This window comes from Seriola dumerili, unplaced genomic scaffold (genome assembly GCF_002260705.1).
Source record: "Seriola dumerili isolate Sdu_G_001 unplaced genomic scaffold, Sdu_1.0 BDQW01000081.1, whole genome shotgun sequence".
Classification (NCBI taxonomy): domain Eukaryota; kingdom Metazoa; phylum Chordata; class Actinopteri; order Carangiformes; family Carangidae; genus Seriola; species Seriola dumerili.
The window spans coordinates 4,834,922-5,092,807 of record NW_019174336.1 but is presented as its reverse complement, the minus strand read 5'-3'; the positions used below and the strand labels follow the sequence as shown (position 1 = coordinate 5,092,807).

Genomic DNA, 257,886 nt, shown 5'->3' with positions numbered 1-257,886 from the left:
GATGAAGTTGTGTGTGTTTGTGTGTGTGTGTGTGTGTGTGTGTGTGTGTGTGTGTGTGTGTGTGTGTGTGTGTGTGTGTGTGTGTGTGTGTCTACCTATGAATTCCAACAAAGCTTGCACTGTCTGAAGTGATGTGGACAAGGCAGACTATAAAGCAAGGAACTATAAGCATGCATGTCTTTATGTGTGTGTGTGTTCATCAGCACTGTCATGTGCACACGAGTGAGCATGTGATTCTCTATTGTGACTCAGTGTTGTTGGGTAGCTAAGGAGGCTGAGCGTGGTATTAACACCGCCATGGTTGGGGATTGTATTCCCAGCAGGACCACCCATGTTAGAAAAGCCACTATTGGTTGGGATCAAAGCGCCCACCAAATCACCAGTGGTGGTCCTGGGATATATAGTATGATCATGAAGTGTGAGAGGGGGGGGGGGGCGCTTGACATTGTTCTGCAGCTTCTAGCTAGCTACTGCAGTAACAGCTTGTTCTGCCTCTGCAGGCTTCTCATTTTCACACCAGTTTCCACTGAAGCCAAAAAATCAATTGGCAAGCCTTGATCCAGAGGGTTGCATCTGTCTACTGTAAGGTGTCCACCAATCAGGGGATGTCAGCAGCACTGCAGTATGAGGTCAATGATTCAAAGAATTTTATATGATAAAGGTCTGAGGGCAGAAATATTGTTCATAAAGTCAGTGAAAGTGGTTGACAGTGCGCAAGATTCTTTGGTTCCTTCACAGTTTTTGATCCTACCCACCTGACGATGATGTTATATCCTGGAATTACTGATAAAGTTAGCTATATCTCCTTAAATCAACCTGGTACCCAACTGGTAATAAATGACAAACCGGGCTACACCACAGCTAAATGTGCAGATATTATTCTAACAGTGTCTAAAAATTTGCAGTCACACAAATAACAACTGTTGCTAACTGCTGGTGAGTAGAGCTGCACAATTAATCGAAATATAATCAAAATCACAATATGGCCAAGTGCAATATCCAAATTGCAGGAGCTGCAATTTTTTTGATCATGGTAAAATGCGTCACAGCATTGTTGTGCATTGTTAGCACCATTAGCACCATAAGCATGTTGGTGCTACAGAGATGCCCCAGCCTACAAATCATATTCTCCAGATGTAAGGGAACATGTTTGTTTGGTACAAGACCCAACAAAAATCCCATCATCATTATCATCATAATATCTGCGAAAATAATCGCAATATGATTTTTTCGTGCAGCCCTACTGGTGCACTAGCTAATTGTGCATCACAAATGGGCTAACACATTCAACATGCATGTAGACATTATTTCCAACAACCTACAATAATGTAATCAAAGTCCTGTCAAACCCGTGTATCTCAACAATGTCTCCAAAACAGTTTTATCTCAAGCTTTGTGAAATGAAATGGTTTGATCAGCGTAAGAAGAAGATTTTTTGCAAAGACTTTAAACTCACCTGATCTGCAGAGGCATGCCTCTAGAGAAACATAACACACATTTGAATTCCAGCAAAATAACACTTCAAAGTGATCTAATGGATTAATACCAATAATTTTGACACCCCTGGCCATGACATCACCTACAGGACATTGTGCAGGTTGATTCTACACTGAAAACAACAGCAGGTGCAACCTGCTTTAAGCCAAATCAAAGTCAAATCTTCAAGAGACAAAATGTGTGTTAAGACAATCACACAGATATTGTCCATGCTGAAAAAACATTTACATCCACGCCCAGTAAAATTAACAAAAGTACCACCACACTATGTGCACTGACATGGTCTGCAGAGTATTACACACAAGGTGCAGAGCAGTGCAGAACAATCCAAAGAGAAGGGAAAATCAGAGTGCGTATGGAGTTACAACAGCCAATACCTTTACATTCTGTCGCCTTTGACCTTTCACATGCAATCCATCTAAATCCAACAGAAGACATCCCAGGAGCAAGTACCATCCACCATGGTAGAGCATGACTGCAGGAGACACTCCGTCTGTCCACAATTCAGCTCTGCTCACATTGTACCCACAAGCAGACCTCTGCACAGGAGGCTGATCCAGCTCCTAGCAGACACACCCACACACCTACCGGGTACACACACACACACCCTTCCACTTTTACAAGGCATACATCTTGTGCAAACAATACACCTAATCTGGTAGGAGATATAGCCCTGCCCATTAGCCCTGAGGGTAGCCTCTGTGAACAGTGAGAAAGAGGGAACTAACAGAGAAATTAAAACTGACAGAGACAACTGTAAAGTAAAATCTGGGACAATTTAAACTTCAAAACAACCCATAGTCTTTTAGATAATAAATATTATTTCATCCACAAAAAAGTCTGAATCCAATGTTCTAAACACATTAAATCCTCAGCATCCAATTTGTCAGCAGTTAGCTAACCAAACTAGATTGAGGGTGAGAGTGAACATCTGATCACACCAAGCTATTGGCACAACGCTAACTGCAACATCATGGGCAACTAAAATCTGCCCTGGTGAGTAACTGCTCCTCCCAACTGAGGGGGAGCAGAACAAATGAAAACAGGGACAGGGATGATGTGAGGGAATCCCCACTGCTTTCACACATGGACAGATTTTGGTTGAGGGGAGCCTGCACACCAGAAGAAAAACAAAAATCTCTGGTGGGGAATTAGAGGAGAGGAAAGCCACAGTGAAATAAACCAAACTCAGCGAAATAACCGCAGTTGAGAGAACATTTGAGGGGAAAATATTCACCGCTGGCTTGATTTACACCATTGGGCCAACATAGAGGAGACCTCCTCTGCATGAAAAGTCAAGATCAATGGGGCAGCTCTGTGTCACAGGAAGTGTTTCTTCATGTCTATTAGGAACAAAAGGAGAGGTGGTCTAGCATAAACAGCAATATAAATGAATGAGAGCAGAGGGAGGTTGAGTCAGGGTGAACAGAACTGCTTTAAAACTGCAGGGCAGATGTGCAGAGGGAAATCAGTGTTCCCTTTTTTTAATTGTAAACAACTTCCCAGCACATTGACGTCCTCCCCGCCACATAATCTCTTCCAGAGTGCTCTGCCGTGTGCACTGGAAATGTACTAACTTTAAGAGTCAGGGCCTGGAGCGTAAGGATTTCAGTCCTTGTGGAGCGGTATAGCACTGGGAAGACAGAGAGGAGAGCGGCTGCATGTTGCTGATGCAGCAGTCTTGTGACAACTTTCCATCACCTAGCATTTAACCACGTCTGATTTATCTGCACAGCATAGATACCTCATACTAAATGATAGTTTGGGAGAGGAAAATTATTAGTTTGAGCATGCTGGAACTTCTCACATTGAGAATTGGTCCTGCGGTGATTAGTGACAAAAGAAAGAAACAACCAGACAAGAATTCCTCCTTTCCATAGTTTCCATCCATTCTTTCCAAATCTTTGATCTCATCCTCCTTCTCTTTCATCCAAGCATCACCTCTTTCAACAACCCACTTCCTCTTGTACTCCATGATTTGAGGGCCTCCTGGCTTGTCTGTAATTACTTTATTTTATATTGGAAGCAGTGATAAACCTTGCCAGGCAGATGAGAAGTTACTGCTCATCTATGGTAATGCTAATAAAAGGAAAGCTCAACAGTGTGCAGAACCATCCTGTTTTTTAAAAAACAAAGGCTCTTTCACTTTTTTACAGCAAACACAAAGCATGCTTCCTCGTCCTTCATTCATACTCTTGTAAACCCATTATTTGCTCTTTGATGCGTAATGCAACTCAGAAAACCCCAGAAAAGACCATCCCAAGAATCCATCCCAAAACATGGATTTTAGGGGATTGTTTTAATATTAGACTTTTCTCATTACACTGTCTTGGGAAATGAGAGCTCTGTATTCTGCTGACTGCTTTCTTTTGCTGCTCTGACATGTTCGCGTTGCAGTGTGTCATCTTCTTGCGATGCCAACAGTTTGGTTGAGCAACTCCCAGCGTGAACAGACCTCAGAGTGTTTCTTGAGACAATTATTTGATTGGTTTTGACCTTTTAAAAATAGCTTACTTAACTCTTTTACAGAGCTGTAACACACAGGGCTACAATGTGTGGATTTACAATAGTTTACAATCCATGTAAACTATATATTATTCATGCACTTTATATACTTTTACAAAGAGAGGGAGATCCATAGAAAAAGATGTTCTTTATTGACTTTTCTCTGCCTTTCATGGTCATAAAGGATGACATCCACTAATCACAGAGCTCTGCAGACACAGGAGGAGAAAACTCCACCTATTCCTTCACCAGATGCATCATCTTATAGCCAACCCCAGCAGGACGTCCATTTTGCACAGTTAAAATATTCTACTCAAGCTTTTCTGGCCAGCCTCAGCAGATATTAAGTCTTCAGTCTGTAATTTGAGGAGGTCCGTCAGGACATCTACCTGCTTCCATCAGTCTTTGTTGCTAGGAAACCTGGCAAATTTGACTGTTAAGCAACCTCGTCTTTCTACAGGGCACCATTTAGAGGAGAACAAGAGAAGAATTAAAAGAGCAGTATTGAGTTCCATAAAGGACTGTGATGTTGTTTTTGGCAAACAATGTAATCGCTCTGACAGTTAAGGAATGATATCAACTTCTCATCCACACACCAGTGTACAGTTTGCACTGACTCAGCTCTACTGACAAGCGGATGATCAGTCATGACATTCGTAATGATAGCTTTGTAGGAGCAGCACATCTTTCCCTCACAATCTGGGCGAGAGGTGAATGCAGGGTAACCTGCCCGTCTAACTCTCTATACAACCCAGCTGGATGACTCTGACCTGGACCTGACCTTTGACCTCAGCTTTGGCCAGCTGCTGCCTCTGGCCAAGAACGCAGCATGGCCAGAAAGTGAGAGTAAAGCAGTGAGAGAAGAGCGTGACTTCAAATGAACCTAATGTGTTTGCGTGATGTGTAAGTAAGCCAACGATTAATGCATGTTCAAGGTAATGATCTGGAGCATCGTCTGTTTGGTAAAGACTTTAGATCCAATGGGTCGTTTATTAATCAGCAATACTCAACCATTTTAACGATTAAACTTTGCTCAGACATAACAATTCCACCTATGTCATTTCATAAGAAACTGTTGCCAGACTTAAAATACTTTCTGAACCATGGTGGATTGACAGAGTCATGGAAAAGTATAGAAATAATGGATCATTTTCTTCCGCCTCTTTGTTTTTGTCTCAGCTTGCCAGTTAAAAGCTATTGTTTGACAAGTTTTATGAAAGAGGGCTCTCTAGTGACGCAAGTGGAAACTCTTGGTTGTGATAGGACATGGAACAGACAGTATTAAGACCACAGGCGTGTGTGCATCTGCTTCTCTCTCTGACAGATGGAGCTTTAGGGAACAAGTGAATAAAACCATTTATAAAACTGAGAGCCCTCTGATGGACTGGATTCAGTCTTGTGGTGACGTTCGATGTAGAAAAACAAACAGCTCTGTCATGCTCAGTCTCTCCCTCTCTTTCTGACACACATATATTCTACATACACAAAGAAACTCCACATTTCTGATCAAGAACGAACAATTCTGATCACTGTCGAGCATTTAAGTGGAACTGCAATTTATCTGTAAAATGATTTTTCCAATTATTTTATAAATCGTTTATTCTATAAAATAATAACTGGCCATCAAGAGTTGCCAGTGAGCAAACTGATTACTTACATGTTTTGTTTCATCAAATGTCAGAGATCTTAAGTGATTCAATTTACAATGATATGAATCAACAAAAAGCAGCAAAGTAAAAAGATACACATAAATACTACAATTTACAAAAGAAAGTAATTCTGACTAATATAGAACGTGTTGAACATGAGGGTTCAAAACCGTCAACATCCTCAGCTCTGGCTTTGTAATCACATATTTAGCTAAGGTCCCTGACCTCCAGGAGTGTTTAACATCTCCGTACACATTGAAGGAACTGTAGATTAACTGGTCAAGTGCCACGTCTCCAAAGAGAGCACCTGTCAAGGGAGCTGTTGGCCCCAGACAGGACATGCATCAAAGTCAGGAAACCCCAACAACGAGGCCCCACAGTTAAAAATGTTACGCCTCAAAGACAACAGCAGCAGACCTTAGCAGAAGAGAAATAGATCTTGTTAATGAAGTGCTGTGTGTGGATTTAATGAGAAACAGGCCGTGTCCAAAATCACTCCCTAATTCATCCATTCATTCACTATTTCCTATATGATAAACCAGAGCTGCACTTTGCAACTTGCCTGTTTGATCAGTCCATTAGTCGTTTAGTTCATAGAATGTCACAAGGTGACGTCTTCATTTAGATGAGAAGACTGACACCACTGTGTTTTTAAGGTGAATGTATGCATGTAGCTGGAGACAGGAGAAAGTTAGCTTAGCTTAGCATAAAGCCTGAAAACGAGGGTAAGCAGCTGGCTTTGTCCAAATGTAACAAAATCCTCCGACCAACACCTCCAAAGCTCATTGAAGACACGTTATATCTCGTTCTACAGAACAAAAACAGCGGGTTATGTACCAGACTACTTCTTGGCCAGGACCAGTTGCAAGGTAACAAGCATGGACTCTTAGAAGTTACTGGAAATACTCAGTTATGTAACTCCCCATGTACAGGTGAAATGTCGATTTTACATTTTGGTTTTGTATGAATATTGTGATTCTTCATTCAAAAATAATTTGTTTTAATTCAGGTGGGCCACATTCAAAAGGGGATGGTGTTAAATGCAGTACCAGCACACAGATTGATTGATAAATGATTGATTCTTGGACACAGCAGAGGAGCACAGAGCCAGAGATACAGGGACACAGAGACGTGTTAACATAAAGAGACAGACAGACACAGAGACAGACAGACTGCCAGAGGAGACAGATTCAGACACAACAAAAAAATCTGAAAAACAGAAACAGATGAATGGAGAATGACAGATAATGAGAAAGAGATGCAGCCAGCTGAGGAAGATTTCACCAACTAAAAAATCAAATCTGCTGCAGCTTGTTCCTGCAAACAACACTCAACACAAAACAGCAGGAGAGGTCTCTGTCGTCTACATCATCACGAAAGCATCCCAATGCCATCCTGATGGAGAACCTCTGTGCCTGGCGGGGCTGGCATGGCACAGCACGGTCTGCTATGTTTTATAGTCAGGATTGTAGTCACTACTCTGGCTGCACACTACTGTATGCTGTAAAGAGAACCAGACCCTCGCTGATTATTTCAGACATTTTTCTATGGACACGAAAATGTAAATTCAAACCAGCTTCACTTTTCCTTCATGTCCGAGCATATGGGTTTGCCGGTGTTTACATTTTAAACGTGCGGATTCCAGAAACACGGTTTAGTGCCAGTGTAAACAATTGTATGTATATGAGGGACTATGTTTTGTTTGGTCTGAGGTATTAAACTACAGTGTGTGTGTGTAGTCATAACAAAATGGATGTCTAAATGTACAAGCTAGCTCATTGCGAATTTATATGCACTAATCAGTTTAAAATATTCATCATCAGCAACAAGCAGTACGTTTTAAATGTCAAATGAAATGTTGTCACGACTTCCTTAATTTTTGAGATATTTACTTTTGACACAGGATATTCAGGTAAGATAATAAATATTGAGAGTGGAAACCAATGGACTCAGTTATGGAGAGAAAGACAATTTGATTTGACAGAACAAGCAGGAAGGTGACAATAATACAACTTGACTGAGCTGAGCAGACACTGTTAAACACATACATGACTTGTGTACTCACACTGTACTGATCAACTGATCATTAACAACATGGGTACTCATACAGGATGTAAACACTGAACACTTGATTGGTTTTATCCATGGATAATTCCAATAAACTTTTAAATTCTTCTATTCTTCTGTTAAAACAAGACGGCTGTGTCTTCAAAACAGAATTCAAAGAAGACAAAAGCAGCATCATGTTGTGTGATTTTACTTTGAACACAAAGTAAAAAGAACAATGTTAACAATATGTCTGTCTTTGGAGCTTAGACCAGTTGTTTTTCTATTACAGCACAAGGTTAATCAACACTACAGTCAGCTACAACATGAAAATTATGACTCCAATAATACTAAAACCAGTTTGTTACAGTTTATAATGGATCTTTTGACAGCAACCATGTGACAAATTGTAATGTGGAGCTGCTCAAATTAAGACAGGAAAATAAAATTTTCCATCACCCACTCGCTGATTGGTGATCACTTTGGTGAATAATCAGGCATCACAGTCTCCCTGGGGCCTGATTGTAAAATTAGACAGGGTGTCCACTTGAGGGTTGAAATTTGGCTAAATCCATCCAGTGTCAGCCCAGCTTTAGTTGGACTAAGTGGCACCCACTGATGAATCAAGAGGTCTCCACTGAAGATCCAATGTTTGCCATGAAGTAGTTTTCAGAAGAACCCATTTTATTTTATCTTTAATGGCAGAAACAAACAGAATTAAGTGACTGTTGATGTGTAGGTTCACCATATATTGTGACTGGCTTTCCTATCATGCTCCTCATGAGGGATTCGGAGCCAGCAGCTCTACCCAGCTCCTCACTTGTGGTATCCTTTTGCTCTAAGGCTGATTGTTTTAATTTTACACTGATTTAAGGTTGCAACTAATGATTATTTTCATTATTGATTAACTTGATGTTTATCTTCTTGATTAGTTGATGAGTCATTTTGTCAATAAGATAACAATGCCCTTCATAATTTCCCACACCCCAAGGTGACGCCTTCAGATGTCTTTTGTCCAACCAACAACAGTCCATACCCAAAGACAATTAATTTACTATCATGTATGACAAAGAAAAGCATAACATCTTTCCATTTAAGAAGCAGCAAATGTTTGGTATTTTTGCTTTGTTCCTAATGATTACTTTCCAGTCAGTCAACTTTGATTAATCCTGTAATTGTTGCAGCTCTATACTGATTATCACAGAAAAACACTTAGACTTTTTTGACCTTTTTAACCAATTTTTACCCTGATTTTTTGTCTCACATGCCTCCAAACATTAAAGGAAGCAACTATGGAATTAAAAAAGACACTGATGATCACCATAGATTACAGGTTTTCTGACACAGAGATTACTCAGTGGTTCTGATTCTATTTAAGGAACATGAAAATAAAAGATAAGCAGAATACACAGTGAACCAAAAAGTAAGTTGTTAGTTTTTTTTATTGTTTCCATATTTTTCCTCTATTTCTTAATTTATTTAAAATATATATATTTCCAGATGTTTTTGGTAAAAATCAAAAGACCCCTACCTATAATTAATCAAAGCAGGTTTTCAGCTTCAACACCCACATGAACCCTTGTGCAAGCCACAACAAAGACCAGTGAGCAGACACAGACTGATGGGCCACAAAGCAGACAGGTCAGGTACACAGGCGTCTCACAGGACTCACACTCGCACTCACACACACACGCACACACATATATATATATATATGTATACACTCAAAAGCACAAGCAAAATGGGCCAGTCAGCCAAGGATAAGAGGCGGGGCTGCCGGTTGGGGCCTCTGACGCCTGAGGCTCAGCACCACAGCGCTAATTAATGACAGACACTGGACTGGTGGTTTTACAGACAGAGACCGATGAAAAAACACAAAGCTGGTGAAACCAGACCAGTGGTTAGTATACATGACTGTAGCTGCCTGCCTGTCCACAGCTGGATATAATCACCATGACGACTGGTTAGATACCCACACTCTTGAACTAGAGCTTTGGGACACAGCTGTGAAACCATGCAACTGCCTGTTTTTTTTTGTTTTTTGTTTTGTTTTTAACACCTTAATGAGCTGGGGATTTTCAACACAGCTTTTAAGAGCACTGCAATGTTTCTCAGCATTGGGGACCAAAATATTCGACTCACAGTTTTGCCAAGGCTCAAAAATGACTCATCCTCGGGATCCCCCAGCAGGTCCTCCAGGTCATTTGAGGACAGCAGAATATTCTGCGAGGAAACAGAAGCGAAAATTTCTAAATTTAAAAAACCACAAACAAAGACAGCTCAGAGCTAAACTGTTGAGCAACCAAACACCCAGAGTTGTTAAAGTCATCAGACTGGATCAAAACCACACGAGACAGTGCAGTTTTGAATCCTCTAATGATCTTTTATCATGGTTCATAGTATATAACACATTCTGCTGTCAAGGTATTAACTGCAGGAGTCTGAGTGTCTGGGTCGTGCGCTTCAAAAGACTTTGCTTTGCCGTGCTGTTTACATAAGTCAAAGGAACCATACTACAAGTTAATTTCACTTGTGGAGATGATGTGAAATTTCCTGATCCCGTGTTTTTCTTTTCCATTCATCTGTGCTCACCTCTAGTCTGTCGGTGCGTGGGGAGCGAGGAGGTTTGGGGGCCGTCTCACTGCAGCGGGGTGGGTGGTGGCTGCAGTGTTGCTGGGCGGCGTCTGGGTCGTCCATCAGGAAGGTCAGCTGTCTGAGATGACCCTGCAAAGACAGAGACATGAGATGCAGGGTGAGCAGTCAACACACTGTCAAGACACGACACCATCTTCATGGGAAAAAGAATTGTAAATATCTCTTTATATACAGTTGGAGACTACAGGTAACTACACCTGTGAGTCTGGACAGATACTGAGGTGAATTTGGATTTGTATACATCAACAGATCTTTTACAAGATGCAGTAAGCATGATTTTGGTGATTTCAAGGCTGAAAGAAATCTAGATATTTACCTCCCATTGCAATAAAAGACTGTTCTCTACCTGGATGAGGTGATTCCATTTTTTTCATATCTATGCCAATGCAGTACGTGTTGAAATGTTTGTCATTTGCACCTGCACCTGATTAAACTGCTGAAGTGAATTGGGTGCTGTATTTCTTTGGATTCAGTCGTTCAAACGTTGCCCATTAAACTGTCTATATCCTGTCTTACTCTGGGAGCACCAACCTCCATTAGTGGATGGGCTGAGGCGCAAGAGACCAGGTGTTACCAGGTGTTTTAGACGTCTTGGTTACGTATAGATAACTCTGCCATTACTTCTGTGGTACCTCACTTGTAAACCTGTGCATATTGCTATAATAAATGTAAAGGATTTCACTTTTTAAGCGCTTTTGTCAATAAATCTCTCCAGATGATCCTGTGGAACCAACTTCATGATGCGTAATCATGAAATGACATTGAAATTGAATGTTAAGAATCTACAAATAATAATCCTTTTGAAAAGTTATCAAACTGCTGGACGTATTTTCTGGGCTGTGCTGTTATCAGCTGCTCCAATAAACTTCAACTTTACAATAAAGGGAAAGTAAAAGCCACAAATCTCTGCTCTATTAAATCAATTTTACTGTCATGGATCTCCATTAAATCCTCACATTTCAATAATCCTCTGAGAGATGTGATGTCAAAAGACTAACCAGGAATTGCTACAGATCAGGCAAACTGCCGACACAGGGCCTTTGGTGAGCCATCACCCCACATATCTTTATCCAACTTGGTGCCGTGGTTCCTTACCGTAACTCACTTTTACAGAATTGTTTCTTTTTTTTATGAAATGATGCAGGTATTTTGATTACAAAAGACAGGAAATGCAAATGCAAGAAATCATGCAATTTGATGATTGAAACCATAAACTAGCAAATAATCCAAAAAGGACCATTGAATCCTCTCTCGAGATGTCAAAGTGGAATCAGACAGTGGTTCAGATTTGTCTGAACAGGTTCATTCTATCTGATAAACTATATCCTGCAGTCGATATGTTCATCATCTGTTTATATACTATACAGCTTTTCACTCATGCGTACATACTGTACATACAGAGAATGACAGGACAAGTTTCAACACTCACACTCGTCTGTGTGAGTGTATGTCTGCTTGCATGTGTGCATGTGCAGTTTAACAATAATTGCTTTGTTTAAAGACAGATAAGCATCCCTTTAAGAGTGAAACCACACAGATTTAAAATGAATTATATCTATAATATTAAGATGTAAATTTCCCCTTCTTTTGCCAAATTCAAACCTGCTGGTACATATCACACAACTAATATGCACTAATTAGACCCATTAGGAAAAACTGAACTGACTCATTTTAACAAGCTGTTTGATCTCACATCCTTAAATCAAATCCAAAGACAGGTGGAGAGCGGGGGATGTATGTAACAAGTTTCAAGGAACTACATCTGAAAAGTGTTTTTATTTGATGCAGATCCTTGGGCACCTCTGTCAGAAAATGTTGTTGCCTAAAAATACACTGTGAACAAATAACATGTGTGTCTGCTGAACAGACATCTGCTGAACACTTTCATGTGGGAAAAGTTTTCTACTAATTTTACTGGTGACTGATCTTGAGTTATTAAAATCAGTTCAATTACGTGTATATACTGCATTTCATTGCATGTTAACGAGATTCAGCATTTAACCAAGCACTGAACAACTTGTTTGTTTACTGCAGAGAGACTGCATCAAGTAAACAATCCGTAATTACATCCCTGGCAACTATTAAGAAATTAGATAAAGAGAAAGACATTTTTATGACGTTTAACACCTAATAAGGAACTTCGTGTGGATCACTTAATGAGCATCAAAGGCTTTAAACAAGGTGAAATTGATGGGAAAGGTGAGAAAGAGTTAGAGCATGTTGATAAGACTGATAAGACTCAAACCCACATTACTGAAAACGCACAGTATGATTCTGAGGCCTTCAAAACAGATGAATCCAATATAAAACCTGCTTAATGTCTATAATATATTTTCATCTTAAATTGTAAGAATTAAGCAAAAAGTGTCTCTCCGTCAGTCACTCAGCAGTGGAGTGGATGACAGTAAGAGTTATAGATAAAAGCAGAGCACAGTAATGAATGGTTTAAACCTGCCTGAGACAAAAGAAAGTCCAGAGAAAGGACTGTCACCACCTTTGAGTGTGGAAGTGCTCCGTCCTTGGAGCTCAGTAAAAAGCTGTCATCAGGGGAAACAAGTCAATGGAGAATCCAGTCTATCTGGTGCTAAGAACAAATCCAGATGCTGTCTCCTCACCCCCATTGTGTTACAGTCACACTGTCTGCTCTGATCCTCAGGCTAAACGACTGCTTGTTGTAACTGAGGCACAATGCCCATCATGCAAAGCCAGGCGCATTGTGGGTTGCAAAATCAGCCTTTGATGGAAGAATACAATACAGACAATACAGACTTTTCAATTTAATCTGCATTTAACTTTAAAAATTAATGAAGATTTGCTGTCCTCTGTGTCAGAATACACAACTCAGTTAAGTTTCAAGCGTCTACCAATAGATTTTCATAGCACACTGACATGAATGAAAACCCACACGGTTGGTGAAATGGAAGCCTGGAATGGACTTAAAAAAAATACATGGAACTCTATGCATTTGAAAATTGTCAGCAAACATATACATGATCTGTACTTCATAGGGAGTTTACGTGTTCTCCTTTTGGGTTTCCTCTCACAGCCCAAACACATGCAGGTTTGGTTAACAGTAAAGTGAAATGAGTTGTCGTCATACTGAGAGGAGAACAGGGAGGGGGGTTGAGGATACTGAACTCATCCTCTGTCCAAACACTCATCAGTGTTTCCTCTGTAATTTTACGTAACACTGATGCTTGGGTGGTAATTAAAGTTGTGGTTAGAGCAGGTTATAGGGATTTCTAGGCATACTTAATAAAAACAAACACATGGTTTCTAAGCATTATGGCCCACGTGTCTTTGTGTCTGTGATGAAAAGGGAGTGGGGTAGGACAAGGCCACGGGGCTAGAATATCTACTTGTGTGTTCTTTTCTGTGTGTGTGTGTGTGTGTATAAGGATGAGCAGACATGCTGTCTTTTTGGACAAAATTGAAATGAACTGGACTTTACACATGTGGCTTATTACCCTGACACTGTTGTTTTAAATAGCACCAGGCTGTTGCATAACCATCCGGTCATAAAATATGTATTTTACACACACATGCTATACAGAATAACATATGAAAATGAGATCATTTAAAATCCCACTAGGGCTATTCAGACACCCTGAAGTTCATTGTTCAGTCAGCTGAGGGTTTGACCTTGGTAGAATAAAACTTAATGAATTCAGCTTCTTGTAAATATTTAGAAAGAAATGTGCTGACTAGCAGAAAAGGTGATAGGGTGTGTGCTTGATGACTGTAGGCAGAGTTGCTTTGTGTAACTTTGTGTTTCATTTAATGATCCCTGGAAAAAAGAAAAGGAAAGTTGCAGAGTTGGACATGAAGATAAAACTGGGTGGAAACCACTTACTTCAAATGGAGTCTCAAAGCCCTCAATGATGCCTCCAGCCATTAGCAGCCCATCTGTGCTGATCCCCATGCCGTGGTACACCCAGTCCACACTCTCCAGCAGAGAGCAGTCCACATATATCGCCAGCCGCTTGGCAGACACACTGACGGCCACATAGTGCCACTTTCCATCAGACAGACCGCTGACTGGGAACCTGACAGAAAAACACATGGGACATTATGTAATCATGTCTTTGGTTTCGTTCGTCTTGAGATCAATGTCTGCAAGATGTAATCTATGAGATAAATTCAAATCATGTTTGGGCCCTCTTGACTATTGGAAGACAATTGGAGACAGAGCAAAAATACTAAATACTGTCAAACACACCTGACATATTATCAGCTTATAAAGTCGCTATGGCTAACATGTTAGCCTTCTTACACATAGACCAGACACAGAGCAACATTATAATCATTCATTGGAGTTGTATTTGTGTCCAATATTCACCCTCTATTTAGTTTTATTTTGTCTTCACCATCTCTTGAAAAAAATATCTGGCTCTTTAGCTGCTAAATGTTCCACTTTCTTTACCAGCTAGTCTCTAACTTGGTGCTGAGTGGAAAGTGGGTTTACCTCAGCTTAAGCTGCTGCTGAAAATTTGTTTCATTAGAAAGCTGTACACAGAAGTATAGAATAAAAAAAAAAACAATGAGCTAAATGAAGCTAAAAAGTGGGTGATAAGTGATAAAGGCCCCAGTCAATTTTTGAGGAAATGCAAAAACTGAAAACTGTTGTGGATCCTAGACAGAAGCTGTGTGCTATGAGGGAGTGGAATTAAAAAAAGATGAGATGGGAAATATCACTTCTAACTTCTTCTCTGAGTAATCATTATATAAGTAAATATAGCTGAAATCCCAGCACAGTCTGTCTTTAACTTATGTGTTTGGTGACTTTGTCAGATGGTTATAAAATCACAATTTTAGCAGCAACTTGGAAATAGCTTGAACATTAACATGTAGTTTTAATGGGCCACGTTTCAGTCTCTGTTCCATACTTGTTCTGTTGTTTGACAACAGAAACAGAAAAAGAAGTAAATGACAACTGCTTTATTTGAAATTCAGTCGTATTAAAATACTGTATATGTGAGCACAGAGAGTAAGACAGACTAGGACACAATGATGTCAGTTGTTTAGTACAGGTTCTGCAACAGTTTTCAACTACATCCTCAATTTCTCACACTGACCAGATGCAGTCCAGTCATATACTGTTGACCTAATTTTGTTTAAATGTAACTTAACCCTGAACCCTTTAAACCTCAATCCCACTGTCAAAACCTTTAGAAACTAAAATCTCTGTCAGAGGCCTAAACCCTAAGAATGATGAAACAAAGCTTTGATATTTGACTCTGAGATGTTGGGCGAGTGTTGTTGTGCTTTTTGTACTTTTTTTGTTTCCAGTAGATATCATACAGTGTGTGGTATAATAAGGTTTAAGTCCAGGTCATGTGACCAAGTCAACACTCTGGGTTGCCATGACGTCCTGTGATGATGTCATACGGAATGTTGTGATGTATGAAGGCCAAGAGAACTCCAGTTAATTATAAAATCTCTCAGTGAACACCCTAGAACAACACATCATCCACACGAGAAAGTGCAGTACTACAACTCCAGCACCAATTCAATATTTGTGTGCAAACGACATGGAGAAGAGCAACACTTCAAGAGATGAGAAAAGATTTTCAAAGCAGCCTGAGGATGCTGCTCAACAAGAGGCACATCCTCCCAGGAAAACGCTGCAGGCCCTGCGACGAGCCCTTCTCAACGCCCAGAGGCAAAATAAAGAGCTGGCTGCCGAAAATGCAGCTCTGAAAGAGCAGGTAGCCAGCAAAGACATCAGCTGGGAGGCAGAGAAAAAGATGCTCCTGGAGAAGACTGCAGAGTCTGAAAGAGCTGCAAGGACAAAGTTGGACGCAGAGCGTAAGAATATGGACAGACGGATGAGAGAGAAGGAGAAGGAAGTCCACTCCTTGAGGGCACACCTGTGTTTCCAACAAACCCAGACAGAGATGGCCAAGAAACAGTGGATGGCAGAGGTCGCCAGAGTCAAGGAGATGGAGCTCTCCTTTGACCAAAGCATCGTCCAGTTCACTGCAGCGTGGGAGAGCCGGCTGACTGCCAGGGAAGAGAAGGCAGTCACCGAGCTCAAAGCGCTGCAGGAGAGCTGCGACAAGAGGGTGAAAGACATTACCCTGCAACAAGAAGAGGACATCAGCAGTGCCACGGCTGACAACCTGGTACTGATACACAGAAATCTAGAGCACCTGGACAAGATCAAAACCCTTGAGGCCAAGATCAAGCAGAAGGAGATCGAGTGGCAGGAAGACGTCAGGGCCCTAGAGGAGAAGCTCAGGCGAGAGCAGGAAGTAAAGGAGGATGAGCTGCAGCAGCAGAACAAAGCAGAGGACAGGTGGCTCGCCAAGCAAGAGGACTGGATCAAGAAGGTCAGCTGTATAGAGGAGGAGATCCAGCGCCTCATCCTGCAGAACGTTGAGCTTCAGGTACGTCACATCAGCCATCACTTTGATTTGAATTCTAACTTGTTGGATTGTAAATTTCTTCCAGATTGAACCTTTGAAAGAGAAAATACTGCAACATGTGCTGTGTCTGTCTTTTCAGGAGCTCGCCTTAAAGTCCGATAGAGACAAGGCAAAGATTAGAAAGGAGGAAGAAAAGAGGCTGAAGAAGGAGATGAAGGAGAAGAAAGAACAGGAGAAGAAGGAGAAAATGGAAAGAGAGGAGAACGAGAGGAAGGAGATGAAGGAGAGGGAAGAGCAGGAGAAGAAGGAGAAGAAGAAGTTGAAGGAGAAGAAAGAGCAGGAAAAGAAGGAGAAGAAGGAAAGAGACAAGAAGGAGAAGAAGGAGAAGAAGGAGAAGAAAAAGCAGAAGGAAAGAGAGAAGAAGGAGAAAAAGAAGAAGAGAGAGGTAACATCCCTTTCCCTTTAACCCCCCAACATCAACCCTTTCCCTCTCCCTCTCCCTCACCCACCTCCCAACCCCCCTTCACCCCTCCTTATCCCCTCTCCCATCCCTAACCTCCCTCAACCCTCATCCACCCCCTCCACCACCACCACCACCACCACCTACACCTTTTCCCATTCCTCCCACCTTCTTACCCTAAACCCCCAAAACATGTAACCACCCACCCCTCTACAACATAAAAATAATCCAATACAAAAACTAACTCTATGACATCCACCTGTTTCTGTCCGACAGCAGAGCTTTGAGATATTTACCTTATTTAAATTTCTATAAACTGAATTTGATCCTTCATTTTCACCTTGGCACGATATGAAGTGATTGTAGAGTCTGTAGGGCTGCAGCGATAGTCGCCATGATCGACGACGTCGACTATGAAAATGCGTTGACGTCAATATTTAACATTGATGAATCGTTTCCCATATATTGATTTATTTGTGGCGGCGAGTCACTATTAACCGCCATATATTTATTTTCTAAATCATCTATGGTCACACTTCTTCTCCGCTGCGGTGGGGCTGCAGATACTGTACATGAGCACATCACAGTTCAAATCCCTTCACTATAACTCTTGTTTAACCAGTGTTATTTTGTGATTATTATTTTTTATGGTGCACAGTGAGCTCAGTCACAAACATGTGAAGGATTACTTCATGTCAGTGTTGTCTGTTCGTTAGTAGACAGAGCTTTTTAATATCTTTGGTCCTTGCAGCTGGTAAATACTCTCATAAAGTCAGAAAGTCGTCTGCTGCTACCCGAGAATTTACACTGAATAAGTGTTTGAGAAAATGTCTAACCCAGAATCTGGGCTTATTGATCATGCCAGAGTGTCACATAGATTTTCTGGAGGAAAATTAATCGTATAGATTAATCGACAAATAATAAAATAGTCGATAAATTACTCTTTAAAAAATAGTCAATAGCGGCAGCCCTAAGAGTCTGTAGGTTTTACTGCAGCTGACACCTTTCATACACCCTCCAGTCATTAACATTCAGCCTGATAAGACTTCCCTCTTTTATTCCACTTGGTGGTTTGTTGCACAATCCTCAAGTTTTGACTTGACTTTGAACAGAAAGACACATTTACACAGAGTAATACACAGATATTTTTTCACGGTACAGATTATCAGGGTTTGTGTGATGAACTGTACAGAATTTCAAGTCAGTCAGACTCATGAAACCATTTAAATTCATCCTGCTGTTGGTCGTAGGCGTGCACTTGGTAACTGTTTCTCTGCAATCTCACAGTGTGTTAGTGCACGGTGGTTATGGCTTTTCATGTAGAATCAGCCAAACCCACAAGAATATTTTACCGGTATAATATGTGTCATTATAGCTCTACAAATGAAAGGTTCCATATTTTACACTTTGCTTTGTGACATGGTGCATTATGCTGGAAGTGTTCGTTAGAATATGGTCAAATGTGGCCATTAAGGGATGAAAAAGAAACAATACTCAGATATGCTGTGACAATCAAACAATGATTGAATGGCGTTATATGGGGAACATGTGCCAAAGTGTGCCAAGAAAACATCCCCCACACCATTACACCACCAGCCTGGACTGTTGACAAATGGCAGGTTGGGACCTTGGATTCACTACCCTCTGAGGGTAGGGCCAGAAATCCACATTCATCGGCTCATGCAACATTTTTCAAATCTTCAGCTGTCCAGTGTCCACTGCAGCCTCAGATTTCTGTTCTTGGTGACAGGAGTGATCTCTGATGTGGTCTGGATGATATAGCGCTTGTTTTTTTTCAATGCCTGTTTTTTTTGTTTCTGTTGTCAGACAACAAGTATGAAACAGAGACTGGAACATGGGCCATTAAAACTACATGTTAACGTTCAAGCCATTTGCAAGCTGCTGCAAAGATCATGATGTTATAACCAGGACGACATCTGACAAAATCACCAAACACATAAGTTAAAGACTGAGACTGTGCCGTGATTTCTGCTATATTTACTAAGAAAATGATTAGTCAGAGAAAAAGTTAGAAGCAACAGAACATCTTTCTTATTTTGACTGTCACACAGAGCACAGCCTCTGCCTGGGATCCACAACAGGTTTCAATTAGTGTATTTCCTTAAAAAGTGACCGGGGACTATATTTACCTTAACTTTAACCATTTGAAATGTTGTTTTGAGTCGCTATAGTTACTGCATTATGTGTTAATACAAACTCAACACTTACTGCAACTGTTAATATAGGAGGAGGAGGAGGTTTTTAATTAATTAAAAGTCTTTTAATTAATTAAAAGCCTCGTCGCATTTCAATGGACAGAAGTCATTTATTTCTTAACAGGGCTTTTATTGCAGTGCTGCATTAGCGTATTGTCTCATTTCTGGTTGCTGGTGTTTCTGTTTACATGCTATTTAGATCTGCTAGTTCCTTTAGCTTAGCAGTTATCTTGACTTTTCTCTCTCCCTCCCTCTCTCCTACTCTTATTATTATTCCTCTGCCTCCTTCAGTAATAATGATACATGTAATGAAAGTAGTTTATTTGCAGTAATTGAGGTGAGGCTCAGTGAATCTGAAATGCTACTCAGCTTCCCTGCAGCTCCAGAGCAGAAACCAGGGCGGCTCAGTAGACTGCTGGTGACAAGAGGTGTAGCTCTAATCCCCTGGTTGGCACTCGGTCCACGGTCTAGCCATGTACCAGGCATTTACCCAGTCTTGTTATTTATTTATTAGATTTGGCACAGCTCCCTAAGCTGCCACGTAATTAATATAACTTTTATCAAATATGAAGGAGGTCTCTCCAGACCTGTAGGTGGACATGTAAATTCACTGAAGTTGAATATGTAAATATTAATAAGAGAAAAGAGAAAAAGATTTAACGTCTAAGAAAACGACAACAATCCTCTACAAGTCAAGCTGAACTCTTGACCCAACCAAACCTTGTACGTTGAAGCCGCCAATCAACATGCTTGATGGACAAACAGATTTAAAAAAAATAAAAATAAATAAAAATCAACCAAGGGCCAACAATACATGATAGGTTCAGTATCAATGTGTGTATATCTGTTGGCCCAGTTCTGTCTGCTGTCTTATAGTGATGTATTGCTTCGAGCTCTGTGGTTCTTGAATAAGAGAAAGCTGCCAAGAGATGCCTAATAAATCATTCCACCAAAGAGACAGCCAAACGCAATGCTCAGTCAAACAAATACACACATAGTGCAAACAAATACACTTCCACAGAACCTTCCTAGATCTTACAGACACATCTGAATACTCCTGTGCCAAGAAGCAGGAATGGGCCCGAGTCATCCTAAATTACCTGATATGGATGTATCAATCACAATCTGACATCTGGATTTTTTTGGATGAAGGGTAATGCATAAAAGGTAACATAAATAAAAGGTTCTTAAATCTGCCGAAGAGGTTTCGCAACATGCAATACATACAGAAGTGTCACTCATTTTGTATTCATTTAGGGCTAGAAAGTCAAAGGAAAAACAAAATAAAGAAGTGGGCTCACTCATAGTGTCGTTGCTGTGTTCCTATGAAGATGACAGCGTGAGCACTGATCCGTATTTGCAGCATAATGTGGCTGTCGGGGCTGAGCATGGTGAAGACACTGTGTTCTTCTCTCTGAGGACTCCGCAGCTGCACCAGTAAACTGAACTCATCTGCAAACCTAAACACAAACACAGACACACACCTTTCAGCTATTTAATTGCTACTCAAAGCATAAAGGATGCCAAATTGGCCTTGTTAAATAAGTTGTACCTGTGGGCAGAACTGTACAGTAAGCACCAACATGTTGCTAATTAAGATGTCACGCACTGAAAATGTACAGCAGACTGACTGGAGGATACTTTTTAAAAAACAACTAGTGAGCAAAAACAAGGGGAACCATCATCTTTAACCTTTAAATACAATAGTACTAGTACTAAGCACTAGTAATGAAGAGTTGAGAAGAAACTGTACCCATCAGTGAAGAGCTGTCGTAGGGGTAGAGCCAAGGTGGAGTACTGTCCCACCTGCAGAACTGGACACTTGCTGTCATCCACAGTTATGGAGGCGTTGCTGCTGTTTGACACCTGAAGAGAAAGCTCCTGCAGAACGTTCACCTCATCTGTAGAGAGACAGTTAAAGAGAAATATGCATCAATAAACACACTAAGCCCCATACTCCAATCTACTTCATGTTGCAATAAAGTAAGTGAGTTAGTTGTGGGCTACAACTTGAGAACTGTTGTTTTAACCACTAATTGTTCAAATGTTGACAAACTGGCACAAATACAAGTATGCTGAATTAACCATTAGCTATTCTTGTATGACTTTGATACTGAAGAAGACTTGAGAATGTAATGATTCTAAGTCAGGTTTTGTGGATAGTTAAAGATATCCATGAAGAATAAGTCACAGTGAATCCAAAAATTTGTGTACCATTGTCTGTTTTTTCAGTTATGACCACAAGAGGGTCCAAAATTTCCTGTAAATTGTGGCTATCACAATTTTTCAGTCTCTAAATTGCCCCCTAGAGCTGTAGCTCACAGCCACTTCTGCAGCTTCAGCTGCTGACTGTGTTGATGAGCAGGCCAAATCATTGGGCCAAACTACAATAACTGAGTCCCTTTCACCTCACACAGTATCTTCTCCTCAATTCTTTCTCTCTGTACTCCCCGTTTAACTTCCCCAGAAACCTACACTACGCCCCAGTGAAAGGAAATCTTGCTAAAGCATACATTGATATTTTAGACAATAGTCTTCCAACTTTTTCCAACAGTTTGTGTTTCAACATGACATGTTGGCTCCCGTACATGGACTGTGAGTCAGGCTCATATCACCCAACATCAATGGTCAACCTCACTAATGCTCTTGTGTCTGAGTGGGAGAAAATCTCTGCAGTCACTTCAAAACCTTGTGGGAAACCTTAACAGAAGACTGGAGGCTCTTACAGCATTATAGCATATAGCTATTAGGAATGACGTGTTCAACAATTAAGGGTCTAATGTTCAGGTGTCCACATACTTTTGGCCATGTAGTATATGTTCTGCTCTGTTTCAAGATTAGGGGACCCAGGCGGTTGCCATCTGCAGCGACCAAACCAAATCATTCATCTGTTGGCACTTAGGAAAAACCTTAACGTTCTGCGAACAGACCACTCATGGATGGCATTACAAAAAAGCGGAAAACCACTTACAGGGCCTCTGCCTTTCAAACCTGCCGACGGCTGCTACAAATTCCATCCTATTTTAAGCTTTATTTTGTTTTTTTCCCCCTTGTTTTGGTGCCCTACAGTGAAGATCATTGTTTTACCCCTCACCCACTGACTTGTTTCCCATCATTAGATGTAAGTTTTCAGAGTCCTTTATTTTTACCCCATGTGAGCAGGTAAAGAGCCATTTGTCATGTCCTGCCCACAGGTGGGTGTTGTTGATTGCCCTTCCTGTGCTTGAACAACTCCTCCTGAGGATTATGAATACATCACTTCATCATATTTGGAGAAGGTGAGTCAGAACTCACACACTTGTATTGTTGTATCCTGATCACACTCTAACCTGGAAAAGCACTGAGATCATTCACAACTTAAACCTGATTATGTAAGAGGTGGTGCTGAGACTAATTGTGCTAACAGAGAGGGTGCATTTGCATGACATTCAAGAAAAAAAAATCCATTTAACTGAAGAACATTCATGTTACAGTGTTCTACATGGTCATATAATAACAGCATCCACACAAAAATCTCTGGAACATGTTTGAGACTGCCTCAGCGTTTTTTCCAAAGATATAGGAGTACTCAAGCAGATTAAACCCTACTCCTCTCCAGCACTTTTATAAATGAATCTGTGTATGTCAGCCCTTCAGAGACTCGTATTCTCTTTACACTCGCCCTGACAGCAGTGCCATACAAATCACAGGCCTACAGAGCACTGTGTGGTCACACTATGCTGCCCAAAGGAATGGCACTTGAGGGACATATCTGGTGTTGCACTAAAAATTCCAGCATACCAGCCTTCCAGGAATCTTCCAAGATATATGGACAAGAACCACTTAGAGAGAAAAAAAAAAGATTTGAATAATGGTTTAAACTGCACTTTTAACCTTTAGCTAACAGCTGTGAGGGACAGGAGGTCAAAGAGTTTGCTAATCAGGTAAACAAGACATCAGTTTTTAGATTTTAAAAAGGAACAGAAAGGATAAAAGACAGTAAATGACATTTTTTTCATTCATCTCAAGGCACGTGGAACCCATCTGATGACCAGAGCATCTGCTCAGCCCAGTTTCAGACTTTAATCTCACAATTTGCTCCTAGTGTTTTCTTAGCAGATACATACAGCATGAGGTTAACGAATTCTACATTGAAGGGGTGGATTTGATTTTAAAGGCAAAATATGCAAACAGATGCTAGTGTTAAAGGGGCACGCTATGAATGATACATGAATGATAACACTGTATATCTGATTTTGCTATGCAGTAGTTCAAAGAACAAATGATTTAAGCCCATCATGAAGGGATTTTGGGATTTCTATTTTTTTCCATAAGTGTAAAAGATAAATTAAATAACCTTTCAGAGTAAGAATTTACAATTTTACAATTTCTCAGTTGAAGTTAGATGGGATGAGAACATGCTCTACTAGATTTTAGATGGGGCACAGATAATAAGGAGAACAGTGACTTCCCCACAGCTGCATCAAACAGTAATGTGAGTCATCTATTATTTAAAAAGAGACGCTGATCAAAAACTATCATTTGTGCTTTTTCCTCTAATGGATAAGTAACATTGGTTTTCCATTTAAGGATCTGTTGCATGAAAGAAACATCTCTAAGATGACTGCGGACACGTCATGTCTGCTTTGTCCCGGAGGCTCTCATACGTCAATTCATGGTGGACTGAAAGTAAATGATGGGGTGTAAGAGAGAGTCAACAGATGTGACTAACATTAATGTTAAAAAACAGGGGAAAATGTCCATCACAGGTTCCTAGAGTCCAGGGTGCTGTCTTTTAATTGCTCGTTTTGTTCGACCAAGAGTGAAATAAAACAATAAGTCCTCTTAATGGATTGTCAAAAAAATTAGTTGAAAAAATTTTGATTGATTGTTTCAGCACTAAATGACGTGATAACACAAGACACTTCAGAGAAATAATCAGTTTCAGTGGGGAAACAATGACCTCAAAGGTGGAAACATCCATTTTTAACTCAGAACAGTCAAACAGGCTCAAAATATTTTGGAAATGATTGTAAGTTAGCCCACAAATTGAGACCAAGACTATAATATTAAATATTACATTGATATTCTGCCACAGTTACTTGATCAATCTCCAGGAATGTATGTTTATATAGGCATCAGATGTCCATTCTGTATAGTTTATTAGAAAAAACTCTCATTTATCAGTTGTTGTTTTGACCCACAATTAGACAAGCTTTGAACAATTTACAAATTGTACTGAACCATAATAACAACATTAACATCATTCACACGATCGACAAACTCCTGTCATTCTGTGTGGGATTTTTCTGATGCTGTAACATCTAAATGAGCAGTAATTTGGAGCTGGAAAATCTTCTCACACACTTACTGATCCAATTCTCTCATGGTCTTTATTAGGCCCCACTTGTGCAGGAGTTTTCATGAAAGAACATTTCATGTGCCAACGATGTGCCCTCAAGGAAAACCTCGGAACATACTCATGTGCTTTTCTCCCAACACTATAATCAAAAGATCAAGCCATTAAGAGGGTGGGGGGGGGCTGCCAGTCATGCCTGTTCTGTTTCCTGCAAAAGTAAAACAGATGTTTGAGGCCTGCATCAGGAGAAATGTGTGAACAGTAAGGACTTTCAGGGTTAGCTCAGTCACTGGGTAATTTTGCAGTTTGTCTTATTTACCCACAGTCAGACTAACTCACAGTTTTGTGTTTATGTGGAGTCTATAAAAAGGTTTTCTTTATATCTTTCTTTATAAATATAAGTGACCAGGCTGCCTTATATTAGTAAGTGAACTAAACTAGTGCTAAATTGTGTGTTCAGATTGCTCATCAGTTGTTTTTAAGAAAAATCCCCCGAATTAATTGAACTGAACATGAAAAAACATGCACATGTGATTTCTGATTGTGTCTAAAAGAGTTTGAGCCAAAACCAAGTTCAGACCAGGTGGGCCCAGTAAAATATGCCTCCTCCAACTATGACAGTATATACTACTATATAATAATACTTCACACTTGTTAGTCAAAACTTAATCACTTAATTTTTTTGATGAAGGTAAAATGTTTTACAGAGATGCCCCGGCCTACAAATCATATTCTCCACACAAGAAAAAAAAATCATAATTTTTAGAGTTTTTTCGGTAAAAATTAAATGCAGAAATGATCATTCCAAATGAAATCATAACTCATATCACAATAACTGCCAAAATAATCACAATATGATTTTTTTTTGCATATCATTCAGCCCTAGTTCCCAGTCATGGTACCTCCAGCAGAAGCAGTTGGTAACACCACGTGTCACAGAGCTACAAAGAATGCTTGTTGGGTTGTCTAAAAGCACTCTTAATAACATGAGACTTCTAACCCTGTCTTCACGTGTGGCCCTTCAGAATGACTATAGACACTGTTGCCTTCGTTTTGAGCCTATGTCTGCCTTTAGCAGTGACAAGGACGGCAGTGGAGAGGGAAGTAAACAAGTTGGGTTTGATCCCAGGACCGTGTTGCTGTAAATCAGCATCGGTAACTACTGAACCACCATGCTACCTGCGTTCTATAGTTGGTAAGAATTTTTTCTGGCGTACCTTCAGCTTGCAAACATGAGTGTAAAACACTGGCTATGCAGGACACTCAGTAGCATTCCCCTAAGCCCAAGCTATCACTTTAAGTAGGGCTGTGGTAAGAGTAATGTCACCATGGGAAACTGCTTGTACGTGAAAAATAGAAGGAGCACCAGCTAAAGACATAAACTCCCAGAGATAAACGTGAAGAGAAAACGGTGCAAATCACAAAACAAAAACAACAGCTGTGTATGATCTGTTTTAAATGCCCCAAGTTATTGTAAAGCATCTTGTCTGTTTTGTTAGTATACCATGTTCTGATCCTTTCCATAAATCTCTTCAGTCGCCTTCTGACAAGAAGTGCTAATCTGTGTAATAAATGAAGGCCTTCATTATCATCCACCATTGTCCTACAAAAGAATACAAAAGCCTCTCGAGAGAAACACAGACGAATAGTAATAAAACCTTTATTAAACCACTTCAATAGCTACTGCAACTACTATCTGCCAGAACAACTTTGATTTACTTGAGAGTTTAACACTTGAATGCTGACAATAGTTATCAAACAATGACTCAAACTCAGTTTAAGATAACAATGATTTAACAACTCTCTTTTTTTCCTGTCTTTAGATTAAACACGATGCAGAGTTAACAATGTGGGAAAAACTCTTTGGCAGGATGATCATATGTAACTCATCTGTGATCCTTTTGAAAATGGTTTTGTGTATATGAGACACACATATGGTTCTCATGCATCCTGAACTATGATGTTACATAAATCCCATCATTTACCATGATTTCTCCACATGCCAGAGTCAGTGACCACGTGTTGGATGGTTCTGCTAAAAGCAGGACTGCTTGATTAAAAGACATCGGCAAGGTTCCATTTTGGTTTCACACGTTTACCATGAACGAAGCACTATACTAAGGACAAGAGCTGTCTAATTTTGTTCTTCTTCAGCTGCATCAAGTCTTAACCTTTACTCACTTCCTGCCTTTAGGTCAGTGTTTTGCTGATGACTAAAGATTTGTTTGTACTTGTGCGTTCAGGGGTCAAGGCGAGGAAGTTAATGTTTGCAGCTTCCACAGATTGAGCGACTTGCTGGAACATGCTTCTCTGTCTGACTGTGAGCAAACACACACAGGTGTGTGTTCTTTTCTACCTGTATGGTTTTTGGCTATAATGTTAACACATCTGTTTTGAATCTAATGTCCGACAGGAAGTAGAGATGTAATGTCTTGTCATGGGTGACTATTTTCATCACTGATTGAACAAAATAACAAAAACATCACAAACAGTACCAAGATCCAGTTTCACTGATATGAGGATTCACTGCTTTTCTTTGTCTTTTTTGATGTTAAACTAAATTACTTTGGGTTTTGGACTCTTGGTCAGAAAAAACAGTACTGTAATCTGCATTTTTTTTTTTTTTTAAACTATTTTACAATATTTTATAGAAATGAATTGACTAATCTAGAAAATAATCACAGGATCAATGATGAACATAATCATTATTTCCAGTCCTAATAGAGAGTTTAATTAACTTATCACCTATCTCTTATCACTTAGCTCCTAACTCCTGCCAGGCTCCCATAACACCATTACACAGTGTGGACAACATCAAGTAAGATGAAAAAATGCCCAGTAATCGTCTCCTTTTCAGTAACACATCTAGGCATTTCTACTGCAAACCTCTGTGATCGTCCTTCTCAATCTCACAGGGAATAAAACAATGTGAAACGAATACTTTGGCTGTTTTTGATTCTTTCCCTCTGAGCAGCAAAACAAGGGAAACATTCCCACCATTTCTCAATGTCACAAAGTGAATGAAGGAACATAATTACATTGGGATAAATGATGACATTACACAACCTGATAATGTAGCCACAACACATCCAGTCAGTGTTAATGTGATGCTATCAGTGCATGAGATCTGAGGCTAAACTCTATATGAGTTCCTTTGCAGTGAGGCAGCCATACAACTGGAAGTATCATTCAGTAAATCCAGATTAAAATGCTCTCATCCATATGTACTGTGGAGATGTGAACTGTTCAGACAGGTGTGCCATCTAAACAGCTGTACAGTGAAATCTCATATACACACATATGGCAGACTAATGCAGAAAAGGCTGATATCCACAAACCAAAAACAAACAAGTGTGTAATCTGGCTGTGGTGCTGCATATCTGTTTGTTTTGGGATGAGGTCCACTGTGGAAGGCTCTTACTCACACACTGTGCACTGCATAGCTGCTGGCTACATACAGTATCCATCCAGTCATTCCTCAGTAACCACAGCATGTAAATCATACATAGACTGTACCCACCTCATTAGCCTCAAGAACAGAACACTGTCTCCCAATGCTGTCATCCATTCTTTAATAAAAATATCTGACAGCACTGAGAAATTATTTGTGGAAACTATAAACAGATGGAGTGCATTTTACATAAGTGGAAAAAAATAAAACCTTTTAGCATGTGCTGCAGTGAAAAACCTCAAACATTTAAATATTCTCATTCCAGAGGGATAATGCTTCAGTGTGAACATGAACACCAGCACTCAGAACAGGGTTTTCTTTGGAAGTGATTTTAAAGTTGTGGAGCAGAGTGAGGTCAAAACGAGAAGCCAGACACTCCACTACAGTCCACGTCCATAAATCCCAGGCGTCAGGCCCTGGACACACCTCTCCTGATTGCACTAATTTCTCTTGGCACAGACATCAGTGGAGCAGGTAAGGAGCATAAAGACTTTATGTCAGACTGTTACAGCAGGTATGGTGGGCTGTGGTCCACCATGAGCCAACAATAGAGAATAGCATGAGGCCAGAATAAAGCCAGTCCACACTTCCTCTAATTTTCTAACTCTCTGGAGCGGCAGCAATTATGGGGCTTGGCTGATGCCCAGCTCTGACTCAGTCCACTATAGTCATTTTGAAAGGAGGGAGGACTCGCCTGCAGGAGCTGCCAGGCTCTGCCTTATAGAAAGGTGTTTTAAGAAAGACATAACTGACCAATCAGGACCAGAATCACTGACCAGGAGTGTATTCTCTGGAGTCTGCAAAAACACATAATCTCTGCAGCACTCTATAGACAGTATACAGTGGTTGTAGTATATTGTATTTAATGAGAATGTACCCATCTGTTCATTTAGATGACTTTGCTCTGGAAAAAATATTAACAGAACTACAACTAGTAGGGGCAGCGTCAATCTACTAGCCCTGCAGCTATTTGGAAATATGACACCACTAAAGACCCCGCTGTTTCACATCCTCTTATACATTCAGACCACATGAATGCTACAGCTTTATAGCATAAACCTAAATCTTCTGTTTGGGATTTTCCACACACTGCTCCTCCAGTGGGATCACTGGTAGTTATGGTTGTGAGGCATCTGTCAGTGAAGGTCAGACCTGGCAGGGACCACTGAGGGTCACTGAGACAGGACACAAACAGTGTATCAGACCAGAGGTTCAAACTTTCTCTACGGCACATTGACTTTGTGAGCTGATCAGTGGGGCCCGTTTCCTCCTCAAACACAGACAGGCACGTTTCTACTGTTTATACTTTACTCTACTCAGTGTGCACTGTGACGAATCCCTAGGGAGACTGAGAGAACAGAGCTCCAAGTAAACCATGCCAAATATTTTAGAGCAGGCCGAGCAAAGTGATTCTTGCAAACTGACGACTGTTTACTATCATAGTTGTTAAAAAGTGAGACTGATTTTTAACATTACAACTTATATGAACCAACGATTGTAGAAGATGAAGATGTTTCTTTGGTTTAAAAAGATATGAGTTACAGGTGTGTGAGTTGACTGCCTTTAATGACTGCACACATCGAATATACAAGCCCCTCTCTTCCACTGCCCTCCAAGAATTAAAAATAATCACACTTGGCTGTGCTCAATGTGATGGTCCAGAGAGCTAGCAAACTCCCCTGGCTAAGCTACCAGTTGTAATGTGTCGGTGATTCCTTTAACATAAAGTAACACTGTGAAAAGTGCTTTAAGGCTCATACTAATGTGAGTTGCTGTGGTTATGGCACCAATGTTGGGGGACACGTTTCGCTTTCCAACGTCATCAAAACAAAAGTAATGAACTTAAAGTGAAATGTGTAAAAATTCCCTGGGCTGGTAAAATTGGCATGAAAGTATTTGTGCATCCTGGGGGACATCCGTCCCACCTGCGCTGGTGTTTTAGTTAGTGCAACCTACATGCTAACAAAGTATAACGTTGAAGTCCCCCCCTCTTACTCAGAACCCATAACGACTTTATATGGAGACAATATGCCAGGGCTGTGTGTCTTGGTCATGTATTGTTCTTCAAAGATGACCATTAACAATTGTGCAAAGTCATTCTGAAGTGGTATTCCTTTGTCCCTGGTGAGCCAGTGGTTAGTGGTTAGTGGTTAGTGGTGGCTGGTTACTGGGGCGATAACCACAGGGACATGGTAAGACATCCTCCCGCCAATCTAAATCAAACCCTCCCGGCCCATCACTGCCCTCCTGGTCTGGCTGACCTCCAGCAGCCGTAATCAGGGGAATCAGAGCTGGCTGCCATGCCGTCCTGTGGTGGGATCACATTACTCTAATAAGCTGGGACGGACCAACAGATAGCTCAATTACTGTGCTGGTACAATTACTGGCCTCTGCTCTGTTACGGCAGGCAGCCCAAATAGGCAGAAGATTAAAGACTTCCACCTGCTCTGGTGGAAAACGACGGCAGAATCACCGGGCCAGATAAGTAGGAAATGAGAGATGGAAAGTTGGAGTGAACACAGGAAACATAAGAAACCCTCCTCCTAAACATCTCAATCAGTCAGTCATCAACAAAGCTTTGAGTGATGAGCACACCTACCGCCACACTAAGCTTTAACTCAACAGCAGATTGTGAGATGCTCATAGATGCAGCACCCTAATGGAAATACCTTCTGTCAGATGCTGGGATATTATTTCAAGAGGTGTCCCTTACAGAGGATATAGTGAGCTTAAGTCAAATCTGTGTTTTGTGTGAAGACAGGCTTGTTAACTGGGCTTACAGCCCAATGGAGGACACAGAGGGAGTTTAGTGGACTGAATGGCTATAACAGCTATGCTGTTAGCCCGAATGCTTTAAGGCCGAGGAACTGACGCAGAACACAGTAAATTCAGGCCCTTGTCTTGAAAACCTAGAACATTTCCTCGTCTGGAAAAGCAGGAAATACGTGTACTCAGGAGAGGAGAATTACAGTGCCACCAGGGGTAGGTTTAGGAGAAATGACGTTAGAAAGGAACAGTCAGAGAATCCAGAGAGATCTGGACACAGATTGAAACCAGAGTTGTAGCAGTAGCAAGTAAAAGACATTGTACATGTACACTATATTAACTCCTTCATAATCTCAACTTCTGGAAACAGTACATTTTTTATTTGGTCTGCTTTTAGTCCAGCTGATCACACTAGCACAAGTGTATTCCTACACTATATACTAAATAAATGTTAAAGAACCTGTGACCTCTTTGAATGGACACGTAAGCCTTCAGGACTGGCTCTCTTCCTCCATGCATTCAGGGTTGTTATCCAAAGCGACTAATCAGTCAGTCCTGGAGGGTTGAGAGACATAAAAACTTCCTGTGCTGTTTTTCTCTTGCTTAACTGCAGTTGTAATCCCTTCACAAAAGAGCCTCAAGAACACGGGAGCCAGTCATCAGCAAAGTAAATTAAACATTATGGTGGCATAAGTTAGGGGAGAGGGAGAATCCCTGTGTGGTGCTTAATGCTTAAAGTTGCATTACATCTGTAAGTTCCTGTGCTAAATGTAAAAACTCTAGAAACATGTCACAGTAAGAGATTTAACTGTGCTTCCTGATATACAGATATACTGAGTTCATTTTTTTTTTTTTACTGTCGGTATTTTGGTCAATTGGCGCTATTAAAAGTTTGCAAGGTATCCATGGATGTAGTGACAACTACCACCAATTACTTTAATAGTGAAGAAAAAAAATAACAAACTAGTAAGTCTCTTCTGGAACCTCTGGAGTTATAATGAGCTTCTTTATTCTTTGATTTTCCAAGTGGATTCATGAACATTTAATCACAAGAGACATGCAATGTTAACACATTGCATTTGGCTCAAAGCACCACTGGGCCTAAGTACAGCCTCACAAAGCCACCAGCCATTTAATTTGTGGTTTAGAGCAAAAACATATAAAATTCCACTGACCTACATTATATTGGGTTGGAGACAACACCTCAACATGGCTAGACACTAGTGAGGATGGGTTTTTGTGCTCTGACTGAACTCAATGAATCAAACTTTGTTACCCTTATTTAGTATTGACTATCAGGTCATTAAGTTCACTTGTTTCATGTAAAACAACACTAAAACACAAGGAGACAAAACTTAGATTTTGCAGATTAAATCATAAATATCTTATTAAAGGATTTTATTTTTTTTTAAAAGGAACACATGAAATCCATCATAAACAAATTGGAAAGAATCAAACTGAGAATAATAAACTTGGTTTTCTTCACAAGATTACACTGTGCCCCCCCGAACATTTTCTCATTTCCCTTCTGGGATGAATAATATTTAAGTTTGACCCATGGGTGCAAGTAATCCAAATATTTTTTGTTAACATCTGAATGCCATTTCAGTTTTAGCAAGTCCATGCTTATGGACTCGCTAAAGCTTTCAACACACAACAGATTCCCTAAGACAATGCCATAGTTTCCTTCCTTCAGGGAGAGGAAGCACAGAAGAGCACCAGTCAACACTTGCCCTGGTGTACTTTGAAACCTGCCTGTTTAGAAATTCATCAGAGGACACTAAAGGAAGTGGATTGAGGGATGAACATGCCCTCGGGTCAAAATCCCTGTTGTTTTTTGCAGGAGTGAATAGCACTAATTATATGGTTTTAGCCATGTAGAGCATGGAAGTTTTTCTGCACATCAAAACAATGCAGACTACAGAAGTCACACAGCAGAACAATGTCAAATATTAATCTCTATTTAGCAGAAGAGTGAGATAGATGTATCAGATTCCTCATACTTTACTGACAGCAACAGGCAGTGTCTATTTAAGCCAAATTCAATTTATAATTAGCTAATCTTTTCCCTTTCTCTTATGTACTGACAGGCACTGAACTTGAGACATTCAACTTTCAAATGAGATAGCTCAGCATAGCGTAACGTTAGCTTCTCATGTTCAGTGAATGACATAAGGGCAGAGGGCAGGAGACAGAGTGGTGAGTCAGTCTGACTGTGGGGAATCCAGGCCATCCATCAAAGGTTTGTTCCATTGTTTGACACACTCCCCCCTAAGCATGGAGACCCTCAGGTCACTTTGGTTAAGGTCAATGTTAGTGTGAGTAGACAGACAGCCAAAGTGAATTCTTGATTCAACGTAAAAACCTCAAATGGCAGGATAGGTTGATATACAGCAGCAGGATAACTATTCTTGCTCCTATCCCCTGAAACAATGTTTATAGTGTAAAATTTACAGTCAGCTATTTGCAGTATGTGTTTTGCATGTACTACAAGTCAGGTCTTGTGGCATTTGCATATCTTTACATGCAACCAATAAAGTAACATATGTACACAGTAAAAACTGATTTGATAATGTGTCGGTCAAAAGCTGTTCAGATATCAAAGCTAAAACCAGGTTAAACTGGTGGAAAAGTAAAAGGGTTCTGGACATCCGAGCAAGTAACATATAGTTTGTTGGTTAAAGAATATTTGAATGATTCTGTTTCGATGAAGACAGACCCTTGCTTTGAGTTTAAATATAATAATGTATAATATATAGTCACTTGGTATGCACTATGGCCAACCAAAACACTATTGAAATGAATTGCTGTCTATTTCCTTAAAATGAAAATAGACAGCAATATTCTATTGCTGTTTAAAATATTGAGAGAAATACAGTTGCAACAGCAATTACTCTAAAGTAACTCTAAAGTAACTCTAAAGTAGCTGACTGTTTAAACCACAGTGCTAGGTGTGGGGCATGAAATTGTGCACCAAATTAATAGTAAGTCATCCAATAGTTGTTCATTCAAAACAATAAATGTTAACGTCATGGTGTTTCGAGAGGAGAAAATCAGGGGATCACTATGTATCTGTACCAGACATCATGGTGATCCATCCAATAGCTGTTGAAATATTTCACCAAAGTGGTGGAACAACAAACCAGCCGACCATGCAATTATTAGATTGCAATGTTTTCTTCCAGGTTCTCAAAAATGAAAATGTGCTGCTTTTCCATTCTGTATCTTGACGGAAAAAATTGTACTAAAACGATTGTTTACTAATAATAATCCAATAGCAACTGCAACTTTTTTTAATAGACTAGATAACTGAGAAGCCAATCAAAAGAAGACTAGATGTATCAGTAATGAAAAGTTGCAGCTGTAGATAAATGTTTTATATTAACAGTGTATGACAACTGAAATTATTAGACCTTTTAAAAAATCCCGGTAAACTGTCTCTGTAGATTTTGAGATTTCAACAAAAGCAAATCAGCTGCATGTTTTCACAGATGTGAGCCTGACAGTTTGCTCAGTTTAAGAGATGTTTCATTTCTCACTGAACGGACACACAATCACAATGCACACTCAGCTCCTGGGACAGGATACTTCCCTGGACCCCACCTAAGGAGGCAGCAAAACAGATGAAAGGGGTGAAAGGGCCTTAACAGACAAACTCCAAGTACATCTGGAGAAGTAGACTTTGTAGACAACCGGTCCCCAAAGCTGGACTCTGACCAGGCGCATAAACAGCACCTGTGGTAATCCACTGGCCTATGTCCCACATGCAACATGAGAATTCTTTAACCATGTCAAGCCAGGTATTTAATGAGATTTATTCAAGACTTTAGATTCAGAGCCACAGAAATGCAGGGCTATGAGGCAGTTATTTGTGATTACATGCTCATTAACACTATCAACATTATTACGTCTTTCTTGCCATGTCCTGACCGGCTTTTTGTAATACCAAGAACCACATAGCCAGATGAGGAATGTGACGGCTGAACATGCAAACAGATGGGGGAAGAGAGCCTTTGTGCTGCTACATGTGTCTTACATACCAGTTAGAAAAATAAAGCTGCAGAGGGTGGGGAGGGCAGAACTGCCCGTAAATTAGTATTTTACATGAGATGAGGAAAGCAGAGAAGGGGCTTTTGGACATCCGAGGGAGTTGGTGAGTCAGGTAACAAGCCTGTTGGAACACTGAAGGAGAAACACATTTCAACTGGACTGGAAACGCGAGGAGGAAAACAGGGTGTGTTCTGGACAGTGGACAAACCACCAGATCCCAGCACCCACTGAGAAATGATCAGGGGATGGGGAAAAATATCTTTTCCAACTAAAAGAGGCCACTCTATTTCCACAGAAAACATTAATAAACAGCGTCAAACACTCTCTCAACAGACTGAAATTAAATTTTAATTTACAGCTCCCTTAAGTTTGTTGATATTTTCATGAATATTGTTATCTATGAAACATATAACCATGGGCCACAGCAGAAAAACAGATTAGAGTTTCCAAATTACATAGCTGATACTGTATCTACTCCATGTGTCATGTTACATGTCTGTGTAAGCAGCCCTTCTTTTCAAGCTGGAACATGAATGTGTTTCCAGACTGACAAATTAAATAGGATCCAGGCCTATCAGTGTATGGGAACGGCTCCATAGTCCTAGCAGAGCAGCACTCAGAGTGCTGCTGCTGTCACCTCTGTACAAACAGTACATGTCTACTGTGCTGTGTCTGTCTTCATGTGGCAAACACTTCAGATTTAAGTTAAACACTGTGTGTAATAGACCTGGTCTGCGTCAAACACTCATAATATTGTTTGTCAGATGAAAACCCTGCATCACCAACAAGTCAGCCTTTTGTAAAATATGAATTAAGAACCTTGTTAATGGTTATACATATATGAAGTTTGATTCAAAGGGTTTCGTTCAGCCCAAAGGTTGTAGGAACTTCTCACAATGAGCGACGCTTACCAGCCACATAGCGATATAGCTCTGAGAATGGCAATGTTTCACTTTGGTCCAGATTGAAATATCTCAACAACTACTGCCTAGTTAGTAGCTGCACCACATGCAGCCCATAATTATGTCAGTAACACATCTAGGCCTATATCTTACTATTCACTTGATGAGCAAAAAACCCTCCACTTGGGGGCAGTATGTAATATGTGTAACACCAGGAATACACTGCCTGCGTTGCGTGTGCAAGGCGGCTGCGTTGTATGTGTTCACACCGGCTGCGTCTCTGCTGCATCGCTGCTACAGCCAGCTCAATCTCTACATAGAGTCTGCAGGTTACTTGAATGTTGGATAACTTTTCATTACAAATTAATATCTGATTTATTTTTGACAGAAAATGTCACGTAAATGCCACTGTGGCCACGTGCAGCTGCCAAAATGGTGTCATATTCAGCCTAGACATTGAAACTGTGGTGAAAGGTGTCAGTTTTATATGATGTTTCTGGTATGATGTCAATATGACATCAACAGGTCTTTTCCCTTTCTGTCACACATGAAAAAGAGGCCAGACTATGAATCTCTAGATCATGCAATGCAAGGCGTGAGACTTGGGTCACATGCAGGCAGTGTGTCCACTCTAACCTGTTAACATGGGCACCGAAATGAAAACCAAGCTCTTCCGCAGCTGCCACGCACATGCCACGCAGCCAATGTGCTCCCGGCCTAAGGCTTCAGCTGTGGCAAGAGGTCAGCAGGTTAAACTTCCATTTGATGGTCATGAGAAATTATGGATCATTTTGTTACAAAACAAAAGCAGCCAGAGATAGAAAAGCCAACTCCTACAACAGGTAGAATTATAAGAATTAGTTAGAATTAGAATTATTATTAGAAAGGATGAAAGAGAAGAGGAAGAGGACGGACGAACTAATGACTATGAGGGTGAACAGGTCAACAAAAAGAGAAAGGATCACGCCACAGAAAATGAACACAAACAGGTTCAGGGCTCAATCTTAAAGACAGGCACAGACCACTACCCTGTCTTGTTAAGGTCATCATTATCGTGTAGGCCACAGTGGATGTGGAAAGAAAACACCACTATTACATTGACAAAGTCATTAAACTGCTTGTAAAAAACTCTTGTAAAAACCTTTACAAGACTTGCTCAGCTCTGGCCAATGGCCCTGTGCTGTATGAATCCTGACCCCGAGAGTCAAGCTCAGTACAGGTGGTTATTCGTCAGGTCTCCAGGTCAACTATAGACTGGCATCATGCAACGTATTTACCATGCAAGTGTGTAACTGTGGCAAAAGACAACATCACAGAGCCATTGCAGTGGTTTTTAACAGGACTGTCTGGCACAGGGAGAAGGATTTGTCTTGGTGACAAATGAAAGGAAAAAAATCAATAAATGAGTGAAGAAACATAACAAATGCAGGTGATTCCCCACAGGGCAAAAGAGTACACTGAATGGTTCGATGATGTGAATCACATGCTATGGCCTTCACAGTCACTCGATCGTAGCCCAGCTGAACACCTATAAGAGTTTTTGGAAGCATCTCTTGCCATTAAGTGGCTGTGCCCTAATATCTTCCACGCATGAAAGTGTAATTACAACAGTTACAAGTTACAACTGCCAAATTGAGGTTTCCATGTCTCCAACACTGTATTCACAAACTCTGTCAAGCTCTGAAATTTAACTCCCAGGTGCCCAAAATTCAGCAGTTGCTCTCACTGTGAAACACGAGTTGTTTAATCTAGCTCTAAAAGCTTCTGTTCTGCCTGTTTTATGTTTGTTAAACTGTGTTAAGCTGTAGCTTGGTGCCTTGACTGAGGAACTGTGTTTAATAAGCCCTGGTGGCTGTGGATGGAGGGTAGCTGCGACCTGCAAATCCACCACAACATTAAACTACAACAACACGCCACTACATTAAAGAAAGAAGACCATAGAGACGACTGTTTTCCAGGATGATAGATTGGGCCCAGTGTAACATTTAATGGGCTGTCACAGATTCACAGAGACTCATGAGTACTGAAAAATGAGTTCTCATGTACAGTATGTCCTCAAACTGACCTGTTTTGCATATGCTGATGGAAACTCAGTCTACATCAAATCTCAGGTCTGCAACACGGTAATGACAACCACACTCGGCCATTCTGAGAGGCATGTGATACCGGTGGTTTTCTCTTCATGTCTGTCAGCAGCACAGACCACAGTCGATTACGTAACCATCACCTAATCAGCAGAGACGAGAACACAGCTGGGTCATGAAAACCGGGTTATCCTCACTTAATTCAAGAAAAAAAGAGGAAAAAGACAAAGAGACACGATGATGATGATGAACTATGATTGAATTTCAAAGCTAGGCAGTTATCCAAGTAGGCATCTACCCTTAATATCTCTGGTTGTATTAGGCAATCAGGACGTTCATCAGCAGGTACGGAGGTGCTTTGATTCACTCCTAAGATGTAAACAACCTTGTTCATTCATCCTACACACAACAACAAACAGCTTAATGTTGCCAACATGGCAGATGGACACAAAGTAGTGGAGGTGACTCACCAAACTGACCAAAGACGACATGATGAAACATCAACTAGAAACTGACAAACATTCAACACTGCGTAAGATTGAAACGTTGCTCTTCACATTGTCTGAGCAAATTCAAGAGCCTGATATGTGTCGACACTAACAAAGACATCAGACATACCAGCAGACTGAGAACTATTATTCAGCAGGACTATCTATTGAAATATTAGATTTAGAGGATTTTTTAGGTATTTAGTTCACTGGTTTACCATTATAAGCTCTATAAATTACATTTACTGTGAAACAAGACTTTATGACTCATGTCACATTGTGTTACAATTAAAAAATGAATGGCATCCTGTTACTTCCCCACTCCTTGAGTCAGTGTGAGAGGGGTTCATATGTATGCAAATTAAACTTGTAAAAAGTGTGACAGGAATGTAGCCGGCTGAGCCTTAATCTGTAACATGTCAGTCCGCAGGTACAATCTCATGTCTCTTGGGTATGCACCGCAGACTGAGAGGCTGAAAGAAGTACAATCAGCTGCATTGTGTGCATTTCAACCCTCTTCCCTTTGTTCATTGTTCACAGGCTTTTTTGTCCGCATGTGCAGCACACTGCCCTGTCTACAGTGTTTTTACAGTTACAGTAAAGACACTTACACTGTCTTTACAGTTAAAGACTAAGTCATTATATGAGTTCATCACAAAGACAAAAGACAGAGAATGTGATTTATAATTTCCCAAATAGAGTATTAGCTATAGCTTATATTTCTGCTAATAGAATGACCCATGATCACATATAGGTTTCTTTGAATTTTGCATGTAATCTGGCCTCTAACACATGTAAGCCCCCTGCAAAAAGTCCCCTTATTGAGTAATTTTTGTGTGTAATTGAGTCCTTGAAGCAGCATATGCTCTTTAAACAATTATCCAAAATCTGGAATTGCAGTAAGATAATTTCACTTTGTTTCCAAAGCCAATCAGCTTGTTTCAGTATTTTGTTACAGCGACCTTCAGATTTGCTCATGATGTTGACATTGATCTATATCCAGCCCAGGCTGTGACACTGATAATCACCTTCATCCTTACAGCACAGCCTAATGTGGCCAACAGACAAACATGTGGACAACAAACCTGCTCACTCTTCCATACACAAAGCATAAAAAAGATGGTTAATGTCTCTGTTTGGGGACTGTTTTGATTAGAGTGGCACAGCGCCATGCAGGCGATGAATGGAGACAGAAAGGCTGCCTTTGGTCCCCACAACCAAGTCCTCCAGGGCTGATCAACCTTGCGCAGTCTGGACTAAAATGTGAGCAGTGAAGGCGACACACCAGACTTCAAAACAAATCAATCACATTAAAGTAAACAAACGCTTAACAGGTCAAACGGGTCCCGACACACAGCGGTTGATAGGAGTTTGAAAGCGAGGGCACGGTTCACCCATAGTAAAGTAAAGAAGAAAAAAAAAGAAAGAAAACAAAAGTGATTTTGAATCTTTCCCTCTGGCTGTCCCATGTAGGATCTGCTCGAGTTCTGTTAGTCATAACAGAGTTGTCACCTCCGGTCCTTCATCAGTCAAATTTTCCAAACCAATAAAGATAAGCATCTGCACATGTTCATCATAATGGAGGGCGTTTATGAACATGTCAAGGGCTATTCATTTCATTTAACCTAAAGACCCATTCATTTCATCAGACTGGTTTGCAAGTTCATGAAATGAAGAATGATCTCCAACTGTAAATAAAGAAAAATCATAATTCAAATCCACAGAGTCACGACCAAATGGTGACGCCATTTAGTAGGTGAGTTGAAGGAGTCTCAGCTTCTCTATTTACTTTTTCAAAAATAACACTGGTGCTATTTGATCTTATTAGTATTTTGAAGTCCCCCTAGAGACTAAAACCATTGGCAAAAAATATGGCAAAAATGACACACAGGAGCTTATGCCTCCGTGCCAGAGGAGTATATTATCATCTCAAAACTACAAAAACACACAAAAGAGTCATACTGTTGCATTTGATGACAAATTCCTTCATTAGAATGAACACAGCCAGTGCAGTTTAATCTGAAACGAGTTTGTGACTGCATTTTCTGTAACAACAGGCGTATGTCATTGAGCGTACAAACTTTATCCCGTAAAGATAAAACAATTAATTCAATGCAAATAAAAGCAGAGAGGGGAAATGTGAATGGAAGCTCTATATCTGGAAAATAGCCATTGTTATAAATTACTGTATAAACAAATTATGTTTATGTCTGGCTATGCTGCAGTGGTCCTACTTAGTCGTAAAAGCTCAGTTTAGAGCTCAGAAACTTTGAACTGCATGTTCAACACCAGTGGGGCAGTCAGAGTTCATGGTTTATTTTACCATGCAGCGCACCTTGCTGATGTCACACAGGGGTCAATGAAAATGCAGAGGGTCAACAGAACAGTATGTCTGTGTGTCAGGGTGTCTGTGTAAGAGCAGAGGTATCACAATGGTGTCTGTCATGAATCTTTGATAATTAACTCCAAGCATGTTTAAAATCTGTTAAATTTTTATGTGGTAAGAAAAAAGTTCCTGTACTATGAGGTAAAACAGGAAAGTGTCTGGCAAGGACCGGAATTAAGTGTGTCTGTGTGAGTCTGCGTGTGTGTCTCACTGGTATGAAACAACATTGCATCACCTGGCATCTATTTGGCGGAACACAAGCGTATTAAGGCAGTTATACATGTAGCAGCTGCAGCAGTTAAAAATGGCCTCCTGGCTCCACCTTGACTTTTTTTAATGACGAATTACAATAATATGATAGTTTAAATGTGTCCCGCAGGGCAAATGGTTGCCAAATAAAGTCAGGCCCTGCTATTAGACACCAGTCAGCAACAGATTTAGGTTCGCATGCCTGCCAAGACTGAAGATACTCGGCCAGATTCATGCCAAGTGCTGTTACTGAGCCCTCTGCTCATAACCATCGTTTGAAGGCAGAAAGACAGTGTGGTTTAACCTTGGCTAGATGAGCAGTACATGACAAAACACAACACAACGGATCGGACAGACGAAAGAACTAAAAATGAGAACACAACCTCTGAAGCACAGGTATCTCTAACAAAACTGTACCGTAGTAATTCACAATAAAAACTGCAGAAAATTTGATATGGTATCATGGAGGGTCTAGTCTTGCACTGTTTAAACTGGCTTTGTAACAGTGTATCAAAGGACAATTTGAAAACAGTGTGATGATGTGAAAGGTGTGAAAGGCGAAGAGTTAACAGCTGAATCTGCAGCTGCTGTCGGCTTGAAGCTATGAAGCTTTATAGTGAGTTTCAGCTCACTGTTTATCTGTGCTGCTCTGGTTCACTCTCACTCGTTTTTAGCCACAGGAGGCAGTTTTTTCCAGCAAAAATGCTCTGATAAACACAAGTGTACACTACCTGTGATGTCACATGACAACAGAGCACACACACAGACGCAGGAGAGACAGTGAACTGTAGCTGATGAGCCTCCGTGTGAGATGCTTCGATCAGTGATAGTGTGTTTTACAAAAAGGGCTGCAGCTCACTGTCATCCCCGTGCAGTATAGCCGGGGTGTTTCTGGTTTAACAGCACCGTGCTGAGCAGGTGACAGGAGTGTCTACAGTATCTGTGCTCTGAAAGACGTTACAGCAGGGAAAAAATGCTCTTCCCTTGTTTACAGAGTTGGCTGATGCTGATAGATGTGTTGGACATTATATTTTTTTAATGTTTAAATGCAAACATTTACTTCGTGAAATGATTTCAGGTTGTGTTTTTATTCATTTTTAAACTTTTTTTTGCACATTTTACCAATAGTGGTTAGTAGTAGTAGTATAGTAAATGTATCAAATCAAAACACTAAATATGGTTGTTGAACAACTAATAAGTGAAATGACCTGCACAATCAAAAAGAAAAATCTACTTACAGATTAAGCAGGTACTCCCTGCAACACCAGGTGCACTCTGTCACCATTGGCATTTTTATCGTGCAGGTGTTTAACATCTGCACGCTACAAAGAAACCTACAAGTGATGCAAAGGGAATGGACACAATTATTCGCGTTAACACTTCAGTCAAAGCGGGACCACAAACAGCATCATTTGGGACAAAACATCACATCATTAAATTGCCCTTTCCACATAAATGTGTGTCTTTTTGTCCTGCAAGCTGCACTGTATCTGCAGGCTCTTTTTGGTGGCTGAGCAATAGGAGACACGTAAAAAAAAAAAAAAAGTCAAAAAAATAAATAAAACAAAATGTCCTTTCTTTTATTCATTGCTAACATCAAAGATTGGAGGAGCTTTGTCTGAACACTATCGCCCCACTCTATCTGCCATCTGGTTCCAGTTGGTTTGTGAGGAGATTACAGACAAGAAAGGAGCTTCTCGTCCAACATGTGGTCTAGACCTAACCCTCTTCACCTGCTTTTGTTCACACAAAGCTAACCACAAGCTGTGACCTACTCCACTCCCACAACCAGACCGATGACCCAGTCTGTGTACACTGTAGGGAGTTTTACACCACACACGCCACAGCATGAGGGCCTCCGCCTGGTTAAGGCTGGTTAATGGGCTCCAGAACAGGGCTCACCAAGCACTAAGGCCCAAGATCATGTTTCATTGGATGCAGGCGCCTGGTTATGGATCTGGCATTATATTGGCAATGACATCATGAGCTCACCTTGCTGGAAGAGCTTGAGTGTCTCTGTGACACGGCCGGCACGCTGCTTTTGATGTGGTTTGACTCGAGGGACTGGTGATGTGACATAAGTGTTACAGAGCAGACTGAAAAAACAAAACATTCGTGTGCCTGCCAGATTTCTGTTTTACATATTATCATAGCGTTACTCACTTATATGGTTGCCACATTTGTCAATGCAAAAACACCTTCTTGATCCACTGTTTGCAAATATAACAACTAAACATTTAAGTTCTAACCAGCAGTCCATAGAGCCTGTAATGTTGATCACACTCTACAATACAAACAAAAAACTGAGAGTTTAGTTACAGTATTGTTACACCACGGCTGGGCGACATGTCTTCAAATCAATATCACAATTACATTTGCGTTTATTGGTCTCGTTCCTTTTTTGAGCCCTGCATTAAACAAATTGGTGTTTTACCTTTGATCTCTATCCATGTTACATTCACCACTGTTGTGGCTGATAAAACCATATCATGAGGCGGGGGCTGTGTCTGCGTCATCTTTCCCAAAAGTCCCTTCTGTCCATCCAGACCACAGACTACTAAACAGGTCCAACAGTGTTTCCAAAAGTCTCCGTTTTGTGGGCTCAAAAACAGAGTAGTGGACATCGGCCGTAAACGTAGCTAAGTGAGCTGAGTGAAAACGTATTAGTGTAGATAAAGCCTGGGATGGGTCAGAGGCACCTGACTGAAGACGGGTATTATTTTTTTAAGGTGACAGTTTATAATCATACAGATTGGGGAAAGTATTAATTAATCAAATTAACCAATATGAGCAAGATGAAGACGTTGAGAGACTCCAAATGTTGGTTTTGATACTTTTTCAGCCCTATGTTACACCCTAACTGTTAATTTACTAATTGACTAATTGTTACAGCTTTCATCAGGATCCCACCTAAACATAATTAGGAATCATCCTCTGGGGATCACAAGTTACATCATAGTTCATGGCGAACTGGCTGGTAGTTTTGGAGATATCTTTCAAAGTCCCAGACAGACAGACATCCTTTGGCCCCACTGAAGGCGGAGCAAAGGGTTTTTGAAGTTGAATAATCAAAACCACATTTATGTCATCTGTGGTATATATGATTGAAAAGATTTTTTTTTTTTTAAAGGTTTGCAGTTATGTCTGAGAAATGATGCCCTCCCAAAATCCCAAAGTGTGCACTTCAGACGCATGAAACGACCGCTCAGTGCCTCACACTGTCGGAGCTCCACTGACACTCACACAGAAGGTCAGGAGGGTTAGTCAGCGATTTCCACTTCTGAGGAAAGTGTGTTGGTGCTAGGGTAGCAGTTAGGTGATTGGATGGGTGATGTAGAGAGATATGGAGACACTCAGACATAGGCACATGTCTTTTAAACATTACAAAACTCTTCTCAACAGCTGTTTTGGATACAGTGCTTCACTGATACCTATCTCATGGGGTCAGAGGTTACAGTAAGCTATTCCAGACATATGGGAGTCACATTTCACAGCTGGATGTAGCTGACTGGAAGGATGGATGGACGCATGGATGAATGTATGGATGGATGGATTGGAAATGACAGAAATGCCTGATGCTAAATTCAAGGAGCTACTGATCTATAGGCGGGCAACTGTGCCCTAAGTCCTTCATTCATTCATGGTTCACTTTAAAGATAACTGTATGTAGAACACAAGTTCTTCTGCACTACATTCGGAAAACTCTTTCTGTTTTGTCCATGGCGCAAAGATGAATTTTATGTTGAAATTTGATTTATTTATTTAATTTGATTTTGAGAATTGTAAAATTTCAATAGTACTCGTACCACCTACCAAATTTCTGGTATTGTGACATCCCTATTCAATGCAATATTGAACTCATTTCATTTGTAGTTTTTTCTTTTGGAATTTTGGAATTCAGCTTCCATCCACCATGAATGTTCATGACAAGTACTTGTCTTCCTCTTAACTGTAGAGTTGGATGTCTCACATATGGTGGAGGCAAAAGACTATATGGATCCTCCACACACACACACGTCAGGTGGGATTAAAGGTCTGCACAGAGTTATCTACTCACTACAGACTGATGGGTGAATATTGCACCCAGCACACAAAGACAGAGGCTTCAAAGTCAAATCAGAGCGGCTTTGACAATGACACCTTTGTAGAACAGATAAATCACCTGCAGAGGAATTTTTTAAATGTAATAGAGTGAATGAATGTAATTCATCAAACCTGGGGGAAAGGAATGTCTTCATGTACAGTAAACGTGATTCATTGCAGTCAAACAGGGTTCAAATATGAAGGTGAGCGACTCTTGCACATCAGTTCAGTGGATACCTGGTTGATTCTGCCATTACTTGTTTATTCTACTCTCTTCAATTACAATAACATTGGAGGATGGATTTCTTCCAAACCACCTGAAATCGTTTCACGTTTGAGTCAGAATTGGTTCATCTTGCCAATAGTGAAAGTGCCCAAACTCCACACATAAAGCAGGCATCTAATAACATGGCTTTGTAAACTAATTATATAATGAGTAACTGCAGTCCAGTCGACACGAACACATGCACAGCTCCCAAAATCCTGACAGGCCTTCACTGGTTTAAGATTTGCCACAACCCAGCTCAAGGTTGGACAATGCAGGGAAGACCACACGAGTAATAACCAAAAATGAATCTTAGCGAAAGTTCAGTCAGGAAGACTATCTCCATGCACATGCCTTCTAAGTCACGAGCAACATTTCCCGCTCATTCACATCTTCACCCAATCACAACCTTACACGGTGGCCTTCAGCCAATCACCCGTAAGCTGTCAAACTTTAAAATTGTCTCTCTCTCTGCTGTCATTCAGCTGTCATTTCAGCACCGCGAATAATCTGCGACCCACCTCCACCCCTTCTCCACTTCAGCCATGGATGCCAGATCATCTCCAATCAAACCATCCAATCAGATGTTCCCTCATCAAGACGTTCCCATTCCTGAGCTCCATTCCTCATCACCAACACCAGTGTCTAGACTCCGGGGGAAGATTCCTCTTATTGGAAGGACCTTAAACCTATGGCTCTTGTCCATGGTGATCCACTTCCTGCCCGGTTCTAAGCACCAAAAATCTATTCCTTCTGTTCACAAGAAATTTCATTTTAATTCTCATACTCTCTTGTTCTTCTTATTAGTCTCTACTGATTGAAATAACTTTATAACTGAAAAGGAAATTAATCTAAAAACAAATAAGACACAACAAAACCAAACAGGGTGGAAGCCAGGAGAGAGAGACTTGCTGACTGCCACCAGCTTATGTAGTGCAGCCAGACCAGGTGAGCTGAATCTGCCTGACAACCAGACTCCACCCATCAGGCTCCTGCAGCAAGAGGTCTGCTTAGAGAGGCTCGTCACAGATTCCTGACAGGTAAATGAATCTTAGCTGAACAGGGTCCTTCTTAGGTTTTTGGTATTACACGTCTTTCAAAAATTACTATGTCCTAAAACTTTGTGTTAATTTTTGACTGTTGAAAATGTACAAAATAAAGCAAAAACATATATATGTACAATGTTGCTCATAAAGTTGGAATAAAATATTTTTTACCTCTTTCAATGAAATGATTGTGACAATGTGATTTATTCTTGACAGGTAAAGTGTATATCTTCTCAAAACTTAAGTAGTCAGTCTCTTCCAAACATATCACAATGAAAATGAAACCACAATTAAACCACAATTAAACTGAAAACAAAATTATTCCAACTTTATGGGCAACAGTGCATATATATATATATATATATATAATTCAATTCCCCCAAATGAGCTCCACAGCATCAAGTCTGTTGATTCACTGTATCTGCAGAAATCACAAATTCCCATATGAGCTCAGTTACATCTGGAACAGGGCGAGATTTCACTGAGGAAACCAAACGATAACAGAGTAAACGTAGGCAGATTATTGCTGTAGTAACATACATAACCATCAGTCTATTCAGTGATATCCAGTGAAAGTTTACACAAGGCATTCACACTCTGCCATCTACAGTAACTCTATGAAAACACGCAGTGAAAACAGGATTTGTCTGTCACCTCGCCGGTCTAAGCAAAACTCTCAGCTGGTTCCCTGCCCTCACACATCTCTGTTTGGGTCTCCTGTGTGGCTCTAACATGCACATGATAGCAACGAGGAAATGTGATAAAACTTAAAATAAACAATGTGTGGCGCGATGCTGTGGCATCCAGACGTGACACACTCAGGCGCTTGGCAGAGCTCCAATCTAAGATCAATTTCAACAGATCATGGATGGATTAAACAAGTCCAACACGGCTCAGAAAGATAATGTAAACCTACAGCTTGTACACTGCTGTCACTGCATCAACAGTGCTGATAAAACAAAGGATATCCAGACACTGAAAACTCTGATGTGACAACAGCTGGCTGTGGAGGATGATGAAGTCTGCTTGGCACAATAAAAGCATTCCATGTGATTTAATAACTGTGGATGAGTTTTGGCTACGGTTTCCACATGTGTTTTATGCAAACCAAAAACATTTTGTGGACATGATGTATCCAGCAAGTCCAAACATCTCTTTTGAGCCATGTAAAGGGAAACTCATCATTAAAATATGCTCCTCAATAGACGCCTTATTGTCTATAATTTAATGCACAAATAAAAACTTTATCTTGACATAAAATTATCTCACAGCTGGTTGAAAAAGACAACTTTGGCAACTGGTAACTTTTTTTTTAAAGATGCAGATAGAGAACAAGATGGCACCAATCACATTAAATTTAAGGCTGTTTTAAGTTGCAAAATCGGTGAAGTATTACTGACTTGGTTTTAGGGCTTCAAATTTATGAGACCTGTTTATGTTGAATAAAATAACAATTTAAATTACAGATGTGCCCTAAAAACAATTCTTAATTAGAGTTTTCTTCTTTGAGAAGCTGTTATAGTAATTGAAAGAAGTCATCAAATGCAATTGGGCAGTCGTGAAAATAGCCTGTCGCATTGTAGTCTGAGTTCAGTCTTGTGTTGGGGGTTCACTCTCACACCGGGGAGCAACCAGAGGGAAATATAAAGAGAGTTACAGCATCAAAGTTGGACTGACTGAGGCTGCTGAGTGTCAGAGGAGCGACTCGTGAGAGGTGGAAGATTTTCATCAGTCCCCAGACTGCACTGACTAAATGATGTAATGAGCTGCAGCTGCTAAAATCTGACATAAATATCAGCCTGCTGTTGGAAATGAGCCTTTACAACTATTCATGGTGTGGTTTCTAAAGAGAACACCAGTCGGTTTATGTTACATTACATTAGATTCTGGTGGGTATAACGTTTACAGGGGAAATGCATATTTTTACAAGTATTCATACTACAGAGATTTGTTTATTAGGAATCTCAAAACCCTGTTTACAATTGTATTGATGGTTCTTAGAGCTTAAAGGCAACCAGCCAGCACACAAAACATATTTTTATTTCTCAACTGTTTTAATGCTAATGAAGACAGTAGCTGAAATTAATTTGCCAGTCACTCTATTTAAAAGCTAAAATTGGGGACTTTCTTCACTTTACTTTCACTTTTAAGGGGGTAAAAATATTAAGCAACAGGTTCACTCAATTTACATGAATAATTCCCTAAATTATCCACAAAACATTAATGTGACTCCAATATTAGCAAGAAACGTTTCTGTCTATAGCTGAAAGTATGTGTCGCACTTATCATGGTAAAAATTGTGGTAAAGAAATAAGGTACGGTGCTTATTTTGCACTGTAGAACCGTTATGAGGCTCCACAGGTGTTAGAGCACTCTTACCTGTCTGCAGCATCCCGGAGCCGGACTCGCCTCCGAGGTCCACCGGTGTGTCCTCAGGCGAGGCGGTGCTCGTCGTCATGAGCCGGAAAAGGCAAAATGTCCATTGTAACAACCAGCGGCACATCTTCCCAATTTAATCACCTTTGTTATTAAAGTTTCAAGACATGAAAACAAGACGCGTGTCACAGAGTTTTCTCAACGTAAAACGAGCTCCTGTTACAAAACTAAACTAAACTTGAAGAACATTTTTTAACTTTCTCTATAAAGTAAGTGTAAGGTTTTAGCAGGAGTGGGATACAGAGCACCTAACTTCTCATCCTCTTTACCTCTTCTCCTCCTCCTCCTCCTTCTCTCCTCCAGCAGCTGCGTCACATCACTGAGGCGCCAAACGAGCCAACGCCGGCCCCGCCCCTTCACTCTAATGTAGACCAATTAAAATCCTACAGGGCCTCCACCCAGTCTGTTTTAAAGTCTGTCAGCAGCTAGTTTGCAAATTGTTCAGTTTTATTAAGAAAGACTGAGCAGTTTTCTTAGTCTCTCAAATATATTTGGACCTTTCATCATCCCAGTCTAATCATACTGTAGCATGAGAGGACACATACTGTAGGTGAATGACCAACATGGAGTCACATAATCACACATTATAGCCTGCATAAGTTATCACCTGCAGACATCAGTACTGGTGCATGCATTTTCCTGTTAGCATAGATCAGAGGAAATGTGTGTTTTATGATCAAGCCCTCAGTCTTGCACTGTACATTCTTTCAACTTGAAGGTACTACTGCCATTTGCACTTTCATTAAACCAACACTAGAAGAGTGAGTGAACAGTAAACATGCACTTATAGAAAACTGAAACAATGACAGACAGACCCTATAAAGCTCCAAAGAGCTGAGATCAACTGCGGAGTTGAGTAGTAACTCACTGTATGAGGGACTCCTTTCTCACAAAGATAGATTTTTAATACAAAAATATTGATTATAGCTGCTTTTATTTGATGAGATTATCAGGGTTATCTCCTCAGACTTGATAAAATGAAGACAATATAAGAAGTGACAGACTGAGTACTGATCATCATGAGTATAATGAGCAGAGTGTCCCTTTAATATGAGGTGCTTTGTAAAGTTTTACTCTTTTGGCATTTGCATTAATATCAATTAAAAGTCTAAATTAACTTATACCGCAAAATTTAATCCTAAAGCCTAATGAGAATTTTAACTTACTTTTCTTTGGCAAAAGCAATATGAAAACTACACAGGATACTTTAATTTTTGAATTTATCTGGCAAAACCAAACAGCAAATTCTGGGGCTAAAAATGAAGCCAACATTAAAGTGCCAAAAACTGCAGTTCCTCCACTGACCACTTGAGGCCGGCTCCAAAAGATAGTCGATCCCTATAGACCCAATGTTAAAATACCCAACTTTACAGAAATAAACATGTTTACAGCCTGGTATGAAAAACAGTTTTAGTCTCGAGAGCTAATTTCCTCCTTCATGACAACTGTACATGGGGTGCATTTTTATATAATAATTAAATTATATTAAGGCTTAAAAAATATGCTTAATTAAAGGTGTGCTCATCCAACTGGAGTGTGTCCTGGCCACAAACCGGCATTCACCGACGTCTCGGCTTCACACACACCCCACCTCTTTGCCCATTTTAGGATCAGCCAGGAGTTAGGCAGAGTCAGACACTGCCAAGATGGCGATGGTTGGAAAAGCTCACTCTGAGCTTCAAAACCTTCAGAAATTAATGGGTGACGTCATGGAGGCTACGTCCATTTATACACAGTCTATGGGCAATACTCAAGTTTTTGTTTATGACCCATTATTTAAAAAAAATTGCAGAAAGCTGCACCTACAAGATTCAAAAAGGAATATGGAGTATCGGTTTTGAAACTGGGTTCAGATTTAATAAGATGCGAACAAAACCTGATTCTTATCATGAGACATTTCAATGCAAATATTCAGAAATCTCATGCGATTTCTTAATCATACCTCTTTATTCAAGGACTCGTATATTAATACAAAATCTATAGGTACAGTCAAAATGACTGTGGGAGAGACAGTCAAGTAACAGATCAGGCAGCGAAGGATTCGGCCACTCCAGAACCTCTTTTCTGAGAAAGAGCCTTGTTTCCACTTTGGTGGTTCTGTGATAAAATGTTATTCAAGCTCATGTTTTTTTTTTCTCTTTACCTGAAACAGATACATGTGTATTTAGATAATCAGAAAATACAACCAGGAAACAAATTGTACAAATTGTGGACTCAATGAAGTCAAACAATGCCTCTTTTTTTCACATGCACATTTTCTTTTCAGAACATGCAAACAGGACATGTCCAGAGGGGGCAGCCACTGTTAAAACTGTAAGAGGAAAACTTGGCACCCTGTTAACGTGGGGCTCGTTGGAGGTCTGAAAATGGAGCATCTTTTTTTTCAAATCTACTGTGGAGATGAACACAAATCTCTGTTCCAATATGGCAACTTGCAGAAACGTTTAAAGACAATAAGATGACAAGCAATCCATTACGTTACCCTCACGAAGAGCGGAGCCACGCCCACCTCACTGCTTTAAAGTCTAAAACGTCTCCTTACAGATGATCCATCAAAAAGATTGCACAAATATGAGACCACAGGAAGTAAATTAAAACACAAGGAAGTAATCGACTTGGATCAAATAATATTTGCAAATAATTTACATGCTCTTTAACCTGCTTAGAGATGAGCCAGGACAATATAATGAGCACCAAGATTTAGATACCCAGAGGTCTGTTATTTTTATCTAATCTGTATTTTGATTAAAAATATGTATAATGATAGATAGTCCATGGATGATGGGCTAACCGGGCCGGGGCTAGCTGGTTAGCATGCTAAATTCAGTAGAAGAAAAGAAGCCAAATAAAAGTGTTGCTTTCCACAGCTGGAGACAGCTCTTGGTGAGTAAAGGAATGAAGTTTGAAACTTGAAAAATTTCTTCTAGACTGGTAAGTAAACAGCTGTTGATACTAGCATTAGCCATGTAGCAATAGCAAAACTTACAAACAGCTCCTTGATCCATGCCAAAACTTTAACCTGTTAAATGAATTATACCTGTTAAAATATTTACCTGGCCAAAATTATATTTAAATCTGACAAGATATGTTCTTAATTAATAGATAATAAGCCATATATTTGTGACCTGTTTACAAAGATTTACGTCTCCAGCAGGAACTAATGCGCTGGGAGTTGAGAGCCACAGACAGGGTAGAGGAAGAGATGGTTTTGGTCTTCTTATGTTTGTTGACAATAACATCCAGACTTATCCTTTAAGTAGATATGTTATGCCCAGTGGAACAGCCCAGAGAGAAAGAGTCAGAGGATAGCTAACGGATGATATATGGCACAAATACAGCCTCCGGTCTCTGATCTGGCAGTACCAGTTGGGTTTAGCTGGTCCAGGGCTGAAGGAGGTGGGCACGGGCCGGGTGCAGGTCTTAGTTTTAGGCCAGTGCAGAACTATGAAACAGAAATACGTTTCATAGTCAGTTCAGCCTTTTGTGATTGACAAAATACCTGATATCTGCTTCTCTGAACAAGTTTAAAAGCCACTGAAGATTATTTAAAAATACAACTTGACCCAAGTCTGGAAAGAACAGGTTTATATTCTGTGTGGTTCTATCTGGGTAGGCGTCATGCAGTCAACTTCCCAACCTCAAAAATGCCCTGTGATTCACATATATCAGCTTTAATATGATTTGTGCCTCAGTGTGTTTTCAGTTCACTGTACATCATATAATATATTTACAATTTACAACTCTTCACACATAAATGTAAAATTTGGTCGCAGTCACACTAAAGCCTGAACCTGGAGATTCCAGAGGGTAAAGCTACAGGGCAGATGAAGTGTCGTCTTGTTGCATAGCCCTACTTTAAGTCAACAGTCAGCAGCAACAACACAACTCCTTATTGTACCTGTGTGTATACACACAGGTAACCTCGCCTACAAACCCTCACACATTACTGCTCTCAGTGGAAAGAGGTGAGAAGAAAAGGAAACCCATGAAATTTGGGCAAATATGGCAGACGTGAGACATATACGGTATGCTTTAGGAGGCAGGTGTTTCTGAATATTTGTTGATTATTCATCAAAAAATGGCACTTTTCTCCATCCAGAGACCATTTCTACCAACTGACTGGCAGTATATTTGAAAGAGAAAGGCAAATGCTTACCACACACCCTTAAGCAAAAGTACAGACACTATTTTTTTTGACAAGTTCAAGACCCTGGCATGCACTACATTGCTTACTTTGCATCTGTAATTCTGATTTACCTACCACAAGATTCAGTACAAAAAAAGTCTTTTTTTTTTGCATTCTGTTCTTTATACCAGATTCAAACAGGAGCTTTGTTCTGTCCACTTTTTCTCAGCTGTGTACATACTTACATCAGTTCAAGTCCGTCTGACCCAAAGCCAGGCTGCATCTCAACACGTCTTGGAAAACGAGGCACTTAGTATTCAGCCACATAACATCAGAAAAGAGTTGATCTAGTCCCTACGTGTGCTCCAGAAATGTACGTCTGGCACAACTTACAAAAACATGATCATTAAAACTCTCTAGCTCTAGTTCCATTCTAACCAATCCCATTGTTTGACTTCTGTCACGTTAATTACTGTGTCCGTTAAGTGTCATGGCAGAAGTTTAAGACCAAAATAAATCTGTTTTTTCCTAATATCTCTTGTTGTCAGAATTCGGTGATAACCCCGAAAAAAAAAAAAAATCAATATGATCAAGTTATATCCTAACTCTTCTCTAACCTACATGGCAAACATAAACAAAATGAAACATACAATAATAAAAACAGTGTTGTGAGCAGCCATATTAATACCAGGAGTGAGGCATTCAGATCAGTCTGAAACACAGTTCATGAATGAGGGGATTTTGGCTTTTGTCTTCTGCTCCAACACTGATTTTACTGGCCAAGGCAAAATACTTAAGGGTCTTCACATGTGCTATAATTTCAGTGCAAGTAAAGGGGGTAGAAAAAGTCATCGCTGTCTTTTTTTCCTTAAAGAGTTTGTTGTATAAAAAAGGAGAGTAACACTACAAAGCTGGAATGATTTCTGATCCCCTTTAACAGCACTTTCCACTGGCGTTTTCTTCAGTATCTTCCCTTCTGTATCAATCCTCTGGCTTCCTCTCAGCTCATTGGACCTGACATGAGCGCTGTACAACACTGACAAGCTGCTCCGTTCTCTGCTAACATCAACTTCTTTCCAAAATGTTCTGCCATGTTAGCACCAGTCCTCTTCGTCCCTCTCCCTGAGACTCCCTCTGCCCCCAGGTCCCAACACAGAGTTGACCCCCAGGGTGAAGTGGTACCCGTTCGGCACCACCCCTGCCCGGGCCTGCGTGACGGGCACTGTGACGGGCGCAGCAGCATTTCCGTGTGAAGCTGAGGCTGTAGTTGAGGCAGTGGTTCTGGCAGAGTGTCCCCCTCCGTGGCTGCTCACAGCGTCCTGGAAGTCCTCTGTCTCTTCGAGGAGGGCCTGTTGAGAAGCGTCCTGCAGCTGTCGGTTTAAATTAGGGTCCGAACTGATGCGGGTGACCGGTATCGGGGACTCGCTGTGGCCCCCAAGTAAACGATCGTGCTCTGAAAGGCCACGGCTGAAGCGAGTCTGGTGCCCTGTCGTACCAGTGCTGGCACTGGACGGGAGAGGCGAGGAGTTGGCGGTCTTGTAGGCCACGGCGGGACGAGGGGTGAGGGGCGTCTGTGGCAGCTGCCTGCGACCACGGCCCGGCGTGCTCGAATCAGAGGGGAGTGTTACAGGGCCAGTTTTAACCACACCGCTACCATGCTGAGGAAACAAAATGCACGTTTGAGAAGGTCAGTTCATTATAACAACAACAAAATGAGACAAAATCACTTCCTTTGAGATTTTTTTTACCGCATTTTCATCACAATTTTGTATTGGCTTTAGCACTAAGGTATTTATCCACATACTGCAGTGAGTAGTAGAAGTGCGGCATTAGTGTCAATGGCTCTGTTATGAAACCATGACTTGGAGGTTAAAGAGCAACTAAACCTGTTTGAGCAAACCAGCGTCCTGTCCCTCTCCAGGAGACGTGGATCTACTGGGACCAGCTGACTTGGCGTGACACTGCTCCCTGCTGCCGTAACGCTCACAGGAGTAGTAGCGCTGCTTCTCTCCTGCCGAGGAGTGGTGCCTCCTCTCGTGAGGCCGGCTGCGGTCCCGCTCCCTCGCTCGTTCTCTGGACAGACCTTCAGCTGAGGGGTCGGTAAACGAACCTGGATGAACACATCATTGAATGAAATGAGAAAAAGCAGGAAAAAAAATATATATATATATACTGCACTGCTGTCACTTTTATCATCTCATCATCTCGATGAAAGAAATTCAATATTATACAGTTGTTATTATTACTATATATTTGGTGATTGTTCTATTCAAAAGCAAAAAGTTGAAGAAACTAGATAACAGGGCTGTGTGATCACAACACCAAACTATATAAGCAGTAATGTGTGGCAACACAACTCTGCACTGGAGATGGAAAAAGCATGAATAAACGTTTTGTTTCCTTACAGCAGCTGCATTTTACAAACATTACATTTTTGGAAAATAATACCACTTTCATACAGGGTTAGCTTTTCTCCGGATTCCAGACTTTATGCTAAGCTAAGCTCTAGTTTCATATGTATTATTCAGACATGAAAGTGATCAACACACTGAACGGCAGAGTTATCCATTAGCTTGTCACCCAACTATGGAAGTTATGGCATCACAACCCCCCCCCCCCAAAAAAAACGTCTATTTTCAGACAAAGTTTAAGATTAAGCTGCATGAGTTGGATTCAATGTAACTTCTCATTAATTGATGTTTGATTTTTTTTGAAAAGGTGACAGCACTGACTGTTTTTAAGGCGTTTTGTAAATGACTCTTTTATTAAAATTTAAAACCAGAATATAAAGGATTATTATGTAAGTTTCTTTTTCTGTTTTTTTTTTAATTATTCTCACTTTTTGTTAAACTGTATTTTTTCCTCTGGTTTATTGTTTGTGAGTTATCCAGGATAGACAGCTGCTGCATTCAGCTTATAGAGTTGAATTGAAAAGGACTAAAAAACCCACTCCACCTCCACCACTCAGCCATATTATATGTCTGGTGACAGTATCACCATGTTTTGGAGTGCGAAATACAGTGCTTTGATATTTCGTTACACCTCTGACTAAAGGCAAATGACTCATCTATTGTATATATGTGTATGTGCGTGTGTGTGTGTGTGTGTGTGTGTGTGTGTGTGTGTGTGTATGTGTGTGTGGCATAAAGCAAAGCTCTGTGGTGAAATGACTTTCTTCAGCGCTGGAGTAATTCCAGTTTTCAGATTAAAAGTGCGATGACAGAAGCACAGGAGCCTATTCATCATTCTGATGTGTCAGATCTGCCTTGAGAATGACAGGCTTTGAGGAGTGGACGTCTTTCTCTCAGTTTAATAGATGTAGAGAGAGCTGCTGGATGTTCGGCTATCTCACCAAGAGGTACCCATAAATCCCTGTGCTGGCTCTCTCCGCTGTGGCCTTTTATCTCAGCAATAAAGCCCAGCTGCTGCCCTCCAGTGTTAACACAAAAAACACCCTGCCACCTGCTCTCAGGCTCTAATCACTGTAGCAGACGGCCCCTCATGCTTACAAAGACTGTGACCACCGCTGTTTATACTCAAAACTTTGCTAACTCGACACCATGAAAACCAACATGCAAAGACTTACCACATTTCTGCCTTTGTTTTCTTGTCAAACTTACGGACACCACTCTGGAAATCATCCTTGGCGGTGCATTCATGGACGCTGCGACACGACATCTGAGATTTAAGAGCCAGCTCAGGAGAAAGAGGCCATAAAACCAAACCCAGAGGATAAACAATGGTCCAACATGGACAGTGTGAAAAGGATTATATAAAATTGGTCATTTCTTGAAGTGAAACGGTTGCTGTTGCTGCTCTGCTGACTCTGAAATCTGAGGTGTCTGAGCACACATGATTGCATCAACATAGGTTGGTTGTGCTAAGAACTGGTTTCATCCACGTCTATCTGACAGAGAACAGACAATCTGCACCGACTCCCTTGAGACATTCACCACAAGGTTCTGTGCTCCTCCTTTACTGTTTACACTCTATTACAATATTATCACTCCAGCGCAGACGTATAATATCCGTCTCTGAGCGGATGACACAGTCTTGTATGCACTTGGCTCCTCTTCAACTCAAACTACATCAAGATTACAATCTACCTTTAATGTTCTTCAGGAGTATCTGCGTAATCTCCCGCCTGTACTGAATGCCGGCACAACAAAATGTGTTTTGCTTTCAAGAAACCATAATTCCAGTGAGGATCCCCCTGCCATCCATACGCTAGATGGAATTGAAATTGAAATTGCTCAGTCTTATGAATACCTGAGAATTTGGCTAGACAGCAGACTCAAAGCATGTGGAGCAGCTGGCACTGTGTTTCTTGTATCAGAATAAAGCATGTTTTTTGTGTGGAGGACAGGAAAGTGACTGTACAGGTGAGCATCATGTCTGTGCTTGACTTTGGAGATGCTGCTTGCTCTACCTTAAAACAACTCGATGCAGTTCATTGTGCTTTCAACTTCAATACACAAGGTAAATATCATACTCATCCACATAGGTGCATGTGAAAACTAAACTGTTCTCAATGAAAACGAAGGCTGGTCCTCCATGGCAACAAGAAGAGAACTATATTATATTTATGTGTATGTTTGTTTTTCTGTCTCTCTGCTGCACTCGGGTCTCCCTTGCAAAAGAGATTTCTATGAGATTCCCTGATTAAATAAAGGCTACATAGAAATTGTTCTGAATGATAAGCGGTAATGTCAAACATAGGCATTTTCCACAGTAGTGGTACTGGGGGTGTCTGGTGGGCTGACAGTTAAGCGCACATAACTGTAAAGTCTACGGTTTGATACCCGGTCAGGGCCCCTTGCATGCCATGCCCTCCTCTCTCTCTCTCTCTCTCTCTCTCTCTCTGCCCTGGTTCCCGTCTCTGTCACTGTCAAATAAAAGGCAAAATAAAATATGAAAAAAAAAACATAAAAAAAAGTAATGGTACAGTTCTTTAAAGCAAGTGATGTCAAAATCATTTACTTTTTGGTGCATCTCAACAGCAACTGACTGTAGTATGAAACTGCGGATACTCGTTTTATTTTCTATGGATTTTACAGATGACCTCAAAGTTCAACTCAAGTGTTAGACATGACCTCATTAATGGCAAACAGCCGATAACTGCTGCCGCACCCTGTTTGTGTGTCGAAGGTACTGAAAAAAGGGAATTTAGATGTGCTGCACAATACGCGTGTATTCGGGTGTGTACATGTGTGTTTTCTTAATGTGGCTCGGCTAACTTCTGTTTTTATAAAGCAAGAAAATGTAAATTCAACCTTTTTCACTTGTATCTTGCAGCTCTAAGTGTAAGTTTGTGGGTAGCTCAGACATCCCAGCACTTACTCAGTCTACAGTGTATAGATGTGACTATCGAGGTCAGAGGGAACAAAGGGAATAGCCGATAAAGAAGAAAAGAAAAAATCCCCGGCAAAGCAGATTTTCTTCTGAGAACTCACAACTCTCTCTCTGCTAATCAGATGAAAAGCCTGACATGTAAAATCCCCGGCTGAAGTGCAGCAGAAACCCTTTCACCTTCAGTTCATAACCTGATCATGGAACTTTAATCCTATAAAGAATTTCTGCAGCTATGTTAAGACATCCAAGTGATCTGCTATCTGTCTCTCCATGAAAGTGATGCCAAGTTTCTAAGAGCATTTCCTCCCTGTTTTATATGAATTAAGATGAATTGATTTGCTGTGTTATGTAAATGAATCTCAACAAGCTAAAACATGCTCCATTAATGGACGTTTTTAAATCCTTTGTCCATGAGTTTTAAGCTCAAAGATATTAAGTGTTTATATTTTTACTAAAGCTGTAGGTGAGCCCTGGAGAATGTAACAAAGCAAGTGAGACTGTAAAATGAACTGTGGCCACAAGTGGTAAGAACAGGATTATGACACAATGAATTTTTACTTAATTGTCCAAGATTACCTGACTGAGAGTGATCGGAAACAGGACCACAAGCAAGAAACAAGAAACATGTCTTTTGACAGAAAAAAAAAAAAAAAATCCAACACAAGTGCTAGCTTAGAGTTGTCATAGAAAAAAACAGCTGCAGGAGACCTCCAGACGCCATTAACAGCTCCAGAATCTTATTCATTTATGTTAAAGCTACTGTTTCTAAGGTGAGGAATGACCTCTCCTGTTCAACAAACATGTCACCTGGTAAAGGTACTTTTGTCATAAACCCTGAGCGTATTGTAATGAACAAGGGTGCATCGTTTGCATGTGAACTCTCTTGTGATTGACTGACCATAAGTAGCAGTTTCTAAACATGTTCCAACACTGAATTCCTGAAGTTAGATACTGAAAGTCATTAATCTTTCATGCTGAGACATTACACTGAGGAGTAGTTCTAAACGACTTGTAAATGTTAAGCCACATTCAACTTTTTTGGTTGGATGTATCTTTTTGTCACAATCCTCTACGCTGGCACCTTTCTCTCATGGAAATGAATGAGGGCATTGTATTGTTTCATGCAGTGTTAACGTCAGTCTGAACATGACTATACCTTCGGCTTGTGTTATCTAATGTTTCTAAGACAACCTATGATGAATGGAAGCATTCACCCAAAATCCACTGTATCAATTCAAATCCTTCATGAAATTTGCTTGTTATTTATGTGTTTTTGTCTCACCGACAGTGCTGGACGGTTGCACTGATGCAGCTCTATCCAGGGACTTTTGCTTCTTGTCTTTGTCCTTGTCCCTGCGTCGATGGCAGCGGTGGTGGTGGTGATGATGGTGGGCTCTATCCTGGCCCTGGACTTGCCCTGGTCCAGTTGAGGACTGGGCCAGACCAGGCCGTTCCAGGTCATACTCCCTCAGCCCGACCTCCTGGTGGCGCTGCGGTGTCAGCGAGGAGGCTGAGCGTCTTATAGGACTGAGGTCAACAATCGGCTGTGAGGGGAGGAGAAACGTGGAGAGGCGTGATGAGAAAGAAGAGCGGACTGGCGGCTGTGGGTGGCTTTAAACAAACCCCTTGTATTGGATCACCAAAATATCCACGACACACAAATGACACAACCGGTGGATGGCAACCTTTGGTCTAAAGACCGACGTTCAACCCGTTCTTCTCCAGGCAAAGATGTTGGAAATGTTTGAGAAGAATGAACACAAATCTGTGACAAAACTTGAATACTTACTTTTATAGAACTTACACAATTTGTAAGCCAGCAGGAGTCTCTGCTAGTGAACAAAGAAGAGGTGGGGTGCTGCCACTGGCCTTTGTGGCATTTTTTTTTACCTCTTCTAACCTTAGAAAGAAGTGTAATCTTTCTGTTAATAGCTAATACTTGCTAATGACCACATTATGGTTTAATTAAAGGAATATGTCATTGAAAAATTATGGTTGGATGGAAAAAATATCCTGCACCATGTTTGACTTTGGATGGTTTGTATAGAGCACAGATGTATTAAGAGAGCTCCAACATGTGGGCGGGACCAGCGGGGGTAACACTAATACACATGCGCAGTGGGCTAGAAAACTTTGAAGGCATATGTGCAGGGTGAGCAAATTTCATTGAAGTGAATGAGTGCCATATAAGAATCCAGTATCAAGGTCCTATAAGATGGAATATAGTTTAAAGGAGCTATTTGTAAGTTTTGCTATCACTACATAGCTAATGTTAGCATCAACAGCTGTTCTCCACCAAGTCCTGAGGGAAATATTTGGCTCTAGCTGCTAAATCCTCTGCTGCCGTATGTCCCACTGTTCACTGGACAGGTCGTGGTTTATCAGAGCTTTTTCATGACATAAAATGGAAATAACAATGACGTCATGACGTCATGACGGTTGTGGGCCATGAAATCAAAACAATGACCTGAAAAATTCTAAAACGCTAAGTAAGTTGTTATTTCTTCGTAGGTTTGTCACTGCAAATGACACCTTTCATATCCAAATCGACACATGATCCATTTTTAGCCAAAAAAATATGATTGTAGCAGATTTTAGCATATAGTGGCATATTCCTTTAATGTTTTACATTCACCCGTTTTTCTCAGTGGATTAATACTTTGACTAATTCTTTAAGGACATTGACATTCACCCCACCTAATTCTTATCTTACTGACCAGTACAGCTACCAGGTAACAAACTTATGAGATAGGGAACTGGAACAGCAGCTAACGTACCACCTCACCTACTGGTTACAGCGTAGATTATGTGAAATGATTTTAGTTAATAGTTTTTTGAGATATTAAGTTTCCTAATACAAAAGTATTTGTCTGGATTCATAACTTGGATAATATATTAATGCAAGTGTTGGGGTGTGATTCCCAACACTTGGGAGCTTCTAGTGCTAAAAATGAAGCGTTTTGTTACATGCATTTTTTACAGGCAGATTTGGGGTGTTTATGCTGTTCCTCTTGTTCCTACCTCACAGTTCAGCCTGTAGCTACAGTCAGAGAACAATATCACAACACTGCAAAAAAATATTCATATTACTAAGTCATTTTATCTAGTATGCAGTCTTAAAATCTTAAAAGCTGTCATATATTGGTATTAATAAAAAAAGTAATCATAAATCCCGTTTCTTTCACATTACTCAAAGAGTCTTGAAGTGATAGGGGTAAAAGAGATAAATCGGACTTGTTCAATTTGCGTCTGTATTTGACGTGTGAAAAATAAGATTTTAAGACTGAAAATTAAATGACAAATAAGGCTGGGCGGGTTTTTAGTGGTGTAATTAAAAGAAAAGAGTTATTTCAAAGCAGGAAAGTAGCAGCACTGTCCCTGCCTTGTTTCAGAATCACACACTGACTCACAAAGTAACTACACACTACTACACTACTACATTACTACATAACAACACACACACATACACAACCACATTTTACCAAAGTATAGAATTGTACTGCTGTAGCTAATGGCTGAAAGGCAGGACAGAGTGCTTGACATACCCCCGGATACACTGGATATAAATTGTTTTCCAGGGGTGGATTCTGGGTATGATTTGAGTATAATATAAATTTGCGTGTTGCATGTAACATGTCCATCAGCAATTGCATGGAATGACCGGTGTATAGTGTATATGTAGGAGGGTCACTTTGTCCATGGTGGTGGGAGGGTGTGAACTCTGCACTGAGATGAGAGGAGCACATGGAGGCAAACATAGACATGAGAGAAGAAGAAGAGGAAGAAAAAGCGGGAGAGGACGAGGGGAGGAGGGAAGAGAAGAAGAAGAAGAAGAAGAAGAAGAAAAGAAAAAGAGAGGTGGCACAACAGGTGGTACATACTGCCAGGTGGGTCCCAGGGGCGTGGCGAGGGTGGCTCCGCTATCAGACAGCACACACAAGAGGGAGGTGGGCAAAACATTAGCAGTGGGCATTGAAATTAGGAGAAAGGGAATACAGAAGAGGAGGAAAAGAGACTAGAGAAGGATAATACTGGTGTTACTCCATATTTGTCCTTTTGCCAACAAATCTCATGAAAAGACTAAAACCAACAAAGAATTGATCAAGTATCAATATCTCCTGAGCTCCGTCATCATCCAAAAACTATTAAAAACACACACCCTGACTCAGTCCCACACCCACCATCCTGCTGCTGGGAAAAATACTCACTAGAACACCAAATGTGTATCAATCCGCCACTGAAAATAGTCCCCCAAAATATGCACTATTTACTTCACACTGAGGAACATTTTCTAAAAGCTAAAGGGCCCAGCTGTTAAAAAAATCACTGAGCCTTTTTTAAAAAATAATGAAACTATATATTTCTGATCTATTTTTAAAAGATTTACTTCTTGAGTGAGTTCTGCAGACAAGGCAGGGAAGTCAGAAATTAATGAGTGATGGAGCTACACATTGTTGGTTTTGGTCTTTTCATATGATTTGTTGACAATAACAAAAATATAGAATAATGCCGGACTTATCCTTTAAAGAGAAAGAGAGGATGAGAGATCCTCATGCAACATAAACATTCATAAACATAAGGAAAGCACATGTTAAGTGGGACAGAGCAGGGTGACAGAGAGAGACATACAAAAACACAGAGGCAGATAAACAGTGAAGCTAAAAATCAGAGAGGTGCTACCATCCAGGAGACACAGAAATGATGGACAGAAAAATTATTTGGCATGACATCCATATGCAGCAGACAAGAGCAGCTACTGTAAAAAGTGAACATTTTGAAAAGTGAATGACAAGTGAAATTCATAAAAACCAAAGGATTACTGAAGTCATGCAAAACTCAGCTGTTAGATTAGATCCTATTGTACTGTAGGTAAATGTGAATATTGTATGAAATGTAACGATGAATGATAATATGAAGTTTTATCACAATCGTATTGGTAAGTAAACCAAACACACTCAAAAGATTTTAAAAACAGGATCCTTAGGATTTCCAAAAAAATTTAACTTACATTACAATAGTTCCCCTTATGTTGTATTTGCATGAGATTAGTACATTAAAGATCATAATTTTACAGATACAGTTTCTATCGTAAGGCAAAATATAAAAGGGCTCAAGAAATTGTATCGCTTGAACTGTCTGACCAGAGAAATTAAATATCGTGATAATTGTGGACATGACAAATACTGTGGATCTCTAGTATCTTTCTCAATATATGGATTAAAAAAAAACTTGAGGCAGTGAGTAACAGCAGTTCAAAGTTCAAATCTACAACATCTCTAAAGCTACAACTAATCAACTTGTTTCATCTCATGTGTTTAGTTTGTACACAAAGAGCAATTCCAGTTTTAGGGAGAGTTTAGTGCAGAAACTATGTGTTGTCAATTTGCCTCCCAGCTGCAGCTCCGTAGTTAGCACATAGACACATGTGTGGTATCAGTTTTCTCATGTAACTCTCAGAAAGAGGAAATTTAGCATATTTCCTAAAATGTTGAACTATTCCTTTAAATAAAGGTTCATCTGAAGGTGGTAAAACAGCACTGACAGCAGCTTACTTGCTCATCTAGTAGACCTTTCTGCAAAAACACTCACTGTGTATCTATCTCTGTGGAGGAGAAATGTTTAAAACAGCATGTTTGTAAATTGTATTTTGGGGTTTGTCAGTCCAGCACATCTGCTGCTGCTCAGCTGGTTTGTCAGTTATTCAATATGCCTGCCTTTTTTTGTAATAAACTAAAAACTGGCAGTGTTATCCAGCATATGGCTTTAGTTTGGAGACTGTATTAGCACTTAGACAGAGGCAGAGATTTAGATTTCTGGTAATGAGGGCGGTATAATCATTCAAGATCAATGTCAGGTATTGTAGAAATAGCAGTCGGTCTTTATAGTTATAGATGATTATGTTCCTAATGTAATGTAATGCAATGCTCAGTTTCTATGCAGCAGGAGTTTATGAATCTTCTAAGTCTATTAATCGATTATTAATCGTCCATTTCGCTGCGTCCATCTCTACGCTGAATTTCCTCCTCAGTAAAAATGGCAAACAGACTGGAAGGGTCAGCGTCAGCACGTTGAGCTGATGCGGACTGACAGAGAGCAACTCTGCTTCTGTTTGCTCACGGCTGCTTTCACTAACTGGCTACCACTCAGATTCCCATCAGCCTTTTTTCAGCCCTTTCCCATTTCCTGATCATTTTGTCAAGGAAAAACTGAAGGTATCCACAGAATCTGCATTTCCCGAACCTGATATTATCCCAAGGATGCAGCTCAAAGAAAACAACTGTGAATGAACCAAAGAGAGCTTCTTTTTTTTTTCTGTGAGCTCTAAAAAAAAAATAAAAAAAAGAAGCATGACATGATGAGCACTGAAGAGCTTACGTAGTATTCAGCATTGAGTCGGGGCAGAGAAGCTGCTCTGTAGTGTCCTTCCAGGCTGGGATATTCCTCTGTATCGGAAATGTTCTCCACCTGTTTCAGCTCAACCACTTCCTGAAAGAAAAAGAAGAGGAGGGAGCATGTATGGAGGTAACACACAGATCACATAGATTACACAGAAAGTTAGATTGTAAAAATAATGTTTAGAGGATGGAATTTTCCAGGTGTTTTTTGTACCTGGGGTCTGGTGGAATATGGCACATCTTCTGACTGGCCCCTCTGTAGTTTCCTCCGGCCTTTGGGCCTCTGTGCTGCCTGAGAAACATCTCCGGACTGGGAATGTTTTATGGCACTCCTCTGGTTTAAGCTGTACACAGACATTCAAGAGCTCTGACTTTAATACTGGCACTAAACACCGTTGTAGGATCAGTGGCCAGTTTCACAGAGATATTTTAGACTGCTGTGTTAGGTCAGTCTTCATTTTGCTCTTACATTAGTCTAATGCAAATAAGACACTCTCACAAAACTAAAGACTGAGTTAGCACAAGCTAACTGAGCTCTGCCACTTAAGGAAGCCACAGCCTCTCAGCTCTGCTACAGGTCTGTACTGTGCTGAGGTTTTATGCTCAAGGAAGTCCTCGTAAATGTTGACTCCCTTTAATATTTTTTAACTTCCTCAAATATTTTCTGCTGGGGTCAATGGAGCTGCAGTTACTTGGTTAGTGATGTTTTTTAGTTCGAAAAAAAGAATTTACCCAGAATTCATGGCAAATTAGTTGTACTTCAGATAGTCAAAAAGTAGACAGCTTTGCGCAACAGATGAAGTTTGATGTCTTTCTGAAGTCTGACTGTCAGTTAGCTTGAAGCCAAAGTCAAAGTCTGTCTTTGTGAAACCTTCCCCAGTTATAAATTGAGGCAGTAAAAATGTAACGTAAAAAATTTGAGACAAACAAGCCAAACTGCACTGAGGAGAGGGAAACTTACAGAATGTGTTGGGTGAACACACCAAATGGACACAGTGATATGATACTGTGGTATCACCTAGACAGGAGATATATGAAGTTTTTACTGCACACTGCTCTATGTACTCACATTGTGTCCCTGTTTATTGAGGTGGTGGCAGTGGTGGTGGGCGGGGCCTGTGGCTTAGCTTCTGGTTCAGGGACGGATGGGAGGGGCTGTTTGGGGCTGCAGATTGGTGGTTCTACTTCCTGTATGTGAGTGAGGGGCAGCACAGGACGGAACAACGCCCCCAGTTTACTCTACAGGACAGATCAACAGCAGACGTCACAAATGGAGCCATTAGATTGACTATGACAATTAGATTTTGGCCGCAGAAGAAGGACGTGTACAAACAGTGAAAGAGCACCAAATCAATTTACAGTATATGTTCTACCATCTTCTAAAAGGTCGAACGTAGAAATCATCTGTCTTGATACTTTTATCCATTTTATTTTATTTTTCATTTCTCATATTCAGCCTTCTTAAGTAAGTAATATGATCTCCCTCCACTGACAGATGTATTCTAAATGTTCTCTCTGTATCATGAGATACATAAGAGGTTATGACTAAGACAGAAAAAAATAGGTTAGTGATGCTAAAACCAAAATAATTTGTATTCTATTCATTTTTTTTAAAGACAAGACTACAAAAACAACCCAAAACCCTGATCTGAGACACCTAATGCACATTTTCCCTTGAATATCACAGGGTTAAGTCTCGGTTAACCAGCACTAGAATATTTGTTTACACTCTAAACAATCCCGCTCACTGAGGTCTGGAGTTTGATTCTCTCTATACGACTCTTTACAAGGACATTTTGTCAACACGCTTGTACCTGAGTTCCTCCTGAAGGATGCTGCTGCTGGAGTCTCTTGGCACGATTCTGCTTATAGTAATCAAAGATCATGAACGCTGCGTAGACCTTCCCCACGGTCAGCTCATTGTCTAGAAGAGGAGAGAGCAGACAGAGGCACAGTTCCTCCATCACGGCAGTAGATGGCGCCACAGCTCAGAGCAGGAGACATGAACAGTATGAGCCTGGCCGGTGTGGGTGTGAACTGAGCTGTGCTGTCATCGTCAATCTGTGCATTTTCTATCATTGCTTATCTATTATTGATCAATCACATGTTTAATCTTGATTTAATAGATGAGTCTTAATAGAAAGAAGAAAAAAGAAAACGCAATAATGCATATCACTGCACTAAGAAAACTCACAATTCTCTACAATATGAGAATTAGTGAAATGTGATGATTTTTAAACACAAGTTGAAATGATCTCACAACACTGGCAGACACTTTCTTGACCTGTTTTGAGAATAACAGACAAAAATTGCTTGGTAAGATGGAGATTTTTTTTTTACCCATCATTGAATCCTAATAGTATTTTTTTACTGAAACAAGTAGTTTTTTCCTTCCTAAAATGCCAGTGTAGTATAATCATTTCAACTAGTGTCCAAAACAAAACAACTTGTTTCAAGAAATGTTTATAAATGAGAGTCTGTATCTTAAAAGACGGCGGAATAAGGCAATCAGTGCACTGGAATAAACAATAAAAAAAACAAACTAGAAACTAGAAAATTCTTCAAGCAAGTTATGTTGCACTGGAATCATGTTCTCTGCAAATGTTTCATTTATTTGAAAACATAAAACTTTTAGGGCTCTCCAACAGAGAAAAATAATGGGCAAAGAAAGACGCAGTGCAAAACCATCTTTAAAAGAAAGAGGAGAAATAAAAAAGATGATATAAGAGCAAACAGGAAGAAGTCAAGTGACCAGCAAATGACTTGTTTGTAATGTAGCTCAGTTAAACCAAACAGAACCGTGGCTCACATTTATGTGGCGTCACCAGCAGGTCAACAGTCTTCTGCGACAGGTTGGGCCAGACTCGGCTTATCTCCCTCTTCAAGTCGGCGTCGCACAAACGCTGCGCCAGGACCCCTGGGGACGCACCCACAAACACGTCACATCAAATCTGCGCCACAGCGATCACCAGTATTCACATTAACATCAGGACCGCCAGTGCGGCCACAAGGGATTCTGGATTTTGTAGTTTTAGTCTCTCACCAGATGCCAGTTTGATCTCCAGGGCTGTGCGGATCAGGGCCATCAGCGTGGAGGTGAAATGCACTGTGTTGTCATCTGCAATGGGCATGTTCATCTTCACCAATCGCTGAGAGGAACGGAAGCAAGAGAGGAGGGGCCATGAACCAGGAACTAATAATCAACAGTTCAGGGAGAGGAGGCCTGATTTAAGATGTTACCACAAGTTCAATTAAGGGATGGATTATTAAAAATTTGGCTTTGCAAAACAATTCTGGTTCACAGCCATAAAACAGAGAAAAGCATCAAATTCTCACACTGAAGAAGCTGGAATCAGTGAACATTTGGCATTCTTGCTTGATTAATAACCTAATAGATTAATCAGGAATAATGTTGTCAATTGTTAATTTTGGGGTGGGGGTGGGGGGGGGCTGCTTAAATTGTAATGTGGAGCACCGTGAGCTCTGTGAACATGCTGAACTCTTATTGCTGCTGAAAACATGCAGCAGCACTTCCTTCATTATATACACTTGATCTTGATGCAATATTCATGCCATGTTTGTACTGAAAGAGTTGCTGCTCTCTGTAATCATTCCTCCTCTTCACACTGGTTGTAAAGATATTCCACTATAAAACATATGAGAGTCCTCTCTCAACGCAAAAGTGTATTCTAATCTCGAATTGAAGCTCATATGAAGCATCATCAGTCTGAGTCAAACAAATCAAGTGGCCATCTTTGACACTGCAGTCGTGTGCAGGTTTATTGATGATGTGTCCCAACAACAAACAATGGGAGGATGAGAGGACCAATAATTATTTTAATGCATATTTACATATGGGCATGTGAGTACAGTTAAGGTAGGCTTAAATAATGTGAAACTGCCTTCATTTCTGACTAAAAAGAGTAGACCATTAAAATTTTTCAAGTCACTTCCAATTTAATGTTTCAATAGTTTTCTGGAAACATGAGTATGTGCCTTGAAACAAGACCGAATAAAGTAGGTCACTGCACCAGAATCAAGAAAAGACCTGAATTGATTTTAAAATATTTGCTGAAAGTAAAAGTCAATTAAATGATGAGTTGAGTAAGTAATCGACAATAATTTTGGTAAACGATTACTAGTTCAAGTCATTTATGAAGCAAGGATATTCAACATTTGCAGGTTTGAGCTTCTTCAATGTGCATTTGTTGCTTTTTTCTGTTTTATATCATTGTAAATTGTGTTTTGGACTGTTGCTTGGACAAAACAAGCAATTTAAAAATATCACCATGAGCTCTAATTTGACTATTTTCTGACATTTTATAGCTTATATGATGAATCGGTTAAGTTAAAAAAAAAGTCAGTGGCCTCACATTGCTGCAGTGATTTTTAGCAACAGATACTAGGCAGCACAGAGGCTCAGTTATTATTAATTCATCACTACTTTTGCTTTGACAGTATGTTATGAAACTTAAAAATTAATCAGGCTTTGACTGTAGAAAGTAGAAACTGATAAATCCATGCCATGCAAGACTGCAGGATCGATGCTGCAATGAAGTGATTCATACACACACACACACATGCTTGAATTAGTGCAACACATTCACAGTGAGGGAAGCACAGACATGGACTGGATATAGAACTATTGATTAAAAAAAACAAGAGGTTAGAAGAAATATTTGTGAAAAAAAGGAAAATTGCAGATGATGGTTCCCATGTGATTCAAACTGAATTGAGGCAAAACAGGAAGAGAGAGAGAGAGAGAGAGAGAGAGAGAGAGAGAGAGAGAGAGAGCGAGAGGAAAAAGAGAAAGTGTATTCACTGTGGGATCATAACAATACATATGAATAGATGGAGTGATGAGAGGCAAAGAACAGAGGAGAAAGAGGGGGAGTAAGTGCCTTTACTGGAAAACATCTACGCATGTAAAGGCTTGCAGTAAGAGACACAGAGAGCAGACATGAGCAACAAAAAAAATACAGAGACAGCAAGATGCCTCTAAAGAACATATGCAGAGGACACATTCTTGCAGACAAAGACTTCATATGCACGCACACACACAAAAGATACACACAGTGCAGTTATAGGACGGGGAAGAGAGGATAGAAATCCCTCGACATGGTGAAAGAGAGATCAGTCAAAAGAGAGAGTGAAGCTTAGCCTGAAGACAGAATATAACACTGGAAACTGGAGGGTAACAGGTGACTATCAGGGGAAGATGTGTTCATTAGGGGGGAAATTTAACAAGGAGCATGATCAATGGCAAAGTAGTGGGAGGGACAAAACAGAAAAATAGAGATTGGGGGGGTGGGGGGTGGGGGCGGGGGGGTGTGTGCTCTCAAGTGCACTGCTGCTCTCTCTGTGTCTTTGTTCATGTCTTTCCCTGTCGATTCACAAAAACAGGAGTTATATTTGGAGATGCCACCACGTCAGACCCAGACATTTTTAACTGGGGCAAGGGCAGGGCTGTTTTAAACGTGATTCATTTCGACAGCTGTGCATGCACTGGAACCACTCACATTAAGTCTGCATGCTAAGAGGTAAGCAGCTGGCACAGGGACTACCTGAGGATTGTACAACTGTATATGTTTCTCCCACTCCTCTAGTATACAAGTCTTACATATAATCATGGGCCACATGCGTCAGGTCTAAGATTATAACAGTAGTTCTGCAAATATCTGGTCAAAATATCTGACAGAGTGAAATCTTGACCCGATGATGGTGCTATCACCACAGTCACCAAAGTTGTTACAACTCCATCCTCAGGCGAACATGAATGTCTGTACCCAATGTCAATGCAATCCATCCAATAGTTGTCAATCCATCTCACTCTGAGCCAAAAAACATCACCTCATGGTGTTGCTAGGTGAAAATTCAGAGATCACCCAAGTCAGTGCCATTCATCCCCTGGGGACCATGAATGTGTCTACAAAATTTCATGGTGTTGCCATCCCTAAAGCTCTGCCCATAGCGTGGCAGAATCACAAAAAGCTTCTTTTTTTTACCAGTTATCCAGCAGGTTGTAGCATCACTTCAAAGGTATGTTCTTGATCTCACAGATGTGTACAGTCAGCTCAGAATAATAAAACAAGTGCCTGGGGTAAGACCAGCGTTTTAAATCCACTCTGCCCTTCTTCTTCTTCACTGGATGTATGTTAAGTCCACTGCATGAGCCTATGGCAGGCCAGAGCAGAGCATGGCACAGGCTGTGGAAACATTGGTTTACCCCCCAGGCAAATATTTTATTATTTCAGACAGACTGCAGGCATCTGTGAGATGCAACCTCATGCTGTAAAACAGGTTAAAAAAAAAACATTTTTAACCCTAAGCTTTGCCTTGGGAAAGCCCCATGAGCTCCTGGAGTTGGTCTCTACGAACTCCTGACCTGACGTGGCTCCTTAGCTTCTAGGTGGTCCACTAGGTGTTGATGAGGGCACTGAGACTGTCATTAAACCAAAACTGTCAGCTAAAAGAGGCTTAAAAGCTCAGGGGGGCTCCAAGCGACCTCTTTCACATTATACAAGGCCATTTACTACTGCAGCTATAACTACCAAACAGACATAACACCCCTTTTCTTTCAGTGTGCTTTGTACCAGCAGCTGGATCTGATGTTTTGATAACCAACACTTCTTATTTTCTCACCAAGATGACTTTGTGGAGGCAAATATTATGGTAACTAACTCAGTTCTCTGATCTATTTTCATTTATTAGTGTTACAGCCCTACAGCAGACAGAGCAGGAAGAGACCACAGAGCGTCACAGATAAAAAGAAAGAACAACACAGCAGCAGGCCAGAAGATACTGACTGCAACACACTGACAGAAGCCTGAAGATGTTTGACAGGTGGAAGCAGGGAACCAGCAGTGACTGCAGGAGGGAGGGAGGGAGGGAGGAAGGAGGAGGAAGGAGTGATTCTACCTTATAGGCGATTCGGGGTGGACATTTCTTTCCCAAACCTAGTGGAGGGGACATGTCGCGAAGCATCTTGTACATATCGCGGTAACTCATGCGGCCGCTTCCCGGGGGAAAGACGGTGGGAGGCCATGGAAGGAGGGATGAGGATTTCCCAGATGAAGGGATTAAAAGGAGGAGGGGGAAATTGCATCGTAACAGAAAGTGGTAAAAAAAAAATCCAAAAGAGAGAATGGGAGAGAAAAAAGAGGGAGACACAGAAATCCTTGTTAATAAGATTTCCAGGATATGATGATCTGGAATGCCATCCCAGCCGGATTCACAGATTCAGGAATGGATCCCAGAGGAGGAAGGAGGAGAGGATGCTCCGGAGGATTCCCTGTACAGAGATGCTGGATGGAGGGATCCTGGTGGAAGATATGCACTTGGGAATGAGAGTGCATTTTATGTTAAAGGAATACACTGACGTAAATCAATCTTTTGAGTATCAAACACTCATCACCTGTAGGCTCGAAAGTTGGCTCTAAAAAGTTTGTAGCGTATTAATATTATTTTTTCATTTGCTTGTCTAAGAATTCCAGTAAAAGTGGGGATATCAAGTCTTCAACAACAGCACTAGGTTCTGTAGTGAGTTTGGCGTAGTGACCCCACCGTGATGTCCTTGACCCCCCCCAAAATACTAACCCTAACCTTATACAGTCGTTCAAGTAAGAACAATGGAGAATATTTTGAGGGTCACAGATCTTTAACCTAGTCTGTTTCAACTTAACTGGTCTTTAACCTGAAAGTCAACATCAAGATTAGTTGAACAAGTTAATAAAGGTAGCAAGTTAAGATCAGTGGTGAGCTGCTGTCAAGAGACATTTGTGTGTGGTAAGTGTGGTAAAAGGCCACAAGAGTTTGAGCTGCTCCCCTCAATCCCTGTCTGATTGTCCTGTTGTCTTATTCTTTTTAAACTTTGTTTTTTTTGTTTGTTTTGTTTTTTTTTACAAGTTCTGTTATATTCTTTCATTGCTACTGTTCTTTGTTACAGTCAGAAACATAGCTTTAGGAATGTGCTGAACGTACTGATCAACAGGGGAAAAGTGGATTACTCTGCGGGAGTCGTTTGAGTTTCTGTGGATGTTTCTTTCTTTCTCCTCATTTTTTGCCACAGCTGGGATCACCACTGGCACCACAGCTGTCATCCCCGTAAAAGGAGCAGCTACAAACTTTTCAGAGCCACGGGGGGGGGGGGGGGGGGGGGGGGGGGGGGGTGGTATTTCAGACTCAAACGATAGAGTGAAAAAGTTTTGGTGGAATATTCCTTTAAGATGCCCTCTGTTTCTGCATGCCAAGAGACATCAGCAGTAACCACAGTGGAAACAAAGCACACAATGCTCTCTCTTCACTACCCACTCCTCTTTCACTCCTGTGTTTAGAAGCAGGAAAATGTTAGACATCGCATGTGATGCCGTTTGTTTGAGCCTGACTTGCGGCATTGTTTCCTGCACTCGCCATGGTTACCTGCCAGCTGGTTAGTGGAGGATCGATGCATGTTTGTATGTGTGTTTGGTCGGGTCATTCTCTGGCACCGCAGGGAATGAGAACAGACATTCACAGTCCGAAACCATCACGGTCCCTTTGAAAACAAAAGGACTGTGTGGGAGTGCAAACCTTATAAGCCACCCTGTTAGGGCACTTCTTCCCCAGGCCCAGAGGAGGCGAGATAAAACGCAACAATTTGTACATATCCTGATAGCAAATCCTCCCGCTGAAAAAGATGAGACACGTTCAAGAGGTTAGGTCACAGGATATTTCATTACATCTATCTATGATATTCTATTATCTGTTAGAGGGCATTAACACTCAGGAAAATATCAAGCAGTGGAAGCATAGAAAATACAATATAATCTTTAGTTTCAGTTTTTATCTTTCTAACTAAATTTGAGAATGTGCTCATTTTGAATATTAAAATCATTTACAGCTCTGCTGCATTCAGAGCGAAAGTCTAATTACAGTTTCTAATCTCCCTCCAAGATGTCAGGAATTAAATTATTGGTGATTTTTTTTTTTCTTCTTTTTTTGGCCTAAGAGTATTCAGGTTATGTAAAATATGTAAATGCTTGATTGTGGAAAGTAAACTTCCCCACAAAACACCAAAATTCCCAGAAAAGATTAGGACAAGGCTACGCCCTTGTGTTTATCGTAAACTCAAGTGGACATAGAAAAAAAAAATGCTTTAAAGTGTGAGGGACATGAAGTCCAGTTTAAAACATCTGCTCCTTTAACAGGAACCAGTGAAAACCAATAAACACTGAAAACGATGAGCTTTAAATTCATTCCTTGCTGCAATCTGACATAATGATGAGTTAAAGCACTTGGAAATGTGCTGAATGTTACTGTAGACACCTCTGAGAGCAGCTCGTTTATATTCAAGAGTATAAATAATAATTCCTCCCCCATTATGTCTGTTAGGTGATGGCAATTTCACATCTCACACCTCTCCTGGAGTCCTGACTCACTGACAAGGCTCCTGCGAAGCCTTCGTTAAAACTTAATGAGCCTTACATAATCTGAGACAGATTACGCCTCACACCGTCTCACTCAAAACTTGCATTGTGCTTTAGTCACAAGTTAAACAGTGTGGGTGTAAGGGGCAGAGAGGGCGCTGACATAAACCTGTATTCCCTTGTTGGAGGCACAGGAATCGTTTCTCTTCACACCACTGTGACAGACTGAGGAGCTTTGGAGCTTAGCGGCGAGGAGGGCTGAGTGGACGCCGAGCGGAACGCTGGATTTACATGCATCAGTCCGGCCGACAGGGGAGCTCGTCACCAGCCTCAGCCTACACTCCGGGCTCAGGCTTTATGTCATTCACCCACTGCTCCTAAAATGGGATTTTTCCACTTCCACGTCACAGAGTCATCCTGCTGGAACTCAGAAACCGCTCTGAGAGTTTCTTGTTTCCTCGCCCTCCCTCTCTTTCAAAATCTACCCTCCCTCCCCCCCATTTTAACACAATTGTACTAGTCAGAGGTCATGCGGCCGCAGCACCTACCAGGCAGCGGGGTCGTACTCCGCCCACACACGGATGAATTCATCAAGGTGATGAGGCCCCAAAATGGAGGCGTCCCTGGTCAGGTATTCAAAGTTGTCCATGATGACAGCGACAAAGAGGTTCAGCATCTGGTGAATGAAAACAAAGATTTTAATCTGAATAGAAAGATTAGAAGATTAGTGAAGAGAAGATCTCCATTGATTGACAACGTTACTTAATACTTAATACTAATAATAATTATAAGATTGTATAATTGAGATTATGTAATTTCTGTTTAAAGGACCTTATTGGTGGATGGGCATATCGAGCCCTGTTCACCATGTTGTCTGCACTGGTTCATTTCCTACATGTGATATGCATTTTATCAGAACTGACCCCATTTGCAACTCCACTGAACCACAATCATAACATAACACCACTTTGCTGTTGTTGGCAACCATTCATCAATGATCTCTTTTCTTAATCGTATGGGTTTAATTCAAAAACCAAGCATGAACTCATCTGTTTATTTTCATTACTAGATTATAAATATGTGTCAACATTGCATTAAAAAATCAGTAATACAAAGATCTAGGTGATCTGATTAAAAATTCCATTTACAGAGCAAACACTCAGTGGTTTAACAGAGGTTGTTTAGAGGATTTCCTCACATTATCAGCAGCTCATTTGCATTTTCTTCCAATTCTTCTCTTTACTTTCTCTAACTGGCAACATTTTCTGAGTCATGCGCGTTGCAAGATGTCCCTATTTACTGTAAATTACAAACAGGCTTTTCTCACAGCAGGAAACTTAACTTTTGGATTCATGGGATGTGAACTGGGGTGAAAATAAGTTCAAACCATGTTTAAGTTTGCTCTCCTTTTTTTAAAAAAAAATGTTGATGTTTTTAGATCATTAAAAAAAAAGAAGATGAGAATTAGTAACAATGCTCTAACTTCCAGCAAGTAGTTGACAGGCTGAAACGAACTGCTGGACGGGACGAGTCTCTGTTTTTTCTTCATACTGACCAGGAAGGAACAGAGGAAGATGAAGGAGACAAAGTAGAAGTAGGCAAAGTCACTTCCACACTCCTTCCCTAGAGTTCCTGAGAGCTTGTCACACAGTTGGTTACTGAGACACGATAACATGATCTCATGCCACGCCTCGCCTGTCGCACTCCTGCAACACACACACAGATCACAGTAAAACTACGCGCACGTGTGCACGAAGAGTGGAGGCAAACACTGCTCAACCGTCTGCGATATCAGCAGTTACTGGATTATTTGTGGTAAAAGGCGTTTTGGAGTATGGAAGGAGGATTACCTGAAGAGAAGCGTCAAGGCCTGGAAAAAGGTCTGGAAGTTGTTGTGGTGATTTATGGCGGTGTCCTCATTCAGCTCGATGTTTCCAAACACCTGAGAAAGCAGCACAGTTACCTCAGATGAGAGATTTCTATTTGTCTTTTTTTTTTTTTTTCTCCCAGGACTTTTCACTGATATCAAGAGGGCAAAGCTCAGTGGGGAATACAGGATGTCACATACATACTTCCTGTGCACCAATCAGGATTTTGCACCTTTTGAACCAGACTCTGATGACAGTTACTGAGTTGTTTTGTTGTCCACCCTCCTGATGAAGCAGATTATCAGAGTTTTTAACGATAAAACTCTTGATAAATAATAATGTTAGGAATAATATTTTTTTCAGACTCTGACTGTTGATCTGACCCTGACTATCTAATGTTTCCATTGGTTTCAGACCTGAACAAACTGAATCCAACAGGTGAGAGGCCTGAGCCTGAATCTGAACCACATCGGTTCATTCAATTAAACCTTATCTTATGAAGTTTTTTTTTTTTTTCCATTTTCTTGATTTATTTTTTCTCCACAGTAAACTATGTGTATATTGCATTTACTCCGGCTTCCTGCCACAATCCAAAGACATGAAGGTTGAGGTTAAGTGGTGACTCTAAATTGCCTGTGGGTGTGAATGTGAGTGTGAATAGACTGGTGACCAGTTCAGGGTGAACGCTGCCCTCACCCAATGTCAGCTGGGATTGGCTCCAGCCCCTCCATGACCCCATAAGAATAAGCGATATGGATAATGGATGGATGGATGGATGGATGGATGGATGGATAGATAGTGGGTCCTACTATGATTCCAGTAAAACAACCAGAGGCCTTTTTTGAAATATTCATTTGCCCCTTGGCGTGTCCATCCTGCTGGCCTATAAACGCTGGCTCCTGGGCCCAGGAGACCTGACAGCAGTCAAATATGAATGTAGCATCTTGACCCTGTACAGGAACAGCAACTGGTTACTTCTTCAGCACTAACACCATAATCTCACATACACTTTGAGGGGAATAAGGACTAGGCGATCCTTTATATATATTGCCTCCACTAAATCCACTAAATCAAATATCTGTACAATATTATGCAATTCTTGTGATGTGTACTTGGTTTGTGAAGCTTATGAATATAATTTTTTTTACTAAGCCTCAGTGTCAGGATACAATACGAAAACACAACAACAGCACAAACTAGGACCTCACAAAGGAACTGGATCAACCGCCGACTGACAAAAACTGTTGTGTTGGATTGATATTGTGCAGATGTGACTCATACTTTCCTCCTGTTTTAAATGTCTCTGGAGAGGAGAGGAGAGGGGCTCACTTTGTGCAGGCTGCGTATATCTGAGCCCATCCACAGACTCACCCTTCTTTCACTTCAATATAACTGACAGATATGAGAGGGGCTCTGATCTTCTCATCTAACTTTCAAACGTCTTACCGCTCGCTGATCCTAGATGCTGAGGATTATGTACGACCACTACTAATGATAGTTGTCTTGCAGTAGGTAGTAAGAAAAAAAAACTAACAGGAGATCGCAGACGATGTCACTCATGCACAGTCTGTACACACCCCCACAGTCCTGAGACGAGGTCTCATCAGCCAAAACAGTTAAAGGGGTACCTTTGGGCGAGTTCCATGGGTTTTCAGGTTATTGAGAAATGCGACATTTCTAGGAGGCATCCATTATAGATGATTACATTCAGACTCGCTTTAGTGCAGCTGATGTGCCCACTCACCTGCATTCCAATGATGGCATAGATGAAGAACAGCATAGCGATGAGCAGGCAGACATACGGCAGAGCCTGAAAACAAACATGTAAACACAGCTTAAAGACACTCAGAGCACAAACAGATACACGTCACCACACATTTTTAAGTAGTCACTCCTCTCTCTCTCTCTCTCTCTCTCTCTTTCTGTCTCACACACACATGCAGTTATTGTAAGCATTGGACATACACAAAACCCTTTGAGCATGTTTTTTGATCTCTCTCTCTTTCTCTGCACACACACACACACACACACACACACACACACACACACACACACAAAGCTGATTCTCCACAGAGTACTAGCGCCGGTGTAAGATTTTACAGTCGTATTTAAGAAACAGAGCAGTCAACCTGACCTGCAGGGTCGATTCTTTCAACCAGCTATTTATATCTCTGCGAGGAGGAGGTGAGCATTTGTTGTAATTAAATAGCCACCTTTTAACACTCTGCAGCTACTGTCCATTTTCATTGGGCTTAAAAGCTCTCACCACTGACATTAAAGCTGCTACAAATTCCCTCGGCTGCGCCCCAGCGCTCCGCATTTAACTCAACTTGTCCCAGGGGATTTAGAGAGCAAACCGGCACTGTGTGAAAATCCGAACTGCTGTCTGCTGAGAGCTATTTAGTTCGATTTTAACACTAACAGAGGAACTCGGCAGCGTGTCTCTGCCGGCTTTCAAGCCTTCTATCACACTATTTCTATTCTGCGTGATATCCATTTATTCGACTATAAATCTAACAATAAAACTATACATTTCTGTAATCTCTTTCTGTAAAATGCCTGCTACATAAAAACAGTTTACTTACTCACTCAACATGTTTTATATACTTATCCAGAGGCACATACTGTAAGTTGTCATGTTTGGGTCACTGTGTGTGTGTGTGTGTGTGTGTGTGTGTGTGTGTGTGTGTGTGTGTGCGTGTGTGTGTGTCTCATCACCTTGAAGGACTGAACGAAGGTCCACAGCAGGATGCGGATGGTGTAGCCCTGCCGCAGCAGCTTGATGAGACGAGCAGCTCTGAACAGCCTCAGAAAACTCAGGTTGATCATCTTGTCCTGGGAGAGAAAACAGGGACGTATTACACCCAAAATTACAACATTTTGCCTCTTTAGCCCTACTTGGTCTCTTATGACCAGCAGCTTATACTGGCTAATGCTAGTAAACTTTATATATAGTAGATGTTGCTGTGGAAGTGACAAAACTGAGACAGTCTGCTAACTTCAGGAATCTTTTGTACATGTGTGACTGTTACTTACTCTTGAAGCTTCATTTAAATTAATCTCATAGAATTATCGGTATAACTAATCAAAGTGAATTCGGTTGGTTATTTAATACAAATTAGCAACAAAGTAATAAAAACCAAAACCAAAAACCGAAATACAACAGGAATGAAATTGGCTGAAATCGGTCTGTGTCACAGACTCTGATTTTTTCATCTGAGTCTCCTCAGTTCCCCAAATCCAAGCAGCACAGATGGCAAAGACTAGATCACTAGTGTAAGAATCTGTGTTTTTGCTTTCCTTCAACTATTTCAATTGACTTGCACTGTAAAAATCTCAGTTTGAACGAGTGAGTACGACAAGTACAACACATTACTAACAAGTACAAAACATGCCACTGGATGAGACAAAGTAATCTAGTTGAAATCCAAATCTTTTTTATACTGGTGCACTGATCTGACGAACAACAGAAAGTGCAGGGACTGGAGACTATAAACCACTTTTCTTTTCTTTTTTTTTTGCAGTGTATATTTTCACGTCAGATCTTATGCAACTCAAATTTCTCCAGATGATGATGTCGTTGTTCAAGCAGACATTTCTAACAGTTTTATAGGTCTCCTTCTTTTATATCATGTCACACTGAGGATTCAGTAGGTAGACACTTCAAACTAAGACTGCGGGAGAGAACAACACACACTGACGGGGGGGAAATGACAAAATCAGCGGCCAACAAGAAAAGCCACTTACCGTCTAGAGGTGTCAGATGTGACAGAGTGAGGGCACAGGCGCCAGGAAAGACACAGCAGAAGATGGAAACAGCAAAAGAAGGGGGGAAAAAAAAACAGAGAGGGAAAGCGAGAGAGAAGAGACAGAAAGGAGAACTAATGATCACATAAAGAGAGAGAGACAGACTTTGCCACACAGAAAGCTACAGTGCCCGGCCTCAGTCCTCTGTCTCCGTAATCAAATGCGTTTGTCTATTTGTCTTCTGCTGTAATTCAATAGAAGAAACTAAATGCTCCGAACTGTAATGGCAGTAATGCTCCTCCCGTTGCCCTGCGTCTGCCTTTGTTTCATGTATTGATTCTCAGGATTTCATATTTCTGCTCTTGGTTTGCTCGGCTGAGCTTGTGATTTGAGGACTGAGAGCACGAGAGCAAAGCATGACTTCTACATCCATGATTTGAAGCTGCAACGCTTTGGTCAGATATAAAGAAAAAAAAAAAGGCCCATCAATAATGAAGACAACAGCATGTAAATTAGTGTGCGAATAATTAGTCAAGTAATCGCTTATGTCAGTGAGTCAACTGCCAAAAAAAATTCAATTTTCATTTCAATCGACCATTTCTATAACTGGACAGCGGTGAGGGTTTGCTGCATCTGTATCACTGTAATTTGAAGATCTTTGGTTTTTAAACTGTTGGTCGAATAAAACAAGGAACATGAGGATGTCAGCTTAGACTCAACAACAACATGTGATGGGCATTTTTCACTTTCTCTGACTTTTTATAGATTAAACAATTCATCAATTAAAAAAACAATACAAAGACTAAACGAAAAACTTACTTGCCAACCCAATGTAAATGTTCATTATAAAAATAACTACTGTATATGAACTACATCCCAACTTCATACATCATCACAGTTCTCCTGACTCTACTTCCTGTATCACAGCATGCTGCCCTGCTATTGTCTCAACCACTGCTTGCAGGTATGATGATCGCTTACCTTAATCTCTGTGACCAAGATGTCGGTGATGCTTCCAAGCACAGTCACAAAGTCAAACACGTTCCACGCTGCTTTCAGGTAGTTCTACAAGACATAGACGACACATAGATCAGACAGGACAGAGGGAATTCATTCACACTTTTAAATGTTCAGCGTTTTCTTTTTTTATATCTTTAATACTTTTTTGTAATGAAACAGGGGGATCCACCATGTTTTCAACCCTTATCATCTTTCAAACTTTCAACAGGTCATCACTTTTTATTTTCAATCCTACTGGCTGAGCTTTTTTTTTGTACATCTTATACTCACAAAACCTTGAGAGTTCATTAGAGAGCCAGTGAAATGCAAACAGCGGCAAGACAAAGTGAGTGAAACCTCTGGATTTGTCTTAAAATATGGTCAGATCTTAAGTTACAATAACGAACAAACTCAAGCTATTTTAATCTTCTTGTCTAACCTTGCTTCGTTCTTGTCCATATTGAATAAATCATTAAAACATTCACGGGTGGAAAAAGTTCATCAGTCCGCAGTCACACAAACTGTCTATAAATGGAGATGACTTAGTTCTGTAGGGAGTGACTGCCCAGCTAATACGACCCGGAAAGCTCAACCCAGAATGATCAGTGAGGTAAAAAAAAAAGTCAAGGATTCATTGGAGCTGGTTAACATCTCTGTCCATGAGTCTATCATACGCCAATCAGGGTGTATGTCTGTGCAGCAGCATGGAGCATTATGTCCATGGCAGGACACCAGGGAGGAAGCTGCTGCTCTCTAACAAAACCACTTTACTGAGCTCTGAAGTTTGCCAAAGAACAGGTTGACACTCCACAACACTACTGGGAAAATGTTTTGTGGACTGGTGAAACTACGGTTGAATTGTTTGGGAAGAACACACAGCACTGCCATCGGTGAAAGAAAGGCACTGCATACCAACATGAAAACAACAGGAGGGAGCACCGTGATTGGTTCTTTGCTGCCTCTGGGTCCGGGCAGCTCGACATCATCAAGGGGGAAAATGAATCCTCAAGCTTCCATACTTTCTTTCTCGCCACTGCAACTCTTTTTGCGGGAACAAGTTCATACAACCGCTGCAGGAAGTAAACTTTAACGTGACATAATTCTACTAATTTAAATGCACAGTTACAGTCTATGTATAAGGTCAAATATATACCTCACAAAGGGAAATGTAGATATGCAGAAGTTGCAGCGACGTACGAACATGTTCCCAAAGAATGGAAGAAAAAAAAAAAAAAACTCTTCAAACGACCTCTAGGGCACAAAATTCTATATGTGCATAGACAACACACACAAATGTTGACACAGTCCCTGCATAAACCAACTGCTGAGCCGCCGCCGCCGCCGCCTGCAGCCCGGATCCCCTCAGACTGGTCAATCATCCAGCTCCTGAGGACAGAGGCTGCTGCCAGGCCCTGCAGCTGCAGTCTGAAGAGATGCAGCAGCTCAGTGTCGATACCAGCAGATGCAAACCCATTCGTCTGGGCTTAACAGCTAAACAGGTGGAGGTAAGTGGTGTGTGAGAAAAGCTATTTAATAAATGGGTCTCGTAAATGGAACGGAGCCAGAGATGAAATGCCTCGCTGGAGGCCAGACGGCCCCATGTTGAGAGAAGATTTATTCTTTTTGCGCACTCTTCTGTTTGTCCCCTTTTTTTGTTACTAGTTCACCCTCCTCATTCCTGAATTTGAGACTTTAAAATTATTATTTTGCACCTTTTAATTGGTGTTTTTAACAAGTTTAACACCCTCTAATTTTTTTTTTTTTTACATAACCCTTAAAAATAAAATCACAAGAAACACCCATCCAAGTTTCTCACAGTGTGACTGTCCGTCTGTAACGGCTGACGCTAAAGACCACATCTCAAAATTCTTACAAATGATTTCAACATTCAAAAGGATCAATGGAGGACTCGGGCACAGTTACAGCTGTTTAACGCAGTCACCCTCAGACCGATATTTCTGGCTGTTTTGCATATTGAAAGGGAGATTTTCTTTCATGTGTGTAAACAGAAACACAACAGTGAATAATTGTCTAGTGTTTACAGAGTGCCGCGCAGCATATGGTGTTGACAGCTCACCAGTGGACCGAAGGCAATAATCTTGAGGACGCACTCCAGTGTGAAGAGGGCTGTGAAGACGATGTTTAAGTATTTCAGCATGGACTCGTAGAGGTCTGGAGCTCCGTAGAACTGGGAACAAAAGGAGAAACACACGCTGAACATATGTTGAAAGATAATAGGGAAGAAGTATCTTGGACAGATCAGATATGACACTCGCACTACGAGTGTAAATGTAACCAAGAAGCTTTACGGACAACTTCTATTTTATTGCTAAGATGCAGAACGTTTGGATGTGTAGCAGGATGTTTAAAAGGTGTCTAAATGCATCTGTCAATCCCAGCTGCACATATAAATTCTAATCCTCTCACTATCAGTGGGGGGGCCGTGTCCTGCCACTGCGATAATGGCAGGTGATTGTGACGCTGAAACTGTCTGGGCCTGTGTGTGTTTTTGCCGCCGTGTATCTGTGTTAGTTTCTGTTCAGCGTTAGCCCTCATCCACTTTTAGTCACTCAGGAATTCATGTGTCACAGGAAGAAAGAAAATATAACATGGAAATGCAAACAATACTGTCAGACACAGTATATGCTGGATTAAAGCTTGTGGCTCACTGAGCGCACTGATGCTGAGCAGCACTGCAGAGAGCAGGTGAGGAAGAAACTTTAAAGAAAGTCGTGAACTTATGTTCCTTTTTTCCCACATGAAAGGTCCCTGATTAGATTTCTTTCTCTTCTCTGAGTCTGTATTCTTATCGTGGGAATGTCTGAGTGAATGTTCCCTCTGATAACTCTCCATCACAGTCCTGGATATGAGCTAGTTAGCTAGTTGTTAGTTAACTAAATATTTTACACAACGTTTGGCTACTCCATCCTCTTTTCTTCTGGTGTTTTTGGCAGGTGACAAACAGCTTTAGGTTTGTTACTGTCACCTTCTCTCGTGGAGTTTTAGTTCATTTTGTTTGAAATAACTCATTTAAAAACTAATCCTGGTGAAACTGGATTTCTTATCTGGCTACCGGAGGCACACATGTGGCTGAGCTTCAGTGAAAACTCCTGGAGGCTACTGTACCAGGTCAAGAAACACCCATACACAAAATTGTTGTTATAGTTTTTAAACTCTGTTTTCGTACAGTTTAAACAAATGAGATATAGTGCATTAATCAGTGAGCTTTAGAGGTAAGAAGATTTAGTTACAGAGCCAGATTAGCGGTTTCCCTGTTTGCCAGTCTCCAGCCTCTGGCTGTAGCTTCACATTTAAAGGACAGATATGAGAGTGGTATTCATCTTCTCCCTTCTCCAGCTCTCTACCGGAGAGCGATTAAACACATTTCCCAAAATGTCGAACTTCCTTCAAACAGTATATATGAGCAGCCTTTCAAAGTGCCGACGGACAGACAAAAATACAGTAGACAAAGATCTATGGATGACAGCACAGTGCTGTTATTAAAGTCACCTAATAGTACAGCATAAATAAATAAAAACAGGTTAGTCAGTAGTTCAAATTTTTCTTTACTGCTCCACTCTTCCTGCTGCCTGATTTAAAACGACATAGGATACTATGATAATAATCTAACCCAACAAAAAGAAGTAAACTCGAAACGTCCTTGGATAATGTAGAAGTTGTTTTCACTCGTGGAGCTCCTCCCCGTCACCAGCCTGCGTTACACACTGGCTCTTTCATTCCCTCACAGATTTTCTCCTCTGAGTAGATGAATAAAGGAACTGCCAAGACACGAGCTCTTCTCTCTGAGAGCAGCAGGCAGTGTTTGGCAGAAGTGTCACAATGGTGTGTTGGCTGTGGAGCTGTTTGATTTTTAATTGTTGACCATGTCTCAAGGCCAGACCACTGTGGCTGTTGTAATTGCATCTCCGCCTTTAGAACTAAATTATTAAATAGTTCAGATTTATGGAAACAGTTTCTTGCAATCCTTTTTAATATTTCAACAGTGTGTTGTATCACACTGGGAACTGAATGAGTATCACTGCACTACTTTATTTTGGCTGAGAAGCATCTGAGAGGAATCGGTGCTTTGCCTCATTAGCAGGAGGAATCACTGACCTTCATCATCAGCACGACAGTGTTGAGGGCGATTAAAGTCATGATGGCGTACTCGAACGGAGGCGACACCACAAATTTCCACATCTTGTACTGGAAGGACTGTTTGTTCTCTGGCATGTATCTCGTCAGCGGTTTGGCGTTGATGGCAAAGTCGATACAAGCTCTCTGTTGGATGAAAAAGCAAAACAAAAACAGACCCGTGTATGAATCCTCTCACACCTTTCATCAAAGAAGAAAAAAAGCGCTGGAAATTACATCTAATAACATAAAAGACAGCTGGCAAGCCACCAGAGGATTGTCTAAACATTTTGTAATATCAAAAGATGAGCTGCTCTTTGATCACCAGCCAATACTTTACAGACAAAAAAAAAACAAAAAAAAAAAAAAAAACAGCATGATTTTAACAAAGTCCCTGTGAAGTGGAGATGAAGAGAGCAGGGAAGATAAACCCCACTGTTTTCCTTTTTAGGACTTTATTCTGTTTGAGGGAATTGTAAGTCTTGTCAGATATAATTTGCCTGCAAGTGATATTTAGAAGTGGATCAGCATATGCTCTGATTTCTAATGAAGACAACATTTGTGATGGATGAGACAAACATTTTCAGAAGCTACTACTTCTTCAGAGATAATCAGTGTGTGTTATGGTTGCATGTAGGGTGGGGGAAGAAACTACGTCTCTTTCCACTCTCCCACCTCGTTCTTCTCCAGGCTACACTCCGACATGGCCTTGTCTCCCTGCTCCTGAAAGGTTATGATGATCAAAGCCACAAATATGTTGACGAAGAAGAAGGGGAACACCACGAAGTAGACCACATAGAAGATGGATGTCTCCATGCGGAAGCCCGGGCTGGGGCCCTGATCCTCGTAGGTAGCATCCACAGAGTGCTTCAGGACCCTGAAAAGAAGGGAGAAGGAGACCTGATGAGAGATTCACAGGCAACCGACCCTGTAAGAAATACACACCAGGCTAAAAACGCGGAGTGATGCCTGGTAAAAATATCTGTAGAGATTCAGTGAATTCAGGTCCTTCCTCTGTTCTCTTCCTGGAGGGGACATATCCCTCTACGTTTATTTTGTCAGACTTTTACAAAAATATTTCCATAACACTTCAATTAGAGAGTTACAGAGCTCCATATTTTCCATTTCCAGGCACAGTCAGGAGCCCTGCACGCCTTGAGCAGAGGATATGGCGGTGTACTTTCTCCAAGTCTACACACTCGCAGATTATTACAGGTGTCAACGGGAGCCAGAGGAGAGAGAGCTCTCCTGCTGTTGGAATCAGCAAGTACTTTATGGCACAGACTTGTTGAGCTCTGTCTCTACACTTTCCATAAGCTGGTTTATAGTTCGTTGCTGTGAGTGAAGCACTTTGTAACTTTTGGAAAGTGCTCGCCAAGAAAACATGACAATGGTGTATTTGAATTACCATGATTGTCACTGAAGCCATTTCAGATTTTTGTTATTAAACATGTCAGAATAAAAGTACTTCACTCTAATTATAGAAAAGCATAAGATGTAACTTTTGTCAAGTGTTTGTAGAAAGCAAAGTATAATTTCTTCATTTTCCCAAACTGTTAAATACTGTCTATCTTAATGTAAACTTCAGTTGTGGTCACTGTGTTATTGTGCTGTCACTACTTGTTTAGAAGTGTGTGAATGTAGACGATCATGACAGGCTCACTCAGTTTAACAATTTACAATGAATGAAATAAGCAAACGGGCCATCAACGGCCCTCGACAGAGATGATGATGATGATGTTGATGAATATGCTCATGGTGCTTTAGCTCAGGCACAGAGAGGCAGACTGAAGCCAGGGATGCAATGGGCCCTGATTGCGTCTTTAGAGGATGCACAGTAATTAAGGCTGGTAGAAATCAGCTGGGTTTAATCTGCACGGTGCTGTCTGCCTGCAGGTGTGCCGACTGTGTTTCGGGACAAATCACTGAAGGAAATTCAAACATGGAAAAGATTAGATAATTCAACAATGCTTCAAATACTCAAGCATTGATTATCAGCTACAAATTGTAAAATGGCCTCTTGACTCTCATTCTTTACTTTCATTCCTTACACACACATATATATGGTTCATATTCAGGCTGGAAACCACTGTGTGTACAGCTGACTTAATGTGTTATTTTATGCATGAAAGGTGCTGTCCACATAAAGTGACGTGGAGGTCGACAGTCCGGACTTACAATGGCCAGCCCTCCCCGGTGGAGACGGTAAAGAGCGTCAGGAAGGCCCAGAGAACGTTATCGTAGTGGAAGTCGTACTTCTTCCACTCTCTGGGCTGAGCTGTTATGTCATCCCTGTCGTAGTCCAGAAACTGACCCCTGAGAGAGAGACGCATGGAGAAACAGTCTCAGGCGAAATGTCACACGAAATATGATCAAAACGCGTGAAGGACACAAAATGTGAAATACAGGAACCAGGAAGTTAAAATAAAAGAGGAAAAAAGCAACTAAGAGTGTTTAACAAGTGGAATGGAAGATTAACAAGGGTACGTTTGGATGACGTACCTGCAGTCTTTCTCCAGATCCTTGGACTCGTCGGTGCAGTAGAAGAATTTGCCCTTAAACAGCTGCACGGCGATAACAGCGAAGATGAACATGAAGAGGATGTAGACGATGAGGATGTTGAGGACGTTCTTCAGAGAGTTTACAACACAGTCAAACACGGCCTGAAAAAAATATTTATACACAAACAAACACACACACACTCAATACACGTACATATCTGCACAGGGTTCTGAAGAGACTACACTGATGCACATTCACATTCCCAGGAGGCTAATGCCAGCTGTTACTGGTTTGTTTTCTGTTACAATTCGTTTCAATACAGATGAAAACTGAGTGAAATGAAAAATTCATAAGGCAGAAATCTGGCTAAAAATTGTATTAAAGAAAATACCACTTGCAGCTCAAAACCCCTACTCTCATTTTTTATAACAGGAAGTGTATTCTGAGTACAACAGGCCTCAGTTGAAGAAAAAGTTTAATCAAAAAGCATCAACTCCAAATGATAATGTGATTCAACATATGTTAAAATTGGCAAACATCTCTAACATGTATGAGTAGAAGTATGAGCTCTATGAGCTTTACGGAGCATAACTGGCTCATTCGAAACAAACTATTAACCTAAGTGCAACATGATTAAATCAAATCTGGTTATTTTGTTTAAAAAGCTTTGTGCCTGATTGAAAAACCTTCCCATCAGCTGTAATTTATGTTTTCCCAAGGCAAATGCATTTACTCTGCTCACACTTTGTACAGTACCTATCCTGTAAACATGTTTTTTTTAGTGATGAAAAGATGGAAAGAGACTCACCAGAAAAACAACACCACTGTTTCTTAAGGCAAACAGTTCAAAATGTTCTCACAATGAACTTCTTGTGATTGTGTAAATAATGACTGTTGTCTGTCAGAAGCGCTGAAGTAACACGATGTTATTCTTAGAGTGGATTTCAGGGTGGATGAAAAATGTGTCGGAGTTTCACACTGAGACTTTGTCTCATTCCAACATTTAACACTGGTTTCATTTATCCATGACTTGGATCTGTCCCCAAACTTAACCTAAACTGAACTTGACCCTATCCAAGTAGTTTTAGATGCCTAAACTTTATGAAACCGGATCAGAAGATGTTGTTTGGACTGAAGTTGAACTTGTTGGCCAAAAGAAAGACTTTACTTAATAACTATATTTCAATTTGTAACTAGAACCTGCTTTATGATGAAATACTCAGTAAATGCTGTTGAAACAATGTTTATATTTAACATAGACATCTAAAAACCTACCTTCAAACCAAATTCAGCCTTATTTTAACCTAGATGTCCAGACGTCTTATGGCCTGCAAACTACAAAATCAACTGCTTCCTGAGTACATGAACGCAGTCGGTCTTTGTGCCTCTCTACCTGTCACTCTCTCTCTCCAGAGATTTCCCTCTGTCAGCTTGCGCTGTGATCTGTCCGTGAGATAAAGTGCTTCGTCTATGTATCCTGACATGTATGCAATCTAACCAATGAATATGCTGCTGCATGAATGACCGCCATCGAGGCTTCTGTCTCCAGAGTGAGGATGGAGCGTAATTCACCGCTCCTCTACCAGCCTGTCCGTCAAACTTCTCTGTCCAAGTATCCAAGAGTTGTGGGTGCGTGTCTGTCTGCCAGCTCTGATCTCTCTCAATCATCTTGCCTCTATTACTCCAATCAGATCTTTCATCTTTTGTCAGATCCATCACTTTTGGACGATCAACTGCCTTCACGCACCAGAGGGAAGCTGTCATCTCTGCGTCAGAGGAAACAGTTGAGGGTCTCGCCTTGATGAGGGTCACGACAGCATCTTCTCATTATTACGGATTCCTCACTTCACTCTGCTTGAGATTCTTTCTCACTCTGTAGAATTTGAAATTTTGCACGTTTGGCAACCCCCACTGAGATGGCTAATTTGTCTCTAAACATAATATTAAAATTTCGCTGTTATTATCTGAGAGGTGGCAAAATAGCATCTTCAGTTCTGCTGATGTGCAGCTCACCATAAGTACTTTCAGATTCTGATACTGAAGATTTGTAATACTTTGAGTTCTGTACACTTTTCTCAGATTTAATGGCTCTCTTCTGAGCACAGTTCAAGAAGATACTTCTGTTAATATACAGTAGAAACACTGGACTTTGCTTCTTTTTTTTTTGTAAGTGCAGTAAATGATGTAAATGTGTGTAAATTCAGTACATTTTATGTAACACATGAGGGCAAAATAAATGTAAACACCAGATAGAATCAGACTTCATCTCTGCAGTTACAAAACACTACGACGAAAAATGGTTCATATTCAATCGAATGCCTGTTTGTCAGCTGTAAGAGATGAATGGCAGTCAACACATTGTAATGTCACAGCTAACTGAGCTTCAAACAGGCCGAATGATCGAAAAAAAAAACCCAAACCAGTCACTAAAAATCAAGCCAGGTTCTGCCAAACACAGACAAATTACAACTTTTCACAAGCTGAAACTACACTACGTCACAAGCATATTCAGTGTAAATGGAGTTGACTGCTAACCGGCAGTGACAGTATTTCCAATGGTGATTAAGAAAGTAAAGAATTACACCTCCATCTTCACACAGCTGCCTACTTGTAGGTTTGAAAGGTGGAGAACATAGTCACTCTAACGTGACAATCAATTCTGATGGTGACTCAGTTTCCTGGTTAAAAAAGTAAAATCTAAATGTCACATCTCCACTTTCTATGTTTATGTTCACTATGTTCCAAATGTTTATATTTTTGCCAGAATATGAGTTATGTGTTCATTAGCAGCCAGCTAGCTGTCAGCATTCATCATTCTTGAATAGTTTAGCTAACATAGCCGGTTGCTCCAAAGGTAAACAGCTAACTATGCTACAGACAAACAGAAGCTAATGATCTATTTATGCATATTCTGGTAAATTTATGAGTGTGTGGCTCATACTGACCATACAGGTGGTGGTTTGAGAGGTTTTTATGGATCATTTTGACGCTGTGTTTTCATTCTTACTCAATTTTTGCTGTTTTTGCTGCTGTGAACCAATTCAGTACAGCTGTGTGAGTGTTTGAACCTCAAAACACATTTTCTCAGTGGTTTGACCTCTTGTATCTGTGTCCAAATCTTTAGAGGAGGGCGTTCTGGGAAATGCAGGCTTTCAATAAGCCTCCTCCACAGAATTGCTTCAGTAAAGGAAAAAAATATTCAGTCATTTACTTCCAATTTGTGTGACTATAACTCCTCTCGTCCCTCCACAGCCCAGAACGCAACCAAAGGTCCAACAGCTCCAATCTTTCAGAGAGAGCTATATATGAATCTGATTTATAACCAATCTAAACACATCTGTTTTAAATCACATATACCCATTCCTGTTTGATAAACAGTCCTGCAAATGCATTTGATTCATGATAGTGTGAGCGACTGTCACCGACTTCTGCACCAGCTGCTCCCTTGTTCTGTTTTTCTCAGAATGGACTGGGTGGGTGACAGATTGGATTACGGTACCTTCAGCTTGGGCAGCCGTTTAATGGTCTTGAGTGGCCGCAGGACTCGGAGGACCCTGAGGGACTTGATGGTGTTGATGTCCTTGCCTTTCGTCCCTCTGTGCAGAGCGAGAGTACAATCAGTCCGGGTGATGTAGTGTAACCGATAATCATGTAAACCCTCTCATCCCACCCCCAGCCAGTAAAAAGAGCTGACTGCAGTACATGAGGTACACTGTGTACGAGGAATAGCTGTTGTTATTTTGTTAGTAGAGAACATGCATGTGAGTGTGTAATGTTATTTTACAGAAACATGCTACAATACAAGATTTATGTGTTAAGACATGAAAGTAACAAAGTACATTTACTCCGGTACTGTAAATATGTTCGGGATGTTGCCACTGTACATTTACACTTTACTACTTATTTTCTTCTACAGCACATTCATGTGAGGACTGTAGCTACATGTTACTTTAGAAAAAACACTTGTGAAACGCTGCTAATATCCATTTGTTTCCTTTTTCCCATGCTTATCTTTTCTTTCTTTCCTTCCATTTTTCCTTTATTCTTTCTTTTCTTCAAGTTGTCTTTTCTTTCATTCTTACATCCATCTTTCCTTCTCTTCTATACTTCTTTCCCTCCTTCCTTCTCTTTCCTTCTTAGCTTCTTTCCACCTCCCTTTATTTTTTCTACCTTTCCTTTCTTCTGACCTTTTTTCTTTCCTTTCTTGTCTACTTCTTTATTTCTTTTGTTCCCTCATTATATCCTGGATTCTGTTCTTGCTTTTGTAATTTTCTTCATCCTTTCTTTTGTCCCTTCCTTCTGCCCTTCTTTTTATCTTACTTTCCTTCTCTTATTTCTTTCTCTCCCTAAGCTGCCTTTCTTCCTTTCACTCTCTTTCTCTCGCTCAGTTCTTTTGGCCGTCTCGATATTGCACATACCAGTCACACACAATGAACATGCCGTTTCTGTAGAATAACATCAACCATCTTATACTTGTTGAGAGTAAATGCACAAAGAATCAGCCCCTGGTGCAGGAGGCAGCTTCTTTGCAGGAACCACTGCTGTCAGTCATTGCTGATGCTGCACGTTGTGTTAACTGCTCACAGAGTGGGAGGTGGGAGTGGGGGTTTAAAAAGTAGAAGCTATGCTAATAACATACAGCTGAGCCATCATTCACTCAGAGACTGACATTGGCCAAGGACAGTGGGAGAGGAATTTTTAATTAATCAGTCACACGAACAGACAAAGTGACTGCCGCTCTCGATAAAAAGGATTTCTCATTTGTTTCCTCTTCACTTTAAAGAAGTGTGTAAATATCTGTGGATGTGCAACAGCAACAGTTTCATGTGTGAAGGATGTGTGGAAGGACACTAGGATACCAGGAAGACGTCAAGTCTAAAAGCCCTGTTAGTGGCCCCTCGAGGCCCCACCGCTCCTTACACCAGCGTGTGTAGAAATACTGACCAACCAATGTTTTCATCCACAAGGGACACTTCTACTCCAACTGTAAAAAGGTGCTGTTTAATAATGTATTAGACGGACACATGCAGCCTTTACTCAGAGTGTTTTGAGTGTACTCATCCTTCCACTAAATATGTATGTCCTACATCTGCTCACAATCACTCAGATGGGAGTTGGAAGGGGGGGATGTTTCCACAGTACTTTAAGGAACACTTTGTTTTACAGGACCCTTTACTAGAAAGTAACTGATATGAAATGCAGGCACTTTTGTTTATTTTTTTGTACTGAAACTGTACTTTCTTTTTTTCTTTCTTTCTTTATTCTAATTGTCTGTCTTTGGAAGGTGCAAGGGATCTGTAAAATAAAGCATTATCATACTAAGAACATTTACATTTGACACAGTCTTCCACCCTGTAAAGCCAGTTGTGTTAAATTTCCCCAACTCACTGACACACACACACACACACACACACACACACACACACACACACACACACACACTCACACTCACACAGGTTTGATCAGTAAGTCAGTGCTGCAGAAATTTCTCATTTAAAAGACACCTGGTTGGCTGGCGGAGAATATTTAGGGACTGAGGGATTCATGAAAACAAAGCTTCACTGTTATTGGTTGAGAAACAGTTAGAGTAATGAATTCTATCAACACTTCATGTGTGTAAAAGTCTATTAAGTGGTGAGGTAAGATGGAGCTCAAACAGGAGAGAAGCATGGTTCCATACATTTTAGCTCCTGGGGGCCTTTTCCTTTCTCAGTGGAAATCTCTAAGTCTAACAAAATGGCATGCAGCTCTCATGCTCAGATGACTCGGTTTCCCTGGCATGCAATCTGCAAAGTCAATGCCAGTCCTCACTATTCAAGGACCTTAACACATTGAAACGGCAAGAACAGTCTCCCAATAGCTTTCAGAAGCGCTGTGGGCAAGGAGGATGTAATGTGTGTGTGTGTGTGAGTGAGTGTATGTGTGTGTTTGTGGGTGCAAGGTCGTGTGTTCACATCAGTTGGGTGTAGATCAGCACTGATTGCCCCTCCTGAGAGCAAGGAGCATTTCCTGTTTAGGGACGCAAGGGCTGATGTCCAATCAGAGGCACTTTACCGCCTCAGCAAAACAGGATGCACGAGGATCCTTTTATCCAGCAGTTCCACGTTTTTCCAGAGGATTAAATTACATGGTGGATTCTGAATAATGTATGTGCAAATAGTTAGGTCTCATTATCTTCATTTCTTTTTTTTATATTACTTTGTCAGAGTTTATTATGATTATTAAAACAATATGAAAATCCAGGCTGAAATCTGATTTCAAAAATATTATTTCTAGCACTAACAGTGTAGTTCAACTGTTCTTGTGCATAATCAGCAGCTCATTTGCATTTTTTCTCTATTTTGCTCTTTACTTTCAATTACTGGCAGCAGAAAATCAGGGTGAAAGGTGGTTTATATTTTCATCCCCCTCTAATAATGATGAGGCTTCCATACAGTATTATATTTATGAAAAAACAAACAGCTATCTATAACTAATTTCTTTACATACACACAGACTAGACAGTCAAGGTGAATCCAGGTAAGAAGCTATAATCCTTTGTCGATTTCCCCCTGTATAAAGAAGGAGAGGATGTAGGTGAAGGGCAGGGAGGCGGATGGAGCTGCAGGCTATAATCTCTTGGCAATTTGACCAATTAAGCCCACTTTAGTCGTGATTAAAGGAGATTCACATGAAGATGAAACGATAGATAAAGACGACTTAGCTCTGACACAAACAGATACCAGAGGTTGCAGGTGGAAAGATATTCAGTGCAGATTCATACTGGTGCATGTCTGTAGCTATATGTTGGTCTTCTGAAAGCTATGAGGTGGAGCTCCCAATATTGTCTTTTTGTTTTGATGTCCTAATATTGGGGCAGGAGGTTAGTTTTCTAAAAGGGGAAGAGAGGGAGGAGGGAGGGAGGGAAGTCATGGTCATATCCCAAGCGCCTTGGGATGAAGTTCATTTGGGAAGGTTGATAAGAGGAGTGTTCTCTGTTTCACATATGGGGGGGAGAGGGGGGGGGGCAAGTGGGTCAATAAGCAAAAGTTAGATTAGATAGGGACAGTTCCCACCTGGCCACGCTTTGTTGCGATCTGATGAGAAAAAGCAATGATGAGCACACACACAGAGAGACACACAGACACACACATTACACCACCCACACAAACAGGGCAAACCAGCATGTAAAGAAAGGCGGAGCAAAGTAAACATATTAAGCAGTTATCACGCAGACATGAAGGTAGAGTGACATTATTCGGCCTTTAAATTGACAACATCAAAGCACAATGAAAAGCACTTAAACTTATCACCCTGTGAAAGAACGACGCACTGGACAAGTCGGATAAAATATTCAAATGAAATAGGGATTATGCGTCTGAACATGTGGATAAATCAAATCTACAGCAAGAGGATGATCATGATGCGATGGACACTTTTTCACTGTGAGGGAAGCAAAGACGAGAGGACACTGTTCATGAGAACAATACACTGTATGACTACGTTCACACTGCAGGTCAGAAAATAAAGTCACGTTTTGTCCCTCGTATGTGGCTCACATCTGTTTCAGTGACAAAGGAAAATCCCACTGAATCTGACTTTTCCAGTTGGCTTTTACATTTACCGCATTTGAAGAACTATGAATCACACTCATTTCCACATTTCTGATATCTTCAGCGATACTATACTCAGTGAAGGTGGCTGTTTTCTTGGTAGGAAAAAAGGCCAGAAATATAGTGACAAGAAAATTGTTACAAAAATGGCGACACGTGTGAATGACACTGGCGCTGGTACCAAGATTTACTGACAACTCCTCCAAATTAAATAACATAATGTCCATGCCTTCTGGAATTACACCTGGAAGTGATTTTTGACAAATGTTTTGTTGACACATCCATCCATCCTGACCTCCTCCATACACGGACTTTGTCGCTCTATGGCTTCACGCGACTCTCTCCTTTTCTCCCGTCATAATTACTATGGCCACTAGAGAGCTCTGTCACTTCCATGTAAACATAGTATGTTGTTTTGGGACACTTGCTGAAACGACAGATGTTTTGAAGTCGGTTTCTTAGCTGCATACGGCGGTTTGGTAAATAACTTTACTGTTCATTCATTGTTTTTTTCTTCATCAGACCTGAGGGTTAAAATCTGATCAGTCTGATTGCTCATATTTGTTATTGCATCCAATGCAAGTCCCCGTCTTCCTAGACCACAGCAACTAACTTATTGAGTGTGTTATCAAAACTGAAAATCAGATCTACATCCAAATAAGATGCACGCTGCAAGAAACCAGAATCATCATCTAAGCCTTTCAATGTGAACGTAGCCTGATACACGCTGATGTGCCGTGAAAGTGAGCCGATGAGGGAGACGATAGGAGGGACAAAAGGCTGGACAGGAAGTGAACTTGGGAGGGAGGGAGGGAGGGATGAAGAGGAAATGGTTCAGTCTGATCTGATGTGAGTGAATCTCACTCCTCTACATCTATCAAAGCAGGACCACAACATAATGGACCAAGCCTGTTAAACAGGATGATGTTATTATACTTTGAGGAACTTTAAAGTATTATTTATGTTTATAAATGAACAGTGAGAAAGATACTGACAGAATGATGAAAGTTACATTATCCTGCATATGTATTATACCTAGCTTCTAAAAATGAATAAGAAATGGTTTATAGCTACCATTCACTCTGTTTAATAGCTTTCAATTAGCATCGGTTTATTTGCTGCAGACAGCAGCACTCAGATCCTTTGTACTCATGAATATCCTGGAACACCTTCCGCTCTTACGAAAGCTTCAACCTTGGTTGTTTCTGACAGTTCAGGATTTTCCCTTATTCACTGTGCTGCCTCACTGTGCATTATGTATATTGCTCCTACTAACACATATAGAACATATCTGATAAATGGAAAACAGGTAATTGCACTTATGCAACCTGAACACAGATGTAACACAAACACAGTTATGTAACACAAACAGAGTAAATGCCAGTATCTTTGATCGTGACTGTGGCGGTGATGATAAGAATAGCAAATAACTAAATATGACATTTGTTCAAAGACTGCTGCAGACACTTGTATAAAATCTGCAATTTACAACGGCTAAGAAGGACAGGAAGGAGAGCAGGAGACGCAAACAGGAAGACAAACACATGGACAGAGCGATACACAGGCAGAGAGAGCAGGCATTACCCCATAAGGCTCCTGAAAGCAATCCAAGCCAGAAAACAAAGAAAGAAGGAAAAAAGTGGAAGACAGAGACAGAGTCAGCAACAGATAAAAGACAGAGAGAAGCATCAGTCAACAGCTGGCCAAAGAGAAGAAATCAGAACAGCACAACGTTTTACAAAGAAAGATATACAGGTGAAGAACTGGAGAGTTTCAGGACATGATATGTGAAATAGTGGCAGATGCCAAATCACTGACGGCGCTGGTTGAAATAAAATATGTGATCACTAGAGACTGAGCATGCATCAAGGGACACATCACCTCCCTTTATACTCTCCAGCTACAGATAACATTTATTTCCAATTGGCTGGAAGGTAGAAGTTGAAATCATATACATCTCTTCTCTAATAATCTCATAATAATTTCTAAATCTGTGTGTGAGGTATACTGAGCTGCAGGTAATGGTATCAACACTACTATATGTTTGGCTGCTAGTTAACTAATGGACCTAAGCAGTGCTTGATTTGGGCCAGTACTCACTCATAAGCAGTACCAGCATTTTAGAGTTCTGTAAACTGAGTGCTTATTACTTGCTTGCCACTTACATTACATTATTGCCACTTTATGATAAATACAGGTACTCAAGATGTAGTTAATGTGACAGGAAAAACAGACCAGTTCATTTCCTGTTCAAAATAGTCATGAGAGAAGGCAAAACATGTGCAGCTGTGTGAGGAACAACATGTGCATAACTGCTGCAGCTTTTCTTTCTGAATGTGGTGAGTAGGTGTAGTATATGCATCATTAAACCACCTAATGTTTAACCCAAATATACAAAATAATGACCCTGACAGCTGTTTTTAAAGATCAACACATATGAGACAAAACACATTCAGGAGATTTAGCACAAACTGTTGCTGTTTAACAAAACTTGGAAATATCATGTGATAGTAGTTGTGATTTAAAATAACAAAGACCTTCACAGGAAAAATGTCATTTGTTACAACTACAGTTAAATTACAGTAACACAAGAGTGAGATGCTGGAGTTACAATCAGCTTACAGACTTCCAATTAAAATGAAGAATATCACCTCCTCTGTTCCTTCTGTCCCCTCCTGAACCTTAAACCTGTCAGCCAAACGGTGCATGGCCCATTAGCCGACTAGCAGGGAGGGGGGCTGTGGGGACCTTATGTAACAATGAAAGATGAGTTTGACATAGTCATGTCGGCAAAATAACCCCAGGCAGCACAAAAGCCTGAGAGTTCATGGGGAGTAATTGGATGATCACAATGGATTTGTTTGTCTGAGCAAAACACTGGAGCAGGGGTACCTCGCCCCAGTGTGTTAGCCTGCTAGCCTGATCAAGGGACAGACACCAGAGAGAAGGTAACCGTGGCTTAAAATACCGCAAGGCAGCACAACCGGTGATTTGCTCTTTGCCTTGTCCTTGAAAATATATATACTTAGAGCCCTGCTGTGATTAGAAAAGAAACGCGGGAATAACAGAAACGTTGACTTACGAGCAGGCAAAGGCCACCAGAGCTCCACTGACCACGATGAAGTCCAGAATGTTCCACAGGTCGCGGAAGTAAGAGCCAGGGTGCAGGAGCAGTCCCAAGTCAATCATCTAGAGTCACAGAATGAAGAGTTATACAAACATGTAGAAAATCATACAAGATGTCGCTGAGATTTTCTTTGTTTCTCTAAAGGTAACTCTGATCTCTCCCTTCTTCTTACTTTGTGCAAATCTTTAATAGAACTCTGGATTTCATATTCAGCACCTTTTTTTTTTTTTGCAGTGACTCAAAGTACTGATTATCTAAAGCATCTGACATTAGAGCGGGTTGTTAGGTTATCACAACTGACAAGAAAAAAACCCCCAAAAAACCTATCAGCAACGCCAGTGCTGCTGTCCACTGTGTGCCAGTCTTCTCAATAAGCACCGAGTTGATGATTAGTAAGTCAAAAGACGGTGAGATGTCTAAGCTAAGCTAAAACCAAACTAAAATTTTGTTGAAAATGATACATCTCAACATGAAGCAAGTCACAACTGCAGGAAGAAAGCGTTTGATTGACCTAAATGTCTGAAAAAAACTTTCAATTTTCAAACCCCTTTTATCCCAACCTGGATTTTTCTTTGACCTGCAAATTACCAAAACTTTACTTTGCGGGGTTTTTTTTTTTTTCAGCACACGAATCAAAGTGTACCTCCAGTCTTCTCACCTTAATCACCATCTCAAAAGTAAAGACTCCAGTAAAGACGTAATCCAGATACTTCAGAACCTGCAAAAACAGAGCGCAACGAAATATGCTGTGAGATGACTCATGTACAGATCCAGTGACAGATCCTTTCAGTTTAAGACACTTTGGTGCGTGCGTGTGTGTTTGTCTGTGTGTGTGTGTGTATGTGTGTGTGTGTGTGTGCGGACCAGATATGCACAACATGTTCCTCTGCCCTGTCAGAGGTCTCAGACTCTGTCAGCTTTGTACTCCCCTGCACGAGCACACATCGCCTGAGCGCCCACGCGAGCAAACACACACGGATAAACAACGCACAAACACACACGCGCAACATCACCTCAGATTCCCTCCGCACATCTGACTTGAATGTTAATTACTTGTGCTTGTCTGTCAAAATGCAAAAAGTCAAGTCTCGTGTCTGTGTGCATATATTACTTCCTCATTCCCAACATGAGCTAACATGTCATGCAGGGATATGAAGAGTACGGAAACATTTTGCTAAACTGGATATGCACCAGTTTGGGCGTTTTGTTAGAAAATTTTCCGTGTCAGACTGTCTGCATTTTACCAAAAAACGATTCAAAAAAAGCTTCTTGTGCTTCCTACTGCTTGTTTCTTAATATGGGCGAACTGTCAAACCCTGTTAGCGAGGACTTCTCAATCAGTCCGAATGAATCATCCAGACTGACAAAATGGGACGTGTCTGTGTGCGAATCTTCATGCGCTTATGTGAACATGCACATTTTCATGCAAACGCTGGTCTGCGCGTCCATGTGCCTGCCTGGCAACCAGTGTGTTCGTTGTATACTTCCAGATGTTTATTTATGAAGTCTGGATGCTGGTCTGACTCACGTTGTTGCGCGGTGCGTTGGCTTGCACGGGGTCCTCGGCTGCCAGGGCGATGCTGCTCATGGTAATGACCATCAGGATGCACATTTCAAAGTAGCGTAGGTTGACCACGTAGTGACACAGCCGCCGCACCCTGCAAGATCACACACAACACACACACACACACACACACACACACACACACACACACACACACACACACACACACACACACACACATATGTAAACACACACATACACAACAGTACAAAGTGCACACCGAGTAGTGACAGCTCATTAGATATATTCAGGTGAAGTCGTCCAGTAACAGGCCACAGACAACATGCATATCCCTCCATGTCCAAACAAAGGTACAGTCATAAAAGGCAAAGGATGAATGCATCAGCCTCAGTGATACGTGACTCAGGGTTATCTGGGTTCATTATGTGTTTTAACTGAATCTATCAACCTGTAACTTCCTCGAAATAAATACTTCTCTATGAAGAACATGTTACTTACACTGTATGTTTCTATAAATACAGCACTAAGGTGAACAGAGTCTGCACTTTCTGGGATGAATAATTTGACTCATGAAGAAGATCTTGAGATCATCAAAAGGAGCGCTTTTTCCAGAAGAGCATCACGGCCTAGGATTTGAAGGACTGACAAACTTTACACTCTGCTGCAAGCCAGCCCAGTGCAACGTCAGGTTTACTGAAGCCAGCAGGACTGCATCACGGCGGACACTCCAGTTACACAAGAGTAGGATGACGGTTTCCTCCGTGATGGAGGATTTGAACATGGCCCACGTGGACTGAATGTCCCCAAAGCATCTCAGGAATCCATGATCTATCAGCGTATCAGATGTCTATAATACTCTGAGACAAGCTTTTACATTTCTGGGAAAGTTATTATAGTAGCAAATATTTTATCTCTGGTCACAATAATAACAATGTAAGTAAAACAGCAAAACAGTGTTGACGCGACAAAGAAATCTACCAGGGTTGATATCTGATTGGCCCCCAGCAGCGAATTGCAGGATAACGCCTCGTTGTGGTCCGGTTCAACGTTTTGCCGGACCACCCTGTGAGTTTTTGGCAACACCCTCTGTGTTGGCGCCACTGCTGCCTCGACAGAGTGTCCTCATGCAAATGAATGAATGGTCTGGGTTTTTCCGCAGATGGTGGAGTGAATGCAGCCTTCCTCTCTGTGACATGCAGTCATTAGAGAAGAGCATCTTGCTCTCCAGGAAAAATTTCAACACATCCTTGATGGGCCAAAGTCTCCTGACTATCCAAACACCAGTCTGGTGCCTTTCACCCAGCTCTGGGATACAGACGACTCCTGCCTGCACCAACTCTGGCTCTTTCCCTACTAGAGTCCAGACGCACCTAAACATGTGGCATTTTAAGATTACATACATGTTCCTTTTCAAAAGAAATGGATAAATATTTGTCACCTTCTCTTCTCAACATTAAATACAAATCAGGAGTTTGATTTTTTGTGCAATCATTTTTGTATCTAACTGAAAATAAACAGGCTCAGTCGGCTACTCAACACAAGTATGATCGATACGTTTCTTGTGGAAATAATGATGAATAGCTGGAGGTAGCAGAAATAAGCAAAACATTTATTGTATAATATATGGCCCTTTGTTTCAAGAATTGCACTGGCAAGGTAGGTGAATTAAATAATTTGGGGGCTGATACATCTATAGATTTCAACTCACTATGTGCCTTTTGTTAGTTTTTCCCACTGTAAATGTTAAAATGCTAATAAAGTATGGGATTTATGAGCTTTCTGTTGTTGTTAATTCAACCCAAACTATTAATTTAATTTCACGTCACTCCTCAGCCACCTCCCTGTCATGACTCACGGATTTGTTTGCCCGAAGATGAACATGGAGCTGTAGGGGAGGATCTGCCGAGGCCCATTAGCTGCCTCCTCTTCCTCCAGATCTTTCTTCTCCTCACTGAGTCGGAAAGTGTCACAGTCGATGTTGTTCACTGGTGTGGAAAAATAAATATATTCATTTAGCTCAAAGAGGAACAAACATTAGTAACAGGAGGCAGGCTTTTTGGAGTTATTTGTATTTACATTTCTCATAAGATGATGGTTGCAGGGTCAAGACTAAGCATGAGGTGTGATATGATGATAACTTTGTACAAAAACAAACACATAGCTTAAATATAAATAATGAGTAAATAAAATAAATATAAAAAGAATTAAGCTGCTGTTATACAGACAGCATGAACAGTATTTCAGGAAGCGTTGGGAAACATCAAGACTTTTCCTGTGTGTTTAATTTTTATTCTTTTTGTTCATCAAATTATAAAAATAGGACCTGGAGTTACTGCAGAAACGTGACCAAATAATCCAAGTGTAACTAGACTTATAATAGAATAAACTGCTTGTGGCTTTATCAATTGGTAGATTTTTAATGGGCAATTCAGATATTGGCAACATGGTCCTTATTTTGGTACATTTGGACATCATCGATAGTGTTTACAATAATATTTTATTCATCAGTTTCTTTGGGATGATGAGTCATTCTTCATTAGTCTCAATAATCCTTAATAACTCTCGTAAAGTGATGACTAGTGGAAATATTGTAATATATAACATCATTTAACCAATATGAACAATGACCAAAACTTCAAAATAAAACTCTTCCGTCAACCTTCCCTATCCTTCCCTCTTTGATATGACCGTGACATGAAGCACTCACTGGGTATGATGGTGGTCTCTCCTGGAGGGGCAGTGATGGTGACGGGGATGTGGATGGCGTTGCTGTTGAGGCCAGCCTGGCTGGCCCTGGTGGAGTTCTTCTGGTTGTCAGCATCCTCTTGCTTTTCTCCAAGACTCAGGCTACTGCGCATTGGCTGCAGAGGAGTGGAGGCGAGGCCGTTGTCCTCAGCATCTGGCTGCCTCTCCCTGGGGAGAGAGATGCGGGTCTTATCACGGGCATCGTTACACTCTGCTCTCAGGATGCTTCAAGCTTTTTCTGCCAAATGAGATCCTTGTGAGAAAAGTTTGTCCGCCCTCCTGGGACACGGGCCGCAACTTATGTGCCGACAAAAGCAGAAGTAGACTTTTACTGCCATGCTATCCAAACACACAGTGAAAACTTGCTTAGACTTGCACAATGTCTTAGAATACAAAATCAAAGTCTAGAAAATCCACCGGCCAAGTCAGGTGCACTCCAGGCCAGTCCACAAGCTGTAGGGAGCGTTTACATGATATTATGACAAGCTGTTACACCACCACTTCATGAACAAATATTTAAAACAGGCAGTGAAGATATAAAACTAAGCAAGCATCTGTAGGGCTGTTTTCTCACCTCAGATTCATTCAGAAACAGTTATATGAGAAATGTGATGATTCCAGCTCAGCCAGCACATGTAGCTCACAAGTAAAGGCCATCAACAGCCCACATGGTTGTTTGTCCGATCAGTGCAGTCATATTAGCCTTCTGTTCAATGAAACCACTCACATTCACCCCTGAAAAAGGCTGTGAGGTTACAGCTCCAGTATGGGGAATAAATAAATATTGAGCAGAGCGATCACAGCTGTGAGAGCCAGGCTGCTGTTTGTTGTCTGGTAATGTAATGCTGCACTTTACATGGTAATGAAAAACTAATAAGTTCGCCCATTTTCAAACACAGTGCATCAGTGGCCTGACCTGACTTCTAAGTGCACCGCAGTTGGCTGGAGATTGCACCAAAATGCATGCTTGAATTTTACCATTTTGGGAACTTCAGTAGAAGTGAATTGGAGACGGAGTGAACACTGACTGTGTAATGTGTAATGTGATTGTACCTTAAGCCAGTAATAATTGATTTTTTTTTCCCCGCATGGAGCAGCTGAAACAAGCTGAAATCACAACACTGACATCGCCTTTTAGCTGAGAGGGCGAACTGGTTAGCAAACAGCTTGTTATTTACTCATCCAGCAGATATGAAGCAACATCAGCATTCATTTGGAGTCGCGTTTCTGCGCATCTGATGGCTGTAAGTCCAATATTCACTCTCCTTTTATTCACTCTCTGCTTTTGGGCTTCAACTCCTGAGGGAAATGTCTGACACTTTAGCTGCTAAATGCTTTACTATCAGCTACTCTCTTACTGTGTTTGTCTGCCGTTTGGTGCTGAGCAGATAGTGTACAGTGGGTTTATCTGTGTTGTTTTTTTTTGGTTTTTTTTGTTTGCAGCAAACAGCTGCTGTTGTGTCTGGAAACGCTGCTGATAAGAGCTCTGAGAGTGAACCAAAACAATGAGCTGAAAGACGCTATAAATCTCCATAGAGCTGAGGGCAGCTGCCAAGTATGAGTAACCCCTGACACATACAAGTGGTCATGTGACCTAATGTTCATAACACTATTGATTATAGCTGTTTCGAGGAGAGATCTGACGCCTATTGTACAGAAAGCTTGAAACGATGTGCGTCTCAAACTAACTGATCCACGGCTGTGTCACACCACAATGAGCGAGGTGAAACTATGAGCTAGAGCATTAAGAGGCATCACTAATTACATCGTCCTGTGTGATTTAGACACAGTACATATTGTGATACTGCAGACTTTGGTTGCCAAAGGTATAAACCCCACATAACATTTGCCTCAAGTTAAATCCATCTTCATATTTGTATATGAGCGGAAAGGTGTTCCTCCTAACCATCCACATTTCTCAAACATTCCTCAGACTTTCATCACTGAAACTAGGGCAAGTTGTTTCTTGTTTGATCACCGAGATGATAGCTAACAAGTGCTCCTCTATTTTCTTATTCTAACCTGTCACTTATTATTCAGAGGCGAGGCCGAGAGCTGAGAACTTTTGAAAGTACATCATTTATATCATTATTACTTGTTGTTCACTGACCCAGATTGCTGTTTTTTTTAATCAGCTGCATCTTGTTTTCATAAATTGGGACATTATTGTTTACCGTTTATCATAACACTAAACTCTCACTAAACACTAAAAATTCATTGCAACGGCACAAAAAACAAAAACAAGTCCCAGGCGGTAAATATAAAGTCTTTCCCTTAGAAAAAAAAAAGGCACCGTTGTTTATTTAAAATGAGTGTGAATCGTTTAATATGCAAGTCTAATGTAAGGCTACTAGGAAGTCATTATTATTAAATATGAAAAAACATCTTATATCATCAACAATATCAGGAACATATTAAAAACAACTTGAATAAAGAGCATATAGCATGTGCAGCCTTACCTATGACCTCTGCTTCCATTCTTGCTCCTCTTATAGTCGTCTCCGTCCAGAGTCGACTGAGCTCTGACCATGCGAGAGCAGCGTGCCTTCCTCTCTCCATTACTATCCCCTCCTCCCCCCCTCCCCTTGCACTCTCCCTGTGCACCGTTCGCTATCATCCCGTTTCCCTCTTTTGGTGGACGATGGGAGTGGTGATGGCGGTGTCCCCTCTCTTCTCCTAACCCTAATCCTTGCGTGTCAGTGGTCTCCTCTTCAGGCGAGCCAGCCTGGTGGTGGTGCCTGTGACCCTGCCCTCCGTCGCGGCTTTGGCTCCTCTCCCCCCTCCTCTCTTTCGTCTGGGCACCGTCGGTGTTGTGATCTCTGCTCCTGCTGTGATGGATGTGGTGCCTTCCACCTCTGCCGTCGCCTCCGTCTCTGCTCTCCCCGTTTCTGTCGCGGTGGCGGTGATGCTTCCTGGAGTGCGTGTGGAGGTTGTCTCCGACCCCATCCTGTCGGGGATCCCCTGCCTCCTCCCGTCCTCCTTCAGGAGGCCTGCTGGGTTTGTCGCCGTTCCTGGCCTCCACCACGAGCGGCCGGTCCAGGTGAGTCTTCATGTCGGGATGCAGGTGGAGAGCGGAGGACACGCGGAGGCGCTCCTCTGGGTCGAGCTCGTTGAACAGGGCCTCGCTGCTCGCCCTCATGTTGTGTCTCCTCAGCTGGTTGGTCCTTTGCTCCCACACTGACATGGCCTTTGCTGAGCGCTGCTGCTCCTTACTGCACACAGGATCAAACCCACAGGAAAAGATCAAGAACAATGACATAGAAACATTTTTGTTTACCTCGACTTCATGAGTGCTTTTCTCATATGGGTTTTAGGTGAACATCACTATCCACAGTATCCATCCATAGCCACACAATCATCTACTCATCAGGCCCTTAATAAAGTAAAGTAACTGAGAAAGAACCAGACATGAGGTAGTCTATGGATGCTTCAACAAATGTTCCCCATGGTAAAGTTTTCACTTACCATGCTTGAGTGTTGTATGGAGACAGTAGTTCAAATCCTCAGTAACAAAAACATGATTGTTTTTACTTTCCGAAGACATAAGATTATGATTATGGGATAAACCTGGGATACACTTTTCACCAGTGGTGATCAGAATGAAGAACGTATCAGGGTTTGCCTTGGTGGGGTAATTTTTTATTAGCATGATTTTAGCCGATTTAACCTGCATTAGCTCCAAAGTGTGTAAATATGTGTAGTAACGTGATGAAGTTTATCTTCTCCTGAAGGACTTGCAGCTGCTTTGTTTGGGTGGGAAAAAAAGACGTAGGACAACTAATCTTGGCAGTGTTGTCATGTATTCCTTTTGAAGAACTGACACAAAGCAGCTTTTCACAGACTAAAACAGATCCATACAACAGCTGAAATGACACACTGATATTAATAAGGTTTCTAAATATCAAGCTGTAGGGATACAGTGCATTAAATATCCCATGACTCCATTGAGGAAGTAGGTGAGAGGAGGATGTTAGCTAAGCTGACATCCATCATGAACAACAACTCTCACCGCCTGCATGACACTGTAGGGTCTCTGAGTAGCTTCTTCAGCAGCAGACCTTTACATCCTCGCTGTAAGAAGGAGAGGTTCCGCAACTCCTGCTCTTCCTGACCATGTGCAAACTGGCACTTTTTCATGTACATATCGTGTGTATTGTGTATATAGTATTTATTGGTGTATATTGGGTGTATATTGGTGTATATTTGGTGTATTTTTTATGTATATTTCCATAGATGTTTATTCCATAGATGTTTATTTTCTGCTGTGGTGAGTGAATTTCCCAGTTGTGGGATTAATAAAAAAGTTAAACTAATCTTACTCTAAAAATGACGTCATTAAAATAAAAGGAACTAATTGATGTTGTTTAAGACACTATTAATGACTGAAAGTCTCTTGAACTTCAAGTCACACTCCACAGGCCTCTGCTGTCCTATAGTTCCCTACTGATCAGACTCACAATCAGGTTTGTTGCCAAGTAGGTTTTCACATATGAGGAATTCGCTTTGGTGTTTTGGTGCATAACAATAAACATTAATTGATTAACTGATTAAATTGAACCGAATAAAAAAAAAAAAAATCTATAAAAACTGGTGGAGCAAGTTGAATTAAACATTAAAAGAAATCAGAAATGAGACTTAATCTGTCCACAATCTTCCATGACCACTTACCTACAGTGCTTAATTGATATTGATATCGATTGATATGGTGCCAGCCAATCACAGTGCCCATCAAAATGTCAATAATGAGGAACAATGTGTCAGAAGAAAACCAAAATCTGCCGACAGAGTCTGAAAAACAAGGATGTACTGGCACAAATTACAGCTACTGTATGTTTGTGTTTTCTGCAGAAGAATCAGCTCATGTGATGATCTTCCAAGTTTCTCTCAAGTTTATTTGCAGACAGTAGGCCGGCATATCTGCTGATGTGTCAGCACAGCATAAAGATACTACTACTGTATGACTGCACAGTACCTGTTTTACTTAAAGTTAATAAAAACAGGTAAAAAGAGTAAAGGATGAATTGTGTCCATATCCCCAAATAAAACTACTAACGAGTTAAATCCACTGTGCGTAAGAGGCCGTGTTATGGGCCAATGGAAAGCACAGTAGTGCAGAGACAAAGTTGTCTTTATTTACTCCTATTCACTATGTGTCTTTATCAGGCAAAGTTAGAAGTGCCTAACGTTTACCTTCTCTATATTTTGTGAATATCATGTTTTGTCATGTGCAGCTCTGATCTAATGGGACATGCAATTAAAGTGAAACAGAAATAATCTGTTTGATCCAGGTCATGTGTGAATGGTGCAGGCAGGATCAACATGCTATGGGTGATTGCCATTCCTGTATTTAGTATGGTCTTTTTGAACATGGGACTTTCTACAAGAGTCCAAAACACAATCAAAGAAATCCTTTGATGTGTTCATTTTTCCATCTGACATGTGTGAAGGCATTGCATACTGCTTCTGCACAGTATGATTTATTTACATGGGGCTTTATGGGTAAGTTAAGTTTGTTCCATCTGGTCACCTGTACCTCAAGATTCGTCGGGCGGGGGAGGAGTAGACAGAATAACTCCTAAAAGACAGAGGACACAGACAGACAGAAGACACAAGAGGACACAGGACAGGTGTCCACAGACAAGTGAGCAACAGACGTACAGGTAGTGTTGATACAGAAAGGAAAGTGAGAGATGAAGCGCTGAACGGAGGAATTCCCATTGTGAGATATATTGACACAGCGCATGCACACACTGAAAAACACACAAGAAGGGCAATGTCAAAGAAATGAAAGTTATCTCTAGTAATGAATTTGTGTTATCTCGGTGAGGTGAGATGTTAAATAAGCCTCTCTGGCCATCTGCATTTTAATCGATGGAGACAGCGGATCGCCGGGCAGGAGAGCAAACTCACAGCTGGCCGTTGCCTTTAATTTTGGCCTTGGATCATATCGTCTTTTAAAGTGATGTCCTGGGGCCTACGATAACTAACAGACTGGAAATGCCAAAGTGCCTGTGGTGATAGCAACACTCAGAGAAATTAAACATTTCTACACAAATGAGTCACATCAGAGAGCACAGTGCGAAAGATGAATTACTGCAGGCGCCAACGCTGAAGATCTGCAGCCGTCAACAAAGTACACAATGGTTGGTAAAGGCCAGAGGGAGACATAACTGTGTTTCTGCCTCAGCGATTTACACTCAGAAGTTCACTCACACTGGCCTTATAGCTTTAAGTGTGGTATGTGTTTATGCTATTTATATATAAGTGTGTTTTTCTGTTTTGTTTTTTTCAAAATAATACATTTCATTTTATCAGCAATGAAGACATGACAGACTATAATTTAGTTTTATGGAGTTCCGGAGAGGAGAGAAGGAGAGGAGAGGAGAGGAGAGGAGAGGAGAGGAGAGGAGAGGAGAGGAGAGACAAAAAGGGAAAGGAAGGGAGGGAAAGGTAAAGGAGATGACACAAAGAGTTAGGAGAGGAAACAAGGAAAATAGAGGGAACAGCAGACGATAACCAGAACAGGAGATAAGAACAGGAACAGAAGAGGAGAGGATGGAAGGAGGCAAAGAGAGGGGAGGAGAGGAAACAGTGAAAGGAGAGGAGAGGAGAGGAGAGGAGAGGAGAGGAGAGGAGAGGAGAGGAGGAGAATATTGTAACAGAGAGTGATAACTCACGGTGACTGAATGCTGTTGATGGACGACCTGCGAGAGAGTGCATCTCGATTTTGCTTTACAAAACTGTACATGCAGAACAAAAACAAAAGAAAAAATGAGACACAAATCTGAAGGGGACAGGTGGACTGCCTGTCAGTCTGTGTGTCCACCTGTCCCCTCCTCTTTTACAGTAAAGGACTAATCTGTGCAACTACTTCAATAACACAACGGCAACAGAAGCTGGTACATTTTTATAATAATAAAAAACTGAAACTGAAAAAACATTCAGGAGTTTCATTCCAAAACAATAAAATATAAAGTTGCTATTGAAATGACACTTTAATAGTAATTTTCTTTTTAGTTTTAAATATATTTACATTGTAAAAAAAATCTTTTCTACAATGTCAATTTTTTTTTTTATTCCTCAAAAGTCTGTCGTGATTTTGTAATGAAACCCTGAGTTTCTCTGAGACAGCACACAGAATCCACATAAAACAGTTCATTTAAAATAAAAGCAGTTGCTTATGAGCTCACTCACTAGTTACCACACTGTTCAATGTACAAATTAAAATATTCAGAGAACACTGAAAGTAATGTACAGGTTCACATAATAAAAGTAATGACGGTGAAGAAGGAGAAAGACTGGAACGGTTAGCTAACCAGAGCTGATCGTTTTCTACAGCCTGACCGACCTATTTCTTGGTGAGGAGGACGGCAATTAAGGAGTCAGTGTGAATCGAGGATGAACACTTTGTCAAAAGGATAAAGGGCTGTGTGAAACTGCACATCACACAAAGGCCTGTGCAGAGTTACACAACACGCAATCAGTGAAATCCATCTGATGTGAGCAACACGCACAGACAGTGTGCATTATTGCTTTTGTTCCACATTAACAGAGCAGATGAGTATCAAAGAAAAAGGCTCACTGTAACCTCCAGCGTTACATAATGCAGCTATAAATCACTGGTAAGAATGAAAACACTCCAGTTTTCACAGCAGCTTTCTCTTGACGGACTCATAATTTCAGTGTTCATCAAGGCTCTAAAAATAGGTCGAATTTGGAGGCGCAATTAATTTCCTGGTTGACACAAGACCCCAGACCTGTCAGTCACAGGCTTGTGGTGGAGAGGGGGCGGGTCAAAAGTTTTAGCATGACAGCAGATATCTGCGTTCATGAAGACATCCCTGTCATTATCACATTAGAGAAAATGGGAGCGTCTGACAGAGAAGATTAGGGTTTTCTTGTATCTTGCTCACAAGCTTCTGCTGCTCCTCTCTGTTTTCGATGAATAGCTCTCATCTTCTCAACTTTCAAAATAAGTCCAGGGAATAAAAGATATATATACTGTATATATATGATGGCTTTCTTATTTTGAAACTGTAATGAAGAAGATATATAGATTCAACTTTTTATTAAGTTTATTAATTTGTGTTAAGGTGGTATCCATACTAGTTCTGGATTAAAGGTGAGTTTTCTTTACAGTAATATTTACATTCAGTTTTACTCTCCAAAACACTGTGTGTATTCTCATGGCCTGTCAATGCTGCATTTACTTCCTCATAAAACATTGGCAAAGCCAATTCTTTAAATGTCAGATACTGCTTTGTTTACATCCATGCTGGCCCGCTCGCAAAAACATTTCTCCATAGTGCTACTAGTCTACTATTGGTCAAAAACTCCAAACGGTACCTTAAATATTACATATAATTCATCTATTCATATATATATTGGACTAGAGGTGGCTTAGTAGACCTTGTTCAGAGTATTTGCTGTATTCTCCCCTCATTATCTACAAGGTTTACGCTTATAAAATAATTAAAAGACACTTGAAATGAGCTGAGAGCTGTTTTGTTGTAGTAATGACATTGGACACATTTCAATGACTTGCTTGTTCAGACCTGGAACAATCATCTGAAAATGAAACGCTGTTTTTTGCAGCATGTAACGAAGCTCAGGATGTTCAATGAAGCCATGAAATATCATATTGTTGTCTGGTTCCACATGAACTTTCAAACCCCCATTGAATCCTGCAACATTATCTCAACATTTTGCCACTAAAAAGGGCAAAGCATGTACTAAGACTGGCGCCAAGAATGAAATACAAACAGCTGGCAGGAACTAGCATGTATTGTCGATTGAAGCTTCCTTAATTGCCTCTCCTTGTGAAGAAGGGAAACGTGGGGTGTTATAAACAAGGCAGCGCCGCAGGAGCACTCTCACAGTGGATGAGGAGAAGTCCAGAACGTACACAGATCAAACACAGTAGACATAGACATTAGAGACTGAGAGGGAAGAACATACAGAGGGACGTCACACTGACATTTATCTCCGGTGCGCGACTGAACAGAGCTGCTGCCAGAGGGAGGAGATTCTCGGAAACTTACGCAGCGATCGAGATGTTGGCTGCCGACATCGGGCTGACTTCCTTCACCTCCAAAGCCTTCTGCAGTGCGAGCTTCTTATTGGCTGCCTCCTCCTGCTCCTCCTCATCCTTTGGCCAGAGACAACCAAGACAAATAAATACATTCATATTATAACATGTGCACATGCTGAGCTGGGCTGGGCAGGCACTGGTTTGACATGTTTTACTGGGAAGTAGAAAAAAATACAACAACATTTATATTTTTATGTGTTATTAATGTCTTCAAGTGCAACATCTGGATTGGTTGTCCAGGCCCACCTTAGTCAGCTCCTGTGCGTTGGCGAGATTATCGACAGCAATGGCCAAGAAGACATTCAGGAGGGTGTCTGAATAACAGCAGGACTCAGGAGAAAATACACATGGGCAGTACATGACCTGTGATGAAACACCACACTAGGAGCAAGGTCTACTGATGATTCGGTCACTCCGTCAGCCTGTCTGTCAGAGTCAGGACAATATCTTAGTCTTGACAACGGCCTCCACTCAGCTGTTAAGATATGTGATTCATTTACAGTCCCAGATGGCATTGGAGTTATCTTCTCAAGCGCCCAAAAAGATTAGCAAAATATTTTTTCCACGCCTTTAAGAGAATCATAAGTCAACAGAACGTGTAGTTGGTGAATTGATGGAAGAAAAGATAAATTCTTGGAACATTATTGCTGCTGAACACATTTATGCTCACCAGAGAATGAACCTTTTTAATTTTGTATTCTAAATAAACGTCCTATTAATGCGACCCTGTGGCCAAAATGTCTACCTTGCACAAAAGACACTGCACCCCATGATGTAAAGGGGAAGACTGCCATGAGCACATTCATGCTCCCAGGAAGAAAACCTGTTTTGATTTTAATGACTTTATGATCTTTCCCCTCAAAGCTCCCTCAAGAAAACATTTTTATCTCCGCAAATGATAAGGCACAAGGAACGGCAAACCTGTCACTATGTTGCTTGTTCTGTTCAGTACCTCATTTTAATGGGGTTTGTTCATCAGCCTGTAGTGGGGCTTTAGTTAGTGATTCTACCCGAGTTTTGAGGATTTAAGGTCTGAATATTAAAAGTTGCAACGTGAAGCACGCTTGATTTTGAGAGTGTTGTTCATAGACACTGTTTCATGAACAACACTCAGCTGATGATCACAACCGCAAAGAATTAAAACCATTTTCAAACCTTGAACCATTTTCACGTCGTCACTTGCTCCTCCCGGCTCTCTCACGTACATCTCAGTTTTAATTACGAGATGTCAAAGAGGATACAGTTTCCAAAGAGTGTGAGGACGATGAAATAGACTGAAGAGAACATGCCGCGGCGAACGCCTCCTTGAGACTCGATCCCGTGGTACATCACGGCGTTCCAGTCTTCGCCAGTCAGAATCTGAGGAAGACAAGAGAGTCAGAGCGGTGCCGGGGGACACGGGTGGGCTGTAAAGCCCCTGCAAATCTCACAGAGTGCAGAATTAAATTACTTTACAGAGTGAAGGGTTATGAGCATAGACTAATTGAAGGATTATCAACGAGCTCATTAGGGGACAGAAGGTACACAGACCAGTCATTTCCCTTAATTTAAAATGACTGATAACATTCTTTCTTTTTCCATAAAGTCCATATTCTCTCATTTATTCAGAAAGTGTGAAGTGAACACTTCTGAACCTTGTGTGTCTCCGTCTCTGTGTGTGTGTTAGTGTGACTGTGCAGGTGTGTGTCGGGGGGGTCCTTACCTGGAACACTGTGAGGATGGCCGCTGGGAACGTATCAAAGTTTGTTGTTGGTGTCTCATCTTTAAAGTTAAACCTAAAAGAATCAGAATGAAAACAACATCATTACAAAGAGAGAAAAGACAAAAATACAACAAAAATGTTGCCCCAGTCAGATCTTAATGGCTTCTACCTGCACTTCAGGAGAGGATACAGAAATGTCATTATTTTAAAGGTCAGGATTAAAATTTGAAAATTTGGAAAAAGTATGTGGATTAATAATGTTAGGAGCTTGTTGCTGAACCGTCTAATCAACAATACATGTTTCTGTTCAAGAGAAACATGACACAGCACAGAGACAGACACATTCACACTTGAGTCACAGCTGCTTTTCTTCTGTTTCTCCTTGTCTGTAACACTTTCATTGTCTACTGTTCCATCACAATGCACCCGCACCCGCACACACACACGCACGCACGCACGCACGCACACACACTTGCACTTCTATGCTTGTGACGACCTTCATTGGCACAATGACCTTCAAGGTTGCATCTAGCTCAATACATCTTGGATCTGATTGTTGTTGTTACGTCTATTATTTCTATCGTTAATAACACTTTGTTGTACAAATACAACTTGGTGAGTGCAATATATGACGGTAAAAACCAGGTCCTAACTTTAACGTGGACCCAATTCTAACCTTAAAAATCCCATATTGTAGAGAGTCAGATGTCCATGTCTTTTTTGTTTATCAAGCAGAAGAGAGGCTCAGAGCCTCCTCTCTTCTGATTGGCTCACCGACCTGTTGTTACTAGAGCTCCAGAGAGAAGCCTGAGGAAGGAGATGTAAAACTACACTGAGACGGTTTTTAGTTCTTAAAACCACAAATATATCTTCTTGTGGATCAACACTTCAAATAAAGCACTGGAAAAATAGAAAACATGGGACCTTTAACTCTAAAACCCAACTCCTAACACTCAAACAGCCCTTTGAATGAATAAAGTGAGAACCAGGTCATCACAAAGATAGAAGTACAACACGAGTACACAAGTGGGTTTTTCAGATTTCATCACAGCTTCAGGTAGAGAACAGCATATTCATAGATGAAGGGAGCTGTCTTGTATCGATAATGCATGACACAGAAGGAGAGGGAGAGAGACATGCAGCAGCAGGAAACACCAGTCACCAGGAAGCCACGGCTCCAACTTTCAAGTCCAAAACACACTGTCTCTGCGTGTCTCTGCATGATTTGACACACGTCATATGCACAATTGAAGGAACGGCGATGCTGTACGTCCACAAATCCACACGGCATGTTAACAATCTAATATAACGCAAATAAAGTCAAACTGGTGTGATGTTTAGATTCAGGAATTCTCTCCTTTTTGATTTGATTGCTCACCTCCAGAGCCAACGTCTGCTCACAAGGAAAGGTCTGTTTTAAAAATACCTTTATAATTCTGACTGTCAGTTGTAGGGATCTGGGTATTTGAGTCTCTCCTTGTCCACTGTGACAGCTACAACACCACAGAAGAAGAGATGCTATCAGCTGACAAGGTATAGCCTGGATATGCCAAGCAGGGGAGCTAGTCTGAGAAAAAAAACAAACAAAAAAAAAAACGTGGCGCACTTCTAGGGTGTCGATGGTTCAACGTCTCAAAACTACAGCTGTGTGAAGTGGGTTTAAACACGCACCCCCCACAGTGCCAGTATGTTTTGGGCTCAACACAAAAGCACTCCTGCATGGAAACACACTTCAACACGGGGAAAAGACAAAATGACAGAAAACACAATGACGGAAAAAAACAGATTAAGAACAAATGATGGAAGATTTGGTCTTTACAATTTAAAATTTTTGTCACTATTTGTCAATCTTTTCATCTCTTTTATTTGACAAAAACTGCTTTCACACAACTTCTACAGCTAACAAAAATGAGTAAATAAAAGACAATAGAGATTTGGCCTCAAAGGTCAATGAATCAGAGTATTCAGTCTAACTGGATCCAAAGTGGATTCAGCTATCTGACCCTAACACTAGTGAATTCACAACAGTTACAATAGCACAGATATGGAAATATTTAGTGTTAACATGTTGTGGTTTCTGTTGAGAGTAAACAGAAGGGTCCAGCTTAATGCCATCACTACTTTCATTACACATGCACATTTTCTACACAAAGGATCTAGGTGTTTGCAGAAAGCCCCCAAATGACCCAACAAACCTGCCAAAACCTGAATCCGTGGTCTTGAAACTGAAGAAGACAATGAGAGAATGACACAGAGATGCGTAAGGATGGGTTTGTCATTCAACTGAAAATAACCTACACTGCTGAGCAGTCATCATTTCAAGTGTCAAGTGTCAGTTCATAGAAAAGAAAAGAAAAGAAATACTTTTGGGTTGGACAGAAGAAGGACGTATTACAAACCGAGGCAACACTGAAGACAAGTTTGAGTGCAATGTACAAGGTATTTCAGATGCGTGTTGTTGTGACAGATGGAGAAAAAAAAAACATTGAAGACAGTTACATTATGATGCGTATGCGTTTCTTTAAATGTGTGAAAACAGATGCTGGGGATTTCACCTGCTTCAAATTCAGCGATTTAAATGTTTGCCTGTCGTGCAACATTATCTGGACATCACTTAACATCTCTGTCTTATCTCACTTCAGTATTGTTCACTTCAAGGACATGAAAATGTGACATTCATTGAAATTCTACCACAAAATTTGTTGTTATTGTGAAGAGGTGCAACAGGGGAGTTAAAGAGAGGATGTGGAGCACAGTTACCACAGTGACCGTCTGCAAAAATGACAGCTGGTTTCTCCTTCTCAGAGCAGATCCTCTTATATGTTTGTGTGCATGCGTGTGTGTGTGTGTGTGTGTGTGTGTGTGTGTGTGTGTGTGTGTGTGTGTGTGTGTGTGTGTGTGTGTACTAGATCCTGACCGATTCAGTTTTTTTTGAGGGCGATACCAATATTGGTTTTAATAGCTTTAGAAGACACGAAACAAAAACATTTTGTGATGAGGACATAATTATGTAAAATATTTTACAGTTGACAGTTTTATTTAGTATTTGACACTTAACAGTAAACTCAAAAAGGAACGTTAGTTATTTTAATAACTACAACAAAACCAAGTTGTAATCAAGTTGATTGAGAAAAAATACCAAACATATATCAAAATACTGCCAGTGAAACATTTAGTGCTGCTCTACCACTGATTTTTGTTTCTGGGACAACATGCTGATATATACTGATATACATGATATAGCCAAAAGTATGTGGACATGTACATAATTGTGTACATTTTGTCTAAGGTTGTTTGTCATGGTGTAGGTCCCTTAGTTCCAGATAAGGGAAATCTTAATGCTACATCATGCAATAACATTTTAGACAATAGTGTGCTTCCAACGTTGCGGTTACAGTTTGTGTTTGTGTTTGGCCCTTTCCTGTTTCAACATGACTGTGCACAAAACCAGGTCCATAATGAAACGGTTTCCCCAGTTTGATGTGGGAGAACTCGACTGGCCTGCACAGAGCCCCGACCTCAACCCCATCTCACACCTTTGGGATGAACTGGAACACCAACTGTGAGCCAGACCTAATCACCCACTGGTGTTAGACCACACTAATGAATGTCTTGTGGCTGACTGGGATCAAATCCCTGCACCCAGTCTTCCCAGAGAAATGTAGGCTCTTACATCAGCAGATGATGTGCGTGGTTTTGGAATGAGATGTTCAGCAATCACACGTGGGTGTAACGGTAGAGTGTCCCCATATTTTTGGCCATGTGGTGAATCTGTGATACCAAATATCGGCTGATAATATCAGCCTGCATGTATCGGTCTGGCTCTAATATGTACTGTACATGCATGAGGGAGACATGGGGCGGGAGGGAGTGACGGATGGAGGGAAGAGAGCTGGAGGAGAGGGGGGAGGAGCAACTAATTCAATAAGCTTTTTGTCCCTTGGTATGTCATCATATTCTCTCTCCCCATGCTCCTCTCCTTCTACCTTTGTCCTTCTCTGTCTCATTACTGCATCCTCTATCACCCACCCCTCTCTCCACTCATTGCTCATCCCTCCATCACTTTCTAGATTGCACCTCAGCCTCATTCTTTTCCCTCCTTTCCTTCCTTTCTTGCTTCCCCCTTCCCTGCCTGCACCCCACCCTCCCTTCCTCTCTCCCACACCTCTCCCTCCATCCATCCCTCCTTCCATGAGGATTAGCGGGCACAGCGCAGGGAGCAGCGGTGGTGGTTTGCTGCTGCGACTGTGTGTGCCGACCTCTGTTTACTCTGATAATAGGGATTGGAAGCGTGCTGCTTGGCTTCCACGCAGCACCCACAGGGACTTCATTAAATCAATCCTGAAAACAAGAGTCATGTGAGGCCAAACTCCCCCACAAGCTCCTGCCCTCACCCCTGCATCCTTCAGACAATAGCAGCAGGTTTACATTGTATAAGTGACTGCAACACATATCTCTGAGAACACACAGGCATGTACAAGTGGACTGAAGATAACAGCTGTATAATAATAATAATAATAATAATGGAGAAAAAAAATGGGATGGTGGGACTGCAGAGCGTTGGGAATGAAACAGAACACACGCGGCACACTGCAGCTTTCTGAGAAGTCAAGAAATGAAACTGGCTTTTACTGAATGAGAAATGGGGCTGAATACAAAGAGGGAGCCCACTGTATATACTGAGGCTGCAACTCGTCAAAATGTCCAGCTTGTCCAGTGATTGCACTAAAATTTTAAAACACTTATTTTGCAATAAACATCGTTTAAAAATTGTATGTAATTGAAAATTATATTGATTTTTGGCTTATAGAGCAGAAATTAGTTCAGAATTTAAAGCATTTCTGTTGTTAACCTGTGCAGTTAACTAGCCAGGACGTTTCATATGATTTATGAACTGTATTCAGTTTATAAGGTTACCATAGTTACACATAGACTGAGAGTAACTACTGCCTGAGAAGACAGGTTCTGGGGAAGCAAAGCCCAGATGATTGATTTTTGTAAAAGTGCTTACGAATTTCACTATTTTTATGTAAAATCTTAAGCGACTGAAGAAAGTGACATTCTTCCAGTTTCACCGAATAATTGCAGGGAAGATTCATGAAAATTACGGGGATTTGTTGAATTCGCAGTACAGTTTTGAGGGATTCCTGGATGGACTGACCAATGATTATATTTATTAAAGATTAAATTAAATGTCATAAACAGTCCAGAACAACAGTGTCAAATGGAAGGTAAACTGGCTGCCAACCAAGAGGTCGGACACTCACTCAGTCTACACACTAAAGAAGACCTGAGCTGAAAATATGAAATGCCATCTCTGACAAGTCAGAGTTAATCAACAAAGGTCTAAAAACTGAAAGCTACAATGCAGCAACCAGTAAAATTCCTTATTCTATTACAGTAAATCCTGCACATTTCCTTTGAGCTTATCACATATTTTTGTCCAAACAGTCGGTGATGTCCTGTGAGTCTCAGCGGGGAGACGCTCCTCTGCCTCAAGCTGTTTATCTTTCAATTCTCTCAATTTTACCATGAGATTACTTTAGGTGTTTGGAGAGGGAGGAACATAATTTCTGAGCCAAAAATAAAGTCTGGGTATAACAAAGCATTTTCTCTTGTTCTTAACAAGCTGAAAACCTATTTTACATTAAACAACTGTCATCATCTGCCTGAGGAACGCGTGTTTGCTTTAGTTTTGATATCATTCAACACTTTCTGAAAACGTGAAGCGACATTATCTGTAAATACATGTGTGGCAGATTGTCTGTTTAATGACGCTTGATATTTAGCTCCAGAAAAATCTGAAATTATTTGACACCTTGGTACATTTTTAGAAGCAAATGAGCTTGAATGTTACAGCAGACGTTCTTTGCAGAGAACAATGTGCTCAGTCTGATGTGCTCGGCTGGCTGGAAGCACCATGTGGACGTCAGACTCATCTCACACTTGTCCATCACCGGAGACTGATGCGATGCTAATGATGGTGCAGACTGATGTAAGACTTGCCACCATGGCAACAGCCTGCTGCTTCAAAGACATCAAGTTGGTACCTCTGCGGTTAAGACACGGTTGAGATTAGTGGACTTGAACTACTTGGTTAGGGTTAAGCAATGATCATGGAGACGGGATTTGAACAGCGGTCTCCAGTGTCAAAGTCAGACACTCTGTATGCACAACCATCAACTCCGACATCCTCCCTTTGCGATGTTATAATAATGCTGAACTACTCGCTCCTTTGCCTTTGAGGTCACTTGTCAGGAAAACAGAAACAGAGGTCATAGGTCAATGACCAGTGTTGTAGTTTTTATTTTCCATTCTGTCTCAAGTTATTCCACAAATTTTCCACTCAGTTTTTAATATATGTTTAAAAGATAATTCTGGTTTTACTACAACTTGGATCTTATTTTCATGGATTGTGTTATTTCTATTAGTAATAACACTGTATCTAAATGTGACCTATGAAGCACAAGATGAGACAAGTACGCTAAGTTCTCATTGTGCACTCATCAAGTGTTATTTATCTTATTTTACTCTAAAGGTCACCCATTAAAAACAAGAGGAAAGAGTGAAGAAAGCGGCAATGTCGACATTGTGTCCAAATCAAGTGAAACGCTGAGATCTGGGAAAAGGCGACATAATAATAACTATGAATAAAGTAATAAATAAAGTCAAAGGGGGCAAGAAACATGCAAAGTAAGAACATCAGACAAGTTGTTCAAAAAAAGAAAAAAGTGATTAAACTTATTTGGAAACAAAGACAAACTGAAAAACTATTACCCAGTTAGTGTATTGTAAACATCCTTAAAAATCTATGGACTGACTTCCTGGATCAGCTTTGACCTACTGTGCTCATCGTGGCCATGCACACACAGTTTTCCTTTGCAATTAAGGTTTATTGCAAACATTTGAAATGTGCAAGCTTTCAGTTTTACCTCCAAATAAAGTGGTGTAGATAGATAAACTGCAGATAAACTCTTAGCTTGTGTACGACGCCTGCTCATGTTTCTCGTCCTGCAGGACTTCATTGGAGCTGTGTTGTTTGTCTTCCCAGATCTCAGCACTAAAATATCCTTTGTTGAGTTTAATGTTTTCATAATCGACTGAGAAAACACGATCCGAGTTTAAATAAACCACAATTATCCTTTAGGGACTTTTAGCTATAAAATTTCTTTCCTACTGAACAGAGCAAAGCTGCCAAAGTTAGCTCAGACCTCACAGGGCTAAGATGCACCAATCGGCTGTAAACTACGGAACAGCACAGATACTATAATTAATATATGTAATATAGTGAAAAATTTAAAAACACAAAAAGCGATCATGTGATCAACTTGATTGGCCGTACAGTGTCTGTGTGATTTGGGCTGACGAGGAGAGAGAGAGAGTACAATGTGTGTGCATGAGTTGAGTCAGATGGGGCTGGATGGCAGGCCTTTGATAAACTGCAGCCAGCCCAGAATCATGAGGTGTTCCTGTCATTAGAAAACATGGGCCTCCTGCTGAGAGTGATATCAAAGGGCTGCAGTCAGTGCTGCTTCTGTGCCAGCTACCTGCTGCGTCAACACGTCTGTCACCACCGCCACGCTGGCCAGGGATCACACACACACAGAGAATGAGGAGAGGAGAGGTTGTGTGTGTGTGTGTGTGTGTGTGTGTGTGTGTGTGTATACATATGTGTCGGTGATGACTTGTGGATGGATGGACAGAGAAGGAAAGAGCGGTCAGAGAGCAGGACAGGTTAGAGAGTGTACTCACTGTCCTCCAAAGAGCTGCATGCCGAGCAGGGCAAAGACCACGATGAAGAGAAAGAGGAGGAAGAGCAAGCTGATGATGGACTTCATGGAATTGAGGAGGGAAACCACGAGGTTCCTCAACGAGTTCCAGTATCTGAGAGAAAGCAGCAAACACACAGAGGGAGGCTCAGAGACATGATGGATGGGGACACAAAATACCACAGAATAACACGACAAAGCTCGAGAAAAGAGAGAAAGAAGCAGAAAGAGGAGGAAAGAGAGACCACACTGGCAGGAACAGCTGTGGGTAGCATAAAACAAATCAATGCGTCAGGGTCTACAGCTGCCAGTTTCACTGAATCACGGGATTACAGCTAATCTAATGAAATAAAAGGATTTCCATCAAACTCTAACAGGATTTTCAGTTCAGAGAGAAAGGAATTAAGACAAAAGTGACACCCATGTAACATAAAAACCTCATATCTACAAAATGTAGTTTTAAAACGATTCACACAGATTTGATCAAGTACTCTGGGTTTTTGATGTAGATGTGCTCATTAGTTGCAGTTACAGTGATCACTGAATGACAGTAACTGTGACTTTTGCTTTAACTCTCGCATGATTTTCACTTCTTTAATTTTTAATGCTACTGCACTGTCATTGTAAGGAATATCATATGTTGTTATGTTTATAACAGGTCAGGCTATTGGTAGAAGACAGAATGGTATTCTCTACAACACGTTATGAAAAATGCTGCAAGGTTTTTGCCTGTAACATACACATCAGTGAATAAAATTAAAGAAGAGATATAACAACCATGTCCATGCTCTGAGCCTTGGTTCTCTAAAAAATCTACTGTGAAATGATCAAAAAATTTTCATGGAATTTTGGGACTACAGCTCCCATCATGCTTTGGGTAATGTAAAAAGAAGTGGATCAAAGTGTTCTCGCTCTGCCTGTTTTGTTGAGGATAGCCTCAGAGCTTATTTACAGAGCAATCCCAGAATGCATTTCATGTCAACAAGTGGCAGCGGCGGACAAAGTTAAGACAGGCTCATAGCTGTCATAACTTTCATCCTGTGACTGTTATTATGTCACTAGCCTGACATTTTTCAGGCGATAAAGTAACCATTTAAATTTCATACAAATAGTTGACGCCTATTGGAAAATTCGTTATGACGCTTTCAGTGATGTAAAGACCAACTCGACAGTCATCTCTGCTGCTCCAACTGCAAATTGGTCACGCTGCTTCCTTGGGAGCTTGGACTACAAAGTTAAACTTGCCAAATTCAGAGTCCGAAGTACACAAGTCTGAACTTGTAGTACTCTATTATTATCTGATGTAGCTGAAAGCTTCAACTGAATCCACATTTTCACCTGTAACATGAAAAGTTATGTGGTCATCGGCGCTACTGATATCAGTGGAGAGTTCAGCTTTGATTGCAGCAGTGTGTGAATGATGTGTCTGTGTGTTCCTGTCTGATTTATGTCACTGAGAGGAAAATTTACAGGCTAAAACAATCATGACAGGTCATAAAGAGCCCGAAAATCTGGTATTATGTTGAAAGGCTGACAGTTAAGAGATGTGTGAAAAATGATAAGCTTTTCTGACTAAATCCTGTTGTGCTTTCTGTCTGTAGTTACATGTGTGTGTGTTGTCGGATGTTTACTCACTTGGTGACTTTGAATATCCTGAGCAGTCGCAGGGCTCTCAGCACACTGATACCAAATGATGCTCCTGGTTTAATCATGTCCCAGATGACCTCAAAAATACTTCCCACAATCACCTGGAGAGAAGAGCAGAGGGTCATCGGTCATCATCTGTTTGGCTCTGTTTCAACAAGCCATTTAAAACAATTTAATATAAATCAAATCTCGCCCTGAACCAAACAGAACAGGCACCGCTGGTTAGTGTTTAGTATCTACCCGAGTGGAACTGCTGACAGCGACTTACCCCAAAATCGAAGCAGTTAAAGGAGGAATGGAAATAGTTCCGCACTCCGAGGCCGTACATCTTCAAGGTCATCTCAGTCAGGAACAAACCCAGGAACACGAACTCTGCTGCGTCTGTTTACCACGTGGCCAGGGTAACAAAACCAAGAGGAACTAGTTTGACATACCATCGATATCAATGAGTGTCTGTGAGTATGTTGCGCATTTGTATGTGTGACTTACAGAGGGCCCTTGTAAGCCACTCAGGTTGGTCATAGTGAACTATGGCCACACACAGAGTGTTGAGTCCCACCAGACACAGGACGATCCAGTAGAAGCTCTGAGCCTTCACCATGCGGCGGATGAAGAAGCGGATCCTCTTCTCCTTACGACGGAAGTAAGACGAGCTGTCCATCTTGCTGCCGCTTTTCACGCTGGCCCGACCAAACGGAGAGCCAGGCGGAGCTGGAGGCGATGACGAAGAGGCGAGGGGAAGAGAGGAAATGTATGAGTGTACAGGTTAAATATTTGTCAGCTTCCCAGTTTACAAAGTGAATCACTGTGTGTGTGTGTGTGTGTGTGTGTGTGTGTGTGTGTGTGTGTGTGTGTGTGTGTGTGTGTGTGTGTGTGTGTGTGCGTGTTTTGTCTTCTTCCTACTGCCGTCATGAGCAACATCCCCATCATCGCGTCTCTAATCGAGAATTTGAAATTACATTTGCTTTCCCGCTTGCTCGGGCTACTTTTTATTGTAACTGCAGGCACAAAAAAGCCATTTTTGATCTAACCCCTTCATGTGTGTTGATTTATCACAGTTTTACATTTTGTTTTACCTTTGACCACACCTAGCATCACTGACGGATGCAGCTGGGTTTGTTTCTTTACGCACCTGTAGCCAGAACAGTGACGTCACAGAGTGTGTTCAACTTTTGGGGAAATACTTAGCAGTTTTCTTATTAAGGAAGTTACTTTCTCAAACTTTCTTGCTGAGAGTTAGATGAGAACATTAGTACCACTCGCATGTCCGTATGGTGAATACAAAGCTAGAGCCAGCAGCCGCTTACCTGAGCTTAGTATAAAGACCTGAAACAGGGCTAAACAGCTGGCCTGGCTCTGTCCAGAGATTTACAAAAAAGCCTAACAGCAGCTCCCGTAACCGGCGGTAGTTTCACAGGGAGTTAAAAGTTTTTCTCACTGGCATGGTGACCGTCTGCCATCCTTCCAGCCAAGAAACAGTTCCAGCATCTAACTCCCAGTAAAACCAGTCTGAGCTGGGGCTTTTTTTGGGACTTGTTTACCCATTTCCACCTGCTGATGCTGTATTCCTCCTAACAATGATGCATTCGTCTTCTTTTTCTTTCAGTTTTCCTGAGTTGCACCAGGATTGCACTTGTGCCTCAGGTCACGTACACTGCACAAATTAGTTGGCAACACCTACATGTATTTGTGTCTGGAGTGTGCTACTACCAGTGACAAGAAATAAAGGTTTTTGAAACACTATAGTTGGGTAGGAATCTATTCCACTTCACATCTGTGAATATGCACAGAAAGATGTTTGAGATTAAGACTATAAACTGCTAACAACATTTACCTGAGGGACAGAAATAAAAGCGTAAAAAAAACACCTGAACACTCCTTGAATTTTACTTGCAGCTGCTCATTAAAAAAAATATGTACCTAATATCTCTGTGCCGTGCAGCAGAACTGCAGGCGTAATGTGTGAAACAAGCGAGATGAGACCACATTTGATTGTGCAGTGCACCTATTCCCTTGGCACTTAATTTGATGGAAAACAATCATGAGATGAGATAGTCTGAAAAAAGTAGCATTTTTAAATTGAAGGCAACAAAATGGTTTCAATTATCATGCTTCTGTTTATTTCCAACCCACAGACAAGCAATTACATGTTGTCCTTGTGTGGGACTGTTAAGTCCATTAATATTAAAAAGTCTAATTTTAATATGCTGCAGGTGATTCTCTTGCCATTTTAATTTTACAGTCTAATTAGGGAAAGTTAATTATACCTCTTTTCCCTCAAGGTGATATACTTCCACAGCCAGGAGAAACAGTTTTAGGTCTCCAGATCTGCATGGTGCTGAATCTGAGTTAGTGACGTACATGGTGAAGTTTGTGTGAGATATTTAACACCATGTTTTATATGTGTTGAGGTGACGCGACACACTAATCTGACAAATGGGGACCAGAGAGTCAGAGGACATGTTCAGTGGTTATGTTCAGCGTGGAAGACAGGCTTTTTACAGCGGCTTTTATTGTAAAGGTCGACTGTGTGGACAGACAGCATGTGAAGGTCAAAGGTGGTCTGCTGGAGGCTGTGGATAAAAAGATGCAAGATTTACCAACAGAGGAGATGTCAGCAAAAGGGTCCTCGCCCTCCTCAGCACCGATCAGGTCGTTTTTACCTTTCTTGGCTTTGCCTCGTTTCAGGACTGTGGAGAGAACAGCAGAGACCAGAAGGGAGAAAATAATCACGTATGAGTCTTAATAAAATATGATGTAGTAATGAATTGTAATGTTGGAACGGTGCTGCGCTGTCATGCAAAACTCTTTGTTGTGAAATTGTTAAAGCAAAGAAGTTTGTTATAGCAAAAAAAACAAAACAAAACAAGCATTCTAAAATTGAATTTCAATGGAGGAATTCTCATCCAAATGCAGGATATATATACTGTGTGTGTGTGTGTGTGTGTGTGTGTGTGTGTGTGTGTGTGTGTGTGTGTGTGTGTGTGTGTATGGATGGCAAAGTAGAGGGGTGAGCTAATTGGAAACTATGAATAGCAGACATCAATCATGTTTTTCATTTGGAGATTTTCTGCCTTCCTGCTTGAAGCCAGCCTTGGAAATGAAAAACTGCCACCACGACATGAATGTGATCGTCACGTGACCAGCCCCATGTCACCGGAGCTGTGGGCTTGTTCTCAAGATCTACAACCCCAGTTCTCCACCCGAAAGGGCTGCTGGGAGGCAGAACCGGGCTGCAGAACAAATGATGAGGCTGTGAGGCTGAGATACGCTGCAAAGGTCTCGTCCTTATCAGATCCTTTCTGTTTTATGACTGATCCTTAAAAACCTTATTTTATCAAAACAAGTGAAACAATCAGACGTAAGAAAATCTTAACGTGTTCAAACCAACTGGTTCTTGTACTGAGTCTTTGCTTCTTCAAGCAAGACAGAATAAGGCAGGATGCTGCACTAGAATTAAATATTTCCTATGGCTTTAACAAGGTTAATTTGAAATAGTTTTCATTTTCACTTCACTCTTCATTTCAATTCCACACAGCAACTACTTTAAGTTCATCCGTCTTTTATCTCTAAATGAAATATCCATCCTGAGAAAAATATTATCAAGGATAATTTCCTCAATTTCTTCTTAAAAGACTAGGTAGAGGGAGGATAAATTGTTTTAGTTATTGAGTCAATCAGCTCTGATTGACACTGTGCACCATCACTTATACCTGTCATTCATCTGAAGAAGCCCAACTCCATATTTTCCGCTCTAACAACATCAGAATGGCTTTTTCTACTCCTGTGGATTCAGACATTTTAATCCCTCGTATGTAACTAATTGAGAAAATCCGGCCGCTGGCTGCTGTCACTTCACTGGAGTCGTCAGCGTGGATTTGTTTACAGTTTGTGTCCGTTTTCCTGGCAAATGCATTTCCATGTGCGTATGTGTCTTGGGGAGCGTGGTATGGTGAATTTATGTTAACAAATCCAATCAGACTAAAGCTGTAAATCCCACTAATTAACCCTCCTCACACCAGCACTAATGGACTGACATCATGGGTGAGAGATAGGAGATAGAGAGAGGGAGTGAGAGAGAGAGAGAGAGAGAGAGAGAGAGAGAGACAGACAGACAGAAGTAACAGTGTGCTCTTTCTGCAATAAAGGCAACAAGAGTACAGCGTGAAAACCATGATTAGCACTCCAGTAACAGGCTGATCGTAAGTGCTGATTATGCAATTGCACTTGCTGTGTAATTGGCTGGCTTGGATACAAACAGCCCAGTTTGCAGTCACACAATAGGGGGTTACTGTTAATGTGAGGAGCCATATGTTAACTGTGATGTACTGTAATTCTACACTATTAAAAGTAAGCATTGTGTCAAAAAAACAAAATTAAGGACACATATGACTATGAAATACAAGTTTGGCCCCGGATATGTTACATCCTGTTTCTCTAGAGGCCAGAGAAGTGGTGTGTCTCCTCTCTTGCCTTTGAAGTTGGCAGATTCAAAACTATTCGGGAGGAAAACAGATTGTGTGATTTGGGAGAAATAGAAAGTAAGTCCCATTTTCTTTTGTGATTTCCACACTGTGGTGATTTGATAATGTAAATCGACAAAACCCTGAAATATTCTGGTGTACAGATAATCAAAAATCAAAATGGTTGCTTTCTGTCTATGTTTTTAAGTTTGGTAACTTAAATGGTTAATTATGATAAATGGATTATCTCAAAAGCCTGGAATAGCGAAAAGTATTTTTGCACTATATAGAAAAGATTTTTTATCAGAGATTTATTGATTTTGTTGTAGTCAATGAAGGTCTGATAATCTGATTGTTAAAGTTGTCTGAATTGTACTGTTTTTGATTTTGGACTTTGAAAATAAATGTACAGGCTGTAATGAAATTACTTTAAATTGAAAATCAATTGTTGGTGTTTTGCAAACCCATGAGGGCTAGTTATGAAATCATTCTAAAACCAAAGATTCAAGTATATGTCCAATTTTCAGAAAACTGACTTCTAGAAATCATTTACTTTGAAGAAATAGAATCTCGGTCTGGCTCTACCAGTGCCACTAAAGTCCTCTAATTAACACGTCATATCTTGTAGGTTTAACACCTACACAAGTTGCGGTGTTATGCAGGGCCATGTGCAGGACTAATTTCTACTATACTTATACTGACTATATTTTTTCAACCAGTGGAAACTGCATGAACAGATCTTAATCATTTCTCAATATCTGTCTGTTCTTAAGTACAATCGTAACTATATCAACATTTCTCAACGTGCTTTTAAGAAAATAACATATCTGTTTCTGAAAAGGAGTATTAACTTCAAACCTCTGCAAGTATCCAGCTAACTGTGAATAAGCCTGCACTTTTGCTGGTGTAAGGATTTATTGACCAAACAATTATATTATAAGTAATTCATTCGTAATAAGCTGAAAAAAAAATCAGGCCTGTGTCTAATCAACAATTGTATCAAGCTAACAGCCCAGCAGTTTGAATTATAATGTCTTGAGAAATACAAAAATACAGCATTTTCATCTATTGCTAAAATGTCCCCCTACACACTGTGTGTATACACAGATCGGTCCTTTAAGGAAAACCTGGACAATAATCCGAACAATTAAATTACACCTATTCTCCACACGTAAAAGAGATCACATTCATGGTGAAGTGAGTTCCCGATGATTTTATGTACAGCAGATGGATGCTACACAGCATCAACCTTTGGATGGAAATGATCGACACTACCTCTTTGTGCCTGGTTTACCATTGGCCTCCTGTAGTGATGGACCATGGTAAAGCAGGAAACAGATACTCAGCCCTGTTTTCACCTGGAAGGTTTTGTTTCCTCTTGTACCACGCACCGTCCAGCGGGGACTTCTCCTCTGCAATCTCGTCCTCCTCCTCCAGCAACACCTCCTCTGCAGCAGGAGAGAGAAAGGAATGACTGACTTTCTTAACAATTTGTCATGTTTTTCTAACCCAACAACCACATAAACGCCTGCTCACACGGATTCAGAAACGACTCTAACCTGCTTTGCAGATCCACTCCAAGTATCCGGTGAGCTCTCTCTCTATCTGCTGCTGCCTCCGAAGCTTCAGGAACTCCTGCCTTTTCTCCACACGCTCTCTTTCTTTGGCAAATTCTCTGTTGAAGCATACATATGGATTTTTTTTTTTTTCATACACAGAAAGAATAAATAGATGTGGCATGTCATCATATGTGGCAACTTAGAATCAAAAAGCTAAGTTAGTTTTTGTCTGCCAGGAGATAACTTGCACATACGCGTTCACAGCAACAGACAGGATCATGTTCATTACAGGAGCAACAAAGGTGTGAGACACTGCATCATGAAAACAGATGATATTGTGGCTTAAACATGCACCTGAGGGATCCAGGTGACAGCTGGGCAGCTGTTGAGGGCAAGTTAAACCATAATGGACTTTTGTGTTGTGCCTATTGGAGATGTATCAGACATAGTACTTATACAGCATATGCAGTTTTATATTGAGATTAGAACAAATGTTGTGATGTAGTTAATGTTCTGGAAAATCAATTCCAAAGCAAAATGACCACATGGGGATATCTGTTTTTGGCAAACACAGTTATTGAAGGGAACAGTTCAACATCGATGATAAGACTAATCCCACTCTCACATCCGTATGCTAAATATAAAGCTACAGCTGGTTTACTTATGTGTTTATTTCCCTCTGTCTTTATGCTAAGCTAAGCTAAGCTAAACTGTCTCCTGGTTGTAGCTTCATATTTAACAACATTACAGACATGAGGGAGGCAGCGATGTTCTCATCTAACTGTCACCAACATCGAAGTAAAGTATTTCATCACATTAATGCAAAAATCCTTTTAAATTCAACACTGTTAAAAAGCAGCGCTGCACATTTTGGGCTGTCCCAGAACAAACGGGACAATCACAAGAGAAATGTGGTGAAATCTTTGCTCATCAATCCAAAATGGTGGTTCTAGATCACAGTGAGACTTTCAGTAATGTAGGGTACCAGATTCTCTCAATATGACCCCTGACCCATCACATCTGTGAAGCAGCTAAGATCATGCGATCCTACCCATAGTCCGATCATCCTATTAATTAATAGCCGATACAATGGGAGGAGGTGGTTTATGTTACATGAGCGGGAGAGAAAGAGCGAGCGAGTGGAGTTTTGCTCGCCTCTCTTTCTCTCTCTCTCACAGATACACTGAGTGATGACAGTACGATGACAAATACGTTTCATGGTGATGTTAGACCAAAATTGTCATCACAAATAAAGCATTAATTATTCACATTTAAGAAATAGAGCATTCACAATAATCGCTCAAAATGAGCAGGGGGACGTGCCTCGAAACAGCTGTTAGCTGGCTTTCAGCCCCCCCCCCCCTGACTGTCCAAAAGTTCTATTTCCAACCATGAAAAGCATCAGGATAAGAAACTGAAATAAGTGTTCTGTGTGTCGATCTTCTCCACTGTGTTTAATTACAGCACAGCACCTACACACAACTGGTCCTTGTATGCAACTGTGTGTGTGTGTGTGTGTGTGTGTGTGTGTGTGTGTGTGTATGTGTGTGTGTGTGTGTGTATGTTTGTTAACCTGAATTTAATAGTAAAAATCATGATAATAAGTTAATACATGAATGGGAAAACAAGCCAAAAATTGTCCTGACATTGGCAAAGGCATGAGCTTTCAGTGACCGCTCTGATGATCACAATCACCAAGCTCATCGTCCATTGGCACGACCTGAAAAGCAGCCAATCATTGGACAGGCCATTTTTGAATTATGTTAAAAAAATACATGAGTAAAAACCGCATCAGCAATAGTTTCAGAACAAGCTGATAACATGTCTCTACTTGCATTGTTTTTTTCTATTTAGATAATAGCCTTATAATTGATAAGACCTATTGACCCTGCATGATATGCTCCAGAATTGATGATGTGCCGTCTGACACAGCATGCTTGTATTAGGAAATCACACAGAAAGAAAAGCTCCTCCTTCAGCAGCGGGTTTTATGTGACCTGAAGACTAATGACCACACACATGTTTGCTTTCATCCAGATGCTGGTGAGACAAGGGGCTGTGAGTCACAGCAGATGAGAGGAGACTTCTTGCAAACACAGACTCAGTGAGACGGACAGATGTCAGATCCAGGAGCACAGAGGACCAGGATGATAAAAGCCACAGGCCTTTTCACCACACAAGGCTCGCCGATGAGAAACCCAGAGTAAAAAGGAGAAGCGCTAGATGACGAAGGAGGAGGGGTGAATAATCTGTTTGCTCAGTTCACCCTCAATTCAGCATTTTCTAACAAGACATGAGATAACCTTTATCTCCATTGTGCAGCAGTTAACAGACCAATAGGATTGCTGTCCTAAAACTCAAGATTGGTGGACGGTTTGCTTCTTTGCATGTAGGTAGGCCGGGGTTGATTCAAGCAGCCAGTAAAATGACCACAAGCTGAACCAAATACAGAAGCGCATCCAGATGCAGTATGTAAGTATTCTCCAAAAAGGGTCCAGTGGTGACCCATCCAAAATCGAGACTTGTTCATCAAGACATCATGTTCTCAATCTAACTGCTAATTTGTCTGATAATTATTGATCCATTAATACTGCTTGTTGCTTTAGTAAAGAGAAGAATGGGAAGAAAATGCAAATAAACTGCTGATTATAAATCTTCTAAGAAAGTAAAAAACATATAATTTTGAACTATCAACAGTTTGAAACACAGATGCCAATGTTTAAATCCACTTTTCACCCAGTTTGTCATTTTTAAATTTTTTCAGATTTTTTTTATGAATCCAGTTTTTGCACATTTTAATATATAAACCAAACACAAACAAACTGCAGGATTTTCTTAACAGATGAAAATACAGAGCAGATTCTTATAATAGTTACACCGGGTTTATAATCAGCAATCATCAGTCTTGATTAAGCAGAGCTGGAATATGTGCGTTTATGTTTAGAGCTGACTTACCCTGAGAGGACACCAAGAACCAGGTTGAGCATGAAGAAGGACCCGATGATGATGAGAGGGATGAAGTAGAGCCAGTTCCAGGTGTTTCCTGCCACATCATTGGTCTGGACACACACACAAAAAAGTATAATTACCATTAAACACATGAAACCTAAAGTAGCACATAATAGAAATGTCGGCATATCATCAGTAGAGGTCACCGATGCAAATAAATACCCGGATTGTCAGTTTCATTTTCTTGGAACCACCTTTTTAAAATGACTTGTCACCATGTCACCACACCATGTATTGTGCACTCGCTTTCAGTTAAAAAGAGTTATTTATTTTAGTCAGACATGGTTAATGCACAACTCACAAATAAAAAGTAAAAGAAATGATGTTTGGTTTTGAGATGACAGGGCATGAATGGGTTTCATCCTACTTTCCCATTTCTCATTCACAGCAGTGAATAAAAATATATTTTTTACGAAGTTTGCCGACTGAAGAAAAAACTTTTGCCATCTTGCGTCGTCAGAAGAATACTGACAACTTTTCAGTAAAAAAAAAAAAAAAGTAATTAAGAAAGATTCTCCCTCATCTCCGTGAGCTTCCTGCCACACAAACCCATTAACTAATGCTCCGTCCTCTATCACAGCAAAACAACTGTTTCATTCAGCACGAGTTACAGCTCGGAAACATCTATTACCAATGAATTGTCCACAGACAAATAGGTGTGACAATTCAGTCTTCCAATAGGAGTTGTCATGGCTGGGCTGATTAAATGACTTACACTTCCACTCATGCATGCGCGCACAACTTTTCAGTCACACGCACGCACGCACACACACATGCACGCACGCACACACACGCACGCACACACACACACACACACACACACACAGCTAACTGCACTGACCAATGACATTTCATTTGTCCTCCATGAGAAAGGCCTCTAACATTTTAATGAAAAACATTCTTTTTTTTTTTAAAGATCCATTATAGATTTTATATTAATACAAATCAGTTTATCTTCAGTTTTGTGCATTCAACAGCTCTTGTTTTTCACAGTAAACTAAATCAAAAGCTTCGACTAACAGAAACATGTTGGGCTACAAATGGTATTAAAATTACAATAGTCTACATGTTTATGTTAACCATAGATCAAATCACTATGTGTTAAGGGTCGCTCACGGTGACATGTTCAAGCCAGATATTTGCCTCTAGAGGTGGTGAAGACCAAGAAGAAGCTAAAAAGGAAATTATAATATTGGACGTATATTTTTTCGGTGGCCAAAATCCATGACACCCAGTGAATGATACTGTTGGTCCATATAAATAAATGTGAAATTGTTTTGATAACATGGAAGCCATGTCAAGTTCACAAAGTTACAATATGTCAGTGTTGTTTAAAGCTTGTCCAAGTGGCCAAAAACACAATTACTGCTGCTTTAGAAATCAGGGAAGTTTATTAAAATATATGCATTACTGATTTTTAAGATTTTTACCTGTTTTGTCATATTCAATACAAGCACAGCTTATGTTTTCCTGAATAATGCAGCCACAAAAACAAATGAGGCTTAGACTTTATCCAAAGCACTTTGTAGTACTGGCTGGATACTTTATGATAACGGTTATGGCCAAAACTGACTGACTATGTGCTTCTGTACTGCCTGAGCAACAACTCATTTTCCCCCGGGGGGTTCTGGGAGTCATCACCCTCCATGTCTGAGATGGGCTCCCCACATAGCGGCCTGTTAGCAGGGGACAGACCTGCGGACGGATGGGTTGTGTGAAGCACAGTGACATTTTGCAGACGCCAGTATTGAAGCGCTGCCACATACTGGCTGTAATTGTGATGGGAGGTTCAGGGCGGCTGAATAAGCAGACTGGAGATCTATATTATACACCCCAGTATGTGAGACACACACACACACACACACACACACACACACACACACACACACACACACACACACACACACACAGTAGCACACCCTCTGTCTCAGCTGTCAGAGGAGCATGAGCCCACACACCAGGATAAATGGCTGGAAGAAGCTTCACTTTGTTTCTCTGTATCATTTTTTTCCTCCATGTACAACACTTCATCACTTTCTCATCACTCAATCCTCTGCCTCTTGCTCTCCGTGTTTTGTTAAACGTTAAAATAAATGTTACATGAGCATCCTCTTTTCTTCTCTCTCCATCTAAGTTCAGTTCTATTCAGTTAAGCTTAAATAATAGTGGGTCATTTTGGGAAATATTCTTACTTTCTGTCCAAGAGTTAGATGAGAAGATAAAGACCAATGTCATGACAGTGTGTTAATTAAAAAACTGAAGCCAGGACATTGTTAGCCTAGCTTAGCATACATTCTGGCAGCAGAGTGAAACAGCTATCCTGGCTCTGTCAAATGTTAGGGAAAAAAAGCTGCCACACCTCTAAAACTCATTACTTAACATGTTTGTTTAATGCGTACATGAATAAATTTAGGGAAAATTATATACTGGAGCTATTTCTAGGCAAATAACAACCAGGTGCAGTGGCGTAGCTTCACTTCACAGAGTCGTTGGTTTTATGAATTGCAACTTTCTCACTCTCATCAATGTCTTTTCCAACTGTTTTCAGAGAAAAAACTCAGATAAACCAACTGAATGCTACTTATACAGCGCCAAGTGAGAGAAAGATAAATCTAGCATTTCTCTGCTAAAGAGCCAGATATTTAACCTAGTTGGTGGAGACCAAAAGAGAGCGAAAAGGGGAACCAATACTCAATCCTCACACTTTAGATTCACATAACTCCAAATAAATGTTGATGTTACTTCGTGTAATTAAATAGCCAACTCTTTAGTAGCATGTTAGCAAAGAGTCTGCTGTGTTTACAACTGGTTGTGCTGCCCTCAAGTGGTCAATTTAGCTAATTTAGTATCTTTGTTCAGAGTTTGATAACATGCAGCTCTTTTGTGTTTGCAGTAGCAACAAACATCTCAATGCTTCTCTCTCTGGGGAACCCGGTATTTCTGGAGTGGAGGAGAAAATGAATTGTACATGCACTCTGTTGCGTCAGCTTTCAGAGAGTCGGCCGGTAAGGAGGGAAGACTTCTCTCCTGTTGACACATCCTTAATTCTTTGGCTGACAGCTCAGGCAGATGAGCTAAGCTCAGTTGAGTTTGTGCAAATTCTTTTCAGTTACTGAAACACAGCGAGGTCTCGTGGTGGAAGCCTAAGAGCTGCTGGTTTTCTCAGATTCAAGAGATTGAGCAAGCTAAAAGCAAGTGAGCACACAATCTGATTTTGTGATGACATTTCGGACTCATTGTTTTTGACTGTTTTCTCTCAAAAAGAAAAAAACAAGTTTCGGGATTTATTAGATGTCATTTTGAATGTTACTATGAATATTAAAGCAGAGCATCAACACTATATAATCAGCAACTTTTTTGCATTTTCTCAACATTTTTCTCTGCACTTTCTATGACTAGATGTTTTACTGAGATGTGCTTGTTGGCAAGAGGACCTTGTTCACTGTAACTACAATTTATTATAAGAACAAAGACGAAGTATCTCTATGACTGAGTAAAAGAATTTCAAGAGTCACTGTTATGAAATACCATTGATCTAGTAGGTAAAGTTTGTATAGCACCTTTCACAGATACAGAATCACAAAGTGCTTTACATCAATAAAAAAGTACAAAAGTTCCAAATAGATGAGGAAATAGGTCAGTAAAAGGCAACAAAATAAAATGGAGCAGCTATGAAGACATTTTTTGCAAAATGTCACAGCAGTCTATCCCGATGATAAGGGGAGAGCATTTCATAAATTGAGTGCCACTGCTCGAGAAGCACAGTCACCTCCAGTTTTATAGGAGGTTCAAGGGACAGCCATTAATTTTTGTTCAGCAGACCTTAGAGCCCGGTTGGCTGTATAAGGGAGGAGGAGGTCAGCAATATACTGGTGTGTTTGACCATGAAAAGCTCTTAAGGTTAGCTCCACTATTTTAAAATGGATGCAGAATTCGACTGATGCGTGATCTTTTGTTATTTCTACTTAAAAGCCGAGCAGCTGCATTTTGGACAGTTTGGAGACGGCTCAACAAAGTTTGACTCAAACAGGTAAAAAGAGCGTTACAGTAATCTGAACAAGAAGAAATAAAAGCATGAATAATCTTGTCCAAGTCAACGTTAGTCACCTGAGATCTTAATTTAACTTAATGTTCCTCAACTGGAATAAAACATGAGCTGACTGACATGATTATGAAAAGACAGGGATTGGTCAAAGATGGCACAGACATTTCTAAAGTTATACTTAACACAAACACATACAGTATACTGCTTGATGTTTGGAATTAGATTTTAAGGAGCAATTATAAGAGTCACTGTCTTATTTGCATTTACCTGAAGTCAGTTGTCAGCCTTGTCTTGATGGTGTCCAAATAATCATTTAATGTGGACAATTGGTTACTATCATCAGCAAGCAATACAACTGAATGTCATCGGCATAAGAATGATAACAGGCCTAAACATTATAAGGGATGTTTTACAGTCAGGCTTGGATCATCAGCTGAAGTAGGGCATTGGAAACCAAAGTGTCAGACTCGATAATAACTGCTTTATCCATCAATTTAAAGACCAACATGTGTGAGTTTTTAGTTATTTATTTTCCCTCCTCTTGTCTTGTTTGACAATGTATCACACTATAGATGCCATGGCTGTTGACAGTCCTGATCCTGAACAACTCTCTCTGGCCCATCCTGGACCATCACCTTTGTATGTGATGCAGGTTAGAAGAGAAGAGAAGAGAAGAGAAGAGAAGAGAAGAGAAGAGAAGAGAAGAGAAGAGAAGAGAAGAGCTGTACGATGGCCCCTGGGCAGCATGGAAGGACATCCATCACTTCATTTTTCAAACTGTATGTCACTTCTGGATGGCGGGTGTGATCCAGTATCGTATATAACAAACAGCCTGTGGCACTGTCAAGCAGACACATCTGTGGTTCTGTCTACATTTAATTCATATATTTAGGCTAAGATGTGTGTTTGTGTACTTGTATGTATTTGTCACCAACCCTCTCCATTTTGCCTGAGACAGATTTTTATTAGTTTTCTCATTGCCTCATTTTTTTCATGCATATTAATCAAATCTTACAATCTTCCACATTATAATTTATATTCATAACATATAAAACAATATTTTTGGTCCTTTACTACTAACTGATATTTATGTATGATATATTATACATTCACCATTCCAACATCACCAAATCTTAAAATGTTCTGAGTGACTATCCCTATAGCCAGGCTTTGGTTCGACAATTTGCCCAGTTTCTATTTTTAGAATGTATGTTATACTATATGTATGTTTCATTTATACTGTATGCATGGGCTGATTAGTTCACCCCACCTTTACATACACTGGGTATGAAGCAATGCAATGAGGCTAAACCACACTGTGTGCACTGCAGGCGAGAAAATACAGGGCATATGGCAACAAAGGCCACTGGCTATACTAATTTAGTTCATTACAAAATTGCTGATGCACAATGTTGCCTTTAGCAAGGTACTTCTAATGACCCCAAATGTTGTTTAAGCATAATGTGATGACACAAAAAAACAAATAAAACAATAGTTAAAGGTCCATATTTTACATTTCTTCCAGTGTTTTATTTGAAGTGTTGATTCATAAGAAGATATATTTGTGATTTTAAGAACCAAAAACCATCTCAATGTAGTTTTACATCTCCTCTCACAGACTTCTCTCTGGAGCTCTAGTAACAACATGTCTGTTAGCCAATCAGAGGAGAGGATCTGAGCCTCTCTTCTGATTGGCTGACTGTTTTCTGAGAGATTGAAAAAAATATATAGCAGCTTCCAGGTAAACACTCAGAGAAACCAAATCCTGCAAGGATGGATGTTGTGTGTTGTGTAGGTGGGCGGGGTTGGGGCATGGCTGAGTGTGGTGATTGTTTCGTTGCAACATCATTAAGTTATAGTCCCAATGGCTGTTTTTGTGGCCAAGTTTCTGAATACAGGCTGTGTGCATTTCTATGTGGACTGAGCACTTCCCCATGATACTATCACAGTATTAATATAGAACCTAGACCTGCTTTATAATGAAAAGACATAAAATCTCACTTTATACAATATGGGACCTTTAAAAAATGTGAGGAATTCAACAAGCAAAAGCTCTGTTTATTCAGAGACATGACAAAAATCAAAAATGACTCACACCAAATCTTGAAAAATTATTGATACACAAAAGCTCATTATGGTAAACTTAAATTCAACTTGTTTGAAAAAACGCTTGGGACCACATACAACCACACAGGTTGTACATTTATCCAAATGTATTGTTGTGTCAATAATTAATGTTTAGAACATTTTAATCTGCAACTTCTAAATCCTCTCTGGGAATATTATAACTTTACATTGTGGAAAGTTTCAAGTGACGAAGACAAGTCATGAGTTGTGTGCACATTTCATGTAAATCTGGCTGCAATGGCACATTGTGTTTAAAAGTTAAGGCAGATTATAAAATTGGATAAACCAACTGTAGAAGCCAAGAAGAACTTTGCACCTAATTCAGTGATTACTAAGTTTGGTTGGCCATCTGATATTTGCCCACATGAGTATTTGTACTTCTACTACTATTACATAACGCTACCTCCTGTGACTAACCAAGCCTAAACATAACCAGCAAGGAAATTTTCCTTGTTGAAATGGATTCAGAAAAAATAAATAAATAAAAATAAAATAAAATAAACAGACTCAGAGGAAACTCATCATCTTCACTCCATCTTTATGAAAGATCTTCAAATAATTTAGCAGCTGCAGCAACTGATCCTGTCACTAACTTCACTTACAGCTGCAGGTGGTCTTATCAAGCCAGGACCATGCTGTGGCTTTTTTTAAATTCCCGTTCAAGTGAAATAGCTACATTTGGCGAAATTGGCCATATTTCATGAAAGTTTTGGTGGAAAAAGTGTTTAAAAATACTTCATATAGGAGGTATAATCTACAAACAAACTTTAAGTAATAACTTATATTCACTGCTCGATTTTTTTAATATAAATTCACTTCATATCGTTATTCCACCTCTGATATTCCCATGAGTCATCTCTGGCTGACTGCTCTGAATGATCAGCGAGGTGAAAAGCAAAAAGCTGCCACATAATTTGGAGTCATGCATCATGCAGTTGCAGTGTGACAGTGTACTCCCACTCTCAGCTTACAGTGCTGCCACCACGGACACACACAAGCTCACACACAAACACACACACTAATTTTCTGTGATGGCAAGGAAAGCCTGCTGTGATGAAGACAGCCACTCTGAATCAATTCTGCAGATCCTTACAGTCCTGAAACATTTACAACAAGCAGACTGCACTCAACAGCTCAGGTGCCACACAGAGCAAAAGGTCTTCAGAGAGCTGCGTGAAAAAGACAAATTTTCCTGGTTAAATTGAATTTGAAACTCTAATCATCTCTCTCGGAGTCAACTGGTTTTCTCTTTTGACACTGAATTAATGTGCTGCAGGTTCATTTTAGTGCTATTTCATCAGCAGTTTGAGCCCAAAAGGTTTACCATTTAAATGTGGACACATAGTTCCTTTCACATCAAAGTACGACTCTCACAGGCTCACAGGAAGTCTGATATCCAGAATAGGGATGGGCAACTTCAGTAATTTCAATATTCGAGTACTCTCATTACCTTATTAACGAGTACTGAGTTACTTGCAAATTATATAATGTACAGTATGTAAAATGTATTTTTAATGTAAAATACATTATATATTATTTCACCCACACGCAACCCACCCACTGTTAATCAGAATATTAATTTTTATAACCCAGCTCACGCAATCTGCGGATTAACCACAGTTGGCTTTATGATATATTTACTGTGCAGTTCACTCTCATCAGCCTCGTTTCTAGCAGCAGCAAGCAGCTTTAAAGGAGCTATTTGTAAGTCTTGCTATTGCTACAAAGCCAGCTTTAGCATTAACAGCTGTTTATTTACCAGTCTGGAATAAAAGTTGTGAGTTCAGGATCAAGCTTCATTCCTTTACTCACCAAGACTAACGCCAATGTTAATTCTTGTTTCTATCGCTCCTTTTCTTCCAATGAAGTTAGCATGCTAACCAGCTAGCGCCGGCCGGTCTTGTCACTTTCCAGTAGCGACTCACTGTAGCCTCCAATCTGCCCTGAAGATTTAGCACTGCTAAGATGGCGTATTATAAACTCTTGTCTTGGTAACAAAACGATGGCTAAAGCTTTTGTCAAGCAACAATCACCACCACTCGCTCCTGGCAAGAAACCATGTTTGGCGGCAGAGAAAACGTAAAAAAAAGCCCCTTTAATAAGCCACACAGAGCCAATACTGAACGTTCACACAATACGTAGCTGTCCATCTGTGCTGCTCTATTTTTATTTTGACGAGCACCGTGACTGCCCTGACTGCACGAGTCTTTGAGCTGACGGGGTCAAGGTGCACCTGCCTCAGCAACTCACACATCTCTAATGAAGTGAGAGGAAGTGTGTGTGAGACCCCAAGCGTTTCAAACACACGCATTAAACCAAACAAACTCTCATACAGATCTCAATAAAGGGATGCCACAATGCCAGATATCACTCAACATATTAGATCGATGCTAATGCAACGATCACCTTTTTTCCAACAGAGCCCCACCCACTTCCAACCAGTCAGAACAACTCAAGCTTTTAGGTTCTTTAAAAAAAAAATACAAGATTGAGTCACAAGATTCAAATGAAAGCAAATCTAATATCAAGTAGGATCAACATTTTTAGTGTGAAGCCTGAACATGACACAGCAGAAGTAATTAAGGCCGCTCCCAATTTGATGGCGGCCACTGGGTCACCAGGAGAGACAGAGGAAATATAATAAAATCAGGGGGCATGAAATGAAGATTGCAACATTATCAACGCTGAGGAACCACCCACACTCCCTGCTGCTGCTGCTACAACAGAGTCACTTCCCCGCTGACTGGCTCAGAGCTAAAACTGCACTCACAGTGTGAATCAGCGCGAGGCTTTGCTGTCCTTTTGTAGATCATTATCACGGCATTACTGCTAAGAGAGAGTGTATAGTCTTGCGTTTTGATTATTGTTGAATTGTGTTCATTTTTTTTTTTTTTTTAAATAAATCTGAGAAGTCAGATGAGCAGTATGAAGATGTTATTTTTGTGCCACCATGTCACCTGCCTGTGCTCTACGGGCTGAACAGAGAGGAAGTTCTCCGTGTATGTGTTAGGAGAGTAACTTTCGCGGAAAGTAATGAGGTGTCGTCTAGGAACAGTGTCCATTTCAATACCTGAGCTGAGCCGTAATACACGAGATCCCTGTTACTGTAAACTGCACTGCACAGTCCTGGGGAAAAACCAACTCAAGTCAAACTAAACAACAAAACATATCGTTTGCCTTCCAAAGTATCTTTACAGTACTTTCCAAAACCCTTACATATGACCATTACAGATATGATCGCTGCGATTAAGGTTCGGTTCGCGTCTATGTACATGAACAGGTTGGTTAAGATTCGGGAAAAGTTTTGGTAAAAGTTACAGTTCACATCTTCGTTTTCCAAGACTTTCCACTCAAGAGAGAACAGAATTGGTAATTTTTACAAATGTCTTGAAAGTTTTTACATTTAAAGGGGAACTCTGTTGAAGTCTGTTTACAGGTGCTGGGGAGTATAACTGCGTGTACTGTATAAAGCCGTTTGTGCAAGTAGGAGCCTGTGTGAAATCTGATATATATCCTCGAGTGATGTCACTTGAGTCAGCGTTGGTTGCTGTCTGAAGACTTTAAGTTTGAAAATATTATACACAAAATATGAGCTTGAAGCTACATTAGCTGCTAGTCACATAACCCACCCAAAACCTGAACTCAACAGCTGAGTTGTGGATGGGTGCGTGACCTACAGCTGAGGTCTGTGCCCGAACACACGTGGAACACTGCCAACATGCTGCTCCCACTACGCCTTCTGTGTAGACATGGCATTAGGAAGTAGGTTGGGGTAGATGGTTGGGTCAATAAAACGTGCAACTTTGACACAGGACACCATTGTTGGTCTCCTGGGTTAACCATGATTATGATCTTCCCTCACCTTAACCAAGCAGTTCTTATCAACCTATACAGACTACAACCATTTCCTAACCTTAAAAAAGTAATTCTTTTTATTCCAAACTATAGCCACTGTAGCCTTAACAAAGCAGGGTAGAGGGTCTCCAATGAGAGACTGATGTCAGAATCAATGAGTCAGATCTGATCTCGTTGCTGCTAGATGGTGATAAGGTGCCAACAATATCTAACCGGGGATTTGAAGGTGAAAATGAAGGTGAACATGTTTTCTGCTGGAGAAAGACAAATGATATGACATGTTCTGTTTAGACCAAGAAGCAGTTCAGATTATTATAGTGAGAACAAGAAAAACAGTACTGTACTAATTCCTTCAGTAATTTGTCCTCATATTAATATCCAGTTTTCTCCTTGAGAGCTGACTGTTACTATCACAGCATGAGAAATTTAGTGGATGTAGGGGAGGGGTGAAATATGAAGGAAAAGTAAATGACAGAGTAATTTGGAAGGATAATGCTCATTATTTTCCTCTGCATGCTAATTTGAACTTCTGGATGCGTATTCCACTGTAATCTGGCCTCCAACGTTCTAGAGTTGCATATCAGGAACATCCACCATGTGGTTTAGCCGCTAAAGACGACACTGATGGGAGGATATTTTGCTCAAGTCAAAAGCACAGCTCTGCAGCAGCTGGCAACATTATGATCATTAGCATAAGCTGAAATCTCTCTTCATGCGCGCTCCCTTCCCTTTTCCTCTGGTCTGTTCATGATTAAAACATCAAGACGGAGCGTCGACTCAGTTTGGTGACACTCTTGTCTTTCCCGGGCTCCCTCATAGGGTATAAAGACTTCACTGAATACCTACTCATTCATTTCAGGAAGATTAATGTGTTGATGCAGATTGGGTACTGCAGGGTGTTGCATACAATATACAACAAGTCTTTGTAGCTAATTGACAAAACAGGCTGTTTGTTAATGCCTTCCAAATGACCCATTAAATTGATTGTAAAAACAATTCATATGATAGGTTTCCTGATCTTCCACCTCTGTAGTTAATGTTTGGTTTAGTCACCTAAGGCTACTAGGTGTAGTGTAGTGTAGGGAAACTGTAGTTTTGATGGAGACAGGATACACACAATGGACTCATTTGTCAAACCAATGAGCATTGAATGTCAGCTCCTCCTTAAGAGGCATTATGTTTTCCTTTGCTGCTGAGAACTGTTCTTATGACCGCAAGAGGTCGATGTAAGTTGTCATATATAACAAATAACCAGTATAGTTGTTTTTTCTGGTCTTGTAGTTCGTTTCCTATTTCAATCCATTTTAATCATTACCACGATTGTTAAATAACGTTAACTATGTGTTCATTGTTGTAACCATGAGGGCCCTCTAACTTTACCAAAGTACTTAATTTAACTCAAACAATGATCTTTCTCCAAAACCTAACCAAGTTGTTTTTGTTCGTAAACCTAACCAAAGCTTTACTATAGATTTGTTACATCATAAATCAGTTAGTTATTTATTTTCGACAGTGATTTTCAACAGTTTCTGTGGCATATCTCCTGCCACCTACAAATTTCAGGAAACGTTCCTTGGTCAAACGACCAATATGGTTGCTTAGGATGGAGAACTTGTTGGGTTTTTAAGATTATGGGTAGGATTTTGCCAGTGTTACACCGCTCACGTTACAAGATATAGGATGGTGTGTTTGCATGTATCTGACTGCCCAAAGCAGCGTCTGGCCTGATGATGTCGCATTACATTTAGCAGAGATTGAGTCACGTTCAACTTTCTTGCCAGACATCCCTGCATTTTTTGTAGCTGTGGCCTTCTTCTTCAAGACCCTTACCACTGTAATGGTCTCATTGAAATGTACAAAGTGCTACTCCTGGTCTGATAGGCTGTCTTTTTTTTTCTTTTTTTTTGCCTTTACACTGGGTTTGCGTCATGCACATAAAAATAGCTTTTTTGAGTGTCTGAGCAAGTTTTTCAAATATTAAATCTGCTTAAAAAATTTAAGTCTTCCTGTCTGATCTGCCTTCAAACTGGACTCCCCGGTTTGTGTTTCATCTTCTCTCCGGCACCTGTAACAACATGCTTCCACCTCACACCATCATAGGCAGCGCTATTGTCAGTCTGAATGCAACCTCATTGTCACCACTCCCTCCGGCTGAAGACTAACATGGCAGACAGCGGTGTTTCATTTCACTACGTCGGCTGCCGGGAGACCGCAGGATCCTGGCATGTGGCCTCACCGGGGGAGCGGAAGTTATGAGGTAAGTGGGGGGGCTGGAGTGCAGAGAGGATGCAATGAGGGAAGAAGAAGCAGAGGAGGCAGGATGGTAATGACTGGGAGGATGGGGAGAGGCACTCTGCATTTTCTCTTGCACCATTAGAGAGGAGGGTCTGAGCGATCTTCCTCAGGGCAGAGGTAGCACAGTCATCAATCTGCGAGGTTAACGTTGGGTTACGGGAAAGTATGTAATCCACAGAATCGAACACCCCCACCCCACCCCCATCCGAATGCTATTCTGGCTTCATAATGTTATAGACTTCACCCTTCCCCCCCTACATCTGTCCCAAGGGTGCATCTTCATTTGTAGACTCAGGACATTAATGCATACATGACATGCGTGCATGCTCTACTGCATTCACACAAATACACCTATGGCTCTTTTCCACTTTACAACATTGTCATGATCTCTGCTTTTATCTCGTGGCACATGCTTCAGGGGAAACTTTGTTCAGCAATACATTTCAGCCCTGCTCATATGTTGAGTTACAGGAACTTTTAGGAGGCGATAACAGCGCTGTCTATCAAGGTGAGTCAAGGAAGTGTCATCACTTCATGAGGACTAATGAAGAAATGATCATTTACTACCCCATCTGCAATGACTGTTGTCTTTCTTCTTCCCACCAGCCTGTATTTCTGAAGCGTCCTGAGTTAGTTAGACAGCACCAAAAGTTCTTTTAAGTGCGGGTTATGAAACATTTCATGTCAGGGGTTCTTACACAAGCAATAATATATGCTGAGGTGTCCCGATATAGAAAGTAACAGACAAGGAGGAGGCACAGTCTGTTCCAGTGACATCTTCCTTCATAGATAGCTACCTAGCTACGTTATGTTCGTGACACATAGCGCCAGAAAAATGGCCACAAAAATGGTTAACAGCAAGGATAAGCTTAAAACAACCGTAGAGTTAGTTGTCAATCAACTTACAGAAATAAAAGCTCTTGAATTGGTATATGCTGTAAATACATCACCTTTCTCTAATCAGTTAGGGCAAAACGAAAGAAGACCAAGGCTTACATGAACGCTGCGCTGAATTAGCAGGCCACATTTAACCCATGCCAGGTAGGCACAAACAAGTATCTCCACAGCAGTGGTTCTTGTAATGGATAACTGGCACTTGCTACTCACACAAGCCAGCAGGGTGATGATCCACCGGCACAGTGAATGAGTCACCAAAGGCTTCAACAGACAGATGGAGTGAGCCAGGTGCCAGAGAGGTGTTAAACCTCAGTGAAGCTCTTCAAAGACTGTAAAAACCCTCTCCAATGAGCTCAACTATACCTCCTTTCACAGAGCCTGTTCAAGGCGAGAATGTTGCACGTTTATTCTGTCTTACCCTCCCGTATAATGTTGTCCCAGCAATAAGACAGCAATAAGACAGCGTAATGAAGGGGCTTCTTAACGGCAATATAGCAGGATCTTTGTTTAAAAGGGGCTAATGTCTCCATGCAGTGTGGTAAATCCTCAAGAGCAGCAATCAGACCAATCAAAACAATCCAAAAATGAGCATCGTCTTCTTCAATGAGATGCATGAATGGTCTCTACAAGGCCACCTAATCTGAACAGCACTTCATGCACGCGAATCTGGTCATGGAGGGCGTTCTTCCTCTGGGTGCAGGAAGAAGGATAAGACAATAGAACCAGAGAGGACTACATAGTAAAATTCAGCAGTGTAAAGAGAGAGAATGAGATAGGTGGGCAGAAAGACATACGGTAAGGATAGACACACAAAAAGCCTGTAATAAAAATAACTGCGAGGATCAAAAGAATTGACTTTGAGCAGAAGGAAAAGAAAAAGACCAAAATACAAAGAAAAAGTACCAACTGAGAGAAAAGGCATTCTCGGATCACAGCAGTGTGGGTCTGCAGCGCTTAGGATAATGAGCCAGAAAAAGCTACGGGAGATGTTCGGAGTGAAACGAGGAGGAACAGAGAGAAGAGGGAGAAGATGGAGAAAAACATGGCTCTGTAAGTGGCTCACAATATAGTGCCAGTTAGCTGCTGTCTCCTGAGAGAGGAACACATGGAGCAGAGGGAAGAAGGAAGAACGCTGGGAAAAGAAAATGATGGGGAGAGGAGACAAACGTAGAGGAAGGGAGAGGAAAGGGGAAAATCGAAGACGGGGAGAAAGAGATGCGCAGGATAAAGAAGCCCATGTACAAATAACGCCACAAATAATTAATTTGCCAAATAAAATTAAACTGGTCAATAATAATTGATTTCACACAGCGGAGAGCAACTCAGTATGACAGCATTAACTTTGACAGTTATTGTAACTGATTCCTTGGGTGTGTCCAATCAATTCAGCTTGTGACAAGTTCTACACACGTCAAGAATAATTAAAGCCAAACAAGCAAAGGAATCACCTGACCACACTTTTACTTTCTTAACTTTTCATTCATTTGCAAAAAATCCTAAAAACATGTTTTTGTTTTGTCATTATGGATTTGTTGAGTATAGATGGATAAGGCAAAATGGCAAATTTTATCCAGTTAGAATCAAATCTACAACGTAATAAAATGTGCAAAAAGTGAAGGGGGTCTGGGGACTTCCTGAAGCCACTGTATTTTCTCATTCGGCAGGTACAACTTGTCCAATATGTGAGGCTTGCGTTTGATTTTGCATACATCCTTTAGTGAAAAAAAAAAAAAAAAATGAAGCTCTGAGTCAGACAGCCATTGTGGGATTGGCCTAGAGACTTTTTAGTTCTGCTTGGCTGGACGTCCCTCATCCTTTAGGGATCCTTATTTCTCTTCTAAGTGTTCTGAGATTGTACGTTTTTAAAAGGCACATGCTTTTGGCTGCCCTGTAAAAACAGAGAGGTTCTGGCATTTAGATAACAAAACTGTTTGGGCTGGTGACAGAAAGACAAAGTGTGTGTGTGTGTGTGTGGGGGGAAGGGGGTCGTCCCACTGACCCAGTTGTCTAAGACATCGGCGTAACATCTCTGCTTTGAGTCCAGCCACAGACTGTTACATATTAAGATATATGCTATATGTATATCATATATATGTATTTGACATAATATCATATTGGTTTGGGCAGCACAGTGGTTAGCACTGTAGCCTCACAGGGAGAAGGTTCTGGGTTTGAACCCCAGGCCTGGGGCCTTTCTGTGTGGAGTATGCGTGTTCTCCCTGTGCCTGTGTGGGTTCTCTCCAGGTACTCCGGCTTCCTCCCACAGTCTAAAGACATGCACATTAAGTTAATTGGCAACTCTGAAGTGCTCATATGTGCGCATGTGTGCGCAAGGGGTTGTTTGTCTGTCCGGGATGTACCTTGCCCTCACCCAGTGTCAGCTGGGATTGGCTCCAGCACCCCCGCGGCCCTACAAGGATAAACAGTTTAGATAATGGATGGATGGATGGATTATATTGGTTTAGCAAAGGTGTTGTTATATCACAAGGAAAACAACAACCAACATAAAACAATAACCACCATTTATGTATGTTTTTTGTTTTGTTGTTGTTTTGTTTAAACTTTTTAACTGTGGACCTCAGTAGTGCTGTTGTATTATTATTATTTTTTAAATTATTTTTTTTTAAATTATAAGTCAAGACATAACATAACAAATTTGCAAGAAAAGGTAAAATTAACTGAGGCACAGACAAGACAATTTAAAAAAAGGGCAGGAACAACATTATCCTAACAGATGCATATAATCATATTGGTTAGAGGTATATTAAAGCAGGCTGTAGATGATCACAGCAAAACAGGTTCTGTTGCATTTATTTATATAATATTTATCATCAAGTTTAAATTCTATTATATCTCATCATATTCTTTAAAAAAACGTAGACATAGGTGCCGTATCTGCTATTGAGCAAAGAGCCAGTCGATAATCATGTGTAGTCCCTATGTGTGGACCAGATCTCTCATGTGTTGCCATTGTCATCACTTGGTATCATATCCAACACATTAACATGCCTTATTAGTTGAGTAAAGACTCCCAAACTATTTTGAAGGTTTCACTTTTCCTTTTCAGAATCAAGGTTATCTTCTTCTTCAAAAAAAAACAACAATTACTCATTTCTCTAAGCCAATGGCCCACCTGAGGTCTTTGAGTGTTCTTTGAAGATAAGGTGATCAAACACTTTTGGCCTTGGTAGTGCTACTTTAGGTGTATTTTGGTCTTTACTGGACTCGGTATTGACACAACCTTTACGAATTGTGCATGGCTTCAAAGCTTAAGTCTCCTGCTTCTATCTGTGAAAAAGCACTTCAGGATGCCCATATCACTGCAACAGCTGTTGACACAGAATTGTTTCAGACTTACGGCTGTAGCCCCGAAGTGTTTTCCACATAAAAAGGTAACTACTACAGGCCCTATGTTCAGCTTGGTTCAGTATCTCGTCTACTCATTGTGACATTTTGGTTGTAAAATTTAAAGTGTTACCTTTCAAATGAGATCAGGGTTATGACTACCACTGTGATTTTGGTAATCAAAAAGTCTGAAGAAAAGTAACCTTATAATTTATTGGTACATTATTTTGGCCCTCATGCAAAAAAGTGGGGGTGCCTGGTAACTGCTTAATACAAAAGAATAACAGAGAGTGCATAAGCATTTGGGAAGAAGATGTTGTTCTGATGGAGCTAAAATCAGCTGTAAAAACCCAAAAGATCAAGAAAAGGAAAAATCAAGGCCTACATATATCTGTTGTTCTGTTATAATATAACATACTGTATATTATAATTTATACAACAGTTAGTTTCAATCACGTAATTTGATTGGACGAGTGGCATTCTATGAGCGCTGATATAGAGTACACAGCACTGGGACTTTTAACTACATGTATCACTCCGCTTCACAGGTGTTCTATTAAGAGTTAATCGGCGCTACATTAACGGTCGTTATCTATCTTAGATTGTAACAAACTATTTCCAGAAATAACATTTGAATTAAATGATGTGTGGTCATCAGAAGAGGATGAAGGAAGAACCCTGAATTCTTCGGCACACACCTAAAGGTAACGTCTAGACAAAGTAGCAAGCTACTGTGCACTGTGCACGACAGGAAAATGTTTGTGTTGCTTAGCAACAGTTCAGTACCAGTCCAGTTGTGGAACTATTTGTGTTGGCATTACGAAATAAATGATGAAATAAACAAACACATCATAATCTGTTGTTGCTTATTACTTTTAACTAGTATGGTGCGCACAGAACTGTTGTATAAAAGCAATATCACACTCAAGGTCGTGATGTTGTACTGAATATCAGCACAGCTGTGATTTGATCATAGGTACCAGGCTGCAGGCCGGGTAGCAAAGACAATCACTGCCATATAATATAATATAATAACCTCAATAATATCTCCCTAGAAACAAATGCAAAATTTCAAACAGATTATATTCAGAAGTTTCTGAGTTTGAGTAGTTTCAGAAGCTGTGCCTGTGTGAAATATACTGGTTGTGGATGGGAGACACCAGGCATGGTAGGCAAAGATGTTGCATCTCTGCCAATTCATGCTTATTCAGCCAGGTATTTTAAGAAATTACTCTTGTCACCTATTTGTACATCCATGAGAGCATACGTATGCTCAACAAATTTCCAAGCAATCTGCTCATTAGAGAAGAAGACACCTTGATACTGTATGAGCTGTCCCTTAAAGTTCACGCTCTGAACAACATGAAGGTTCCCAGACAATTTCATGGTGCTCTAGCCATAAGATTTTGACATTTCTTGTGCACTAGTGATTTTGGCCAGAGGACAGCAATAGAGGAAAGGTCAAGGTCACCAAAAAAGCATTAGGGTTCATTCTCTGAGGAATATCTGGTAAATTGACCAATGAACACACCGACTAAAACAAAATCCTTAAGCTCTGCCACCAGGGAGTGAGAAATAGTTGAACAAAGATGGTAAGATTTGAGATGATGAAGAAGAACCTGTGAGGAACAAAATACAGTGGGAAATCAAGGTCCAAGGTCTTTAGTGTTTATAGACTCACGCTGTAGAGGATGTCCACCCAGCCCTCCATAGTGATGCACTGGAACACAGTCAGCACTGCAAACAGGATGTTGTCGAAGTTGGTGATACCAAAGTTGGGTCCAGTCCAATACTCTCTACACTGGGTCCCATTGGGACACGTCCTGGCTGGGGGCTCCTGACCACAAGGCCAGTTGGCTACTCTCTCACCTGAGCAAAAGAAAAATAAGAGAAAAAGGGGAGTGAGTTTTGAAAAGAATATTTCTGTTATCAGTTGAACTTTTTTACATAACACTGTTATTAAAGTATCAGATGAGAATAATGCAGAGATCTCAAAGTGATCACACAGATTACAGCAATGTCTTCATATACGTTGAAAACCATTGCCCCCTAATGCTCATACATTTTATCAATGCATACTTTTTTGTTATGTGGGTCAGAAGTGCAGCAGGGACAGTGGAGCAGCCAGATGTCACTTTCCCCTGTAACTTCCTCCAGCTGCCTCACACTGTTCCAATGTGTCCCATTATCTCCGAACAATCAGTCACGACTTCTAAAGAGAAACTCACAGGGGATATTCCTCACAGGTGCTCTGCCCACTTCAACTGATACCTCTCAACGAAGACCACTGACCTCCTAACCTTTTCATGCACAGTGAGGCTGCGGCCTGATTCTGTCAGTCATTACACAACACTAGTGACCACAGGTGAAGGTCGGTACAACGATCGACTGTCAGCAGCATGCTCCAACAGAGCGGCACTGCGATCACAGCCGAGTTACCCAACCAGCAACCAATGTCACAGCCCTTCTTCTCCACACAGGAAATCTGGAAGTTTCGTCAGATCTCCCCTTTACCCTGGTTCGGATTTGATTTCTATTGTTCTCTGTACGGTTAAGAAAAGTTCTCTGAAAATCATTTTCATCCTTGCTCGGCAGGTGATACTAATTCAATGTTCCAGGTTCTTTAAGATGGGGCTAGCAGTGCTGCAGAAACTGAAAGACTGTGGTGAAAAAGATGAAAATGATTCAAGTGATTCAATGCACTGTTAAGGTTTTATATGGACATGTTTGGACCACAAGTTATTACAATGAAAAGTCAGCCTCAGTACTGGATGTCCTAATATTCATGCCACTGTCCCCCCGGCTCAAACAAACTGAGATCTCTTTCGTGGTCACAGTGTATCTCACATCTTTCATTCAAACCAGTGGATCATGCAGCCGCCAACAGACCACAGACCACTCTGGTTTAAAGGGCCTGAGTCAGACCATGATGTAAGTGATGCTTATTGGTCTTTACTCGCACACCTCACTGTGACGAAATCCAGTCCTGATGTTACTCGTACAGACGCACCATCATACCGGATGTTAACTTCATGTGAAAATGTAAGTCAAGACATCCACATTTAAATACTACACCACACTACAACAGGTCTTTGGAAGTATTACGTAATAACACGGATGGGAAGCATCAGAATCGTACGTCTTCAAGCTTATCAATTCCTTTTATCGATGCCGACATGTTTTTCCGACAGTTAGAGCTGGGTGGCCCTATATGTGCAATATGCAAGTTACTTAGGCCCTCGCAGATTATTCCAGGGCCCCGCCCCTGCTTACCTCCGATGCGGGTATCAGTGTTCACTACTTCGATGCGAGGATAAAGTGGAACTATCGTTTTGATCATAAAAAGAGAAAAAAACTCACCTTGAGAGTGAGTTGTGGGAACAGCAATCAGGCAAACTTGTTATCTCTGCTCTGAGTTTGATGTCAGTAAATAACAGTAGTGTAACATTAAGTGCTATCTTGCAGTGCATCTCTCTGTAGTCTGTCTGTCTTGCTAACCTAACTGGGCAGTGCAGCTCTCGGTCTGTCGTGCTCAGCAGCCACTCCCCGGGTTGTTCTGTGACTTTGTGCCTGACAACAGTGAGAGTGAAATACAACTATTTATTACGTTTGATAAACCGGCAACTATGTTTATAAACCGCGGCTCGGAAAAGATAACTGTGTTGCGCGAGAACATGTGTTCGAAACAAAATGAAACTTGCGCTTCCCAGCAGCAACCTCTGTGGGGGACGATATATGGCACACATAAATTTTAAAACAAAACTCTGTACTAATAAATGCCAAAAGCATTTGCACTATTTGATGATGCTTTCTATCATCACATATACTACTCTTTCTGTAAAGTCAAATTCATGACTTTGCATTGAGACATTAATCAAAGCACTATTTTATGATTGCAAAGTCATTGTGTGAGCAGCTATACTCACATTGAAAATGAGTGCTCACAGAGAGGGCTAGAGGCTAAGGAAAATAATTTCAAGTCATTTCTACCTTTTCTAACAACCTGACTTAGTGTTTACGAGAAGCCAAGACAGAAAGAAAACCATGTGTTTTCAGGTTTAGGCGTCAAAGTGTGTATGTGGTCCAACTAATCAAGGCGAGTCCTACCATATATGCGCTTCAGTTTTCAGGCTTGTGAAGTGACAAAGAGATGATATAGTACCAGAATACATGGAGGCTGCCGAGAGTTTGTTTAAAGAATGTGACGGCACATATGTCAGCAGATGGGGATCAGAATAAAGAATAAATGTGCTGAGTATAACAGATGCCTTGTGCAACCAGCGTTTCATAAGGGGCAGTGCCTCGATCAGAGGCTGTGCCAAGTTTTAACGATGATTTGCAGAGCCAGACTGCACAGCCAACATCTCTCTGGTGTCACTCCAGTAAGACGCGTCCTTTCCTTCTTACTGACAGGTGCTGTGTCAGCCGGACTCTTTCAGGATAATATGGGAACATCTCTCTGTTTTCTTGTACTGGGTGCAGCTCTTTCATGAAATTAGACAATTTGCAAAAAAAATAAGTACAGCTCATTATTCGAATTACATGTAATTTTTTTCAAATAACATCTGTGTTATTTTTCTTTATTTTCATTTAAAAAACAAATATGTTACCATTGAGGACATATTTGATCGTGCTATGCACTTTTAAAAGTCACACTGATGACAATGTTAAACATGCTGCCATCAAACTTCACGTACATGTGAACAAATTTATGAGACTAGTCATGAATATTTTAGTGAACCATTATGAGTTACAGAATTTCAATGCAATGAGCAGTGGAAATGGGACATTGATAAATTGAAAGCAGCTGTAATTCAAATACTCATCTGTTAACATAAATTTAGTGAAGACTACAGGAAATCTTAAATCATTTCAATCATTTCAGACTTTGTGGAGCTTGTTTATAATCTCATTAATGCCACAATAGAAATAATCCAAATTAGTCCTTGTGTGTATTTGACAAGCCAGTGCTCAAGTGAAGGGACACCTAATGAATATACACTAGGAAAAACATGCAGTCCTACTCAGACAAACATGGTCCTTACAGCACTCGTTCATACATACAGACAGATACAAAGATACAACATACTATAAAGATATATATATATATCTATATATATATATAGATATATATATGTGTATATGTGTGTATATGTGTACATATATATAGACACACACACATACAAAGAAAAAAAGAACACAGCAGTGGTCATGTACAAAGTTGTTACCAGTGCTGCTCAGTATAATCGAACCCTGCTGTGTGTCTGACTGAAATAACTCAGTAACACATGTACTGTACATTAGCAGGCTGTCACAACAGCTCACACCACTACGAGCACCCTGACTGGGTTGACACACACACAAACACACACACACACATAGACACACACACACACACACACACACACACACACACATTGATAGATGCACATATTTTACAGCTGGGCCAGCCAATAACCCTGAAGTCACACCTTCACACTCTATCTGACACCAGTGTTGGGGAAATAAAGCCTCATAATTTTCATCACTGCATTACACAATGGGTAATTTCAGTCAAGCAATCTGACTGTCTAAAGTATAACTACTATAATGCTGTAGTAAAAAATAACTAATAGGAGCCTGGCTGTGATTTATCTGAAATGTTTTTTACACACACACGCACGCACGCACGCACGCACACACACACACACACACACACACAGTATATATATCCTGCATTTAACCCTAACCCTAATCCTAACCCTATACTTTGCATGAAAGTTAACCTCACTACTTGTGCTGTTTCTGAAAACATCTTTCCAACCTGACAGGCAGCCATTGTTTTCAATCCATTCAGCCCCATGCACACTGCTCAAGGACAAAGAGAAATCCAAACCTCACCTTGTTGAAGTAACCAGGCTATGACTGGACAATCACTCTTCGAGACAGGGGTTAATCAAAAGCTTATAATGCTAAAATGACTCAGTGACATTTTGAGTACTGCTCTTTGTGTCACAGTTCTCATAGTGTCCTGATAAGTTCTTAGAAAACCTGCTGAAAGTCTAAGCACTAGAAAAATTCACATGAATCTATTTAAACCATAGACTGTAAATAAAGATGGATGTAGCCTTTGTGACATTTCTGAAAAGCGGTTATGAAGCTCAGAGTGGGCTGCTCTGCTGTTGCCATCTTGGCAATGTCTGACTCCACCTAATTCCCGGCTAATCCAAAAATATGCAAAGAGTTGGGGCGTGTGCGGAGCTCAGACTTTGGTGCATGCCGGTTCAGTATCTGTGGCAAACATACACTTAGCATATCTCTTAGCATCATTAGCACAGGTGGGCGTCAAAGGCTAACACAAGGCTAATTATCTAGTTAAAGAGCTAACCTAAGAAGTCAAATTAGCACAAACCCAGGAACGTACAAATTAGTACTCACCTCAAAAAACTTCCTCACATTCTGGTAGTCCATTAACCGCACAGTAAGTCATATTATTTGTCTGATATTTACATAAAAAATATTCCAAAAGGCAACCTAGCTAACAGCTAGCAGCTAGAAACAGAATGGCTAGCCAACTGTGATGGCATTCACCTGTCACCCAAAGCAGTAATGCAAAGTGTGATTTGTATTTAAAGATATTAAACTTACAAAAACACAGCTATAAATATAAGTTGCTCAGCAGCCACTCACACAGCAAAGAATGCCTTGTCAGGTTTTATTGCTGCCTCACTAACACACACTTCTGATGCAGCAGAAAGCGGGAACCAGCGAACTGCAACCTCATTAACGCCATCTGAGTTAGCATTCGATCAGGAGGCCAAGTACATAAGCATCTCTATTGAGTTACAGCAGAAGCTATCAATCAAAACCTGACGACTGTGAAAATTCCATTCATCAAAATCAAGATGTGAAAAACGGCCGTCAAAAATTCTGCTGTGCACTTGTTTGTTATGTTGATATAGGCACGCCGGCTGCCAGTTCTGCGAATGTGCAACTACTCATAAGCCACATGTACATACAGAACTTATGAATCATTTATGCACGCCTTCATAAATATGCAATGCAATATATGATCTCATCCGTAACAAATACAGGAACACAGCTGAAAGAAAAAAAAGTTTTCCTGGCGTCGACTCGGCTGATGATCAGTGTTGTCGTACAAACACAGGCCACAGCCAAGCTGTTGCTCTCACCAGTGTCGATCTTGAAGCAGGTGTTGTGGAATTTGCCCATGTAAAACTCCACCCCGATGATGGCAAACATGACAATGGCGAAGAAGAGCAGCAGGCCGATCTGAAGCAGAGGAACCATGGCTTTCATTATAGACTTCAACACCACCTGGAGACCTGAGAGACAGACAGAGGAGGGGTAGAGGGGAGGGAAGAAAGTCTAAGCACTTGCTTCTTCTTTTTTATTATTTTAGACATTATTTCTATTAATTATAATAAAACTCACCAGAGATTTTTATTCATCATTCAGACAATCAAAGACTAGTTTACGTCATATAATCTTAATCTTTTTCTACATACTGACCAATCAAAAGCAAGAGACATTAACTGTGATAATGGCCCATGTGGAGGCTTTAATAGGTGTAATCTTCGTGGCACTTTTCAAAACTATCTTACAAAGTGATAAAACATTTAAAAACAAACTACAAAAGCAAGAATGAAATCTCTTAAAATGATGGTAAGGTGACATACTTGGGATTCCTGATACGAGTTTCAGGGGTCTCAGCACTCTCACCGCTCGCAGTGTTCTCAGGTCAAAGTCTGAACCCACCGTGGCCAAGATTCTGTAAACACACAGACACAAACATGCAACAAGAACATTAAAAACCATTTATCTCCACACACTGTACAATATAAGTCTGCAACTAACCATTTCTGTTCTTATTATAAGGTGACGTCTTGCTTGTTTTGTCCGACCACCAGTGTTATAAAACAGAAAAAGCAACAAATCCTCACATTTGAGAGACTGGAACTAGTGAATACATGGTTCTCCTGCTACTCCTGCTTGACAAATGACTGAAAGAATTAATTGATAATGAAGATTGTTGCTGATTAATGATGATGAAGTGATCACAACTAGGCTGCAACCGGAGCTTCCATTTTCATTATTGCTTTATCTCCTGATTATCTTGTCTGAAAACTGTGAAAAATGTGCATTACTATTCAATTTACAGTAACCCAAGTCATTGTTGATTACTCTTCCATAAATTGCCAGATTGGTGATTTAATCACTGCAGCACTGACACAATGACTTTTTTTTTTTCATTTACGTTTAATCTGATGTTTATTTTTTTCCATTAATACATTTTTTATGTTCTATACATTTTCAAAAACTGGTGAGAGTCTCCCGGAGTGATGTCTTCAAACTAACTGATTTCTTTCTCTCCAAAACACAAATATATGCAGTTCATGATGATGTTAAACAGAGAAAATCATTTTAATAAGAGTGAAAACATAGTTTAGTGTTAGTCTCACACACACACAGCCTATAGGTTGGTCGCATATGTAGCTGATTACATCATGTGCTGTTTATCTCCGCTTTTACCTAGAAGTGGAGAAGTGACTGTGGCTGGTCCTTGTATGCATGCATGTGTGTGTGTGTGTGTGTGTGTGTGTGTGTGTGTGTGTGTGTGTGTGTGTGTGTGTGTGTGTGTGTGTGTGTGCATGTGCGTGTGCGTGTGCATGTGTGTGCTGGCCATTGAGCCACAGCTGGCAGCCCTCATTACAGGCTGTACACAGAGGGGGAGACTTAAGTGCTCCACTGAAACACACAGAAAAAAAAACATGCTCCAGGCTAAGGAGAGAGAGAGAGCGAGAGAAAAAGAGAAAGAAAGAGAGAGAGAGAGAGAGAGAGAGAGAGAGAGAGAGAGAGAGAGAAAGAGATATGCAGTTTATGCAGGAGAGAGGTCAAAAAGAAGGAGAGTAGGAGGACTATGAAAGTAAGAATTACTATAAAGACACAGAGGATAAGTGAACCAGCAGGAATGATATCAATTTGATCTGGAATCTAAGAGAGAGACATACCAATACATTCCCCACTTTGTGAGACCTTGTTTCATGGCTGTCGATTTAAACAGAGATGATGTGATATGTCTCTACCAACTTCCAGGGAAGCTAAACTATTCCTATCAACATTTTGTCTTGTAAACACAAGACGGAAACTGATTTCCAGTGTTTGGTTGTGCGCTACAGACGCTCTGTGGTGCAAGGTTGTTACATCAGTTTCTGTCAGCAGTTGCCTGAGAGAAATGACAGAGAAGAAACACTCCTGAGAAACTGAAACTGAACTGCCACTGAGTTTTCCCTTCACTATTTTTCATGCTGAAAACAATGGTGATGTGGGTCTGGACCCAGGATGAAGAAGCTGAGGCCAAGTCCTCAGTGCTGTGGTGTGGGACGTTTGAATAACCTGATGAGGACTTTATTTTAAACAATCATACATTACACAGTATGCTACACAGGGCGGGGTTTAACAGGGGAGGGTTTAAAAACTTTTCAATCGTGAGGCCAGAAAGGTGCACGGTTCTAAAGAAGGGAGGCTCATTGGAAAAATGTTTTAAGACTCAAATTAAAAGCCATAGAATAATAAACTGTACATTATTAATGGCTTCATTTTTATTGAATAAATAATTGCCAAATCCATGAATGGATAATGAACAATGGGCCTCTGGACAAAGACATGGGAAAGACCCCCCGCCCAGACTGAAAAATTAGACTAGAAATGACCCTCGTCTTTCTTTGTTAGTTGTTCTTCGTGCCTTTGTGGTCATTTTTTTTGTTGGCACTCTGCAGCGAGTTCTACCTTACATTTGTGTTGCAACCAACTTAGAAAAGAAAACTTCCATGTTTGCCTTGTTTTTTTATGCATTACAAAGTATAAATGATATTATTTATAACATCCCAAATGGGTCTGTTTTTTAAACCTCTCAGTTAAGCACTATAGGGAGTCCCAAAGCAGGTAGAAAATCCTCAAGGGTATAACAGCTTTTATGTAGAGGGAAGCGCACTGATGACTAACTGAAAGAAATTCTTCAAAACAAGTGCAAACACAAATACACACACAAACACAGACACACACACAGAGAAACAGTAGAAAACAAGAAAGGTCGCTTATTGCTCCCTGGTTACCAGTTGGCATGGTAACCGATAAAGCACATCTGTGCTTTATGGGAATTATCATTATGGGTGAAATCAGTCTTCTGGGATGAAAGTGTCTGTTTAGTAATAAGGAATATATTGTTTTATACATATTTCATGCTCAGGCTTTGCAGCTGATCAACTTCTGACAGTGATGGATTTCCAAATGATTTTCTCATTACGTTTCCCACGTGCACTTTATGATTTTTATTTATCATACTGTTTTATATATTTCAGGTTTATGTGGGAAGGCCAGATCAAAAAATATGCTGTGAGAAGTGAGAGATCAGAGCTGAGGGATGATGTAGAAGACGACATATTGATGAGGCCTGTGCTTAGAGCAAAAAGCCTCTTAACACCATTTATCTACAGTAATACCTGCACATCAGCACGCACATGCAGCCCTGCATTCAAACCTACAGTAACTTCACCGTCAAGAATAAAATGAGCACTGGAACATTCAAACCCAGTGTCTCTCCGTCTCTCTCCATGGTGCTGAACATGTAAACCCAGTCTCTCTCTCTGAGTCTCTCTACCTTGTGCTAAAACATTCGCTCACAGTGGCTGCATCTTAGTTCATGACTGTCCAGAGGCTGAATTCTCGTCATAACGGATCCATGAGTCTGTGCAAAATCAAAGGCTCGTCCAGATGTGGCTGAGGAACACACACACTTCTTCTGCACAAATTTGGAGGACACAAGTGTGTCTGTTGTAGATCTCAGTATCCCACAATCCACTGTGCCCCATCAATTGTGAAATGAAATGTTCAGCTAACCCTCACCAACCCATGGAAGCTGCAAATATCTTAGAATTACAGGGAAGTTTTTCATTATCTATATACATTATATATATGTAGGACTACATGTGACAACATGAGATGTATTGTGCAAATCGCTGCTCTTGAAAACACCAAATAGTGACTAAAAACCACTAATGATATATTACATTTTTCTCATTTGAGTCCAAACATTTCAATTTGATTCAAATAAAATCAATGACGACTGTGGAAATTCACAAACATGGTACACAGTGGAAAAGTAACAGAGGAATCTCACAACCCATTACCTATATATCAAAGCAGGATGAGCCTCCATTAACCAGACATGACAGAGCAGCTTCACCAAGTTCAACCCAAGAAAAGCAGATGAAAATTTTGTGCTCAACAAGCCTAAAAATGATGAAACAAGCTCCACACTATATGTGTGCACTGGTGCAACAGATAGAGAGGGGGACGAGTTAACAATTCAACGAGCTGTTAAATGATACAGGCAGGCTCCTACATCTGTAACAGTGAAGTATGTGTAGGTAACAATTTTTTTTTTTTGCCAATTCACCATTCATCAGCAAGAAAAAGAAATTCAACAATCGCTGAGCTCCTGAAAAAAACTACAAGATACACAATTTACCAACTCAGTTTTGCAGTTCTTCACTTTTCAACTCTTCACAGAGGTCAGAGGCCATCCTATGTCAGCTCTAATTAGACTAATGACTGTCAACCACACATCATGCGATGCCCAGGTGGTGGTCCTTATTTGGACCAAGCTTATAACCCACCATCTAAACCGGGAAATAAAGATGATAGGATTTAGGTAAAGAAACAGCATAGAAGGAATTAAAAGCAGTGCTGTTATTTCTAGGATTTGATGACAACAAACAAAATTCAAACTCATAAAGCTAAAGATAACTTTTATTTTCTCAGGTCTTTAATGATACACAAACAGTCTCTCTTGGTCTCTCTCCATGTTTCTGAAACATGGCAATTAAATATTTCTCCTGATGGGCCATTTTATGACCCACCACTACTGCTTCTTAAACCACTGCTACCACCAATACTGCCACGATTAGTACCGTGCGACTGTAGACTGCACACCCAATCATAGTGTACAACCTCGTAACCACACTGAATCACCATGGAAACCACCTTATAGACTCCAGTAACCACCCAGATTGACCATAGTAACCACGGTATATACCCTAGCAACAACCTTGCAACTATTTGAAAACACCCTAACAACCAATCAGAGTAACTATTTGAGTCACCTTAATACACCGAATTGCCAAACACCTGCCAGCCTACATCTGCTAACAATTACAACACATTAGAATCCTAAAAAATGTTAGTGTTCTGTGTATGACGTTAATGGACAAACGAGAAGCACACAAGAATAGTCTATTCACAGTAAATAAAGCCATTGTGACCTGAAGACACAGAATGAAAAGCGGATATAAAAACATGAATCATCCCTCTTTTAATGCCCTCCACAATCAATAACTCACTTTGTTTTGCTAAGTGCACACATGTATGTGTGTCTGTGTGTGTGCATTTGCCTGTGAAGGGATGATTTGATGACTGTGTAGACAGACGGTCGGGCAGGGAGCAGGCACAAGAAGAAGCTATGAGTTTTAATATCCCTTTATCATCACCACAATATATCCATGTGGGCGCCAGACACTGGCACAGGAAATACGGAGGGTGATGCTATCGTCTGTCACTTGCTCACATACACCCCACACACACACACACACACACACACACACACACACACACACACACACACACACACACAGAGCTGTATTGTCGCACACAGGTATCATGTAAGTATGTTCAAGCAGGAGTCTGAGAATAGAGAGGAAAACTAGACAAACATGTTCATACAAAAGCAACAAAGCAAACGCACTAGAGTTCAACCATACCTGCTGTAGGTGCACAGATTCACACGTTCACGATACAAGAACCCACTTCCTCTGAGGCTCATCAAATATATCTCAGGATCCTGTGATTAAGCCTTTATCGCTGGATTATGAATAGAACCTGAACTAATTTAACCTTGAAGAGACAATGGCAGAACAAGACAGCGAGATCAGACTGATTCATGCTGTCCATCAAAATCCATATAAAGAAACACATACTTCTATTCTATAAAAGAATTAATTCATTAATTTAAAAAAAATGCACGTGCTCAAACGTGACTGTGTGACTGATAATCATGTTCATTCCCTGGTAAACAGACATGCTTTTTAGAACTGAATCACTCTTCCCTCCTCACGCTTCCACAGTTGAGCTTTCATAAACATGAATGGAAGTGTGAAGTGGCCAATGAATGAACACAACTTTACGCCCCTCTGGCAGAAATTAAAGCTCCACTAATCAAATGGGTGCATGTAATGTGGAAGGGGTCGCTTGCAGTAATTAACCCACAGAGAATTATCAACAACCCTGCAGCTATGTGAAGCTTTTTAAGCCTCTTTTAGCTCATTGTTTTGGTTCATTTCACAGTCAGGTTCAGTCTCACTGCTCCTCTTAAACTTAGTTTCCAGCAGCAGCAGGCAGATTCCATTATAAGCACTCTGTACCAAATACTAGTTGGACAAGAAAGTGGAATATCTAGCAGCTAAATACTTTCTTCTCAGGAATCTGCAGGGACCAAATCAGAGCTTAATAGGAGAGTGAATATTGGAATTACATTCATCAGGTGGACAGAAACAAGACTAAATAATGCTAATGTTGCTATAGGATGTGTAAATAGGAAGCTGCCTGCCAACAGATTAGCTGTAACAACTTTCAAAGCCAATGACTGAGTTGTTTGCTGCGAGCTTGTTTTGGAGCTTTAAAACATGATTAATTTAGCTTTGAGAGAACAGTGAGATGTTTTGGGGAAAGTGCTTATTTGCTTCAAGTTTGCAACAAGTTCTAGCTTGTTTAAAGAAAGAGATGGATGGAGAAAATGAAAACATCTGAAACGAAACAGAGATGGACTCAGGCAGGAAGATGTGGCTGAGAAAAAGAGAGGAAAATGGTGACACGCCGCTTCCTCGTGAGGCTGAGTGATGTAGTTTAATTACTGCGACCCTCCCCAGCTGGGGGCCGGGGGCTGTGATTGAGTTTTTCACACATCCAGGATGTGTGTGTAAGAGGAGACTGGGGCTCCCAGAGGACAGACAAGAGAACATGGTGCTGACAACCTGACTGAATAACTGCCTCCCTGCCTGTCTGTCTGAACACTACCAGCTGGTCACGGACTGTCTGTCTGCCTCTCTACTTGTCTCTCTGCTCGCTTTTCTGCATCACATTTGAACAGAACCAACTGGTGAATATTTTAATTCAATACCTGCTTGCTGAACTGGCACTGTTGTATTATGTATGTCGACCCGCCTGTGTGCCATTTCTGCTCAGTAAATAGAATAAGGGGTGAGAATTAAACCTGAACCAGCCCATAGACTCTTTTTAAACCTTTGGAAACAAAACTGAAAATAAAATTTAAAAAAAACTGAATATTTGTAGTTTTATTTTTTGACAGGAGATTTCCCTCACCAGCCTCTCATACTCTGGGTACTTGTGAAAGCATCATATCAGTGTATGGCTTTAAAGCTTTGTAAATATTTTTCTGTGTCTACTAGACCACTATCAACATAGTCTCAAATTACATTGATCTGCTGTTTGCTTCAGACTCAAAGGCCCAAGGATGAAATTGTTGGTTGACTGGTTCAACTGCTCTTGACAACTACTGACCAGATTGCTATGGATTGTGGTATGGACGCTCATGTTCCCCTGAGGATTATGGTAAACAAACCTTTTTTTGTCTAGTACCACAATTGCATCCACATTTCCTCTCCGCTAGTTTGGTCCATGACACGGCATTTTGAAAACAACTTAGGAGGTTTTGACAAAACACACTGAGGATTAGATTTGGATGATCAGGCAGTAGACCTCTTTAGATGATAATTCTACACAATCTTCAGTCTACGTCTTTGTAGCAAACCACTGAGCGTGAGCACTTCACGGAAATTTAATCAAAATGCAAGATTATTTCATTAATGTGGTGAAGTGACCTGATTTTCCAGCTATTTTAATTTACCAGATTTGACAAAAACAATCAAATTAATTTCCAAAAAAATGTTCTGTATGGCAATGCATGTTGATATGGTGATGTAAAACTACAGGAGCAATATAGTCTACACCTGTACAATCTGAGTCTAGTCTAGTGTTTGTACTTCTGCATGTCTGTCTGTCTGTCTGTTTCATCCCATAAAAAAAAGTCAAAATTATCTTGAAAATGTGTACACACACACACACACACACACACACACACACCCACACACACACACACACACACACACACACACCCACACACACACACACACACACACACACACACCCACACACACAGATTAGAAAATAGGCCTCATCATTATTTCATTTCTACCGTCTCATCTAATAGGAAACGAGCTAACCAATCATGAAACAGGCTTTAGCGTGTCACATCCTGTTTTGTGAGTAAAACATGGAGTGAGTGAGTGTGTGTGTGCATGTGTGTGAATGGTGCTGTGCTGTATTGCTATGACATTATAGGATGTGAGCGTACAGCTGTGACAGAGTCAGGAGAGCAAGCATTTCCCACAATGCACATGAGGACAGAAGGGGGTACTCATGAACTCATCGCGGCTGCCAAAGCCACTCGCCGTCAAACATGGCTGCTGTTGTAGTGCTGTGGTTCTAAATTAACACTGCATGCGTATGCGTACATGCACACACAGACAAACACACACACACACACACACACACACACACACACACACACACACACACACACACAGGCTTACTCCTTATTAGACTCATAAACAAGTCAAAAGCAGGGGCCTGAAAAAACAAACGCTCACATCCCCAGGCTACGTAACGTAGTTCTGATTTTCCTGATCAGCTCAGATCTGACAATCTCCCATTTCCCTCACAACTAAGAACAACTGAAAAAAGATATTCTTTCAGTAAATATTGAAGTGGGTGTTCTTGTTACTAATTTCTCTACATGAGCAGTAATTTCAATCTTTCTTATTCTGCCTCATACCCGAAGGAACATGAAATAAAATTCATAATACCGCATGTTTGATTAAATGTATGTTGTGTGTTTTACAATATAAAGCATTTTGCTGAGAAAAATAAAATAAAAAAGTCTACAATGGACAGTAATGACCTTTAATAAATTCAAAGTAATGGTATAAGGTGTACTTCCCACTCATCATACATCTTTTATTGTTCTTTTCCATCTAGCTGACGTAATAGTTGGTGCAAATTTTGCTGTTCATTTACTTTTTTAAAAACCACGTTTAAAAGCAAGTTTAAGGCAAAGCAGCACTTTGCTTCCCCTTCCTCTCCTCTGGCCACCTCCTTCTCCTCCTACATCTGAAATTTTATTAAGAAAGTTTGTTCGTTCCAAGGTGAAGAATGAACTTTCAAACTCATAGTCAGCAAAGTCTCACAATCCAGGACATAGACAGACCCCTGGTATTCAGCAATGAAGGAGAATATGAATCTTTTGTAGACTGGAAGCCCAGGAAATAGTCAGATCACACCAGAGTTACTGCCCATGAAAAGCAAAAATATAGGTCATTCAGTCGGTTACAATACCAGGCATCCCACCCCAACTTATCAAAACATAACACACAGTGTGCTCTCCAGTGCCAGGAGTCCATTAGTTAAAGTGAAATTATTACTGAGATCGGTGGTTGGTATTTTTTTTTCCTCACACATACTGTAGGTGCCTGATGTGAGTAATGACAGAATCTGAGAGAGGAAATGGAGTGAGAGTGAGAGAGAGAGAGAGAGAGAGAGAGAGAGGAAGAGAGAGGGAGAGAGAGAGAGAGAGAGAGAGAGAGAGAGAGAGAGAGAGGGCAGGAGAGAAAGGCTGTTGCAGTGGCGAGCACAGAGAGGTGAAGTGGTGGTTGGTGTGTGTGTGTGTCTCTCCCGTTGGCCCATTTTTAATTTTCGCCTATGCGCCTCAGAGGGTCTGTGCATGCCACTGGGTAGCCACCTAACCTGAGCCTCACCTGATGATTAATTACCACAAAAAAACTGCTTTGCAAAGTTTCCTTCTATAACCCTGGACATTTCTGCGGGCTGTGTGCCGGTCTAATTCTTTGTATTTTTACAAGAGCACATAATTAACAGAGTGAAAGGTAAAACAATCAAAGCAGAAAAGCCTAGAGGTCTGATTTGGAAAATGGACTTGTTGAAAGTCCACCATATTGTTCATTTTCAGAAGGATTTTTAGAGACCTGATCTGAAAGGCAACCTCTGACAACCAGACCCCGAGGTTGATTAGACCTGCTCCAAAATGAGGTAGGAACAGGCTGCAATATAGAGGAGCACCAACACCAGTAGCAGCCTGACACTCCACCAGTTAATAAGCAGCTGTGGTAAATCTCATCAGCCTCAAAAACACACTTTTCTCCTGTGATGATAGAAAGTCTGCCTGCATCCACTCCAGTATTAGACATATTGACACACAGACCCAACACTCTACGTGAGCCAATTAGACTGACTATAATTTGGACCAGGCCTGACTTTGGTTACTAATCGAGTGGACCCATGAAGATCTCATGTAGGGGGCTGTTTAAAAGCTCTCATAAGAATTGACATGGATCTCTTCCAGGAAAGCAACACAGGTTTTCCTGAATTCACCAAATTTGTATTTCAAGGCAAACCTGAATCCGTACCCTGTGTAGTTTTTGACCATGAAAAAATGTAACACGTAGGTTTTAACGTGCATGTGCAGGTGACATAACACACACTTCCGCAAATGGTTGCACACTACTAATCTATAAATGGTGATAATGCAGCAAAAAATACAGCATCGTGCCGGCAGATGCAGCGAAGAAGAAGAAGACTGCTGTCAAATAAACACAGATGGAAAAAATACAGGTTTCAAAATTTTAAGAAAAAATGGCTTTTACAAATATTTTATGAAGAAGGAAATGGGTTCAACACATTTTTTAGACCTCAAGGATGTACTTCATGCATTTCGGGGAGTAACACTAAAAGTAAGGAGAAACTTTGTTTACAAGAAAACTCCACAGGGCACCGTTAAACCTGCAATAACCTGCAATCTTTCAGCCACTCAGGGACAGAAGAAAACAGTTGTGAATACAACACTGACAAATCATCATTTTTTACATATCCCGCAGTTACAGAGCAATATTATCGTTCATTTAGAGACATTTTACTGGCCACATGGCAAATGTAAGTTGAATAAGTAAGTCGTAAGTAAGTAAGTAAGTTGAATTGACTCTGTTTTAGCTCTGTGTTAGGTCTTCACCAACTCCTGAGGGAAATATCTGGCTCTTTAGCTGCTAAATGTTCCATTATGTCTGTCTGTCGTTTGTAGTTGAACGGGTAGCTTACAGTGGGCATAACAAAGCTTTTTTGCTGTAAAAGGCCGAAAATGGCACTGTGAGAGTGAAAAACTGTTTCAAACAAAACAATTAGAGCCTGTGTAGCAGTCTGACCTTCAGAGCTCTTATTATTATGATAATGATTATCAATCACAGCTGTGACTCAGGGCTAACACCGCTGATCTAATACCGACAGCTCCGCTGTTTCTTAAAAAGATGCTGATTGGTCACAAGTTGCATGTCCTGCCCTCCTCTTCTTACAAACCATGATTCTTTAACTAAGCTCTGCTCACATTAACTTGACAATGTTGTAAACGTGTGAGCATGTGTACACACACACACACACACACACACACAAAAAGCACACACACACACACACACACAAAGCACAGTGCACAAGCACATCTTTTTTGAATTATATTATATTCCATATTTTTGCTTTCTGTTTAAGCAGATGTATTCACGTCAATGTCACAGTTTGATGTCTGTCATCTCAGAAGTCTAGAAATATTTCTTGTTAGTTCAGAGGAGTAAAATCTTTTCTACTAAGTTCAAAAACAGAACAATGAACATCCATATATAATACACTCTGCACAGTGTTAATATGTGGTATGAAAGTGGGACACAGCTACAGCTGAACTTTACTTTAGAATCCCAGCAGATCAGGTTGCGTTCGGAAAACTTAACACACACAGAGTCCTGCTGTGTGTGGCCAGGTGTTCCAATAAAAGCGCTGCAGATCAGATAACCTATCATCACACCTGGATCCAAACAGGAAGCAGATGCAAAACATACAGGCAGCAGGGAGCTGGGATGGCTGTCACATTAGTCAAAAATGGATTGTCAGGACACAGTATGTTGTACTGTTTTTGGACACGCCATTCAGCCACATGAGAGACAATGGAGTTACTGTAAATTTATTTAAATGTCACAAGCGGTGACAAGCCTAGCAGTCTGTGTTTAGGTGTTGAAATATTACAGTTTATCATTAGAAATAGTATTACTATTAGTGGTAGGACTATAGTGCAACAGGAGTACAGGATGTACATAATCCAGCCATTGAGTAACATGGAAGACTATATTTTCACTATATGGGAGCTATTGTTATTGGACACTTCCCCCCAAGGAGACATCCTGACAAGATGTGCTGTGATTTATGTGTGTGAATGTAATAAAGCCTGGCCTCCTCAGCTGAATCCGGTCTGAAAAGCTGCACGGACACGACATTATGGCACAAATTCATTGCATGAGTAGACAAGTCATTGTATGGATCTTGAGGTACATCAGTGGAATTGTAGCCGCAGGGGTTTGATGAATCTGGACCTTCATGTAAAACAGTGTTTCCTGTCAGACTCTATTCTGTCTGTACAGTATGTAAGTATAGTCACAGATGAAGTAAGCAAACCTTTCTCTCTATTGTGCTTTTGAAAACCAGTGTGTTCACCCAAACATCTAATAAAGACAAACAGAGAGCAGGAGAGAGGAGAAGAATAGACACAAACACACACAAAAACATTAATAAAAAGTCAGATTAATATAAAGCCAGACAGTGTATTCAACAGAATTTGTTTTTCTCTGTCAGAAGAAACAACATGAGATCAGTAAATACTGTATGTCTTATTTCTCCTCCACCTGCAAACAAACTCTGAAACAAAAACAAAACTTTTGTAGCCTCAAGGCTGGAAAACTTATTTTATTCCACAATGTCTGCAAGTATCATATCATTTATCATCATAAATATCACATAGCTTTTTATAGCTCCTAAATGTATTGTGCATCCTTTTATACACATTTCACTCAGAGGTGTAGCGGTGCATATATGCAGGTATATGCAGTGTAGAGGCTATCCACCTCTGGAAGGAGGATTTAACATACATCTACCTAAAAACAGCTACAGATACGCATCAGTGCACACCTTGCAAACTGCAGGTAATCATGTTACAGTCTTTCATGTGTGGCATTTACTCAGAAGCGCACCATCAGGAGAGGCAAAACATGCTAATGCTTAGGGTCCTAAAAGTGGAAAAGGGGGCCCCCGAAGGCCCCTCATATTTTGCAATGACAACTTTAAATCCCCTGAACCCTCCAATAAAAATACTATACAGTACACCCACCCCCACCCACCCGCCCCCAAAGTGGGGCCCCTGATGATGTAGCTGTGCTGTAGGTAACGTCTACCTATATCTTGCACGTGAGGCATTCAGGGAACAATTGTAGAGTCTACTGATAGTCTGCATGTGTGTGTCTTCGATGGGCTTCGATTGGGCTACGAACTGTGAACGGGAGACTTCACCCACAGAGACACAGAGCCTGAGATGTTCGGTATTTTTGGAAACTAACACTAGGACTTAAAATAGTGTTTCGTTTCAGTGTTTCACTGCACAGCATGAGCTCGTAATATCTGACTCACTGGAAGGTCAGTGCTGTCTACCCCTTGATTAACAGTAATAAACCACATTTCATTCAGTTGGTGGAAAAAAAGTCAAGTCAAATTTATCTAAAGAGCACATTTGAAAAAAAAATAAAAAACCAGGTGTTGAAGTGCTGCACACAGAGAACACAATTCACAAGTCATAAATTAAAATATTTAATTTGTGGCTTTTATTTAAAAATTCAATTGAATTGCAGACTAATTATTTCATTTAATTTTACAGAATTAAAAGTTAATGAAACAATTAAAACAAAAGTAAAAGGGTACTAAAACTGTGACAGACAAAGTAGAGCAATTATTTTTTTTTAAGTTGATAATTATGGGGACTTGAAAACAACTGTGTAGAGAGGTCTCGAGCCAGCAGCAGGCAGAGACACTGGTCTGACACTGGGAGGTAAACTGATCCACAGGCTGGAACAGAACCGGACTGACTCAACTACAGTTCCCGGCTTTTACAGACATCCTTTTATTAATATATAGGGTATCATATATTTACACCACCATCAGACAAGTGCGTCTACACTGGACAATACTGCAAACTAATGTTTAATGATATTTTTAAAATTCGCACTTTCTGCCATTTCTGCACATGGTAACTGCAGCAAGGTAAGAAATAGACGGTTACGGTTAATAATAAGATGAACATTAATCACAGGTCTGTGATAGGATGCAAACATCATCTCCTGCACTGAAGTCAGATGTGCTACTTACTCTCCACGACGCTACATGAAGAGCTCCCTACCTGCTCTGGGACTGAACATTGGCAGTGGAGTAAGTCATGAGGCGTGGGATCATCCAATATGGATGTTATTCTCAGGAATACAGTGAATTCTGTAGATGCACAGTTTCAATATGAGACCGACTGTAGGAACTGCAAAGCTTAAGCACAACAATGCAATACAGAGCAGGAAAACATATACTTAAACCAATCAATGGACAATTTAATGATAACTCAATTGAAAGCTAATAATTGCTGTAGAAGTTGGATCGTAACTGGATCAACCTGCATATGTACCTGCATAAGTTACAAGACCAAAAATCCTCTAATATGATCTTAACCTTGACTTTATTAATCTAATAATAACCCTAATAATGAATTAATCAGGATTTGTAATGAAAGCCTTCCACTGTTAGATTTACTGTCTATCTGCTGTCATAAACAAGACCCTGCTGTGGTGCAGATACACAAACCGCAGAGTCTATTTTTGTTTTCTGACTATTATGATTGCCATATTGATTGCAATATATATATATATATATTTTTTTTTTTTAACTTCATTTATTTTTGGGTTTAATTTGCTTTTCATCTCCAGCTTGCTCCTGTGATCACAGAGGGAGGCAGTTTCATCCAACAGTAATCATCATGTCTCATGCAATACTATATCTGACCAAATATCTGACCAGGACATTCAAACTTCAAACCACCATTACTCATTTTTACCACCTCCGCCTGAACAAACTGTCCTTTATTTTTATGTCTGTCTATTTTTATGTATTTCTGTGTCTTTCTTGCAGATTTTTTTTGTGCTTCTTGTGGTGAAAAGAAAACTCCAGGCCTGCTGACATGCTAACAGCCAGGCTGTCGTTCACAGAAGTCTAATCAGTGGGGAGATCTGTCTTTCTTGGAAGAAAAATTCCCTAATGTGCAGCCACCACTTGCTGAATTTGGATCACTGTCAGACTCTGTCAGAAACAGATTCCCAGACTCTCTCCCTCTGTAAACTTACTCTCGATGACAGCGCTTTGACAGGACAGAAACAGCGATATACTTTCTTCCTGAAAACTATTTCACATTATAATATCAGACATATAAAATTAATATCTTATCTAATCCAAAAATGTCATGGTTAATTAAAAGATAAACAAAGAGTTTGTTTTGGAGTTAACATGTGATAAAAGCTCATTAAAAAAAAACTACAATACAAACTGAATAAATGAATAATTAGGTTCTTCAGTCATGCAGCTGGCAAGGTGCAAAACAATTTAGCCAGATAGATGAATATTTGCTGTGACTAAGCATGACAATATTAATCAGAACAATTAAACCATATTAATGTTTTTAGCAGAACAGCTGAGAGCAAATGCAAAAATACAAATGACAATAGTGATTATCTAAGATGAGGGAGGATAGTATGGAAATATAGTCCCTGCAGCAGTCTACAGCTGATGCATGTAAAATAATGAGGGTAGAAAAGAATAGATATACCTCAATTAAATTAAGTGAGCTGGATTAATTAAAACATCTACATATGTAAAGATAGTGTTTAACAAGAGATGAGAATCATTTAACCAAACCAAGGTGCGGCAACTGACCGGATCCATGATAAAGTATGGCATCGCACCATTTAACTGCTGTTTATTTCAAATGCTGTTAAAATGAGGCGCCTGTGGAGAAGTGAATAAAACCCAAATAAACAAAGTTTAGCCTCAGCCTCAGGAGGATGGGCCCCTGAACTTCAATCTGAACAAACAAGCATGGCGCGTGTGTGTGTGCGTGCGTGCGTGTGTGCGTGTGAATAGGTAAATGAGAGGCAAACTGTAAAGCGCTTTGGATGAAAGTACTTATATAAATTCAGCCATTCACCACTGAGGTGGTAGATCAGGTGATATGCATTTTAACAGACAATGACAAAAAACTTTTTTGTCCTTTAGTTTGTAGGACACATTATTGAAATGGAGGACATATCTTTTCATGTTGAACCTTGTCCTAATGCTTATATGCTGAAAGTCATCCTGACAGTCATCCTCACCCTGCTCACGTCCCACATCAGCACACATTTCTGTTGTTTAAACACAACCACCATCTTTCCGTAACCTTACAGATACAGATCATGAAGGACAAAACACAGTCAGAACACTCTCTGATACACTGATGAAATCCAGGCTGCAACGCTTCCACCAAAACATATTTTTGAATAGAGAGAAGGTTGTTAAAGTGAGAAGAGGAAAAAACTTTCAAATACAATTTCCTCAATGTGGAAACAACAGGTTAGGATGGATGGACAAGTCACTGCCTTCATCCCTTTTCCATTAGAAGTGCATGAGCAGCGGGAGGAGAAAGACATCGGTGATGTGATCCAGCGAATGCAGGAGCACAGAGCATAAGCTTCACATGATTCCACTTATAAGAGTGCAGTGACTTTTTTCCTTTTAGACTGAGAGGGACTGACAGGTGTTAAGTTTTCTTTTTTTTTTTTGAGGAAAAAGGATTCTTTATTTCACAAAGTTTTCCTTAACTTATCAGAAAAAGTCCTGATAAGAACCAGATGTCAGCAAGTTCTCAAGTTTTCAAGCAGTGTAGAAAAGTCATGTTTCAGTGAATACTTTATCAGTAATCAGTTTATTAATGAGGAATACATTAGACAGGACTGACCCGACCATGTTTAAGGTCAGTGAAGAACCAGTTTTCACATGGGATCTCATCTCTGAACATAAACAGCTCAGAGCTTCAGTCACTAATCAGCAGAAATTCATGTTTCCTGGTAACCAGACTCAGTCTCAATGGGATCTGACTGACAAAAAAGAGGTTAAGTGGAGTGAAGCTAAAAAAAATCTGCTGTGCTGCAGGCACCCAGGGTTTTTATGGGTGAGAGAGGATCTAATCTATGCTAATCAATTTAGCCTCTGTTGACAAATTAAAATTTTAAGCAAACATAATGATCGCTGCATCGTGGCCAAGCACAACAGACATAAAAGTAATAAAATATGTCCGAAAGTAATAAAATGTTTAATACTTTTTTATACTTTGAAAGCCTATGCTGTGTTACATAAACAGGCAAAAACTGCTGAATAACAGTGCAGCCAAAACTTTTTCTGTCACGACTGGACATAGAGTAAAAAGTGCAGCTTTTCTATCTGAAATTTGGAAACATAAAGTAGCATGACACGGAAATACTCAAGCAAAGTACAAGTACCTCAAAACTGTACTTAAGTACAGTACTTAGAATAAATGTACTTAATTACTTTCTACCACTGCTGATACAATTACTGAGCCTTCATCACACATGTATTTTAATATTGTTCAATAAGACAACCAGGTAAGACTCCTGAATTCCTGAGTGAAAACAAAGGGAGTGTCTGTTATAGAAGCTAATATTGAAAAGACTAACTGAACCATCACTCCCACACAAAAGAAAACTACTACTCCTCCATTGTCTCACTGCTCATGACTGAGCACCAGTGTTAAAAAATGTTTTATAATATATGACATTTTATATTGGTAATGAAATGACAAGGTGACAGTGCTAAAGTTAGAAACTAGCTAACATTAGTGTCCATCTGTAGATACTCGACATAATCTAATAAGTAAGTAAAGTGTATCAAATAAGCTGGATAGTTAGCTGCCGCTACTACATTTACCTACAGTGTCTCAATTTGCTCGACACACTGGAGCAGAGACTTGAGGACGTGAGCCACTAACGGGATGAACATGGGAAATATATTGTAATATTTAGAATTAAAGGTAAGAAGGAGTTTCAACCCTGCGCACTTTTGTTTTTACCTCTTTTGTGGGAGTCAAAGGGGTCAGACCCCCACCCCCTGTAATTTGAACCTGCTGTTACTAATTAAACACTGAAGGGGAAACAACATCTCAAAGAAAACAATACAGACACCCATGTTACTAGATTAAGTCCCAGTCTGCTTCTGCATACATCTCCTCCATTTTACTGGCGTTAACTAAATCACTCGCATCTGTTTGTGTTGCTAACAGCTAATCTGTTCACTCACTTGTACCCAGCTGTTCTGCTAAAAACATCACTCACTCACTCACTCACTCACTCACTCACTCACTCACTCACTCACTCACTCACTCACTCACTGTAACATCACCAGGAACAAATAGTGAGTCATCTTTGATGTAGGAAATGAGCAGGACACATACTGCAGAATCAACTAAACACTTCCTGTTCTGCCTCTACCCGCCTCTAATCTGTTTACATGCCATGGACTGCTGATTTCATGTCCACCCCCTTTCAGGCTGTTTATTTTAACATCCAGATTTATTATTATTATTTATCCACCCACAGAAGAAAAAGACCAAATCTTAAACACAGAGCTGTGGGGTTGTTTTTTTTCCTCTCATGCAGAAAATCATTTCAGAATAGGACGGCAAATGTGTGTGCTATTAAGTTGAGCCAGTGAAAGATGAAAATACGGTCTCAACATCAAAACATGCCTTTGTGCTCTGTCAGTGCTCAGCATGCCTAAGCTTTGCAGCGCATGTGCAGCTCTTTATTGCTTAAATTAAACCTCTCTCACACGGCAAAGTGAGATTTAAAATCATTGAATTATTGACTCCATGAAAGGCCGGCTCCCTGTTCTGGCTCCGCTACATATTACCCATTAACAATCACGCCTGCATGGAGTAGATGATCATTTTCTCTGTCTGAGGTTGGATGAGAGAGGGGAAAATAAGACTTTTTAACATTAGATTTTTCATGACCATTTTAATGAGACATGCATAGATTAGCTGCTGCACTACAGCGCCACTGTAATGAACTTGAATATCCTCCGTGGAGCCATGTCAAGCCACTTTGCAGTAAAAGTCAGTCCCAAATGCACCTGTTTTATTGTAAGTGTGTTTTAAGTGTCTGCTCTGTGATGACAATGTCGGCAAAATTGTGTAAAATGAAAAAAAGCAGTCATAAATTGTGTCTTACTTGTTGACTGGTGCTGAAGCGATGGTATAAATTAGAAAAACAAGCCAATTTCAGCAGCACTGAACAACAAAAAATATCTCCGTCTTAGCTCTTTATTTCTAATACTATGTTTTTACTGGGTTTTTCAAAACTTCCCATTACAGATTTTGCAAAAAGAAAATGCAGAGGCCTAAATCTACTCCACCCCCTGGAAGACTGGACCAACCCTGCTTCCTAAAATTAAGTTAATTTACAACTCATTTCCAGTAACAAACACCTGGCATGAAACTTCACCTGAAAGCAACGTGATAATCTTTACTCAACACCAACTTTCCAGCATTATCAAGAGCTTTCAACTGAGCCATTTCAAAAACAACTGAGCAAACCATACACTGATGAAGACCATAGGCTGAAAGTCCTTGAAATAGCTATTAAGTTTTTCAAGCTTTTTTTTTTTAGCTAGCAGCAGATTGAATGTTAGACTGATTGTCACGAAAGTTTGCAGATGTTATTTTGAGAAAAATGTCTGTATTGTCATGCAGTTTGGCACATGCATTCATGTCCCCGAAAGATGAACCATATTAACTTCAGTGATTACACATCAGCAATGTCATTGCCCTGTTTCCACCACTTCAAGACCATGAAGCCTTCACAAATGCATCTTTACTGGGGCTGTACCATGCATCTTCTTTTTCTCATATAGACTATCTGGCAATCAGAAAATCCCTTGGCATGAGTTTCAGCGATGATTTCTACACAGCCAGAGAAAGTAAAAGTTGGCATTTTGGTCAGTTATGAAATCCTCCCGCACTGGGGAGAGTGTGTCCTGTCGGGCTGCTGCACGCCTGTCAGACACTGCAGCTGAGAGAATCAGAGCGGCCAACAGAAACGAGTCACGCTGCCCTGCCTCGCGTTGCCCGGTGCTGCTCTGCCCTCTGTTGCCATCACCATCTCCACTTCCATCACAGTTAGTCCGGTGGTTCGGTCATTTTAAAATAAAGTTCACAGCCTGCCACACTGTTGCTCCAGCTTTGCTCTGTGAACTCTGACGCAGCTAAAAATGTGTGTCAACTCTTCTTGACAGACACATCGGCTCATCGACTTGGGGAGCAGCCCTAATCTTTAATAATTCTCATATACTTACTATCTGTCTCGACAAATCACTAAATAACTTCAATATCCCATGCAAAGCAGTTATGAATTCTACTGTACCAGAAAAAATACACCTACCTGCAAGAGTCCCTGGCTAAATAACAACTCCAGGGACTTAAAGAGAAATGCAGGCAAGCAGAAAAGAAATGGAAAAAGGACAAATCATAGGTGTCACTTGAAACTCTGAAAGACCTGATGTGCACCTATCAGAGAGATGTAAAGGAAGTGAGGTGGCCCCCTGTTGTTTTCTATATACTGTACATGCTTCCACTAGGTCACATTATAGGCAATTACAACATTCGTTATTGTGGATGTTATGTTTCATCAAAAACCAGTGCTAAAGCCAATTTACAGCTAATAATCAGCTAACTTTTTGTCTCTCTGAAATTAAGATGGCATCTCAAAAGTCAGGTCTTTTCTCTCTCCTGCTGACCCCGTTTAGGGCTAAACCTAATCTCACACCTGCAGCTAGTAAAAAAATGCAGCCGCTCAACTTTGAACCAATTTACAGAGTCAAGATCACACTGTATTACTCCCGTTTTAGTCCATCTTCATTGGCTACCAGTCAGTTTTAGAATTGATTGAAAGATTTTACTGGCACCTAGTTACACTGTTGAATTATTTCTTCCATACAAGCCAGAGCACCGCCTCAGATCTTCAGACGGGGCCCTGTTGGCTGGTTCAAGACTAAAGGAGATCGGGCTTTTGTCCGACGCCCCTGCCTCTCTCTTTATACACACACACACACACACACACATACAGAGCTCAATAAAATTATGGATGCAGGCTATAGCTAATCAATGCTGAAAATGAACCTGTGTGGCCAGTTCTGTTCTGAAGACCATCACCCATAAATCACCTTGTCTATACAAGGCCATTACTGAGAGCTATTAAACTACACAGTAATCAGCCTTCAACTCATTAGCAAGGAGAAGATAAATCAACACAGTGACTGTTGCATAATGGAGGCCTTATCACTCCAGTCAGCAGCTTTTTGGGAAGAGAAGGCGTAACAGAGCTGCACTTTTCTGAAAAGTAAATTTAGCAAAATCAAAGAGGAATCCAGGTGAATGTTGGGTAGACTGGGACTTGAGAACATGAATGCTAGACTAAGCTCAAAATATTAAAGGAAGTGTTAAGTGTTTAATAATGAAGGCAGACAAGACACTTGCTCTAAAGAGTAACAGCAGGAGATTCAGATGTTAAAATGAAAAACAGACACAACTTTTAAATGTATTCAGAGAGGGCTCTTAAAAACTATAAAGTACCGTACATACACTGGCTAATCATCTCTTTTAATCTGAACCAAACAATAATAGATATATTCCAGTGGTGAAAACTGCACAACTGATCAAATCCCAGGACATGTATGTTACATATAATTATCTTCACCACATTCATGCAATGATCATATTGATATGAAGTACATTTTACACATAATGTGTAAAGAGAAGTGACTACGGCTTGTCACACGTGCAGAATCTAAGCTTTCAATAAATGTTAAGTATTTACATCAAGTGTGAAAAAGCGGATTTTTTAATACCTGAAAAATGAACTGAAAAATCTGACTTTTTCTTAGTGTGAAACTGAACTAAACCTATAACAACTAAGCAAACTCCATTCAGTGATGAAACCTTTTTAAAAAAACTACCACACAAAGCTTACAGCGTGATGCCAACGTACACAGCTGTGTTTAATACATATGAAATGTGATATATCACACAATTTCACACATAACAGTGTATGCATACAGCAGCATTTCACTTGTGATGAGTCCACATACAGTATAAGAAGTGTGAAAAGATTTGAATTAAGGCACTGATGACCAAACATGTTTCACACTTCACAGACTTCACTGTCACTTTCTGTTTACTGCATCTGAGGAGACTCTTTAAGTTTGTGTCTGTATGCCAACAAGAATGGATTCCCATTAGATATATGTGGTTTTTGGACATTACTCATATTTCCCATGTATGCATGAATTTCAATTTGCTTTTTTTTTTTTTTTTTTTAAAGAGAATATAAGATAAGTATAGCCACATTTGCAGTGAGGAACAGTACATCAAAAGCAAATGTAAAGCAAAGCTGAAAAAACACCTTTGACTCTGGAGGGGTATTCATAAGCATTAACAAAATGTAATACATGCATGTTTGTGCACCTGCTTCCAGTAGAACAAGGAGGTCAAAGTGTTGTTTACACTTAAATCAACATTTAAATATTATAATTCAGACTGCAGTTTCACTAAAATGCAAAATGGAGTCTGAGGTCAAAATCGAGAGGAATCGGTCCTGGCGGCATCAGGAGGGGTCTCGAGTGAGGTCGAAATAAATGAGGTGGAAAATTAGCAGGTTATGTTTAGGAGAGGCCTGGGAAGTTCACACCTGTGCCACCTCTGCATTTAACCCACAGGTCCAGACTGGTGCCACCAAGCCTGGGGCCCGGGGACCAGCCACACACACACACACACACACACACACACACACACACACACACACACACACACACACACACACACACACACACACATATATATACTGTGACTGTTGCATGTCATACTGTTTTCTGTACAAACTGACTGCAGTCCCTTCATGATTAATTACATTCAATATCTGTGTATTATTTACAAACCAGCAGCAGCACTGTGGTAAAACATCATCCATCTTGAGAGAGCCCCGAGCACTTTGTGTCACAAAGAGGACGACACGACCACAAGCACATAAGAACATTATCCACACGTGCACAAAAACAACTTGTCAACGACTGCATCTTGTCTCTTTTTGCCAAACCAACACTCCCTCCCTCCCTCCCTCCCTCCTCCTCTTACACTCTTGATGTCTCATTCAGTTGCGTGAAGTACATCACCGAAGGACGCGGAAGCCTTGACACAGAGCTGCTAATGCAGAGCCGCTACACTAACACGTTGTGTGAACGGTTGGGGAGCACATCTACAGGAAAGTGAGGGAGAGACGACACTAACACTGCATTCAATGCATGCTCTAATCCCCCTGAGTGGTCTTACAATTACAACAACATAGTACAACCGCAACAAAATACAGCTCATGGAGTCCGTTGAAATATGGAATTTCTAAAGAATATCCAATAAATACATTTTCTAAAAGGAATTGAGATGTTAATACTTCAGTTATTCTCCACTAATCATTACATTTTATATTATAATAAATCAAATCACGACTTCAAAGGTAAAAGGTGTTGCTCATAGTGTTGAACCCACAGGGACATTTATATTGTGGTTCAGTCGCAGCACTCTCATAAACCCACTGAATGCAAACAGCATCAAACAGCAGACGAAGTTCCCAAACTACCTGGTGAAGAAAAGTGGAGCATTTTGGAGGTGTTGGTGGAAATTGCTCAATATCCTAAAAAGGAAACCTCAATCACAAACAGCAGTGTGCTCACTCTTGTTGGAAAGGTTTACAGGTGCCTTTTTTTTTTTTGCTTTTGCTACATAGCCAACATTAACATTAACAGCTGTTAAATTATCAGTCTTGCCAAGAGCTTCAGCCATTGTTATGTTCACAACACTCGGTATTGGGAAGTGACAAGATGGGGCTAGCTGGTTAGAATACTAATTTCAGTAAAAAAAAAAAAAAAAAAAATCAAAACAAGAGGGTTGCTTTCGACCACTGGAGACACCTCTTGGCGAGTCAAGGAATGAAGTTTGATACTGAACTTGGAAGTAGACAGGAAAGTAAACAGCTGCTAATGCTAACGTTGGCTATGTAGCAATAGCAAAACGTACAAATAGCTCTTATTAGTCACATCTTTTTTGCTCCTTTGGCTGGTGGCTAAATGTTTTGGTCCGGCTGCAGGAATGGGTTGGAATGTGTTATTACCAGGCGACTGACCAAGCAAGATCCAGGTAAGAATGGTGCACGGTACAGTTATGTTCATATACAGCCCATAGCTTCAATACATTATTATGTGCTTTCATGACATTACAAAGTCCTATAGATACATCATTTTGGAACAATATGGAGTGGCTGTGCTTTGATTGTGTGGTGACCGTGTGTTTTAGTGCTGTACACTTCAAAGCACTGGTACTAGAAATTACAGTTTGTTTCTGTTTAAATTTGAATTTCATTTGTTCCTGTCTAAAATGATTTGAAGCCATCACCATAAGGTCAGTGATTGTCCAATTACAGATACATCAATCCTGCTACAAAACCAGCCGGAGTGTACTGTAAGCAAAGGAGAGGGAAAAATATATGAGGGGAGGAACAGGAAGAGGTAGACATGATGCGACACGTCGACTGACAGAGACAAAGGTGAAGGGAGTGCAATACTTTCACACAGAAAGAAGGAGCGACAGGACACAGGTTCAGAAGAGTGAATCAATTCAATCAGCTGGACCTGTTTACCAGCTGGCACAATGCCTGAGAGCCAGTGTGAGTGAGTGTTTGTTTCAATATGTTTGACAGGCTGCCTGTCACGCTGTTTGAAAACACACACAACCATAAAATCTGAAATGAGACTTTCACTGCAAAACGAGTTTATCTTTAGGGAAAAAGTAAGTCATTTTACAAAACTATTAACCGCACCAAAAGTTAATATACATGACACTTGAACAAATGAAAAATTTGAAAAATACCACCCGATCCTGTATTTTCAACAAGGAATACTGATTGTGAATAATGATCCTCATTCATGGAAGAAAAATCTCAATATCTGCAGTAATAAGTAGCCTATTATTGTCCTGTTGTCAATACCTGCATTTTTCAAGCATATCTTTTTACACTGGCCAATTTCCTTTTCCTCATCTCTACATGAGCACTGCAGCGCAAAAAACCTAATTTCTCTGTGGAGTCATAAACCAAACAGGAGGCTGCGGTGTGGCATCGGAAAGGTGGGAAAAGAACTCGCCAGCGTCATGGTCACATCGTGTTGAGATTTAAAGCACGCTGCTGGAGACCAAATACAGCGTCTTTTTTCAAAAACGAATCACTAGAGTTACAGGAATGCGTGACAACCACACACTTGTGTCTGTACGCCATTTAGTAGGGCTGATACATGGTGATGGAAAGTGCTGTGAGAGACACTTCACAGTTCACTGCATTTTATTACTAAAATATACCAGCAAAAACACTTTTGGCTTTTTTTTTTCTTTTTGGATTGTGTGAAAATCTGATGTAAAGGCACTGAAATGTGAGTCTTGAAGCCGTTGTGCAGGTGTTGTACCTGTGTTGTTCACATCAAAAGTGAGGAAGGTAGTTTCTTATCAGGTTGCTGATTTTGGAAAGTTACAAAAAATAATTGGATGCAGCACTCGCACAATACAGATATCGGAAATAACTAGGGGGAAGGGGTATCGGACATGTTTGACGCTGCAACAACTTGGCATCGAGGCCAAGTCTGGGACGGCACCCAGGACTCAACTGGTTTCATATGGGTGTGTCTCATCAAAACAATTGTAACAAAAGTAGAAGAAATGGTCATGAAATTCGTGTAATGGTGACATTTTTTATTAGGACTGAAGTAAGTGCAAAATTTCAGTATGACGCATAAAACTGAAGAAGGATTCATTGTAATATAGTAAAGAGTTTCACACAAAAACATTTGCTATCTCTAGTGTTGGGGATCGATAGCATTTTATCAAATCCGTCTGAATCCTTTCACATCTTTTAACAAATCTCATTTAGTTCAGCTTTCATCATTTGCAAGCACTTAAGTTATAAATAACTGAAAGCTCAAAGATTCAGTTCAGGTCTGTCATCCCCCCGTTTTTGAGTGAGAAACCAGAAACACTTAAGTTTTGGGTTTTATGGCAGCTTCTACATTAATCAACATTAACATTAATTAAACTAGCCTAATTAATTTTCACAAACTGTACCTCCATCCTGAATATGATCTGAGCAGTAGAATCAATTAATTAATATTGATTGTTGTGACATTGACACACTGAAATAACAGCTGAAATCTACTGACTTTTCCACCTGATTTTCCACAAGTTACTTGATCAGAATAACGGGGGGGTCCTGATTCACAACTATGATGTTAACGAGTCCAAAATATTGATTGGATTTGCATTAAAAAGTTGAAAGTGGTGAGTCTTTTATCTAGAGTCTCCACTCTGTTGAACAACAGAAACACAGTTCACTGGAGTCGTAGACGGATGTGTGTTTTCACTCACAAACTGTCTTTGACAGAGAACAGTCAGCGGCCTGGAGAGAGCACAGATTCAATGCAGCTGTTCCAGAATGAACATAATTATCTATATCTGATATAATCAATTCTTTTATCTGTCATTTTAACCAGCGACAGCCAACAAAGATAATGCTAATGATATCTGCATGTTTTCAATATTGGTCTTTGCTAATGAAAACTGAGGGGGAGAGTTGAAAGGTTTGTTAAGAGATTCATTAGTGTTCGGCCTGGGCAAAAACCGATAGCAATAATTATCGCAAAATTATTTTCCTCCATAGACACATTAAAAATGTTCGATAAATGTTCGATATAATACATTTCCATGCTTATAGCACGCTCACAAATGAATCACGAACAGCCAATCTATTGCAGGAATAGAGGTCTGCATTGTGCAAGGTAGGATGCACGGTGAGAGGTATACATACAGGCCAGCACGTGATATTATGTACAGACGCATGCAGAGGATGACGGGCTTGAAGTTGGAGCGGAGTAAGCAAATTAGGCGGAATGAGCAGCACCGCAGAAAAAGCAGAACGCAGCTCGGAGGACGAAGATATCGTCGACAAGAGAGGCCACTCAACTTCAGTAGTTTGGAGATATTTTGGCTATTTATAGTCTGAAAAAACACAGAGCAATGTGCACTGCACACTGTGCCGGAGACACGTTCCATCAAAGACAGGCAACACCACAAACCTGTTTCATCATTTGAAACAATATCACCTGTTAGAACACACAGAAAGTAAGAAATTACAGGCTCAAACGAGTATTAGTTCACCCTCGACGAGCGCCAGGCCAGTACCCAGTGCAGATCTTCTTTGTCTATTTATCTTCTTAGTTATTTTTGCAAAATCCAAAATAATCCACCTTTAAACCTGAAAGAAATAACGATGTGGCATTTATCGTGATAAATATCGATATCGACTGATATGGAAATTTTTATCGTGATATCAGTTTTGGCCATATTGCCCAGCCCTAATTAGTGTTGGATCTTAACAAATCCAGGTATTTTGCCAACAGAACCCGATCTAAATTGTTACCTGCATCGCTGGTATCAGATCCCAATCCTGTCTTCAGTTTCCACCTTTTTGATAAAAAAATGTCAAAAGAATTTAAAATCTTAGGACCATTTCACACTTGTGTGCCTTTCCAGAACTAATATTATATTTATGACGTACTGCAGCCGCAATCATATCTTCTCATCTACAAACACATCTGTCCTTTAGTAGATGAAATGGATGATGTATCTGTGTATTGGTGTGGTGTGTGTGATGACTGAAGTGTGCATGTGTAAGCATGTGTAATTTATCATGGCGTGTTACTTCCTCAGGCTCTGTCAGAGGCTTTCCGCATGTGTGTGTGTGTGTGTTTGTTTTTGTGTGTGTGTGTGTGTGTGTGTGTGTGCATGCATGCTTGAAATGGTGGTATATTAACATGTACATATGTGCTGGTGCCAATCATGTCCACTCACAACTGCCTGAGGTTCAGTAGCAGCTGGCCGAGTGACAACGTAACATGCTCCAAAGTCATTTCACAGCTTCCTGTCTGCGAGGGAGAGCAGGTGTGTGTTTGGCTGATAGATTCAGCTAAAGAGAAACCTGTTTGGACACGAGGTCCTATAAGGCATATTGTAATGGGTAGGGAGAAAGAGAAAAAATAGTCTAGTAAAACCAAGCTGTTTTTTTACTGGGCGTCACTGACATGAAAAAAAAAAAAAAACATAACTACACATATCTAAAATTAAAAACACCGGCAGCGTAAGGTTCGCTGGAATGATCTTTCTATCCTTTCAGAAGACGTAGATGTTTTGTCGAACCAAATCACACAGACATACTGAGAAAACAGAGACTGTCAGTTCTGCCAACAACAAGAAGCTGAGAAAGAGCAACATTTACTGTTACGCTGGAGGCTGAAGACAGAAAAATCAAGTTCTTCACCAAACTCAAACCCAAATACCAAGAATTGGACACACTATCAGACTAGAACTAAAGTGGCATTTGTAATGAAAGCAGCAAAATATGTCAAATCACGTCACAGCCTGAAGAAAACCAGCTGAACCAAGCTCGTCCAAAACACTTCTTCGTTTTTGATTTAACCTTTATTCTTAAGCGATATCTCATCTTGCCATATATATTCATTATTTTTTATGATAATCAGTTTTACTTTGATTACAGTATACTATTTACTAGAGTAATGTAATCGTATAGAGTTGTGTGGTATATGGTGTTAGTGTATTTTAGCAGCCTCTAACAACCAACCAGGTATTTTTACAGTAATCACCTACTTATTTCGTAAAGCTGCAGAATTTGAGAACAAAAGTTGTTATTTAACATTCCTGCCTCTCTTACCTGCATGTTAACATGTTAGCACTGCACAGCATACCAACGGGGGGGGGGGGCATGAGTGCAATGCAAAGTCAGCAGAAATTCACCCAGGGCGACTGACACAAAGACGTGTTCATGTGAGTTGACAATGTTTTAATTTGTGGAAAAAATTGATGCAAATCCTGAATTTGGTTCCTAAATGTACAGAGATAAGAGGAAAATCAGTGACTAGTCTGAGGCTGAACTGAACTCCGACACACTCACACAGACAAGGTTGGTGCATCTGTTGCTAGCTAGCTTACAGCTAAACTACAATTGGTGCACATAAACACAAATAGCCCATCAGTCAAGTTTGCACAGATGACATGAGGTGAAAATTGGCTTTCCCGTTCTGTCTGAACATATAAACGGTATAAAAGAGGAGAGGAGGGCGGTTGATTACTTTTTGGAGTTTATTATTATGTAATTATTACTTACATTATAAAACCGGCATTACTGCACTTCATTCTAATTAATAAAACAAATTTGCATGTAAGTGGGATAAAGGGAGATTGAGCATGTGTGCGTGAGCCTGGTGGATCCCACTGCCATTTATGAGAGAGTGGACATGCTTGAAAGTCACTGGGGCAAGTGAGGAGCACCGAGGCGAGAGACTCGCTGGCGACAGATCGCACCTCGTCACCATAGAAACAGGAAGGCGACATGACAATGGCTCTGTTGGGCTCGTGGAAGATAAACCGCAGGAGTGGGGAACGAGTACGAGAGTCAGAGTCAGAGAGAGATGTGGGTGGGAGAGAAAAGAGGCGGTGGATGAATCACATAATTCTGTTTGTTTTGTTGATTCCACTCAGTGGTGCCCGGACATATGGATTCATTTGATGAGACATGTAAAGATTAATGATAGTCCAGGGCTCTGTTTACATTCAGGCAGTCTCTGTCCAGATGTTGGTTATGAAATTAAGTGAAGGGACAACATTAATTTTAATACATAAGCAGGTTCAGTAATGTACTCCTCCGTATGTCAGCTGAAATATCCCCAATGGTACCAGTGATAACAACAATAATGAGCAGGAAAACACACACATATAGAGGGAGAGAGGGAGAGAGGGAGAGAGAGAGAGAGAGAGAGAGAGAGAGAGAGAGAGAGAGAGAGAGAGAGAGAGAGAGAGACACACACAAAGGCATCATCCTAAAAATCATACTAAATGCAATCACAAGTTTCAAACCAGACTGAGTATACCATGTTTTTTTCCAATCAAACAAGCTGTTCACAATCAACCGGTTTAACTGGAGCATTTGTCCCTGAATGTGGTATAATTCAGAAACACACACACACACACGCACACACACACACACACACACTCCCACTTTCTCTCAAATCCAAGCATTGATGCTGCCACGGTTCCTAGAAACCATGCGTGTTGACGGTGACGGAGCAGAAAAAGATAATCCTCTACTGAAAGGGAGGAAAGACTGGAGAGACAGATAGTCAGGAAAACAGAGAGAGAAACCAAGGACAGGTGGAGATGTGGCAACGTATAGTATATATAGAGTGATTTATAATTCATATCATTTCATGCAATGTAAATGAATTCCCAGTATCTTAAATCACAGCAGCTTGTGTCCTGAGGTGACATTAAAAAATGCACCCAGATATCTGAAATTCAAGCATCCAGAGTAGGTTTTATGCTTTAAAAGGAATAAAGTAACACTTTGGGAAATGTGCTTATTTACTTTCATTCTACTGCTTTCAAGATAAATTATAGTGTAGAGATGGAGTCAGGACAATGTTAACATTAAGACTAGAAGCAGCTATTTTATATGAAGAAACAATTTCTTGACAAAGCAGACTGTACAGACTCGGCAGCTACTCTCACCAACGGTTGCAACAGGCTGCAGAAACATGTCTGTAAACCAGCATGTTAAGACACAGAGACCATGGCACAGGCCACGGTGGAGATGGTGGGAAGTGACACAGTGCATTGTGGGGGTTTGGGGACATCTGAGGCGGAGTTAACATTTAAATGTCATTTGCTTGGATGGGAGGACTTGTTGGCAGCGCATGACCCCAGGGTGATCGCCAGAGACAGAGAGAGAAACAGAGACAGAGAGAAACAGACGAAAAGATAAAGAGACCAGCTAAAGGAAACAAGCAGAAATACAAAAGAGAAATATACAGCAGGAGGGAAAGAGGTTTCATGACTTGCCCTGACGTCAATGCTTTATTGTGTTATGTGGACTCTTAATACACTGACTCCCAAAGTAACACCAAAGAGGTTTCACTATAACCCCAGACTGTAAAGCAAGTAGCCATGAAGAAGCAATAATTGAAAATGACTCAGGGTCTACAGCCATGCAGGCAGCTCTTTGAGACTGAAGGCACTACACTGCTTTGAGCTAGATGCTAAAGCCAGCATGCTAACATGTTCACAAGAACAATATTAACATGTTGATTATTAGCAGGTATAATGTTTACCATGGTCAAAATATTAGTTTAGCATGTTAGCATGCTACTAATTACTTATTAGCACTAAATAAAGATTTCAGCTGAGGCTAGTGCTAATTCTATTCATTTTTGATTATGGAGATGACAGATTTCAGTCTGGACCAAATTGACACAACTGGCATCTGCTGATAAACTCCCCAATCTATTGTTGCGTAAAATTTAATCTGTATCTTGTTCTCAAACCATCTGCATATTCAGGTAAAACCCAGCTTAAAGGTCAAGTCTGCATATAATAACTCATTGATATTTCCAGTTTCAGTAAACAGTCCAATGGGGCAGTTGTTTAAAACCCAGAAAATCTCTCTTTTTAAAAGACAAAAAAACAAAAAAAACAATAGCGATATTTTCTTCTCCTTTATTTTATTTGTAACAATAAATGAGACTTGGTAAAGTCACAAATTGTTGCTTCTTCTGAGCAAACTTGGAAATTTCATCCCTCGATTCAAAGAAGATTAGCTGAACCAATGAACAGAAATGTTGCAGGCTCCTTCTCTCGCTAACTTTATTCTTTAAGAGTCGATCTGAGATTGAATATAGTTGCATGAGCAGAGCAGAGCCGTTTCTGCTGGTCATCAAGAGCAAAAGGAACACAGACAGAAACTGATGAAAAGAGACGGGGTGCACTATATACAATCCAGCCAGAGTACGATGGAAGACAATAACTTCAATGTTACAGAGCAATAAAGACTGATTCCCCACAGGAGCCATTCTGACAACATTTGTTGTGATTTATGCCTGAGAATGTAATCAAGTCTGTGCAATAACGTCCTCAACAGAAACATTTCTCAGAAGCTACATTGACATCACGTTACAGTAGATGTTTATATAAGAGAGGACACTCACTGTATAGACTGTAGCCTTCAGCATGATGAATATAGACATCCATATAAAAATCATGCTTCTGTCTTTGTGTACATATGCATTAAGATAAAAAGAAGAGTTAAGAAGAGTTTAAGTTCTCTGCTATTTATAAAGACACCACCTGCAAAAATGTACTGTCAATAATAGGTCATCATTTTGTAAGACTTAATGTCAATTAGAAAGGAAGTGTAATAAACTGTGACAATGAAGCTCAAAATACATCAAAAGTGAATTTGATGCCTGTCAAACTTAATTAACCAACACACCCCTTGACACCTTGACTAAAATATTTCTATTTTCTGAAGGTATTAAATATTTTTATTTTTTCTTTTATTGTATATTAGCTTCCAGTTTAATAATGTAACTCTGATTTATGGAGGTCACCAGCGTTTTATAACGGTTTAGCCTTAAAAATGTAGGAACATTAGGTCCCTTCAAAAGATGGACATACACAAGTGTTTTGGCGTGCAGCATCCAGAAGAGACAGCAGTCTGAAAAACTGCCTTTTACATTCTAGTACGTAAAGTGATAGCTGCCTCCTTAGCCCTGCCACAGTGTTCAGAGAAGTACAGAATTAGTATTTAAGCATCAAAAGTAGAAGTACTCATCATGCAGGATGGAACCTTTTTGAGTGAATATTAATTTATCATTTTATTATTATTATTATTATTATTAATAGATATGAATATATTATAATACGTATGCAACATCTTAATGTTGCAGCTGGTCAAGATGGCGCTCCTTTGAGATACAGTTAGGAGGCAAGGAATTCACCAGCAAAGGCTCTGCTATTTGAAGAAGCTCTCAAAGAATGTGGGCAGCAACAAGGATTCTGCTGGGAGGACCCCCACCCAAGCGCCCCTCCACCATCCAATCCCATAACAAATACATTAATATTAAATCTTGGACAAGGATAACATGAATAACAGCAGCATAAGAAAAGTAAACCGGGGAACAAACAAACACAGAAACATTAAATCTTAGGTCCAATCATCAATGACAAAACCTTGGCACTTAAGGAAGATGCTGGGGTGTTGGAGCAGTGGCGACAAATGTCTTATAAGCAATGATTAATACAAAATGTGTATGTGTATTGTGAATATCAGGTTAGAATAGCTGCACTGTACACCTGCATGAATGTGACTGTATGCTACTAATCAGCTGGTTGCCAAACAGCTGATGAATGAGCCACTGATGGTAAAACATGAATGAAACATGCCAGGTAAAGTTTCTTCAGTTACCACTACACCACTGGTTCATTTGTAAAACAGTCAGTGCCTATAAGGGAGGCTGGTGTCCTGTACATAAACATCTATATATAGACATCTCTATCTACCAGAGTCTGTATCACAGTACAGGTTTATTTCATGGATGTGGAAGTCCATCGGTCGGACTGTAGCTCTGAGTCAGTTCTGAATCTGACATCTTTTTCACATGATGTTCTGGTCTATGTCTGGCAACCGAATCAGACTCATCTCCAGATCATTATTGACCATTCTCCTTCTATCTACTGCTGATCACTGCCATAACTGAAAATCATGCAAGACTCTATTTGAATCATCCCTTCACCTCCTCTCTCTCTCTCTCTCTCTCTCTCTCTCTCTCTCTGGATGTCTCTCTACCTCCATCCCTTCCTCTCTCAGTCTCGCTCATTACTGCCTTCTCCCTCTCCCATCTGTTTCTTTACAGCCTTTTTTTAATGTAGTGCGGTGACACAGCGGTAAATCGGTGGTTATGGTGAGTAAAAGGCCCCTGTACAATCTCGAACCCTAAATATCTACATTTACATCAATACAGGCAGATATTGTGTTGAAGGGGTGGAAAGCGGGTGGAAATGGGAGGCAGTAGAAAAAGATATTGATTAAAAGGCGCACATATTGTGGTCAGAAGCACGCTGTGTGAGCTCCCTTGCCTTCCAGAAAGGACTGCTTCAAGAAAAACATTGTGCGAGAGCTAAATGAACATAATATCCACACCTGTTGGCATGGTGATAAAGCAAATGCATCTCAATCATCACACGCCATCTAGGTGCCATGCTCAATATCTCACCTACTTAAATGATAGATTTTTAATGGGGTTTTTTTTTCACAACATCTAAGTTCACTGAGAGAAAGGAGCTTTTGTTTTCCAGCCCACTTACAACCAGACAGCAGGAAGTCATAATGTTCACACTGAGGAAGGCTTTCTTTAATTTATGATGTCTGAAAACGTTCTTAACTCTACTTCAGCCCTGAAGATTGCTGCATAAAGGTACATTACTGATGGTGATGTTCACCCATCTGATTGTATTTAGATGCATGTTGAGTCTGGTGTATTCAGTCAATGACATATTCAGAAAGTAACACTAATTACTGTATTTATTTAACATTTGTAAAACTTTCTCAAAAAGTCGTCGGGGCGAGCTGGTGCGTTAAAGGGAAGAGCAGTAAAAATGAAGTGGGCTGCACATCAAAACAAACCATGAAGAGAAAAAATATAGCAAATATCAGACGTGGTCTATGTCCACTTGGATTCTTGTATCAGGTCCAAATTATAGTATATTCAGTAGAGCCTGACCGATTTTTATTGGTTGGCCGATTTTATCAGCCGATATTGGCCTATCACAGATATATCGTATCGGAGCATATATTCTCCGATATGCACTGATATGAATACTTTTATTAATACAGTAATGATGCAGTGGACATGCTCGGGTTATATAGGCAGCATTTTATGTCTATTTGATCCATTGTTTTCATTCAAGTTAAATATATTTATATTATATATATATTTAGTTATTTATTTTAAGTTATTTTACTTAATTTCCAGTGAAGTTTACTGTTCTGTTTCAGTGCACTGATGTCATTTTGGACAATAAAGTTTATTGTTTAACTTTAAAGTATCCTGCTTTCATTACAATATAAGTAAATATGTATGTATGTAAAAATGTATATATTTATATATATATATATATATATATGTATAGGCTGATATAATGATATCAGAATTTAAATTTTTTTACTCCCCAATATCAGTATCGATATTAAAATCCAATATCTGTCTAGCTCTAATATTCAGTGTAGCAGACAACATCAATGCAAAGGTCTGCGTTGGTGTGGGTGTGCTGCATGAAATAGAATTCAAGAGGCTAATTTGAGTAATATCTGTGAATTTGAACATCTATCAGAAGCTCAAATGCTGCACAACGGTTTATGACTTTCCGAATTTCCGACTTTGGAAAGTTACCACAGCAATAACTCTTTGATTCTGAAAAACAGTACAAACACAGTGAAGTCAAACAGACTCACTTTAAGCACTGATCCCGAGGTCATTGGTTATTAGTTGGAAGTAGTTTCTATGACTCTACAGTGATTCTTAAGACATGGACTGCTGCTCTTTTGTCTGTGCTGCTTGTGAATAGCTGGCTCATCATGCTGCTGCTGGTGTTCTCTCCCTATTAGGGTCTGTTCGGCTTGACCGCATTTTGGATTGGGTTTAGTTATTCTCTGGTCTATTTCAGACCAGCTTTGATTGTCCTTGGGTCCCTTTTGGATCAGGTCTCTTCTCTTAAAAATTAATTTATACATGTCATGTTTGGGCAGGATTTCCACAGGTCTGTTTCAAATCAGGTCCAAAAAAGGTGACTAAAAGCTGGATAACCCTCCAGGCTCCGTGATCCTAACAGTATATGAAGGGTACGGTCAAAGCCCCCAATTCCCACAGAAACTGAGGAATTATGTTTACAACCCTTAGTGGTGCTTAGTTTTCCATTTCACACCACCTTTGTCTTATTGTTGTACTCCAGGTGTTTGTTTGTCGTTTCTGTTTCCAGTTGTCATCCCTGGAGGAAGAAAGGGAAAGACCCCACAGAATATCTTCCTCCAGACAAATAAAAGTATCAACAGCATGTTTTCAACCTTTAGGTAATGTTGTGTTTATGTTTTGAAGTGACTTAGTGAAGATATTTCAAATAAGTCCGCATAAGTCGCAGCCTATGGTAGACTGCAGTAATAATGATGCAGACAGTTGTGGTGCTGGTTCTTTGGCGGTGGGAATAAAAGACCTTGACTGCGCAACTTGAAGGACAAACATCCAGCTTCTCTTTGTGAGGGGAGGGTGGGCCACTTTCTTTCCCATTTACACTCCAGTATCAGCATGGCTCTCCAGAGATGGCCTTGGAGTCACACAACACACACCTCACCTTCTTCTCTTGAGAATTTCAGTCTCATCGCACAAAAACAAAGACTCTCAGATAGTTTCTGTCTTTTATTCAATGTTCTATCTTTAGAAACGGAGGCAGCACGGGTCAGGGATGGTCAGGATTGAGATGGGAGGTGTTGGGATGGAGATAATAGCAGTTATCATCTTAGGTGACTTTACGTGCCACTGCGTTGGCTTTTCCTTTCTTCTTTTTCTCACCTGCAGCAGGGCCTATGAGGACTGAAATGTTGATTGGTTGGTTGTTTCATCCACCATTTTGATGTCTTGACATCTGCAGCCAGAGGTACTCTTAGCCCCCAGAGGATGAGGATCATTTCTGATTACTTTGGTGACCATCTGACCTTTCAGCTAGTGCTAACATCAGTTCAAGAATTTAAATTTATTTTAAGATTAGCACATTGGGGGACTAAGGAAAGGATCTGAATTGCATTTGGCTCATTAAAAAGGGCTTGCTGCCACGTTAGATGCCCAACTCTCAAATATAAATTCACCCCCAGGAATTCTCAATTTCAGAATCACAAATTCACCAATTTTCAAACTCAAGGCTCAAACAAACTGAACACTGTCTGCCAAAGTCAAGTCAAAGTCAAGTCAAAGTCAAGTCAAAGTCAAGTCAAAGTCAAGTCAAAGTCAAGTCAAAGTCAAGCGTCTCCACAAACGTCCTCCAAACTACAGATGTTGTTCCACTTGAACTTGTCCTCTCAGACAGGGCAAGCTGGGAAATGCTCTGAACAAGCTTCTCCAATAGATCACTTTTAAAGTTACCAAAAATTATCAATTTTTTCTAGTCCTACCTTCCATACTCTAAAGTGACATATTTGTTAGCTATAGAAGCTTGCTACACTACGTGGGTTGATTGAAAGACTTAATAAAAGGAGAGGAAGTTACAAAGCACATCCAGTCTCCAAAGATCCAGATTCCAAGACGTATTCTTGCACTGACTGGAACTTAAGGCATATTTTAAGGCCTACTTAAAATTGATGCAATGCATTAACAGAGAACACACAAAAACAGTTGCACATTTTTGCAACATTTCTTGTAAAAGCTGCTGCACTCAGTCATTTCAGAAATGTAGAAAAGATAATGCTCAGCAGCTCCACGCTTTCTTCAGTGTTTCTGAGACACGTGTGGGTATGACCCTATAATAGCCCTAAATAGCAGCCAGGGACCTGCCAGTGTGAAATAGCTGGTTCAAATCATCAAAACAACATCACCAAAAGACAAATATTAAGAAAAACAGCAAGACTCAGGATGAACATTTAAGCCCTTATGATACTAACAGTCCTCTCTGGAGAAATTCCCTCTTCCTATCTCTTCCTCTCAGCAGTGGCCTAAACGCTTCAACACCCATGAACTATAATCTACAAACCCCATGGCCAGTAGACCTAAAGTGTCCGGCTACAGGAGTCTTCTCATCAGTTTTCTGATGCTACTTATGCTCCTAGTTCCAATTGTGTGGTTGTATATATGATTCTGCCCCTCAATCTCATTTTTTCTGCCTGTGTGGGGATGTGAGAAGTGGTCCCCTTTAATCATGGCAGTGCAATTCACACAGTCTGAACAAGGGGAAATCATCCAGGGGAAGAGAGCAAAGAGATCGTGGGTTTAACATAAAGAGCCGTCTTTTACGAGTCCGTCCCTCAAATTACTCAATCGCTTAGTAGTGAATATGGGAGGGTTTAAAAACTCTCACTAGACAGAATATGCCAATGTGTTCTGACAACAATTTTAACCAACTGAGAAACAGGTGAGAAGGCACAGCATGATTAGGTGCTAAAATACTACCTCTATCTTTTTCACAAGCCTTGGACAAACAGGCATACAAAGTCCTTTTCTCCATAACAAACAACAGGTCATAAGCCTGTCTCTCAAAGCCTTCCTCGGACCTACAAATTCTTTTTATTCTAACAGTGGACTGCAAGTCAAGCTTCTTTTCAGGCTGAGTCTGTCTTTTTGTGAAAGACTGTAGTCTGCAGTAACACATCCAAAAAAGACACAGATACTCTACTTATCTCTACTGTAAATGTGACAGTGGGCAATCTAGAGTTAAGATACTAATAGTTTCCAGTTTGTCAGTCAATACAAAAAAAACAAATCATAAGTATATTTATACCAACACTTCACAAGAGAGAAATAATAAGGCTTGTTATTGTAAGCATGATCTTCAAATTCTCACAAAGGTATTGTCAGGACTGAAAGGACATTGAGACTTCCCTGTCTGTGTAGAAAGAAACCTCTCTCTCAAACCTGATATAATACTTTTTCAAAACTATTTCAGACTATTTCATTTAATAAGCAGCTCCACAGGTTGCAATTGTTGTTCCCTTGAACTCAAGTTATAATGCAAAGCCTCTATCCCCTCCTTACGGGGTACATTCATGTATAAGCTTGCAACATCCATCTTACATAGAGCCTAAAAGACATTTTAAATTAATTGGATGTTCTTCTTAATATTTGTCTTTTGATAAAAATGTTGTCTATATATGTCAGCCCTGTGATAGACTAGCAGTTCTTAGTTGATGGATCAACTTGTGTGGTTAACTGGTTCCCATAACAAACGAGCCTCCGGTATGATGACTAGTTACACGGCCCCGTGCAGGATGATCAATAAATCGTGATGCTAAGCAAAAGCTGTGTGTGGGATATTCTACTTTTCAAGACTGAAGCCTGGGATAAACTGAAAGGTCAGACTTTTAGTGACCCACTGACCTTTCTTCTAGTCAAGCATCAGGCTAGGAGACCTTTCCATTGTGAGCTTTCCTCTTGCAACAGCAAAATATCAACTTTGTACTCTAGATTTCAAATGAGCAGTTTTCCCTTTGGCTTGCTGAGCAATTTCAAAGAAATAAACCCTATAAACCTTTCCTTTACACCACCCTCAGAGCAAACTTAACATTTTTGGCCCTATTTTTGGTAAAGCTCTTAGAATCTCAAAACCGTCTTTGTGCTTAAGAATTTAAAGTGATTCAGATTGTCAGATTTACATTTCATCCACACAGCCAGCCTTGGTGAAGGACAAAGCATTTCAGCGGCTCCAGCTGTGCGAGGCCTTGAACTGTGAAGGACAAACGAGGTCTGGGACCTGATCGATCCTTAACATCGCCGCTCTCAGAGTGTTAACAGGCTTGTTCAGTCGCCCACACTGCTGAGTAGACGTTTGGCCTGAAGGCCTGCCTGATCATATGGACCAATAAAGAGAAAGAGATACTCAGCCAGCAGATTACTCCAGAGATATCACTAATTCTCTGCTGCCACCTGACCTAACCCAGTCTCCACATTTGTCTAGAGTCAATATTGACTTACTGTAAATTGGTGAATTGTCAGATAACCAAGCATGTTGTCAAATGGGTTCGGCTGCAACATCATAAGGTTGTGTTTTGCTAAAAAAGATACAAGCTTTTCTTATCTTGTTTGCTCAATTTGCTTAGATAAGAGATGGGATAATTGTGGTGTTACAGAGCATCGAATTAACAGCAGGAAAACATTAGCACTCAAACTGCAGTAATGGCTGTGCAAAGCTGAAAACGCCCACTGAATTAATGAGTCTAAGGAAGACATACTTGAGACAATAATTTACACCGGTGCCATCTGAAATAACATCTCAGCTCATTACCGGGAACACATTTCAGGGGTTAGATTTTAATAATTTGCACAAACAAAACAAACAAAGGAAAAAAAAGGAAAAAATGAATTCGAATGAGTAAACTGGGCGACTTACAGTGACTCATCCTGCGTTAACAAATACACCTGGTACAACACAATTTCGATGTTGCTCAAACAGCTGAAGAAGCCAAAGCAGAAATTAAACAAAATTTTTAACACTAACACCAAACATCCCCTGAGTCAGTCATGCGGTCCCTGAGGCATGAATAACAAGGATTGTTCCGAGGAAGCACAAGCTGGTCGTCATATCAATACACTCCACCGCCAGGATCAATAGCTCCAGAGCATAACAAGCCGACACACAGAGACGGAGGAGAGGACACACACTAAACCTCGAACTTTACAGACACACAAACAGCCTTTTCTGGTTTTCCCTGCTCTGCTCTGGTGATACACACCTCTAGCTACTTAGTTAGTTAGTGTAGACTTGTCATCACAGTGAGTTTTTGTATTCTTGTGCCTGCTCAGAGACCTTTGCTACAACCTGCGCTCTGGAAGCCAGCACTGATAAGCCGCCGTTTATCACAAGAAAGTTCACTTCATTTTTGCTTTTACTAAAGCTAGATAAGATGATTAAACAAATTACAAACCAGATTTAGAGGTGTTGGAAAATTTATTTTGTGAATCTTGGACAAAGCTGGGATAGCTGCTTCCATCTTTAAAGGCAAACCACATCCAGACTCCAATTACAGCACAAGCTCATCTACGCTTACTTCCTCATTAAAAAAATTCTGGAGCAGGCCTTGTGCCCCGCCCACCATCGCTGCTTGCACTTAGTTGACCGGTGGAAGAGCATTGCGTAGCAGTATGATTAGCGGTGGAAACATCGGACGGACTCAGCCACGTTTGAGCCTCAATCTGTTATGCACCAAAATTGGCAACTAGCAGACGTATCAGAACAGTTAGCGTAGTTAGCATCTTTTATTTGTTTATATTGTTTGTTAGCTTGTAACTGGCAGTGGTTGACAGTGTTAGTGGTTGTGCTAATGCAAACTCTCCTCTCTGTACTGACAAGGTTTCAAGTTTATTGGTTTATTTTGCCACGACCCCCGTCCCTGCAAGTTGACCATGAGATGAAACCATAGCTGTGTGAACTGCAGTTCAAGGTGGAAATACGGAGTCCTGGCATTGACTGCTTATTTCACTCATGATATATTATATAAAAAAATATCATATGGACATGTTAACAAGGTCAAAAACTTGATTTTCATTGGAGGGGGTCCTTAATGCATAGGCATGACATCTCATCTCACTTTTGGAGGGTAAGCAAATAAGCCAATTTCCCAAAATGTTAAACTATTCCTGGATGCAGCGTGAGCATATGGGGTACAGTACACCTATAGTCCAGTGTAGACAGTTTAGGGGACTGTTATTTAAAGTCCAAGTAGAATAATTCAGGGAATTAAACCAGGGCAAATTTTAAAAACAGGTATTACAATGTGCTGAAACAGAAAACAAACAAAAACTAAAGTATACAGGCGCACAATGCTTAAAGATAACGGCAGCACATTTGTGACAGCAAAAACAGTCGTGTGGTATCAACTGTATATAGACAGTAGATGGTAGAGTACATTCTGTTACTGCCTGGACAATATATAGGCCTACTATACAGTACAGCTGGCATTTAGATAGTTGTGTGTTGAGTAACGAGTCAACTTTACTGTGAGAGGGTTACCCAAATAAGCAGGAAATGGAAAATGAAAATGCAGAAACAATGCACACCGAGGCTCAAATGTAATAACGTACACAAGGTTATGTATACTGTTTATTGTGGTAGCTAATACTTCAGCACTTTGATCTTAGCCTCTCTCATCTCCCTCATTTTCACTCCTCTCTGTTGTGCCCTACACCTCTCTGTGTGTGACTCCATCAGTTATTCCACAGTGAGAGAGCTTACACGAGGGCCGGGGAGGGTGAACAAACAGAGCACCTCTCCACTGAGGCGAGACGGAGAGAAGACGAGGTGGAGAGGAGGAGGAGGCGGCGGTGAGTGCTTCAGCAGCGGCAGCATCCTCCTGGTAGATCTAATGAGACAGAAGGGAAGAAAAACCGGAGGAGGAATACTGTTTCTCTCACCGCACGGTGCAAACAAAACTCCCCACGCCCTCTGCCTCGGCCTGAAGCCGGAGACAGCAGGCAGTGAGGAGGAGATGCTCTCTGTGCCAGAATTTCCTCCATTACGCAAGATGTTTGGGAACAGGAGGGGACACCACAAAACGCCACTTTCCAGCCCTTTTAGGGGCTGGTGATACGGCTCAGAAAAAAACAAGGGGAGCCAATCCATCCATTACACCGGCAATATGACCAAGTGGGGCCCATTCGGTGATGCAGCTGCTGCCCCTGCAGGTGAACTCGGGGAGACTGAGGAGAGGGACGCTGACTGGCTGACTAAAGCAAGACACAGTTAGATAATTCAATATTCAGGCTGTTTCAGCTTTCGTGCATTTGGTTGTGAGAGGTCCTGGAGGTCAATGCTGTACAAGACACCAACAACACTACGACAACGCAAAGTCAAGGGAGGAAAAGCCCTCTGACTGCCAACAATAAAGGGCAAGACATTTCTAGTGAAGGAGTCAATCATAGTAATATCATAACTCCGCAAATAGAGAATGACAGCAAGTAAAATGGAATATAATATCGGTGACATGTACATGCATCATCTCCTGCAATGCTCTCCTCAAAGGTCTCCCTAAAACCTTTGGTTGACTACATTTGATTCAAAATACTACAACCCATCTTATCCAGATGTGATCATATAACACCAGGTGTCAGATCTTCGTATTGGCTTCTGGTTGGTTTAATAAATGATTTATTTATTTAGGAATATTTTAGCAAATTAAATGAAATGTGCTCCATTGACACTGTTTAAATGAAGACTGTTAACTGTTTCTACTGCACAGTCGTTTTTGTATTTTGTGATTTTTGTGTTGACTACGATATGTTTAACTTCCTCTAACTATATTCTCTGGAATACTTGCTGACAGTTTATTAACATTAACACAGTAAAATGTGAGACTAAGATACATAAATCAAAAACAGTTATGTCAAACAGGAGAACACATCTGTGATGATAAGATAATCCCTGTATTACTTTCTACTGAGATCTAATAAGCTTGTGGGAATGGTGGAGGAACCACACTTTTGAATATGATTCTAATATGCTGTTTCTATGTGTAATTTTATACCATTATCCATTTTCTAAAATCAGTTGAGAAACAGTTTATGACAAAATAACCAGATGGAAATGTCTGTTTTTGTTCCAGTGACTGAATACCTGACATATCAGAAGACTTCATCTCACTGACGCAGCTATCATTTAAAAAAAAAAAAAAAAAAAAAAAATCAATATTGCCATAATGGAGTCCTGCTCTGTCAATGGAAACGTTGCCTACCATGGCCTAATACAACCAGAAATATTAAAGAGATCGATTTATATTATGGTATATATCATCCTATCTTGCGTTCCTATAAGAGCTCTGATGGAATAAGTCCTCCCTCTGTGGTGCCTTAAATCCTTTCTGTCAGATTCAGAATGAGAAAAACAAACTATCTCCTCGATGTGGCCAGTAAGAAAATAAAAAACACACAGTAGACGTAGTATGAAAACATACTGGATAAAACAAGATTTATATGATAAATACTGCTGTCTGCCAAATCGATTGCAGTTGCAAGACTGGGAGAAGAGGGAAAGACTGAACCAAATCCTATTAACATTTTTACATAATCCCAGTGGGAAAGAACACGTGAAGCAGGATCATTAGTCAGGATGGAAAAGTGCAGTAAATACTCACTTAACAATGCTGACATTTAAAGCTAAATCATTTTATTCACGCTCGTAGGTTCCCTGTAAATAAAACTCCCTCTGAACATGAGAATTCCTGGTTACAAAACAGGGCAGCTCCTCCACTGCTGTTGGCACTTGTGACGTTTTTAAGACACCAAAGTAAGTTTGTGTGTCACAGGTGTCAGTCATGTAAACTTCCTGCAGGCTGACATGTCATTCTCTCTTCTTTGAGAGTCAACACGTTCACCCTGATAAACGTTGACATTCTCTTCAGTGCCGCTGACTGCAGGCTCCAAGATTCAAAGGTCTCTGTTATTTACCGTGAGCTGTGTGAGCCTGGCCAACCCAGCGTCCAGGTTGAAAGCTGACCCTTTCCCTGCAGGGGGGGAGGGGCACTAACCGCGAGGCCTTTTAAAGCTCGGCTTGGGACGGTTCCTCACACACATCTTTTAGCTGTTTATGAGAGGTGATTTTTCTAAATTCAAGACCAAAGTGACTGGATTTTTGAAGAAGTCCAAAGAGCACCACCTTTCAGATTATATTTTAGAATCAGATATGTATATAATAATGAAAAAACAAATAGCTGTAGCCCAAAATATGTATAAATCTCTTCTCATTTGATATTTACTGTGTCACTGTGGGATAAATTATAACCACGCTGCATGACTGTCACTTTCTCTAGTCTCTTTCCAACAAAATGTAGTGGTGTTACCTGTAAAACTACTGATGTTTACAGACCACATGTTGTTTTTTAATTAGCTCTGGACTGAGTCATGTGTGAAGAGGGAAACCTGCCAGTCTGCCACATCAGCTGTGGTGTAGTGCACTTCCTCTGCCTACAGGAAATGACAAGCATCACTTTCAGCCACGCTTGACTGGAACCCTGGCAGCCAAGCCAACAGAGACACAAAGTTGGGTGTGCAACTGTGTGTGTGTGTGTGTGTGTGTGTGTGTGTGTGTGTCTGTGTGTGTGTGTGTGTGTGTTAGAGATAGAGCAAGAGAGCAATTACTCATGTTTTTTTTTCGTGTGGGGTTTTTTTTTGTGTGTGTGTGTGTGTGTGTGTCTAGACACGTATGAGTGCTTGTGTGTATTTATCTTACACGTGTGTGCACATCAATTAGTCGGACAAATCTTTGATTAATGTGCACTGTAGTGTGTCTCTGTGTGCTCGCCAACTTCCCACTGAGCCAAATGAAGTCATGTTATTCTTCAGAAGCTTCTTTATCATGAGCCATGCCTCCCTACCAGGGGCTGTGTCTCACAACTGGAGCAAATGATGCAAAATGTGACTGACTTGCCAAGAACCTGCCAGATATATGTCATCATGATAATTGGTTGAGCCACTTCAAGTGAAGCCATCTAGCTAGCAGCCATTTTAGTCCGACATGAATACTGTAGGCACGGTGGCAAAGGGACAGACGCAGGCTGGATTTGTTAGATCCACAGTGTTATACTGAGTCACCTTGGCTTACTGTATTCAGTTCTCATAAATATTCATGCACCAGGGCTTGCCTGTTAGTTGGCGCAAGCTGTCATTAGTCAGCTGTAATGTCCAAACATGCTAATGCAAATGTAATAACTGTCACATCCACATCAAAATATAAGTCAGACTTGACAATACGCAGGGATCCCTGGCGGCGCAGTGGACCATGAACTGAAAAGTCTGTCTGGAGACCAGTAGTTGCATATCATTGGCCATATTTCTCCCCCCCTGATATCATGTTGCAAGCAGCAATATAATAAAAGACATAAAATTACCCAAAAATAGCCATAAAAAATTACAATAATCTTTTTATTCTTTGACTTCTGGAGCAGAACAGGTGATTAATGACATAATCAGTTTGATAGCCATGACTGGTATTGATTAAACCACAAATACACTCATAAAATAAGTCTGATATTGTGCTCATAGAGCGGATCAGACCTCTGTAGGCAGGATTAAGAACTGAGTGTCATGATATTTTCTGCCACAGCCAGAAAAATGGCCACAAAAACTGTACAGGATGGACACAGCTGTACAGGCTGTAGTCAGTTTACTCACAGATAGGTATAATCTTTATATCCACTTATGATATATATTCTTATCCTCCTATTGATATAATCTGATTTTGAGTCTGAAGCAGAGAGGGCTTACTTTTACTCTATAGTTAAAGACAGATGATTGGTTGATAGAAATGAATTAACAATTTTGATAATTGATTAAGTCATTAATCAAGGCATTTATAGAAATTCAAGAATGAATTCTCTGGTTCCTGGATTTGCTGCTTTTCTCTGTAACATCAATGTCTGGGGCTTTGGACAAAATAAGCTATTTAAAGACACTCACCTTTATCTCTGGGATATTGTGACAGACATTTCCAAACGTTTTATACACTATGTGATTAATGGAATGATCCAATAAATGATAACAGGTTTATCAATAATGAAAAGACTTGTTGGTTACAGCTCTGCCTCGGTTTTGTATTCCTGACCACATCCCTGCGTGAGCGTGAGCAGGAAGAGAAGGAGCTGCCTGGGTTCTCACCCACTGCTCAGAGCTCTTGTGTTGTTGCCGACGGACAGAGCGGAGCTGGTATCAGTCTGCTACGATGTGGACAACATGGCATCAGCATCAGCAGCACTCAGCCAGCCCCACAGAGCACACAGTGTTTACTCACTGAAGAGATTGCTAACTGGCTAGAAGACATTACGCAGAACAGCCTGTTCCGAGAACATAACCCCCCCCACACACACACACGCATACAAACCAACACAACCTCACAGCTGTCAGGTCACTGACTACATCTGTCAATACAGGAGATATTGAGGAAAGGATCAATAACATGAGAATGAAGCTCTGTGTCCAAAATGAAACGCCTCTGAGAAAACAACTCCCTGGATTACAAGTGACCGTAAAGCTGCATACATCTTACTGAGAGGATCATGAAACACTTGAAATTTCATAAGCACCAGCTGGACAAGTTTGGGCACATCAGTGAATCAGCACTGTTTGTCATTGGTTACAAACCCAACGCTCAGGATGCACCTGAGTGAAGACACAGAGGACAACTGGTCAAAACCCCAGCCAAAAATTATGACATTGAGAAAAGGTACAACATTATCAATACCATTAGACATAATAGCCAAAACTGCCAAAATATGACCCAATTTGTATTGGAAGAGCCTCGTCTAACTACTTTCTTGTGTTATCATCGCTGTATTTTTTGATTAGCAAAAGGCCGCTGTGCAAAATATTAAGGCAGTGATTTTGCTAAATAGCAGAGATACAAGGATATAAACAATTCTCCTTTATCTTGCACTGTACAGGTGCTGCCTGTAACTAGTGACACAGAACTGTGTGCTCACTCAGATCCAGATGTTTACTACACTGACTGAACGTGGCAGAGTACTTTAAATGTTAAAGTGTGGCTATACTTGATTAAAAAAAAAAAAAAAAAAAAAGACTGCTAAATACAACGTAAAACATTAAATAAAAATCATCAGTTCTTTGCTTAAAAATGTATTCACCATAAAATGTAAAATAAAAGTAAAAGTAACACTACAGTCTACAGCCATGCTAGTGGCTAATATGTTCACAGAGGCTAATGGGAATGTCATTAGTTTTGCAGTTTTTTGGTCCATAACCAAAGTATTGGACAAATTAAAATTCTGATTCACCAAATTTCATTAACTACAAATGTCCACCTCATGGAAAAGTCAGACGATCAACAAAGTCATTAGGATTCATCCTCTGGGGATCATGAACATCTGTAAAAAATGGCAATTTCATGGGAATCCATCCTGTAGTTCATCAAACGGTTCAGTTTGGACCAAAGAGGTGGAGCAACTGAAAGACTGACATTACCATCCCTAGGGCCAAATCCCTATAGCGAGACTAAGACTACACAGAAACAGATTTGATAAGGGAGAATTTCAGCTTTAATAAGTGGATTAAATACTTAAATCAAATATGATAAAATGCTATTTACCCCTGACACTAAGCTCAGGCCTCAGGTGCAGTAATGTACAGCAGACACACACACACACACACACACACACATACCCAGACACAAACCCCGCTCATATCAAGCGCGCATGTAACACAAGTATCAGACCAACATGATCAGAGCAGCATTTTGTCAGACGTTCAAAGGACGCATTTATTCATGCTAAAGTGACCCAACCTCTGTGGTCTCTGCAACTATACTTTGAAGCTTCCTATTGTGTTGCCCCGTCGCCTGAGAGGCACATGAAAGGAAATCACAACTTTGAAGTAGACACAAGCAGCGACTCCTGCCCTGACCACTTACGGCCAGGACTCGTGAATCAAACATACAGATAAATAAATGAAAACAACTGCCCTGGCTTTGTTTCCCTGGTGCTGGCAGTGGGATTATTGCTCTCAATGACTTCAGCCACGAGCCTTAGATTGCTGTTGCCATAGTGTTTGCACGGGCAGTAAAAGGCCATGGGAGGCTTTGGTCAATAACAGCAGTGTGACTGGCAATCAAAGGCCGAAAGGCAGAAGAGGTTAACTGTAGAACCACTGAACCGTTCAGGCGTTACTGACACACATTAACAAATGTATATATGTATACGTAACGTAGCTATGAAGCTGCAAGCAACATATTCATTCCTAAATTTAAACACATCTATTTCATACTGAGCTCAGTGTTAAATGCAGGCTCCAGTTATCCAGTTGCCTTTGTCTATTTCTATTTATCCTACCCGAATGAGTGACAATCTCTAATGTTCTCATTCATAGGGGTTATATTCAAGTACATAAATATCTCTGCTCCATATGGTGAAACAGTGAAACAATGGCTCGAACAGCAACAATGATGTGAACTGAAGGAGTGTTGAATGGATCCAGTGTTCAAATGAATACATACACTCACACACATCCTGCACACATCATACCCACAATAGATATATGCTAATTAATTTCAGCCTTGCACCTTATAGAACATCTGCTGCATTTCTTTTTCTTATGTACGTGTGTGTCGACTCTGCACTGCCTTTGTTAAATAATCTAACAAATAAAGCAAATAAGTAACACGTGTGAGAAGCCTGTTGACAGCTGTAAAGTACAATGTTTTTTTTTTTTTTTTTACAGGAGTACTCAAACCATTGCACATCACATTGTGCACATCTATAAAGTTGGGAATCAAGATCTAAACAAACAAGATCCTACATTTCCCATAATGCAACATGAGAGTGTCTTTCATTATGGTGAGTTCACATCAAATGGGGTGGATGGTAGAGATGGGAAAGATTCCCATGTTAACGACACGTGTTTTCGTGATCTGACGACTGAAGACGGTTGTATGGTTATAGAATTTGTTGCGTTTTAAATGGTTATAATACTTTGCAATGACAAAATTACAATATATCCATTAAATGAAGGTCAAATTACATTGAACGGACTTAAGGCATTCGTGTCTCATCCGTGTCTCATCCATGTATTAAGCTCCGTTTCGGATATATCATCTTTAAAAAAAAAATTATAATTACGACTTGATTGTCGACATGACGTAGTGACAGTTCCAAAACTCTTATAATATCTTACAATATTACAGACACTCTGATAAGACATGAATGCAGTATTACCTCCTGCCTCCCTGGTTAAAACCCCACATTTTTCAAGCCTCACACCCCCACAGTGTAACACAAGCTCTCTTGTGTATTGTACTTTCCAAGCCTGAGCTGAGAGACAGGTGAGGTCACCTGGGTATTTTTTCATCAAAAGGCTCCTCCAGAGCCTCGGAAAACATGGAAAACTGTTTTCACAGCATCAGTAGTGGCCCCTCGTGACTAGTAAACTCACACACATGTAAAATTGATGGACTACCTCTTTAATTTAGGGTCGGCTTCAGAGATCATTATCTGGTGGTATCTGGTGCGGTTATCTGAAAACAGCACACACCCTGCAGTCAATCAGAAGTATGTACACCACTTTCTTGGCTTTCAGAAAAATGGCTACAATTCAAAACTTCAAAATAAGAAACCACTTTTCTTCTCCCTGTTTGACTTTAAAATGATCTGCTTCTCCCAGTTTCTGCTCTAAAAAGGAGGAAGAACCCAGCGATTACAGACGGTAGAACAAATGGACACCTGCAAAGTTTCACCTTCGAAATTAGCACCAGTGTGAGTGTCATTTAATCCCTTTTCATCTTGGATTCTTTTTTATTTTTCTTTCCAGCCACTGAGTCATGATTCCCCAGTTTCTTGTGAGCACGGTGCTTCGTACATATGATATAAATGCTTCTTCTAAGCAGAGCAAGCTCCTCGCCCTTTCTCCTCATGGGCGCCGTCATGCTCAGCGTGTGATTGGCCGTGTCGGGCACCTCATCAGGGCTCAGTGTTCCTGGTGCTAGGCCAGCTCAGTGTGCTATTGATTAGGCCTTTGGCAACCCAGGCAGATTTATTCTCTTATTAGGGGGCTCCTAATGCCTGATCAGGACAGATTAAAGGTCTGCCACTGCCTCCAGCTACACTATCATTTAGACAATTTCATTAGGACTGGATGGCTATATCGACATAATTAGCCTAAGGACTGAGCACTGGAATTGTACAGCAGGCAGAGACCAATACTGATTTTTTAGCAAAGATGAAAAAAGCCTAAAATATGTTATTGACCTGTGTAATATAAGATGATTGATAAAGCAGCACGGAATATGTTTTCATTTCAAACAAAGCAGGATGATTTCCCTCCTCTCAGCCACAATTATATCCTCTCAGCCTGGATTATAAATTAGATTTTCTAACCAGTAAGATCAATAAAAAACTGGCTCTCACATTTGACTGATTGCAAAGCATCTTTTTTTTTTTTTTTTAATTTTTCATCCATCATTCTTGCATTGACTGACAGCATGCAACTGTAGTAGTGTTTTGTTTATCTGTGGGTTTCTCACTCACTTATTTTTTATTCTCTTGCTACTCAACATATTTTCACGTTATCATTTCATCATTGGTGCTATACTAAGCCCTAATTATGATCACTCATTCTTTCCTGCAGGCTAGTCATTCCCTCTGTGGGCTACACAGGACAAAGCAGAAACAGATTTTAACACCCAGGTGAGCAGTAAAGTCTGTCTAATCCTCTTCACTTCACTTAGGGAGGCTGAACATCTAAGGACGCGGTTGAATGTACTTGTTTTGCGTCTTTTATCTTTTGACATCAGGACCAAATCTCCCAGGAATGGGTTTTGCTCATACTCTGAGCCAGTGAGACAAACCGTACCCAGAGGTGATCTGATTGATTCCACATCGATGTGGGCTCGGTCCGGACACCTTTAGACCCCTGATCCCATAGGAGCATATCGAGCACAAAGCAAACGGAACGTCTCTCTCTCTCTGTCTCTCACACACACACACACACACACACACACACAGAAACCCCCGATCACGCCGAGGCACATTACCTACTGTGGTTGCCTGGCAACCAAACAGAGACACACACATACACAACATAATAGTTCATTTATATCCAGCTGTGTCAGCAATGGATAGCCAAAACTGAAAAGCCATATTCCTAAAGCTTTAGTTTTTTGAAGAGAAGAAAAACCCTGAAATAAAAAAACTGATTCTACACGACTCCACGTCAACAAGCAAATATTGATGTGGTCCTTTAAATTCATTCTCTGCTTTTTTCTGATACTGGCACATTTTAAATAACTCGGTTTTATTTATGCTTTCAGAAGATTAAATAACATGCCTCTTTTTTATATCCTATAAAGCTAAATGCTAAGCACCACTGCTGTTTGGAAATTCATTGGCTTAGACAAAAACACACTTAGAGCTTCTTGCATTGCACTAGGTGTATCACATGAAACTGGAAGCAGCTGGTGCGTCTTTCTGCATGAAGATAGTGGGATTCAAGTGTTTCGCTCCAAGCAGCCTCTGCCTCTGTGTGATCTCAGTCTTACATTTAAGGAACGCCCGCTTTCATCTCCCAGCACACATCAGTCCTTCGTCTGTGTAGGCATTTCAGGGGGAAAATTCAATCCAATCACAGCTCCAAACACGAATGTCTCACTGACAGCATGTGCCGAGTGAAAGAAAAAGAAAAAGATGTCCTAACAAGTGAAAGATAAGGAGAAATGTCTTCATTTTAAAACACCAATTTTCTGATTCTAATATTTATTAATGAAGGCGTCCAAAGGAAAATTGGTAATATCGCCCTGGTTACCTTCTTCGCTCTCTTCGCCTCGACTGCTCTGTTTTTCTCATCACCTTGTGGTCACCGCCTCTCTTTGTTCTGTTCCTCATTCAATATCCACCTTGATTCATATGTTTATTGACTTTTTGAAATAGTCATTATTTACAGCACAAATCCAATCTGGACCTCGTTCTGCATCAAGGCGGTAAATATGTCTCTGCTCTTGAATTTAACTAAGCAAAAGGAAGCGTTTATCAGCATCAACTGAATTGGGCTGAAACGGGCGCATTTCTAACATGGCAGATTATTTTTAGTGAGAAATTTTCTGGGAGGACTGCTTTCACATTGTTATATTGCTTTAACTAAAAACATTGTGCATCATCCACCACTGGAAGTTTGTAGTGAGCTGACCAAAATTCATCACTAATGACAGAGCTTTCCAAGATTTAATATGAGGTGGTGGAAGCCCCTCTTTGTACTTTTATCCTGCATTCAGAGGTGTGAACAGACTGGAAGGGGCAAGGACTGCTTCCTCTGCCACCACTAACATATAACCAACATATACAGATGTTTCTATTATTTTGTGCACCCTACTTATTTCAATGCAGGTAGGCTAAATAATAGAGACACCTCTCTGTATAATGAAATATAGTTCAACAGCATCACAAACGACATCCTCCCAAAAACAGTTATAAAAAACTGAACAGTGTAACCTTCATGAAAGTCGGATTTCAGAGCTGTTGTATTATTACTTAGGTGCACCTATAATAAACTTGAGGTGGTTGAGTTGTTGTCAACAGGGGTGACCTGACAAGCAGACCAAGATTTCTTGTCTGAGAATCGACAATACGACGACAATAAATGCACAGTTGTTTTAGGAGAATACTCTAGGATGGAAAGATTGGTTAATAGAAGTAACAGGTAGAATGGTACAAGAGATAACCATAAAGTGGAGGAAGTGGTATGAAGAAAAAACATGAAGCATGTTATAAACATTATTATCCTCTCTCTGCCATTGGTTCATTGAGAAGGAATACCATACTGCCTTCCACACAAAGATTCAGCGCTGCCTGAGTTGAAATCCCAGCAGTAATTACTCAGTGCTATCGACCTGACTGTTGCTCTGTCATTCATGACTCCTTACTGATAATAAGAAACACAGGCCATTACATGTCTCTAAAGCCCCACTATCTGACAGCTTCCCTGCCAGGGACCCACTATTGTCCGAGCTGCTCAAAAAAAAAAAAAAAAAAAAATATATATATATATATATATATACACACACACAATTTTCAACTATAAAAGCATCTGTCTCAGAACTCTGTGGTCCACTTAGCTAATAACTGGCACTGTCAACATGTACTTATTTCTGAAACTTTGATCAAACATGAAACGTGTGTTTATTGCACCTTCCAGTTGCCATGCCAACACTCAGATGACAAGGCTTTCTGGTAAAACTGGTCAATATGATGTAGATGTTAAGACAGAAGTTTCTGAATCTATTGAACACAAAATGAAAATGTTAAAATTACCGTATCATCAACCGCACACTGTGTCTTCCACTCTGTGGCCAAAAGTATGTGGACACTCAAACATGACACTTAAATCTGAGGCCAGTCAAGTTCTTCCACATCAAATTGGGAAAACTATTTCACTTTGGACCTGGTTTTGTGTATGGGGCCATTGTCTAAACAGGAAAGTGCCTTCCCAAAAGCCACAAAGTGTGTGGACAATATATATTTAAGTGTAGTCCAGCCACAGTGTTAAAGTCAAGGACAGAAATCGAAAGGCTAAAGCAATAAATGTACATAGTGACAGTTTTTTTCACATCTTTCCCAGGCTTGTGTTACTTGTTGAATAACATATAGATGCTTTTAGGCAGATGCTCTAACTGGAAGAGGGTAGATTCCACTACAATCTCACTCAGGGCGGTCACAGATACACACAAAAGAAACCACTCTCTCACTTATGACTTCCATCTCTAGCTGACACCCAGCGGGCGAGGGACTCACCCAGTGAGGACGACCACAAAGTCCATTACATTCCAGCCGTTGCGGAGGTAGGAGCCTTTGTGAAACGCAAAGCCCAGGGCGATGATCTTAATGGCAGCCTCGAAACAGAATATTCCAATAAAGTAGGGCTCTGTGTCATCCTACAGAAAGATGGAGAGAATTGGAGAGATGATGAGAATGACGGAGGAAGATCTTTGTGAGAGATAAGAGAGTGGTTAATGAAGCGTTCAGTGAAAGAGAGGGGGGTAAGTAAAAGATAGAAAGAAAGAGGGCTCCTTTTACTTCTTGCACCAGCATGACCACACGTGAAGGAAGTGGAGCCCCCTTCTTGGGATGAAAACAGAGTAAACACAGTGAAAACAAATATTCACACACATGGCATGATCTCAAAGGCTACAGTAAACCAGTGTAGAGCTTCGCTATACTTGTCTATGAAATCATCCCTTACATGCTGAATTAATTATTAAATTATGAAATTATATCGATGAACATATTCTTCCCAACTTGTTTTGAATTTTTGATAAAAATGTATTTATTATTATTATTATTATTATTTATTATTATCATCATTATTAATTTAAAACCTGACTCACTTTTTTCTTATGAATTAACCATTGATGCCTCGACACCAATAACTAAATAGCCTGCCCTCAACACCAAAAACAAACAGTAGCCTGCAATTTCCACTTTATATAGCCGAATGTACTTGTACTACTGTAAGTTGAATTTGCTAGGATTATTTACTGCCGCTGGATCTTATCAGTTTGTCACACAGTCTTTAACGAGGTTAATGACACCCATTGTGAGTTACTGCTGCAAAAGTTAAACTTTTCACATTATGGTCTGTTTTACCTGAACAACGTAACGTTGGGTTTGAAGAAATGCTAGCAAAGTTAAACTTTGCGTTAGCAAGTATTTAGCCGGTGTTTGACTAACATACAGTTTGGTTCCTATTCATTGTAATAACCCCCGCTTCCAATTTATTATCATCCAACTCTCAGCGATGGACCAACGCACATTTGAAACCTTTGCTCCACCAGAGCTGAATCACAAACCTTAAATCTTTAGCTACAGGCAAAACAAGCTAGCAAGCAACTGAACCAAACGTGCTAATCCATTATTCAACAGTTTAAAACAAGTTGGAAAGAATATGTTCATCAATAAACCTCATAAAAACCACTACAGTTAGCAGCCAAAACATTTGAAGGATAATATAACTCACATTCCTTAGAGTTTCGGAGTTATAAATTATCCAACTTGCAGCATGTGACGTAACTTCGTGGTGCGTTCACAGCATTGCCAAAACAAACCAATAGCAGCCGATTCAAAATAATGTCGTCCATAACCTAGCCTACCATTTGAACTTCCCGATCCTGAACATAACTCTACCCGAAAATATGAGAATGTTGAAATAACTGTCCCACAACAATACAATATTTTCCAGGACATTTTGCTTTTTCTCTCGTTTTCCATGACTAGAAAACTGGTCGGTTTTGCGGGTTTTCTGGGATGCGTTGACGGCCGAAGAAATGGCAATTTGGGCCAATCAGAGGTGCAGTTGGGCAAAATACAGGGGTGCTTGAGCTGACCAGTGCAGCACCTGCGGCAACTACAAAGGCATTTGGACCTCTCTTGTGTGGCATTAGGGCAAAATTAAGCATGGAAGTAGAGGGGACTTAGTACAACCAGAAGGACACATGCTGGCCTTTTGGGTCGACCTCAAGGGACTGACCAGAAGGATTGTTGGGCCCTAGAGAGATATTAGGCCTCCTTGAGGCACTGGCCCCAACCAGAGAAGTACTTCAAGTTCAAGTTTGTGGTGTTATTGGGACAAAAAAGAAACTAAAAGGGTATATGGACCACACAAAGAGGTACTTTTTGCATATATTCGGACAAACCAGAAAACTTAGGCCATTCAAGTGCCCGCCTGGTGTGATGTTAATGTTAGTGTGAATAATGAAATTAGGGAGCACGTGGAGTGACCACAGGGACATTTGGGTTGTTCAAATGGCATTATCCCAATGGGAAAAAGACATTCTTGTTTGAAAGGGCACTTTGGCACTCAGTCCATATGCATAACACAGATGACTGGACATGATTGATCTAGGCACTCCACATTATTTCCTAAAAGTGTCAAACAATCAACAACATGTCACAGTTGAATCATTTACACTATGTGGCCCGGTTAACCCTGGGCCTTGCTGTAAGTAAGGGAGTTGGATCAAGCGCGTATGACATGACACTTTTTCTTTGCTTCCATTAATATCTGTAAAAGCCTGGGGCGATGCACAGGGCAAGAGCTGTGGATATCTCATGCCTACTCTAACCTCTCTCCCCCTCAATTTTTCTCTTTAGTTCCCAGCATACTACAACCTGACAGTCAGTGTCCCCAACCCCCAGCATCACCCAGCCTCCAACATAAATAATCATGTAAAAGCAGTGTGACAGGCCTGAGCACTATAAGAAATGTGACCTTTTCTAAAGCACTGGCTGACTACAGTCAACATCCAGTGATAATAGATATGTTGGACGAGAATTACTGTATCAAGCATGAAGGCTGTGGTGGCGAAATATTGACAGTTTGTTGTTGTTATGGAGATGCAGATAAGCTGTCCCTGGCCAATAGGAGTAGCTGTAGGACCCTGCATCCTTTAAAATAACAAGGACAGGCATTCAGTGTGGTATACAGTACATTCATTTTGGTGTGCTATAAAAGGCAAGATTCATAGACAAAACAACTGAATGTCTTATGTAATAACAGAGCTGGAGGGCTGCCTGGATAACTGTCTGTACTAACAGTGTGTTAACATCTATTATACATACATCTAAAACGCTGCTGATTTATAAATACACTTGTGGAAGACAGCTGGGGAAATCCCCAAGGCCTACGGTGCTAAAGACCTGCATTGGATCTGAAATACTCTTAGTGAATAGCTTCTATCATTGCCTCCACTTACAGTATGCCTCCCTACTCTGTTGTCAGAGCTTCATAAATAAAAGCTGATCCCTCGTTCTAATTAAAAGGCTTCTTGTTGTATTGCATCCTCAAGGTGGAGGAGGCAGGGGAGAGGATGCTTGTTTCCTCCTTTGTGTAACCACTCCAGTCACTTGCTCAGGTGCTGAATGCTACTTTGTTGTTTTCCTAGTAGTAACATCTCTGCTGCTGAATTTCTGCGCCACAGCAGCTGAGATATTTAAAACAGGAGCAGGTGGTGCGACATGAGAAGAATTAATTGACATTTTCACATCAAGCTGTTGCTCTTTGTAACACTCTCTGGATCTCTATTTTAAGACAAAGTCCCCTCAGCTGCAACACCCTCAAAAACAAGAACAGCAAAGTGCTGAAGCATGAAGCTACATGCTATTCAGGTTTTTTTTTCTTTTTTTTTTCTCCAGTACACGGAGCAGAATGTGCCACTTGACCTCCCTGTGCAACAGTCTCTTTGGTCTCTCTCTGAGACTGGTTAGCTGTGCAACGTGACTGTCAGAGCTCAAATGTTGGTTTACACCGAATGCATATGTGAGCAGCTGGGGGGGGGGGCCGGAGCAGGTGATCAAAGCTAGCCCACTGAGAGGCTCTGATGGCTTACAAGATAGGAGCTGGAGGGACAAACACAGTAAAACACACAGGGTGGCTCCCCGCATTATGAGTGAAAGGTGCTGCTGCAGTTAAGCTGTTGTAGGTCATTCCCTTCTAACTCTGAGAGGCAGGTGCTTCTGGCAAAGGGGGTGCCTGTGATTACTCTCTATATCTGTTTACTGTTGAAAGTGTCTTTATTTAAAGGAAGTGACCTCATAGAAATGGACTTACCAGGCGCTCTGACATAGGTGTCTTGTCACCGGCAGGTAGATGCTGCTCCAGGGCCAGGACGATGCAGTTGGCGATGATTGTAGCCAGGATCATGTACTCAAATGGAGTGTGAGGGTTAAGGAGCAGTTGAAAGTGAAGTTGCATTCATTTAATTTCACAGCTGAATCATTGCTGTTATTTGCTTTGGTAGTGGGGAAAAGACCTTCTACTCAATCAGGATACAAGATTTTAACAGGACAGCAATGAGTACACAACGAATTAAAGATGGGTGACAACATTAAATTGCACAGAAAAACAAATCATCCTGCTTGTTGATGAATGATAAAATGCCATCACACTAAAACATAAACATCCCATTCCACATCATGCTCTGGCTTTCTACAAATAAAGCATCCTATACATGCGCTTATGATCCTTCCAGATGGCTGACCATTTCCAACCATTATCAATGCTTGGCTCATTCTGCAGTCTATTTTTGCTGGGTCAATGTCCGCAGGTCAGGGCCTATTGAGGGCCCATGAATCGTGAGGGAGTAGGAAGCTTATGACCATTAAAGCCAAGATGTAAAAGAGTTATCCATAAGACACCCGCATGCAACCAGAATCCTATTACTTGACAGTGAATTTTGAAAGGAAATGGCTATTTTGACTTCATTTCAGCTGTGGTTTTTAGTTTCATGTGGGGTTTTTTTTTTTTTTGGGGGGGGGGGTGTTTGGTCCTGTGGAGTGGAAATTCAATTCATATCAACTCATAGAGGGATAACCATTGTCATTCGATTAAAGCTAATGCTGTTCTCACTGTCGCCCACAGAGCAGATCCACTTGTCACCTTGTGTTTGTCACACAGGTTCTACAGCTGCTTTCCAGACTTTACTACGTCACTGCAAAAAGACATTCATTTCAACGAGTCATTTGATTTACTGTTGAGTCTGAAAATCTGAAATGTTTGTTTTTCAAATCACTTGTTTCAAGATTTCAACTACACTATACTACACTACTATGGTACTGTAAAAACATGTTGAAAAGCATGTATCACTAAACTTGTTGACAATTATTTTGAGATAATCCATCATTTAAGGACTGTGTGACTGGGAATTGCTTCTATTCATCATTCTTCAACTAAAATCTGAGTCTCAATGCTCATGACCTGATATTATTTTACTTGTTTTCAGAACAAATCACAGTCAGTTTTCAGACTGTTCTTTGTATTAAATGTAATTTTTCCTCATGGGCTGTGGAAGTATTTCAAGAGAACAGACTCAGAAACAAAGTGAATAATGTCATAGACTCTGTCACTTATGTCAAGAGAGAACGCACTAAGACTTGATGAGTGACCGTGACTCGTTGAAGTGGACATGATTTTTTTTTTTTTTTTTTTTTTTTGCAGTGTTGAGAGAGCGGCGTGGAGCGGTGAGCGTGGGCGACTTCAGCACCATGGAGAGTGCTCCCAACTAAGACAACGAGGCGGTGCTGCAACCTCCGACCAACGGTCTCCTTCACCAAAATAAACTGCGTTTTTTTCTTAGCAATTAGTCAACATGACTTCACAGGTGGACATGGGGAGTGGGGGGCGGTCAGTGGCAGCAGCGACAGCTCTGACCATTACCATTTCCCCTTTTACGCACGCAGCTTTTTATTGACTTCTAGCTGCGTAAATCAATAGCGATGTTTGATAATTATTAACTACGACGCAGGGATCGCTGCTGATGCCCGGAGCTGACATTTTGACAAAAGAACTTATCTGTCTACGTGGACACCCAGAGGCTCCGTATTGAGCTGGGAATAGAAAAGGCAACACAATAGGCGGAAGTGAAGTCTTTTCACCGTCCGCACCTACTGAGAAAATATCTTTGTGTCATGTTGAATGGAGATAAGGGGCAGAGCGACAGGTGCAGGCGGCGCTGCGCGGACAGGGGTAAAGAAAAGACACCGGTCGCTGCTCCACAGGCACAAACAGCTGCTCATTCAGCAGCACGGGCGGGTTTTTACAACCTAAACCTAGAGGCAAGTGAACATAACACAGCAGCTAAACTTAACAGGCTGACAACAGGCCTACAGGCGGTGGTGTGTGTCTGCTTTTCAAACATCTGCGTGCGGCTGCCACGCAAGGACAGACAGGTTACAGGCTCCAGATGCACCTGCTCTGAGCTCAGGAAGGATATGGCCACTCTGTTATTCGCTTTGCATACTTCCTGATGAGATTGTCCTCGCGGAAGATGAAGAGGGAGCGGTTGACAGTGAAGCAGTTTTGTTTGACAGGGTTCGGGTTGTAAATGGCCATTGTCCGGGCTCTCTGGGCCATCGACTGCTTGTACATCCTCTGGCCACCCGGAGCGCCGCCACCACCCCGGGCTCCCCCTCTCCCAGCGCCCGGCGCACCTCTCCCTCCGCCGCCTGCGCCTCCTCCATAGCGGGTGGGTAGATCTTCTGCGAAGCGAGCCATTCTGGAAACGCACAGATCCAAAAGGGAAAATCCAAACTGGTGTCAGTGGAAATGGAGGGGAGGCGCATCACAACAAACACACTTCATCCAAACCACAGCTTAGCGTTAGAGAGTAGAGAGAGCGCTGCGTTTGGAAGATAAAAAATAAGGTGGCCTCATGGAAAACCATGTTCTCTGGATCCTTTCCATTCATTCATCGTCAGTGGCATTTAAAGCATTTAAGTTTTAAGCAATAAAGCACTTCAGCTGTAAAATAATCACTTCACTGAGGCTGTTGCATCCATATCAGCCAGAGTCTGAGTGGAGAGAATCAGATCAGATCAGCCTGTCGCTGAAAAAAATCCTGACAACATCGTGTCAGCGTCCAAACACCAGTTGAAACGTTCAGGATGTCAGTCAAAAAAAAAAAAAAAACGTCAGGAGCGTCAGAAAACACTGAAATCCTTCTTTTTTTGTTTTTTTATTTTTCAGCTGAGAGCAACAGTAAAACGAGCCAATCCAACACGAGCAGTTATCCTTTGATTTCTGTTTGATCGCTGTATGGGGGCTGAGGGCTATATAGCAAGTCCTCAGTGGAATAAGGAGGAGCGCATGTGACCAGCGCGGGCCTATCGGTGACTGGAGCGCACAGACGCGCTCCCCGTCTGTTGGCTGCTCATAAGAGACTGTAAAACTAATGAAGTTCAGGGAAGCCCTGCGGGTCAGAACACGAGCCATGGCTTAATCAATCTCTCTTTTAGCATCAACAAGGGAAAAACATGTTATTTTTTTTATACAAATCAATGAAGTTTATAAAAGTTTTAAGCGCCGATTCTCTAAAGAATCAGTCACTTTTCTCAGGAATTTACAGTGAATCAATTAATGTCAATAAAATAGTTTTTTTCATTAATGAAAAGAAGTGCAAACCTACCTTGTTGGTACAATCAACTTGCTTAGGATATAGAAAATTGATAAAATAGATAAAAAAAATGTGTAATGCTTGTGAATGTAAACCACTCTCCATATTTTCTTTATCATGTTTTTAACCCGTTTTCCTTCCTCGTTGTTTCATGTCACACAGAGCACACTGCTACATGTGCATAAAGCTAATGAAGAAATATTTAATGTTGGCTGATAAATAATAAATGTATAGTCCTTTTGTTTGCCAGAAGTCATTCACAGACAGAGAAATGTATCACGAACATTAGTACTTATCTTTGTGGTCAGTTATATATTTCAAAAAGTCTGCAGGACCTAAGTACAAACAGACGTGAACAGCGTTTTGTCTCATTTTCTCCTGAGATTTTTAAAAACAGGGTTCATGCAGATGTATGCAGATGTGCAGATGTTATGACCTTTGCTGTGACTCCTCCTCAGGCTCGGTCATCACAGTGCAGCTGCTGGAGCACACTCTCTGCCCTGAGCAGGACTCAATCACTGGAGATGATTTGAAGGGTTTTTGGGAATATTTCTCTGTGATGAACTGTTTCTCTGTGAATGTCGATTGTCTTTAAAGAAACATATGTAACTGGCTCGCTCAGTCTTCAGAGGCTCCATTTTCATTGTTTATTCTTTTCGACTTAATTTCTGTGTATGGTATTTAATTATTTACACTATTCACACTGTCAGTGTTGTTGTTACAGTGTGTGCAGTGTGTGTGTGTGTTTGTGTGTCTTTTAAAGAACTATGCTGTTGCTGTTTATGTCAGCAGTTAAACAGCCAGTTAGTAGCATCATAGAAAGGACATAAAGAAGCTGTGTTTATGGCTGCAGGGACTCACGGACCACTATGAACTTAGGCAACCCTTGGTTTAGATGAACATTCATTAACATTGGGAATGTTTTGTGTGTGGCGTTTACTGGAGAAAATGAATTTAAATGCAACATCAAAAGTTTTTACTTTGTCGCTTTGATCTAAAGCTTGTATTTCTTTGTCTTTTCTTTTTTTCCAAGTCATAATATAAAAATAGTCTGAACCAGTGTCCTTACTGCAGGGCACAGCTTGAGCTTCATCTAGTTGTGACTAACCACATGTTAATATTCAGAGATTACAAAAATATTTTGTTGGGCTATTTTGCAGATAAACAAATAGATAACAGCCAACTTCTCTGGTTATATATATGTATATATATATATATATATATATATATGTATATATATGTATATATATATATATAAAAACATGTACTTACCTTCTCAAATGTAACACATTCATTCTTTGTAGTTCACTCTTATTGGCCAGCTGCACGCCAACGAGATCATTTGTTAACAAACTCACATCTAGAGGCCATTTATAACTTGATTAAGCTCATTATTAATTCAGCATCTATAAATCATCATCATCATCTGCAGCCAAGTCATTATGGTTTAGATACAGTGGAGGAGCCATCTAGTGGTTCAGTTGATGCACTGCAGTAAGAATGAAGATAGCTGCAACACAGTGTTTAGAGTTTTCTGACAAAGAGCCACTTTATTATTTATCCAATCTTGATATTGCAGCAGCTGTTGTGGAAATAATAAAATCCCCATTGGAGAATATCCAGAGTTTTGGAGTGAGTCATGGCTTTCTCTTGTAAACAGTGTTAATAATTTTGCAAAGTGATGGCTGCCTTTATAAAAAGTTTAACATCCTACAGAAAGAGGTCGAATCACTGACTGGACAAAGTGTTTGTGCTGATTTAATTGAAATTTTATTTGGCAAAATGCATCAATAAAGCACAACATATAATGACTGTGGTTAATGAATGAATTTACCTTCCTAACGGTGACATACAAGGGCCTTTAGGTGGCTCCTGCTTTATTACTTTATCCTGGGACCCTGTCTTGAAGAAGGTTCCTGTGTCAAAATCTAATTTAGCTACCTGACCTGTATAACAAATACTCCACTATTATTTATCTTATTTTATCTTACCTTCATTATTTCACTTCTGTGCTTATTTTAAATGTTTCTAAATTCTTACATTACTGTGTTAAAGAGAGGACTTTTAATCTGCAGATGATCTGTGATGATTAATCTTATCATGCATTCCAGCGTCTGTCAATTTAAATGCAGAATTTTTATTTAGAAATGTGTGTCTCACCTGCAGGGCCATGGCACGTTGTTCAGGGTCTCATGCTTCTTGACGAGTTGACGGACACCATCCCTACTACCCGCTCTGCTCAGTCCATCAAGGTGTAAAACTGTGTCATACCTCTGCACCGTGTTGGTGTCAGCGGCTCTCCACGATGTTTCCTCCGGCTCTCCGCCGCAGATGTCAGATGTCTCCTCCTCGGGCCCCGGCTCCTCCTGTGCCTGCAGTCCGGGACGACACCTCCTGTCAGTTGACGGGGCCCAGGTATCCTCGTACTCTGCCCCCAGGGTCAGCTTCCTCCAGGAGCCAAACGTGGCTGAGCGCACCGCTGGTGGGTGAAAGCAATGAATACACACAGGTAGAAGAAATCATGACAACTGATCTGGAAAGAAAAAAAAAAAAAAAAACTATTAATAATCATTTGACTCAAAAAACATTCTGCAAAAAATGTGGTGAAACAACCTGTTTGGAGCATTAACACTCACCTTAAAGGCTTGAGAGATGGATCTGGAAAGTTTATTGGTCCTTTAGAGATTTTAGGCCATAAGGTTGTCAGATTCCCAGCAGTTACAAAACCAGACCAAACACAGTAGCCTAGACTGACTTTCTCAAGTTGCCATAATATCCCTCGATAATCACAACTCATGTTTACTGCGAGGTCCTCAACATAGATCCCCAGCCTCACAGATGTGTGTTTGAACAGTGGTCAAAAATGAAAAAACAAAACAAAACAAATATCATCCAAGAAAAACTCAAGGATTAGATCCTGAGACATAACACACATCTTTTTGTGTTGCAGAGATCAAAAACATTTCTTCTTTCGTGACCCCTGAGACTTTACTTTGACCCGTCGAGAGGAGACCCTGACCCTCAGTCTGGGAACCACTGACTGATCATACCAGTAAACCAAAGGGCCCTCTGCTACCCTGGTGTTTTTTAATACAATAAAGAGATGTAAACAGATTCAAACAAAGGTCATGAGAAGCAGCGTGAACGTACCGTAAACCACAGTGGATCGTCTCTCTGCCCATCTTGAGTTGTACGGAGTTGATCTCTTCATAACCGCTCCCCGGGGTTCCAGAGGTGCGTCCAGCTGAGCCGAGCGGTGCAGTGAAGCAGCTGTTTGACCCTCACACTCTTGATGTGTGACTGCCTCCCCTCTAAAGCATCAGGGCAGGGGCACCAAAGTTTTCTCCCACCTTGGAATGCGGAAAAGCTGCTTCCTGTGCTGCCAGTTAAGAAGCTCGTTATCAGGCCAACCATCTTCGATGCTGGAGGAGAAATTTCTCTGATTCAATTATCGACTCTGTTTTCGCTGTCCGCCCTGGTAATCAGGAAGGGAGCAATCATCAGGCAGACCTAAAAGGCCTGCAGATGCACAGTCACTCACTTCCCACTGTTTGTACTCTCCTCCCTGCAGCTACAGGGGACATTTTTGAATCCATAGGGTTTTTTGGGGTTTTTTTTGTAACTTCAACAGCTGATTTTATTCTTGTTTTCACATCTTTCTTTCTCGGTTGGGTTGAGTTGTAGAGGTAGGAATTAACTAGGTACATTCACTCAGCTTCTGGACTGAACTACACTGTGAAAATATTGTACTTTGTTGGATTGTTTGCATTTTGAGAGACGTTCCCTGCAGCTTCAGAGGGAAGTCCTGTACTTTTTACTTTCCACTTTTCAGTTTTTCCAGCAGCTGTACTTACTACTTACTTTGCAGATTAAGATTTTAAGCCTGTAGAATATTAGTATTGTTGGGGGCGGGGGGATTATTATATCATAAAATTTCAGCTTTCAGCTTTAACTGAGTTAGAGAATGTTCATTATTGCCTTATCTCCAGTTTCATCTACAACTTGGTGGGTTTTTAATATTCACATATTAAACATGTGCGCTGCAGACTTACACAGGTGTGTTTAGTTAAAGTGGCTGATTAGACCTCTGCTCAACGACGAGGTCACCTCAACATACTGATACTGACCTGTAATCGCAGGAGGAGCACAGGTGAAGTAAATCTTGTTAACGATGGTTCGGTTCCTTTAAATGTCTCAGCCAGACCTCACAGTGAGGCAGCACACGCAGAACGTCAGGCCATAGCGCAGTTAAACTGAATGCAGTTGTTTGTAGTTACACCTGAGCCTTTCCTGCTGTGACAGGCCAAAATGTCTGCTGTGAAAAAAGGCCTATAAGAATGATGAAGTGCAAGTCATCCCGCCTTAAAAGGTGCAGCTAGAGAGTGAGGGGTGATCATGTGTGTTGTGCGCAGCTCCAGCGTCTTCAGACGGGGTGTAATCAGACACATAAGTGAGAGCACCTGTGTAGGTGAATCAGGGGTCTGTAGAGCCTTTAACAATCCTGACTTGAATTTGATTGTCTTTGTCTTTTTTTTTTTAATTTCCTTTAAACAGAGCTGTGAGTCTGCCTCTGTAGAGGAAAAATAAACTGCTTGCCCTCTGGGCCGATAGTTCCCAACCTGTGGGCAGTGGCGGTATTGCAAGTGGGCCTCCAAATGATTTGCAAAAACTTAAAATAAAATGTTCTTTAAAAACATAAACAATGTTGAAAAACTCCTTTCACTGCTTTTTTTTTTTTCTCATATTAAAGCCTATCACTGTGATAAGCCGATGACACAAACTTGTTTGTATTGACTGTGGTCCAGCCCACATCTTATACTTGTTTGCTATCTCCGTCTGGTTGCATGCTAAAACATTACATCCATGGCAAAAACTGGAGTATCAACATAGATAGATAGATAGATACTTTATTTATCCCCGAGGGGAAATTCATGAAATAAAAACATGGATAGCTGGGTAGCAACAGGAAGAGTTATAAGGAAAGAGAGTAAAGAGACAGATGATGAATCGACATGTGATCTCTTCCCCCCGTCAAACAAAAAGTTCAGTCCCTAATGTTTGACCGTTACCATTAAAATAAAAAGTGCTCAGAGAAGGCATTATCTGAGCTCCATACTGTTTGGGGTCGGATGTGGGCCGCCAACAAGTTTTGAGATTTTCAAGTGGGCCATGAGTTGGAAAAGGTTGGGAACCAATGCTTTAGACAGAGGAGCCTCTGAGCGTGAAGTAGTTTGGATTGGAAACTGTCTTTCTAATCCACAGTTTTACTTGTAATGGAGTATCTTTCTAATGTGGTATTACCGCCTCCTCCGCCACTGTTTAGTCTATCAGTTTGAAATGAGCTCTTCTCTCAAACATCAAGGCACAAACGAGAAGCTTCTGAGAATCTTAACTCATTAAAGCAAATGGGAGTGTGGGACGTGTCGACCGCTCTGATGCCACAGCTGCTCAAACATTTCAGCGCCAGGCCCCGAGCCCGTCTGTCAAAGCTGAGCTGCTGCCGCTCGGCTCCTGCAGGGTCAAAGTGACTGCAGGCTTCAGTTTGAAGATATTTCAGTAATGTGTTTGTGGTTGACTCAAGATAATGAGCTAAAAAGGCAGCACCTTCCCTGGACCTGAGAAATCTCTGCAAAAAGACAGAGCAGAGGAAACACAGGATGTTTAAAATCTGCAGCAACATTTTCAGGTAACAAGAGAAACTGCAACAACTATATCAGAATAAATGTATTAGTAGTAAATTTATTGAAAAAGATACAACCAATTAGATGGATGGTTCACGGTCCAGAAGTATGTAACAGAACGTAATGGAAGTGCATTTTTATAACCTTTTTTTTTCTCAGTTATACCTTTCAAAACTTTGCACAACAGTCACTGCTTTACTAACAACATTTAAAAAGATGGGTTGGCGTCTGTCGGCAAAAATCATGAGACAAAATTAAAAACAGGCTAACTACAGTAACTACATTAGAAAAATTAAACATAAAAAAACTTAAAATGTTCTCTTATTTTACAAACTATGTTCACTTGGGTAATACAAATGAAAACAAAAGTAAAAACCTTTGTCAGCACCATGTTATTTTTTTCTTTTTTAAATTCCATTTCAACCATTTTAACTCCTCCACAGCTGTGGTGAAACATCTGACACATTAAGATCCCCATGCTTAATAAAAAAAAAAGCTCAGCCAATTTATTCAGACTAGAAACGCCTCATTTTTGAGGAATGGTACAGCATCTTTCTATCGGACAATCTATACTCATTCGAGTAGCAAATTAAAAAAAACAAAGTCCACTTTTTCACATCATGTCAGTTCATTCTTCAATTTATAATCAACCGTGGTGGCAAATGTTGGACATCCATTCAAACACTGCAACAAAGATGAAGTGACACAAAAAAGTGGCAACAAAATCCAATATTTATCAGCTAATTTTGCTGGAATGGTTCATGATAAATGACCACAGCGGTCAAACAAGTTAAACACAGCTGTATGCTGAGGTTGTCTTTGCAAAAGACAACGATTCGCTTATCCCCAACCCCTGAAACTCCTTGATCATGACTCTAAGAAAAGTCATTTAACAATGTCAATCAGTTATCTTTAAAAAAAAAAAAAAAAAAAAAAAAACAAAAGACAAAATGCACAGTTCTCCCTCCCAGTAAAGTTGTGTATGAAATGTAAAGACAGTCTCGCTGTGCTGCCCTCTGCTGTTCATGTTACACAAGGTGGAATAAAGGAGCAGTCACTTCTTCCAGGATTTGATTGTGCATCTGCTTCTGTGTGTGTGTGTGTGTGTGTGTGTGTGTGTGTGTGTGTGTGTGTGTGTGTGTGTGTGCGTGTGTGTGTGTGTGTTGTTGCTGTTGTTGTTGTTGTTGTTTTTGTTGTTGTCTATGGTCCATGGTCATTTCATAAGAAGTGGAGATACAGTACAAGTTCACTGATAAAAGTTCAAAGTTCATGGAGAATGGACACAGTCCTGTACGTGTAGCGAAGCTTAGTGTCAGGAGGAGGGTTTTATGAGGGACTGGGGGGGCTGTTGGAAGAGCTGGTGTCAGGTGACGCGCTGGGCTGCCGCTGGTCCTCCGGTGTACTGTCGGCCTGCAGCGATGCCATGGCTGCCGACGAGTACTTGCACTTCGAGGAGCCGCATTCGCAGTTGAACATCTTGCTTTTGACTTCCCAGAAGTGGTCACCATAGTTAAATCTGAGAGGGCAGGATGAGAAAGCATGTGGTTATAGAACAGCACCGTCATTTAATCAAAACCTCCCCTTTAGTGCTTAAGGAAAGATCTCAATAATTTATAGGAAATTGGTAAGTGCGTCTACAGAGTCCTCAAATTATGGATAGAGGATCTTCAGACGGATATTACAGAACAGGAATAGGAAAAGTCTTGTCTTCAAGTGCAACTATCATCTATTAATAGGAGATTTAAACTGATCCAATATAATTTGCTTATGAGGACGAACGCAACTCCTGAAAAAGTTAAAAAATTCAATCTTAATATCCCAGACAGTTGTATAAAGTGTAGAACAGAGAAAGGTGCACTATATCATTGCATGTGGAGGTGTAAATACATGAAAGACTTTTGGAAAGGAATAATTTACATAATTTCCAATGTCATCCACAAAGAAATCCCTGTACTCCCAGAAATCTATATTCTCGGTCTGATTCCAAAAACACCGTCCCTAAGAACTCATCAAAGCTAAGCTGGTTAACCTCTGCCTGTTACAAGCCAAACGTCTTGGAAAAGTGATTGCGATCCATCTTTGAACCTTTGGATTATTGAACTTTCTACTTGCATAGCGACTGAAAGGCTTACACACATGATCAAACAAAAAAGTCATATTTTCCATAAAATAAGGGATTCATTTCTCACATTTTTGGAATCAGTACCTGATATCCTAACTTCTTAAATCTGGCATTTACCAAGTGACCCTGCCCCCCCCCCCCTTTTTTTTTCCTTCTTTTGATATACTGGTATGTAGGTAGACATATATAAATGTGTTGGTATATGGTGAGAGGTTGGAAGGGAAGGAGGAAAGTTGTTTCAAGGAAGACTTGAAAGATTTCCACTCTGGAAAAGTGATGTATAATGTTTAAAATCAATTAAGATAAGTGATAATAAAAAAAATAAAAAAAACCTGCGTTCATCTTACACCCAGGGTTGAAGAAACACTTTTCTTGCAGGTTCGCTGCCACACTGAGGAAGGATGCTTCAAAAAACTCTGGGTCACAATCTGTGTCTCTGTCACCAAAAACCCACTGAATCTAACTCTCAAATATAGATTCTGATATCAGATTCAATGTATACATCACACAGGGATCCTCAACAAACATGAGACATGATGAACAAGAACAAAGAGTTGATGTCAAAGTGGCAAAAAAAAAACAAAAAAAAAAAACAACAACTGTGAAACAAACAAACTGGTCCTCACCCGAGCTCCTCTCCAGACTTGATGTTTTCGCTGGCGAAGAAGGCGATGTGTGGGAAACGAAGGTCCTGGTGCGTTGTGAACACTCGACAGGCAAACAAGTTGGGCTCGCACATGTGATTGAGGAAGCGGCTGATGTTTCCATAGAAACGGGCATCGATGCAGTACAAGTCTTGTGGCTGGGAGAGAAAATAAATGAAAGGCTCGGACTTAAAAAAAAAAAAAAAAAAAAAAAAAAGCTGTGAGGAGGAAAAATGTCCAAATAAAGGACATTTTGTTGTATAAAGAGCTAATGTTGTTGCTCGGGGTGAACTACATGTGTTGTTCATACTTTACCTTATCATCCAGACTGAACAGGTAAGCATCATTTTGCCTCATCTCTGCTTCTGCCTCTGAGATGATCTCCCCTACGTACCTGTTGAAAAGCAGATGACCCGTCAGCAGCTGCAGGCTTCAGCTCTAACTGCTGTTTACACACTTCAAGCTCTCATGAACCTTTTTTTTTTTTTTTTAACAGTTTTATTCGGAAAGACTGCAGTTCTGAGATAGGGAGCTTCAAAGATTTCACATCCCTGCTGGTAAACCTGTGATGTATTGTCACATCTTTTAAAATATTTAACCCAAAAGGTTATTTTTAATTTAATAACTAACACACACACACACACACACATTATTCAGCACTGTGAGACCATGAGTAAGTGGATGACTCAGTTTTAATTAAAAAAAAAAAAAAAAACAAGAACATTTTATTATCCGGAGCTCACTGGCTGGTAATAGCATCGTTGCTAAAAGATATTTCAATGTCAGATGATGATTATTTTAATAGTTCTGCTTTATTGTTCAGGACCATAATGGACAGACATGTAGGTGACAAAAAAACTGTTCTAGGGAGGTAGAAATGATAAGAATATGATGTGTGTGGTGAATGTAATAATAAAAAAATATAATAATAATTTATATGATATCCAACTGTATTTAAATTCAATAAAAACATGCTGTTACTGCTCTGTTTGTTGGACTTAATATAAACTTTTAGTGGCACTCTGCTTTAAGTCATCACAAACTGTAAATGTTACAACAATGAACTGTCGATTTATCAATTAAAAACTTAAAATGGAAAATAATCATCAGTGGCACACTCCAACTTTAAAAAGATAGAGCTGGTGATTTTCCATATTTTCTTACTGTCAATAAATCCCATGAAATCACAGAGCTGCCTGATACGTTTTCAGTATCAGCTCTATTGTGCCACAGAGCTCCACCGTTGTCCAGAGACTATTAAAAACACATCAGTGAGCCACGCTGTTACACTGGGTGACATGTTCCTTCATTACCATGAACACACACTGTGGTTTATTTTAAGTCAGACCCACATACACTGTCCTGCTGCTGGAAATACTCACCAACGCAGCCATTGTTTATTAAAATTGTGCTGAGAATAGTCCCCAACAAATCCATTATTTAGTCCTGTTTGAGTAAGGTTTGCTAAAAACTGCAGTGTCCAGATGTTTTGAGAAATCACTGAGAGTTATTTTGAAATGAAACTATTTATTTGTGAACTGATTTGTAAGATTTACATCTGCAGTAAGAACCAATGGGCTGGGAACAGAAGTCAGGAAGAATTGAGACACACACACTGGTCTGAATGTTGACAATAGAAAAGAATAAAAAAATAACACTTATGCTTTTAAGTTACTGTACTTTCTTTGCCAACACACACAAGTGAAGTTGAAAATAGGTCCAGCAGACTCTCAGGAGCTCGAAACAACAACATTTACTGAACAGACAGTTTCTAAAGACGACTGCCAAAGAAAACTGAAGGGTTTTTTTTTTTTGGTGTTACTCAACCTGTTTTTGAAATTACCTTAAATGTCACAATTTATTACAAAAAAAGCTGTCGGAAACAGTCACAATACATTAGCAGGATAGTGACTGACACCACGGCGAAACACCTCAGTGACATCGACAGCACCTCTGAACATGAGAAAGCAGAAACAGTAATCGTGTCTCTTGTCTGCTGCGCTCACAGTCTGAGCTGCTGCCATCTGGCAGGAGTTACAGACACTCCGTGTGTGAGAGTAGCAGGGAGAGAGTGACACAACATGTCTACTCCAGGTCGGCCCATATCTCTGAATACATTTAAAAAAAAAAAAAAAAAACACTAACAGGTCTGCAAGGATGCAAACTGCAGCTGTGTTGTGTTATGATCTAAACTGACAAGTCATTATCTTTTCCCAGGTGAATAACTGGAAACTAGGCTGAGAAATACTGAGTCATGGGACAAATGGGTTTAGAAAATGCACATTTAGTTGCAAATACTAACAGTGTTTTATTCTTAAATAGGACTTACTCGCATATAAAGGTCCCCTGCGGTATGTCCTGAAGGGCCCGGACACCCCAGCCCTTCTTACTGGTCCTGAAGAGCTGAAGCCTGGTCCTGGAAGATCCACAACAACTTAATCAAATCACCTCACACCCTTAATTATACATGACAGTTACACAGTTCTACCACCATATAAGTCATCAAAAGCAAACCGCTTTCTAAGACTGCTGCTGACGTCTGTATCTTGTTGATATTAATTTGCTGATAAAGTTTGAATACCTGAGTCCATTTTGCACGACGCGGTTCTTGCAGGTCCTCCAACAGGAGCACGCATGGTTGCACTCAAAGATGAGGGGAGGCTCCTCGCGGCAGAATTCAGGGAGAAGACGGCCGCTCTGAACATGACAAAGAAACATCTCTTTAATAGGTGTAAAGACTGCTTGACTTATTAATATTAATAAACACTATGTGGTATGTGGACCCCCTGCTCACACACTTTTGGTCTGGTGTTGTTCTTCATGGTTTGGGCTCCTCAGCCCCTTAGTTCCAATGAATTCTTACTTTGCTGAGGTGTCCACATACTTTCAGGTATTTCTTTTTGGTCCATCTGTGTAGTGATTTGTCCTCACCTTGTCGTACCAGCAGCGTAGACTGAGCTGTCCACACATGCAGATACTTGCCGAACAATCCTCTTTACAAACACAGTACTGTCAGCCATGTGGGTGACGAGAGAAAAACAACAACGGTCAATTCACACTGTCAGACGTTTACTTATTTTCTCTCAAGACATCTGGTGAACTGGTTTGAACTCACCTGTAAGTGTGTTATGTTTCTGTCGATGTTCATGGGGGAGGTGACGCAGTTCTCAGGGATGTACTTGTAGTTGTCTGGATAAGGTTCACTGTCAACAGAGTTGACACAGGGAATGGGAACTCTCTCCTGGCCCAGAGCTATATCACTGTAAAAGGAGCAGACGCACGGGTTAGGGGCTGTCAAAAGTTTTCCAAGTCCAGAAAAAAAAAAAAGACGTCCTGTCTGCAGTGTTTTGCCATTTGATAAGTCATGGATGGCTGAAACTGGTCTTCCACTGTAATCCTGTACAATTTCATTCAACCTGTGAAGGACTTTTTCCTCTGCTTGACTGAGCCTCATGTTCTTGGCGTCCCTCTCCCTCCTGTTGGCCTGCAGAGCCGCCCAGGCCTTTGAGTTGTGGCTGCAGCAGTCCGGAGGAGTTTCCCCCTCCCGGTTCTTCAGAAACACATCCGCTCCTCGAGACAGGAAGAGCCTGAGGAGACAAAGAGCGTGTTTTACTGATCGTCGCTAAGTCGGCTCTCAACAAACTTTTCAAACTGCTTCATGGTTGGCCTGATGTTCTCAGCTTCAGTTCATCAAGTAAGTCATCTAAATTGTCTTGCAAAGAGTGTTTTCTCTTGTTTCCTACTGCTGGTAACTCACGAGACACAATCCAGGCGGTTCTCTCGAGCAGCGATGTGTAGGGGAGAGTCTCCGTGGATGTTGACAACCTGCAGGTCACAGTGAGCGTTCAGGAGCAGCTCGGCGATCTCCACACTGCCAGAGAACGCCGCCCAGTGAAGGCAGATGTTTTCTTCCTAAAGAAAAAAAAAAAAGGACGCAATGCAAAACCAACAATCACATTATATTTTATTCTTCTGTGAAGCCTGTCAAACACAGGGAGGACAGACGTCTCAGCCAACCTTGTCCCTGATGCTGATGTCGGCTCCTTTGGACAGAAGCAGCTTCACCTGGTCCACGTGTTTGTACTCTGTCGCCCAGATCATGGCCGTCCACCCTCCATCATCCTGAGGGAAAATAATGATCAGCAGAGTGAAGTTAAAAGAACATAAAAAGAACAACATATTGACAATTCCCACAAAACTCTTTCGAGAAACATGAGCCTTTGAATCGTCAATGATAATTCATTTTTAGTTTGAGCCGGATACAAAGGTTCATCCGAGGAGAGAACGTGTCATTACAGCTGTGCTATCGGTCACCGACTCGCAGCAAGGTCAGCCATTTCAAACAAAAGACACATCCGATGCAGTGCAGTCGCTTCTGTGAATTCTGCACAACTTAAACAACTGTCACCACTTCACCGGCCAACAAGGTGCTCGAGACTGAGACTAAGTGGAAGAGTATTCTTTATTTCGCCAATGTGTTTCAGCACTGAGCCTTCTTCAGAGTGATTTACAGATTGTGTGAAAATTCTTGGGAGATGCAACATCCTCTGGACGCTGGCCATCCGTGTGTCCAGCTCTCATTGGATAACTGATAAGGATTCAGTCGTCTTGCTGAGTATAAACAGGCTGTGTTTTTCTTTCTGTAAATCAACCTGATGAAGGTGCTGAAACACAATGACTCTACTTGTTTTTTTTTTACTTTTTATATCGAATGTATTTGACAGAAACATACAAACCATGCAGGACACTTTTGTCTAAAAACTTTTTTGTACATCTTTACAAAGGAGACACTCTTCAGTCATCTTTGTTTCTTTCTATCTGGTCATCCAGCTGTTTCTGATCTTTGCTTGGAGCCTCGTCTTTTGATAGTGGGTAGAAAAAACTGAAAATCTGAAAACACAATGTTGCATATGAACCTGCTTCCTGGTGGAGATTTCCTGTCTACAAATGTCAGTTCTGATAAAGTTTGAACCTTTTTTGTTGAGAACAAACCTGAGATCTTTTCTCCAGTATCTCCAGTCAAAACACTTTTTAACCCAAGTTGGACTGAATGTGTTGGCAATAACGTGACAGTTAGCTTAGCTTAGCATAAACACAACAGCTAGCCTGGCTGAAAAGTCCAGCTACCAGCACCTCTAAAGTTCACTGATAACATGTTGTATCTTTTTGTTTAATCTGTACACAAAGCGAAACGTAACAATAACAAATGGTGGTTTTACAGTGAGTTTAGTGCTGGAACTATTACTACATCTCTGGGCCTGTTATTCTGGCTCTATGGCTCATCCTGCCTTTGCAAAATGATTCAGTATTTTATCTCTTCATGCTTTGACAGGTGAATCAAGAGTTCACTGACCCCTTCACATTCAGTCAGCTGTGCCGTCGTCAGACCGACAGTCAAATGTCAAGGACTGAATAATCTTGAGGGTTTAATAACAATCAGCTGTATGTTTCCAACAACCAGGACTGACACGGGCATCTGCCTATATGACATGTGATCAGCTGGAGGAGACAGTGATTCGACAGCAGCATTAAAAGCTACTAAATGACGCCTGAGCAGAACTGAGCAAACACAATAACTCGTGTAAAAAAAACCCTGTATTGAAATTTCTTTTCACATGAAATCAGTGAGAAAAAGAAACTAACCTGACAGTTTATGTTGATCAGTCCTGTGTTCAGAAGGTGCTCAACAATGTTGTAATGGCCAGACTTCGCTGCTAGGTGGAGACACGTGAACCCTTCAACATCCTGAGAGGAGGAGAGAGTTGAGTTACCGACCGTCTCTAAAGTCAAACATCTCACCAAAATATAAATAAGCATGCGGCCAGTTTGTGGTCACTTTTATTTTGGCGTAACAGGACACAGTTTGATGATTCTTAACTTCTGAGAGCTGTGACAGCTGCCAAAACAGCTGAGAGGTCAAGCTACATTCTGACTTTACTCATCAGTGTAGGTGATAGAAACCTCTCAGACCCCGGTGAAACTAAAATGCAGGTTTACCTTGTGTGAGGCGCTGGCTCCGGCCCTCAGCAGGTACAGTACCGTCTCCATGTGGTTGTTCTCACAGGCCTCCATCAGCGGTGTCCGCTGATCTTCATCACACATGTCCAAGTTTGCACCGGCCTGAAGCAGGGCACATCACGCAGGAGGGTTAGCAAAGTCTATCATTTAAAATTCTGTGAGTGATATTTTTCATTTTAAAACCAGACATTACCACAGGAGCGACTACAGGGCAGAACAGGAAGTAAAAGAGTCTTACCTGTACGAGCATGTGGCAGATGTCTTTGTGTCCTCCCTCAGCGGCTGCGTGCAGTGGTGTGCGTTTGTTCTGGGATTCCATCTTAAAGTTGGGGTCGATGCCATCCACTGGAAGGTACATGAGGAAGGAAAATATTTCATTAAAAAAAAACATTTGGATAAAACAGAAGTTCGAGGCCTGTACAATAAAGAGCCATAAGAGGAAAAGAGGTACGGAAGATTTTATGAAAAACAGGATTGCTGTGGCATTTATAAATGGCCCGGGTGGGGCTAACATACCCAACATGAGCAAGACCCTCTTGAGCTCTCCCTGTTTGGCTGAGAGATAAAGTTGCTTGGGGTGAAAGCGCAGCTTCTTGGGCCTGATCAAAACAAGCACAAGAATTTTTTTTTTTTTTTTTTTTAAAGTTCATCTCATGCGTCCAGATTTTTGTTTGTTCAGATAAATTAAATTGAACTCTTCTGGTCTTACTTCTCTGTGTCGAGAGCTACCAGGATGCTCTCTAGGGTTTCTCTGGGTGGTCCTGGAGGAACTATTGGTGAGCCTGTTGTTCCCATACTGGTCTGCAGTGTTGCAGTCCTGGACGACCCAGGAACAGCAGAGGGGTCGAATTCCTGCGCAGAACGAACAGACAGTGAGCTGTCGGCCCGGCCGCTGGCCTCAGCCCCGACGGCCAGACGGGAAGAGCTGGGAAACAAACAAACAAGAAATGACCTTCAGTTGTGCAGTGGATGAAAGATTTATCTTTAGGGCTCATTATTTCACGCTTTTAAAAAGAATGAGCTTCTTTAACCTTTTGGGAAAAAGGCTCTGTAGAGGAAACGAGTTTACCTGCCGGTGGTGGTGTCCGCTCTGCCCTCGGGGGCCCCAGGTGTGGCAGGACCGTGCGCGAGTGCGGCAGGCACAGTGGAGGTGGTGTCGGCCTTGGCGATGGTGACCTCCTTGGCCTTGCTGGCCTCCTCTCCGCAGTGGGGACAGAAACTTTGACCTTTCAGCACCGAGGCACAAGCGCGATGGAAACGGTGAGAGATGCTGACGTCTGGTTGGCACTCCATGAAGGTCCCCTTCACAATCACAAACAAAACATCTCTGTGAGCAATCACTGTCAAAACGGAACAGACCTCTGTGTTTATGTTTACTGTGAGAAGTCGGGTCAAGGCGGGGAATCAGAAAAACACCTTACACGTGCTCTCCAAAAAACCCAGTCTAAGGCGGCAGCCAAAAAGATTTCTATTATCTATTCATTTTTTGATAAATGGTTTTGTCTATATAATGAACAGTGACATCAAAAATGGATTTTATAACTATATAAAGAGAAAAATTGGAAAATCCTCAAATTTGAGAAGCTAGAACCAGAGACTATTTGGCATCATTTTGTACATCAATAATTCTTTCAAGGCTGGTTAAACACATAATTAAGTTGGTGAGTGTAGAAAAATGTTTTTGCTGTAGTAGTGGCATATGAGGAAACACGACCACACATGAACCTCTAATGATTTTATTTTATCCCAAACTTCTCAATCACACCTTTTGATCAGGGCAAAGAGAGCACTTGCTTTTTTTTATTTTCATGTATTCACTGTTGTTATAATCTCAAATATACTCTACAAATTCTCTCTTCAACACTTGATCTTCTTTCTTAGGTTTTATCAGTGAGAGGTTTTTTTTTGTATTGCACAGATTGTTTCAGTCAGATTTTAAATCCTTTAACATGTCTGCTTTTCCTATGATGATCAGAGACTGTGTGTAACATTCCCTGATCAACACACACACACAAAAAAATCTAGAATATAGAGGTAATTTATACTATAAAATTCACAGCATCACTGCACTCACTGTTCTTTTAAATCAACAAATTTATCAACCATTAACAGTTAGTTAGTTTAAGACCTCAACCTTTCTCTGTCACAGCAGCCATCTTGCCTTAAATTATTTTCTTTTCTTTGAATGTTTTAATTGTAAAGTTCATAGTGAAAGGAAAAGAGAAGTTTCCAGGTCTGAATCAATCTGTGTTTGCCCCAGAGCGTTTCATGTATATCATTCACATTAGTGTGACCTCACCCCCAGAGAAATTAACAGTGCATATGGAAAGTTTTCAGACCCTTTCAAGTTGGATTCAATTCATGTTAAAAACACCTGGTTTTGCTTTGCCATTGTGGAGTGTTGTGTGTAGATTGATGAGAAAAAAAAATGAATTGAATCCATTTTAAAATGAGTCTGAAACATAACAAAATGTGGAAAACTTGAAAGGGTCTGAAAACTTTCCGTATGCACTGTCAATACTGTGTTTGAGTGTGGAGTCATCTGTTATATAAATTGTCCCGGGGACCACCCAGTTAACTCGACAGCTCAGACCTTCCAGTGAGACCTGATCAGCCTGCAGCTGGAGGCCTGACACTGATCCAGCGACTGTACTCACAGCCCTGCAGAAGAAGCCGCAGCCGGGGCAGCACTGGTGCTTCACCATGCCGTTGCGGTGGTCCTCGCACAGAACCAGCAGCTGGACAGAATTGGAGGGACGCATCATCTCATGTTTCAGCACAGCCCCCTGGCAGCGGGTCAGCTGTCCATCAACGCTCTCCGTGGCCATGCACTTCCTGTCAGCCAGGATGAGAATCTCTCGACTCTTGGGCGTCTCCATGCGGCAGCTGCAGAGAGGAAGCTCCTGAGCCTCCTCGACCGCTGACCCTGAAACGCCTGCAGAGAAACCAAGGCTGACTGTCAGTTAAAGTTGAACATAATACTGGTTGAATTTAGTTTTGGCTCACAAGTTGGCTGGAAGTTGAGAAAGCCTGAGAAACACTGACAGTTAGAAAGGCTTGGGTTTGATACTTGTGTTAATACAATACCAGGTTTTTTGGAGCAATACCAAAACAATATTTGAGCTTGAGGAATATAATTTTTTTCATCTATTGTCTAAACTGGTCAGAGTTTTTATATAACATATTATTATATATTAAACAAGGGACTATTTGATCACACACTCACTGTGCTTAAAACTCATTTAGGTTGATATCAAAAAGCAGTGAGTTCTGACACCCAGACCCACTGATGGGTCGTTGCTCTGAGTGAGAAGAGCTGTGATATTGGGAAGAAAACTAATTCATATCTTGGAAAAATAAAGTTTGTTTGAATCAACAATGACATATATGATGAACTGCTTACTCACACACTGAAATGTGGCCTCAGTTTCCTAACACACACACACATATACAGTACATGTGGAATTACAAAATTTCTGACTGTGGCGCCCCTAGTGGTACCAAGGAGACACTGTGTTAGATACTTCAGCCTGCTGACAGGTCAGATTCATTGGTGGGTTGTAGTGCACTGAGTTCACAATGGATGTACTTTAAAGCAAAAACAAAAACCTGTCAGTTTTCACCAGAATTTATATAATTTATTTTCTTTCCATAATAATAATCATAATAATAGATAAATAATAATAAAAAGATGCCATGATAATACACAGTATACATTCCGGCCTGCATTCAGATCTGTTTTTTTCCCCTCAGTGATTTGGTCTGGGTCTGGTTTTGTACTTATTGATTTTTTTCTTCCTGGTTGAAAAAACAACAAACAATTCATAGCCGGGTGAGAGGGATTAAGAATGGGGATGTCGTCAACATGTGGATGAGATGGACACAGCGGAACAGGTTATTGAAAAACAACTCTCAGAAAAAAAAAAAAAAAAACGGACGTACAGCATATCTTCGACCGACATGACAAACATTAAGTTAAGTGCTCCTAGCAACCACTAACTGCAGTTTCCGTGTCAACTGAAGATGGTGTAAACAGGATGTATAACTCACTTACCACTGGCTGGTTAGAGAAACCTGCCCCATCGAGCTCTAAATATTTTAGCTGTGTTTTTGGGAGCATTCTGTATTTCAGGTGAGGTGGCTGATCTAAGCTAAAACACACAATAGGAAACCCTGCTTCGTATGCCAACATATCCAAATCATCATTAACATTAATGCCTACTTACTGTTAGAAATGGAACCACAGTAAAATGTTAAATAACGATAAGAAAAGGGTCAAAAGACACACGGGCTGGATTATCATGAACAACAGGTTTCCCCCTTTGTTCTATGCTCACCTTTGTTTGTTTGAGAGGGAACCGCCGGCTCTTGGGGCTTGTTGAGGTTGACAGACTCAGGGGGGAGAATGTGTGTGTACTCCTTCCCATCATCTGCCAGGGCCTGAGCTGAAGCCTGAGGCTGAGCCACCACCTCCAGGTCTGAGCAGAACAAGAGTCAACAGTCAGAAAATGCTCCACTGTTCACCATCAAACAAAAAAAAAAAAAGAAAGACGCTATAATTCAACCTCATCTGAATATTTGTCAGACACTATGACATGTAAAAAGAAAAAACCTGTCCAGCAGAGGAATGAACACTACGCTAAGTGAGTTAGTGGGAAGTGGGTTTAGTGTTTGAGACGAAAGGCTTGGTGAAGGTATTTATAACTGAGCTGTTTGGGGGAAATGAGCTGCAGGTAAGTTTGAACTACGATGAAGTTGTGATGAAGGAGAAGTTTACTCGGTGTGAAGCCTGTATCAGAGCTGACAGAAGCAACAGTGCAGGAAAAGTTGTTATCTATCTTGAGGGTGTTGTAATCTTGAGGGTGTTATAATCTTGAGGGTGTTATAATTAGGTTTGGCCCCTTGCCCCTTGAGTTTTTGTACAATTTATAGTAATAAAAAAAGCTTGTTCAAGTTACACAAAAAGGATTCTTAATGAATCTGAATGTTATGAACCGTATAACTACAAAAATAGGGTGTGCTCCAGTAAGTTTCCTCCTTGTGTCATCAGGTCTTAACTGTGCTAAACTTTCAGATCATATTTCAGTTCATATTCAGCTTGTAGCTAAAATACACACTCAACATTTACTTGTGAATATTTTTACATACATTTTTTGCCAATAAAAGCTGGTGTCAGGTCCCACTAGATTTTAGCTTATAAGAGGATTTAACATTAGAAAAAATAAACAGTTTGAAATGTTTCTTTCACTAATACATGATCTTCTGATTAGAAAGAAAAAAAAAAATATCACTTCCTCTTCTAACTTCTTCAAATTGGAAGGATATGTTCAGTGTCAACACGCACCTGTAAACTGCAGTGAAAGAACCCCTTAAGTGTTTTCAGATAAATTCATGTTAACAACAGAGACAGTTTCCTCCTGACAGATGACATGTGTGCCACAGGTGAGCAGCTGGATGACTCTGTACAGGTGTGGAGTGCGGGTGTTCGACGGCGCGGTGGTCACCTTTGGCCTTTATCCTCCTCTTTCGTTTCCTGGACGGCCTGAGCCACGCGCTGTCTCCTTTTGTTTTCTTTTTCAACTTCTTCTTCTGACTCGACTCTGTGCTCTGAAGCAGACAGATGAGTTCATTCGCAGAGATCATTCCAATAACAGACAGAAAGCAATTTGATAACAATAAGAGATTCATTTAACCGCTCTCACTGCTCGTCGTCGTCTGTCAAAAGAGGTGGAACGAGATGAGCTCTAATACTCGGGTGTAGTTCTGTGGAGTAACGATGGCGAGTGAATCTTACCATGTCGGACTCTGTGCCCTCCTCCTCTCCCTCTTCTTCTCCAGACTCTTCAGACTCCTGATCATCTCCCACCTCCACCGCAGAAACAAAAAAAAAAAAATCACACTCAACACTAACGCTGACAGCTCATCAAGTGCTGCATTGTACACAGAGTAGAAATCACTACGTGTGAAGTGGGAGCAATATGGAAGGAGGCAGAAAATGTTTTAATGTTCCAACCTGAGAGATGGTTTCAGATGTTGCTGCCTGAACAGCAAGGACAGGTCCTTCTGCTGGCTGCTGACCTTCCTCTTCCTCAGACTCCACCTCCTCCGACTCTTCCTCCTCAGAGGCATTTTCCACCTTCTCCCCATTTATGTTTGCTACCTCTTTAGTCTGTCAGATAAGAAATGATCACAGCAATCTCTCATTATACTGTGATCTATACTTTTTTGATGCTAAACAAAATGCGTCTAGAGAACAGAGCTTCATGTCACATGTAAAGTACAAAAAGCCTCCGCTGAGTGTCTGGGTTACCTTGACGAGAGTCAGTTTTCTTTAGGAAAATTTCTTGTTCGTTTGTTTTTTTTTTTGGATATTTAAGAGAGTGTGCAGCTGATTTAGCATTGCCTTCCCATCAAACCATTGGACAGTCCCCCCCCCCCCCCCATTCATTCATCAGCCATCCCGCTTAACCTTTTGGGGTCGTGGGGGGGGCGCTGGAGCCAATCCCAGCAGACATTGGGAGAGGGAACACCCAGGACAGGTTGCCAGTCTATCACAGGGCTGACAAATAGAGACAAACAACCATTCACGCTCACATTCACACCTACAGGCAGTTTAACTTCATGTGCATGTCTTCGGACTGCGTGAGGAAGCCGGAGCATCAGGAGAGAACCCACGCAGGCACAGGGAGAACAGGCAAACTCCACATGGTTTGAACCCAGAACCTTCATGCCGTGAGGCGTCACTGCTAACCACTGCGCCGCTGCGCCACCATTTTTTTTTTTTTAAAGAACCAAAACTGATGCAGCACCAGAAACATCATCTTTTTTTATTTCTTGCATTATTCTTCTTTGCAACTTTACCACCGAGAGATTCAAGTGTGTTATGCTAGTAGCAGCTAACTCCTTTCTAATTAACTACTCCAAGATTTTTATTTTTATTTTTAATGACTTGAGCTCCCTCTGTAGCCATAAAAGACTTTATACTTTTACATATTCTGTGGTACGGCCCAGCAGCTGTAAACAGACTTCGATGTGTAAACTCAGCGGGGTTCTGCTTTAGGAGATTCAGTATTGAATGTAGAGAGGTGGTGGACTAATCAATATGTAAAGGTTTGACATCAAACTTGATTTTGGATTTGTTGTTTATTCCAAAATGAGATGTCACCATGTGGCTAAATGAAGCTTTGTGTTTTGTTTTGTGTTTTTTGATAAATGGAGCAGTGACCTGTGGGCTCTTGGCAGACTGCTGTAGTTCCTTAAACATTTCAAGCACAGTTCTCTGCTTAAGCACTTTGGTTTTCTTCTTGGGAACCAGGCTGTATGTTCCCATCCTCCTCTTCTTCTTACGGGATGACAACCCTCCTGAGTAAGAGCCTACAGTAGGAGACGAAAACACACATTTACACCGCGAAACTCCAAGAACAATTCAAGAACAGGTTTCGGTTTTTCTACAGTGGGTCAGTTTTTATCACGTGTCATTCAAATCTGTCTGACCTAGTTGGAGCTTGGTTAGGGCTGGAGCTGGAGGAGCTGGAGTTGGCGGAGGTGCTGGTGAAGCGGATGACGCAGTTTGTGCTGAAGCTGGCGTGTCTGGTGGACTCTGAGGTAGATGGTTCTGGGAGGACGACTGTTGCAAGGATTTCTGCGTGTCGGGTGCAACGTGAGTCTCCATTTTCTCCATTTTGGCACTTTTTGCTTCTCTTAATTCCCTGTTAAGAAGCTGCAGACGACAAGAACCAAAAGCTTTGAGGATGACTGTGTAAGTGTGAAGTGAAAACCTGCTTTGATTTTGCTGTCAGTCTACTTGTTTTGGTAACGCTCACCGTTCGCTTTTCTTCCACAATCTTTTTTTTAACAAAACATCCAAGTTGTTTTTAAAGAACAGATATGTTTAACCTATTTTCACACAGATTTTATGTTCACATGATTGGACGTCCTGCTGCAAAAAGACACTATGCTTGACGGTAAACAGAGTCCTCTCGCAGCGCACAAACTTTTCCATTTATAGAAAGTAGGGCTATTATTGTTTTACAAAATGCTGTTGTCCAAATTAATTCTGTGAAAATAGCCATAAAAAATTCAAAGAGTTTTGGGGTTGATGGAATACAGGTCATTATGCTGAACAACATATGATTGTTTTACATGTGATTTTGCATAATTTGCTTTATCTGTATGGCCAAAAGTATATGGACGTAGTGTTCTCTTGGTCTGGAAGTTTGTTTTTTTTTTCCATTGTTTGGGTTCCTTAGCTCCAATGACAGAAAATCTTAGCACTACAGGACACAATAATACTTCAGACAATAGTGCGATTCCAACTGTGTGCCAACACTTTGTTGTAGGCCCCTTCCTGTTTCAACATGACAGTGCTCCTGTGCACAAAGCCAAATCCATTAAGAAATAGTTTTCCCAGTTTGGTGTGGAAGAACTTGACTGGCCTGCACAGAGACCAGACCTCAACCCTATCCAACACCTTTAGGATGACCTGGAGAACAGACTGCAAGTCAGTGCTGGACCTCGCTAATGCCGTTATGGGTGAATGGGATCAAACCGCTGCAGCCAGGTCCCAAAATCTTGTAAGAAGAGTGGAGACTGTTACATAAGCACCCACCACATGCGGGTGCAATGTCTGTGTGTCTTAATACTTTGTCCATATACTTTTGTCATTTAATGTATAAAGATATAGAACAATATTCTTATTTATTTTGTGATGATGATTTCCATGATATCACTAGAAGTAATGAGAGAGGGGCAGAAAACATTAACGAGCTACTGAGCTACTAATGAGTTTACCTTTTGTGCCGGGCTGACAGCAGGTCTGGACATGGTCTTGCGCGCTCTGTGTATCGTGACGGGTGCTGGAGCCGGTGCAGGAGACGGGGCTGTGCCATTTTTAGTGTCTGATATACCCTGTCCCAACGTAGTCCCTGTACTGGGGTCAGTCCTTAATGCACCAGAAGTCTGTGCACACCCTGATGCCGAGGCAGGGAGGGGTTTGACCATATGTCCCCCTGTTGATGTGCCCGAAGGCAACCAGTTAGTCCTGGGAGGGGAAACCCCCAAACCTGGCATCACTGCAGAGCTGCCTTCCTGCTGCTGCTGCTGCTTCGTGAGGATGAATCCATTGCTTCCAGTAACAGAACCGTGCGGTGGCTCCATGTCAGGCAAACCATTTTCATTCGCCAACAGTAAAGTCTTGTTGCTGCCTGTTGCGGAGCCGTGTGTCGGGCTCTTGTGCCTCGTGTCGTCACATTCGGTGCCATTGAGCATCGCCTCTGCTGCAGGAGAGGAGGCCAGCCTGGCTGCTACGTCTTTGTCTCCATCTGTGGACCAAAACCAAAGACATCATTCAAATTACAATGTCAGTCACATAAATAACAAAGTAATTTCAGATTTACTCTGACTAATACCTGACGTCTCTCCGTTGCTTGCTGGATTGAGGCCCTCTTTCTTTGCAGATGCACCCTTATCCGCACTGCCCTTGGCTAGACCAGCCGGCTGATGAAAAAAAGACCACATATGTCAGGGGAAATCAGATTTAGAGCTGTTATTAACATTAATTAATTTGTGGATAACTTTTTCAGTTAACTTTCAGTCAACTGTCTAAATATAGTTATACAGAAATGCTCATCTTAAGTTCTCTAAGCTCAGGGTATCCTCTTTAAAGAGCTCCATTTACAATACCAGTGGTGAAACAATTACTCAATTAATTGATTAGCTGACAATTTTCATGGGCAGTTAGTGCTGAAAGTTATTTATAAAGCAAAAATACTCATGTTTTACTTCCTCAAATGTGAGGATCTTTCTCAGTTTTATTTCATTAAAGTTGAATAAAACAGACAAAAAGAGCAAGTCTTCACATTTGAGAAGCTGTAACCACAGAATGTTTGGTTGGAAAAGAACGAATCTGTTAGCAAACTTGATGTTAATTCATTTCCTGGCAATTGATGAACCAAATCTAATCTCACTTTTATCCATATAAAGGCAAAAACCCTCTTTGTTTGTGCTTTTCAGTAACATTTCTTTGTCACAAAGATTAGAGAGTAAGCCAAGAGAATGGAGACGACCCCCATGAACTTTCATTGCCTGTCCTCTCTCTTTCTAAGTTACAGCCAACCAGAGGAGCAGTAGATGCCGGCCACAGCTACAAAAGGAAATCACAACCACCCACGGATCGTCTTTACACAGGAGGGAGCAGTTGAGGAGGCAACACCAGGAAATGTAAAACTGCAGACCATCCACCTCACCCTCACTCTGGGAGAATGAGCCCAAAGGAAACAAAAAGAGGTCTGGGAGAAAAACATCATGAATTCACTTTTGCTTTTTTTTTTTTTTTGGGTCCAACGTTGCTTGTGAAAACCACCCCTTTGTTCCAAAGCCTTTTCAACTGTGTGGACCTCTGTCCTCTGCAGTGGACAGAGGTCAGTTCACCCCTGAAGAGAAGCACAACTAGCACTGAGGAGAGAGATTTACTCTCTCCCCAACCTCATGTGGGGCTCATATGCAGCAGAATGAGGGTGGAAACACAGACACGTGTGCTGACTGGGGCAGCGGTTCTCACTTACTGAGGTAAGAGGCAGGTACTGAGTATAACTGTCCCAAGAAAGCAGAGGAAACACTATTCCTACAAACTGGCCCAATCAAAAGGCCTGTGAGAGACAGAGACCACTGAAAGCTTCACTTTAACAAACTGAATCAGCCAGTTAAACTCTCTTCTCCAAAGGCTGACAATCAAATCCTCAGATTTAACACAGAGCATGTGTCCTGAAGCCTGCACACAACCGAGACCCCAACTAAACGAGCCATTCTCCAAACACGTGCTCCTGAGTCCCTGAGCCGAACGTGAACGTGCACCTTGTCAAACAGCAACAAGGTCAGAACCAAGAGCGGGTCTGTGAGCACACTAACTGAGGGAACATCTGGTCTGGGACAGTCCTCTGGTGTGTATGATCTCAAGGAAGTGAAGCTAGAGGGCACGTGTGAGGGTGAGGAGAAGAAGAATCCTTCAGTTCCTTGTTTTCATGGATTGAGGAAAGCCAGTTACAAAAAAACACCAGCCTCTTCCCTCCCCCTAGTGGCGGGAAGTGGAACATACACAGTGGAGACAGAAAGGAGAGGGGGGGAAGGGAGGCAGAGAAGGCTGTCTGCAGATCTCCGCCATTTCGCAACCAGATTGTTTACTGACACAACGCGGCCATTGCAGCAGTTTTCCACTAGATGGGGAACGTAGGGGTTTGGAGGCTGGTGGATGGGGATATGGATGCTGCTGAGAGAAGCTCCAAATATGAAGCCAAGGCTTTGAGTACTGATCAGGAGCATTAAGTAGCACATTAAAAAAAACTAAGATGTTAGAATAGACCAAAGCTTCAGCCATGACTGCAAAATTAAAGCTCCAGTGGTTCACAGTGTAAACTCCAGATGGGACCTTTTTTTAAACTGTGGACAAGCTTTTTAATTATTAGAAATAAATACTTTTATAGCATACATTGTAGCTGATGTTCCCAATGCTTTAAAATATTCTAATGGTTCAATCATTCACTGTCACTAATGTGAACCTGGTATGGCCTGGACAATTGTAGTGATGTGACCTATCTTTAGATCTATTACAAGAGGCCTGAAAACAAGTCAGAGCTACCTAAACACAAAGCACAAAGACATTACACAAACAGCTGTTACACTGCTGGTGTCAACACCCCAATGAGATGAGACCGTGAAGTACATAAATGCATTTCACGCAGCCTGAGTAAACAAAGGAAATGTTGCATTCCTGACCTTCTTAAACAGTGGTTTTCACATTTTTCAAAAATGAAGCTTGTGAACCTTCATCTACGGGCTGTTTGACCAAAATTGTGATATTCGCCTTTTCAGATTGTTTTGTTTGAATCTTTTCAAGAGGCCTGAAGAAGTGAAACTATCCAGTATCTCACAAGAAGAAAAAAAAAAAGCAAAGATTGAAGAAAAGCCAGAAAGTGCAAATCATCTTACAAAGCCTTAGTTATCTTGCAACCCCCTCCACTGTCACGACCTAAAGTTTCACAAATGTGGGGCTTCCTGGTGGCCTAACAACGTGACATGCTGATCGTGCAATCACAATCACCAAAATGCCGTCCTTCCTCTTCTCCCTAATTTCATGTCACTTATCTACTGTCCGCTCTCCAAATTAAGGGGCAAAATGCCCAATACTCAAAAAAAAAGATAGAAACATTTATAAATAATCTTCAGGAAGATGCAAATGAAACCTGTCCAGTCACTAATTGTGCAAACTGACAGACAGAAACATGCAGCGGTATGACCCTTTGCCAGAGAGCTGCTCAGAAGACCTGCGGCTGGTAAACATGGAAGCTCATACTGCAGCCTCACATGCATCCTTTAGATTAATAAGCAGTCACTGCAGCCTTGTGCTCCAGTATATTTCTGATCACAGTCTAGTCTGCACATACATCCAGTCCCCGGGAACATCATTATATACGAACCATGAGGGGCACAGAGAGAGCAAAGAGGAGGAAAAGGTAGTCTAAAAGTCTACTGTTGTAGTTTCCAGATCTTCAGGGGGTCAGACTTCCATCCTGCCATATCGAGAATGACATCATATTTCCTGTGCTGTGATTAGTCTAAATACAGCAGCCGTCCTAATCCATGACACCACACTCAAATCTCCCTCAGATACAGAAGCACTGCTACTAAACAAATCACTGCTCCTCGAGCTTAAGTCTTCGATTTCAGGAGTCAGGAGCAATCAGCTACTGATAAAGCAGCAGCAGCAGCAGCAGCTGTCTTGAGAAGCGCAACTTACAAACTATGAAACCATCTCCATGAGAAGACAGCAAGAGCTCAAACCAACTAATTGTAACTTTTATACAAAAAGACTAAAAGGAACTGAGAAGCAAGACTATGCATCTCCTCAGAACATTCAAGCCCAACCAAGGCTGAAGAGTATAAAGCTAACATGCCTCTTCCCTTGTGTGCCTCCAGGAAGCATCATACCTGCTTTCTTCTCATGGCCTCCATTGAGAAGAAGAAGGCGTCAGAGAGGGTGTGTGTGTTTGAGAGAGAGAGAGAGAGAGAGGGAGAGAGGGAAGGGGGAGGACAGAGAGAGGGAGAGAGAGCGAGAATGTGTCGAACAGATTGTTCCTCTTTTCCTTTTCTTTCCCCGCATGCACATTCACCTCGCCGGTCATGTGACCTGATGGCTCCCTCTGTCGGCCCTCTTCTTCAGAGGGTCTCCACAGAGCATGCTCAGTCAGTCATTTCTCTAAGCTGGAGGACCTCGTTGCCACTGAAGACATCCACTGGAACAGACTCCCTGTGCAAATGCTTTAAGACTGGAGACACACAATCCTGCACAACCTTTACCTACTAATGTTTTTTATCTCACACCTCATGTTAACACTTATGTCAACTGTAGTAAAATTAATCGGAGTCATTCAGTCATTTCTTGTGTTTCTCCAGATTGTATTTCTATTGGTGCTACTTCTATCTGCCATTTTGTTGTTGTCTCTTTTTTATACTCTGTTTCTTTTAAATGCAAAATGAAAACATGAAAATAAAAGCCTCATAGCTGGTGTGCGTGCACAGCCACTTAGGGAGCACCTAGGGAGGAAAAAACAGTGAAGTAGAGGGATAAAAGCCCCAGAAAGAAATCAGATGTCGGTGAGGAGCCTGACGGCCAAAACGTTTTCCACCGCGGACATCAGGCCACATCCAAACCTCTCAACAGGAGAGTCTTTTGTCTCCACTGAGCCTCGGGCCAATGAAGGCAGTAAAACACAACGCTGCCAGGCCATGCAACACATATTAAGTCACAGAAATGAAGTAACAGGCCGAGCTGCCACTGGGGGGAAGAGCCTGAAACAAAGCTCCAATGGGAACCACAAAGGGAACGAGAACAGATAACCTGAAGCATGTGGCTGTGCTCACCACAAACAGAGTGCATATAAACACACAACAACAACTTTGCATAATGAATCTGTATTGTTGTCAGGTCTTTGTACTTCATGTAGTCTGTTCTGTTCTCATTTGGCATTAAGTTTATTTCCACATGATTCTTAACCAGGGCCATAACTTCTGATTATTTTCATTATATTAATCTATTGATTTTTTTTTTTTTTTTTTTTTTTTTTAAATAGTAGAGATCATATGTTCCCAGAAATCCTTGTGATGTCTTAACTGGTTTCCCCATTCTGTCCAACAATCCAATAATATAAATGAGCAAACAGCAGCAAATCCTCCAGCAAATATCTGGCATTTTGCTTCATTAATGATTTAAATCATTTATTTATGATTACAATAGTAGAGGTTTGTCACTTCCCAGAGTGAAATGACTTCTCCCGTCAGGGGACATCTCCGACACACAGGAACGCAGATGTAGAGATGTTGGTTGCCTCTCTTGTTTCACTACTAAATGACAAACAACCTTGTCCTGACATACGAGCTCAGGTTGATCAACTTTCAGGAGCCAATGCACAAAAAAAGAAAGTTCTTCCCTCCAACAACGCCAGTGGTGCAGCAGAGTAAGAATACAGACAATCTGTCAGATATTGTACACAAAAAGCCAACAGGGTAGGTAAAGACACATTTACAGTGCAGTCTAACAGGAACAGTTCATTCATTTTGAACTATGCAACACCCACAAGACACAAAAGGACACCACCCATGATCAAAGAATAGTTTAACTAAGGAGGAGCTCATTCTTTACCGGCGATGTGAAAAGCCTCATCCTGTACACAAGAAAACCTGAAGTGTGCAACACTGTAATGTGAAACTCTTAACTACAGCATGACAAATGTTTGTGCCTATCTCAAGACTCAGAAAGTTAGTGCCTATGATTTTAACTCACACAATGAGGAGAGAGATCAGATATCTTATTTCATGGCAACAGGAGAAAAAAGGTCACTATTCCGAGGCCTTGCCTGTAGCCATGCTAACAGACCTGGATTCAGTGGGGGTTTTTTTAACAGCATGCCTCTAGGAATAGCAATGTCAGCCTGTACGTTGGTCCACCACTGTGGTCCGGACTGAATATCCCAACAACTACTGGATTGATGTCATAGGTTGCGATGATATTTTGCTACAGACAGTCGTGTCCCCAGAGGATGAAGCCTGCTGATTCTGGCGATACCCCCGACTTTTCCTCTAGCGTCACAATAATAAAGGGATTTCTGGGTTGGAGTGAAATATCTACTGGATTGACCACCATGAAATTTGGTAAACATATTCAATGTCCCCAGAGGATGAATCCTAATAATTGGCGACCTCAAAAATTTCCTCTCACGGTGCCATGAAGTTGACAGTTCTCAACTATTGAATTACCATGAAATGTGGTACTGACAAACTTTGATGATGCCTTAACTTTTCATTCAGCGCCATAATAAAATGTTAATTTGTCCCGTACCGAAGCCTACATTCAACACAGGACAGGTGGTAGCGGCTCCTAGGAGCACTTAAATGTTTTTTATACTGACCACAGAAACATGTCGAATTAAGTTAAACAAAACAACTTAAAGCAACTTGTAGAACTGCATCAATCTCATCCACGATTGTTAGCACTTTCTTGGTGCTGTTTGTCATGGACGTAGTTAGGTAGCTAAACACCGCAGGGAGACGATGCACCAATCCTTAATCTGGCCAACGAAGCTCAGATTGATTGAATGTTTTTCTGTAAGTGGCTGAAACACCATCAGACCTATTTCAGTTGCAGAACAAATCAAATGTGGAGATTGATTCAGAGGTCTGGAACCAGGCTACTCATATGACATTCAAATTTCAGCACAGAAACCAAAACAACACCTCTTTTGATGCAGTATGAATCCGGCCACACATTTGACACCACCAGGTATTTGAAGTTGTGTTTTTTTAAAACTCTGTGCAAGGGATGCATTTTGGTCAGTACAGAACAAGATACCCTGCCCTACTGGTTAAACGATTACCAATACGTTTCCCTTCACCACAGCACAGAAATTAAGATTAAGAACTTTTTATTTGGAAAAAGAACATAGATTTGGTAAATAACATATATAACAATAATAATAATAATGCTTGATTTAGCTCATCTAAGCTGCTCTGGCACGGGGCCGGTACAGACACTAACAGTCTAGGTAAACTACGAATGTTTTTTTTTTAAGTCCAGTGGCCAAACAACGTGACAGCCCACTTGGATCTGTCCTGGTAGTCCTGATGGCCAGTCCAACTATGACATATTGATAACACAATACAATAAGAAATTGCACAATATTGTGCAAAACGAACAAAAAAGTTAAATGTACTGTGGTATGAGATGCTTAAAACATAACCTAGCGAGCTGTAGGCTATAATCCAGATGGATGACAGCTGTGGTGCATATTGCAACCCGTTTCAGAAAGATAGGAACACCAAATCTGATCGTTTCTAAATGGCGGATAAATCCATCATCTTCTTCTCGCCCTGTCCTTACTCAGAAACCATAGTCTGGTCATTGTATCTAAGTCCAAGAACAACTTTAAAAGCAATAAAGAATATCCAATACACCGACCTTTTAACGGTCGTTCCTCTGTTCGTCTACAGTTATGCAGCATACTAGGCGTACTGTTGTCAAACGATGGCTAAATTAATCCAAAAAGTTGCAGTGATGATATGAAAAATGAACAAACAACCTATTCTTTGCAGTACTTTTTCAAAGTAGCACCATCATGTGCATTTTTGAGCTGACACTTGTTGAACCACAGTGTAAACAGAGGATTTTATTAATAGAGTAGGTCTACTTTATACAAAAAATATGCAAGAATATTTTCCATAGACATGTAATTGTGCATGTATGAATCTAAAACAGCCCTGTGCTGGAATTCAGAGCGCCGGAGAACTTAAAGCCCTGAAATTGACAACATGCAAAAAGAACTATTAGACTTACTGGACAGTGAAAACACAACCAGACGAACTAATAAACAAAAGATCCACAAGTCCTAAAATCTGCCATCACAATATTATCATATATGTATTATTAACACGATATCAATATTTCATTTTTGAACTTCACGGTTATCGTCAATATCGGTACACAACAACAGCCCTAATGCATGTGCACCAAATGAAACCCGACAATGATCTAGTCTCTCCGTCGAGGTTTTTTTTTCCACTCTGGACTAATGCAAGATGGACAGCAAAGGACTGACATCGACTATTGATTAAACACGTTGAATTCCACTTCAGTGTTGATGAGTTTTCACCCCTGTAGACATGTACACTCAGTATCTAAAAAACCGTTTGACTCCAAAATCCAGCACACAGGTGTTATTCTCATCTTCATAGTTGATGATGAAAGCAGGTGGTGTCAGGTGGCAGGAGAAGGCAGAGTGTGCCTGGCAGCCCTGCGGCATCTCCCGTGTGCTCTGTGCACCTGGTGACAGCACAGTCATGGGGTTCAATGATGCGGTTTTGTTAAAAGAAATTAAAAAAAAAAAAAAGAAAACAAATGAAATCGTAGTTGGCAAAAATATTCACAGTATTAGACGATTTAGTTAGAAATCTGTCTTTCTAGAAAGAAATGTTATGATTATTTCATAGTTTTCATTGTCACTGAGGTTGAGACGAACCACAACTACAACGGAGTGTGAGCATCATAAGGCCCAAACCTCTCCTCTGCACTCTGGGGGCTGAGATGAGACAGTCACAGGCGCTCAATAATTTAATAATGAATCATAGATGTTAATGGTTAAGATTTAAGTTGGCCACTATCTTTTCAGACAGAGGTGTGTATATGTTTATCACATTCTGAATATAATGTATGATGTAATATGACATTCCTTTAATGTGATGTTAGGAGTTTCCACAAAGGTGCGCACATTCTCCCGTCAAGTTTGTTTTTATAAATCTCAACCTCTAGAGGGAAGTGGCATCCGCATGTTTCAAGTGCCACTTTCTGTGAACATAATGGCTATACATGACCAGCTCTCTGTGAAATTTAGAAATTCATACTCACTGTATGAATCAAACGCGCTGTATTTGGTCACCTGGCAACTTTCCCTCTTAGTACCACCATCCAATAATGCTACAAAACAATGCTATAATCTAACCTGCAGATTGCCATGAAAATTTACAATGAATTTTACCGAGCAGTGTTTCTGATGGACACTTGGTATGGTTTCTCTTGTGCCATCCACAGGACAAAAAAAATTAACCCTGCTACTGGTAAAACTCTAGGATAATCATCATATTACACATCAATATAATATGTACACTAATGAACAGGTGAAGGTTTGAGATTTGGGACGTAATGAACATTGCAGCCTTTAGGGGTTGACAGCTTCTGCTGCCAAAGCTTTTCACAGTGCAGTTTCTTCAGAGTTTAGTTTTTTGTCTATTTAGCAGACACACTCATGTTTTTTGTGACTATAATAAGGATTCCCGATTTTAGTTTTTTTGGCCCTGACCTTAATCAGAGTCTTTAAAAATACAGGGTATCTGCCAGCTGAATAGTTGTACCAGCATCTGGTTCAAGAGTAGCCTAGCCGGTTCCACCAAAATCCTACACAAGAGGTGAGAGTATCGGATCAGCGAACAGAAACAAGTCACGCTGCTGTGCCTCTCTCAGGTCTGTGTTTGCAAAGAGACGTCACCCCTCTCTGTTTCCATCAGTTAGTTCTGTAGTTGGGTCATTTTGAGACAAGACTGGTTTTATCAAAGTTTATGGCCGATCATGATGTTATCCTGATCTGCTCTGAGTACAATAATGCAGCTAAAGAAGAAAAATTTAGTATTTCATCAGCAAAATGAGAGTCAACCTGGAGATTTCTAAACTGACAATTCGAATCATAAACATTTAGTGGGCGGTCCTAAAGTTTTTTATCTTCACTACATTCAAATTTCTCTAGGGAGATACGGACATGACATCAGGTGGGTGGTATCTGTCACATGACCAGTGATGGCTATTTCACTTCAACAATGTACTTCACCTACATGAGCCCAAATCGCTGCTTGACATTCAACCGAGCCTCTTCTCCTGCCGTGCGTCCTGTCTGAATGATTGAACACACGAACTGAATGCTGAATGAAACGCAGACATACACACTGTACACTGAGTGACCAGGAAATTAGAAACACCTGTACAACGTAATGCAAAGCAGGAGTCCTGCAGTTAGTAGTACCTTAACTCAAACTGAAATCTACTTGAAATATGATGATTATTGGTATGGTAAATTATTTCATCTGCATGGTGGAATGTTAATAACATTTCCTGTGCAAGGACTTGCTGTTAATGTGCTGCTACTCTGAGTAGCCAGTAGCTATCTGTCTTGACAATGCACATGAAGTTTGTTCAAACTAAGGCCATATTATAGGAAGTGATGCTTCCCACTTGCATGTAATTTCAAGCATTGAAATCAGGAATAAAGTCTCTTTAGCTGACGCACATCTCAACCTTTCTGACACTGTTCCAAATAAACTGCAGGGTTTCACACAACCATGTGCACTGGTTAGAGAAGACGAAGCATTTGTCAGCACGACACAGCAACAAAGTGAAGCATATCGCTCAAAGATGAGGATGACAATTGGTTCAGAAGCCTAGATCTATGCATGTGTGCAGAGATGAATGGATGGATGGATCTATGTGCATATCTTTTCACTTCTGCCTCATGGTGTTTGGCCAATATTGCTGAAATGAACAGCTATTTTCATTGTCTGTTAATCTGTTTATTAGTTTAACAATTCATCTAGGGATGCAACTAACAATTATTTTCATTATCAGTTCGTCGATTAGTTTCTTGATTAATTCTTTTGGCTATAAACAGCCATTATCTGTCAGAGCCCATGGTAAAATTTTTAAATTGCACACATTTGAGCAGCTGGCACTGACAAATGTTTAGTATTTTTGCTTGAAAAAATGCCTAAAATGACTGATCCAGTAGTTTCAAACACAGAACAACAGTGAATCACAATGAAGAGTGCTTTCACTGTACTTTACAGACAAATATTTGAAAATATTAGCAAATAAAACTAAAACTATCTGATACAGCCAGATACCACTGAGGGAAATGTGTGTTTTTTTTTGCATTTTGGTTGAACTAACCCTTTAAGGCCATCTGTTTTATCTATGCATCTACATACCACACAAGACAAAGTTGTGAGTGCAAACGGAAGTGGCTGCAAAGCTCAATGCCCCACACCTCTCTCTGCTGAAAGTCCAGATACTCCCAGCACTGCTGAGGAGATACCACCACAACGCTGCTCGAGCGACCTCTGCCGAACAAGACTGGATCATAGCTCTCGGGAAAAAAAAGAGAAACAAAGACTGAAGCCCTGATACATTTGCACAACTCTGTGCTATTGCAGCCGAGCGATCAGTTAAATCAATCCATCTATACTGATGAAACCCAGCAAAACAATGCAACTGGTTACAGCCAGCCCTGCTCTGGTTTACACCGACTGAAAGCCATGACAGTATAACTGCAGAAAGCTAACAAAGACAAGCCTGCACCAGGAAAATCATTACACATAAAAGTTCAACGTGAAAATATGATCACGCCAAGGCATGAGAGCCGGTGTAAGAACTGGCGCCATATGTTTACAGTGGGAGGTTGTAGGCAGCACTGCCAATGTTGCCTTCATTTGACTGCATCATTTATCAGGGAGCTAACAGACTGCACAGCACAGAGGAGCTAACATTGTCAGCCGATCATTCAGTCCTACTGTCCCAAATTACACAGAGACTGGCCTCTGTAGTTTAAAGAAGATGATAATCTCAAATATGTGTTTTTGTGTCGATTTAAGAAAGTGTGCACAGTCTGCTAACTAGCACGGCTGCTAGCAGCTAGCTAAAGAGCAGTGTGCATATTAGCCATCAGTGAGCCGGTGACAGACAGCACAGCTAAAACCACGAATAATGTCGGCCAAAAACGCATGCACATCTATATGAGGTTTATTTTGAACCGCTAAAGCTGGACAGAAGCAGGACAGTGACATGAGCCTGGACCATGTATTACTAAACCCCAAAGAAGAGCCCCCAACGCGCCCGCACGGATCATTCATGTTCCGGGGCGCAGCATCTTCCTGCACATTCAGTTGCCCTCCGGTCCAACACAAAAGCAAGAGACTCCAGGCTGGCCGCGGGAAATTCACGACAAACCAGCACCTCGACACCGACATTTCGCCCGTTTACAAGGGGGGTTCTGGCTGCCGGACCGGAACACATTTTCTAAGGCGCGGAAAACACTGTGAAAGTAAAACAAGCTTGGCATAGATAAGGCTCACACACTCACCTCGGTCCCTACCGAAGCCATGGTGCCTGGACGTAAACCCCGCCCACCCGCGATTACGTCACATTTATTGATTTGCAGACGGTGTAATACCACACCTGGGAGTCAATAATACTGTCAGTAATAATAATAATAATAATATAGTAATCCTTAAATAGTAAAAGCACAGAGTCGCCATTTGTAGATTTAAAGGTCAGGTGAAGATTACCGCTCTGTGCAGGCCAGTCAAATTCTTCATGGACCTGAATGACTTTGTGCACTTCATACTGAAACTGGAGAGGTTTTCCCTCAGAATCATTTCACGAAATAGGAACCATACTATTTTACAAAATATCATTGCAATGGAGCTAAGGTGTCCAAATCATGAAAAATAGACCCAGACCAAATTAAGACAGATCAATTTCACCACTGATGCACTGAAAAAGACGCCTGACTACACTCAGAAACTTGTATCTGATCTGCCCATTGTAGTCCACTGAAAAGCTTTTGATTTCACCAAAAAGGTACTAAAGACAGACAGTATCATTATCAAGTACACTGAAACTTTTAAAAAAAATGTTTGGTTGGTAACACTGCACACCAAACACTTTCTGATTACAGAACTAAAACTGCATGGACAATGGTCTCTTGCAACTTTACCTCACCTTGCACATACAGGTATCTACCAACTACTGAGGCAGTGGAGGCCATAACCAGGTAATAGAGCCAACCTCAGACCAGTTGCCCTGCTTAACCTCTGACTATAAACACCACCTATATATACAATAAATGAAGGGGTTTTCAAGACAGAAGCTGTGCCATGTGCTCACCAGCATTGCTCATTGTGACTAACCTAGGAAGCAGAGAGAAGAGGCCCGAGCTTCTTACAGGCAGCAGCACCAAGCCACTGGATCTGATATATGCATGACAACTGGGTGGACATAAAAATCCTTCACAGCACAAAGAAGGATGTCAGGCCCGGCCTCCTTTGACCGAGTGGTGCACATCAGAGAAGAAGCCTTGATGTGAAAGTGTCTCTCACCTCCCACTCTAACACAAGCTGGTGGTTTTCAGAAAAATCTGCCAACCAGCCTGAGAATGTGTGAGAAGCCTTAAAAGCTTGTGGTCTCAAAGACTGGGCCTTTGTCAAAACAGCCACAGGATCTGTGAAGAACAGCTCAACAGCAGATAGAGAAGAAAAGTAGAATAAATGCGACAACATAGTCGTTCTACATGTGGCTAAAGTACCTGAGAAACCCGGAGGATCTTCAACAATCATGCATGAGTTTTCTATGTACCATATTCACAGGCTGTTTTGAAAGGCAGTTACAGTATGATATGTGGCAGTTATTTTATGTATAGCTGCAACAGGTGCTGAAGCAACTAGCTTGTTGTTATTGACGATAAGTGGTAGAAGTAGATTTACTCAAGTACCAGACAGAAGTACTTGTATTTTTATTTTTTTACTTTCTAATTTTACTTATTTCACTTCAGACTTCAGAGTTACATTTATCTGCCATAGTTTAGTTAGTTATAGTTTGTTCACAAATTAAGATTTGCGTATTGAACATATCATTAGCTTGTGGAATATGATGTAATAGATGTGTGTAATAGATCAAACAACCCAACAGGGTCTAAATAATTATAAATTAGGCCCAAGTTGATCAGCTGCCATTAAAAGGCTCCATACATGTTAATGAATGAGTAAAAATAATCCAGTCGCATAATACATGAACATTAATACACTCTAAAAGGCTATTATCTGATAATTACTGCTTTTACTGTTGTTGTCATTGCTTCTTTTACTTAAGTGTGTGAATAGACAGAACTCAAAATGTCAAGCCTAACATACCCCTGGAAACAAGTTAAATTAATTGATAAAATAAAAACAAAATAAAGAAAATATAAAAACAAGCTGTTCCCATAATGTGTAATAAGTGACAAGTAATAACAATTACTTTGCCCTGAGGTCAGTTGACTTGTCGGCTGCTTTTCACTGTGATAACAAGCAACATTGACAAGTCACTGATGGAAAACCAATGAACAACGTCAGGAACATTATTATCAGGTCTAGATTGGCCATTAGACTGGATGCCTCATTAAACCTGCTGCGCCTGGTAATTACAGTCACTCCCTATGAGCTTCCTTTGTTTGGTTAAGACTTTGGATCAGTTTTTCCCTCCCTGAATAACAAAGACAATTTTGGTTTAGAAATTATTGTCCAGATTCAATGCACTGGCAGACTCTTTCCATTCATCAATGCAAGATTTTTAATACACACAAATGTATATCTTTATTGACAACCTGAAGTGACACATTAGGTTTGACAAACAGAAAAGAATGAAATACAGAATGAAGTCATCATCATAGTTATTTAAAACGGACTTTATTGACAGTATTTTCAGCCACAGTACTGATAATTCAAAGAAAATCTGAAAAAAAAAAAAAGTATTTCCATCTTATGTTACTTTGTACTACTGCTACACTAAAGTTCAGAGAGAAATGTACTTGTACTTAATATTCCACTGCATTTAACAGCTTTTGTCACTGATTGTTTGTCAGATTTTACATTTAAAAAAAAAAAGATTTGGTAAGTTTATAGAATACAAAGATTGGTTACCATTGGTTACAACCATTTTGGTTTGTGACTTGACAAAAGAGCAGTGTCTAGATTTTTTTATTGAAATAACAAGAATTTTTTTCTCCAATATTATACTAAAGCAGAAAAAGAAGAGAGACAAAAGAGAGAGAGAGAGAACAGAAAAAAAACTGGACACAAATTTATGTAGCAGAATTTTGGTTTCAATTCTTTCTGCCCCATTAGACTTTTCATGACCTTTTCATCTTCATTGTCTGATTAGACCGTGTCTTTGGACCGAGTGGGTGTGTACAGACTGTTTGACACATCCCTCACTCTTACAGCTGTTGAGGTGGGACAATACACACTTTTATCAGTCTTATTTGTACATTAAGTTGGTTAATGTAATATATCATAATATATCAGTCACAGGAGCCATTTTACTGCATAATGAGTACTTTTTAAATTTGATGCTATAAATATATTTTGCTATAATTAGTTATGTACATTTAGCCAGACTTTTAAATGCAGGACTTTTACTTGTAATTGAGTACTTTTACATTACAATCTGAGCACTTCTTCCCCCACTGCAAAAACACAAGAAAGAACTATAAATTAAAATTTATGATAATCAATGGGAAGACACTTGTATTGGGACACAGAACTTTTGCTTCCTACTTGTTTGATTATGAGAAGTAAATCTACCAAGTATTATTCATTTACATCATAAAGAGTTGGAGAAATCTATGCTAACTTCACCCATTTGTTTCTGGACATGTGAAATGTTACAATCAAAGTGCGTTGGTGTTAAACGAGAAAATCTCTATGGGTCCAGAAAGTATTTCATTTGTTTCATTAGGTTTAATGCCTCCTGCAGTAATAGAGAATTAGGATGAATATTATGACTGGAAGTTCATTATTGACCATATCATATAATCATCCTCAGCAGATGGAGTTTCCAAGTTGTCATGAAAATGTGGATGTTCATATTTCCTCTGAGCACTTTAAGGACTTCTTGGCTTAAAAGCTGAGATTGAAATAAACTGACTGACTGAAACACTTGAACAGAAAAGACCTACTGTTGTCACACTGTTAACATCTAGGCTATGTTTCTACTATTATGACATTTCAAAATGTCTGCTGTCAATACTTAATCGGCTTCTCTCCATTAGGAACACACTTTTTTCTTTCACTTAAATGTTATTACAGTGATTTTCATCTTTATTATTAGAGATCAAGCTATTATATCCATGACTATATAAAAAATATAAAATATATGATGATTTGTGGATTATGACCCCAGCAACAATTTGATTAAAGTTACAAACTGATAACAAAGTGTTAAAATTCAAAATGATTATTATATAATTCTGTAAAACATAATTTATGATGAAAACTGACTGACTGAGGTCAGCCTGGTTTAACTGTAATTTGCTCTATGAAGCACCGTACTATATTGTTGTGTCTGTATTACACCAGCAGGTGTCCTCATTTGCTCAGTCTACCCTCCATAACAATTTTACTCTCCAGCTGTTTAGATTCTTCTCGTCATCTGGATTTATGACTGATATGTGTTTAATTTCCTCTTTTTGTGCAGTTCATGCCATCATGACCAAAATTAACTGTTTACTGTTTAACTGTTATTTCAACACCATATTGAGGTCCTCTGTCTCAGTGATGTCAGTATATCCCTCTTCACATAAACCAACAGACAGTTTAAACTTACACATGCAGTATGCAGCCAGTAAAACTCAAGAAATAATACCAATGCACATGGACAATTTGAAAAGTGAGGGAAGAATAACACTGGCTCGTGTCCATGTAAGTCAAATGAGTCTCTGAAGAATGTTTGTATAGCATCCAATAGGCAGTTGATATTTTATTTTGAAGTAACTGTATTCAGGGGAAATAAAGAAAAAAAAGGAAACAAATGTGAGTAGCTATAACTAACATCTGAATGGATAATAAGAGAGACTGGTTTAACTGAAAAAATATGGCAGTATACAGAATACTAGTAACAAAAACATGGCAAGCTTTGAATCGTGAAAAAAATAGAAGTTTCGATTTATATCTCTTCTATCTGGTTCATGCATTCATCTGAACCAGGTTACCACTGCAACGGTTTGCTGGATCACCCAAACAGACAATAAAAGGGCTCCAGCTCATTCGCAACCCAGCGGCCAGAGCCCTCACTCATGCTAAGCCCAACATTGCATGTCAAGCATTTTTGACTTTATTGGATAGCCGAGAGCTGACAGGAAATGAGGGCAGAATGATGAGGGACTTGATCCAGGCACACTGATCTTACACGATCAGAATCCTTAACCCCACCACCGCCAGGACATCCCAACCTCAAAATTTCTCCTTTAATGGTTTGGCTTGCCCGGAGGGAAATATTGTACTTAGCAGCTATAGTTACAAGTTCCCAGAAGATAAATATATTACATACAAAAATATAGTCAGCTTATACATGATGATGTATAGTTAAAGTGCACAAAAGTATAAAGCCTATAAAGTAGTTATAATTAGCTCCACGTTGACCAGCTACAACATCATGATGCTGCTAAGTGTCCTTTTACTTAAGTAACATTTTTGGTTTGGGACTTACTTGTGATGGAGGTTTTTTTTATGGTGTGGCAGGCTTATTACTTCTTTTACATAAGGATATGGATAGGAGATTAGACTCACTTTCCATGATCAAACCTACTGAGGGTGATTTTAGAGTCTTGTTCACTGGGACAAACAAAACCTGAGGTTTGTCACATCTGCTTCCAAATGATGCCTAGCATACACTAGACGCCTTTGAGAAGACTTTTAAAAGAATAGTCTGACACCCTCTCCCATCTAAAGACAATATGTCATAAATCAGTAGATTTTTAATCTCACATACGATCTTGTACAGACTAGGGATCTTCAAGGTCACTATTTGCAAGATTCATGTTAGATTATTTCCCATCATGCTCCTGGTGGAAATTTACTGGAAGAAAAAAATATTTTTTATTCAGACTTTTTTGCCCTATTCTACATTATTTTTTGCAAAACAAAGCAACCTTTCTATTTTCTCAAGCTTAT

The 257,886-nt window shown here is 40.6% G+C and overlaps 3 protein-coding genes across 3 annotated transcripts in view; all 3 read right to left on the bottom strand.

The window, feature by feature from the left end:
- The window catches only part of col27a1 (collagen type XXVII alpha 1 chain), a 70,263-nt gene extending 55,600 nt beyond the window's left edge, over nt 1-14,663 (bottom strand). The window contains exons 1-4 of the mRNA XM_022744445.1: nt 14,626-14,663; nt 14,206-14,398; nt 10,290-10,421; nt 9,840-9,920 (exon numbers count right to left, since the gene is read on the bottom strand). Coding sequence (XP_022600166.1) covers nt 9,840-9,920; nt 10,290-10,421; nt 14,206-14,398; nt 14,626-14,663 — 444 coding nt within the window. The remainder of the gene's footprint in view (nt 1-9,839; nt 9,921-10,289; nt 10,422-14,205; nt 14,399-14,625) is intronic.
- Nucleotides 14,664-54,160: 39,497 nt separating this feature from the next.
- Nucleotides 54,161-215,679, bottom strand: LOC111221156 (voltage-dependent N-type calcium channel subunit alpha-1B-like). Its single transcript, XM_022744504.1, has 51 exons — nt 215,396-215,679; nt 213,235-213,340; nt 209,424-209,563; nt 155,940-156,031; nt 155,433-155,585; nt 149,942-150,129; nt 131,643-131,746; nt 128,688-128,803; nt 128,487-128,576; nt 125,266-125,355; nt 123,155-123,376; nt 122,934-123,046; nt 122,654-122,766; nt 121,002-121,133; nt 113,250-113,322; nt 112,789-112,906; nt 111,794-111,861; nt 111,498-111,604; nt 109,134-109,196; nt 104,923-105,668; nt 102,419-102,610; nt 101,567-101,696; nt 99,715-99,844; nt 98,845-98,904; nt 98,142-98,248; nt 96,644-96,655; nt 94,523-94,543; nt 90,967-91,063; nt 87,468-87,628; nt 87,144-87,281; nt 85,641-85,842; nt 84,948-85,112; nt 82,909-83,019; nt 80,814-80,897; nt 79,833-79,835; nt 78,804-78,920; nt 77,830-77,895; nt 76,068-76,159; nt 75,773-75,923; nt 74,766-74,893; nt 71,732-71,828; nt 67,857-67,962; nt 67,623-67,730; nt 66,628-66,737; nt 65,883-66,052; nt 65,028-65,157; nt 64,794-64,904; nt 62,300-62,338; nt 59,710-59,962; nt 54,948-55,176; nt 54,161-54,716 (listed from the first exon to the last, which is right to left on the bottom strand). The coding sequence occupies exons 1-51, from the start codon at nt 215,674-215,676 to the stop codon at nt 54,161-54,163; spliced, it is 7,191 nt and encodes a 2,396-aa protein (XP_022600225.1). The 5' UTR covers nt 215,677-215,679.
- A 7,715-nt stretch (nt 215,680-223,394) lies between these two features.
- Nucleotides 223,395-252,285, bottom strand: LOC111221113 (histone-lysine N-methyltransferase EHMT1-like). Its single transcript, XM_022744443.1, has 26 exons — nt 252,261-252,285; nt 240,447-240,534; nt 239,830-240,359; nt 238,534-238,759; nt 238,265-238,413; nt 237,053-237,208; nt 236,834-236,905; nt 236,544-236,646; nt 235,377-235,517; nt 233,697-233,974; nt 232,109-232,341; nt 231,749-231,964; nt 231,556-231,638; nt 231,278-231,384; nt 231,019-231,141; nt 230,665-230,766; nt 229,039-229,143; nt 228,779-228,933; nt 228,438-228,608; nt 228,137-228,281; nt 227,953-228,030; nt 227,603-227,718; nt 227,351-227,437; nt 225,337-225,415; nt 225,004-225,179; nt 223,395-223,771 (listed from the first exon to the last, which is right to left on the bottom strand). Exons 1-26 carry the CDS (start codon nt 252,279-252,281, stop codon nt 223,582-223,584), a joined length of 3,930 nt encoding a protein of 1,309 aa, XP_022600164.1. The 5' UTR covers nt 252,282-252,285; the 3' UTR covers nt 223,395-223,581.
- Between the last annotated feature and the right edge of the window lie 5,601 nt (nt 252,286-257,886).

Excerpts from the sequence above, each read along its gene's own strand:
- LOC111221156 (XM_022744504.1), bottom strand. The coding sequence starts at position 215,676 with ATGGCTCGCTTCGCAGAAGATCTACCCACCCGCTATGGAGGAGGCGCA. Across the intron at positions 76,160-77,829 it reads ATGCCATCATTGGAATGCAG|GTGTTTGGAAACATCGAGCT; the intron begins GTGAGTGGGCAC and ends CTGCTTTCTCAG. Across the intron at positions 67,963-71,731 it reads CACCCCGAATCGCCTATAAG|CGATTGGTGAAGATGAACAT; the intron begins GTAGAATCACTC and ends CGTTCCTCTCAG.
- LOC111221113 (XM_022744443.1), bottom strand. The coding sequence starts at position 252,281 with ATGGCTTCGGTAGGGACCGAG. Across the intron at positions 238,760-239,829 it reads CTGTCAGCCCGGCACAAAAG|CTTCTTAACAGGGAATTAAG; the intron begins GTAAACTCATTA and ends TGTCGTCTGCAG. Across the intron at positions 225,180-225,336 it reads TGTTCAGTCTGGATGATAAG|CCACAAGACTTGTACTGCAT; the intron begins GTAAAGTATGAA and ends TTTCTCTCCCAG.